General features: G+C 42.4%; 4 protein-coding genes across 8 annotated transcripts; 2 read left to right on the top strand and 2 right to left on the bottom strand.

The window, feature by feature from the left end:
- The first annotated feature begins 1018 nt into the window (after positions 1 to 1018).
- Positions 1019 to 181526, top strand: nrg2a (neuregulin 2a). 3 transcript variants are annotated; one of them, XM_031809392.1, is made up of 10 exons: positions 1019 to 2374; positions 79976 to 80138; positions 80742 to 80860; positions 110435 to 110555; positions 141133 to 141191; positions 174388 to 174490; positions 174594 to 174717; positions 175074 to 175201; positions 175333 to 175554; positions 177808 to 181526. In XM_031809392.1, exons 1-10 carry the CDS (start codon positions 1966 to 1968, stop codon positions 178472 to 178474), a joined length of 2115 nt encoding a protein of 704 aa, XP_031665252.1. In that variant the 5' UTR covers positions 1019 to 1965; the 3' UTR covers positions 178475 to 181526. The 3 variants fall into 3 exon arrangements, with proteins under 3 accessions (XP_031665252.1, XP_031665250.1, XP_031665253.1); XM_031809390.1 differs by lacking the exon at positions 141133 to 141191 and adding an exon at positions 140401 to 140477; XM_031809393.1 differs by lacking the exons at positions 1019 to 2374; positions 141133 to 141191 and adding exons at positions 38568 to 38826; positions 140401 to 140477.
- A 17378-nt stretch (positions 181527 to 198904) lies between these two features.
- epdl2 (ependymin-like 2) lies at positions 198905 to 200791 on the top strand. The gene is made up of 6 exons (XM_020466232.2): positions 198905 to 199078; positions 199295 to 199329; positions 199660 to 199794; positions 199903 to 200089; positions 200293 to 200377; positions 200563 to 200791. The coding sequence occupies exons 1-6, from the start codon at positions 199003 to 199005 to the stop codon at positions 200687 to 200689; spliced, it is 645 nt and encodes a 214-aa protein (XP_020321821.1). The 5' UTR covers positions 198905 to 199002; the 3' UTR covers positions 200690 to 200791.
- A 952-nt stretch (positions 200792 to 201743) lies between these two features.
- On the bottom strand, positions 201744 to 203315 carry LOC109873867 (cytochrome c oxidase subunit 8B, mitochondrial-like; the record flags this gene model as incomplete). The annotated part of the gene is made up of 2 exons (XM_031809069.1): positions 201744 to 202115; positions 203175 to 203315. Coding segments are annotated over 2 exons (237 nt in total), but the record flags the coding sequence as incomplete, so codon positions are not given.
- Positions 203316 to 206026: 2711 nt separating this feature from the next.
- Positions 206027 to 213257, bottom strand: slc22a6l (solute carrier family 22 member 6, like). Of its 3 annotated transcripts, none has more exons than XM_031809506.1 (11): positions 212657 to 213257; positions 211932 to 212534; positions 211489 to 211592; positions 211061 to 211215; positions 210773 to 210941; positions 210558 to 210681; positions 207763 to 207878; positions 207449 to 207663; positions 207230 to 207338; positions 206820 to 207023; positions 206027 to 206706 (listed from the first exon to the last, which is right to left on the bottom strand). In XM_031809506.1, exons 2-11 carry the CDS (start codon positions 212349 to 212351, stop codon positions 206613 to 206615), a joined length of 1710 nt encoding a protein of 569 aa, XP_031665366.1. In that variant the 5' UTR covers positions 212352 to 212534; positions 212657 to 213257; the 3' UTR covers positions 206027 to 206612. The 3 variants fall into 3 exon arrangements, with proteins under 3 accessions (XP_031665366.1, XP_031665367.1, XP_020321387.1); XM_031809507.1 differs by having other exon boundaries at positions 212699 to 213257; XM_020465798.2 differs by lacking the exons at positions 211932 to 212534; positions 212657 to 213257 and adding an exon at positions 211742 to 211866.
- Positions 213258 to 224027: the final 10770 nt, after the last annotated feature.

Below are 224027 nucleotides of genomic sequence, written 5' to 3'. Positions count from 1 at the left end.
GGGTTAGCACCATGGACAGCTCTCCGATCTCATGCGTTCCATGGGAAGATCATGGAGTGGGCGAGATAGCACTGCTGCGTCTCTTGGGCCATTTCACATACTCATCTAAGGTCTTTCGTTAGTAGGTAGGCCTATTTGTTGGAGAATCTCTTAGTATGACAAACTTTGTGCGTGCTGTTCATGAGCGTTTCTTAGTAAGTTTGGTGGAGAGGTGGGGGGATATTAATACATTAACTTCTATATTTAAATACGGTCTTCATATTTTGTTAATGGGCGGGTCAGCTTTCTTATGTTACCAAAGAGCCAATACACGCTATCTTATGTGATAAAGTGGGCCAAAATAGTAACAAGACTGGATAAGTTCTCCTTCTACGTTGTTAGTCAGCCTTCGTGTTTTAGGCTCAGTGTTGCCAATGTAATGTATTCCTGTCGGTCTGTCTGTCTTTGTCTGACCTTGCTATGTAGGCTTCCTTGGGGTTGAGTATGCTATGTTCCTAATCGTCATATTCGAGGCAAGCATTTCAGAATCTGACGTACGTTCCTCACCTGCTCTGGGAAGTGTTTGTTGGTCAGCAGATGTCGCCCTTCGTAAATGCTTTCAGCTTCACACCCAGTGACTCTCTCCGCATTCAAATTATAGCCTTATTTAGCTAATTCACTATACAAAAACAAGAAGGATGTGTGCTTCTGAATGTGTTGTATAGGCCTATATTAAATTTCAATTTGTATGTTCTCTCCATGCCATTCCGCATGTCTCATTGACAGCCCACACACATAAAACAATATGCACCAAGTGTCTGTCCATGCATTGTTATATTGTGAAATATAGGGTTTTCTCCTGTCTTTAAAAGCCCATTCGCAGCTGTTTTACTTGTATGGATTTGATGCAGCGCCTCAGCATCAGTGTTTTTTTCAGAGGCAGAGCAGCGAATGTGATCTGAATTCAGGGCATGACTTCATAATGGAATGAGACGCAAAACTCATTCAAAACAGTCTGATGAAGAATCCAAGGCTTTGAATTGCTTTCGCAGCGTCATCTCAGCTGAAACACCGTATATCTAGTGCACTGATTACGGCTGCTTTTTCAATCGATCTTTTACCTTTTTCCTTTGGAGGGATATGTCTACTCTAATAAGCTATTTTAAAAACGGACGGGTGATGCATTTCAGTATTTATTTCATTATTTCATTTTACCGTGAAACCATTTGGTGACGGGGAAGAGCATGAAGTGATTGTCATTTGTTGGCTTTTGGGGGGAGTGTGGTGACCGAAAGCGGTTGTATCGGCGTAGGCTATATCATAGTGCTCCAATCTTAAGTCTATTTCTTTGTGGTAGAGCCTTTGGCAATCAGCATATGTTCTCTCCGTCTCTGGTAAGTGGGGGAGGCGGAGAGAGACGGGCTGTGGGAGAAGGCGGTTTATTACCCGTGGAGCAAAACACAGTTTATTTAGAGGGATGAATCGTATGCATTTTTTGCAAGTGGACTACAAAACTAATTGTTGACTGCTGCATTTGGCGTATTTTCTCTGTGGCGAATTATACAGAAAACCATCACTGCTGAGCAAGGCGCCCACCAGACCACTGCAATTTCTGGGCAAAGATAGACTGGCGTCGTCTTGTGGATAGGCTTCTATGGCAGCATATGGCATCTTCTGAAGGGAAGAATCCACGAATCGTTTGCATTTTAGAATGTATTTTTAGCAGAATGCAGTGACGGGATTTTGAACCCAGCATCATTAGCCTACGCGGTTTCCGGTTCCTAGCTGGTGTTTCCCCATTGCAAAATTATCGGAAAAAGCAGCGGATCCCGATGGCATGGACACTTACGCAAGGTCTGCCGCGCTGCCGTGCTACTGGAGCCTATTTGCTGTCTCTCCCTTCAACCCAGCTCCACCGCCATCGCCCCGCAGCCCAGAGAGCCCTGCCGCAACGCGACCAGCGACCACCGAGCCAAAGCAGGCGGCATGAGGCTTGATTCAGTACATTTATCCATGCTGGTCATCGGGGTCTCTTTCGCCTGCTACTCCCCGAGTTTGAATTCTCTGCAGGACCAGGCTTACAATTCCGCCGTGGTGATCGAGGGCAAGGTGCAGTCCGCGCCTCTGAACGACTCAGTCGAGGCGTACAGTGTGAATGTCAAAGTGCTGGACTTGTGGCCGCGGAACAGCGGAGGTCTGGAACGGGAGCAGCTCGTCACCGTGGGGGAATTCGGATCGGAGGCTCTTTGCACCACAGTGATAAAGAATCACAAGTATATTTTTTTCATGGACCCAACTGATGAGCCTCTGGTTTTCAAGGCGTCGTATGCTCCCATAGACACTCGTGGGAATAATCTAAAAAAAGATGTTGGGAGGATCTTGTGTGAAAACTGCGGTAAGTTTATTCTTTAATATTGACAGTGAAGTCGATCCTGGCAAAGCACATCAAATGATTAGAACTGTAGGCTAATTCCTTCAGTTGCAAGTGGCCATACGTTCTCTCCTTGCCGACATAGCTATAGTCTACATGTGGAATAGTGATTTAAAGATGTTTGAGAGTTAGTAACAGATGGGAAGCCATGGGGCGTCTCTGCAGCAATATTCGACAGGCTAAACATTTAGGCGAGTGGTTTCCATAGGCTACATGATACCGTTGATATACACACACACACACACACACGCGCGCGCGCGCGCACACACAGGCACCTGACATGTCGTAAGATTCCAGAAATGCAAGGCGTGGATCATTTGGTTGATTAAAACGATACATTCATTACCCAAGGTGCAAAATAGTCGTGGCTTTGATTAAATATGAGGTTCGATGCAGTAGGCCTACACGCACATGCGTATAGTATATTTATTATCGTGGAAATCATTTATTTATTCAAAAATGATTAGAAACGTCACCGTGATACGTTTACAAAACAGTGGCCGTAGTAGATGTCAATACAAACAAATATGAATTCCTTAAATCCATGATAACGTAACCTGCATGTGATCTCTAAAATCCCAGGGAAAGTTGGTCTCTCTGCCGGTTGCTGCTTTGCGCTTGTTCAAATGAAAGCACTGGGCTTTCATAGCAACTGTGCCGGCTGTAGTTAGGCCGCTTTGAACCTGTACTTCCCCATCCCAATCAACGTCATATATGCGTATTTCTGCGTGAAAGGAAGAAAACTGCTGTGGTCAAGGGGTGAAATTGATGTGCGCACAAGCAGAGGCTGTCATGGTTATAATAGCTTTGATCCTGTAGGCTCTGGCCCTCACCCGTATCTGTTCAGATCCGGACAGTAAATAAGCGACAGGTCTACCGTAGGATACTATCCATTGAAAGAAATAGGTATAGTGGATGGTGTAGGACTTGAAAACGAGCAACCAGAATCAAACTAACACAACTAGGCTCTCATGACTTCCTTGACCTCGAGGAAATGAATATATTTCCCATAATTGCAGTTCTTTTATTTCTCTGTGTGAACAGTCTGTCCGGTCTCTGCTGAAAATATTATGGTCATGCTCATATATAATGTATCCGTTAAAACAAGAATAGTGACGCTGAAGGGCAAAATGGCAATTTGAACCACTGTCCATGGTGCTGATTCTTTCGCGCCACAGCTGACCAGTTGTCTAAGGCCGAAATGGGCTGGGCCTGACGACCTTTCACGAAATGATTCAAATCATGAAGGATCTCCATTTTCCCACCGGGAATGGAGCTACATCTGACAATTTTTTGGTCCATAGTTTTATACCGTAGTAGGCTTATAGCTCGTGGATATCAAACTGGAGAAAATTGTTTTCTGAGATTTCTGAATATAGAGTTTTATGTTTATTATGAAGTGCCACCATTACAACTAGTGGGGTGCTGGATGGGTGAGGGAAAATCACTTTTTAAATGGATTGTCTTGAGTAAACATTGTGACACTCCAGGTTCAGCATTTAGCAGCATCTCTCTGTTCAAGCTTTAAGGAGGCACAATTTGTTCCTCACTTGATTGGTGAGGGGCGGATTGTGCTACTAACAAGGACAGACTGCAGTTTCTACCAAAGGGAGTGAGTGTAGTTATTTATGAACATTGCTCACATTCATTTCCTCTTGAGTTAGCATTTTGATTTTAAATATTGGACAAGGAAGTTTATACAGTAAACTATAGTCAGTTATTATTCTGCCCATTTTGCTAATATCATTTGGTGTTATTTGTTTTAGAAGTGTGCTGAGATTTGAGAGGAGGTCCCAGTTGATGTAGCTGTGGTGACACCGGTTGACTTTGTTCCTCTCTTGATTGACAGAGTCAGAGAGACAGACAGCACCGACACACTAACTGAATGGGATTTCAAATACTGTCTGTTACTTCTGCCTTTTATCTCACATTTTGGGATAAAAATATCATTTTTTGGGGTCCCTTATGCCTGGGCCTAGATTGAAAGTCTCTTTGCAGGTAGTGTGGTGGGGGCCACTAGCTTTTTGTCTAGCCATACACCACATGGAGGAGACCTACATATTAGCACCTTCTAGCCCATGTATTTATATATGTGTGTGTGTGTGTGTGTGTGCGCGTCTGTGCATGTGCGTGTGTGCGTGTGTGCATGTGTGCGTGTGTGTGTGTTATTTGTGTATCTGCTCGGTTCTCATCCTTGGTTGTAACACTGTATGAATGTTTGTTGTCTTTTTTATAGCAAGCATTTCACTTCCAGATAAACATCACATAAATAAGTACCAGCACATATGATATGAAGAAGAATAGAACTGCACAATAATGTTCGCATGGCACTGGAGGCAAGCACCTACTCCCACTGCAGGTCACAGCTGAGGTGAGAGACATGGATTTGCCCATGGCTCTCTGTTTAACAGAGCGGCAGGTAGCCTAGCCGTTAAGAGCGTTGGGCCAGTAACCGAAAGGTCACTGCTTCGAATCCTCGAGCTGACTAGGTAAAACCTCTCTAGAGAGGCAGATTGATTGACTAGCAGTGGAATTCTCAGGAAGGGCTTGGTATTGATTCAGGTCACACATGATGATCAGTGTTTGTGTAGGTTGTTGTACATGTTCCCTGGGTGATGCATTTATTCACTGAGCCCCTCAGCATTTTCCCTCTAAACTCCAGGACTCTGTCAGCAGCCAGATGTACTACTGTTTCAGAACCAGCTATGGGAAAAGAGGACAGGGCCATTGAAAATGGTCTATGTCTCTTCTTCCTGGATCGCTCATGCAATTTTACACTCATTCATATTGACTCACAGATCTGCATTTCGCTGTTTCCAAAGACTTGGAGTTACATATTTGTTTGTTGTAATTTTAGCAGACACTCTTATCCAGACATGGTTCCCCCTTACAGGAGAAATTAGGGTTAAGTGCCTTGCTCAAGGGCACATGGACACGTTTTTCACCTAGTCGGCTCAGGGACTCCAACCAGCTATCTTTCAGTTACTGGCCCAACACTCTTAATTGCTAGGCTACCAGCCACCTACACGCTATTACAAGTAATGGAATGAGTCAAAAAGGAACCTCAGTCAGAGAGCCCCGACCATCAAAGGAGTGTTTTGACCTTTGATTAAAGGTCTATACTAATTAAAGGTTAAAAAGCACAGTAAGAGCCCAGACAAACAGGGTTCATATGAAATCATGGGGGTTATTTATGGTGAAGGACAGGAACATTAGCTACAGTATTTGTGTATTCTCAACCATCGGTGGGTGCTAAAGATGATCTCTGTAATGATCACTGGTTTCTGTTCAAATATACACAGATTTTCCCATCACCACAGTAGTCCTGCGCTGGTTATTGGGTTCTCCATGATAAGATTGAGTCAGTGTGTCCAGGCCCTGTGGGATCAAAGAGCTGCTGAGGGTTATGAGCCAACAGGACTGACACTAAGACAAGCCTCCATAATATATTGTAATTGACAGCCCAGAAAGGTAATATCTGATATGAGATATTTCCTTTAATCCACTATCAGAACTATACCATTTCTAACTTGTTGCTTTTACACTGTCAGGCTGCAACACGTTGTTGTTGTAATTCTGTAGCACTTTGAATGTATCGGGTTTATTCATGTCAGCTTCTTAGTTTATCACAGTTGGTATATTGAATGACATGGCCTCTAATTGATATTGACCTTTACTAATTCATCTAATCTTATGTTCTTGGCTGTTAAATACTTCTTCTTATCCATAGATCACAGTGTGTTTGCTTGGCTAGGTCATGTGAGCTCCCGAGTGGCGCAGTGGTCTAAGGCACTGCATCTCAGTTCAAGAGGCATCACTACAGTCCCTGGTTCGAATTCAGGCTGCATCACGTCCAGCTGGGATTGGGAGTCCCGTAGGGCAGCACACAATTGGACCGGGTTTGGCTGTCTTTGTAAATAAGAATTTGTTCTTAACTTACTTGCCTAGTTAAATAAATGTGATACGGTTGGTTGAGACTGGTCCAATGTCCAATGGTCACAGTCATTTGACAAAATGCTAATGTCAATTGAGAATAACAGGTCCATTTGAGACAATATTTAGTAGTTTATGTGCCATGTTTTACCTTTTTTGCGTCATGACTCAGTCGTTCTCAGTAGACAATGAAGAATGAATGCATTGCGTTCACCACATAGAGGCAGTATATGATCAAGATTCTGGGCTGCCAGGAAACAGACCAAAACGTTGTTTGAGTCCAGTTGGAATGTCAGTCCAGCTGTTTTCTTTCCCTCCCCACAGATTTGAATACCATCTTACACAAAACGCCAACAGCGCCGTAGAGCCAACCTGACGTTCACATGCAATCCAGCTGTGGCCATGTAATTAGATCTCTCACAATCACACATTTATTAAGTTTAGAAGCAAACTCTTCTATATCCTCTATCCTTGTGGAGACACTGTAACTGTTTCATGGGAAACAACCCAGAGAGATTACTTTGCTTTGGGTTACTTGTGTGTGTCTGAGAATGTGGGAATTGTTAGGCGTGTGTGTACATGTGTGTTTTTGGCTAAACCTTCAGTCATCCAACTCCAGCTGTGTGTTAGAATAGCTGTCAGTTATGTTGATCCCTCAACAGCCTTGAAGTTCTATTACAGGAGCCGTGTTTACCTGTTAGTTGCCCTGCAATTTGTGTCCCCCGCATCCAGCAGCCTTTAATGATTGGCCGATGTCCAGCAGTAGCTTGAGGCTCTTGGTCAGTGTCATGTGGTTGTGTGATGCTTATCTAATTCAATATTTAAATCAACCTATCTGAGCACAGCATGAAAGGTCTCAGAATATTTTCAGGGCTGACTCTGTATCTACTCTGATTGGATGTACAGCTACAGCACCGATTTAATAACAGTGGATGTAGTTACTTTTTGTGACAGCGAGTTAGTGTAGCCATTTCAGAATATTGATTCATTTATGTATAGTATGTTTAGGTTTGTGTTATTGATCGAAGTAAGTGGATGAGAGATAGAATGTTACTGTGTTTAATTGCCTGTGTTTGTGTTTGTGTGTGTGTGCGGGGGGTTTAATGAGGGTAGCTCTGATAATTGATTTACCCAAGCCAGCTGCTCATCAACTATTCATCAGTAACTCTGTGTGACCTACCGCCCGGCCGCCTGCCTTTCCCACTGCAGTATACCATCTCCACAAGCACATCATGCCTCTAAAGGACAGCACAGGAGGTGACCTTTCACAGCAGACTCACTCACTGTCTTCACCCCTCTGTCTCTCTCCCTGTCTCTCTCTCTCTTTCCCCTCACTCCTCTCTCTCCTCTCTCTCTCCCTTCTCTCCCCTCTCTCCTCTCTCCCTCTCTCTCCTCTCTCCCTCTCTCTCTCCTCACTCCTCTCTCTCTCCCTCTCTCTCCCTCTCTGTCCTCTCTCTCCCTCTCCGCTCTCCCTCCTCTCTTCTCTCTCTCATCTCTCTCCTCTCTTTACTCTCTCTCCTCTCTCTACTCTCTCTCTCCTCTCTCTCTCCTCTCTCTCCCCTCTCTCCCTCTTTGTCCTCTCTCTCCCCCTCTCCTCTCTCCCTCCTCTCTCTTCTCTCTCTCCCCCCTCTCCTCTCTCCCTCTCTCTCCCCTCTCTCCTCTCTCCCTCTCTCTCTCTCCCTCTCTCTCCTCTATCTCTCATCTCTCTCTCTCTCCTCTCTCCCCTCTCCTCTCTTTACTCTATCCCATCTCTCCTCTCTCCCCTCTATCTCCCCCCCTCTCCCCCTCTCTCCCTCTCTGTCCTCTCTCTCTCCCTTCTCTCCCTCTCTCTCCCCTCTCTCCTCTCTCCCTCTCTCTCCTCACTCCTCTCTCTCTCCCTCTCTCTCCCCCTCTGTCCTCTCTCTCCGCTCTCCCTCCTCTCTTCTCTCTCTCATCTCTCTCCTCTCTTTACTCTCTCTCCTCTCTCTACTCTCTCTCCTCTCTCTCTCCTCTCTCCCTCTCTGTCCTCTCTCTCTCCCTTCTCTCCCTCTCTCTCCCCTCTCTCCTCTCTCCCTCTCTCTCCTCTCTCCCTCTCTCTCCTCACTCCTCTCTCTCTCCCTCTCTCCCTCTCTGTCCTCTCTCTCCCCCTCTCCTCTCTCCCTCCTCTCTCTTCTCTCTCTCATCTCTCTCCTCTCTTTACTCTCTCCCTCTCTGTCCTCTCTCTCCGCTCTCCCTCCTCTCTTCTCTCTCTCATCTCTCTCCTCTCTTTACTCTCTCTCCTCTCTCTACTCTCTCTCCTCTCTCTCTCCTCTCTCCCTCTCTGTCCTCTCTCTCTCCCTTCTCTCCCTCTCTCTCCCCTCTCTCCTCTCTCCCTCTCTCTCCTCTCTCCCTCTCTCTCCTCACTCCTCTCTCTCTCCCTCTCTCCCTCTCTGTCCTCTCTCTCCCCCCACTCCTCTCTCTCCCCTCTCTCTCTCTCTCTCTCTCTCTCTCTCTCTCTCTCTCTCTCTCTCTCTCTCTCTCTCTCTTCTCTCTCCCCACACTCAATGATCTCTCTCTCTCTCTCTCCTCTCTCCTCTCGATCTCCCTCTCTCTTCTATATCCTCTCTCCCCCTCTCTCTCATCTCTCTCCTCTCTTTTTCTCTCTCCTATCCTGGCCTCTCTAACTTTCCCTCTCTCTCTTCCTGTCTCTCGTCTCTCTCATCTCTCTCATCTCCCTCCTAATCTATTCTCTCTCGCTCCTCTCTCTCCCACTCTATTCTCTCTCCTCTCTATCTCCCCTCTCTCCTTTCTCATCTCTCTCCACTCACTCCTCTCGCTCCCACTCTCTCTCCTCTCTCTCTCTCCTCTTTCCCCACCTCTCTCTCTCTTTCTGTCTCTTGTCTCTCTCATCTCTCTCCCACTCTATTCTCTCTCCTCTCTATCTCCCCTCTCTCCTTTCTCATCTCTCTCCACTCTCTCCTCTCTCTCTCCTCTTTCCCCACCTCTCTCTCTCTTTCTGTCTCTTGTCTCTCTCATCTCTCTACCACTCTATTCTCTCTCCCCTCTCAATCTCCCCTCTCTCCTGGCTATCTCCTCTACCCCCCCCCTCTCTCTCTCTCTCTCTCTCTCTCTCTCTCTCTCTCTCTCTCTCTCTCTCTCTTTCCTCTCTCTCTCTCTCCTCTCTCTCTCTCCCCTCTCTCTCTCTCTCTCTCTCTCTCCTCTCTCTCGTAACTTGGAGTCTGTTATGTTTTCCAGAAGTTATAATACAGTTATATCCTCTTTCCAATTCAGGAAGTACATTTAATTCAGGAGGCTGTAAACAGCCTGAATGTCTTGTCAGACATGCATAAAAAACAGACTGTGTAGACAGATATGGAATCAGCTGTTGCATTAATTGAAACCAGGTTATGAAATCTATGTCTCATTTCTATGTGGTAATCCTCTGCAAGTAGCACGGATCCCTTTTCAGGACATCCCCACTCAGTGTCAACATTGTGTAACCTTGTAATTCACCTAATAGGAAGGAAAACACCCAGGCTCATTCCTCCACAAGATGCGTGTGGATTCAGATAGGTGTGTTAATGTTCCCATTGTGCATGTAATTGTTCATGTAATTGTGCATGTCTGTGATCCTACTGATATGCTTGATTTTATGCTTCTGTGTTATTGCACTTACTTGAACTTGTTTGTTCACATTTGTTTGGTTATTTATGCATTAGTATAACATGCAGACATGGAAGGAAGTGTTTGTGTGTGTGTCTGTCTGAGTGGGTCCTCATGACTTGTACACTAGATACAGGAAGTTGACTCCAACAAAATGACCGGAACAAAGGACTATGGGAAAGGCAACTGTTTGTGTGCAGTGTGACGAAGTGTTGAAAAGAGGGTCTGCCGGCACTCCCGCTGGGCACCACCTGGTGGGCACCTCCTGGTGGGCACCTCCTGGTGGGCACCACCTGGTGGGCACCTCCTGGTGTAATAGAAGGGATTTGTCCGGCCATGTTCACCCCGCACATGTTACATATCCTAAGAGAGGGTTTGTTTCAAATCAAAATCAAATCAAATGTATTTGTCACATACACATGGTTAGCAGATGTTAATGCGAGTGTAGCGAAATACTTGTGCTTCTAGTTCCGACAATGCAGTAATAACCAACGAGTAATCTAACCTAACAATTCCAAAACTACTGCCTTATACACACAAGTGTAAAGGGATAAAGAATATGTACATAAAGATATATGAATGAGTGATGGTACAGAACGGCATAGGCAAGATGCAGTAGATGGTATCGAGTACAGTATATACAGTATATATTTCCTGTGACATCGGGTGGTGTAGGTGTCCTGGAGGGCAGGTAGTTTGCCCCCGGTGATGCGTTGTGCAGACCTCACTACCCTCTGTAGAGCCTTACGGTTGTGGGCGGAGCAGTTGCCGTACCAGGTGGTGATACAGCCCGACAGGATGCTCTCGATTGTGCATCTATAGAAGTTTGTGAGTGCTTTTGGTGACAACCCAAATTTCTTCAGCCTCCAGAGGTTGAAGAGGCGCTGCTGTGCCTTCTTCACTACGCTGTCTGTGTGGGTGGACCAATTCAGTTTGTCCGTGATGTGTACGCCGAGGAACTTAACTTACTACCCTCTCCACTACTGTCCCATCGATGTGGATAGGGGGGTGCTCCCTCTGCTGTTTCCTGAAGTCCACAATCATCTCCTTTGTTTTGTTGACGTTGAGTGTGAGGTTATTTTCCTGTCACCACACTCCGAGGGCCCTCACCTCCTCCCTGTAGGCCGTCTCGTCGTTGTTGGTAATCAAGCCTACCACTGTAGTGTCATCCGCAAACATGATGATTGAGTTGGAGGTGTGCATGGCCACGCAGTCATGGGTGAACAGGGAGTACAGGAGAGGGCTCAGAACGCACCCTTGCGGGGGCCCCAGTGTTGAGGATCAGCGGGGTGGAGATGTTGTCTGGGCCTGCAGCCTTGCGAGGGTTAACACGTTTAAATGTTTTCCTCACGTCGGCTGCAGTGAAGGAGAGTCCACAGGTTTTGGTTGCGGGCAGTGTCAGTGGCACTGTATTGTCCTCAAAGCAAGACATCCTGTTCCGTGACGGGGCTGGTTTTCTTTTTGTAATCCGTGATTGACTGTAGACCCTGCCACATACCTCTTGTGTCTGAGCCGTTGAATTGTGACTCGACTTTGTCTCTATACTGAGGCTTAGCTTGTTTGATTGCCTTGCGGAGGGAATAGCTACATTGTTTGTATTCGGTCATGTTTCCGGTCACCTTGCCCTGGTTAAAAGCAGTGGTTCGTGCTTTCAGTTTCACACGAATGCTGCCATAAATCCACGGTTTCTGGTTTGGGAATGTTTTAACCATTACTATGGGAACGACATCATCAATGCACTTTCTAATGAACTTGCTCACCGAATCAGCATATTCATCAATGTTGTTGTTGGAAGCAATGCGGAACATATCCCAGTCCACGTGATCGAAGCGGTCTTGAAGCGTGGAATCAGATTGGTCGGACCAGCGTTGAACAGACCTGAGGGCGGGAGCTTCTTGTTTTAGTTTCTGTCTGTAGGCAGGAAGCAACTAAATGGAGTCGTGGTCAGCTTTTCCGAAAGGAGGGCGGGGGAGGGCCTTATATGCGTCGCGGAAGTTAGAATAGCAATGTTCCAAGGTTTTACCAGCCCTGGTTGCGCAATCGATATGCTGATACAATTTAGGGAGTCTTGTTTTCAGATTAGCAGATTAGATTTGTTTCCTTAGGTATGTTGTAGGTGTGGACTGAAGTGTGTCTTAACATGAAACGCCTTTAAAAAAGAATGAATGACTGTTTAGTAGTGGTGGGTGGTGGACCAAGACGAAAGTCTCTCTGCATCAGTAATGTGGACACTTTGCTCTGATTCTTTATGGGAAGAAAAGGCAAACACTTGAAACGCATATTCTAAGCACAATGAAGGTATTGCTAACTTGGTCCTTTCCTAACTGCAATAAGTTATTGAATGTATGTAAACCTGTCATGACTCAAAGAGTAGGTGCTAATTACTCATATCTTTATTGGTAGTAGTTGTCAACATCAGGGATTTGTCAGCACTTAGCCCATTTTGCAGCATCATGTCTCTCACTAGATATCTGACAAAACAATGCCGTGCAGACAAAGACAGAGTTGAATGCGCATATCATCAGCTAGCCTTGAGTTTTCCTAATCAAGTTTCCAGATCAATTCTGAAGTTTCCAAAACATTCCTGAATGTTTATGTATTTTAGAAAGAGAGAGCGCTTTTCAACCATGGCATCACTGAAAATTCTCTCTCTCTCTCGTTCTTCTCCCGTTCTCTCGTTCTTCTCTATCGTTCTTCTCTCTCTCATTCTTTTCTATCTCTCGTTCTCTCTCTCTTTTTTTTCTCTCTCTCATTCTCTCTCTCATTCTTCTCTCTCTTTTTCTTCTCGCTCTCATTCTTCTCCCTTTCTCTCGTTCTTCTCTATCATTCTTCTCTCTCTCATTCTTTTCTCTCTCTCGCTCTCTTTCTCTCTCTCTTTCTTTTCTCTCTCTCGTTCTCTCTCTCATTCTTCTCTCTCCCTTTCTTCTCTCTCTCTTTCTTCTCTCTCTCTTTTTCTTCTCTCTCTTGTTCTTCTTTCTCCCTCTATTTTCTCTCTCTAGTTCTTCTCTCTCATTCTTCTCTCTCGTTCTTCTCTCGCTCTCTCGTACTTCTCTTTCTCCCATTTTTCTCTCTCTCTCGTTCTTCTCTCTCTCATTCTTCTGTCTCTACCATCTCAATGCTCACTATCTTTTTGCATCTCTTTCCACACCCATCGGGCCTCAACTTGTCTTTCCTCTTTCTCTTTGTCTCTATTCAGGCCCTTTCCCAGTATCCAGCTGACTGTTACATATGTGCTATTTGTCATAACTGTTGGAACATTTGATGGAGAATGCTGAAGAGTTTATTAACCTGCCTAGTTGTTCAAAACCTGCTTTGGTGAGACTAGTCCTGGGACTCAATCACTGTCTGTGTCAGAAACGTTTCTTTGAATTGAGTGGGAGATCCCGCCTTTCCAAACTGGTGTACATGCAATGATAGATATTAGTTGAAAATGTCAAATATAGTATTCTTTGTGAGTAAGAGGGAGGGTGTTTTTCAGCGAGCAGGCGGTTACTGTATCATTTCCCTCCACTGTGGCTTCTACTCATCATTTAGCTGGTGTAATCTGGACTGGCTACAGCAGCATGTTTATCTTCCTCCACAAACAGGCCCTCTTTCCGTCTGGTCCCTGCTCGGCTTGTTGTTGAAAGATAGAGAGCAGAATGTGTGTGTGTGTGTGTGTGTGTGTGTGTGTGTGTGTGTGAGAGAGAGAGAGAGATGCGCGGCTTTGTTCTAGCTGGCCCCCAGACCGACACACTGACCCCATCACCTACAGCATGAACTGGGAGAGCCCATAGAGCAATCACACCCCATTACTTCAGTGGCTCCTGCTGTGTGGATTTATTGATTTTAATGACAGAATGTGTTATCCCTTACAGAGATCTGTAATGACAGAATGATATCTCTTACAGAGATCTGTAATGACAGAATGATATCCCTTACAGAGATCTGTAATGACAGAATGATATCTCTTACAGAGATCTGTAATGACAGAATGATATCTCTTACAGAGATCTGTAATGACAGAATGATATCTCTTACAGATATCTGTAATGACAGAATGATATCTCTTACAGAGATCTGTAATGACAGAATGATATCTCTTACAGAGATCTGTAATGACAGAATGATATCTCTTCCAGAGGTCTGTAATGACAGAATGATATCTCTTACAGAGATATGTAATGACAGAATGATATCTCTTACAGAGATCTGTAATGACAGAATGATATATCTTCCAGAGGACTGTAATGACAGAATGATATCTCTTCCAGAGGTCTGTAATGACAGAATGATATCTCTTCCAGAGGTCTGTAATGACAGAATGATATCTCTTCCAGAGGTCTGTAATGACAGAATGATATCTCTTCCAGAGGTCTGTAATGACAGAATGATATCTCTTCCAGAGGTCTGTAATGACAGAATGATATCTCTTCCAGAGGTCTGTAATGACAGAATGATATCTCTTCCAGAGGTCTGTAATGACAGAATGATATCTCTTCCAGAGGTCTGTAATGACAGAATGATATCTCTTCCAGAGGTCTGTAATGACAGAATGATATCTCTTCCAGAGGTCTGTAATGACAGAATGATATCTCTTCCAGAGGTCTGTACAGTTAGTATAGGAGATTAACAGAGTGAGCCCTTTCTATTTCACTTTCCTTTTTATTGCGTCTGTATATTCCACACATGGGATGTTTTCTTTTGCTGCTCATTGTCAAGGCATGTTTCTCCTCACTGCCTCACTGACAGTAAACAAGCCTCATATCACGCATGTCTCCTCATAGTGGCTGTTGTTGCATTGAACACTTTTCCTGGTTATTTTCCTGCTGGTATAGTTTGAGAAAATTATACAACTTCTCCGGTATTACACTGAGCTAAAATAAAGCTTGCTAGGTGGTTATATGTTGTGTTAGACACAGTGGCAGTATGGCTCGAAGGCAACCCCATAACTACGTCCATGCTGACTCACTCTCTTGTGGGAAAGCCCAGAGCTTATGCCTGCATGGGCAACCCTGCTATGATAGTACCCAGCTAACACACAACGTTCTAACATACAGCTTGGTGAGAGCGTGGTTGTCCTGTGGTTATTTTGCGTACAACCTTTGCACAACTTTGTGGGAATGGTGCAGGATAGTCGCTTGGGGTTGGAACATTCTCAGCATATTTAAGGAACTTGACAAAAAAAAAATATATGGGTATTTCATTACTTAAAAATAATGTTTCCTAATTACAATTTTGGTAATGTTCTAGGAGCGTTCTCCAACTGGTTTGACATTGGGAATGTTCTCAAAATGTTCAGAGAACGTCAAGAAACAATGTTTCAATACTTCAGCATAACATTTTCTGGAGGTTTCCTCATGATACTATTTAGTCATGTTCTCAGAACATTAAGAAAACGTTCCATAAAAAAAAACAAGAAAACATTAGTAACGTTCAAAGAACGTTCTTAGAATGTTATTTAAAGACATACATTCCGTTCTCAGAGTCAACAAAACTCTCTCTATCCTCTATCTTGTGTGTTTAGGTGTGTTGGCCGCGCCCACTAATTGGGCACACCTGATCCAAATGAGTGCTTGTTTCCATTGGAATGGGTTCTGTTGGAAAATCTCTAAATCAACATGAGTAAAAGAACAATCATGGCATGCTTGCACCATCCTGGTGGCACAGTGGACTCATTCCACGGGTAGAGACCAGAACATCATAGGTTCAAATCTCGCTGATGCCGTGACACTATAAAAAATACTTGTGTTTGCTGGATTCATGAATTTCCACGTGTCCTATCTGTAACCTAAGCCAGCAGTGTAATTAAAAGTCTTGTTGTTTTAAGGAAGTTATTCAAAAACCTCCAAATAACCTTTACATTTCATTCAAAACATTCACAACGTTTAGAGAATGTTCTCAGAACGTTATTTAATTATCTTCAAATGACTTATCTTTTTATTCTCAGAACATTCATAACATCTCCCAGGAAAATTTTTAGGGAACCATAGTAAAATGTTCTCAGAACCTCCCTGCAACCTAAAAATGTATGTTCTCAGAACAGGCGACATGAACAGGCGACATTTTCACTTCCGCTCTTCACTTCCGACTGTTTTACCGGTCAGGAAACGTATGGTTTTGTTACCAGAACAACTTCCAAGGAACCAAATGTGCTAGCTAGGTAGTGTGCCATTTCTGCTCTGCTTTGCTCTGCTGGTTTGGATGGCGTGTTTTGTCCACTGTCCATGGCACTGTGTAACTGTCTCTCAGTGGAGCTAGTTGTGAGTCATACGCTCTCTTGGCATGGAGAATAGTGCTGTGCTGTTGTTGGAGAGCTGTGCGGGGTGAGTGTAGTGTGTCGGAGCTGTCTGCCTGTCGCTGTGAGATGGCCCAGCCGCAGCCCCTGCTTCCTTCCCCTGTCCGTCCATCAGAGTCCTGTCCGTCCATCAGAGCCCAGTCCTGACACACTCTTGCCCCCGGGCCTTTTATCACCTCCTGCTCTCTCTATCTGAGGCCCCCTCACTCTGAGCAAATGTCTCCAGACCATCCCAGGCCAAACGCACACTGAACCGTTTCCTAGGAAAGGAACGTGTAGTAGAGAGAGAGATGTCTTCACTGTGACATGTTTGTGCTGCTCTCAGAGCACATTCTGGAGATAAAGGAGGAGCCGCGAGACGCTGATAACAACTATAACTGTTCCCATGTTTCTATTATCAGTTCAAATACTGTACCTCCCAATTGTATAGCTTTAGATGTCAGAAGCTGTACTGCATTTCTGCTATTAACATGACTGATGCAACAGTCAACTCTCCAGCCAGGGAAACAGAACACACTCTGCGCTCCAGCTATAGTGGACATCAACTATTCCTATTTCAATGTGTGTCTGTATGTGCTGTGTAAGGGTATCCACATGGATGCACCTGCTATGCATCTGTGTTGATGTGGGTGTGTGTGGGTGTTAGTGTGTTTGTGGGTGAGTGAGTGTTAGTGTGTTTGCCTCTGGCTGTAAGAAGGTGTACACAGCCATGTCGGTCTGAGGGGGGGTCTGAGGGCTTGGATTTAGTAAGTGTTGCTCTCTGGTGAAAGCCCACATATGTGTTTGTGTGAAGGGCTGGGCCTATGCGGGCTTGTGTCTGTTCAGCTGTTAGAGTACTTGGGAGAGTGTTTGTCTGTTCATCTGAAATCTCTTCCTGGTTGTATCTGCTCCACACCCAAGTAGTGAGACCTCTGTCTCTCTTAGACCGGAGTGTGTCTGAGACTGTAGGGGAGAGAAAGAGGGCAGGCGAGAACATCAACTGTCAAACAGAGGATGGAAGTGACTCTTGCTGAGAGGGAGATCAGTCATTCTTATAATAGAGCATGTCCTTGATTAAGACTGATGCCATGGTGGCCGCGGGCTACTATTGTTCTGCTGTCAGTTGGGTTGGCGGGGCTGCTTGACAGTAGTGCAAAACAAATGTATGGTCATGATGACTTCAAGGACTTTGTCCCTCCTTGACACACAGTTTATAGAGTTCCACTGTTAACTAGTGGCTGTTGAACTCCCAGAGAGACACCCTAATCTGGTCAAGCAGAGAGAGACCCTAGTCTGGTAGAGCAGAGAGAGAACCTAATCTGGTAGAGCAGAGAGAGACCCTAGTCTGGTAGAGCAGACTAGTGTCTCTCTATGGGACCAGACTAGGGTCTCTCTATGGGACCAGACTAGAGTCTCTCTATGGGACCAGACTAGGGTATCTCTCTGCTCTACCAGACTAGGGTTTCTCTCTGCTCTACCAGGCTAGGGTCTCTCTCTGGGACCAGACTAGTGTCTCTCTATGGAACCAGACTAATGTCTCTCTGATCTACCATACTATGGTCTCTCTCAGGGACCAGACTAGGGTCTTTCTCTGCTTGACCCTAGTCTGGTCAAGCAGAGAGACCCTAGTCTGGTAGAGCAGAGAGAGACCCTAGGCTGGTAGAGCAGAGAGATAACCTAGTCTGTTCCCATAGAGAGACACTAGTCTGGTCCAAGAGAGATAACCTACTCTGGTCAAGCAGAGAGAGACACTAGTCTGGTCAAGCAGAGAGAGACACTAGTCTGGTCCCACAGAGAGACACTAGTCTTGTCCCACAGAGAGACACTAGTCTTGTCCCACAGAGAGACACTAGTCTTGTCCCACAGAGAGACACTAGTCTGGTCCCATAGAGAGATACTAGTCTGGTCCCAGAGAGAGACCCTAGTCTGGTCAAGCAGAGAGAGACCCTGGTCTGGTCCCATAGAGAGACACTAGTCTGGTAGAGCGAGAGAGACCCTAGTCTGATTCCAGAGAGAGACCCTAGTATGGTAGAGCGAGAGAGACCCTAGTCTGGTAGAGCAGAGAGAGACCCTAGTCTGGTAGAGCAGAGAGAGACCCTAGTCTGGTTCCAGAGAGAGACACTAGTCTGGTAGAGCGAGAGAGACCCTAGTCTGATTCCAGAGAGAGACCCTAGTCTGGTGAGCAGAGAGAGACCCTAGTCTGATCCCATAGAGAGACCCTAGTATGGTAGAGCAGAGAGAGACCCTAGTCTGGTAGAGCAGAGAGAGACCCTAGTCTGGTAGAGCAGAGAGAGACCCTAGTCTGGTTCCAGAGAGAGACTCTAGTCTGGTCCCAGAGAGAGACCCTAGTCTGGTCAAGCAGAGAGAGACCCTGGTCTGGTCCCATAGAGAGACACTAGTCTGGTAGAGCGAGAGAGACCCTAGTCTGATTCCAGAGAGAGACCCTAGTATGGTAGAGCGAGAGAGACCCTAGTCTGGTAGAGCAGAGAGAGACCCTAGTCTGGTAGAGCAGAGAGAGACCCTAGTCTGGTTCCAGAGAGAGACACTAGTCTGGTAGAGCGAGAGAGACCCTAGTCTGATTCCAGAGAGAGACCCTAGTCTGGTGAGCAGAGAGAGACCCTAGTCTGATCCCATAGAGAGACCCTAGTATGGTAGAGCAGAGAGAGACCCTCGTCTGGTAGAGCAGAGAGAGACACTAGTCTGGTAGAGCAGAGAGAGACCCTAGTCTGGTTCCAGAGAGAGACTCTAGTCTGGTCCCAGAGAGAGACCCTAGTCTGGTCAAGCAGAGAGAGACCCTGGTCTGGTCCCATAGAGAGACACTAGTCTGGTAGAGCGAGAGAGACCCTAGTCTGATTCCAGAGAGAGACCCTAGTATGGTAGAGCGAGAGAGACCCTAGTCTGGTAGAGCAGAGAGAGACCCTAGTCTGGTAGAGCAGAGAGAGACCCTAGTCTGGTTCCAGAGAGAGACACTAGTCTGGTAGAGCGAGAGAGACCCTAGTCTGATTCCAGAGAGAGACCCTAGTCTGGTGAGCAGAGAGAGACCCTAGTCTGATCCCATAGAGAGACCCTAGTATGGTAGAGCAGAGAGAGACCCTCGTCTGGTAGAGCAGAGAGAGACACTAGTCTGGTAGAGCAGAGAAAGACCCTAGTCTGGTCCCTGAGAGAGACCATAGTATGGTAGATCAGAGAGACATTAGTCTGGTTCCATAGAGAGACACTAGTCTGGTCCCAGAGAGAGACCCTAGCCTGGTAGAGCAGAGAGAAACCCTAGTCTGGTAGAGCAGAGAGATACCCTAGTCTGGTCCCATAGAGAGACTCTAGTCTGGTCCCATAGAGAGACCCTAGTCTGGTCCCATAGAGAGACACTAGTCTGGTCCCATAGAGACCCTAGTCTGGTCAAGCAGAGAGACCCTAGTCTGGTAGAGCAGAGAGAGACCCTAGGCTGGTAGAGCAGAGAGATAACCTAGTCTGTTCCCATAGAGAGACACTAGTCTGGTCCAAGAGAGATAACCTACTCTGGTCAAGCAGAGAGAGACACTAGTCTGGTCAAGCAGAGAGAGACACTAGTCTGGTCCCACAGAGAGACACTAGTCTTGTCCCATAGAGAGACACTAGTCTGGTCCCATAGAGACCCTAGTCTGGTCAAGCAGAGAGACCCTAGCCTGGTAGAGCAGAGAGAAACCCTAGTCTGGTAGAGCAGAGAGATACCCTAGTCTGGTCCCATAGAGAGACTCTAGTCTGGTCCCATAGAGAGACCCTAGTCTGGTCCCATAGAGAGACACTAGTCTGGTCCCATAGAGACCCTAGTCTGGTCAAGCAGAGAGACCCTAGTCTGGTAGAGCAGAGAGAGACCCTAGGCTGGTAGAGCAGAGAGATAACCTAGTCTGTTCCCATAGAGAGACACTAGTCTGGTCCAAGAGAGATAACCTACTCTGGTCAAGCAGAGAGAGACACTAGTCTGGTCAAGCAGAGAGAGACACTAGTCTGGTCCCACAGAGAGACACTAGTCTTGTCCCACAGAGAGACACTAGTCTTGTCCCACAGAGAGACACTAGTCTGGTCCCATAGAGAGATACTAGTCTGGTCCAATAGAGAGACTCTAGTCTGGTCTCATAGAGAGACACTAGTCTAATCCCATAGAGAGACACTAGTCTGGTCCCAGAGAGAGACACTAGTCTGGTCCCATAGAGAGACACTAGTCTGGTCCCCATAGAGAGACACTAGTCTGGTCCCCATAGAGATACCCTAGTCTGGCCCCATAGAGAGACACTAGTCTGGTCCCATAGAGAGACACTAGTCTGGTCCCATAGAGAGACACTAGTCTGGTCCCATAGAGAGACACTAGTCCTGTCCCATAGAGAGACATTAGTCTGGTCCCATAGAGAGACACTAGTCTGGTCCCCATAGAGAGACACTAGTCTGGTCCCATAGAGATACCCTAGTCTGGTCCCATAGAGGGACACTAGTCTGGTCCCATAGAGAGACACTAGTCTGGTCCCATAGAGAGACACTAGTCTGGTCCCAGAAAGAGACACTAGTCTGGTCCCAGAGAGAGACACTAGTCTGGTCCCATAGAGAGGACATCTGGATAACACTCAATCCTAGAGCACACACACACACACACACACACACACACACACACACACACACACACACACACACACACACACACACACACACACACACACACACACACACACACACACACACACACACACACACACACACGAACACACACACACACACACACTGTAGTTCTGGCAGAGCACTGATTTCAAGGGATCAGTGAAAGCTCAGTGATTTTTCAGAAAGAGGCGAGGGTGCAATTCTAACAGGGTGTGGTTCTGCAGACTATTAAACCCCAGAGTAGAGAGGCTGATGGTTAGGTGAGGGTGGGGAGTAAACCTGCTAGTTAGTGACATCAGTGACTTATTACTAGGCACTGCATCTCAGTGCTAAAGGCTTCACTACAGACCCTGGTTCGATTCCAGGCTGTATCACAACTGGCTGTGATTAGGTCCCATAGGGCGGCACACAATTGGCCCAGCATTGTCCGGGTTAGGGTTTGGCCAGGGTAAGTGTAAATAATAATGTAAATAAGAAATTGTTCTTAACTGACTTGCCTATTTAAATAAAGGTTTAAAAAAAACGATGAAATACTAATTACAGTAAGGTCAACCTGTGACAAAGAGGAGGTGATGTTAGATGGGAGATGGTGAGAGCTTTTCCTGTGACAGGGTTGTGTGTGTGTGAGGTTGCTCTGGTGGCACGCCCTATTGGCTGCTGTGTTGCTATGTCCATCTCTTCTCTTACAGGCCTCTCTGTCTCTCTGTCACTAGATGAGTCAGCCGCGGGGCCATAAGAAGGACACGTCTTCACCAATAAATCCACCATTAGATCAATCAATTATTAGATGAATCAGTCCATTTTCATTTAGTATAGAGCCATTTCCAGGAGAAGGAGAGTCCTGGTGGTATGATGTAGTTATAAAGACTGAACTGACAGATGGAAGATGGGATGGAGGCAGAGAGCTGACGGAACCGAGAGACTAAAGAGCTGAAATCTCATTTTCTCACTGGCCTTGAGAATGGAGCATGCCCAGTGCTGGTGTTTATCCACGCTCTCCTCTCTCCCATCAGAGATGGTGTTTATCCACGCTCTCCTCTCTCCCATCAGAGATGGTGTTTATCCACGCTCTCCTCTCTCCCATTCAGAGATGGTGTTTATCCACGTTCTCCTCTCTCCCATCAGAGATGGTGTTTATCCACGCTCTCCTCCCTCCCATTCAGAGATGGTGTTTATCCACGCTCTCCTCCCTCCCATTCAGAGATGGTGTTTATCCACGCTCTCCTCTCTCCCATCAGAGATGGTGTTTATCCACGCTCTCCTCTCTCCCATCAGAGATGGTGTTTATCCACGCTCTCCTCTCTCCCATTCAGAGATGGTGTTTATCCACGTTCTCCTCTCTCCCATCAGAGATGGTGTTTATCCACGCTCTCCTCTCTCCCATTCAGAGATGGTGTTTATCCACGTTCTCCTCCCTCCCATTCAGAGATGGTGTTTATCCACACTCTCCTCACCCCCACTCAGAGATGGTGCTGCTGCAGTTTCCCTTAGGCTCAAAACAGCACAGCCCAGCCCAGGCTCCTCTCCCTCATGGACATCTGTGTTATGTGGTGCAGCCGCCAGAATGCAACCGCCCTACGTCTCTCTCTCTCTATCTCCCCTCTCTCTCTCTCCTCTCTCTCCCACTTTATCTGCTCTCTCTATCTTTCTCTCTCTGTCTCTCTCTTCTCTCTCCATTCTGCCGGTTTCTCACACTGTCTCTCTCACTCTCATTCTCTCTAGCCTCTCTGAGTGTGGTTTCCATGGTGACAGCTGTGTGCTGCGGAAACGTCAAAGAGCTGAATCCACCCAGGAACGCTCCCGCATTAAACACTTAAATACTTCCTCTCTTTCCTAGCTCACTCTCTTTTTTCTCTCACTCTCCTCTTTCTCCCTCTTTTTTTCTCTCTCAATCTCTCGCTCATCTCTCTCTCTCTTTCCTTCTCCCTCTCTAGCTCTCTTTGTCCCCCCCCCCCTCTCTCTCTCTCTCTCTCTCTCTCTCTCTCTCTCTCTCTCTCTCTCTCTCTCTCTTTCCTTCTCCCTCTCCAGCTCTCTTTGTCTCCCTCTCTAGCTCTCTTTGTCTCCCTCTCTCTCTCTCTCCCTCTCTCTCTCTCTCTCTGTCTCTCTCTCTCTCTCTCTTTCCTTCTCCCTCTCCAGCTCTCTTTCTGTCTCCCTCTCTCTCCTCTTTCGCCCTCTTTTTCTCTCTCTCTGAATCTCTCGCTCATCTCTCTCTCTCTCTCTCTCTCTCTCTCTCTCTCCCTCTCTCTCTCTCTCTCTCTCTCTCTCTCTCTCTCTCTCTCTCTCTCTCTCTCTCTCTCTCTCTCTCTCTCTCTCTTTCTCTCTCTCTTTCCTTCTCCCTCTCCAGCTCTCTTTCTGTCTCCCTCTCTCTCCTCTTTCGCCCTCTTTTCCTCTCTCTCTCAATCTCTCGCTCATCTCTCTCTCGCTCTCTCTCTCTTTCCTTCTCCCTCTCTAGCTCTCTTTGTCTCCCTCTCTCTCTCTCTCTCTCTCTCTCTCTCTCTCTCTCTCTCTCTCTCTCTCTCTCTCTCTCTCTCTCTCTCTCTCTTTCCTTCGCCCTCTCCAGCTCTCTTTCTGTCTCCCTCTCTCTCCTCTTTCGCCCTCTTTTTCTCTCTCTCTGAATCTCTCGCTCATCTCCCTCTCTCTCTCTCTCTCTCTCTCTCTCTCTCTCTCTTTCCTTCTCCCTCTCCAGCTCTCTTTCTGTCTCCCTCTCTCTCCTCTTTCGCCCTCTTTTTCTCTCTCTCTCAATCTCTCGCTCATCTCTCTCTCTCTCTCTCTCTCTCTCTCTCTCTCTCTCTTTCCTTCTCCCTCTCCAGCTCTCTTTGTCTCCCTCTCTAGCTCTCTTTGTCTCCCTCTCTCTCTCTCTCCCTCTCTCTCTCTCTCTCTCTCTTTGTCTCTCTCTCTCTCTCTCTCTTTCCTTCTCCCTCTCCAGCTCTCTTTCTGTCTCCCTCTCTCTCCTCTTTCGCCCTCTTTTTCTCTCTCTCTGAATCTCTCGCTCATCTCTCTCTCTCTCTCTCTCTCTCTCTCTCTCTCTCTCTCTCTCCCTCTCTCTCTCTCTCTCCCTCTCTCTCTCTCTCTCTCTCTCTCTCTCTCTCTCTCTCTCTCTCTCTCTCTCTCTCGCTCTCTCGCTCTCTCTCTCTCTCTCTCTCTCTCTCTTTCCTTCTCGCTCTCTTTCTGTCTCCCTCTCTCTCCTCTTTCGCCCTCTTTTTCTCTCTCTCTCAATCTCTCGCTCATCTCTCTCTCGCTCTCTCTCTCTTTCCTTCTCCCTCTCTAGCTCTCTTTGTCTCCCTCTCTCTCTCTCTTTCATTCTCCCTCTCCAGCTCTCTTTCTGTCTCCCCCTCTCTCCTCTTTTGCCCTCTTTTTCTCTCTCTCTCAATCTCTCGCTCATCTCTCTCTTGCTCTCTCTCTCTCTCTTTCCTTCTCCCTCTCTAGCTCTCTTTCTGTCTCCCTCTCTCTCGCTCTCTCTCTCACTTTCTTTCCCTCTCTCTCTCCTAAAGTACACTTTTTACTTCCCTCACTAAATGGCTGTTCTATATTTGAATCCATTCACCAGTTTGCAATAGTAAATGTAGGAATAAACATTTGTCTGGGATCTCTTACCGTCAGTATCATTTCAGCTGTTGCTGAGCAGTCACTGATTTTTAATCCGAACTGACCTTGGTGAAACTGACCTTGAGCGAAACTGACCTTGAGCGAAATAGCCCTTTCCTTTCCCGAGGCCTCCAGATGTCAGTCACATTGATTGGTGTTGTGTGGGCGTCTCCACTGCAGGTGCCATCATTCTGACAGACAGGCAGTAGATCTCCTCTCCCCACCCGTTTAGTCTCTCTGTGTCATTCACAGCTACACAGACACAGGGACCGCATCCCCCAGACTTGGAGATACAGGGCCTTGCAAAAGTATTCAGACCCCTTGGATTTCTTCACATTTTATTGTGTTACAAAGTGGGATTCAAATGTATTTGATTGTATTTTTTTTGTCAACAATCTACTCGTTTTTCTTTTTTAAAGATGAATAAAAAGTAAATAACTAAAATATAGTCGTTGTGTACGTATTCAGCCACTTTGTTTAAGCAAGCCTCTAGCAATTAGTTCAGGAGTAAAACGAATCACAAATCACATAATAAGTTACATGGACAAATAATAAGGCTTGACATTATTTTCTTATGACTAACCCTTCCTCTGTCCACCATACATACAACATCTGTAATGTCAAGCACAGATTCAACTTTAAAGACCAGGGAGCTTTTCAAATGCCTCATAAATAAAGGCCGTGATTGGTCGATGGGTAACTATAACCAATCAGAAATGTAATATCTCTTGAAGCATGGAATGCCAAGAGTGTGCAAAGCTGTCATCAAGGCAAAGGGTGGCTACTTTGAAGAATATCAAATATAATATATTTAGATTTGTTTAACACTTTTTTGGTTACTACATGATTCCATATGTGTTATTTCATAGTTTTGATTTCTTCACTATTATTCTACAATGTAGAAAATAGTAAAAATAAAGGAAAACCCTTGAATGAGTAGCTGTGTCCAAACCTTTGACTGGTACTGTATACATTACGTAACTTAGAGATATATATCCCGTGTCATTCTCAGGACTGGGTTTACAGAGGAAACAAAGGCAGGCTGATCCTTGTTGTAGAATGGTAATTATAGGGTTACCTGCCTGTGTAGTCAGTTGGTTTAACAAGACTCTGCCTCAGTGTGTGTGTGGTTAGCTGAGCAAACAGATACATATCTTGTTCCAAGACAGCTAAGAAGCAGCTAGGACGGTTTTGTATTTTCTGATAAAGAGGACACACACTGTTTGCTGTATCTTACTCTGCTTTACTTGATCCTTTACATAATCCCTCTATATCTTGTATTTCCCTCTCTATCTTGTATTTCCCTCTATATCTTGTATTTCCCTCTCTTCCCTCTATATCTTGTATTTCCCTCTATATCTTGTATTTCCCTCTCTTCCCTCTCTATCTTGTATTTCCCTCTCTATCTTGTATTTCCCTCTATATCTTGTATTTCCCTCTCTTCCCTCTCTATCTTGTATTTCCCTCTCTATCTTGTATTTCCCTCTATATCTTGTATTTCCCTCTCTTCCCTCTCTATCTTGTATTTCCCTCTCTTCCCTCTCTATCTTGTATTTCCCTCTATATCTTGTATTTCCCTCTCTATCTTGTATTTCCCTCTCTTCCCTCTCTATCTTGAATTTCCCTCTCTATCTTGTATTTCCCTCTCTTCCCTCTCTATCTTGTATTTCCCTCTCTATCTTGTATTTCCCTCTCTATCTTGTATTTCCCTCTCTATCTTGTATTTCCCTCTCTTCCCTCTCTATCTTGTATTTCCCTCTCTATCTTGTATTTTCCTCTCTTCCCTCTCTATCTTGTATTTCCCTCTCTATCTTGTATTTCCCTCTCTTCTCTCTCTATCTTGTATTTTCCTCTCTTCCCTCTCTATCTTGTATTTCCCTATCTATCTTGTATTTCCCTATCTATCTTGTATTTCCCTCGCTTCCCTCTCTATCTTGTATTTCCCTCTCTTCCCTCTCTATCTTGTATAACCCTCTCTTCCCTCTCTATCTTGTATTTCCCTCACTTCCCTCTCTATCTTGTATTTTCTTCTCTATCGTGTATTTCCCTCTCTTTCCTCTCTATCTGGAATTTCCCTCTCTTCCCTCTCTATCTTGTATTTCCCTCTCTTCCCTCTCTATCTTGTATTTCCCTCGCTTCCCTCTCTATCTTGTATTTCCCTCTCTATCTTGTATTTTCCTCTCTTCCCTCTCTATATTGTATTTCCCTCTCTATCTTGTATTTCCCTCTCTATCTTGTATTTCCCTCTCTATCTTGTATTTCCCTCGCTTCCCTCTCTATCTTGTATTTCCCTCTCTATCTTGTATTTCCCTCTCTATCTTGTATTTCCCTCTCTATCTTGTATTTCCCTCTCTATCTTGTATTTCCCTCTCTATCTTGTATTTCCCTCTCTATCTTGTATTTCCCTCTCTATCTTGTATTTTCCTCTCTTCCCTCTCTATCTTGTATTTCCCTCTCTATCTTGTATTTCCCTCTCTATCTTGTATTTCCATCTCTTCCCTCTCTATCTTGTATTTTCCTCTCTTCCCTCTCTATATTGTATTTTCCTCTCTTCCCTCTCTATCTTGTATTTCCCTCTCTATCTTGTATTTTCCTCTTTCCTCTCTATCTTTATTTCCATCTCTTCCCTCTCTATCTTGTATTTTCCTCTCTTCCCTCTCTATCTTGTATTTTCCTCTCTTCCCTCTCTATCTTGTATTTTACTCTCTATCTTGTATTTCCCTCTCTATCTTGTATTTCCCTCTCTATCTTGTATTTTCCTCTCTATCTTGTATTTCCCTCTCTATCTTGTATTTCCCTCTCTATCTTGTATTTCCCTCTCTATCTTGTATTTCCCTCTCTATCTTGTATTTCCCTCTCTATCTTGTATTTTCCTCTCTTCCCTCTCTATCTTGTATTTCCCTCTCTATCTTGTATTTTCCTCTCTTCCCTCTCTATCTTGTATTTGACTCTCTATCTTGTATTTTCCTCTATTCCCTCTATCTTGTATTTTCCTCTCTTCCCTCTCTATCTTTTATTTGACTCTCTATCTTGTATTTTCCTCTATTCCCTCTATCTTGTATTTTCCTCTCTTCCCTCTATCTTGTATTTTCCTCTCTTCCCTCTATCTTGTATTTTCCTCTCTTCCCTCTATCTTGTATTTTCCTCTCTTCCCTCTATCTTGTATTTTCCTCTCTTCCCTCTATCTTGTATTTTCCTCTCTTCCCTCTCTCACCCCCCACCTCTCTTTGTGGTCTCCCTCTCTCCACTGCTTCCTTTGCTTCCTCTCTCAGAGTCAAGTCTCAGAGTCGGTCTCCCCCCCCTCCCCACACACACACCCACACACTCTGCTCACAGAAAAGCAGACCGATCTAAACAAGGTGATGGATGTTTAAAACCATTTCGTCTTAAAAGATAAACTAGTGTGCTTGTGAAGGGGTGCGCTATCTGATGATGTGCAGGTACAGGATAGAGGGGCTCTGAATGGAGGTGCAAGACAGCTATCCGGTCATATTTGAGACTAAGAGCAGAGAGGGCTGCAGGCTGCAGGAATGGATGTGGGTCTGGTAGGGGCTAGTTCTTGGCCCAGGAGGGAGGCAGAGATGGGGCCTGTGAAGGGTTTAAGAGCAGAACATCCAGGGAATCCAAGCCAGAAATTTGATAGGTTTATTTTTATTTACTCTAAATGTCAGGCTCCCCCCACAGCACTCCTCTCTCTCTTGGCCCATCCACCACAGCACCCCTCTTTCCCTCTCTCTCGGCCCCTCCACCACAGCACCCCTCTTTCCCTTTCTCTCGGCCCCTCCACCACAGCACCCCTCTTTCCCTCTCTCTCGGCCCCTCCACCACAGCACCCCTCTTTCCCTCTCTATCGGGCCCTCTACCACAGCACCCCTCTATCTCTCTCACTCGGCCCCTCCACCACAGAACCCCTCTTTCCCTCTCTCTCGGGCCCTCTACCACAGCACCCCTCTATCTCTCTCTCTCGGCCCCTCCACCACAGAACCCCTCTTTCCCTCTCTCTCGGCCCCCTCTACCACAGCACCCCTCTTTCCCTCTCTCTCGGCCCCTCCACCACAGAACCCCTCTTTCCCTCTCTCTCGGCCCCTCCACCACAGCACCCCTCTTTCCCTCTCTCTCGGCCCCTCCACCACAGCACCCCTCTTTCCCTCTCTCTCGGGCCCTCTACCACAGCACCCCTCTATCTCTCTCACTCGGCCCCTCCACCACAGAACCCCTCTTTCCCTCTCTCTCGGCCCCTCTACCACAGCACCCCTCTTTCCCTCTCTCTCGGCCCCTCCACCACAGAACCCCTCTTTCCCTCTCTCTCGGCCCCTCTACCACAGCACCCCTCTTTCCCTCTCTCTCGGCCCTCCACCACAGCACCCCTCTTTCCCTCTCTCTCGGCCCTCCACCATAGCCTGATGTCAGGATGGCCCCGGGACCAGACTGTTGAGAAACAGCAGATGCTTCGTAATGGAAGCATTTTTTAAAATTATAATTATTATTTAATAGATTTTATTATTGTTTTGTGATGCACTTTGAGATTATACAGAATAATGAAAAGCGCTTTATAACTGTAATAAATTATTATTATTCATGGATTAGAAAAAGGAGGGACAGAGTATTCGGCGTGTACTGTGGTTGTACTGTGGTTGTACTGTGTGACTGTGCTGTGGTTGTACTGTGTGACTGTGGTTGTACTATGTTTGAACTGTGGTTGTACAGTGTGTGTGCATGCGTGACTGCCCCTCCAGTGAGATATACCTGCTGGAGCGCGTGCAGCGGGTGGGTGCTGCTATGGTGACCAGTGAGATATACCTGCTGGAGCTCGTGCAGCGGGTGGGTGCTGCTATGGTGACCAGTGAGATATACCTGCTGGAGCGCGTGCAGCGGGTGGGTGCTGCTATGGTGACCAGTGAGATATACCTGCTGGAACGCGTGCAGCGGGTGGGTGCTGCTATGGTGACCAGTGAAATATACCTGCTGGAGCGCGTGCAGCGGGTGGGTGCTGCTATGGTGACCAGTGAAATATACCTGCTGGAGCGCGTGCAGCGGGTGGGTGCTGCTATGGTGACCAGTGAGATATACCTGCTGGAGCGCGTGCAGCGGGTGGGTGCTGCTATGGTGACCAGTGAGCTGAGATAAGGTGGGGCTTTACATAGATGACCTGGAGACAGTGGGTTTGGCGACGGATATGAAGCGAGGGCCAGCAAACAAGAGCATACAGGTCGCAGTGCTGGGTAGTATATGGGGCTTTGGTGACAAAACGGATGGCACTGTGATAGACTGCATCCAATTTGATGAGTAGAGTGTCGGACGCTATTTTGTAAATTACATCGCCAAAGTTAAGGATCGGTAGGAAGGTCAGTTTTACGAAGGTATGTTTGGCAGCATGAGTGAAGGAGACTTCGTTGCGAAACAGGAAGCCGATTCTAGATTTAATTTTGGATTGGAGATGCTTAATGTGAGTTTGGAAGGAGAGTTTACAGTCTAACCAGACACCTAGGTTTTTGTAGTTGTCCACATATTCTAAGTCAGAACCATCCAGAGTAGTGATGCTGAACGGGTGGGTAGGTGTGGGCAGTGATCGGTTGAAGAGCATGCATTTAGTTTTGCTTGCATTCAAGAGCAGTTGGAGGCCACAGAAGGAGAGTTGTATGGCATTGAAGCTCGTCTGGAGGTTTGTTAACACAGTGTCCAAAGAAGGGCCAGAAGTATACAGAATGGTGTCGTCTGCGTAGAGGTGGATCAGAGAATCACCAGCAGCAAGAGCGACATCATTGATGTATACAGAGGAAAGAGTCGGCCCGAGGATTGAACCTGTGGCACCCCCATAGAGACTGCCAGAGGCCCGGACAACAGGCCCTCCGATTTGACTAACTGACCTCAGTCAGAGAAGTAGTTGGTGAACCAGGCGAGGCAGTCATTTGAGAAACCAAGGCTGTTGAATCTGCTGATAAGAATGTGGTGATTGACAGTCGAAAGCCTTGGCCAGGTCGATGAATACAGCTGCACAGTATTGTCTCTTATCGATGGCGGTTATTATGTCATTTAGGACTTTGAGCATGAGGTGCACCCATGACCAGCTCTGAAACCAGATTGCATAGCAGAGAAGGTACGGTGGGATTCAAAATGGTCGGTGATCTGTTTGTTAACTTGGTTTTCGAAGACCTTAGAAAGGCAGGGTAGGATAGATATAGGTCTGTAGCAGTTTGGGTCTAGAGTGTCTCCCCTTTGAAGAGGGGGATGACCGCTGCAGCTTTCCAATCTTTGGGGATCTCAGACGATACGAAAGAGAGGTTGAACAAGCTAGTAATAGGAATTGCAACAATTTCAGCTGATAATTTTAGGAAGTGAGGGTCCAGATTGTCTAGCCCTGCTGATTTGTAGAGGTCCAGATTTTGCAGCTCTTTCAGAACATCAGCTATCTAGATATGGGTGAGGGAGAAATGGGGAGGCTTGGGCAAGTTGCAGTGAGGGGTGCAGGGCTGTTGACCAGGGTAGGGGTAGCCAGGTGGAAAGCATGGCCAGCCATAGAAAAATGCTTGTTGAAATTCTCAATTATCACGGATTTATCGGTGGTGACAGTGTTTCCTAGCCTCAGTGCAGCAGGCAGCTGTGAGGAGGTGCTCTTATTCTCCATGGACTTTACAGTGTCCCAGAATGTTTTGAAGTTAGTGCTATAGGATGCAAATTTCTGTTTGAAAAAGCTAGCCTTTCCTAACTGCCTGTGTATATTGGTTCCTAACTTCCCTAAAAAGTTGCATATCGCGGGGAATATTCAATGCTAATGCAGTACGCCACAGGATGTTTTTGTGCTGGTCAATGGCAGTTAGGTCTGGAGTGAACCAAGGGCTATATCTGTTCCTGGTTCTACATTTTTTTTAATGGGGCATGCTTATTTAAGATTGTGAGGAAAGCACTTTTACAGAATAACCAGGCATCCTCTACTGACGGAATGAGGTCAATAGCATTCCAGGATACCCGAGCAAGGTCGATTAGAAAGGCCTGATCGCTGAAGTGTTTTAGGGAGCGTTTGACAGTGATGAGGGTGGTTGCTTGACCGCAGACCCATTACGGACGCAGGCAATGAGGCATTGATCGCTGAGATCCTGGTTGAAGATAGCAGAGGTGTATTTGGAGGGCAGGTTGGTTAGGATGGTATCTATGAGGGTGCCCGTGTTTATGGATTTGGGGTTGTACCTGGTGGGTTCATTGATCATTTGTGTGAGATTGAGAGCATCGATCTTAGATTGTAGGAATGCTGGGGTCCCAGCTTAGGTCACCCAACAGCACGAGCTCTGAAGATAGACGGGTGCAAATAATTCACATATGGTGTCCAGGGCACAGCTGGGGGCAGAAGGTGGTCTATAGCAAGTGGCAATGGTAAGAGGCTTGTTTCTAGAGAGGTGGATTTTTAAAAGTAGAAGCTCAAATAGTTTGGGCACAGACCTGAATAATAAGACAGAACTCAGCTATCCCTGCAGTAGATTGCAACTATGCCCCCTTTGGCAGTTCTATCTTGTCGGAAAATGTTATACTTAGGGATGGAAATTGCTGAGTTTTTGGTGGTCTTCCTAAGCCAGGATTCAGACATGGCTAGGACATCCAGGTTGGCAGAGTGTGCTAGGGCAGTGAATAAAACAAACTTAGGGAGGAGGCTTCTAATGTTAACATGCATGAAACCAAGGCTTTTACGGTTACAGACGTCAACAAATGAGAGCGCCTGGGAATTGTGATTGGAGCTAGGCACTGCAGGGCCTGTATTAACCTCCACATCACCAGAGGAACAGAGGAGGAGTAGGATAAGGGTACGGCAAAAGGCTAAAAGAACTGTCTGTCTAGTACTTTCAGAACAGAGAGTAAAAGGAGCAGATTTCTGGGCACGGTAGAATATATTCAAGGCATAATGTACAGACAAAAGTATGGTAGGATGTGGATACAGTGGAGGTAAACCTGTGCATAGAGTGACAATGAAAGAGATAATGTCTCTAGAAATATCATTTAAACCAGGTGATGTCACCGCATGTGTGGGAGGTGGAACTAAAGGCGTATTGAGCAGGGCTAGAGGCTCTACAGTGAAATAAGCCAATAATTACTAACCAAAACAGCAATGGACAAGACATATTGACGTTAGGGAGAGGCATGTGTGGCCAAGTGATAATAGGAGTCCAGTGAGTGGCTTCAGGCAGCTAGTGGGCCCGGGCTAGCAAGCCAGCAGAAGGCCATAGAGGGACGTTGCGATGGAAGAAAGTCTGTTGTGGCCTCCTCATGCTGTGATGTCAGCAGACGGATCAGCAGGGCTCTGAATGGTAAACCAGGCATAATTGGCAAAATAGGTATAGTGGCCAAAGAATTTATCCGATGGGCCTCTTAAGCTAATAGTCCGATGTGTTCTAGACAGCTAGCGTGCCACGGAGAGCAGGCCTAGCAAGGCTAGCTCCAGGCTAATTGGTCCTTGTTTCGGGACAGAGACCTAAGTCAGGAGTGGCCACTTGGATAGCAGCTAGCTATCCAGGTGAGAAAAAAAGGTTCAGAACTTGCAGTAGGAATCCAGAGATATGGAGGAAAAAAGTGTGATTTGTTCTGGTTTGAGTCTGGCGAGACTGGCGAGAGTTGTCCGGGCTAAAAGTAGCTGATGACCACTAGCAGTGGCTAGCTGTCTACTAGCTAGTAGCTAGTTAGCTGGCTAGCTTCTGTTGGGGGGTTCCGGTTCAGAGGACGGATCAGCAGTGTTCTGTGTTGTATCGAATTGCAATATACAGTCATTAAAACTCATTTTTCAACCACTCCACAAATTTCTTGTTAACCAGCTATGGTTTTGGCAAGTCAGTTAGGACATCTACTGTGTGTATGACACTTTTCCAACAATTGATTACAGGCAGATTATTTAACTTATAATTCACTGTATCACAATTCTAGTGGGTCAGAAGTTTACATACACTAAGTTGACCCTGACTTTAAACAGCTTGGAAAATTGCAGAAAATTATGACATGGCTTTAGAAGCTTGTGATAGACTAATTGACATCATTTGAGTCAATTGGAGGTGTACCTGTGGATTTATTTCAAGGCCTACCTTCAAACTCAGTGCCTCTTTGCTTGACATCATGGGAAAATCAAAAGAAATCAGCCAAGACCTCAGAAAAAAATTGTAGACCTCCACAAGTCTGGTTCATCCTTGGGAGCAATTTCCAACGTTCATGTGCCACGTTCATATATTTAAACAATAGTATGCAAGTATAGACACCATGGGATCACGCAGCGTCATACCGCTCAGGAAGGAGACGCGTTCTGTCTCTTAGAGATTATTGTAGTTTGGTGCGAAAAGTGCAAATCAATCCCAGAACAGCAGCAAAGGACCCTGTGAAGATGCTGGAGGAAACAGGTACAAAAGTTACTATATCCACAGTAAAACAACAAGCCCTATATCGACATAACCTGAAAGGCTGCTCAGCAAGGAAGAAGACACTGCTCCAAAACCGCCATAAAAAAGCCAGACTGCAGTTTGCAACTGCACATGGGGACAAAAATTGCACTTTTTGGAGAAATGTCCTCTGATCTGATGAAACAAAAATAGAACTGTTTGGCCATAATGACCATCATTATGTTTGGAGGAAAAAGGGTCAGGCTTGCAAGCCGAAGATCACCATCCCAACCGTGAAGCACGGGGGTGTTAGCATCATGTTGTGGGGGTGCTTTGCTGCAGGAGGATCTGGTGCACTTCACAAAATAGATGGCATCATGAGGGCGGAAAATGATGTTGTAGAAAAGGCCCATGGAGTTGGTGGAATAATCCTTTAATTCATTGCCATTTACTCAGCTGGGCCAGGGGCGCTTTAATTAGGTCAGGTGGAAATGTCCGTCAGATCTCAACTCCATAAAAGGAGGAAATTGCCATCGCCTGATCTCGCTGCTTTCTCTTCCTTGACTCCATCTGATCCAGAAGTTCTGTGCGTCCATGAATCCACCTAAGTCCACCGACTCTGTTACCTTTCATGTTACCTTTCATCTGAACTATCTTTTGCGATCCGGAGATGGGCCACCAGTTATTGTTAATAGTTATTACCGCGGAGCGCGGCTTGGAGCACAGCTTGGAGCGCAGGTTCAAACATATTGTGTAATGTGAATTGTCAATGATCACGGCCCTACGGCTCCTCATAGGCCAATTATGCAATCGATATGGTTCATGTGTATTGAAATTAATTATATGTACACATGAAGACAATTGAAAGAGTGAAATGAGAAACGCCATTGTTTGCTAACTGATTGACTTTGATCATGGGGATTATAGATTGTATCACCATTCACTGTTTGTATTCTTTCATGATTTATGATAAATAGTTACGACCCTAAATGACTCACGGATGATTACTATTGACTTCTTAATGAACTGGACTGTTGAATTCCCTAAACTTATGTTAATAATGAATGATCTGATTTGATCTTTGATTATGAATTTGATTGGATACATGTTATTTGTTTCCTTTGTGATGCAGCACAGACTACTCAGTAAATATACCACTTTATGGTTAAAGGAATTCCTGCCTCAGTCTCATCCATTCCTCTGTCACCTGACACGTGACCACCTGTTTACCTTCACTGTCAGTCATCCTACCTGTCCAGATACCCACACAGATTCCACTAATCTTTCAATGTGGATATATCGAAGCAACATCTCAAGACATCAGTCAGGAAGCTAAAGCTTGGTCGCAAATGGGTCTTCCAAATGGACAATGACCCCAAGCATTCTTCCAAAGTTGTGGCAAAATGGCTTAAGGACAACAAAGTCAAGGTATTGGAGTGGCCATCACAAAGCCCTGACCTCAATCCCAAAGAACATTTGTGGGCAGGACTGAAAAATCGTGTGCGAGCAGGGAGGCCTACAAACCTGACCCAGTCACACCAGCTCTGTCAGGAGGAATGGGACCAAATTCACCCAACGTATTGTGGGAAGCTTGTGGAAGGCTACCTGAAACGTTTGACCCAAGTAAAACAATTTAAAGGCAATGCTACCAAATACTAATTGAGTGTATGTAAACTTTTGACCCACTGGGAATGTGATGAAAGAAATAAAAGCTGAAATAAGTAATTCTCTCTACTATTATTCTGACATTTCACATTCTTACAATAAAGTGGTGATCCTAACTGTCCTAAGACAGGGAATTTTTACTAGGATTAAATGTCATGAATTGTAAAAAAAAACAACTGAGTTTAAATGTATTTGGCTAAGGTGTATGTAAACTTACGACTTCAACTGTATGTATAGTGGCCAAAGAATATGTCCGATGGGCCTCTTAAGCTAACAGTCCGATGTGCTTTAGACAGCTAGCGGGCCGCGGCTAGCAGGCTAGCGGGTGGGCATACAGGGGACGTCAAGACGGAGGAGTCAGTTGAAAAAACCCCTCGGGCAGAATTACGTTGGTAGTCCAGTCGTGATGGGTCAGCGGGGGTCCAGGTTTTGTAGCCCAAGGAGTGGCTGATGGGCCTCTTCGGCTAGCCGGGAGATGGGCCTAGCAGATGGGCCTAGCAATGGCTTACTGATTACTAGCTAGTAGCCAGCTTTTGATGGGGGTTCCGGTTCTTAAGTATAAAAAATAGCAGATCCGTACCACATTGGGTGAGGCAGCTTGCTGGAGACTATTCATTCTGTAGATGGAAAGTGATATTAAAATATATCCGAAATATATACAGAAAAAAACAAGGAAAAATGTTATTTAAGACAAAACACAAAACTAAACTAAATAAAATAAAATAAAAAAGATTGAAAAAAATAGCATAATGATACTCTCTTGGTTTGTACACTATTAAAAGTCTTGTTGGAACACTCAGTGAACATTTTAAGTAAGTTATTCAAAAGCATCTACATAACTTATGTAGATTAGCATAAATAAAAACTCTATAGCAACATTTTCACTTCTGATCTCAGAAGGTTTAAAAAAAACTTACCGGTCAGGGAACGTATGGCTTCGTTCCCACAAACAATGTGAAACCCCCACAACTTCCAAGGAACCAAATGTGTTAGCTGGTTATACACTGACACACTGTGACAGACTCACGCGCACACACACATGCACACGCACACACACAGACACAGGTGCCAGAGAGGACAGCACAGCCAGAGGCATAGCAACGAGACCCATCTTGCTCAACAAAGGGGGGAGACAAGGGTTATGAAGGCGAGGATTGTTGAGGAGGTGGGAAAGAGGGGAACGGGGGTGAGGAGGGGGAGGGTGGTGCTTCCTGTCAAACTGGAGCCCCTTCAGTTCTACTCCGTCATCACCGCCGACAGATTAGATCACTATGCAGAATCTCTGAGAGAAGAGCGGAGAGGAGGAGAAGAAGGAGAGGTGAATAGAGGGAGTGTTGATAAAGGTGGGAGATATATACACAGAATGAGAGAGAGAGAGACTCAATGGGCACTTGGCCTCCATTTTTTATTTGAAGTTTCCTGAGACTGAGTGGGGGTTTGCAGTGAGCGGGCTGACCTGTTGGGACATGATGACCACCCCCCCCCACCCACACCAAACACATGCCCCTCCCAACAGTGATATGGGTTCCTGAGGGCTGAACCGAGAGAACACCGCTGGGAGGCCCCCGATACCAAACTAGCAGATGAGTCACACAGAGCATTGTTTTGGTCACAAGTTTCATTGGGTGTCCTAGTCTGTTGTTTTTCGACATGTTACTCTCCTAGCTGCTAGCACTATACTCTTAGGAAAAAAAGGTGCTATCTAGAACCTTCAAGGGTCCCCATAGGAGAACCCTTTGAAGAACCCTTTTGGGTTCCATGTCCACAGAGGGTTCAACAGCCGAATAACTTTTATGGAACCCTTTTTTCTAAGAGTGTACACTAGAGAGTGAAATTCAGTTTGAGTGATATATGACAGGCTTAGTGCGTACAGTAACAGCTTATAAAATAATCAGTGGTGCTTTAAGAGCCTACTGTACATTAGCGTGTTACTGACATTGGCATTGTGTAGTATTTAAGGTGCTTTTAAGTGTGTTAGGTTATCTATTAGTAATGTGTCGTTTCTGTGAGAGGATGTAGTGTCTGTGAGAGGATGTAGTTTCTGTGAGAGGATGTAGTTTCTGTGAATGTCTTTATTTCTCAGACTTAATTACATTTCTTCATCAGCAGTAATTTACACTGTGACTGCTGTGCAGTTTTTCAAAGTATAGTGGTGGGGGTCTGTAAGACTGTGTGTGTGTCAGAGGAGGCTGGTGGGAGGAGCTATAGGAGGACAGGTTCATTGTAATGGCTGGAATGGAACAAATGGAACAGTATCATACACATCATACATGGAAACCACATGTTTGACTCAGTTCCATTTACTCAATTCCAGCCATTATAATGAGCCCTTCCTCCTATAGCCTCTTCTGGTGTGTGTGTGTGACCGAGCTTGCTGCTCAGGTTGGTGATGACACGCCAGCAGAGAGAGACATCCACAGACATGCTGGGGCTCGCTAACACGTCAGGGTAGGAGGACACAGGGAGGAGAAAGAGAGAGAAGAGAGAGAGAGAGAGGTTTCTAGTTTTGATTGGTTTCAATGCATATCCTCCTGTGGTTTCAGTGTTTATAACCCAAATCAGAACCAGATGATGGGAGTTTGGGGATAATGATATTGTGTAGAGACCACCTCACCAACCTGTCCAGACCCAAAGGAAGCTGGGTGGGGTCAGCATGGGTCAGGGGTTAACTGGCCCCTCTCCTGGGGTGAATGGGTTAGTCATAAAGAGAAGATGCTCCGGGCTAGGGGGAGGCTGGGGCTGGGGGAGGCTATACGTGGCCTGCTATACTGGCCATCTCCTCCGCTCTGTGGGAGTTTCCTCTCTCTCTATACTGGCCATCTCTTCCACTCTGTAGGGGTTTCCTCTCTCTCTCTCTCTCTCTCTCTCTCTCTGGTCTCCACTCCAGCTTGAGGGCCTGGAAGAGGCTCTGCTTATCTGATAGTTCCAGGCAGGGAACAGTTAATTGCTTGACAGCAATGGGAAATACCTCTTTGCTCACTCCCTTTCTCTCTCTCTTACTACTACCCTCCCTCTTTCTTCCCCTCCCCATTCTCTCTCCTTAGCGCTGTCGCCCCTCCTCTTCGGTCCTCTCTCTTCCTCTCTCTCTTCCCTCTCTCTCTCTCTGCCTTGCTGTGAGTAGGTGTTTCCCTACTGTGGGTGATTGGTGTGCGTCTATATAGGATTGGAGACGCTCTGGGTCTAGTGCCCACTTGCCACGCGCACCCCACAGGACTACCTGGTTTTTTTCTGTTTGTTTTTTTTCCTTCGAGGATTTACACTTTCAACTGACAGCATGTCGGAGGGCAGGAAAAAGGAGAAGAAAGGGAGAACAAGTGGGGGGAAAAGAGCACGGAAAGAGGAGAGAGAGCGCAAAGAGAAAGAATTGAGCGATCCAACCACAGGTAAAAAAAGAATGGCTGGAGAGGACATTTGGAGAGGCGTGTGTGTGTGTGTGTGTGTGTGTGTGTGCACTTGATTGTGTGTAAGTATGTGCACACTTGGCACAGACCTCAATTCAACATCTATTCCACATTGGTTCGACGTATTTTGTTGAAATGACATGGAAACAGCGCTGATTCAACCAGTGTGTGCCCAGTGGGTGTGTGGATGTGATGCAGTAGTGGGATTGCAGGACCTGTGAAAGAATGCATGGCCTTCAAAGCTTACCGCCAGGTTGTCACATGGAAGGGATGTGGCAGCATGTACATGTAGGAGCACATCTGGCTTGAGCGGTGTAGCTACACTGATGTGTCATCTAATGTGCTTTTTGTGTGCGAGCCCAAATCAAAGCCCTCAATGAGCTGGGGACCTCACTGCGCACTGCACACACCACGGTAACTCCACGGCAACACACAGCTGTGTTGGGAACACTTTGACAGAGGCCACAGGGTGTAACTCCTGTTATTTTTCGGGTTTCATATTTCACTTTCGCTTACGTGTCTCATTATATAGCAGCCTGAAACTGTTGTTTGCTTCTCCCATGTTTTCCTAGTCCCTTATAGACAAGGCTTATGGAGCAATACAATTGACAGTATATGTTTGAAGTACTGTATCACACACTACACAGTAACTTTATTTCTGACAGTATACAGTTAACATGGACCAACAGAACACACCCGGGGCTGTTCACTGTCTCCTAGCTTGTGTCCTGTGTCCAGTGGCTCATTCATTTCTCACAGGAAACCCCTCTGCCATTGGAATTGCGCTGCAGCTGCATTCTCAAACGCACCATTTTGCGCTCTCACTGGCGGCTGCTGCAAGCTGCAGCATGTTACTGCAGTTTGACCCTGGGTCGCAGGGAAGACCTACCCCCATCTCAAAGCGGTACTCTCCTCTCTCTGTCCCATGCTAATAGAATTAACATTTTATTTAGGTACTATATGTTATTTCTTACTCTCTCCCCCACGCCGTCTCTTTCTCACTGTTTCACACACACACACACACACACACACACACACACACACACACACACACACACACACACACACACACACACACACACACACCACACACACACACACACACACACACACACACACACAAATTAGGGTTGGGAATTGCCAGGGACCTCAAAATAAATGATCACAACACAATATTTATTGCAATTCTCACGATGCTATCTACAGTTGAAGTCGGAAGTTTACATACACCTTAGCCAAGTACATTTAAACTCAGTTTTTCACAATTCCTGACATTTAATCCTAGTAAAAATTCCCTGTCTTATGTCAGTTAGGATCACCACTTTATTTTAAGAATGTGAAATGTCAGAATAATAGTAGAGAGAATGATTGATTTCAGCTTTTATTTCTTTCATCACATTCCCAGTGGGTCAGAAGTTTACATACACTCAATTAGTATTTGGTAGCATTGCATTTAAATTGTTTTACTTGGGTCAAACGTTTCAGGTAGCCTTCCACAAGCTTCCCACAATACGTTGGGTGAATTTGGTCCCATTCCCCGTGACAGAGCTGGTGTGACTGGGTCAGGTTTGTAGGCCTCTCTATGCTTTTTTCACAAACTTTCTATAGGATTGAGGTCAAGGCTTTGTGATGGCCACTCCAATACCGTGACTCCACATCATTTTCCTATTTTTGTTTCATCAGACCAGAGGACATTTCTCAAAAAAGTATGATCTTTGTCCCCATGTGCAGTTACAAACCGTAGTCTGGCTTTTTATGGCGGGTTTGGAGCAGTGGCTGAGCGGCCGTTCAGGTTATGTCGATATAGGACTCATTTTACTGTGGATATAGATACTTTTGTACCTGTTTCCTCCAGCATCTTCACAAGGTCCTCTGCTGTTGTTCTGGAATTAATTTGCACTTTTTGTGACGGCTGCGTTGTCCCATGGTGTTTTTACTTGCGTACTATTGTTTGAACAGATGAGCGTGGTATCTTCAGGCATTTGGAAATTGCTCCCAGGGTTGAACCAAACTTGTGGAGGTCTACAATTTTTTTTCTGAGATCTTGGCTGATTTGTTTTGGTTTTCCTATGATGTCAAGCAAAGCAGCACTGAGTTTGAAGGTAGGCCTTGAAATACATCCACAGGTACACCTCCAATTGCTTCTAAAACCATGACGTCATTTTCTTGAATTTTGCAAGCTGTTTAAAGGCACTGTCAACTTAATGTATGTAAACTTCCGACCCACTGGAATTGTGATTCAGTGAATTATAAGTGAAATCATCTGTCTGTAAACAGTTGTTGGAAAAGTTACTTGTGTCATGCACAAAGTAGATCTCCTAACCGACTTGCCAAAACTATAGTTTGTTAACAAGAAATTTCTGGAGTGGTTGAAAAATTAGTTTTAATGACTCCGACCAAAGTGTATGTAAACCTCTGACTGTATATTGCAATTCGATACCGCAATTTGACTATGATTCGATGTCCAAACATATTGCTCACCATTTTATGAGTAGAAGGCCATTAGAAAACGAGTTTTGATCACTCATGGAAACAAAAGTTCTGAAAAACATTTTGTCTCACCATTTAAAAAGAAGATGGAGAATGAACTAGAGAAATATAAATAGCTGGGTTTTGGCACATGTACAGCTGTCTCGTACTAGCTAGTGTTAACTACCATTTTTTTGAGAATCCATACTTGGAGTCATATAATCTATATCATTTCATAAAAAATTATATTGCGATACTGTACTGTATTGATTTTTTACCCTCCATCACTAACACACACACACACACACACACACACACACACACACACACACACACACACACACACACACACACACACACACACACACACACACACACACACACACACAGTATGTTGTGGTTTATCCATGAATTCAATACTAGACTGGGAGAAATGTATCCGTTGTCATAGTGGGGGTTTTGCAGCCAAAGCTAAGGCATCTGTGACTGTGTGAGTAGCCCAGCCTGTGAACCCTCTCCAGGGTTATAAAAGAGTGCCTGTGCACCTCAGTCTGCCCTCACTAGCCCCTCAGTCTGCCCTCACTAGCCCCTCAGTCTGCCCTCACAAGCCCCTCAGTCTGCCCTCACAAGCCCCTCAGTCTGCCCTCAGTAGCCCCTCAGTCTGCCCTCAGTAGCCCCTCAGTCTGCCCTCACTAGCGTGAGACCCATGTCTGAAATGCAAGGCTCCCAGAGAGAGAGGTCAATCATAGCCCTGGGAAGTCACACTAAGATCTTAGATACCGCAGCTACATTAGCACGTCCCACAGACCACAAGACCTGTATTGTATTGTCTTTCGCTCCCCACCGCCTACCAAGCCCATACTTAGGTTTCTCCCTAATTTAGAGTGAGATTTCCGCCGGCTGAGGGCTCACAGTCCTGTCCTCTGCCTCACTAGGCTCTGGAGACCTTCACTGTAATAGCTTCCATTCCTCTTCTCTTTTAATGTGCTGATTATTCCATAGTTTTGTCACCTGTTTGTCTCAGATCGACAATACCAAATTCGTCATGACATTAAATTTGCTTGAAAGCTCTTAACACCTTTAGGAGAGGGGTGAGAACGTACGAAATGTACATGTGTTTTAGTTAGTTAAGATGAGAGAGAGAGAGAGAGAGAGGCCACGACCAGAGTTTACTTGCAGGCAGCTTTCCTGTCATCCATCATCCTCTCTCAGTGTTAGGTGGACTCTATGACACTGTCTTCTTTTCAAGTGCAGTAGATGCCTGTTTGATCTCTTGTTCTGCTCATTCAAGCCCTTAGGTCAACAATTGTTCTGCCTAGTTCTGCATCCCTCCGCTCCACTGTTAAACAGGTGTTGTGTCGTTTGGTGGGTCAGTCACCCTGTTGTGTACTGCATAATTATTATAATAATTATTATAATATTGATAATAATTGCAGCCCATTTATCAGTGTGTGGTGTTCGTGTCTGTGTCTCTGATCCCCAGTCAGACAATGTGCCTATTTACACAGCTAGGAGCATTGTGTTATAGTATAGCTAACCTGATGGTAATTTGCAGTGTTTTGTCTAGTGGAAAAAAGGATAAAAGAGCACCTGAGAGACTCCATTTGCCCTCTCTTAAGGGAGGGAAAAGAACTATGTTAAGCTTCCAGGAAGCACACTTGTTCTTCAGTTTATCCCACCTCACTTTTCATTTCTGCTGTACTATACTGCTTGCGACTGCACATTTATTCTACACGCAGCTGTAATAGTTTATTGGAGTCTTAACACTATAGTTCCTGCTGTAGGGCTTTTTTATCTGCTTCATGTTGACATGCTAGAGAAGAGAATGGCATGTGCTGAATAGAACACAATACCAAACAGAACACTTCTAGTTGGATGACTTCCTTGATCAGGGACAGTGACGACCTCAAGATATTCATTTATTTTACTAGGCAAGTTAGTTAAGAACAAATTCTTAATTTCTTGGAACAGTGGGTTAACTGCCTGTTCAGGGGCAGAACGGCAGATCTTGTCAGCGCGGGGATTTGAACCTGCAACCTTTCGGTTACTAGTCCAACGCTCTAACCACTAGGCTACCCTGCCGCCCCACTGTGCCATTGGAACACAGGAGTGATGGTTGCTGACAATGGGCCTCTATGCCTATGTAGATATTCTGTTACAAATCAGCAAATGTTGCATATAAGCTACTGGTAATGTTACCAGGGCTACGTTCAGTTGCAAAACTTTCTCAAACGTTGCAGATAGAAATTCCATGAATAGATATGAAATGCAGTGGGGAAGGTGGGAGGGTTGAGCGGGACTACTAATTCCCATAGCCTAATTTTCTGTACTCAAGGGAGAGAAAAACATAGCTAGACTGTTGTTTTACTATTAAACTCAATGCTGCTATTGTTTTTAATTTCGTAAAGCAGTTTGTGTTTCATAATCAGGCAAAAGGTAACTTACTAGAAGGCTGGTGGTGACTGGTTAGCTACAGGGAAGCAATAGAGTTACCTGTGTGACATATATAATAGGAGGCAGACCCTGAGGGGAGCCTGTCTGCTCACACTCATCGCTTGTTCCCCTGCTTATGTAGGCTGTGTGTGCCGGGTGTGGCGCGTCCTTCCCTCGCTTCTAATATTTAAATGTCTCGTCAATTGCCACTGAAAAATAGGTGTTTGACAAATATTTTTGTCACTATTTTTGTTTACAAAATGAACACTGTGGTAGACACTAGTTTTTAACTTAATCATTCGGAAATGAATGTCTCCATTTGAAATGAAATGTCCAAACTTACTTTACCTTGTATTGTAGTTGGTTAATCTTGTTATCAGGAATCACAAGGACATGTGGAGCCTATAGCAGTGAGAGGCTGGTCTAGCTTTTTAGCCAAGGATTAGTCTGACAGAGGATGTCACCTACTTAACACTAACACTGTTGGCTGGAGATCACCATAACTTTGAGACCACTCTGTTGCCTTTGCAGCAAAAACACCTTGAGGTTAAACCTGAGGATGAGCTCCTATCTCCCCCTGCCTCATCTGGCTGGCTGTGATAGCTCACTCTGTGTGTGTGTGTGTTTACCCCCTGCACTGTGAATGATCATTACCCCACCCTTTTGAAACTAACAAAAAGTTGTTGACAGTTCTGAGGCTCTGTCTTCTCTATGCGCTTTCTAACTAAGGTTGTGAAAAGTATGTACAGCTGGGGTAGGACTAAAAATAACGTGTCCTATTGATCTATGATGCATGGTCTTTATTCTGATGAGACATTCCCTTGTGTTTGATTCTGGCAAGTGCAGAAGGCACAGACAGTCTTGAAATGGCCCAGATCATTTAGAGACAGAAATAATTTCTGTTTGATGTTATAAACCCTTAGCCACTCCCTGTAAAACTTGACATACACAGTTGCACAGTCAAATCAGCAATGGATTAGGAGCACTACAGAGAATGTGAGGGTAGACTGGTGCTCATGAAGTGGGTAAAATGGATACCACTTGTGGATAAAAATGTTATGTCTCTGCGTGCCATATGAAGGAAGTTTCGCTAAAGCTAGTTTAGCACTGGCTCGCAAAACGACCTCTAACATCCTTCATACGGCACTCAGACATACAAATGGTATCCACAAGTTCATCTGACTCTGCTTATGTAGAAAACGGCTTCATTTCCAGAATCTCACAGTATCCCTTTAAACATTGAAACCAAGTTATTTTACAATTAGAATTGCCAGAATCTGGCAGTAAACCACTCATTCCTTTAATTTACCGTGTTAAATAACACTAATATTATTGGCTTTATAATATGGTTGGTAGCAACATGGAAAATCGTTGTGGAAATCTGTTGCAGCTCAAGTCGACAACAAAATCCACAATGCAATTATTTATCTTTAGCTGGCTGGCTAGCAAACGTAGCTACACACAATAATGCCAAAAACAACATCAGCATGTAACATAGCTAGTTAGCTGTAAAATTGCCTAAACAATTTGCGCTATCAATTTAGGAGTCTACAATCTCACCATGTTCAACCTGCAGATCGATGTGCCTCACAGAGTGGAGTGTAACATTTGCATCGGCAGATATACTTTTGAGGAAATGGAAACGTGGCCCATGCTGTCACTCATGCTAAATTGAGTCAAACTTTTTTTTTTGAAAGCAACAAAGCATGAAAATACTTTGCATTTGTTTTGTGTGTTTGTCAATAAGGGTGTGCAGGGTGTATACATGGTCTGTCGTACGGTATTTTGGTAAGAAGCCAATTTGACATTTGCTCAGGACATTGTTTTCACTGAGGAAATGTTGGAGTCTGCTGTTGATGATACTGCAGAGGATTTTTCAGAGGTTTCTGCTGACGCGTATTCCTTAGTAATTATTGGGGTCAAATTTGTCTCACTTTTGTGGATTGAGGTAATCAGGCCTTGGTCCCAAATATTAGGCAAGATGCCAGAGCCGAGGATAATTTTGAAGAGCTTCAGAATAGCCCATTTGAATTTGTGGTCTGTATATTTTATTGTTTCGTTTAGTATACCATCAACACCACAAGTCTTTTTGGGTTGGAGGGGTTGTATTTTGTCCTGTATCTCATCCAATATAATTGGAGAATCCAGTGGGTTCTGGTAGTCTTTAATAGCTGATTATAAGTTTTGTAAATGATCATGTATACGTTTCTTTGTGTTATGGCTGAAAAGGTTGGAGAAGTGGTCTATCCATACATCTCCATTTTGGATAGATGGCTCTTTGTGTTGTTATTTGTTTAGTGGGTTCCAATTTTCCCAGAAGTGATTTGATTCTATGGATTCTTCAATGACAATGAGCTGTTTTCTGTCATGCTGTTAAATCTTTTTTCTTGGTATATTTCTGTATTATTTTAGTATTTGACCATTTTACCATGTTTTTTTTGGTTGGATAGGTTTCTCAATTTCTTTCTTAGGTTTTCATGTTCTTCATCAAACCATTTCTCATTGTTGTTATTTGTCTTAGGTTTTCTTGCTGGAATTTGAAATGTTAGCTGATAGGTCAAATATATTGTTCAGACTGCTAAGTTTACACCTTCACAATTGCAGGAAAACATTTTGTCCAGGAAGTTGCCTAGGAGGGATTGGATTAGTTGGTGGCCAATAGTTTTTTGGTAGGTTTCTAATCAAATCAAATCACATTTTATTGGTCACATACACATGGTTAGTAGATGGTATTGCGAGTGTAACGAAATGCTTGTGCTTCTAGTTCCGACAGTGCAGCAGTATCTAACATGTAATCTAACAATTCCATGACAATTCTACACTACCTTCCTTCGGTCTATAGCATTCCTTAAGAGTCTGCAGTTTGTTCGGCTTTGATGCCTCATGGTTGATTATTGCTCTGTTCAAGTAGATTGTGATTTTGCTGTGGTCTGATAGGGGTGTCAGTGGGCTGACTGTGAATACTCTGAGGGACTCTGGGTTGAGGTTGTTGATAAAGTAGTCTACAGTACAACTGACTAGAGATGAGCTATAGTTGTACCTACCATAGGAGTCCCCTCGAAGCCTTCCATTGACTATGTACATACCCAGCATGTGACGGAGCTGCAGGAGTTGTGACCTGTTTTGCTGGTTGTGTTGTTGTAGTTGTGTCTAGGGTGGCATATGGGGGAGGGAATCCTGTCACCTCCAGGTATGTGTTTGTCACACTGTGTGCTGAGGATGTCAGGTTCTTGTCCAGGTCTGGCATTTAGGTCACCACAGACTAGTACATGTCCCTGGGACTGGAAATGATTGATTTCTCCCTTCAGGATGGAGAAGCTGTCTTCATTAAAGTATGGGGATTCTAGTGGGGGATATAGGTAGCACACAGGAGAACATTTTTCTCTGAGATCATTTCCTTTTGAATTTCTAGCCAAATGTAAAGTTTTCCTGTTTCGATGAATTTAAAAGAGTGAGTTAGGTCTTCCCATTTACCAAATTAACATACCCCCTGAGTCCCTTCCCTGTTTCACACCTGGTAGTTTGGTGGATGGGACTACCAGCTCTCTGTCACCTCAAATCAAATCAAATTTTATTGGTCGCATACACATGGTTAGCAGATATTATTGCGAGTGTAGCGAAATGCTTGTGCTTCTAGTTCCGACAATACAGTAATATCTAACAAGTAATCTAACAAATTCACAACTACCTTATACACACAAATGTAAAGGGATGAATAAGAATATGTAATATAAATATAAGGATGAGCGATGGCCCTGCGGCATAGGCAAGATGCAGTAGATGGTATAGAATACACTATATACATATGAGATGAGCAATGTATGATATGTAAACATTATTAAAGTGGAATTATTTAAAGTGACTAGTGATACCTTTATTATGTCCATTTATTAAAGTGGCCAGAGATTTGAGTCTGTATGATGGCAGCAACCTCTCTATGTTAGTGATGGCTGTTTAACAGTCTAATGGCCTTGAGATAGAAGCTGTTTTTCAGTCTCTCGGTCCCAGCTTTGATACATCTGTACTGACCTCGCCTTCTGGATGATAGTTGGGTGAACAGGCAGTCGCTCTGGAGGTTGTTGTCCTTGATGATCTTGTTGGCCTTCCTGTGACATCAGGTGCTGTAGGTGTCCTGGAGGGTAGGTAGTTTGCCCCCGGCGATGCATTGTGCAGACCGCACTACCCTCTGGAGAGCCTTGCTTTGGGGGTGGTGCAGTTGCCGTACCAGGCTGTGATACAGCCTGACAGGAGGCTCTCGATTGTGTAACTGTAAACATTTGTGAGTGTTTTAGGTGTGTGGGGGGGGTATACACGGCTGTGACTTTAATCGAAGAGAATTCTCTTGGAAGTTAATGCTGTCGGCATTTGATTGTAAGGAATTCTAGGTCAGGTGAACAAAAGGACTTGAGTTCCTGTGTGTTGTTGTGTTTACACCATGAGTCGTTAATCATAAGGCATACACCCCCGCCCTTCTTCTTACCAGAGATATGTTTGTTGTTTGTTTCTGTCGGCGCGATGCATGAAGAAACCTAGAGGGTAACCAGTTGGTCTTATCTCCTCTATACCATGTTGTTGTAGGTTGACAATGTCTGTATTTCTAATATCTTTGGTGAAGTCCAGGTTCCTCCTCTTTAGGTCAAAGGCAGATGACGTCAGACCATGGATATTCCAAGATTAAATAGTGAAGACTTTGTGTTCCATAAAGTGTCCAATGTTGTTAGTCATGTGGTTTGGCCTCAGACCAGTAAATGTGAGCAGAGCCTGCTGAGCATCTGATACACACCATTAGCTTGGGCTAGTGTAAGAGTGGGGGTTAGGCCTGTTTGCCTGCTCACAACCTGGGCATATGTGTGACCAGCAGGATGAAAGTATTTTTGTCGTAGCAGGGTAGAGATTCTGTCACGATCGTCTAAGTTGGAAACAGTGGACCAACGTTCAGCGTTGTGAGCGTACATACTTCTTTATTATAAGATGTCGCCAACAAAACAACGTGAAGCCAACGCAGTGCATGGACAACTACCCACAAATACAGGTGGGAAAAAGGCTACCTAAGTATGGTTCTCAATCAGAGACAATGATAGATTGTGCGTTGAGCTTTTTCAATCACTCCTTTGAATGCTGTGGCCACCCTTTCCTGCTCTGCTCTCAGTTTGTTTGTGCTTATGTGTATATTATGTGGCTTGGTGACCCTAGTTGGTCCTCAAAGAGAAGGTCTAGGGTGCGCTGGTTGTTTGGACACCAGAGTTTAGACAATGTCTGTTTGGGAAAAAGTTGATTTTCTTGTATATATTTCCTGTTTTAGTCCATAAGGAGTACAATCCGTGGCCTGTGTGTGTCCTCAGTGGGTGTGGGGGGATTGTCAAGGGGTCTGACAGGGGGGGGTGCTAGGAGAGGGTGGGGTCCCCTGGGGTTGAGGTTCTTCATGCATCTGTCCTGCTGGGATGTCAAGATTTTTTTGAGGATCTGAGTTGGACTGTTCTGCTGGCTTCTCTAAGGGAGTGGCCAGCTCTCTCATGGGCTGTTCTCTATCTCACTTCATATTGCTCACCTTCTCCTCTAGCACTCTCACCTCCTCCTCTAGTGCTCTCATCTTATCCTGCCGCTGGGCCTCCTCTTTCCTCTCCTGCTCTTTCTCGTGTTGAAGTTGTCTCACCACACTCCAGAGTGCAGACATGTTTCTCTCCCCCTCTAGCTCTCTGGGTCTGGTTGAGGGAGTGTTGTTGTGCTGGACTGTTGTCTGGGTCTTTGCTGACTGGAGTGAAATTATCCTTCATTTCAGTGAGGGAGTAGTGCTCTGACCTGGGCAGTTGACTTTCCTCTTGGGGTTCCTCGTTTGTGGGGTTTTAACCGCTCTGGGATCGTTCGGGACGCTAGTGTCCCACCTCGCCAACAGCCAGTGAAATTGCAGGGCGCTAAATTTAAATCAACAGAAATCTCATAATTAAAATTCCTCAACCATACAAGTATTTTACACCATTGTAAAGATACATTTCTCGTTAATCCAACCACAGTGTCCGATTTCAAGCAGAACATATCATTATGTTAGGTCAGCAACTAGTCACAGAAAACATTCAGCCATTTTCCAACCAAAGAGAGGTGTCACAGAAAGCAGATATATAGATAAAATGAATCACTAACCTTTGACGATTTTCATCACATGACACTCCCAGGACTCAATGTTACACAATACATGTATGTTTTGTTCGATCAAGTTCATATTTATATCCAAAAACCTCAGTTTACATTGGCGCCATGTTCAGAAATGCTTCCAAAACATCTGGAGAAATTGCAGAGAGCTACATCAAATAACAGAAATACTCATCATAAACTTTGATGAAAGATACATGTTTTACATAGAATTAAAGATAAACTGGTTCTTAATGCAACCTCTGTGTCAGATTTGAAAAAGCTTTACGGCAAAAGCACAATATTCAATAATCTGAGAACAGGTTCAGCCACAAAAGCAAGCCATACAGTTACCCGCCAAATTGTGGAGTCAACAAAAGTCATAAATAGCCTTAGAAATCTTCACTTACCTTTGCTGACCTTTGTCAGAATGCACTCCCAGGACTCCCACTTCCACAAGAAATGTTAATTTTGTTTGATTACGTCCATATTTATGTCCAAATACCTCCATTTTGTTTGTGTGTTTTATTCACTATTCCAAAGGCACAATGCGCGAGCGCAAAGTCCAGACGAAGAGTCAAAAGAGTTCCATTACAGTTTGTAGAAACATGTCAAACAATGTTTACAATCAATCCTTAGGGTCTTTTTATAATGAATCTTCAATAATATTCAATTCATACAATTCATTACAGAGGAAAAAGAAGGAACGGCGGCCTGCATGACCGCAAACATCTGATTGGCCTCAGCCTAGTCCACTTGTTGAAACAGCTCTTATTCGACACCCTTCCACAATAGAAGCCTCTTTCTAAACACTGTTGACATCTGCTGAAAGCCTTGGGAAGTGCAATCTGGACCCATAGACACAGCATATTGGATAGGCAATCACTTAAATGAAACTACAAACCTCAGATTTCCCACTTCCGGGTTGGATTTGTCTCAGGTTTTCGCCTGCCATATGAGTTCTGTTATACTCACAGACATCATTCAAACAGTTTTAGAAACGTCAGAGTGTTTTCTATCCAATAATACTAATAGTATGCATATTTTAGCATCTGCGACAGAGTAGCAGGCAGTTTACTCTGGGCACCTTATTCATCCAAGCTACTCAATACTGCCCCTCTGTCACCAAGAAGTTAAAGGAAGAGGTCTGGTCTGTCTCGGTTGGGGTGAGGGAATCTTTATCAAAAGACTCCCTCAGCTACAAGCTTGGCACATGATGACGTCATCAACACATGCAGTACGAGACTAGAGACTGGGTTTATTTTGCTGTAACAACAAACTACCTAGTTAGCTAATAAAAGTTTACAATAGCTTTCCTATTCGTATCTGGATCCTGGGGGCGCAGTTAGTGTTAACGCTGGGACCGCTGATATATGTCCAGGGATCCTAGCTCAAACAAGGTGGCTATACATAGCCTAGCTGCTAGCTATCAAGTTAGGCAACCTGGGCTACTATTACCGGATACCAAGCACGCTAAGCGGTTAGCCCTTGTGGCTAGGGCTGCACTTCTATTTGTCTTGGTTTTAGGACCACCGATTTCCAGAGTTTTCTACTGCCGGCATCTCTCATTTCACGGAGTGAATAGAGGGCTCGTCCTACTATCATTACTATCATGCCTCCGAAAAAAGACGAAGATCACATCTCTGCTGGGCAGGTACGTGAACTATTAGAGAAACAGAAAGTTTTCTATAAGGAAATGATACTCCAGCAGGAAAATAACTGTAAAGGCTTCATACAAATGATCATGGAGTCTAACAACAAACGGCTGGACGACCTGCCTAAACATGTACAAGACATTTAAAACAAGCCTTCAGTTCACACAGAAGGATGTGGATGTACTGAAGACCACACAAGATACACTTCCCTGAAACTGTTGCTCTGCGGAATGAAATCACCACAGTCAGGGAGGCCTTCCAGAACATGTCTGGGAAGGCTGATTACCTGGATGGACAATCAAGGAGAAATAATCTTGTAATAGATGGTATCCAGGAGAGCCAAAGTGAGACATGGGCTGAATCAGACGACAAATTTCGAAAGCTGTTTTCTGAGGAGCTACAATTGGATCAACAGTTTGAGCTGGAAAGGGCTTTACCAGTCTGGGAAATCAGGGGGCACTGGTGGTGCCAATGGTGGTGCCAATGGTGGTGCCAATGGTGGTGCCAATGGAGCCAGACCCAGACCATTTGTTGTGAAATTCCTCAGCTTCAAGGATAAGCTTGCAGTCCTTGAAAAGCCAAACGCCTTAACGGGTCCTTCATCTTCATCAATGAGGGTTTCTCAGATGCAGTCTGTCAAAGAAGAAAGGAACTAATACCAGCCATGAAGGCTGCAAGAGAACGAGGTGACAGTATATCTGAGGTATGACAAACTGATTGTTCACCCTCCCTCCCATGGAGTTAGGGGGAGCGACAGACACAAGTAATTCCGGCCACACACAAACACACACACACACACACACACACACACACACACACACACACACACACACACACACACACACACACACACACACACACACACACACACACACACACACACACACACACACACACACACACACACACTGACTGAGTATCTCCCTCTCAGATTCCAACTGCTGATTCATGTTTGGACATATACATACTGTAAAGCTACCAAAATAAGGTCTGTTAATTGCTCATTTGAATATATGCAGTTTAAAGAACAAAATGCATGAAATATGCTGTCTAGGGCAGTCAAACAATATTCATGTATTGGCAATATCAGAGACTCACTTGAACTCTTCTTTTGACGATGCAGAGATCTCTATACATGGATATAATTTGTTCAGGAGGGACAGAAATAGATATAGGGGTGGAGCTGCAGTTTACATCCAGAATCATATTCCAGTAAAACAATGTAAGGACTTAATGTTGAATGGATTAGAGGCACTATGGGTACAGGTGCATTGACCACATGTGAAACCTATACGAGTTGGTTGCTGCTATAGGCCACCTAGTGCTAATTTGCTAAATGTTGGATAAGGTATCTGATGAAAATAGGGAAACATATTTTTGGGGAGATATGAATATAGATGGTTTTGAACACCAATGAGAAATACACTTATTTATTTCTGTTGCAAATGTATGTAACCTGACCCAAGTTATGACATTGCCAACCAGAACGTTCACTAATAGGTCCGGTATCACATCATCAACTTGTATCGATCACATTTTCACTAACATGGCTGAACATTGTTCTAAAGCTGTATCAGTGGCACTAGGTTGTAGTGATCATGACTTGGTTGCACTCACTAGGAAAACTAAAATACCAAAGGCTGGCCCGAAGGTAATCTACCGAAGGTCCTACAGAGGGTTCAATCAGGACTCACTCACTAGGAAAACTAAAATACCAAATCTGGCCCTATGGTAATCTACCGAAGGTCCTACAGAGGGTTCAATCAGGACTCACTCACTAGGAAAACTAAAATACCAAATCTGGCCCTATGGTAATCTACCGAAAGTCCTACAGAGGGTTCAATCAGGATTTATTTGTGGATGAGATTAAGAATGTGCAATGGTTAGAGGTGTGTAGTAAGGATGATCCTGAAATGTCATTAAGTTGGTTTATGAGATGATTTATGAGAATAGCTGATAAGCACACCCCTTTAAGAAATTGCACTGTGATGTCAATTGGTGCCCCATGGATTGATGATGAGCTGAGAAATTTATGATTCCACCGTTATGATGCCAAAAAAGTATCAGATAAATCTGGCACTCTGTTTGATAAGCAAAGTTATTGTAAAAGAAGAAATCGTGTGACCAAGCTAAATACAGGACAGAAGAAGGGATTCGATCAGCACAACATTGATGAAGTAAAGGGTGATGGGAAAAAGGTATGGAGAATGTTCAGCACTATTATGGGTGGGAATTCGTACATGTTTGCCTCTGTTGAATCAGAGGGTATATTTATTATGAAACCACATGACATCACAAACGACTTTAATTAATTTTTTTACAGGCAAAGTGAACAAGTTGAGGAATGCTATGAATCCAACTGATGGCTCCATGTCATATACCCTTATAGAAGATTGGATCATGAAGGAGAGGCAATGCATGTTCAAATTCCACCAAGTAGAAAGGATGCTGTTGTCTCTTTCTGATGACAAGTCGCATGGTACAGACAATCTTGACGCCAAATTGCTTAGAGTTACAACTAAGCAAATATCTACCACAATCTCTCATATTTGTTTTACAAGTGCTTGATGTATAGGGTGTGCCCAGAAGTCTGGAAAGAGTCAAAGGTTATTCCACTACCTAAGGATAAAAAAATCTGCATTCACTGGTTCTAATAGTCATCATATAAGCTTGCTGCATCTGTTAAGTAAATTATTGGAAAAAATTGTATCTGTACAAATCAAGGATTACTTCTCATGTAATGGTCTGATAATGAGTTTCATATTCTGATAGCATGAATATAAAGAAGGGCATTCTACGAGTGCGGCCTTAGCACAAATGACAGATGATTCGTTAAAGAGTATGGATGACAGGAAGTTAGTTGGTGCAGTGTTGCTAGATTTCAGTGCTGCTTTTGATGTAATTGATCATGAACTGTTACTAGGTCAACTCAAATGTTATGGTTTTAAGTCTGCAGCTCTATCCTGGATGGAAAGTTATCTAACCAGGAAAAGGCTAAAAGTGTTCTTTAATGGTAGCTTTACAAACAGTAAAGACATACACTGTAGTGTTCCTCAAGGAAGTTGCCTAGGCCCACTTCTCTACTGTATCTTTACTAATGATTTACCTTCAGTAATGAACAAAGCAAGAGTGGTCATGTATGCTGATGACTCTACAATGTATAGCGCAGCATCAGAATGTAATGAGCTTACAGATGTACTGAGCAGTGAACTAAGAATGGTATCTGAGTGGGTTGATATGAACAAATTGGGGTTGAACATTTCTAAAACTAAATGTATTGTATTTGGTTCAAGATATATGCTTGCTGATGATCCCCAATTGAATTGGTCAATGAATAGAATGCATGTAGAGCAAGTGAAAATGTTTTTACTACTAGGCGTCATGTTGGATGCAGCTTTATCATGATCAGAAAACATAGATATTATTGCTATTAAGATGGGTAAGGGAATTGCTGTTACAAGAAAATGTTCAGAGTATGTAACATCTAGCACACTGAATGAGGTGATTCAATCCCTGGTCCTATCACGTTTAGAGTACTGTCCGGTTATATGGTCAATCCCTGGTCCTATCACACTTAGAGTACTGTCCAGTTATATGGTCAATCCCTGGTCCTATCATGCTTAGAGTACTGTCCGGTTATATGGTCAATCCCTGGTCCTATCACCCTTAGAGTACTGTCCGGTTATATGGTCAATCCCTGGTCCTATCACGCTTACAGTACTGTCCGGTTATATGGTAAAGCCCTGGTCCTATCACCCTTAGAGTACTGTCCAGTTATATGGTCAATCCCTGGTCCTATCACGCTTAGAGTACTGTCCGGTTATATGGTCAATCCCTGGTCCTATCACGCTTAGAGTTCTGTCCAGTTATATGGTCAATCCCTGGTCCTATCACGCTTACAGTACTGTCCGGTTATATGGTAAAGCCCTGGTCCTATCACACTTAGAGTACTGTCCGGTTATATGGTCAATCCCTGGTCCTATCACGCTTAGAGTACTGTCCGGTTATATGGTCAATCCCTGGTCCTATCCCCCTTAGAGTACTGTCCGGTTATATGGTCAATCCCTGGTCCTATCACGCTTAGAGTACTGTCTGGTTATATGGTCAATCCCTGGTCCTATCACGCTTAGAGTACTGTCCGGTTATATGGTCAATCCCTGGTCCTATCACCCTTAGAGTACTGTCCGGTTATATGGTCAATCCCTGGTCCTATCACGCTTACAGTACTGTCCGGTTATATGGTAAAGCCCTGGTCCTATCACCCTTAGTGTACTGTCTGGTTATATGGTCAATCCCTGGTCCTATCACACTTAGAGTACTGTCTGGTTATATGGTCAATCCCTGGTCCTATCACACTTAGAGTACTGTCCGTTTATATGGTCAATCCCTGGTCCTATCACGCTTAGAGTACTGTCCAGTTATATGGTCAATCCCTGGTCCTATCACACTTAGAGTACTGTCCGGTTATATGGTCAATCCCTGGTCCTATCACGCTTAGAGTACTGTCCGGTTATATGGTCAATCCCTGGTCCTATCACGCTTAGAGTACTGTCCGGTTATATGGTCAATCCCTGGTCCTATCACGCTTAGAGTACTGTCCGTTTATATGGTCAATCCCTGGTCCTATCACGCTTAGAGTACTGTCCAGTTATATGGTCAATCCCTGGTCCTATCACGCTTAGAGTACTGTCCGTTTATATGGTCAATCCCTGGTCCTATCACGCTTAGAGTACTGTCCAGTTATATGGTCAATCCCTGGTCCTATCACACTTAGAGTACTGTCCGTTTATATGGTCAATCCCTGGTCCTATCACGCTTAGAGTACTGTCCAGTTATATGGTAAAGCCCTGGTCCTATCACCCTTAGTGTACTGTCTGGTTATATGGTCAATCCCTGGTCCTATCACACTTAGAGTACTGTCCAGTTATATGGTCGTCTGCAGCAAAGAAAGACAAAAAAGCTCCAAATGGCTCAAAACAGGGCTGCCAAATTAGCTCTTCATTGCTCTAACCATATGAATATTATCCAAATGCATCAGAATCTCTCATGGCCTCATGTTAAAAACAAATGCTTTAGGAATGTTATAATATTCAAAAAATCACAGTATTTTTCAGTCCAGTTAGTATATACTAGCAACACGCATAACCATCAAACCAGACAGGCAAATTCAGGGCAGCTAAGACAACCCAAGCCAATGACAAATCACCTTTAATCTACAGTTTTATATAGAGCCATAGCTGAATGGAACTTTACCAATCCATATTTATCAGGCAAAAAGTAAATCCACCTTCAAGAAAATAATAAAAGAACCTCTAATGCGATAGACCATATAACTGGACAGGAAATAGAAAGCATCAAATGTCAGGTATTTTATTTATTTGTATTGTCTACTTGTTGAATGTTTGTGAAGCCTTGATTGTGGTTGTTTGTAATGTCTTGTTAATTGGTTTTGGACCCCAGGAAGAGTAGCTAGTGTTATGGCGTTAACTAATGGGGATCCTAATAAAAATGACAAAAATGACAAAAAATAGAGCTTCTCCTGCTGCACTCCCTCTTTGATTCTGTGTAAGTCCAGCTGAAACTCTTTTGGGTTGCCCTGTTGACAGAGGGGTAGTGTGCTAATATAGCACTACTACATGCCACGGGATGGTCTGTGTGGAAGATTAAGTTGCGTACATTCCCATTTTTTGTAGCAAAAGTGTCTCTGGATTGTCCACGAGGAATTGTATTTTTCTACTCTTTCCTTGCCTTCAAATTTTTTTACATCCAAGGGGTACTGTATTGTGATAACCTCTGCATAGAGTGATGCCATGGAGCAGGGGTCCTCAAAGGCTTCGGCATTTGGATGGGGGAGGCTGTGAAACTCTCCTGCTATTGTTGGGCTCAAGGCTTTCACACCTCTCACTTTACACCTCAGTGCTAATTGAAGTTGGAGCCAGATTTGTTCTGTCCAAGCAAGCTTGGTAGCCTTAACGTAGCATTCAGTCCTCATAAAGTCAAATAGATTATTGTAATGTACTTTTCTTCTTGGCATTAAAACGAGCTTCAGATGAAACATTACTCACTCAGGTATTTTCAGGTTTCTGTTGTGCTTCTTTTGCTGGTCATTGGTTTGCCAGAGCATTTGCTGTATAGTCCTTCGGAATAAGAATCTTTGTTAGTAGGAATCCTTCCAGGTAATTTTGTCCAAAATCAGTTTGTAGGTTTGGAGTTTTCATTTGGAGTGAATCTTGTGTTGTGGAGGGTAGTATCCTGTGAAAAAAATCCAAGTTTATCCAACTCTAAATCTCTCTATCGTTTTTTATCCAATGAAAGGTGAAAGAGCTAGAGCAGTGTTTTAGAACACCTACTCATTCAAAGGTTTATCTTTATTTTTTACTATTTTCTACATTGTAGAATAATAGTGAAGACATCAAAACTATGAAATAACATATATGGGGCCTCCCGGGTGGCGCAGTGGCCTGGGTTCGCGCCCAGGCTCTGTCGTAACCGGCCGCGACCGGGAGGTCCGTGGGGCGATGCACAATTGGCCTAGCGTCGTCCAGGTTAGGGAGGGCTTGGCCGGTAGGGATGTCCTTGTCTCATCACGCACCAGCGACTCCTGTGGCGGGCCGGGCGCAGTGCGTGCTAACCAAGGTTGCCAGGTGCACAGTGTTTCCTCCGACACATTGGTGCGGCTGGCTTCCGGGTTGGATGTGCGCTGTGTTAAGAAGCAGGGCGGCTTGGTTGGGTTGTGTATTGGAGGACGCATGACTTTCAACCTTCGTCTCTCCCGAGCCCGTACGGGAGTTGTAGCGATGAGACAAGATAGTAGCTACTAAAACAATTGGATACCACGAAATTGGGGAGAAAAAGGGGTAAAAAAAATGAAATAACACATAATAATGTAGTAAGCAAAAAAGTGTTTTTTATATTTGAGATTCTTCACCCTTTGCCTTAATGACAGCTTTGCACACTCTTGGCATTCTCTCAAACAGCTTCACCTGTAATGCTTTTCCAACAGTCTTGAAGGAGTTCCCACATATGCTGAGCACTTGTTGGCTGCTTTTCCTTCACTCTGCGGTCTGACAAATTCCCAAACCATCTCAATTTGGTTGAGATCGGGTGATTGTGGAGGCCAGGTCATCTGATGCAGCACTCCATCACTCTCCTTCTCAGTAAAATAGTCCTTACACAGCCTGAAGGTGAGTTTGGTCATTATCCTGTGGAAAACAAATGATAGTCCCACTAAGAGCAAACCAGATGGGATGGGGTATCACTGCAGAATGCTGTGGTAGCCATGCTGGTTAAGTGTGCCTTGAATTCTAAAGAAATCACAGACAGTGTCACCAGCAAAGCACCCCCACACCATCACACCTCCTCATCAATGCTTCACGGTAGAAAATACACATGTGGAGATCATCCTTTCACCCACAAGTGTCTCACAAAGACACAGCAGTAGTAACCAAAAATCTCCCATTTGGACTCATCAGACCAAATGTCTAATGTCCATTGCTCGTGTTTCTTGGCACAAGCAAGTCTATTCTTATTATTGGTGTCCTTTAGTAATGGTTTCTTTACAGCAATTCAACCATGAATGCCTGGTTCACACAGTCTCCTCTGAACAGTTGATGTTGGATGTGTCTATTACTTGAACTCTGTGAAGCATTTATTTGGGCTGCAATTTCTGAGGCTGGTAACTCTAATGAACAGAGGTAACTTTGGGTCTTCCATTCCTGTGGCGGTCCTCATGATAGTCAGTTTCATCATAGCGCTTGATGGTTTATGCGACTGCACTTGAAGAAACTTTAAAAGTTCTTGACATTTTCCGGATTGATTGACCTTCATGTCTTAAAGTAATGATGGACTGGCGTTTCTCTTTGCTTATTTGAGCTGTTCTTGCCGTAATGTGGCCTTGGTCTTTTACCAAATAGGGTAAAACACTGGTTTCAACGTCAACAGTGAAGAGGCGACTATGGATGCTGGCCTTCTAGGCAGAGTTGCAAAGAAAAAGCCATATCTCAGACTGGTCAATAAAAAGAAAATATTAAGATGGGCAAAAGAACACAGACACTGGACAGAGGAACTCTCTTGAGGACTTTTGAGGCTTCTGTTTCTCAAACTAGACACTCTAATGTACTTGTCCTCTTGCTCAGTTGTGCACCGGGGCCTCCCACTCCTCTCAGTTTGCGAAGGGAGTAGTACACAGCGAAGGAAGGAAGTAGTACAAAGCGTTGTACGAGATCTTCAGTTTCTTGGCAATTTCTTGCATGGAATAGCCTTAATTTCTCAGAACCAGAATAGACTAACGAGTTTCAGAAGAAAGTTCTTTGTTTCTGGCCATTTGGGGTTCAATACAATCAAAAATACAACATAAATGATTATAAGGACTTCAATTAAAACTGGACATGTAGCTGCACCAAAATAATCACCAGTCATCCTAATCTTTTAGGGATTGTCCCACTTCCCCGACCTAGTAAAGAAGACAGGCTATCTGTCCTATAAACCTTTGTGGAATATTTCTTCAATATCCCTCTGTGGAAATCGCTAGGCATTATTGAGCTCTTCAGAATACAGAGAGGTTTGACGGAATATTTTGTAAAAAATAAAGAAAACCCTTGAATGAGTAGGTGTTCTGTATATATATACAGTACCAGTCAAATGTTTGGACACATCTACTCATTCATGGGTTTTCCTTTATTTTGTACTATTTTTCTATTTTCTACATAATTAACTATCCTGATGCCTAATCACCTTACTGCTGCCTGTATGTAGATATCTACTTCAAGTACCTGGTACCCCTGCACAGTGATATGGTGCTGGTACCGGAACTTCCTGTATATAGCTTTATTATTGTGTATTTTTAGTCCTCTTGTGTTCCATGTTTTATTTGTATTATAATTTTTTAACTCTGCATCATTGGGAAGGGGTCGTAACTAAGCATTTCACGGTAATGTCTACACCCGTTGTATTCGGTGAATGTGACATATAACATTTTATTTGATAAATATTCCGTCAAACCTCCCTGTATTCTGAAGAGCTCAATATTGCCTAGCGATTTCCACAGAGGGATATTGAAGAAATATTCCACAAAGGTTTATAGGACAGATAGCCTGTCTTCTTTACTAGGTCGGGGAAGTGGGACAATCCCTAAAAAATTAGGATGACTGGTGATTATTTTGGTGCAGCTACATGTCCAGTTTTAATTGAAGTCCTTATAATCATTTATGTTGTATTTTTGATTGTATTGAACCCCAAATGGCCGAATACCAGATAGGCTAAACATGTTTGACTACCATAAAATGATGTATGCTACTCTGCTGTGAGTGTGTAAACAGCATATTGACATAAGAGTCAGGGTTTGAGGCATGAGGGAATTATTTGAAAATTAATGATGACTTACTGTGATAACGTGACTGAAAAACTGACAGAGAAGAGAGAGCGAGAGAAAACTGAAACCTCTTCTTCAGAAGCCCCTCCCTTTCACCAGTGTTCACCCCTCCCCTCTGTACCCTGGGGGAATCCCAGTCCTCCACTAACATGTGTGCAGGTGTCAGCTGTGACAGCAAAGCAGGACAGGGACCATAGGGAGGGAGGAAACCACAAACTTTACAGCCCGTCCTCCCTCCCTCCCTCCACCCACCCATCCATCCTTCCAGAGCTGGGCTGGGCTCCCTGTTGTCTAGCTAGCTAACTAAGGCTCCAAGCGTCCATCCTGCTGCACTCTTCTAATCCTCGACTCTATAGTCTCTGGTCATTAGCTAACAGGCCATGACAGTGTATTCTATGGTCTAACCCTGGACATGTGTCCATTTGATGGATATGTGCATTTAGCAGCTAAATCAGATACATTACCCCCTAGCCTTGTAGCTCTATGGAAACCGGAGGTATTCCCAGTGATAGAAGGTAGCTAGTTTCAGTTTCAAGTTTTAAGTTGTAATGTAACATGCAGAAGTAGTGAAATGCCTTTCTTGTCAGCTCTAAACCCAACAATGCAGTAATCAGTATCAATGTAGTACTACAAATAACATAAGGTAGAACAAAAACACAAGATATAAAAATATGACATAAGAAGAACGGGAGAAGTAACTATATAATTGGCAGTGTCACGATCGTCTGAAGAAGTGGACCAAAGCGCAGCGTGGTGAGCGTACATTTCTGTATTTAAAATGTTGCCAACAAAAACAAGAAACAACAAAACCACCGTGAAGCTTATGAGGGCTACAGTGCCACTAACAAAGACAACTTCCCACAATAACAAAAGGGAAAAAGGCTGTCTAAGGATGATTCCCAATCAGAGACAACGATAGACAGTTGTCCCTGATTGAGAACCATACCCGGCCAAAACATAGAAACACAAAACATAGAAATCAGAACATAGAATGCACACCCAAATCACACCCTGACCAAACCAAATAGAGACATAAAAAGGCTCTCTAAGGTCAGGGCGTGACAGTAACCCCCCCCCCCCCCCAAAGGTGCGGACTCTGGCCGCAAAACCTGAACCTATAGGGAGGGTCCGGGTGGGCATCTATCCGCGGTGGCGGCTCTGGTGCGGGACGTAGACCCCGCTCCACCTCTGGCTCACCCCACTAAGGTGGTGCCTCTGGTGCGGGGACCCTCGTCGCTGACCCCGGACTTTCTCACCCATCTACACACAATACCCCATAATGGCAGTGACAACGTGTTTTTATTTTATTTATAAATATCGAATTTACATAAGTATTGACACCCCTGAGTCAATACATGTTAGAATCACCTTTGGCAGCGATTACAACTGTGAGTCTTTCTGGGTAAGTTTCTAAGGGCTTTGCACACCTTGATTGTACAATATTTGCACATTATTCAAGCTCTGTCAATTTGTTTGTTGATCATTGATATACATGGAAATTCAATGTCATTTGGTAAGCAACTTGCTGGACTTGCGTTTGAGGTTATGTCCTGCTGAAAGGTGAATTTGTCTCCCAGTGTCTGTTGGAAAGCAGACTGAACCAGGTTTTACTCTAGGATTCAGCATGTGCTTAGCTATATTCCCTTAATTTTTATCCTAAAAGAAACTCCTTAGTCCTTGCCTATGACAGGCATACCCATAACATGATGCAGCCACCACCATGCTTGAAAATATGGAGAGTGGTACTCAGTAATGTGTTGTATTGGATTGCCCCAAATATAATGCTTTGTATTCAGGACATAAAGTTAATTTCTTTGCCAATTTTTTGGCAGTTTTACTTTAGTGCCTTACTGTAAACAGGATGTATATTTTGGAATATTTGTATTCTGTACAGGCTTCCTTCTTTTCACTCTGTCAATGACGTTAGTATTGTGGAGTATCTACAATTTTGTTGATCCATCCTCAGTTTTCTCCTATCACAGCCATTAAACTCTGTAATTGTTTTAAAGTCACCACTGGCCACATGGGGAAGTCTCTGAGTGGTTTCCTTTCTCTCTGGCAACTGAGTTAGGAAGGAACACCTGTATCTTTGTAGTCCAAAGTGTAATAATAACTAAGTGTAATAACTTCACCATGCTCAAAGAGATATTCAATGTCTGCTTCTTTTATTTTTACCCATCTACCAATAGCTGCCCTTCTTTGCGAGTCGTTGGAATACCTCCCTTGTCTTTGTGGTTGAATCTGTGTTTGAAATTCACTCCTCGACTGATGGACCTTACAGATAATTGTACAGTATGTGTGGGGGACAGAGATGAGGTAGTCATTCAGAAATCAAGTTAAACACTATTGCACTTATTTTGTCTTGCCATGACAAAGTGGTTGAATACTTATTGAGTCAAGACATTTCAGCTTTTCATATTTGACACATTTATACAAATTTGGAAAAACATAATTCCACATGATTGGCTATTGTGTGACAAAAAAAATCTAAATTGTATCCATTTTAAATTCAGTCTGTAACACAACAAAATGTGGAGAAAGTCAAGGTGTGTGAATTCTTTATGAATGCACTATATATGCTAACAGAATGGCAGCTAACGATAAAACTTGTGTCTACGGTGAGATGGACATGAAATAAGTAGCTTCATACATGGTAATGAAAGGTAATGAACAGACATGTAAGTTATAAGCGTATGCTTCCTCTTCCTTTTGGAGTGCATTTAACAACTTGGTGTCATTTCCTTCTTGAATGCACATCTAGCAACATCCTTAACAATCATTTTCTGTCAATCTATGGCTTACAAAAATGGCACAATATAGACAAAATAAGTAGAGAGAAATAAATAGGTAGGGGTTTAAAATTTAGAGATCTGAGCAAAGATTAGTGGGTCTTGTATTTCTTTCTAAGACCATAACACATTCTGCAAGCAGTTCTTAGAGCATATTGCATTCTGAGAGCAGTTATTAGAGCATACTGCATTCTGAGAGCAGTTCTGAGGGCATATCACATTCTGAGATCAGATCTTAGAGCATATTGCATTCTGAGAGCAGTTCTTAGAGCATATCACATTCTGAGAGCAGATCTTAGAGCATATCGCATTCTGAGAGCAGTTCTTAGAGCATATCTCATTATGAGAGCAGTTATTAGAGCATATTGTATTATGAGAGCAGTTCTTAGAGCATATCTCATTCTGAGAGCAGATCTTAGAGCATACCACATTCTGAGATCAGTTCTTAGAGCATATCTCAATCTGAGAGGAATTCTTAGAGCATATTGCATTCTGAGAGCAGTTCTTAGAGCATATCTCAATCTGAGAGGAATTCTTAGAGCATACTGCATTCTGAGAGCAGTTCTGAGAGCATGTCATATTCTGAGAGCAGATCTTAGAGCATAATGCATTCTGAGAGCAGATCTTAGAGCATACCACATTCTGAGAGCAGTTCTTAGAGCATACCGCATTCTGAGAGCAGCTCTTAGACCCCATCTCAATCTGAGAGGAATTATTAGAGCATATTGCATTCTGAGAGCAGATCTTAGAGCATACCTCATTCTTAGAGCATATCTCATTATAAGAGCAATTCTTAGAGCATACTGCATTCTGAGAGCAGTTCTTAGATCATTTCTCATTCTGAGAGCATACCGCATTCTGAGAGCAGCTCTTAGACCCCATCTCAATCGGGGAGGAATTATTAGAGCATACTGCATTCTGAGAGCAGTTCTTAGAGCATATCTCAATCTGAGAGGAATTCTTAGAGCATATTGTATTCTGAGAGCAGTTCTTAGAGCATATCTCAATCTGAGAGGAATTCTTAGAGCATATTGCATTTTGAGAGCAGTTCTTAGAGCATATCTCAATCTGAGAGGAATTCTTAGAGCATACTGCATTCTGAGAGCAGTTCTTAGAGCATATCTCATTCTGAGAGCAGTTCTGAGAGCATACCACATTCTGAGAGCAGCTCTTAGACCCCATCTCAATCGGAGAGGAATTATTAGAGCATACTGCATTCTGAGAGCAGTTCTGAGAGCATACCGCATTCTGAGAGCAGTTCTGGGGGCATACTGCATTCTGAGAGCAGTTCTGAGAGCATACCGCATTCTGAGAGCAGTTCTGAGAGCATACCGCATTCTGAGAGCAGCTCTTAGACCCCATCTCAATCAGAGAGGAATTATTAGAGCATACTGCATTCTGAGAGCAGTTCTGAGAGCATACCGCATTCTGAGAGCAGTTCTTAGAGCATACCGCATTCTGAGAGCAGCTCTTAGACCCCATCTCAATCTGAGAGGAATTCTTAGAGCATACTGCATTCTGAGAGCAGTTCTTAGAGCATATCTCAATCTGAGAGGAATTCTTAGAGCATACTGCATTCTGAGAGCAGTACTTAGAGCATATCTCAATCTGAGAGGAATTCTTAGAGCATACTGCATTCTGAGAGCAGTTCTGAGAGCATGTCGTATTCTGAGAGCAGATCTTAGAGCATACCTCATTCTTAGAGCATATCTCATTCTGAGAGCAGTTCTTAGAGCATACCGCATTCTGAGAGCAGCTCTTAGACCCCATCTCAATCTGAGAGGAATTATTAGAGCATATTGCATTCTGAGAGCAGATCTTAGAGCATACCTCATTCTTAGAGCATATCTCATTCTGAGAGCAGTTCTGAGAGCATTTCTCATTCTGAGAGCAGTTCTGAGAGCATGCCGCATTCTGAGAGCAGCTCTTAGACCCCATCTCAATCGGAGAGGAATTATTAGAGCATACTGCATTCTGAGAGCAGTTCTTAGAGCATATCTCAATCTGAGAGTAATTCTTAGAGCATATTGCATTCTGAGAGCAGTTCTTAGAGCATATCTCAATCTGAGAGGAATTCTTAGAGCATACTGCATTCTGAGAGCAGTTCTTAGAGCATATCTCATTCTGAGAGCAGTTCTGAGAGCATACCGCATTCTGAGAGCAGCTCTTAGACCCCATCTCAATCGGAGAGGAATTATTAGAGCATACTGCATTCTGAGAGCAGTTCATAGAGCATATCTCAATCTGAGAGGAATTCTTAGAGCATATTGCATTCTGAGAGCAGTTCTTAGAGCATATCTCAATCTGAGAGCAGTTCTGAGAGCATACTGCATTCTGAGAGCAGTTCTGAGAGCATACCGCATTCTGAGAGCAGCTCTTAGAGCATACCACATTCTGAGAGCAGTTCTTAGAGCATACCGCATTCTGAGAGCAGTTCTTAGAGCATACCGCATTCTGAGAGCAGTTCTTAGAGCATACCACATTCTGAGAGCAGTTCTTAGAGCATACCGCATTCTGAGAGCAGCTCTTAGACCCCATCTCAATCGGAGAGGAATTATTAGAGCATACTGCATTCTGAGAGCAGTTCTGAGAGCATACCGCATTCTGAGAGCAGATCTTAGAGCATACCTCATTCTTAGAGCATATCTCATTCTGAGAGCAGTTCTGAGAGCATACTGCATTCTGAGAGCAGTTCTTAGAGCATTTCTCATTCTGAGAGCAGTTCTGAGAGCATACCGCATTCTGAGAGCAGCTCTTAGACCCCATCTCAATCGGAGAGGAATTATTAGAGCATACTGCATTCTGAGAGCAGTTCTGAGAGCATATCTCAATCTGAGAGGAATTCTTAGAGCATATTGCATTCTGAGAGCAGTTCTTAGAGCATATCTCAATCTGAGAGCAGTTCTTAGAGCATATCTCATTCTGAGAGCAGTTCTGAGAGCATACCACATTCTGAGAGCAGCTCTACGACCCCATCTCAATCGGAGAGGAATTATTAGAGCATACTGCATTCTGAGAGCAGTTCTGAGAGCATACCACATTCTGAGAGCAGTTCTGGGAGCATACTGCATTCTGAGAGCAGTTCTGAGAGCATACTGCATTCTGAGAGCAGTTCTGAGAGCATACCGCATTCTGAGAGCAGCTCTTAGACCCCATCTCAATCAGAGAGGAATTATTAGAGCATACTGCATTCTGAGAGCAGTTCTGAGAGCATATCGCATTCTGAGAGCAGTTCTTAGAGCATACCGCATTCTGAGAGCAGTTCTTAGAGCATACCGCATTCTGAGAGCAGTTCTTAGAGCATACCGCATTCTGAGAGCAGTTCTTAGAGCATACCGCATTCTGAGAGCAGTTCTGAGAGCATATCACATTCTGAGAGCAGTTCATCCCTTTTCTGGCATTAGGTTCAGTTATGTCTTGTGTTCTTTGAAGCATATCATCCCAAATAGCTTTTTTGTTCCATTCAGTTGTGAATGCTTGAAGCATATTGCTTCAAGCATTCATAAAAACTGAAACTAGCTACTCGATTGAAGACAATGTAAAATGTATCCGGTTTGACAGTGATTCTGACTTAGTCTAGAGATATGAGAGAGGCTGCAAGCAGTTCTTAGAGCATATCGCATTCTGAGAGCAGATCTTAGAGCATATTGCATTCTGAGAGCAGTTCTTAGAGCATATTGCATTCTGAGAGCAGTTCTTAGAGCATATCACATTCTGAGAACAGCTCTTAGAGCATATCACATTCTGAGATCAGATCTTAGAGCATATTGCATTCTGAGAGCAGTTCTTAGAGCATATCACATTCTGAGAGCAGATCTTAGAGCATATCGCATTCTGAGAGCAGTTCTTAGAGCATATCTCATTATGAGAGCAGTTCTTAGAGCATACCGCATTCTGAGAGCAGCTCTTAGACCCCATCTCAATCGGAGAGGAATTATTAGAGCATACTGCATTCTGAGAGCAGTTCATAGAGCATATCTCAATCTGAGAGGAATTCTTAGAGCATATTGCATTCTGAGAGCAGTTCTTAGAGCATATCTCAATCTGAGAGCAGTTCTGAGAGCATACTGCATTCTGAGAGCAGTTCTGAGAGCATACCGCATTCTGAGAGCAGCTCTTAGAGCATACCGCATTCTGAGAGCAGTTCTTAGAGCATACCGCATTCTGAGAGCAGTTCTTAGAGCATACCGCATTCTGAGAGCAGTTCTTAGAGCATACCACATTCTGAGAGCAGTTCTTAGAGTATACCGCATTCTGAGAGCAGCTCTTAGACCCCATCTCAATCGGAGAGGAATTATTAGAGCATACTGCATTCTGAGAGCAGTTCTGAGAGCATACCGCATTCTGAGAGCAGATCTTAGAGCATACCTCATTCTTAGAGCATATCTCATTCTGAGAGCAGTTCTGAGAGCATACTGCATTCTGAGAGCAGTTCTTAGAGCATTTCTCATTCTGAGAGCAGTTCTGAGAGCATACCGCATTCTGAGAGCAGTTCTGAGAGCATATCTCAATCGGAGAGGAATTATTAGAGCATACTGCATTCTGAGAGCAGTTCTGAGAGCATATCTCAATCTGAGAGGAATTCTTAGAGCATATTGCATTCTGAGAGCAGTTCTTAGAGCATATCTCAATCTGAGAGCAGTTCTTAGAGCATATCTCATTCTGAGAGCAGTTCTGAGAGCATACTGCATTCTGAGAGCAGCTCTACGACCCCATCTCAATCGGAGAGGAATTATTAGAGCATACTGCATTCTGAGAGCAGTTCTGAGAGCATACCACATTCTGAGAGCAGTTCTGGGAGCATACTGCATTCTGAGAGCAGTTCTGAGAGCATACTGCATTCTGAGAGCAGTTCTGAGAGCATACCGCATTCTGAGAGCAGCTCTTAGACCCCATCTCAATCAGAGAGGAATTATTAGAGCATACTGCATTCTGAGAGCAGTTCTGAGAGCATATCGCATTCTGAGAGCAGTTCTTAGAGCATACCGCATTCTGAGAGCAGTTCTTAGAGCATACCGCATTCTGAGAGCAGTTCTTAGAGCATACCGCATTCTGAGAGCAGTTCTTAGAGCATACCGCATTCTGAGAGCAGCTCTTAGACCCCATCTCAATCTGAGGGGAATTATTAGAGCATAATGCATTATGAGAGCAGTTCTGAGAGCATATCACATTCTGAGAGCAGTTCATCCCTTTTCTGGGATTAGGTTCAGTTATGTCTTGTGTTCTTTGAAGCATATCATCCCAAATAGCTTTTTTGTTCCAGTCAGTTGTGAATGCTTGAAGCATATTGCTTCAAGCATTCATAAAAACTGAAACTAGCTACTCGATTGAAGACAATGTAAAATGTATCCGGTTTGACAGTGATTCTGACTTAGTCTAGAGATATGAGAGAGGCTGCAAGCAGTTCTTAGAGCATATCGCATTCTGAGAGCAGATCTTAGCGCATATTGCATTCTGAGAGCAGTTCTTAGAGCATATTGCATTCTGAGAGCAGTTCTTAGAGCATATCACATTCTGAGAACAGCTCTTAGAGCATATCACATTCTGAGATCAGATCTTAGAGCATATTGCATTCTGAGAGCAGTTCTTAGAGCATATCACATTCTGAGATCAGTTCTGAGAGCATACCACATTCGGAGAGGAATTCTTAGAGCATACTGTATTCTGAGAGCAGTTCTTAGAGCATACTGTATTCTGAGAGCAGTTCTTAGAGCATACTGCATTCTGAGAGCAGTTCTTAGAGCATATCTCAATCTGAGAGGAATTCTTAGAGCATACTGCATTCTGAGAGCAGTTCTTAGAGCATATCTCAATCTGAGAGGAATTCTTAGAGCATACTGCATTCTGAGAGCAGTTCTTAGAGCATATCTCAATCTGAGAGGAATTCTTAGAGCATACTGCATTCTGAGAGCAGTTCTGGGAGCATACCGCATTCTGAGAGCAGTTCTGGGAGCATACTGCATTCTGATAGCAGTTCTGAGAGCATACTGCATTCTGAGAGCAGTTCTGAGAGCATACCGCATTCTGAGAGCAGCTCTTAGACCCCATCTCAATCAGAGAGGAATTATTAGAGCATACTGCATTCTGAGAGCAGTTCTGAGAGCATACCGCATTCTGAGAGCAGTTCTTAGAGCATACCGCATTCTGAGAGCAGTTTTTAGAGCATACCACATTCTGAGAGAAGTTCTTAGAGCATACCGCATTCTGAGAGCAGCTCTTAGACCCCATCTCAATCTGAGAGGAATTATTAGAGCATACTGCATTCTGAGAGCAGTTCTTAGAGCATACCACATTCTGAGAGCAGTTCTGGGAGCATACTGCATTCTGAGAGCAGTTCTGAGAGCATACTGCATTCTGAGAGCAGTTCTGAGAGCATACCGCATTCTGAGAGCAGTTCTTAGAGCATACCGCATTCTGAGAGCAGTTCTTAGAGCATACCGCATTCTGAGAGCAGTTCTTAGAGCAGACCGCATTCTGAGAGCAGTTTTTAGAGCATATCACATTCTGAGAACAGCTCTTAGAGCATATCACATTCTGAGATCAGATCTTAGAGCATATTGCATTCTGAGAGCAGTTCTTAGAGCATATCACATTCTGAGATCAGTTCTGAGAGCATACCACATTCGGAGAGGAATTCTTAGAGCATACTGTATTCTGAGAGCAGTTCTTAGAGCATACTGTATTCTGAGAGCAGTTCTTAGAGCATACTGTATTCTGAGAGCAGTTCTTAGAGCATACTGCATTCTGAGAGCAGTTCTTAGAGCATATCTCAATCTGAGAGGAATTCTTAGAGCATACTGCATTCTGAGAGCAGTTCTTAGAGCATATCTCAATCTGAGAGGAATTCTTAGAGCATACTGCATTCTGAGAGCAGTTCTTAGAGCATATCTCAATCTGAGAGGAATTCTTAGAGCATACTGCATTCTGAGAGCAGTTCTGGGAGCATACCGCATTCTGAGAGCAGTTCTGGGAGCATACTGCATTCTGAGAGCAGTTCTGAGAGCATACTGCATTCTGAGAGCAGTTCTGAGAGCATACCGCATTCTGAGAGCAGCTCTTAGACCCCATCTCAATCAGAGAGGAATTATTAGAGCATACTGCATTCTGAGAGCAGTTCTGAGAGCATACCGCATTCTGAGAGCAGTTCTTAGAGCATACCGCATTCTGAGAGCAGTTTTTAGAGCATACCACATTCTGAGAGAAGTTCTTAGAGCATACCGCATTCTGAGAGCAGTTCTTAGAGCATACCGCATTCTGAGAGCAGCTCTTAGACCCCATCTCAATCTGAGAGGAATTATTAGAGCATACTGCATTCTGAGAGCAGTTCTTAGAGCATATCTCAATCTGAGAGGAATTCTTGGAGCATACTGCATTCTGAGAGCAGTTCTGGGAGCATACCGCATTCTGAGAGCAGTTCTGGGAGCATACTGCAGTCTGAGAGCGGTTCTGAGAGCATACTGCATGCTGAGAGCAGTTCTGAGAGCATACCGCATTCTGAGAGCAGCTCTTAGACCCCATCTCAAACAGAGAGGAATTAATAGAGCATACTGCATTCTGAGAGCAGTTCTGAGAGCATACCGCATTCTGAGAGCAGTTCTTAGAGCATACCGCATTCTGAGAGCAGTTCTTAGAGCATACCGCATTCTGAGAGCAGTTCTTAGAGCATACCGCATTCTGAGAGCAGTTCTTAGAGCATACCGCATTCTGAGAGCAGCTCTTAGACCCCATCTCAATCTGAGGGGAATTATTAGAGCATAATGCATTATGAGAGCAGTTCTGAGAGCATATCACATTCTGAGAGCAGTTCATCCCTTTTCTGGGATTAGGTTCAGTTATGTCTTGTGTTCTTTGAAGCATATCATCCCAAATAGCTTTTTTGTTCCAGTCAGTTGTGAATGCTTGAAGCATATTGCTTCAAGCATTCATAAAAACTGAAACTAGCTACTCGATTGAAGACAATGTAAAATGTATCCGGTTTGACAGTGATTCTGACTTAGTCTAGAGATATGAGAGAGGCTGCAAGCAGTTCTTAGAGCATATCGCATTCTGAGAGCAGATCTTAGCGCATATTGCATTCTGAGAGCAGTTCTTAGAGCATATTGCATTCTGAGAGCAGTTCTTAGAGCATATCACATTCTGAGAACAGCTCTTAGAGCATATCACATTCTGAGATCAGATCTTAGAGCATATTGCATTCTGAGAGCAGTTCTTAGAGCATATCACATTCTGAGATCAGTTCTGAGAGCATACCACATTCGGAGAGGAATTCTTAGAGCATACTGTATTCTGAGAGCAGTTCTTAGAGCATACTGTATTCTGAGAGCAGTTCTTAGAGCATACTGCATTCTGAGAGCAGTTCTTAGAGCATATCTCAATCTGAGAGGAATTCTTAGAGCATACTGCATTCTGAGAGCAGTTCTTAGAGCATATCTCAATCTGAGAGGAATTCTTAGAGCATACTGCATTCTGAGAGCAGTTCTTAGAGCATATCTCAATCTGAGAGGAATTCTTAGAGCATACTGCATTCTGAGAGCAGTTCTGGGAGCATACCGCATTCTGAGAGCAGTTCTGGGAGCATACTGCATTCTGATAGCAGTTCTGAGAGCATACTGCATTCTGAGAGCAGTTCTGAGAGCATACCGCATTCTGAGAGCAGCTCTTAGACCCCATCTCAATCAGAGAGGAATTATTAGAGCATACTGCATTCTGAGAGCAGTTCTGAGAGCATACCGCATTCTGAGAGCAGTTCTTAGAGCATACCGCATTCTGAGAGCAGTTTTTAGAGCATACCACATTCTGAGAGAAGTTCTTAGAGCATACCGCATTCTGAGAGCAGCTCTTAGACCCCATCTCAATCTGAGAGGAATTATTAGAGCATACTGCATTCTGAGAGCAGTTCTTAGAGCATACCACATTCTGAGAGCAGTTCTGGGAGCATACTGCATTCTGAGAGCAGTTCTGAGAGCATACTGCATTCTGAGAGCAGTTCTGAGAGCATACCGCATTCTGAGAGCAGTTCTTAGAGCATACCGCATTCTGAGAGCAGTTCTTAGAGCATACCGCATTCTGAGAGCAGTTCTTAGAGCAGACCGCATTCTGAGAGCAGTTTTTAGAGCATATCACATTCTGAGAACAGCTCTTAGAGCATATCACATTCTGAGATCAGATCTTAGAGCATATTGCATTCTGAGAGCAGTTCTTAGAGCATATCACATTCTGAGATCAGTTCTGAGAGCATACCACATTCGGAGAGGAATTCTTAGAGCATACTGTATTCTGAGAGCAGTTCTTAGAGCATACTGTATTCTGAGAGCAGTTCTTAGAGCATACTGTATTCTGAGAGCAGTTCTTAGAGCATACTGCATTCTGAGAGCAGTTCTTAGAGCATATCTCAATCTGAGAGGAATTCTTAGAGCATACTGCATTCTGAGAGCAGTTCTTAGAGCATATCTCAATCTGAGAGGAATTCTTAGAGCATACTGCATTCTGAGAGCAGTTCTTAGAGCATATCTCAATCTGAGAGGAATTCTTAGAGCATACTGCATTCTGAGAGCAGTTCTGGGAGCATACCGCATTCTGAGAGCAGTTCTGGGAGCATACTGCATTCTGAGAGCAGTTCTGAGAGCATACTGCATTCTGAGAGCAGTTCTGAGAGCATACCGCATTCTGAGAGCAGCTCTTAGACCCCATCTCAATCAGAGAGGAATTATTAGAGCATACTGCATTCTGAGAGCAGTTCTGAGAGCATACCGCATTCTGAGAGCAGTTCTTAGAGCATACCGCATTCTGAGAGCAGTTTTTAGAGCATACCACATTCTGAGAGAAGTTCTTAGAGCATACCGCATTCTGAGAGCAGTTCTTAGAGCATACCGCATTCTGAGAGCAGCTCTTAGACCCCATCTCAATCTGAGAGGAATTATTAGAGCATACTGCATTCTGAGAGCAGTTCTTAGAGCATATCTCAATCTGAGAGGAATTCTTGGAGCATACTGCATTCTGAGAGCAGTTCTGGGAGCATACCGCATTCTGAGAGCAGTTCTGGGAGCATACTGCAGTCTGAGAGCGGTTCTGAGAGCATACTGCATGCTGAGAGCAGTTCTGAGAGCATACCGCATTCTGAGAGCAGCTCTTAGACCCCATCTCAAACAGAGAGGAATTAATAGAGCATACTGCATTCTGAGAGCAGTTCTGAGAGCATACCGCATTCTGAGAGCAGTTCTTAGAGCATACCGCATTCTGAGAGCAGTTTTTAGAGCATACCACATTCTGAGAGCAGTTCTTAGAGCATACCGCATTCTGAGAGCAGTTTTTAGAGCATACCGCATTCTGAGAGCAGTTCTGGGAGCATACTGCATTCTGAGAACAGTTCTGAGAGCATACTGCATTCTGAGAGCAGTTCTGAGATCATACCGCATTCTGAGAGCAGTTCTTAGAGCATACCGCATTCTGAGAGCAGTTCTTAGAGCATACCGCATTCTGAGAGCAGTTCTTAGAGCATACCGCATTCTGAGAGCAGATCTTAGAGCATATCGCATTCTGAGAGCAGTTCTTAGAGCATATCTCATTATGAGAGCAGTTCTTAGAGCATACCACATTCTGAGATCAGTTCTGAGAGCATACCACATTCGGAGAGGAATTCTTAGAACATACTGTATTCTGAGAGCAGTTCTTAGAGCATACTGTATTCTGAGAGCAGTTCTTAGAGCATACTGCATTCTGAGATCAGTTCTGAGAGCATACTGCATTCTGAGAGCAGTTCTGAGAGCATACCGCATTCTGAGAGCAGTTCTTAGAGCATACCGCATTCTGAGAGCAGTTCTTAGAGCATACCGCATTCTGAGAGCAGTTCTTAGAGCATACCGCATTCTGAGAGCAGTTTTTAGAGCATACCGCATTCTGAGAGCAGCTCTTAGACCCCATCTCAATCTGAGAGGAATTATTAGAGCATACTGCATTCTGAGGGCAGTTCTGAGAGCATACCGCATTCTGAGAGCAGTTCTGGGAGCATACTGCATTCTGAGAGCAGTTCTGAGAGCATACTGCATTCTGAGAGCAGTTCTGAGAGCATACCGCATTCTGAGAGCAGCTCTTAGACCCCATCTCAATCAGAGAGGAATTATTAGAGCATACTGCATTCTGAGAGCAGTTCTGAGAGCATACCGCATTCTAAGAGCAGTTCTTAGAGCATACCGCATTCTGAGAGAAGTTCTTAGAGCATACCGCATTCTGAGAGCAGTTCTTAGAGCATACCGCATTCTGAGAGCAGCTCTTAGACCCCATCTCAATCTGAGAGGAATTATTAGAGCATACTGCATTCTGAGAGCAGTTCTTAGAGCATACCGCATTCTGAGAGCAGTTCTGGGAGCATACTGCATTCTGAGAGCAGTTCTGAGAGCATACCGCATTCTGAGAGCAGTTCTGGGAGCATACTGCATTCTGAGAGCAGTTCTGAGAGCATACCGCATTCTGAGAGCAGCTCTTAGACCCCATCTCAATCAGAGAGGAATTATTAGAGCATACTGCATTCTGAGAGCAGTTCTGAGAGCATACCGCATTCTGAGAGCAGTTCTTAGAGCATACCGCATTCTGAGAGCAGTTCTGAGAGCATATCACATTCTGAGAGCAGTTCATCCCTTTTCTGGCATTAGGTTCAGTTATGCCTTGTGTTCTTTGAAGCATATCATCCCAAATAGCTTTTTTGTTCCATTCAGTTGTGAATGCTTGAAGCATATTGCTTCAAGCATTCATAAAAACTGAAACTAGCTACTCGATTGAAGACAATGTAAAATGTATCCGGTTTGACAGTGATTCTGACTTAGTCTAGAGATATGAGAGAGGCTGCAAGCAGTTCTTAGAGCATATCGCATTCTGAGAGCAGATCTTAGAGCATATTGCATTCTGAGAGCAGTTCTTAGAGCAATTTGCATTCTGAGAGCAGTTCTTAGAGCATATCACATTCTAAGAACAGCTCTTAGAGCATATCACATTCTGAGATCAGATCTTAGAGCATATTGCATTCTGAGAGCAGTTCTTAGAGCATATCACATTCTGAGAGCAGATCTTAGAGCATATCGCATTCTGAGAGCAGTTCTTAGAGCATATCTCATTATGAGAGCAGTTCTTAGAGCATACCACATTCTGAGATCAGTTCTGAGAGCATACCACATTCGGAGAGGAATTCTTAGAGCATACTGTATTCTGAGAGCAGTTCTTAGAGCATACTGTATTCTGAGAGCAGTTCTTAGAGCATACTGTATTCTGAGAGCAGTTCTTAGAGCATACTGCATTCTGAGATCAGTTCTGAGAGCATACTGCATTCTGAGAGCAGTTCTGAGAGCATACCGCATTCTGAGAGCAGCTCTTAGACCCCATCTCAATCAGAGAGGAATTATTAGAGCATACTGCATTCTGAGAGCAGTTCTGAGAGCATACCGCATTCTGAGAGCAGTTCTTAGAGCATACCGCATTCTGAGAGAAGTTCTTAGAGCATACCGCATTCTGAGAGCAGTTCTTAGAGCATACCGCATTCTGAGAGCAGCTCTTAGAGCATACCGCATTCTGAGAGCAGTTCTGAGAGCATATCACATTCTGAGAGCAGTTCATCGCTTTTCTGGCATTAGGTTCAGTTATGCCTTGTGTTCTTTGAAGCATATCATCCCAAATAGCTTTTTTGTTCCATTCAGTTGTGAATGCTTGAAGCATATTGCTTCAAGCATTCATAAAAACTGAAACTAGCTACTCGATTGAAGACAATGTAAAATGTATCCGGTTTGACAGTGATTCTGACTTAGTCTAGAGATATGAGAGAGGCTGCAAGCAGTTCTTAGAGCATATCGCATTCTGAGAGCAGATCTTAGAGCATATTGCATTCTGAGAGCAGTTCTTAGAGCATATTGCATTCTGAGAGCAGTTCTTAGAGCATATCACATTCTGAGAACAGCTCTTAGAGCATATCACATTCTGAGATCAGATCTTAGAGCATATTGCATTCTGAGAGCAGTTCTTAGAGCATATCACATTCTGAGAGCAGATCTTAGAGCATATCGCATTCTGAGAGCAGTTCTTAGAGCATATCTCATTATGAGAGCAGTTCTTGGAGCATACCACATTCTGAGATCAGTTCTGAGAGCATACCACATTCGGAGAGGAATTCTTAGAGCATACTGTATTCTGAGAGCAGTTCTTAGAGCATACTGTATTCTGAGAGCAGTTCTTAGAGCATACTGCATTCTGAGATCAGTTCTGAGAGCATACTGCATTCTGAGAGCAGTTCTGAGAGCATACCGCATTCTGAGAGCAGTTCTTAGAGCATACCGCATTCTGAGAGCAGTTCTTAGAGCATACCGCATTCTGAGAGCAGTTCTTAGAGCATACCGCATTCTGAGAGCAGTTTTTAGACCATACCGCATTCTGAGAGCAGCTCTTAGACCCCATCTCAATCTGAGAGGAATTATTAGAGCATACTGCATTCTGAGAGCAGTTCTGAGAGCATACCGCATTCTGAGAGCAGTTCTGGGAGCATACTGCATTCTGAGAGCAGTTCTGAGAGCATACTGCATTCTGAGAGCAGTTCTGAGAGCATACCGCATTCTGAGAGCAGCTCTTAGACCCCATCTCAATCAGAGAGGAATTATTAGAGCATACGGCATTCTGAGAGCAGTTCTGAGAGCATACCGCATTCTGAGAGCAGTTCTTAGAGCATACCGCATTCTGAGAGAAGTTCTTAGAGCATACCGCATTCTGAGAGCAGTTCTTAGAGCATACCGCATTCTGAGCGCAGCTCTTAGACCCCATCTCAATCTGAGAGGAATTATTAGAGCATACTGCATTCTGAGAGCAGTTATTAGAGCATACCGCATTCTGAGAGCAGTTCTGGGAGCATACTGCATTCTGAGAGCAGTTCTGAGAGCATACCGCATTCTGAGAGCAGTTCTGGGAGCATACTGCATTCTGAGAGCAGTTCTGAGAGCATACCGCATTCTGAGAGCAGCTCTTAGACCCCATGTCAATCAGAGAGGAATTATTAGAGCATACTGCATTCTGAGAGCAGTTCTGAGAGCATACCGAACTGAGAGCAGTTCTTAGAGCATACCGCATTCTGAGAGCAGTTCTGAGAGCATATCACATTCTGAGAGCAGTTCATCCCTTTTCTGGCATTAGGTTCAGTTATGCCTTGTGTTCTTTGAAGCATATCATCCCAAATAGCTTTTTTGTTCCATTCAGTTGTGAATGCTTGAAGCATATTGCTTCAAGCATTCATAAAAACTGAAACTAGCTACTCGATTGAAGACAATATAAAATGTATCCGGTTTGACAGTGATTCTGACTTAGTCTAGAGATATGAGAGAGGCTGCAAGCAGTTCTTAGAGCATATCGCATTCTGAGAGCAGATCTTAGAGCATATTGCATTCTGAGAGCAGTTCTTAGAGCATATTGCATTCTGAGAGCAGTTCTTAGAGCATATCACATTCTGAGAACAGCTCTTAGAGCATATCACATTCTGAGATCAGATCTTAGAGCATATTCATTCTGAGAGCAGTTCTTAGAGCATATCACATTCTGAGAGCAGATCTTAGAGCATATCGCATTCTGAGAGCAGTTCTTAGAGCATATCTCATTATGAGAGCAGTTCTTAGAGCATACCACATTCTGAGATCAGTTCTGAGAGCATACCACATTCGGAGAGGAATTCTTAGAGCATACTGTATTCTGAGAGCAGTTCTTAGAGCATACTGTATTCTGAGAGCAGTTCTTAGAGCATACTGTATTCTGAGAGCAGTTCTTAGAGCATACTGCATTCTGAGATCAGTTCTGAGAGCATACTGCATTCTGAGAGCAGTTCTGAGAGCATACCGCATTCTGAGAGCAGTTCTTAGAGCATACCGCATTCTGAGAGCAGTTCTTAGAGCATACCGCATTCTGAGAGCAGTTCTTAGAGCATACCGCATTCTGAGAGCAGTTTTTAGAGCATACCACATTCTGAGAGCAGCTCTTAGACCCCATCTCAATCTGAGAGGAATTATTAGAGCATACTGCATTCTGAGAGCAGTTCTGAGAGCATACCGCATTCTGAGAGCAGTTCTGGGAGCATACTGCATTCTGAGAGCAGTTCTGAGAGCATACTGCATTCTGAGAGCAGTTCTGAGAGCATACCGCATTCTGAGAGCAGCTCTTAGACCCCATCTCAATCAGAGAGGAATTATTAGAGCATACTGCATTCTGAGAGCAGTTCTGAGAGCATACCGCATTCTGAGAGCAGTTCTGAGAGCATACCGCATTCTGAGAGCAGTTCTTAGAGCATACCGCATTCTGAGAGAAGTTCTTAGAGCATACCGCATTCTGAGAGCAGTTCTTAGAGCATACCGCATTCTGAGAGCAGCTCTTAGACCCCATCTCAATCTGAGAGGAATTATTAGAGCATACTGCATTCTGAGAGCAGTTCTGAGAGCATATCACATTCTGAGAGCAGTTCATCCCTTTTTTGGTATTAGGTTCAGTTATGTCTTGTCTTTGAAGCATATCATCCCAAATAGCTTTTTTGTTCCATTCAGTTGTGAATGCTTGAAGCATATTGCTTCAAGCATTCATAAAAACTGAAACTAGCTACTCGATTGAAGACAATGTAAAATGAATCCTGTTTGACAGTGATTCTGACTTAGTCTAGAGATATGAGAGAGGCTGAGCTCTGGTGACCTCATCTGGCTATACGAGAGAGATGATGGCTGAGCTCTTGGTGACATGACATGTCTGTCTTTCTGTGTCTCTGGGAGAATCTCAGTTGCATACTACTCACATTCTCTCTCCTCGCCTCCTCAAAACCCATTGGAAGAGAAGGACAGAGGGGAGGGACCTCTGGCTTTCTCATCCAATGTCTTTGAGAAGGAGAGAGGACCCAAGCAGTATGCAATTGAGATTCTCCTTCTGTCTTTCTGGGTCTCTGTGTACCCCCCCCCCCCCACTCTCTCCACATCTCCCTCTCTATTCCCCAATCCCTCTCTCTCCCTCGCTCTCATTTAAATTCAAAGGGGCTTTATTGGCATGGCAAATGTGTTTACATTGCCAAAGCAAGTGAAATAAACAATAAACAAAACAACAATAAACAAAAACCAACAAAGAGACTTAAACAAAAGAAAGACGAAAACAATCAGACATTAACAGTAAACATGATACACAAAAAGTGTTCCTCTTTTTCTCTGTCTCTTTCTCTGTCTCTTGTCTTAAACCCATTTCAAGCGTGTCCCATTTAATTTAAAAATGTCTATCACCTCTGTTTCTCTCTCTGTGTTTAGCTAATGCCCCAAAGTTGAAGCGGTTGAGGAACCTGATGGTGGAAGAGGGGAGCAGGCTCACGGTCAAGTGTGAGGCTACAGGAAACCCCAGCCCTACCTACAAATGGTTCAAAGATGGCAGTGAGCTCAAGAAAAGCAGAGATGTCAAAATAAAGTCCAGCCAGTGAGTCCATCTACAATCCCTTGAAGCTCCTAATATATTTAGCATGTGGTAGTATTAGCAAAACAGACAAATGTCAAAAGTCACTGCGTGGCAGTAATTTCTCCTTCAGTAGTTTTCCCCTAATGCTTTTAGCAGCTGACCCAAAGGATGAAAAGCATTTTCGAAAGTGAAACATCAACACAGAGACACATTATTTATGAGAGTATGCCAGGGATTTATGAGCAAATTCCTTCATTAGTGAAATAACAGAAAGTATACTTTGCAGCGTAGAAGTGTTTAGCGACTAGGTGGCCTTATAAATGAAAGTTGGTTACTGGGTTGATTAAAAAGGACGGGCCCTAGATTCCTCAGTGTTCCATATTGCAAATCTGTACCTTCCTGTAAATTCTTACCTGCTGAAATTACAAACTTCATCAAAATCGACTATGACTAACTGGCTTCTATCCCGCTCTAATCTGGTTTGTATGGCGACTCCCCGTTTTTGTTGCAAGGCTACAGTAGGTTCTTCCATGCCTGTTGTGTTGTCGTCCTCTGTCCCCAGACATGTGTTGTGTTTCCATGTCATGTTGGTTCCCCTGAGTCAACTGTTTGTTTCTGCCACAGGAAGAACTCCAGGGTCCAGATCAGCAGAGCCAAGCTGGAGCATTCTGGGAATTACACGTGTGTGGCAGAGAACCTTCTGGGGAACTCCAACTCCACGAGCACTGTTCATGTCCAAAGCAGTGAGTACTGAGCCATGGCCTGTCTGTCAGAGAAGATGGAATACTGGCATGATGCAGAGTGTATGGCTGGAGCATGTATGAGCAAAGCGATACCGTGTTGGATATTTTCAAGATCATGGCCCGCCCGCCCATTAGGCAGGATTAGGTGGCCGCCAATTGCGACAGATTGACGAGGATGGCATTTTCTGTGCTAAACTGACCATGACGCACCTGCAACAACACATAAAACCTCACATAATTCTGCCCAAAAACAATGACAACTAGTGGCATATGTTTTTTTTAGGTGAGCTCTGTAACCTCTTGAATCTCTTCTCCTCATTCTTCCCAACAGCGGTGCAACTGTCTTCTTTGTCTTGTGGCAGAATGAGTGATTTGCTGCACAAAGGAAGTGTGTGTGTGTTTGTGTGTGTGTGTGTTTCGCTCTGGAGGGGAGGCAAGGCAGGCGGCGAGACAGGGTGTATCGGGGTGATATGTCCACAGGCTGGGGGAGGGGTTCACCCAGATGATATCAATAAAGAAATGGCGGAAAATGTGGCGAAGGGAGGTAAACTGACAGTATTTTGCTGTGTTTAGCCAACAGTTAGGTAGGAAGCTTTATATGAACAGAGTTGGCAAAGAAAACGTATATACCTGAATGAATGAATGATTGGATGAATGAATGGATAAATGAATGAATGAAGAATGCAGAATGCAGAATGCAGAATGCAGAATGCAGAATGAAGAATGCAGGAATGCAGAATGCAGGAATGAAGAATGAAGAATGCAGAATGAAGAATGACGAATGCAGAATGATGAATGACGAATTAAGAATTAAGAATGAAGAATGAAGAATGCAGAATGAAGAATGAAGAATGCAGAATGAAGAATGAAGAATGCAGAATGCAGAATGAAGAATGCAGAATGCAGAATGAAGAATGAAGAATGCAGAATGCAGAATGAAGAATGAAGAATGTAGAATGCAGAATGAAGAATGCAGAATGAAGAATGCAGAATGAAGAATGCAGAATGAAGAATGAAGAATGTAGAATGCAGAATGAAGAATGCAGAATGCAGAATGAAGAATGCAGAATGCAGAATGAAGAATGAAGAATGTAGAATGCAGAATGAAGAATGAAGAATGCAGAATGAAGAATGCAGAATGAAGAATGCAGAATGCAGAATGAAGAATGCAGAATGAAGAATGCAGAATGAAGAATGAAGAATACAGAATGCAGAATGAAGAATGCAGAATGAAGAATGCAGAATGAAGAATACAGAATGCAGAATGCAGAATGAAGAATGCAGAATGAAGAATGCAGAATGAAGAATGAAGAATACAGAATGCAGAATGAAGAATGCAGAATGAAGGATGCAGAATGAAGTATACAGAATGAAGAATGAAGAATGCAGAATGAAGAATGCAGAATGCAGAATGAAGAATGCAGAATGCAGAATGCAGAATGCAGAATGAAGAATGAAGAATACAGAATGCAGAATGAAGAATGCAGAATGCAGAATGAAGAATGAAGAATGTAGGATGCAGAATGAAGAATGCAGAATGAAGAATGCAGAATGAAGAATGCAGAATGAAGAATGCAGAATGCAGAATGAAGAATGAAGAATGAAGAATGTAGAATGCAGAATGAAGAATGAAGAATGCAGAATGAAGAATGAAGAATGAAGAATGCAGAATGAAGAATGAAGAATGCAGAATGAAGAATGCAGAATGAAGAATGCAGAATGAAGAATGAAGAATACAGAATGCAGAATGAAGAATGCAGAATGAAGAATGCAGAATGAAGAATACAGAATGCAGAATGAAGAATGAAGAATGCAGAATGAAGAATGCAGAATGAAGAATGAAGAATACAGAATGCAGAATGAAGAATGCAGAATGAAGAATACAGAATGCAGAATGAAGAATGCAGAATGAAGAATGCAGAATGCAGAATGCAGAATGAAGAATGAAGAATGAAGAATACAGAATGCAGAATGAAGAATGAAGAATGAAGAATGCAGAATGAAGAATGCAGAATGCAGAATGCAGAATGAAGAATGAAGAATGCAGAATGAAGAATGAAGAATGCAGAATGAAGAATGCAGAATGAAGAATGAAGAATGCAGAATGCAGAATGACTTGTATTGAATGTGTGTGATAAGATATAGCCCTTCTGTAGTGCTCTGTTTTCCTGGGTTGTCTTTTCCTGGGTCGTCTTTTCCTTTCATAATAGGATTTATTTATATATTTTTTGCAGGTACAATATGCGTTGTTGTTGATGTGAACAGAGGGAATATGATTGATTTGAGAAGCTGCCTGGGTTGCTAATCATCCTAAGGTCATGAGAGAAATGGGTACTCTGGTGAAAGGCTGCAGTGGTGTATGCCTGCCTGCTGCAGTGTGTTGCTATAGCAGTATGTAGCCGCAGTATTATCTGTGTATGTGTGCCTGCTAGAGAGAAAGAGAGAGAAAGAGTGAAGGAGGCAGCAAAAGCTAGAGAGTGAGAGAGTGACTGAGAGAAAGCAAGGTAGATGGAGGAAGGGAGTGAGTGAGGGAAAGGGGGAGTGAGAGAGAGCGAGTAAAGGGAGAGAGATAGAGAGCGAGTAAAGGGAGAGAGAGAGAGAGCGAGTGTAAAGGGAGAGAGAGAGAGAGCGAGTAAAGAGAGAGCGAGTGTAAAGGGAGAGAGAGAGAGAGAGCGAGTGTAAAGGGAGAGAGAGAGAGAGCGAGTAAAGGGAGAGAGAGAGAGAGCGAGTGTAAAGGGAGAGCGAGAGAGAGCGAGTGTAAAGGGAGAGCGAGAGAGAGCGAGTGTAAAGGGAGAGCGAGAGAGAGCGAGTAAAAAGAGAGCGAGTAAAGAGCGAGCGAGAGAGCGAGCGAGAGAGCGAGCGAGAGAGCGAGAGAGAGAGCGAGCGAGAGAGAGAGAGAGAGAGAGAGAGAGAGAGAGAGAGAGAGAGCGAGAGAGAGAGAGAGAGAGAGAGCGAGAGAGAGAGAGAGAGAGAGAGAGAGAGAGAGATGGGTCTCCTTATATATATATATATATATATATATATATATATATATATAAGGAGACCCAGCTGCTTTGCAGAGGAGACTGTTTCACACCCATTTTAGAACGCAGTCAGAGTTTGCAGGCTTTGTCCAGAGGCAGCCAGTAACACAGGGTTTCTCTCACCATTACCACTAGTATGTCACATCTCTTCCTGAACCTACACCCTCACCGTGTCACCTCACTCCAGACACACACACACACATTCATGCAAGCTTTTTCAGAAGCTTGCCTACAGTAATTGGGATTGTTAGTAATGTTGGCCGTCACTCCGGTTTTGCTCTCCCATAAAGGTTGAACAAGGGTGAACACAGAGAGGGAGGTGAAGTGTGAGTGTGAGAGTGTGTGACCATGAGCTCTAGGGCATATGGGTAATGAAGACAAACAGCTCCTATCCCCAGCACTATCATTTCTCTCCCCAGAGGGAACCAATAGTGGTGCCTCTGGATACTGATTGCTCTGTCGGAGGCAGGCCCTGAGAAACCAGCCCCAACACATGCTGTCCTCCCTCCCTCCCACCACCCAGCCCCAGACTGCTCCCCTGTGCAAGCCTATGGCTCCTATCCCTGTCTAGGGTCAGCCGCTGGGGAGGGCCTTGAGCATGGGGGTCTGTCTGTGTATGTGCATGTGGTCCGAGGCAGTAAGGTCACAGGTCAAAAAGAGGGAGAGGGCAGGCTGGACGTAGCCTGTGATCTGGTGGACGGGCCATTTCACAGTGAAGCAGACCCACTAAAAATATTTTCACTTTGGTGCTGTTTTACAGAGCATTGATCACTCTGTTACAGTGAATGAAAGGTTATAACCACAACCAGATGAATAATTAGCTGTGAGCTGTGCTGCTGGGAACTTATCTGATGCGGAGTATCACTCAGACTGTCTGAGCCTAACCAACTTGAACCACAGTCCTATGTTGATATCTGAGGTAACTGGAGCTCACTAAACACCACTATAAACTGGGTGGTTCAAGCCCTGACTGCTGATTGGCTGACCGCTAACCACTTGAGCAATCTGGAATCTGGATTCCTGATTTAACAAGACATGAGAGATGGGAAATGGAGTTAGTGAGATTTACAGATGAGCATTATTGTAAAACCCTGCAGTTATTGTGGGGCTACTCCATATTTCTTTACATAGGCCCTAGACCTAGACAATAAATGACCTGTATTCATACTAAATTAATAAATAAAAGGCCTTTTCATACAAAATTAATAAATCAATGGCCTGTATTCATACTAAATGAATTGATTAATTTCCTGTATTCATACTAAATGAATTGATTCATTTCCTGTATTCATACTAAATTAATAAATAAATGGCCTTTATTCATACTCATTTTTACCACCTATTTGATTTGACCAATGTAACCATGCAACACCAAACTAGTGCCATTCATCCGATAGGAAGAGCCGAGAGGTGCAGAACATGTTTCACAAATCTGGTGTTGGAAAAAACAACTGTTGTTTTCTGTAAAAACTGCACGGACAGTGAACTTGCTCTTCTCATGCATGTTTAAAATGAGGGGAAAGTGTGTTGTATGGTGGCACTGTGCCAACCGTGCAGTATGCCAATGATATCCAATTGCTGCTCTTCTGTGGAGACTTTTACCAACGTCACTGTTTTCACCAGGAAAAACAAACACACATTGTAAATGGACAAAGTGGCAATTATTGTTCTACTGCACACAGACGGCAGAGTGGGTGGCTGGGTTTATTGATTTACTTGGTCCATCACTATTTTGGTCTAGCGCAGTAGTGGTGAGTGGGTAAATTCACTGGGGAAACCGAGCCCAAAAACAAAAAAAGCCATATTACAACCTATGTGTTGTGATAATTGTGTTGTTTGCTCTATAACCTGTTAGTTCATATGCCTTGCGACCGTGATATATAGGCCTAAAACTGGAGAGCAACCTCTCTCTGGTGAAGTCCACAAAGCATATTGCGGGCTCCTCACTGGTGCAGCGGTCTAAGGCACTACATCTCATGGCTAGAAGTGTCACCACAGACACCCTGGTTCAAATCCAGGCTGTATCACAACCAGCCGTGATTGGGAGTCCCATAGGGCTGCGCACAATTGTCCCAGCGTCCTCCGGGTTTGGCCGGTGTAGGCCATCATTGCAAGTAAGAATTTGTTCTTAACTGACTTGGCTAGTTAAAAAAAGGTACAATTTAAATGTAACAAACAGTTACATAACCTACAGCACGGTCAAGCAAGTTCATGTTTCTGACATTTTCAGACCACTAAACAACTATTGATTTAGAACCACGGAGAGTTACCACAAGTCACAAAGAAAGCAGGAGCTGCCTCCACTGTTTCAACATTAACATTTCAACATTGTCAAAACACCTATGCTTATTCTAATACAGTGACAACTGAAAGATACCGAAAACAATTTAGTCCAATCAACGTAACCTAAATATGATGTGGCTGTCCATGGTTCAGGTGTGTGTGTGTGTGTGTGTGTGTGTGCGCGCGTGTGTGCAAGTAGAAAAGCATGTTGACTCACCCAGTAGCAACCTGTCATTTGGTTGCCTGTTTTGCACGTTATTTTGACATTAATACATGTCACATATCAGTTTGCAAACAATGTCAAAAGAAATTCACTCATGGGGACACTACGTCACCACAAAATCTACAGAGAGATGTAAAGTTCAAGCCCCTTTAGGTGCTGCCATATATTTACATTAGAAGTGCCCATCCTAGAAGGCTCAAGGTCAGTGGCCACAGATAAAATGATGTCAAATCACGTTATATCTACCGTAGCTTTGATTGGACGGATCATGTCAACATCATACTTTCAAAATCTTAGCTAGGAAGCTAGACAAGCAGTCATCATCATGAATCACATCCACAATCTACTGGCAAATCCTTTTCAGTCCTTCAATCCTATGAAGAGAAATTATAGATAAAACATATTGGTGCTCATTGGCCATTGGACATAAACATTACACAACAGGTTGGAAATCGCAAATTCAACAATGAGTGGTTTGGAAGGAATCATTGGCTAACTGCAAGCGTTGCAAAGCAATCACTATTTTGATTTCCCTGCTACTCGGTGGAGAGGGTGTGTGGGCCAAGACTGTGTTTAAGGCTCTCTTTTCCAAGCTTAAAAGGATAAATATTCACACGTAACACCATGGACCAGAAAAGGTTAAATACGTTGGTCATGTGGTCAATCCAGCATGACTTCTGCCGCATTCAAAACAACTGGAAACTCGGAACTGGGAAATCTCAGACTTCAGTGAGTTCAAGACAACTGTGAAGTCGGGAACTCGGGCCTCTTTCTAGAGGCCTAGTGACCTGAAGATCACCGATGTCATGATTGGACCTTGTTTTTTCAGAGTTCACATCTTGAAAGCACCATAAATCCAGAGAATGACAGACTTTTATGACAAAGTCTCATGACAAAATTTGCCCACAAGAAGGACCGCCGTACCACCTTCCTGTTCAAGTGAGCACAGCACAACGATGAGTTCAAAAATGTATTGTATGCTACTGCATAAATTATGTAATACAGAATGCCAGGGAGATATATATACTGTAGCTAAGAAAGTAATACTAAGTGTATGTTGTGTAGTAAGCTGTTAGTAGCCCATATGCCTCACCCTAATAATTTGGTCCCCTTATAACTTAGCCTATGGTTCTGACTTGGTGCACAGGGACAATACTGTAAGAACGGCCCATGTTCCGAATTCTGTAGCTGTACACTTCAAAAGTGCTGAACAAATTGTTATATTGACTACATTCGTCCTAGCTCGCTCATTAATGTCTTAATCGAAATTACGGATGGCCTCTTATCCGCTCATCGTTCCCTTATGCCATAGTTTCTACATCTCAATTGTCAATAGAAACCACATTTGTTTAAGCAAGTCAGCCATATCAGCTATCTTGTTTTTTTAAAGGCCTAAATGAGGCTGAATGAACTGTTTCACTTCCAGACAAAGCTCCGCTGACAGCCAGGTGTAGAAGTGGAAAGGAGACACTCCATGGTGCTGAAAAGAAAGATCTGCTGTTGGGACAGCTTTATGTAGGCCCTAACAGTTTGTGGGGGGCCGTTTGTCACTGTTATAGGGCAATTCATGTATTGTTTAAGTGTTGTGTTTTCTTATGTAGTGGCTTGCTGCCATCTATCTAAAAAACATTTTGAGAGTTTGCTCAAACCAAGATTGGACTCACTGGACATTCCTACCACCAATGCCATCGTCCTCGCTTTCATGTTGACAAAATGGTCTATGGCTCTGTCATACAGTTCACACTTTTTTTGTCCTAGGCTACCTGGCTAAAATGCTTGCTCGCTAGCCTAGCTTCCTTCATGGGCAACGTTAACTAGTTAACATTAGCCTTCTAAATCTAGCTACTTATTGAACTTCCAGCCCTTCAAGTCCACGGGCACAATGTATGAATCTATGGTTGGATCAGAATCGTCATGGGGCGGCAGGGTAGCCTAGTGGTTAGAGCGTTGGACTAGTAACCGGAAGGTTGCAAGTTCAAAGCCCTGAGCTGACAAGGTACAAATCTGTCGTTCTGCCCCTGAACAGGCAGTTAACCCACTGTTCCTAGGCCGTCATTGAAAATAAGAATTTGTTCTTAACTGACTTACCTAGTTAAATCAAGGTAAAATAACAATAAAATGTTTGACCAGTACGGAGAATTAAGTAAAACCACAAGCCCAAATATCCATCCATGGCTCATTTATGAAAGGGTTGATTTTAGCTAGAAGTCCACAGGAGGACAACAACACAACGAGATGCATGAATTCAAGTTGTTTCTGTCAATTACATATTTATCTTAATGTGATATGATAGGAGTGTAGCCAAACCCAAACTGGCTTCTCTTGATACTTTTTTTGGATGTGCCAGGACCAGTCACAGTTGAGCTGTCAGTTTAGCTCAATGCTGATTGGCTATTATTTTATCGTTTTTTTAATCAAGGGAGGCCAAATGCTCGCTGGCTTCCCTTGCCTTCTAAGCTACGGCTTACCTAGACCCCTAAAGTTTCTGTTTTACCTTGACCACTACATTACAAGTGTATGTGTTTTACCTGGAACCCACTAGGTTTATGTGTTTTACTTAGAACCCACTAGGTTTATGTGTTTTACTTAGAACCCACCAGGTTTACGTGTTTTACTTAGAACCCACTAGGTTTATGTGTTTTACTTAGAACCCACCATGTTTACGTGTTTTACTTAGAACCCACTAGGTTTATGTGTTTTACTTAGAACCCACCAGGTTTACATGTTTTACTTAGAACCCACTAGGTTTATGTGTTTTACTTAGAACCCACCAGGTTTACGTGTTTTACTTAGAACCCACTAGGTTTACATATTTTACTTAGAACCCACTAGGTTTATGTGTTTTACTTAGAACCCACCAGGTTTACGTGTTTTACTTAGAACCCACCAGGTTTACGTGTTTTACTTAGAACCCACTAGGTTTATGTGTTTTACTTAGAACCCACCAGGTTTACGTGTTTTACTTAGAACCCACTAGGTTTATGTGTTTTACTTAGAACCCACCAGGTTTACGTGTTTTACTTAGAACCCACTAGGTTTATGTGTTTTACTTAGAACCCACCAGGTTTACGTGTTTTACTTAGAACCCACCAGGTTTACATATTTTACTTAGAACCCACTAGGTTTATGTGTTTTACTTAGAACCCACTAGGTTTATATGTTTTACTTAGAACCCATTAGGTTTATGTGTTTTACTTAGAACCCACTAGGTTTATGTGTTTTACTTAGAACCCACCAGGTTTACGTGTTTTACTTAGAACCCACTAGGTTTATGTGTTTTACTTAGAACCCACCATGTTTACGTGTTTTACTTAGAACCCACTAGGTTTATGTGTTTTACTTAGAACCCACCAGGTTTACATGTTTTACTTAGAACCCACTAGGTTTATGTGTTTTACTTAGAACCCACCAGGTTTACGTGTTTTACTTAGAACCCACTAGGTTTACATATTTTACTTAGAACCCACTAGGTTTATGTGTTTTACTTAGAACCCACCAGGTTTACGTGTTTTACTTAGAACCCACCAGGTTTACGTGTTTTACTTAGAACCCACTAGGTTTATGTGTTTTACTTAGAACCCACCAGGTTTACGTGTTTTACTTAGAACCCACTAGGTTTATGTGTTTTACTTAGAACCCACCAGGTTTACGTGTTTTACTTAGAACCCACTAGGTTTATGTGTTTTACTTAGAACCCACCAGGTTTACGTGTTTTACTTAGAACCCACCAGGTTTACATATTTTACTTAGAACCCACTAGGTTTATGTGTTTTACTTAGAACCCACTAGGTTTATATGTTTTACTTAGAACCCATTAGGTTTATGTGTTTTACTTAGAACCCACTAGGTTTACATATTTTACTTAGAACCCACTAGCTTTGTGTTTTACTTAGAACCCACTAGGTTTATGTGTTTTACTTAGAACCCACTAGGTTTGTGTTTTACTTTGAACCCACTAGGTTTATGTGTTTTACTTAAAACCCACTAGGTTTATGTGTTTTACCTAGAAACCACCAGGTTTATGTGTTATACCTAGAACCCACCAGGTTTACGTGTTTTACTTAGAACCCACCAGGTTTATGTGTTTTACTTAGAACCCACCAGGTTTACGTGTTTTACTTAGAACCCACTAGGTTTACATATTTTACTTAGAACCCACTAGGTTTATGTGTTTTACTTAGAACCCACCAGGTTTACGTGTTTTACTTAGAACCCACCAGGTTTACGTGTTTTACTTAGAACCCACTAGGTTTATGTGTTTTACTTAGAACCCACCAGGTTTACGTGTTTTACTTAGAACCCACTAGGTTTATGTGTTTTACTTAGAACCCACCAGGTTTACGTGTTTTACTTAGAACCCACTAGGTTTATGTGTTTTACTTAGAACCCACCAGGTTTACGTGTTTTACTTAGAACCCACTAGGTTTACATATTTTACTTAGAACCCACTAGGTTTATGTGTTTTACTTAGAACCCACCAGGTTTACGTGTTTTACTTAGAACCCACTAGGTTTATGTGTTTTACTTAGAACCCACCAGGTTTATGTGTTTTACTTAGAACCCACTAGGTTTATGTGTTTTACTTAGAACCCACTAGGTTTATATGTTTTACTTAGAACCCATTAGGTTTATGTGTTTTACTTAGAACCCACTAGGTTTATGTGTTTTACTTAGAACCCACCAGGTTTATGTGTTTTACTTAGAACCCACTAGGTTTATGTGTTTTACTTAGAACCCACTAGGTTTACATATTTTACTTAGAACCCACTAGCTTTGTGTTTTACTTAGAACCCACTAGGTTTATGTGTTTTACTTAGAACCCACTAGGTTTGTGTTTTACTTTGAACCCACTAGGTTTATGTGTTTTACTTAAAACCCACTAGGTTTATGTGTTTTACCTAGAAACCACCAGGTTTATGTGTTATACCTAGAACCCACCAGGTTTACGTGTTTTACTTAGAACCCACCAGGTTTATGTGTTTTACTTAGAACCCACCAGGTTTACGTGTTTTACTTAGAACCCACTAGGTTTACATATTTTACTTAGAACCCACTAGGTTTACATATTTTACTTAGAACCCACTAGCTTTGTGTTTTACTTAGAACCCACCAGGTTTATGTGTTTTACTTAGAACCCACCAGGTTTACGTGTTTTACTTAGAACCCACTAGGTTTATGTGTTTTACTTAGAACCCACCAGGTTTACGTGTTTTACTTAGAACCCACTAGGTTTATGTGTTTTACTTAGAACCCACCAGGTTTACGTGTTTTACTTAGAACCCACTAGGTTTATGTGTTTTACTTAGAACCCACCAGGTTTACGTGTTTTACTTAGAACCCACTAGGTTTACATATTTTACTTAGAACCCACTAGGTTTATGTGTTTTACTTAGAACCCACCAGGTTTACGTGTTTTACTTAGAACCCACTAGGTTTATGTGTTTTACTTAGAACCCACCAGGTTTATGTGTTTTACTTAGAACCCACTAGGTTTATGTGTTTTACTTAGAACCCACTAGGTTTATATGTTTTACTTAGAACCCATTAGGTTTATGTGTTTTACTTAGAACCCACTAGGTTTACATATTTTACTTAGAACCCACTAGCTTTGTGTTTTACTTAGAACCCACTAGGTTTATGTGTTTTACTTAGAACCCACTAGGTTTGTGTTTTACTTTGAACCCACTAGGTTTATGTGTTTTACTTAAAACCCACTAGGTTTATGTGTTTTACCTAGAAACCACCAGGTTTATGTGTTATACCTAGAACCCACCAGGTTTACGTGTTTTACTTAGAACCCACCAGGTTTATGTGTTTTACTTAGAACCCACCAGGTTTACGTGTTTTACTTAGAACCCACTAGGTTTACATATTTTACTTAGAACCCACTAGGTTTATGTGTTTTACTTAGAACCCACTAGGTTTATGTGTTTTACTTAGAACCCACTAGGTTTGTGTTTTACTTTGAACCCACTAGGTTTATGTGTTTTACTTAGAACCCACTAGCTTTATGTGTTTTACCTAGAACCCACCAGGTTTACGTGTTTTACTTAGAGCCCACTAGGTTTACGTGTTTTACTTAGAACCCACTAGGTTTATGTGTTTTACTTAGAACCCACTAGGTTTACGTGTTTGACTTAGAACCCACTAGGTTTATGTGTTTTACTTTGAACCCACCAGGTTTATGTGTTTTACTTAGAACCCACCAGGTTTATGTGTTTTACCTAGAAACCACCAGGTTTATGTGTTTTACTTAGAACCCACAAGGTTTATGTTTTACATAGAACCCACTAGGTTTCTGTGTTTTACTTAGAACCCACTAGATTTATGTATTTTACCTAGAACCCACCAGGTTTATGTGTTTTACTTAGAACACACCAGGTTTATGTGTTTCACCTAGAAACCCACCAGGTTGATATGAGTACTGGTACAGTACTGTGGTGGTTGCTGCTAAGGTTGCAGTGATCCACATGGCAGGGGAAGGAGAGAGTCCCCCTGTGTGTCTCCTGCAGGCTGCTGTGTTGTGATAAGCGTTTTGCTAGGCACCCGTGCGTTCGCAGGCTAAGGGTCGCATCCCTAGGGGGCGCTCTTCATAGCCCCACAGAGAGAATGAGAGAGTGTGTGAGTTCCCAGGAATGTGTCGATGGAAAACACAGCTGGGCTGCTGATTGGTCCAACCTCATCAGTCATGCTGGGGCCCACCAGCAGCAGTTTGCACACACACACACTCTATGTAAATGTTGAAGCCAAACACACCTGTCCCTCTCATACAAAACTATATTTTTCTCCATGACTTCTCTATCAACATCTAGTGAGTAATATTCTTGCACGTCTACAGCTGTGCTCTTGCAAAAAAACAGGTTTCCTTATTAGCTTTTCCCTTTCACTCTGTCTCGCTGTTATATTTTATCACTCTCTTTCTCTTCCTGCAATAAAGGTCCTGACATCTCTTTGTAATATAAGGAAACATAGTTTGTTTAAACTATATAAAGTCCTGACATCTCTTTGTAATATAAGGAAACATAGTGTATTTAAAAACTCTTAATTATGGGTCTGCCCTTTCTTTTCAATTTTCGCCAATAATGACATACCCAAATCTAACTGCCTGTAGCTCAGGACCTGAAGCAAGGATATGCATATTCTTGGTACCATTTGTGTAATGGTTTTCCTCCTCTTCTTCTGAAGAGGAGAGGCGAGAAGGATCGGAGGACCAATGCGCAATGTGGTAAGTGTCCATGGTTGTTTATTAAACACATAAACTGAACACTCTATACAAAACAATAAACGTACCATGAATAACGAAAAACTAAAACAGTCCCGTGTGGTGTAAAACACAGACACGGAAACAGAAAAACAACCTAGACACACAAAACATAGAATGCCCACCCAACTCACGTCCTGACCAACTAAAACAAACAATTAACACAATAACTAGGGTCAGAACGTGACAATTTGAAAGGAAACAATTTGATGTTTGTGGAAATGTGAAAGGAATGTAGGAGAATATGACACAATAGATCTGGTAAAAGAAAATACAAATAAAAAAACAACTGTTCTTTTGTAAAAAAAATTGTACAATCTTTGAAATGCAAGAGAAAGGCCATAATGTATTACTCGAGCCCAGGTGCAATTTAGATTTTGGCCACTAGATGGCAGCTATGTATGTGCAAAGATTTACTGATCCAATGAACCATTGCATTTCTGTTCAAAATTTGGTATCAAGACTGCCCAAATGTTCCTCATTTGTTGATTAAAAACTATTCATGTTAAAAATTGTGCACTCTCCTTAAACCACATAAAGTCCTGACATCTATTTGTAATATAAGGAAACATCGTTTTTTTAATCTACATAAATCCCCCTTTCTTTGTCTTGGTTGTAAAAAAACAGACACCTCAGACAACGTGACAACATAAATACCAGATTAACTGAGCTCAAATGAAACTCAAAATCTTTCTGGGATGTTAGCTGCAGCCGTGAATGAATGTGAAGTACCTGTAAGTCAATCGATAGGCATTGATTGGTGTGGGCGAGCGGCAGTGGCCATGTCAGAGTAGAGCAGGCCCTCACTCAGGGAGATTCATGCCTAGCTCTCTGTATTTACAGTCCACTGGAGAACACCCTGACAGGGACCCTCAGTCACCACAAATAGACCCACTTCACTTCAACATAACCTAACAGAAAGACAAGCACCAGGCTGCTTTGTTGTTTTAGCCACTGGTTTGGTGGTTTTAGGGTGTGTGTGCATGTGTGCACTGACAACTGGCAGGTGTCTTCACTGACATTTTCAACATGTCCCTGATTGAGTCTGTAATACCAACATGTTTCAAGCAGACCTTCATAGTCCCTGTGCCCAAGAACAGTAAGGCAACCTCCCTAAATGACTACAGACCCGTAGCACTCACGTCTGTAGTCATGAAGTGTTTTGAAAGGTTGGTAATGGCTCACATCCACACCATTATCCCAGAAACCCTAGACCCACTCCAATTTGCGTACCGCCCAAAGAGATCCACAAATTATGCAATCTCTATTGCACTCCACACTGCCCTTTCCAACCTGGACAAAAGGAACACTTATGTGAGAATGCTATTCATTGACTACAGCTCAGCATTCAACACCATAGTACCCTCAAAGCTCATCACTAAGCTAAGGATCCTGGGACTAAACACCTCCCTCTGCAACTGGATCCTGGACTTCCTGACGGGCCGCCCCCAGTTGGTGAGGGTAGGTAACAACACATCTGCCACGCTGATCCGCAACACTGGAGCTCCACAGGGTGCATGCTCAGTCCCCTCCTGTACACCCTGTTCACCCACGACTGCATGGCCAGGCACGACTCCAACACCATCATTAAGTTTGCAGACGACACAACAGTGGTAGGCCAGATCACCGACAACGACAAGACAGCCTATAGGGAGGAGGTCAGAGACCTGGCCGGGTGGTACCAGAATAACAACCTATCCCTCAACGTAACCAAGACTAAGGAGATGATTGTGGACTACAGGAAAAGGAGGACTGAGCACGCCCCCATTCTCATCGACGGGGCTGTAGTGGAGCAGGTTGAGAGCTTCAAGTTCCTTGGTGTCCACATCAACAACAAACTAGAATGGTCCAAACACACCAAGACAGTCGTGAAGAGGGCACGACAAAGCCTATTCCCCCTCAGGAAACTAAAAAGATTTGGCATGGGTCCTGAAATCCTCAAAAGGTTCTACAACTGCAACATCGAGAGCATGGTTACATCACTGCCTGGTACAGCAGTTGCTCAGCCTCTGACCGCAAGACACTACAGAGGGTAGTGTGTACAGCCCAGTACATCACTGGGGCTAAGCTGCCTGTTATCCAGGACCTCTACACCAGGCGGTGTCAGAGGAAGGCCCTAAAAATTTTCAAAGACCCCAGCCACCTCAGTCATAGACGGTTCTCTCTACCGCATGGCAAGGGGTACCGGAGTGCCAAGTCTAGGACAAAAAGGTTTCTCAACAGTTTTTACCCCCAAGCTATAAGACTCCTGAATAGGTAATCAAGTGGCTACACGGACTACTGGCATTGTGTGCCCACCCCCAACCCCCCAACCCCTCTTTTATGCTACTGCTACTCTCTGTTCATCATGTATGCATAGTCACTTTAACCATATCTACATGTACATACTACCTCAATCAGCCTGACGAACCAGTGTCTGTATGTAGCCTCGCTACTTTTATAGTCTCGCTACTGTACATAGCCTGTCTTTTACTGTTGTTTTATTTCTTTACTTACCTATTGTTCACCTAACACCTTTTTTGTACTATTGGTTAGAGCCTGTAAGTAAGCATTTCACTGTAAGGTCTACCTACACCTGTTGTATTTGGCGCACGTGACAAATACATTTTGATTTGATTTGATTCCCACTGAGTTGGTCATTCAGAGGCCTGTGCACCCTCTGACCTCTTGCTGCTCTGTGATCAGGCCCAGTGTGTCTGAACAGATGTTTGCTGCGCTATGGCTCGTGAAGGTGTCTCTGGTCAGATGAGGAACACATATATTTACCATTCCACTGCTTAATGCACAGGAGTGTAGCCTTTTGTAGTTTGCCTGCCACAGCTGTTCTCCTACCCCCACCCCTGTTTCCCCATCCCTTTGCCTCTTGTTAATCGTGGTCTCGCCCCAGTCTGCTGGTGCGGGGTGGGGGATTTCTTCCTGGGTCCTGTTTTCTATATCAGCAGAGAGAGGGCAAGTCCTGAGGGGAGCTACTCTACGTTACGCTGTTGGTCAGTGGACGCACAGGGGGTTGAGCTGCTTAGGACTAGAGCTGAAGTTGGAACTAGAGCTGAAGTTAAGACAAGAGCTGAAGTTAGGACTAGAGCTGAAGTTAGGACATGAGCTGAAGTTAGGACTAGAGCTGAAGTTAGGACTAGAGCTGAAGTTAGGACTAGAGCTGAAGTTAGGACATGAGCTGAAGTTAGGACTAGAGCTGAAGTTAGGACATGAGCTGAAGTTAGGACTAGAGCTGAAGTTAGGACATGAGCTGAAGTTAAGACTAGAGTTGGGTCTGGCGCCCAGGTTAGGAGGACTGGTGCTGGGGCTGGAGCCCGGGTTAGGAGGACTGGTGCTGGGGCTAGAGCCCGGGTTAGGAGGACTGGTGCTGGGGCTAGAGCCCGGGTTAGGAGGACTGGAGCTGGGGCTGGAGCCCGGGTTAGGAGGACTGGTGCTGGAGCTTGGGTTAGGAGGACTGGTGCTGGAGCTTGGGTTAGGAGGGCTGGTGCTGGACCTTGAGTTAGGAGGACTAGTGCTGGTGCTGCTGGAGTTGGGGATCTGGTTGGGGCTGGAATTGGGACTGGGTTGGAGTAGGAGCTGGAGATATTGCGGTGCTCCTGGGCTGGGTCAAGTTACTTTGCCCTGTCTGTGCTTAGTGACCCCTCCACTGTTAGTTTGTCCTCTGGCAGTGGACTGAGCCACCACCATCTGCCACCCGCAGCAGTGCTCTGATGCCCAATTTCACAGCCGCCAGAGTGTGTGGGCGGTGCGCGTGCTTGGGAGGGAAGGGGGAGCTGAGGAATGGGCGAAGTGTGATCCAGAGCCGACACGCTTTCTTCCGCAGGACACACACACGGACATGCTGGGAGAAGGAGAGGCAAGCATTAAGGGGATACTTTCTCATGGGGGACTCTAAGGGGATCTAACATAGAGCTAGAGCTGCCGTAGAGACATTGTGAATCTGGTGCAAAGCCTACACCACCACTGTTACCAGCTGAGAGGGAAGGAAGAGTTCATTGGGCAGGCAGTGGATGGACCTGGATGGACCTGGATGTCTGTGTGCATCCATTCCCTGTGCTGAGGTCTGAGGAGGGGACCGAGGGCGGCACCAGACTGGGTTGCCCTCCCCGGCGTGGCTGCAGATGGGGCTTTGGGGCCGTGAGGGGCCTCCTCTTGCTCCTCCCCACACTCCTCTTGCTCATCCTGGGCCTGGGTACCTGTCTCCTGCTGCTGCGCTGGGCGCTAGCTCAGGGCTCCACATCCACACGCTCTAAGTCCCCCGGTCAGCTGGATCTGAGGGGGGGAGAGGAAGAGGAGAGTTATCCACTGACATACACTACAGCTACACCAAACAGAGCAGGAACCACCATCGGGGCCACCGGGGTCTTTGAAAGTAGGGCACTACAGAGAACAACCCTCTCTGCTGCAGGCTCTCTGCTCCAGCCAACACCTGGCCTGATTGTACCCACTCTGCTGCCCACTCAACCTGCACTGCTGCCGGCCAGCGCCAGCACACCACCCCTCCTCCTCCTTCTCCTCAGTAAGTGCGCTTTGCTTGTTTATATGAGCGGCAGTTGTGGAATCGCATGCTGTGGCGCTCATTGATTTCCCCCCCAATGCTGAGATGAATTTGGCAGGCAAGACTAAGCATATCATCGATGTGATTGATGAAGGTTAATATATAATTCAAGACATGATGAGGGGAAATTAGGATAAAGTTCAGAGCAAGCTCCATTTTGTACTTTTCACATGCTCTCTTTCTCTCTCTCCGGTTTGATGGTCCTTGACATATGGTCACTGTCCTCTTGAAACAGGCTTTCAGTGCATGATAATGATAATGATAATAGCGACATTTTGTTTATGTTTCTCAAATTCTTGGGAGAGATCATGTTCTGTTCTGGCCCTTGGCCTAAAGAGTGATTCCTGTTGGTGGTGAAGCTGCTGCAGTCTCATGCTCCTTTTGAACTCTTTGCAACTGTGAAATGTACTAAGACACACAGGATCGATACTGCTTCTGTGTGTGTGTGTGTGTGTGTGTGTGTGTGTGTGTGTGTGTGTGTGTGTGTGTGTGTGTGTGCGCGTGTGGAAGGTACTATGCTTGTTTGTATTCACAGTGTTTGTGTAAGGGATGTTAGATGTATCAGTTCTGCTGTTTTTTTGCAGAGCCTGGTCATTTTGAGCTTTGTAGATCATCATGTATTTCAACACTGTTATAACTGCTGCCTTGAGACAAAGAATTTATAGCTCATCTCCTGTCCCTCACCCTTCATACGCACACACACACACACACACACACACACACACACACACACACACACACACACACACACACACACACACACACACACACACACACACACACACACACACACACACACATCAAGCCTCTGACTTGAAGCACCCGACTGGCAGCCAGTCATATTATCATTGAAATGTGAACCTGGGTGCCCTGTGGCGTTAGAAAACTATTTCTACACAAATGATTTAGTGAACTACTATTGTTGTTGTCAGCAGCTATCATATGTTCCCATGCACAGTGAGGACGTATCTTCCTTTAATAAATGTACCTATGCACAGTGAGGACGTATCTTCCTTTAATAAATGTACCTATGCACAGTGAGGACGTATCTTCCTTTAATAAATGTACCCATGGACAGTGAGGATGTTAGTTTCAACTGTTCTGCCTGCGGCTATGGAACCCTGACCTGTTCACCGGACGTGCTACCTGTCCCAGACCTGCTGTTTTCAACTCTCTAGAGACAGCAGGAGCGGTAGAGATACTCTGAATGATCGTCTATGAAAAATTGACATTTACTCCTGAGGTGCTGGCTTGCTGCACCCTCGACAACTACTGTGATTATTATTATTTGACCATGCTGGTCATTTATGAACATTTGAACATCTTGGCCATGTTCTGTTATAATCTCCACCCGGCACAGCCAGAAGAGGACTGACCACCCCTCATAGCCTGGTTCCTCTCTAGGTTTCTTCCTAGGTTTTGGCTTTTCTAGGGAGTTTTTCCTAGCCACCGTGCTTCTACACCTGCATTGCTTGCTGTTTGGGGTTTTAGGCTGGGTTTCTGTACAGCACTTTGAGATATCAGCTGATGCAAGAAGGGCTATAAAAATCAATTTGATTTGATTTGAGGATGTATCTTCCTTTAATAAACGTACCCATGCACAATGAGGTCGTATCTTCCTTTAATAAACGTACCCATGCACAATGAGGTCGTATCTTCCTTTAATAAACGTACCCATGCACAATGAGGTCGTATCTTCCTTTAATAAACGTACCCATGCACAATGAGGTCGTATCTTCCTTTAATAAACGTACCCATGCACAATGAGGTCGTATCTTCCTTTAATAAACGTACCCATGCACAATGAGGTCGTATCTTCCTTTAATAAACGTACCCATGCACAATGAGGTCGTATCTTCCTTTATTAAATGTACCGTTGCACAGTGAGGACATATCTTCATTTATTAAATGTACCGTTGCACAGTGAGGTCTGAAATGGAGAGACTATTAGAATCCCTTTGAGGAAAAGAACAGGGATGTTACACATAATGGAAAACACACAGATGCAGCAAGAATGCATGCAGTATAAATTGACCCCTAGAAAAGCGATAAGATATCCCGGTCCCAGCTGTAACAAGAGACATCTCAGAAATTCCCAGCCAAGACTGAGGAGGGGGCTGGGGGGGAAGGGCTTTCTACTCCAATGCTGGTATAGAGAGTTTAGCATTGAACTAGGTCATTTTTTGGGGGGGAGATGCCACCTTCTTTGTCAGTTGATGCCTGGGGCTTGCACTTTTGGACCTTTTCTCTGCCCAAGCAGGTTCTTTCCCATGGTCTGGACTTGGTTTCTTCCAGTTAAGACATACAGGGCCATCAGAAAGTAATGACACCCTTTGACTTTTTCCAAATGTTGTTGTGTTACAGCCTGAATTTAAAATGGATGCAATTGAGATTATTTTGTCACTGGTCGACAAACAATACCTCATAATGTAAAAGTGGAATTATATATATTTTTTATGTATTTAACAAAATAATAAAAAATGTAAAGCTTGCATGTCTTCTAGTCAATAAGTATTCAACCCCATTGTAATGGCAAGCTTAAATAAGTTAAGGAGTAAAAATATGCTTAACAAGTCAAATAATAAGTTGCATGTACTCACTCTGTGTGCAATAATAGTGTTTGACATGATTTATTAATCACTACCGCCTATCTGTACCCCACACATACAGATTATTGTATGGTCCCTCAGTCGAGCAGTGAATTTCAAACACAGATTCAACCACAAAGACCAGGTAGGTTTTCCAAAGCCTCACATAGATGGGCACCTATTGGTAAATGGGTAAAATAAGGGAAGCAGACATTGAATATCCCGTTGAGCATGGTGAAGTTATTAATTAATTACACTTTTGATGTTGTATCAATACACCCAGTCACTACAAAGATACAGGTGTCCTTTCTAACTCAGTTGCCAGAGAGGAAGGAAACCACTCAGGGATTTCACCATGAGGCCAATGGTGACTTTAAAACAGTTACAGAGTAATGGCTGTGATAGGAGACAACTGAGGATGGATCAACAACATTGTAGTTACTCCAAAATACTAACCTAATTGACAGAGTGAAATGAAGGAAACCTGAACAGAATAAAGAATATTCCAAAACATGCATCCTGTTTGTAACAGGGCACTAAATTAATAGTGCAAAAAATGTGGCAAAGCAATTATTTTTGTCCTGAATACAAAATATTATGTTTGGTCCAATTCCAATGCAACACATTACTGAGTACCACTCTCCATATTTTCAAGCATAGGGGTGGCCGCCTCATGTTATGGGTATGCTTGTAATCGTTAAGGGCTAGGGAGTTTTTCAGGATAAAAAATAAACAGAATGTAGCTAAGCACAGGCAAAACCCTCGATAGTAGGATATGAATTCACCTTTCAGCAGGACATTAACCTAAAAGACATGGCCAATCTACACTGGAGTTGCGTACCAAGACGGCAGTGAATGTTCATGAGTAGCCTAATTATAGTTTTGCTTGAAATCTGCTTGAAAATATACGAAAAGACTTGAAAATGGTTGTCTAGCAATGATCAACAACCAATTTGACAGAGCTTGAAGAATTCTGAAAAGAATAATGGACAAATGTTGTACTCTCCAGGTGGGGAGAGCTCTTAGAAACGTACCCAGAAAGACTCACAGCTGTAATTGCTGCCAAGGGTGATTCTAACATGGATTTACTCAAGGGTGTGAATACTTACGTAATTGAGATATTTCAGTATTTCATTTACAATACATTTGCAAACATTTCTGAAAACATGTTTTCCCTTTGTCATTAGGTGGTATTGCATGTAGATGTGTGAGATGTTCTTTTCGTTTCCTCCGTTTTGACTTCAGGCTGTAACACAACAAAATGTGGAATAAGTCAAGGCTATGAATACTTTCTGAAGGCACTGTAGGCTATGATGACTAATGGTGACTTACTGTATATACTGTAATATGACCTGGGTCCCACCTAAACCAGACATCTCAAATCGTTCCTAGTTTGTAAGGTTTTTGGTTGCTGTGTTCACAGTTGAAAATGATATTTTTCCCTAGCTGCATATTCCATCTTTAATAGCTCTCTTTCCTGAAACATAACTGGATTACTTGGTGGTTTTCATGGACAAAGAGGAGTAATGAGCCTTATGGAATCTGCTGCTTAGAATATTTAATTACAGATATTGTCTGCATCTTAATAGAGACTGTTGTTTTCAGCAGTAGTTCCAGATGTGAAACATTTGTAATTTCTGGGTTGATACAATTCAACTTCCTCCACTGACTCTGTGTGGCCAGGGACAGACTACGTAATCATAAATGAACATCTGACCAGGGGGGGCAGGTTAACCGAGATTAGTGTGGCCCTAGTGATGAGGATGCTGTTGATGTACTGTATTATATACTGTAATCACTGCATTGTTGAGGGTTGTGACTGAGGTGCAGAACAGGGCTAGCCTCCAGAATACATACTGTCTGAGCATATGCACAGAAGAAGTGCCTCAAGAAGAAAGAAAACTGCACAACAGGGACCTCACTTTCATTTTTACGACTTTCTTATAACCCTTTAGAGAACGCCGAAAGACAGACATGTTTATGAAGGTTTCCAGATGGCCCCTCTTGCACCCCCAGTCATTCTCTTCAGTTCTCTGGTCATGAAGGAATACTCTAACTCAGTGGCGAGGCCTCTTGACCAAACCCCTGGGCTAGAGATAACACTGTGGAAATTCAGTCAGCCCTCGGACTAAAGGACAGCCCTCGGGCTAAAGGACCTAACCCTAAGGGAATGAGAGCAGGTAATCAAACCCAGTCTTAAAATCTCTGTGACAGGGGAAATGACCTACCCTTGGGGTTAAAGGATTGGTGAACCCGTCTCAGATATGGGCTTTTAATGTAAAGGGTCAGCCTGGTAGACCAAGATATTCCTCAGTCTCTGATGGTGAACTAACCTAGTCAGGAAGTTGACTTACTCAGCCTCATGGCTACCAAAGATAAGAATCCCGGTTCATGAGAATGGAGTTGCTCCCTGATTGGTAAACTGCCACTGGCTCTAAGGCCTGTGGTACCATACCGACCATGCTGGACAGGAGATACTGACCCAACGATATGGGCATGCTGTACGGAGAGGGAAAGCCACGGTTCTGTCGTTGGACAGGAGATACTGACCCAACGATATGGGCATGCTGTATGGAGAGGGAAAGCCATGGTTCTGTCATTGAACAGGAGATACTGACCCAACGATATGGGCATGCTGTACGGAGAGGGAAAGCCACGGTTCTGTCGTTGAACAGGAGATACTGACCCAACGATATGGACATGCTGTACGGAGAGGGAAAGCCACGGTTCTGTCGTTGAACAGGAGATACTGACCCAACGATATGGGCATGCTTTACGGGGAGTGAAGCTCCCTATTTCTATCTTCTAGACGCTATGATCAAGATGAAGCGTCTTATTTGTCACCCATTTTTGGCAGTCCCATTCCTTGCCTGCCTCTTGAGGATAAATGCAGATAAAGGCCCTGTCGGTGTCTTCTGCTGTAAAGAGAGAGAGGGTGAGAGACAGAGATCTTAAAATCAAAAGTTATTTAGTGTAATGAGACATGCATTATTTTCATTTCCTTTATTGTGTTTTGTAGGAAAATAGTGTGGTCCACTGTCTACCTGCCTTGATCATCAGTTGGTATTGAAGAGAATGCTACTTATTTAGATGCATGAGAAGCAGTTGGTTTTCTCTGTGCATTGAGCTGTCTGAGCTCAACATTCCCTCTCAATCGGCTGTGCATATAGTGTATATCGGAAATATTACCTGGATTAAACTGAAGCAATACTTTATTTCCATGCTATGCAAAAGGAGCACCCTGGCTTCACTGATTATCAAAGACACTTAAATCACCTATAATCCAATAACGCAACAACTAATACAAATCTAATTGGTAGTGATGGTAGTCTACAGAGGGGTTAGTAATGGAGAAGAAAGTGTTGGATAACAGGATGACATTAACAGTGTGGGAGTGTTACTCAACCATCTACAACATATTTGGTGTTTTACACTAATTCTACACTGTCTTTATGTATTCCACAAACACAGACTGGTGCCGAATGTACATACCGTCTGATTCACCACAGTCTCTTCTCTGAATGGCACAGCTTTTGTAACTTTAAAAAACGATTTGCTATATTATCCGGATAACAGTTCTCATATATCACAATTATGCATTTGGACATCTGGAATCCCCTCACGCAAGAGTTAAGTCAACAAGACAATAAGAGAGGATCATATACTTTGACATAACGGATGAGAGAGCATGTGGTAGCATGATTTACAACTAAGCTTTCTTTAAAAGACACAAGCGCTCCTGCTCCAAATAAGTTTCATGTGCAGTGGTTAACCCATGTCATTAGTTCTCCTCACAGATAAACAAGTAGTAGAGCCTGGGTACTATAAACTGTCTCCCTCCTGGCAAGGCCCAGAGCAGCTCCGCTCCTCTCAGAGACAGATAACACTACACACTACACAGCTGGACTTGGGCCAGTGTCCATCTATGTATTGTGCAAGCTGCAGAGAACACTATTATTAGTAAAGTGTGCTTTTGTTCGGGGATGTTTTATTTCCTTCTTCCAGTCCCCTGCCATGTAATGTAATGGACGGTGAGTGAGATAACTGTGGATTTGAGGGGCCAGGGGGATCTTCCGACAAGTACAATTAGTCCGTCACACAATATATTTTTTTGTCTGATTTGTTGCTATAGGTTTCTCTAACTGCAGTGATGTATCGTCAATTCTAGCTCAAGCTTTGTGCCCTTTCAGAGAAAAAGTATTCCTGTTGAGTTTGTGGATTTTTGCCCATTGATTGACAACGGTTTCTGCAATATATGTATTTTGCTTCAGAAGAGGTTCCATGCAGTGGCGCAGCGTAGTTTAGCAGAAAACGTTGCTGTTTTAGAGCTCAGGGATTCTTGAAAGACGGGGCAATCCACAAATATGTGTCTTCATATTAACACAATTTGAAATGTATATTTTGATAGACCGCGGTATCAGTTATCATTGCATGTAAAGGGTCAACCTGGATTTATGTCGACTCTGTCAGACACCATAAAAGGCAGTTCATTTGTACTGTTATTGTCCAACAAGTGTTTCATGGCCTTGATTGTTTAATTCAAACATTAAATTTTTCAAATATGTAACACAAATCTCCAAACTTTTTTCTGTTTTGTTTTATAGCTCTAACATGCTCCAGGACCAGTTTTTCTACATTTAGAACAGAAATCAATATTTATTATCCCTTAGGTCTAGCATAGAAAATACTTCAATAATCGTCAACTACGTCACTGATGGAGTTAATATTTTAGGGGCAAAATTTAGCAAATATTTTAAATCACAATAATTGTTTAATAATAATAACAATAATTTCAGGCATTGTAACGGCTGTCATGGGAAGAAGCAGAGGACCAAAGCACAGCGTTGTTAGTGTTCATCTTTTTAATAAGAACCTGAACACTTCAAAACTACAAAACAACAAAGTGCCAACCGAAACAGTTCTATCTGGTGGAGACACACAAAGACTGAACATAACCACCCACAAAACACACAGGAAAACAGGCTACCTAAATATGGTTCTATCTGGTGGAGACACACAAAGACTGAACATAACCACCCACAAAACACACAGGAAAACAGGCTACCTAAATATGGTTCTATCTGGTGCAGACACACAAAGACTGGAAATAACCACCCACAAAACACAAAGGAAAACAGGCTACCTAAATATGGTTCTCAATCAGGGACAACGATAGACAGCTGCCCCTGATTGAGAACCATATCAGGCCAAACACAGAAATAGAAAATATAGAAAAACTAACAAAGACTGCCCACCCCAACTCACTCCCTGACCATACTAAATAAAGACAAAACAAAGGAATAAAGGTCAGAACGTGAAAGGCATATATCATATATTTTCATTTTTCTTCTTCATTCAAGCTAATTTAGTTTTTCTCATTTGCTTTATGACTCTAAAACCTAATTAAATTTAACAAATGTAAAAAAGAATGTTTTATGCTATCAGGGAGATGGAGAAGACAGTTCATGGTTGTGACCATGGTGATTCCAATACTGTTTGTTTAAATCTATCAAAAGTAGAGAACCTTACAGACCATTAGTGGTTGTTGTTGCATTACATGTAATGAGGACATTAATAAGGAGTCCTGATGGTATAGCTGACCCTGCTCAGTCCTGATTCATTTAGGATTTTAGATAAATCTGACGCCGTTCACCAAATCTCCAGACACTTCTTTTAGGAATCGCAGTTTTGAAATAAATATTCTTTAAAGTCACAAAGGGCTAACGCATGAAACTACATCAGATACATTTTCAGTTAACATTCATTTTTGCCAGTTTTTCAAATTAGATTTTTTTTGGAGGGTTTGAAATTGGTGTCCTTTGTTCTGGGCAAGTGAATACTAGTGAAAGTGTTTAGAAAATTCCTTGGCCAGGTTGATGAAGGCGGCTGTGCAATACTGTCTTATGACGTGTTTATATGCTATCTGGGGGGCCGACCTCTGGAGGGCTACACCAGTGGTTCCATGTGATATCCAACATAACATGTAGACTGTATTGACGGCTTTGTTGAAATGCATGTTTACCACAGATGAGCAACATGACGTACTGTCCTTGTTTATCACGCTCTTCTGATACCGATTACAGGTCAGGTTAACAGCAAGGTATTTATCTCTGTCTCTGTCCCAATTACAGGTCAGGTTAGCATCAATGTCTCTGTCTCAATTACAGGTCAGGTTAGCATCAATGTCTCTGTCTCAATTACAGGTCAGGTTTGCAGCAATGTCTCTGTCTCAACTACAGGTCAGGTTAGCAGCAATGTCTCTGTCTCTGTCTCAATTACAGGTCAGGTTAGCAGCAATGTCTCTGTCTCTGTCTGAATTACAGGTCAGGTTAGCATCAATGTCTCTGTCCCAATTACAGGTCAGGTTAGCATCAATGTCTCTGTCTCTGTCCCAATTACAGGTCAGGTTAGCATCAATGTCTCTGTCTCTGTCCCAGTTGCAGGTCAGGTTAGCAGCAATGTCTCTGTCTCTGTCCCAGTTGCAGGTCAGGTTAGCATCAATGTCTCTGTCTCTGTCCCAATTACAGGTCAGGTTAGCATCAATGTCTCTGTCTCTGTCCCAATTACAGGTCAGGTTAGCATCAATGTCTCTGTCTCAATTACAGGTCAGGTTAGCAGCAAGGTATTATCTCTGTCTCTGTCCCAATTACAGGTCAGGTTAGCATCAATGTCTCTGTCCCAATTACAGGGTCAGGTTAGCAGCAATGTCTCTGTCTCAATTACAGGTCAGGTTAGCAGCAATGTCTCTGTCTCAATTACAGGTCAGGTTAGCAGCAATGTCTCTGTCTCAATTACAGGTCAGGTTAGCAGCAGTGTCTCTGTCTCTGTCTCAATTACAGGGTCAGGTTAGCAGCAATGTCTCTGTCCCAATTACAGGTCAGGTTAGCAGCAATGTCTCTGTCTCAATTACAGGTCAGGTTAGCAGCAATGTCTCTGTCTCAATTACAGGTCAGGTTAGCAGCAATGTCTCTGTCTCTGTCTCAATTACAGGGTCAGGTTAGCAGCAATGTCTCTGTCCCAATTACAGGTCAGGTTAGCAGCAATGTCTCTGTCTCAATTACAGGTCAGGTTAGCAGCAATGTCTCTGTCTCAATTACAGGTCAGGTTAGCAGCAATGTCTCTGTCTCAATTACAGGTCAGGTTAGCAGCAATGTCTCTGTCTCTGTCTCAATTACAGGGTCAGGTTAGCAGCAATGTCTCTGTCTCAATTACAGGTCAGGTTAGCAGCAATGTCTCTGTCTCAATTACAGGTCAGGTTAGCAGCAATGTCTCTGTCTCTGTCTCAATTACAGGGTCAGGTTAGCAGCAATGTCTCTGTCTCTGTCCCAATTACAGGTCAGGTTAGCATCAATGTCTCTGTCTCAATTACAGGTCAGGTTAGCATCAATGTCTCTGTCTCAATTACAGGTCAGGTTAGCATCAATGTCTCTGTCTCTGTCCCAATTACAGGTCAGGTTAGCATCAATGTCTCTGTCTCTGTCCCAATTACAGGTCAGGTTAGCATCAATGTCTCTGTCTCTGTCCCAATTACAGGTCAGGTTAGCATCAATGTCTCTGTCTCAATTTCAGGTCAGGTTAGCAGCAAGGTATTTATCTCTGTCTCTGTCCCAATTACAAGTCAGGTTAGCAGCAATGGCTTTCTCTTGGTCCCGGTCTTTCTTTCTTTCTCCCCCTTCCTCATTTTCTTCCTATAACGATATCCCTCTGTGTATGCCAATATTAATAATCTACATCAATAACTGGAATGAATGAGCTCAAAGTGTGGATAACACAGTGACAAAAGGTAATTGTACTGTGTGTACATTGTTCCGTGTCATGTGTGTGTGTGTGTCCAGTGTATGTATGTGTTATGACATCTTCACCATGGTAAACAGCCCACTGTGACTTATGACCATAGCTGAACTGAATTTATAATAAATCTTATAAGAAACCCGCTATGCCCTCAGACGAACCATCAAACAGGCAAAATGGCAATACAACACTAAGATTGAATCCTACTACACCGGTCGTTGCACGTGGCAAACTATTACGGCCTAGAAAGGGAAATCCAGCCGCGAGCTGCCCAGTGACACGAGCCTATCGGACGGGCTAAATGCCTTTTATGCTTGCATCAAGCAACACTGAAGCATGCATGAGAGCACCAACTGTTCCTGACGACTGTGTGATCACGTTCTCCTTAGCCGATGTGAGCAAGACCTTTAAACAGATCAACATTCACAAGGCCACAAGGCCAGACTGATTACCAGGACGTTCCCTATAGCATGCGCAGACCAACTGGCAAGTGTCTTCTCTGACATTTTCAACCTCTCCCTGTCAAAGTCTGTAATACCTTCATGTTTCAAGCAGACCACCATAGAAAGCGAAGGTAACCTGCATAAATGATTACCGCCCCGTAGCACTCACGTCGGTAGCCATGAAGTGCTTTGAAAGGCTGGTCATGGCTCACATCAACACCATCATCCCGGAAACCCTAGATCCACTCCAATTTGCATACCGCCCCAACAGATTCACAGATGACACAATCTCAATCGCACTCCACACTGCCCTTTCCTACTTGGACAAAAGGAACACCTATGTGAGAATGCTGTTAATTGACTACAGCTCAGTGTTCAACACCATAATGCCCTCAAAGCTCATCACTAAGCTAAGGACCACGGGACTAAACACCTCTCTCTGCAACTGAATCCTGGACTTCCTGATGGGCCGCCCCCAGGTAGTAAGGGTAGGCAAAACACATCTGCCATGCTGATCGTCAACACAGTGGCCCCTCAGGGGTGCGTGCTTAGTCCCCTCCTGTACTCTCTGTTTACCCACAACTGCGTGGCCAAGCATGACTCCAACACCAACAGTCAGCGTGACATTCAGTCATTCCATTCCAAAGATCTGAATCGGAGGTATAAACAAGGACTGTTACGCTCTGTAAGGGGAAATATTTATCTTTGCTCATTGAGCGTCTTGAGTCAGTGTCAACACTACTGAGAGAGACAATGCAATTCGTGGAAGGAAAGACCTGACCGTTTAAAGTGGAGGATGAGTGATCAAATGACTGTTTCTGTCTTGCATTGTATATAAAATCACTCACAAAACAACAAGTGATTGACCTGATAAGAAACTTAATCTGGAGTTGCAGCACCTGTATCTATGAGTTTGCCTACATGACATTGTAGAATATTTCACTATATTTTAAGACATATGACATCTCTTCTACATATTTCCCCGGTATAGAGCCCTCTTAGTTCCAAGTATTATTTGACAGAATGTACATTGTATCTCAACTCCAGTAACAAAAGCTCTAACTGTCTACAGTACTGTTATGGCTGTGTTATTTAAGCATTAAGGACCAAGGGGGTGTGGTATACAGTATGGACAATATACCACGGCAAAGGGCTGTTCTTAAGCATGACACAATGCTGAGTGCCTGGATGCAGCCCTTAGCCTTGGTATATTGGCCATGCACCACAAACCACAGAGGTGCCTTATTGCTATTATAAACTGGTTACCAATGTAATGTGAAGAGTCAAAAAATATGTTGTTTTGTCATACCCATGGTATACGGTCTGATATACCATGGCTTTCAGCCAATCAGCATTCAGTGCTGGAATCACGCAGTTTATAATAACATGTAACTCTGTCTTACTCTGCAGTAACTACCACACCGTCTCCAGGCTCGGGCCATGCCAGAAGATGCAATGACTCAGAGAAGGCCTACTGCGTGAACGGCGGCGACTGTTACTTCATACATGGTATCAATCAGTTCTCCTGCAAGTGAGTCCTCTCTGTTCTTTCGGGATTCTTCACAGTGCACCATTTGGTGGTATTGTTCTCTTTGTTTGGACTCTGCTTGGACTGTTTTATTTGTTGTCAGGCTACGTCTTCTTTAATTAGCGTCAATCAATTCAAATCAAAGTTTATTGGTTATGTACACAGTTCAGTAGATGTTGTCGTGAAATGTTACTAGTCAATAACAATTCAGTAAAATGTAAAACAAGTACACAAATAATAAAACCAATATATATATAGTGTAGTAAGAGATGATTTGTTAATAATTCTGTTTTTCTCTCCACTCCTGAATGTAATTCTTTACAGAAAGAGTAAAGTTGTATGATGCTTCATTTGTCCACTGTTGTTCAGTCGCTGTCAATCACATTCGTCCTTTCATTGCATTGATAGAATTAACATTCCAGTCAAGAGATTTCTAACCCTCTTCTCTCAAACGTGTCAGAGCCCTTTTCCCTATCCTCTTCTACTGATCCTCATCCCCTCTATCACCCTGTCTATCCCCTTCTACTGATCCTCATCCCCCTCTATCACCCTGTCTATCCCCTTCTACTGATCCTCATCCCCCTCTATCACCCTGTCTATCCCCTTCTACTGATCCTCATCCCTCTCTATCACCCTGTCTATCCCCTTCTACTGATCCTCATCCCCCTCTATCACCCTGTCTATCCCCTTCTACTGATCCTCATCCCCCTCTATCACCCTGTCTATCCTCTTCTACTGATCCTCATCCCCCTCTATCACCCTGTCTATCCCCTTCTACTGATCCTCACCCCCCTCTATCACCCTGTCTATCCCCTTCTACTGATCCTCATCCCCCTCTATCACCCTGTCTATCCCCTTCTACTGATCCTCATCCCCCTCTATCACCCTGTCTATCCACTTCTACTGATCCTCATCCCCCTTTATCACCCTGTCTATCCCCTTCTACTGATCCTCATCCCCCTCTATCACCCCATCACCCCCCCTCTATCACCCTGTCTATCCTCTTCTACTGATCCTCATCCCGCTCTATCACCCTGTCTATCCTCTTCTACTGATCCTCATCCCCCTCTATCACCCTGTCTATCCCCTTCTACTGATCCTCATCCCCCTCTATCACCCTGTCTATCCTCTTCTACTGATCCTCATCCCCCTCTATCACCCTGTCTATCCTCTTCTACTGATCCTCATCCCCCTCTATCACCCTGTCTATCCCCTTCTACTGATCCTCACCCCCCTCTATCACCCTGTCTATTCCCTTCTACTGATCCTCATCCCCCTCTATCACCCTGTCTATCCTCTTCTACTGATCCTCATCCCCCTCTATCACCCCATCACCCCCTCTATAACCCTGTCTATCCTCTTCTACTGATCCTCATCCCCCTCTATCACCCTGTCTATCCTCTTCTACTGATCCTCATCCCCCTCTATCACCCTGTCTATCCCCTTCTACTGATCCTCATCCCCCTCTATCACCCTGTCTATCCTCTTCTACTGATCCTCATCCCCCTCTATCACCCTGTCTATCCCCTTCTACTGATCCTCATCCCCCTCTATCACCCTGTCTATCCCCGTCTACTGATCCTCACCCCCCTCTATCACCCTGTCTATCCCCTTCTACTGATCCTCATCCCCCTCTATCACCCTGTCTATCCCCTTCTACTGATCCTCACCCCCCTCTATCACCCTGTCTATCCCCGTCTACTGATCCTCATCCCCCTCTATCACCCTGTCTATCCCCGTCTACTGATCCTCATCCCCCTCTATCACCCTGTCTATCCCCATCTACTGATCCTCACCCCCCTCTATCACCCTGTCTATCCCCTTCTACTGATCCTCATCCCCCTCTATCACCCTGTCTATCCCCATCTACTGATCCTCATCCCCCTCTATCACCCATCACCCCCTCTATCACCCTGTCTATCCCCTTCTACTGATCCTCATCCCCCTCTATCACCCTGTCTATCCCCTTCTACTGATCCTCATCCCCCTCTATCACCCTGTCTATCTCCTTCTACTGATCTTCACCCCCCTCTATCACCCTGTCTATCCCCGTCTACTGATCCTCATCCCCCTCTATCACCCTGTCTATCCCCTTCTACTGATCCTCACCCCTCTCTATCACCCTGTCTATCCACTTCTACTGATCCTCATCCCCCTCTATCACCCTGTCTATCCCCTTCTACTGATCCTCATCCCCCTCTATCACCCTGTCTATCCCCTTCTACTGATCCTCATCCCCCTCTATCACCCTGTCTATCCCCTTCTACTGATCCTCATCCCCCTCTATCACCCTGTCTATCCCATTCTACTGATCCTCATCCCCCTCTATCACCCTGTCTATCCCCTTCTACTGATCCTCATCAATGAGGTCGCTCTTGCTGCTGGTGAGTCCCTGATCCACCTCTACGCAGACGACACCATTCTGTATACTTCCGGCCCTTCTTTGGACACTGTGTTAACAACCCTCCAGGCAAGCTTCAATGCCATACAACTCTCCTTCCGTGGCCTCCAATTGCTCTTAAATACAAGTAAAACTAAATGCATGCTCTTCAACCGATCGCTACCTGCACCTACCCGCCTGGCCAACATCACTACTCTGGACGGCTCTGACTTAGAATACGTGGACAACTACAAATACTTAGGTGTCTGGTTAGACTGTAAACTCTCCTTCCAGACCCATATCAAACATCTCCAATCCAAAGTTAAATCTAGAATTGGCTTCCTATTTCGCAACAAAGCATCCTTCACTCATGCTGCCAAACATACCCTTGTAAAGCTGACCATCCTACCAATCCTCGACTTTGGCGTTGTCATTTACAAAATAGCCTCCAATACCCTACTCAACAAATTGGATGCAGTCTATCACAGTGCAATCCGTTTTATTACCAAAGCCCCATATACTACCCACCATTGTGACCTGTACGCTCTCGTTGGCTGGCCCTCGCTTCATACTCGTCGCCAAACCCACTGGCTCCATGTCATCTACAAGACCCTGCTAGGTAAAGTCCCCCCTTATCTCAGCTCGCTGGTCACCATAGCATCTCCCACCTGTAGCACACGCTCCAGCAGGTATATCTCTCTAGTCACCCCCAAAACCAATTCTTTCTTTGGCCGCCTCTCCTTCCAGTTCTCTGCTGCCAATGACTGGAACGAACTACAAAAATCTCTGAAACTGGAAACACTTATCTCCCTCACTAGCTTTAAGCACCAACTGTCAGAGCAGCTCACAGATTACTGCACCTGTACATAGCCCACCTATAATTTAGCCCAAACAACTACCTCTTTCCCAACTGTATTTAATTTAATTTAATTTATTTATTTTGCTCCTTTGCACCCCATTATTTTTATTTCTACTTTGCACATTCTTCCATTGCAAAACTACCATTCCAGTATTTTACTTGCTATATTGTATTTACTTTGCCATCATGGCCTTTTTTGCCTTTACCTCCCTTCTCACCTCATTTGCTCACATTGTATATAGACTTGTTTATACTGCATTATTGACTGTATGTTTGTTTTTACTCCATGTGTAACTCTGTGTCGTTTTATCTGTCGAACTGCTTTGCTTTATCTTGGCCAGGTCGCAATTGTAAATGAGAACTTGTTCTCAACTTGCCTACCTGGTTAAATAAAGGTAAAATAAATCAAATAAAAAAATCCCCCTCTATCACCCCTCTATCACCCCATCCATCTACCTCTATCACCCTGTCTATCCTTTTCTATCACCCCTCTATCACCCTGTCTATCCTTTTCTATCACCCCTCTATCACCCCATCCATCTACCTCTATCACCCTGTCTATCCTTTTCTATCACCCCTCTATCACCCTGTCTATCCTTTTCTATCACCCCTCTATCACCCCATCCATCTACCTCTATCACCCTGTCTATCCTTTTCTATCACCCCTCTATCACCCCATCCATCTACCTCTATCACCCTGTCTATCCTTTTCTATCACCCCTCTATCACCCTGTCTATCCTTTTCTATCACCCTCTATCACCCCATCCATCTACCTCTATCACCCCTCTATCACCCCATCCATCTACCTCTATCACCCCATCCATCTACCTCTATCACCCCTCTATCACCCCATCCATCTACCTCTATCACCCCTCTATCACCCCATCCATCTACCTCTATCACCCCTCTATCATCCCATCCATCTACCTCTATCACCCCTCTATCACCCCATCCATCTACCTCTATCACCCCATCCATCTACCTCTATCACCCCTCTATCACCCCATCCATCTACCTCTATCACCCCTCTATCACCCCATCCATCTACCTCTATCACCCCTCTATCACCCCTCTATCACCCCTCTATCACCCCTCTATCACCCCATCCATCTACCTCTATCACCCCTCTATCACCCCATCCATCTACCTCTATCACCCCTCTATCACCCCATCCATCTACCTCTATCACCCCTCTATCACCCCATCCATCTACCTCTATCACCCCTCTATCACCCCATCCATCTACCTCTATCACCCTCTATCACCCCATCCATCTACCTCTATCACCCCTCTATCATCCCATCCATCTACCTCTATCACCCCATCCATCTACCTCTATCACCCCTCTATCACCCCATCCATCTACCTCTATCACCCCTCTATCACCCCATCCATCTACCTATATAACCCCTCTATCACCCCATCCATCTACCTCTATCACCCCTCTATCACCCCATCCATCTACCTCTATCACCCCTCTATCACCCCATCCATCTACCTCTATCACCCCTCTATCACCCCATCCATCTACCTCTATCACCCCTCTATCACCCCATCCATCTACCTCTATCACCCCTCTATCACCCCATCCATCTACCTCTATCACCCCTCTATCACCCATCCATCTACCTCTATCACCCCTCTATCACCCCATCCATCTACCTCTATCACCCCTCTATCACCCCATCCATCTACCTCTATCACCCCTCTATCATCCCATCCATCTACCTCTATCACCCCTCTATCACCCCATCCATCTACCTCTATCACCCCTCTATCACCCCATCCATCTACCTCTATCACCCCTCTATCACCCCATCCATCTACCTCTATCACCCCTCTATCACCCCCATCCATCTACCTCTATCACCCCATCCATCTACCTCTATCACCCCTCTATCATCCCATCCATCTACCTCTATCACCCCTCTATCATCCCATCTATCACCCCTCCATCACCCCTCCATTACCCCTCTATCACCCCATCTATCATCCCTCTATCAACCCATCTATCCTCCCTCTATCACCCCTCTATCACCCCATCCATCTACCTCTATCATCCCCTCTATCACCCCATCCATCTACCTCTATCACCCCTCTATCACCCCATCCATCTACCTCTATCACCCCTCTATCACCCCATCCATCTACCTCTATCACCCCTCTATCACCCCATCCATCTACCTCTATCACCCCTCTATCACCCCATCCATCTACCTCTATCACCCCTCTATCACCCCATCCATCTACCTCTATCACCCCTCTATCACCCCATCCATCTACCTCTATCACCCCTCTATCACCCCATCCATCTACCTCTATCACCCCTCTATCATCCCATCCATCTACCTCTATCACCCCTCTATCACCCCATCCATCTACCTCTATCACCCCTCTATCACCCCATCCATCTACCTCTATCACCCCTCTATCACCCCATCCATCTACCTCTATCACCCCTCTATCACCCCATCCATCTACCTCTATCACCCCTCTATCACCCCATCCATCTACCTCTATCACCCCTCTATCACCCCATCCATCTACCTCTATCACCCCTCTATCACCCCATCCATCTACCTCTATCACCCCTCTATCTACCTCTATCACCGCTCTATCACCCCATCCATCTACCTCTATCACCGCTCTATCACCCCATCCATCTACCTATATAACCCCTCTATCACCCCATCCATCTACCTCTATCACCCCTCTATCATCCCATCCATCTACCTCTATCACCCCTCTATCATCCCATCTATCACCCCTCCATCACCCCTCCATTACCCCTCTATCACCCCATCTATCATCCCTCTATCAACCCATCTATCCTCCCTCTATCACCCCTCTATCACCCCATCCATCTACCTCTATCATCCCCTCTATCACCCCATCCATCTACCTCTATCACCCCTCTATCACCCCATCCATCTACCTCTATCATCCCATCTATCACCCCATCCATCTACCTCTATCACCCCTCTATCACCCCTCTATCACCCCTCTATCACCCTGTCTATCATCCCTCTATCACCCCATCTATCACCCCTCAATCACCCCATCTATCCTCCCTCTATCACCCCATCTATCATCCCTCTATCAGCCCATCTATCCTCCCTCTATCATCCCATCTATTACCCCTCTATCACCCCATCACCCCTCCATCACCCCTCTATCACCCCATCTATCATCCCTCTATCATCCCATCTATCCTCCCTCCATCACCCCATCTATCCTCCCTCTATCATCCCATCGATCCTCCCTCTATCACCCCCTCTATCACCCCTCTATCACCCCATATATCCTCCCTCTATCATCCCATTTATCCTCCCTCTATCATCCCACCTATCACCCCATCGACCCTCCCTCTATCATCCCATCTATCACCCCATCTATCCTCCCTCTATCATCCCACCTATCACCCCATCTATCCTCCCTCTATCACCCCTCTATCACCCCATCTATCCTCCCTCTATCATCCCATCTATCCTCCCTCTATCACCCCTCTATCACCCTGTCTATCCCCCTCTATCACCCCACCACCCCCTCTATCACCCTGTCTATCCCCCTCTATCACCCCATCTATTCTCCCTCTATCACCCCATCTATCACCCCTCAATCACCCCATCTATCCCCCACTATCACCCCAACTGTATCCCCTCTATCCCCCCTCTATCACCCCATACCCCTCTCTATCACCCAATCCATCTACCTCTATCCCCCCTCGATAACCACATCTATCCCCCTCTATCACCCTGTCTATCCCCCCTCTATCACCCTATCTATCATCCCTCTATCAGCCCATCTATCCTCCCTCTATCATCCCATCTATTACCCCTCTATCACCCCATCTATCACCCCTCCATCACCCCTCTATCACCCCATCTATCCTCCCTCTATCATCCCATCTATCCTCCCTCTATCACCCCCTCTATCACCCCTCTATCACCCCATATATCCTCCCTCTATCATCCCATTTATCCTCCCTCTATCATCCCACCTATCACCCCATCGACCCTCCCTCTATCATCCCACCTATCACTCCATCTATCCTCCCTCTATCACCCCTCTATCACCCCATCTATCCTCCCTCTATCATCCCATCTATCCTCCCTCTATCACCCCTCTATAACCCTGTCTATCCCCCTCTATCACCCCACCACCCCCTCTATCACCCTGTCTATCCCCCTCTATCACCCCATCTATTCTCCCTCTATCACCCCATATATCACCCCTCAATCACCCCATCTATCCCCCACTATCACCCCAACTGTATCCCCTCTATCCCCCCTCTATCACCCCATACCCCTCTCTATCACCCAATCCATCTACCTCTATCCCCCCTCGATAACCACATCTATCCCCCTCTATCACCCTGTCTATCCCCCCTCTATCACCCTGTCTATCCCCCCTCTATTACCCCATCCTTCCTCCCTCTTAGCAACCCCCCCCCCCCCCCCCTTCCCTGATCTCTCACAGAAGCACCAGTAGAGCAGAGCAGAGCAGTACAGGAAGGCACTGCCTGTATATACAGAAATATATTTCATGTATACCATTGCTGATGAGGAGGATGGATGGTCATGGTTCTCAGCCCACGTTTAGCGTGCAGGAGCCTCGCACATGATGTAATGTTTCACTGGTTTAGTAGGGAAACAAATATTTACGCCAGTCAGAGACCTCGAGCGAGGTAAATAGAATTATTGCTTACATCTCAAGACCTTTGAAAAGGGGGTCAGATTAATCAAGAGTGCTAAGGACATTTTGTTATTGGAAGATACATGTTTTTCTATTGATTGTGAATGTGGGAACGATGAGCTTTCCTGCTATCAGATTCTGAGTCATGTACTGAATGTTATGTATGCCAGGGTGAGCATGTTGAGGTGCATTTCCTTACTTCCATGTTGAAATGTGCCAATATAAGTTCATGTTTGGGTGTGCAGAAGCTGTACCATGACAACGTTATGAAGCTGTACCATAACAACATTATAAAGCTGTACTATAACAACATTATTTCAGCTGTACTATAACAACATTATGAAGCTGTACTATAACATCATTATAAAGCTGTACTAGAACATCATTATGAAGCTGTACTATAACAACATTATGAAGCTGTACTATAACAACATTATTAAGCTGTACTATAACATCATTATGAAGCTGTACCATAACCACATTATGAAGCTGTACTATAACATCATTATGAAGCTGTACTAGAACAACATTATTAAGCTGTACTATAACATCATTATGAAGCTGTACCATAACCACATTATTAAGCTGTACTATAACATTATGAAGCTGTACTATAACAACATTATTAAGCTGTACTATAACAACATTATTAAGCTGTACTATAACATCATTATGAAGCTGTACCATAACCACATTATGAAGCTGTACTATAACATCATTATGAAGCTGTACTAGAACAACATTATTAAGCTGTACTATAACATCATTATGAAGCTGTACCATAACCACATTATGAAGCTGTACTATAACATCATTATGAAGCTGTACCATAACCACATTATGAAGCTGTACTATAACATCATTATGAAGCTGTACCATAACAACATTATGAAGCTGTACTATAACAACATCATGAAGCTGTACCATAACAACATTATGAAGCTGTACAATAACAACATTATGAAGCTGTACTAGAACAATATCAAGAAGCTGTACCATAACAACATTATGAAGCTGTACTAGAACAATATCATGAAGCTGTACTAGAACAACAATATGAAGCTGTACCATAACAACATTATGAAGCTGTACTAGAACAACATCATGAAGCTGTACCATAACAACATTATGAAGCTGTACCATAACAACATTATGAAGCTGTACCATAACAACATTATGAAGCTGTAATACAAAATTAAGAGGCTGTACTATAACAACATTATGAAGCTGTACCATAACAACATTATGAAGCTGTACTATAACAACATTATGAAGCTGTACTATAACATTATGAAGCTGTACCAGAACAACATTATTAAGCTGTACTATAACATCATTATGAAGCTGTACCATAACCACATTATGAAGCTGTACTATAACATCATTATGAAGCTGTACCATAACAACATTATGAAGCTGTACCATAACAACATTATGAAGCTGTACCATAACAACATTATGAAGCTGTACTAGAACAACAATATGAAGCTGTACCATAACAACATTATGAAGCTGTACTAGAACAACATCATGAAGCTGTACCATAACAACATTATGAAGCTGTACCATAACAACATTATGAAGCTGTACCATAACAACATTATGAAGCTGTACTATAAAATTAAGAGGCTGTACTATAACAACATTATGAAGCTGTACCATAACAACATTATGAAGCTGTACTATAACAACATTATGAAGCTGTACTATAACATTATGAAGCTGTACCAGAACAACATTATGAAGCTGTACCATAACAACATTATGAAGCTGTACTATAACATTATGAAGCTGTACTAGAACATCATTATGAAGCTATACTATAACATGATGAAGCTGTACTAGAACAACATTATGAAGCTGTACTAGAACAACATTATGAAGCTGTACCATAACAACATTATGAAGCTGTACTAGAACATTATGGAGCTGTACTATAACAACATTATGAAGCTGTACTATAACATTATGAAGCTGTACCATAACAACATTATGAAGCTGTACCATAACAACATTATGAAGCTGTACTATAACATTATGAAGCTGTACTAGAACATCATTATGAAGCTGTACTATAACAACATTATGAAGCTGTAAAATAACAACATTATGAAGCTGTACCATAACAACATTATGAAGCTGTACAAGAACAACATTATGAAGCTGTACTATAACAACATTATGAAGCTGCACCATAACAACATCATGAAGCTGTACCATAACAACATTATGAAGCTGTACAATAACATTATGAAGCTGTACTATAACATCATGAAGGTGTACTATAACATTATGAAGCTGTACTAGAACAACATTATGAAGCTGTACTAGAACAACATTATGAAGCTGTACCATAACAACATTATGAAGCTGTACTAGAACATTATGAAGCTGTACTATAACATTATGAAGCTGTACCATAACAACATTATGAAGCTGTACTATAACATTATGAAGCTGTATTATAACATCATGAAGCTGTACTATAACATTATGAAGCTGTACTAGAACAACATTATGAAGCTGTACCTGAACAACATTATGAAGCTGTACCATAACAACATTATGAAGCTGTACTAGAACATTATGAAGCTGTACTATAACAACATTATGAAGCTGTACTATAACATTATGAAGCTGTACCATAACAACATTATGAAGCTGTACCATAACAACATTATGAAGCTGTAAAATAACAACATTATGAAGCTGTACCATAACAACATTATGAAGCTGTAAAATAACAACATTATGAAGCTGTACCATAACAACATTATGAAGCTGTACCATAACAACATTATGAAGCTGTACTAGAACAACATTATGAAGCTGTACTAGAACATCATTATGAAGCTGTACCATAACAACATAACAACATTATGAAGCTGTACTAGAACAACATTATGAAGCTGTACTATAACAACATTATGAAGCTGTACTATAACATTATGAAGCTGTACTATAACATATTTAAGCTGTACTATAACATCATTATGAACCTGTACTAGAACAACATTATGAAGCTGTACTATAACATCATTATGAAGCTGTACTATAACAACATTATGAAGCTGTATAATAACAACATTATGAAGCTGTACTATAACATTATGAAGCTGTACTATAACATCATTATGAAGCTGTACCATAACAACATTAAGAAGCTGTACTATAACAACATTATGAAGCTGTACTATAACAACATTATGAAGCTGTACTAGAACAACATTATGAAGCTGTACTATAACAACATTATGAAGCTGTACCATAACAACATTATGAAGCTGTACTATAACATCATTATGAAGCTGTACTATAACAACATTATGAAGCTGTACTATAACAACATCATGAAGCTGTACCATAACAACATTATGAAGCTCTACTATAACATTATGAAGCTGTACTAGAACATCATTATGAAGCTGTACCATAACAACATTATGAAGCTGTACTAGAACATCATTATGAAGCTGTACCATAACAACATTTTAAAGCTGTACTATAACAACATTATGAAGCTGTACTATAACATCATTATGAAGCTGTACCATAACAACATTATGAAGCTGTACTATAACATCATTATGAAGCTGTACTAGAACAACATTATGAAGCTGTACCATAACAACATTTTGAAGCTGTACTATAACATTATGAAGCTGTACTATAACATCATAATGAAGCTGTACTATAACATTATTAAGCTGTACTATAACATCATTATGAAGCTGTACCATAACAACATTATGAAGCTGTACTATAACATTATTAAGCTGTACTATAACATCATAATGAAGCTGTACTATAACATTATTAAGCTGTACTATAACATCATTATGAAGCTGTACCATAACAACATTATGAAGCTGTACCATAACAACATTATGAAGCTGTACCATAACAACATTATGAAGCTGTACTAGAACAACATTATGAAGCTGTACTATAACAACATTATGAAGCTATACTAGAACAACATTATGAAGCTGTACTATAACAACATTATGAAGCTGTACAAGAACAACATTATGAAGCTGTACTATAACAACATTATGAACCTGTACCATAACAACATCATGAAGCTGTACCATAACAACATTATGAAGCTGTACTATAACATCATTATGAAGCTGTACTATAACAACATTATGAAGCTGTACTATAACAACATTATGAAGCTGTACTATAACATAATGAAGCTGTACCATAACAACATTATGAAGCTGTACTAGAACAACATTATGAAGCTGTACCATAACAACATTATGAAGCTGTACCATAACAACATTATGAAGCTGTACTATAACATCATTATGAAGCTGTACTATAACAACATTATGAAGCTGTACTATAACAACATCATGAAGCTGTTCCATAACAACATTATGAAGCTGTACTATAACATTATGAAGCTGTACTAGAACATCATTATGAAGCTGTACCATAACAACATAACAACATTATGAAGCTGTACTAGAACAACATTATGAAGCTGTACTATAACAACATTATGAAGCTGTACTATAACATTATGAAGCTGTACTATAACATATTTAAGCTGTACTATAACATCATTATGAACCTGTACTAGAACAACATTATGAAGCTGTACTATAACAACATTATGAATCTGTACTATAACATTATGAAGCTGTACTATAACATCATGATGAAGCTGTACCATAACAACAGTATGAAGCTGTACTATAACAACATTATGAAGCTGTACTATAACAACATTATGAAGCTGTACTAGAACAACATTATGAAGCTGTACTATAACAACATTATGAAGCTGTACCATAACAACATTATGAAGCTGTACTATAACATCAATATGAAGCTGTACTATAACAACATTATGAAGCTGTACTATAACAACATCCTGAAGCTGTACCATAACAACATTATGAAGCTGTACTATAACATTATGAAGCTGTACTAGAACATCATTATGAAGCTGTACCATAACAACATTTTAAAGCTGTACTATAACAACATTATGAAGCTGTACTATAACATCATTATGAAGCTGTACCATAACAACATTATGAAGCTGTACTATAACATCATTATGAAGCTGTACTAGAACAACATTATGAAGCTGTACCATAACAACATTTTGAAGCTGTACTATAACATTATGAAGCTGTACTATAACATCATAATGAAGCTGTACTATAACATTATTAAGCTGTACTATAACATCATTATGAAGCTGTACCATAACAACATTATGAAGCTGTACTATAACATTATTAAGCTGTACTATAACATCATAATGAAGCTGTACTATAACATTATTAAGCTGTACTATAACATCATTATGAAGCTGTACCATAACAACATTATGAAGCTGTACCATAACAACATTATGAAGCTGTACCATAACAACATTATGAAGCTGTACTAGAACAACATTATGAAGCTGTACTATAACAACATTATGAAGCTATACTAGAACAACATTATGAAGCTGTACTATAACAACATTATGAAGCTGTACAAGAACAACATTATGAAGCTGTACTATAACAACATTATGAAGCTGTACCATAACAACATCATGAAGCTGTACCATAACAACATTATGAAGCTGTACTATAACATCATTATGAAGCTGTACTATAACAACATTATGAAGCTGTACTATAACAACATTATGAAGCTGTACTATAACATAATGAAGCTGTACCATAACAACATTATGAAGCTATACTAGAACAACATTATGAAGCTGTACCATAACAACATTATGAAGCTGTACCATAACAACATTATGAAGCTGTACTATAACAACATTATGAAGCTGTACTATAACAACAATATGAAGCTGTACCATAACAACATTATGAAGCTGTATTAGAACAACATTATGAAGCTGTACTAGAACAACATTATGAAGCTGTACTATAACAACATTATGAAGCTGTACTATAACATTATGAAGCTGTACCAGAACAACATTATGAAGCTGTACTATAACATTATGAAGCTGTACCATAACAACATTATGAAGCTGTACTATAACATTATGAAGCTGTACTAGAACAACATTATGAAGCTGTACTATAACAACATTATGAAGCTGTACTATAACATTATGAAGCTGTACTAGAACAACATTATGAATCTGTACTATAACATTATGAAGCTGTACTATAACATCATGATGAAGCTGTACCATAACAACAGTATGAAGCTGTACTATAACAACATTATGAAGCTGTACTATAACAACATTATGAAGCTGTACTAGAACAACATTATGAAGCTGTACTATAACAACATTATGAAGCTGTACCATAACAAAATTATGAAGCTGTACTATAACATCAATATGAAGCTGTACTATAACAACATCATGAAGCTGTACCATAACAACATTATGAAGCTGTACTATAACATTATGAAGCTGTACTAGAACATCATTATGAAGCTGTACCATAACAACATTTTAAAGCTGTACTATAACAACATAATGAAGCTGTACTATAACATTATTAAGCTGTACTATAACATCATTATGAAGCTGTACCATAACAACATTATGAAGCTGTACTATAACATTATTAAGCTGTACTATAACATCATAATGAAGCTGTACTATAACATTATTAAGCTGTACTATAACATCATTATGAAGCTGTACCATAACAACATTATGAAGCTGTACCATAACAACATTATGAAGCTGTACCATAACAACATTATGAAGCTGTACTAGAACAACATTATGAAGCTGTACTATAACAACATTATGAAGCTATACTAGAACAACATTATGAAGCTGTACTATAACAACATTATGAAGCTGTACAAGAACAACATTATGAAGCTGTACTATAACAACATTATGAAGCTGTACCATAACAACATCATGAAGCTGTACCATAACAACATTATGAAGCTGTACTATAACATCATTATGAAGCTGTACTATAACAACATTATGAAGCTGTACTATAACAACATTATGAAGCTGTACTATAACATAATGAAGCTGTACCATAACAACATTATGAAGCTATACTAGAACAACATTATGAAGCTGTACCATAACAACATTATGAAGCTGTACCATAACAACATTATGAAGCTGTACTATAACAACATTATGAAGCTGTACTATAACAACAATATGAAGCTGTACCATAACAACATTATGAAGCTGTATTAGAACAACATTATGAAGCTGTACTAGAACAACATTATGAAGCTGTACTATAACAACATTATGAAGCTGTACTATAACATTATGAAGCTGTACCATAACAACATTATGAAGCTGTACTATAACATTATGAAGCTGTACTAGAACAACATTATGAAGCTGTACTATAACAACATTATGAAGCTGTACTATAACATTATGAAGCTGTACTAGAACAACATTATGAATCTGTACTATAACATTATGAAGCTGTACTATAACATCATGATGAAGCTGTACCATAACAACAGTATGAAGCTGTACTATAACAACATTATGAAGCTGTACTATAACAACATTATGAAGCTGTACTAGAACAACATTATGAAGCTGTACTATAACAACATTATGAAGCTGTACCATAACAAAATTATGAAGCTGTACTATAACATCAATATGAAGCTGTACTATAACAACATTATGAAGCTGTACTATAACAACATCATGAAGCTGTACCATAACAACATTATGAAGCTGTACTATAACATTATGAAGCTGTACTAGAACATCATTATGAAGCTGTACCATAACAACATTTTAAAGCTGTACTATAACAACATTATGAAGCTGTACTATAACATCATTATGAAGCTGTACCATAACAACATTATGAAGCTGTACTATAACATCATTATGAAGCTGTACTAGAACAACATTATGAAGCTGTACCATAACAACATTTTGAAGCTGTACTATAACATTATGAAGCTGTACTATAACATCATAATGAAGCTGTACTATAACATTATTAAGCTGTACTATAACATCATTATGAAGCTGTACCATAACAACATTATGAAGCTGTACTATAACATTATTAAGCTGTACTATAACATCATAATGAAACTGTACTATAACATTATTAAGCTGTACTATAACATCATTATGAAGCTGTACCATAACAACATTATGAAGCTGTACCATAACAACATTATGAAGCTGTACCATAACAACATTATGAAGCTGTACTAGAACAACATTATGAAGCTGTCCTAGAACAACATTATGAAGCTGTACCATAACAACATTATGAAGCTGTACCATAACAACATTATGAAGCTGTACCATAACAACATTATGAAGCTGTACTAGAACAACATTATGAAGCTGTACTAGAACAACATTATGAAGCTGTACTATAACAACATTATGAAGCTGTACAAGAACAACATTATGAAGCTGTACTATAACAACATTATGAAGCTGTACCATAACAACATCATGAAGCTGTACCATAACAACATTATGAAGCTGTACTATAACATCATTATGAAGCTGTACTATAACAACATTATGAAGCTGTACTATAACAACATTATGAAGCTGTACTATAACATAATGAAGCTGTACCATAACAACATTATGAAGCTATACTAGAACAACATTATGAAGCTGTACCATAACAACATTATGAAGCTGTACCATAACAACATTATGAAGCTGTACCATAACAACATTATGAAGCTGTACTATAACAACATTATGAAGCTGTACTATAACAACAATATGAAGCTGTACCATAACAACATTATGAAGCTGTATTAGAACAACATTATGAAGCTGTACTAGAACAACATTATGAAGCTGTACTATAACAACATTATGAAGCTGTACTATAACATTATGAAGCTGTACCAGAACAACATTATGAAGCTGTACTATAACATTATGAAGCTGTACCATAACAACATTATGAAGCTGTACTATAACATTATGAAGCTGTACTAGAACATCATTATGAAGCTATACTATAACATGATGAAGCTGTACTAGAACAACATTATGAAGCTGTACTAGAACAACATTATGAAGCTGTACCATAACAACATTATGAAGCTGTACTAGAACATTATGAAGCTGTACTATAACAACATTATGAAGCTGTACTATAACATTATGAAGCTGTACTAGAACAACATTATGAAGCTGTACTAGAACAACATTATGAAGCTGTACCATAACAACATTATGAAGCTGTACTAGAACATTATGAAGCTGTACTATAACATTATGAAGCTGTACCATAACAACATTATGAAGCTGTACTATAACATTATGAAGCTGTACTATAACATTATGAAGCTGTACTAGAACAACATTATGAAGCTGTACCTGAACAACATTATGAAGCTGTACCATAACAACATTATGAAGCTGTACTAGAACATTACGAAGCTGTACTATAACAACATTATGAAGCTGTACTATAACATTATGAAGCTGTACCATAACAACATTATGAAGCTGTACCATAACAACATTATGAAGCTGTAAAATAACAACATTATGAAGCTGTACCATAACAACATTATGAAGCTGTAAAATAACAACATTATGAAGCTGTACCATAACAACATTATGAAGCTGTACCATAACAACATTATGAAGCTGTACTAGAACAACATTATGAAGCTGTACTAGAACATCATTATGAAGCTGTACCATAACAACATAACAACATTATGAAGCTGTACTAGAACAACATTATGAAGCTGTACTATAACAACATTATGAAGCTGTACTAGAACAACATTATGAAGCTGTACTATAACATTATGAAGCTGTACTATAACATATTTAAGCTGTACTATAACATCATTATGAACCTGTACTAGAACAACATTATGAAGCTGTACTATAACATCATTATGAAGCTGTACTATAACAACATTATGAAGCTGTATAATAACAACATTATGAAGCTGTACTATAACATTATGAAGCTGTACTATAACATCATTATGAAGCTGTACCATAACAACATTAAGAAGCTGTACTATAACAACATTATGAAGCTGTACTATAACAACATTATGAAGCTGTACTAGAACAACATTATGAAGCTGTACTATAACAACATTATGAAGCTGTACCATAACAACATTATGAAGCTGTACTATAACAACATTATGAAGCTGTACAAGAACAACATTATGAAGCTGTACTATAACAACATTATGAAGCTGTACCATAACAACATCATGAAGCTGTACCATAACAACATTATGAAGCTGTACTATAACATCATTATGAAGCTGTACTATAACAACATTATGAAGCTGTACTATAACAACATTATGAAGCTGTACTATAACATAATGAAGCTGTACCATAACAACATTATGAAGCTATACTAGAACAACATTATGAAGCTGTACCATAACAACATTATGAAGCTGTACCATAACAACATTATGAAGCTGTACCATAACAACATTATGAAGCTGTACTATAACAACATTATGAAGCTGTACTATAACAACAATATGAAGCTGTACCATAACAACATTATGAAGCTGTATTAGAACAACATTATGAAGCTGTACTAGAACAACATTATGAAGCTGTACTATAACAACATTATGAAGCTGTACTATAACATTATGAAGCTGTACCAGAACAACATTATGAAGCTGTACTATAACATTATGAAGCTGTACCATAACAACATTATGAAGCTGTACTATAACATTATGAAGCTGTACTAGAACATCATTATGAAGCTATACTATAACATGATGAAGCTGTACTAGAACAACATTATGAAGCTGTACTAGAACAACATTATGAAGCTGTACCATAACAACATTATGAAGCTGTACTAGAACATTATGAAGCTGTACTATAACAACATTATGAAGCTGTACTATAACATTATGAAGCTGTACTAGAACAACATTATGAAGCTGTACTAGAACAACATTATGAAGCTGTACCATAACAACATTATGAAGCTGTACTAGAACATTATGAAGCTGTACTATAACATTATGAAGCTGTACCATAACAACATTATGAAGCTGTACTATAACATTATGAAGCTGTACTATAACATTATGAAGCTGTACTAGAACAACATTATGAAGCTGTACCTGAACAACATTATGAAGCTGTACCATAACAACATTATGAAGCTGTACTAGAACATTACGAAGCTGTACTATAACAACATTATGAAGCTGTACTATAACATTATGAAGCTGTACCATAACAACATTATGAAGCTGTACCATAACAACATTATGAAGCTGTAAAATAACAACATTATGAAGCTGTACCATAACAACATTATGAAGCTGTAAAATAACAACATTATGAAGCTGTACCATAACAACATTATGAAGCTGTACCATAACAACATTATGAAGCTGTACTAGAACAACATTATGAAGCTGTACTAGAACATCATTATGAAGCTGTACCATAACAACATAACAACATTATGAAGCTGTACTAGAACAACATTATGAAGCTGTACTATAACAACATTATGAAGCTGTACTAGAACAACATTATGAAGCTGTACTATAACATTATGAAGCTGTACTATAACATATTTAAGCTGTACTATAACATCATTATGAACCTGTACTAGAACAACATTATGAAGCTGTACTATAACATCATTATGAAGCTGTACTATAACAACATTATGAAGCTGTATAATAACAACATTATGAAGCTGTACTATAACATTATGAAGCTGTACTATAACATCATTATGAAGCTGTACCATAACAACATTAAGAAGCTGTACTATAACAACATTATGAAGCTGTACTATAACAACATTATGAAGCTGTACTAGAACAACATTATGAAGCTGTACTATAACAACATTATGAAGCTGTACCATAACAACATTATGAAGCTGTACTATAACATCATTATGAAGCTGTACTATAACAACATTATGAAGCTGTACTATAACAACATCATGAAGCTGTACCATAACAACATTATGAAGCTGTACTATAACATTATGAAGCTGTACTAGAACATCATTATGAAGCTGTACCATAACAACATTATGAAGCTGTACTAGAACATCATTATGAAGCTGTACCATAACAACATTTTAAAGCTGTACTATAACAACATTATGAAGCTGTACTATAACATCATTATGAAGCTGTACCATAACAACATTATGAAGCTGTACTATAACATCATTATGAAGCTGTACTAGAACAACATTATGAAGCTGTACCATAACAACATTATGAAGCTGTACCATAACAACATTATGAAGCTGTACCATAACAACATTATGAGGCTGTACTAGAACAACATTATGAAGCTGTACTATAACAACATTATGAAGCTATACTAGAACAACATTATGAAGCTGTACTATAACAACATTATGAAGCTGTACAAGAACAATATTATGAAGCTGTACTATAACAACATTATGAAGCTGTACCATAACAACATCATGAAGCTGTACCATAACAACATTATGAAGCTGTACTATAACATCATTATGAAGCTGTACTATAACAACATTATGAAGCTGTACTATAACAACATTATGAAGCTGTACTATAACATAATGAAGCTGTACCATAACAACATTATGAAGCTGTACTAGAACAACATTATGAAGCTGTACCATAACAACATTATGAAGCTGTACCATAACAACATTATGAAGCTGTACTATAACATCATTATGAAGCTGTACTATAACAACATTATGAAGCTGTACTATAACAACATCATGAAGCTGTTCCATAACAACATTATGAAGCTGTACTATAACATTATGAAGCTGTACTAGAACATCATTATGAAGCTGTACCATAACAACATAACAACATTATGAAGCTGTACTAGAACAACATTATGAAGCTGTACTATAACAACATTATGAAGCTGTACTATAACATATTTAAGCTGTACTATAACATCATTATGAACCTGTACTAGAACAACATTATGAAGCTGTACTATAACATCATTATGAAGCTGTACTATAACAACATTATGAAGCTGTACTATAACAACATTATGAATCTGTACTATAACATTATGAAGCTGTACTATAACATCATTATGAAGCTGTACCATAACAACAGTATGAAGCTGTACTATAACAACATTATGAAGCTGTACTATAACAACATTATGAAGCTGTACTAGAACAACATTATGAAGCTGTACTATAACAACATTATGAAGCTGTACCATAACAACATTATGAAGCTGTACTATAACATCAATATGAAGCTGTACTATAACAACATTATGAAGCTGTACTATAACAACATCATGAAGCTGTACCATAACAACATTATGAAGCTGTACTATAACATTATGAAGCTGTACTAGAACATAATTATGAAGCTGTACCATAACAACATTTTAAAGCTGTACTATAACAACATTATGAAGCTGTACTATAACATCATTATGAAGCTTTACCATAACAACATTATGAAGCTGTACTATAACATCATTATGAAGCTGTACTAGAACAACATTATGAAGCTGTACCATAACAACATTTTGAAGCTGTACTATAACATTATGAAGCTGTACTATAACATCATAATGAAGCTGTACTATAACATTATTAAGCTGTACTATAACATCATTATGAAGCTGTACCATAACAACATTATGAAGCTGTACTATAACATTATTAAGCTGTACTATAACATCATAATGAAGCTGTACTATAACATTATTAAGCTGTACTATAACATCATTATGAAGCTGTACGATAACAACATTATGAAGCTGTACCATAACAACATTATGAAGCTGTACCATAACAACATTATGAAGCTGTACTAGAACAACATTATGAAGCTGTACTATAACAACATTATGAAGCTATACTAGAACAACATTATGAAGCTGTACTATAACAACATTATGAAGCTGTACAAGAACAACATTATGAAGCTGTACTATAACAACATTATGAAGCTGTACCATAACAACATTATGAAGCTGTAAAATAACAACATTATGAAGCTGTACCATAACAACATTATGAAGCTGTAAAATAACAACATTATGAAGCTGTACCATAACAACATTATGAAGCTGTACCATAACAACATTATGAAGCTGTACTAGAACAACATTATGAAGCTGTACTAGAACATCATTATGTAGCTGTACCATAACAACATAACAACATTATGAAGCTGTACTAGAACAACATTATGAAGCTGTACTATAACAACATTATGAAGCTGTACTAGAACAACATTATGAAGCTGTACTATAACATTATGAAGCTGTACTATAACATATTTAAGCTGTACTTTAACATCATTATGAACCTGTACTAGAACAACATTATGAAGCTGTACTATAACATCATTATGAAGCTGTACTATAACAACATTATGAAGCTGTATAATAACAACATTATGAAGCTGTACTATAACATTATGAAGCTGTACTATAACATCATTATGAAGCTGTACCATAACAACATTAAGAAGCTGTACTATAACAACATTATGAAGCTGTACTATAACAACATTATGAAGCTGTACTAGAACAACATTATGAAGCTGTACTATAACAACATTATGAAGCTGTACCATAACAACATTATGAAGCTGTACTATAACATCATTATGAAGCTGTACTATAACAACATTATGAAGCTGTACTATAACAACATCATGAAGCTGTACCATAACAACATTATGAAGCTGTACTATAACATTATGAAGCTGTACTAGAACATCATTATGAAGCTGTACCATAACAACATTATGAAGCTGTACTAGAACATCATTATGAAGCTGTACCATAACAACATTTTAAAGCTGTACTATAACAACATTATGAAGCTGTACTATAACATCATTATGAAGCTGTACCATAACAACATTATGAAGCTGTACTATAACATCATTATGAAGCTGTACTAGAACAACATTATGAAGCTGTACCATAACAACATTATGAAGCTGTACCATAACAACATTATGAAGCTGTACCATAACAACATTATGAGGCTGTACTAGAACAACATTATGAAGCTGTACTATAACAACATTATGAAGCTATACTAGAACAACATTATGAAGCTGTACTATAACAACATTATGAAGCTGTACAAGAACAATATTATGAAGCTGTACTATAACAACATTATGAAGCTGTACCATAACAACATCATGAAGCTGTACCATAACAACATTATGAAGCTGTACTATAACATCATTATGAAGCTGTACTATAACAACATTATGAAGCTGTACTATAACAACATTATGAAGCTGTACTATAACATAATGAAGCTGTACCATAACAACATTATGAAGCTGTACTAGAACAACATTATGAAGCTGTACCATAACAACATTATGAAGCTGTACCATAACAACATTATGAAGCTGTACTATAACATCATTATGAAGCTGTACTATAACAACATTATGAAGCTGTACTATAACAACATCATGAAGCTGTTCCATAACAACATTATGAAGCTGTACTATAACATTATGAAGCTGTACTAGAACATCATTATGAAGCTGTACCATAACAACATAACAACATTATGAAGCTGTACTAGAACAACATTATGAAGCTGTACTATAACAACATTATGAAGCTGTACTATAACATATTTAAGCTATACTATAACATCATTATGAACCTGTACTAGAACAACATTATGAAGCTGTACTATAACATCATTATGAAGCTGTACTATAACAACATTATGAAGCTGTACTATAACAACATTATGAATCTGTACTATAACATTATGAAGCTGTACTATAACATCATTATGAAGCTGTACCATAACAACAGTATGAAGCTGTACTATAACAACATTATGAAGCTGTACTATAACAACATTATGAAGCTGTACTAGAACAACATTATGAAGCTGTACTATAACAACATTATGAAGCTGTACCATAACAACATTATGAAGCTGTACTATAACATCAATATGAAGCTGTACTATAACAACATTATGAAGCTGTACTATAACAACATCATGAAGCTGTACCATAACAACATTATGAAGCTGTACTATAACATTATGAAGCTGTACTAGAACATCATTATGAAGCTGTACCATAACAACATTTTAAAGCTGTACTATAACAACATTATGAAGCTGTACTATAACATCATTATGAAGCTGTACCATAACAACATTATGAAGCTGTACTATAACATCATTATGAAGCTGTACTAGAACAACATTATGAAGCTGTACCATAACAACATTTTGAAGCTGTACTATAACATTATGAAGCTGTACTATAACATCATAATGAAGCTGTACTATAACATTATTAAGCTGTACTATAACATCATTATGAAGCTGTACCATAACAACATTATGAAGCTGTACTATAACATTATTAAGCTGTACTATAACATCATAATGAAGCTGTACTATAACATTATTAAGCTGTACTATAACATCATTATGAAGCTGTACCATAACAACATTATGAAGCTGTACCATAACAACATTATGAAGCTGTACCATAACAACATTATGAAGCTGTACTAGAACAACATTATGAAGCTGTACTATAACAACATTATGAAGCTATACTAGAACAACATTATGAAGCTGTACTATAACAACATTATGAAGCTGTACAAGAACAACATTATGAAGCTGTACTATAACAACATTATGAAGCTGTACCATAACAACATCATGAAGCTGTACCAGAACAACATTATGAAGCTGTACTATAACATCATTATGAAGCTGTACTATAACAACATTATGAAGCTGTACTATAACAACATTATGAAGCTGTACTATAACATAATGAAGCTGTACCATAACAACATTATGAAGCTATACTAGAACAACATTATGAAGCTGTACCATAACAACATTATGAAGCTGTACCATAACAACATTATGAAGCTGTACTATAACAACATTATGAAGCTGTACTATAACAACAATATGAAGCTGTACCATAACAACATTATGAAGCTGTATTAGAACAACATTATGAAGCTGTACTAGAACAACATTATGAATCTGTACTAGAACAACATTATGAAGCTGTACTAGAACAACATAATGAAGCTGTTCCATAACAACATTATGAAGCTGTATTAGAACAACATTATGAATCTGTACTAGAACAACATTATGAAGCTGTACTAGAACAACATAATGAAGCTGTACTATAACAACATATGTGCAAGAATGTGCATAAAGTATATGGGTTTGTATTCTGGGTTTTGTCATTTCAAAAAACATGTCCTTGCAGCAAGCTCAAAACATGTAAATGTTTATGATGCTATCCCGTATCATGACAGTTTGCATCAATATGACAGTCTGTGCTGGAGAACGAGTGTTGTGCTGTTGTGTTTGACATCTCAACAGTTTCAGTATCACATCCTATCATAGTGTGCTTTGGTCCATTATGTAAACATCATGTGCTTCCATGTTGGTCTACGATGAAGAATATTGTGTAGGTCCACTGGCCAGCCGTTGTGTGTGTTCTGCTGGCTCCAGCAACACTGCTCAGCAAGCAGTGAGGACATGGCTGCAACAGCCATTCAATAAGCTGTGTACAAATTGGAGGGAGCAATAACTCAATTGCTGCAGCTAATTCACTCACGGTCGAGGCACGGGTCCAGAAGAGTTGGATAATGCAGTGGAGGCCTGCGGGGAATTGTTGCCCCAAAGCCATCTCATTCAATATAGGCCAGGCTTCAGCCGGTATTACTCATCTGCTGAACAAGTCCGGCCGACAGCTGGCCCTATTTGAATGTCCGGCTCCTTCACTTTGAAATATATAGTTCTTTAGAGGGGAAGGAAAAGTTTAACGAATGAAGGTAATCTAGTGGCACTGTAGTTCATGCCATGTTACACAGTATCAGCCACATTAGCAAAGATTCCTGCAGGTCGGGGACAAGAAATCAGACAGGACCAGTGAATAATATGAGTCTGGATCAGGTACAGTCTGTACTGTAGGTCAGAGGTACATGTACGACTCATCAGGCCAATATTCTTCATGGAGGAAGAAGAAGAACACCCATCAGACATCCGACTGCTAATTGCCTTTGGGGTCATTACTGTGTCTTTAGTCTAATGGGGTTTGTTCTGCTGCAATGCTTGTGTGCTATGTGCTGTGTTCTTGGTTTATGTTGAAAGAAGATATTTAATCCTGTTTAAAAACCTCAAACCGATATAGATTTCTTTCAATGTGTGCTCAATTTGTTCACCGTTTCCTTAACGAGGACAGATTTCAACATTTGTAGATTTTACAGTGACAGTGCATTGGTCTTAGTCATTTCTCCAGCAGTCTTTCCCTATTATTGTGTGATCCTCCATTTAACATATCACTCAGTATGAGTCATTAGACATGATGGAATATCATAATATTTCTGGGAGACATTTTAGAAATGTCATAAATCACCAGGAATGACCTCTGGTGGATTAACGGTCCTGTTTGGTGGAGAGAGAGTGTGGAATGTTGGCACCCCTCAATGAACCACACATCCTGATTCGTTGAGAGAGAGGGAGAGGGGAGAAGGGGCTAAGGAGACTGTCTGGTGGTTGAGGATGAAGAGAAGCCCATATAGAGAGGTGTACCAAAATGACAGATGACCATGGCGGTATAGAGGACTAAGTTATGAGGCTACTCCTGAATTACTATTGGAGTTGTATGTGGTGTGCTTTCTGGCGCCTCGTGACGGCCGTAGCATCACCCGAGTGTGAGTTGAATTTTGATAGTAGTGAAGAGTAGCTAGCTAGCCTCTAGTCCAGTTGCTAGTACGGAACTCTCACTTCATCCGACTGAGTCCTACTACAAAGCCACAGATAGTGTGAATGGTCGAGACACCATGATGACAACGTGCTGCCTCCCGCCTCCCTGCTTCCGTCTCTTCTCTTTGAACACCTCCTCCCTGCGCTGACCTCAATCAAGCCATGAACATTCTCAACCTTTAGTCTCTTGACTGTCGATCTACTCATGATGAATAATGATGTTGTTTTTAAATTGCTTGTTTTTTGTTTTTGTTGCTTTACAGCACTTTGAAATGTTCTTTATGTACAGCACTATAAAAGTTGAATCAATGATAATTATTATTGTTATTATTATAAATATGGTTGTTGTGGTTCATGAGCAAACTCAACAGAACTTTGCCAACATGAATGAGGTGTGACAGTGTAACTCTGGACGTCAACTGTCTTCACCATATTCAATGCACTCCTCTCCACCAGACATGTAGAAAGGCCAGGGAACAAAGATGTGGGCACAGAGAGAGACATAAAAGTGCAATAAAATGCTCCCAGAACATCATGGCCAAAATTATATGTGGTTGCTATATGATGAAGTGCACAGGCAGGGGGCCTACTGCGTTTATTACCTGGATAATAAAGATTCAACATATGTAGAATGAGTTCTCTTCTATACAGGACTCAAGTCAAATGATGCAGGGCTATTTGCAGCCCCATGTGAAGAAGGAAGAGGCCAATAGGTTAGAAAGAGAGGGGGATGGTGTGATTGGAGGGGGGGTTGTTTCATCCCTGTGGGTTGGTTTCCCCATGCACCCCCCTACCTCCCTGGTGGGGCACTTGAGGACACATGTAGGCCCACCCCTCTGGCACTCTCAATCAGGGGAACATTAGTCCACGACCTCTGCCTTTCTCACTGGTGTACCTGTCAGTTATAACAGCACAGATGGGGAGGTGGGGACGGGCGGCCTAATATCTGCAAAATTGGGGATATTAGGAGAGAGGGAGAGGAAGAGACAGACTGGAGGAAAAGGGAATGTTTTTGTATTTTGAACAGTGTACCCTCCTACTAAGTCTGCCAGCCATGTCTACAGACAGTCACGGACAACAAAGGGAAAACTAGCCACGGACACTGACGTCTTGCTTCCGGACAAGCTAAACACCTTCACCGCCTGCTTTGAGGATTACACAGTGCCACCGATGCGGCCCGCTTCCAAGAACTGTGTGCTCTCCTTCTCCGTGGCCGAAGTGAGTAAGACATTTAAGCGTGTTAACCCTCACAAAATTGCCGGCCCAGACGGCATCCTTAGCCGTGACCTCAGACCGTGCGCAGACCAGCTGGCTAGAGTATTTACGGATATATTCAATCTCTCCCTATGTCTGTTGTCCCCGCATGCTTCAAGATGTCCACCGTTGTTCCTGCTCCATAGCACTCACTTCCGTCATCAAGTACTTTGAGAGACTAGTCAAGGATCATAACACCTCTATCTTACCTGATACTGTATAGTAGACCTGCAAACTGCCCTATCCCATCTGGACAAGAGGAATACCTATGTAAGAATGCTGTTCATTGACTATAGCTCAGCATTCAACACCATAGTACCCTCCAAGCTCATCGTTAAGCTCGAAGCCCTGGGTCTGAACCCTGCCCTGGACTTCCTGACGGGCCGCCCCCAGGTGGTGAAGATAGGAAACAACACCTCCACTTCGCTGATCCTCAACACTGGGGCCCCACGAGGATGGACTTCAGGAAACAGCAGAGGGAACACCCCCGTTCCTCGGAGTACACATCACTGACAAATTGAAATGGTCCACCCACACAACCTCAGGAGGCTGAAGATATTTGGCTTGGCACCTAAAACCCTCACAAACTTTTACAGACGCACAATTGAGAGCATCCTGTAGGGCTGTATCACTACCTGGTACGGCAAATGCACCGCCCACAACCGCAGGGCTCTCCAGAGGATGGTGCGGTCTGCAAAACACATCACCGGGGGCAAGCTACCTGCCCTCCAGGACACCTACAGCACTCGATGTCACAGGAAGGCCAAAAAGATAATCAAGATCACCACTGCCTGTTCACCCCGCTATCATTCAGAAGGCGAGGTCAGTACACGTGCATCAAAGCTGGGACTGAGAGATTGAACAACAGCTTCTATCTCAAGGCCATCAGACTGTTAAATAGCCATCACTAGTACATTAGAGGCGGCTGCTCTATATACATAGACTTGACATCACTGGCCACTTTAATAATGGAACACGAGTCACTTTAATAATGTTTACACATTTTGCTTTGCCCATCTCATATGTATATACTGTATTCTATCCTATTCTGCTGTAGCTTAATCAATGCTGTGCTGACATTACTCGTCCAAATATTTATATATTCTTAATTCCATTTCTTTACTTTAGATTGTGTGTATTGTTAGATATTACTTGTTAGATATTACTGCACTGTTGGAGCTAGAAACACTAGATTTTCACTTCACCCGCAATAACATCTGCTAAACACGTGTATGTGACAAATAACATTTGATATGATCTAGTTTGATTTTTACTCTGACTGTTTTATAGTGCCATCCAATGCAAAGTGCCTTCCAATGCAAAGGCAGAGTTTGTTTAAGTGATGGTTCACTCCAGAATCCAGATGTTTTGAGCCCTTCTAAAGTTGTCTAATGTTGCCATGAGCCCATATCCTATATTGTCTATTGTTTGATCCAGCTATATGCCTCAGTCCCAATGTTTCCATGTCTATGCTTCTATGTTACCTGATTCTCTACCAACAGGCGCTGTTGGATGCAGCTACAGTTTGTTTGCTAAGAACTGGTGGTGTGGAAATGTTGCCTTCATGAGCATACATGTTCCTACCAGTGTTAATGTGTTTGAACACATGACACTATTGATTGTTAGATGATACAGATAGACTAGGATGGTAGAGATCATTGAGTCCTCATGGACCTCATGGTCACCTGCCTTCTATTCAGCAAGAGACATTCACTCTTGTTGAGTGACACTCATTTCTAACCCAATTACTTGACTGAGTAAGCCAAAATCTAGTGATGCTTTTTAGTGTAATGTTTCTGGACCACCCTATTGCATATTGTAATGTAACATCTCTTTCAGGCCTTCACCAGTAACGTGTGTACAGACTTCACTACTGCGTTTTTCATATCATGTTGTCCCCCTCTCCTCCTCCCCAGATGTCCAGATGGATTCTTCGGCCAGCGGTGTTTGCAAACAGAGCCGCTGCGGTTGCGCATGCCCAATCCTTACAAAAGTATGTTCACATGACACCAACAGCTGAGAACAGAGTCACGTTGTCACTGGGCTTCCTTTATGGTCCTCTTCCTCCTCCTTCCTCTCAGGTCAACCAAAGCCATGGGTGGTGCGCGGCACAACAGTGTCACCGGTGGGATCGCTTTGCTTCTACTGTCTCTGGTGTTGCTGCGGTTCTAATTCAGTTTTCTTCTGCTTCTTTCTTTCTCTGCCTTTCTCCTTTAATTTCCTCATTTCTTCATATCCTCTCCTCTCGATACCCTCCATCTCTGCTCTCTCTCTCTCTCTCTCTCTCACTCCCTCCCTCCCTTTTCCCTTCCTCCTTCCTTCCTCTTCCCTTCCTCCTTCCTTCCTCTTCCCTTCTTCCTCCCTTCCTCCTCCCTTCCTCTTCCCTTCTTCCTCCCTTCCTCCTCCCTTCCTCTTCCCTTCTTCCTCCCTTCCTCTTCCCTTCCTCTTCCCTTCCTCTTCCCTTCCTCCTCCCTTCCTCCTCCCTTCCTCCTCCCTTCCTCTTCCCTTCCTCTTCCCTTCCTCCTCCCTTCCTCCTCCCTTCCTCTTCCCTTCCTCTTCCCTTCCTCTTCCCTTCCTCTTCCCTTCCTCCTCCCTTCCTCCTCCCTCCCTCCTCCCTCTCTGTTTGTGGTTTTGTTTCTTTCCATCAGGTGTCCGAATGACTTTACTGGTGATCGCTGTCAAAACTACGTCATGGCCAGTTTCTACCGTATGTCCATTTCCTCTTCTGTCTATCTATCTGCCTGTCTGCTTGTCTGTCTATCTGCCTGCCTGCCTGTCTGTCTATCTGCCTGCCTGCCTGCCTGCCTGCCTGTCTGTCTGTCTGTCTGTCTGTCTGTCTGTCTGTCTGTCTGTCTGTCTGTCCGCCTGTCCGTCTGTCCGTCTGTCTGTCTGTCTCTCCTGCATGTGGTACAGGATGTTGACATGTGGCAGGACTCTATGTTGTTTGGTCCTAATAGCTGTTCTCTGCCATCTGTGTGTGTTGACTCATCCCTGCGGCGATGCTCCATTCGGACCAACATCGTTCATTTGTTGATGTTCTAATTTTAAAACAAATGACCGCATTACAGACAATTAGCGTAGAGATGCATTCACTGGATCCCCTTCAACAAGTTCAGTCGGCATGTGACTTGGTACTGAATGTCCTTGACATTTATATGTACAGTAATTGCATGTGCTCTGCTAGAATGGAATACTTGGATTGCTGTGTGTGTCTCCAGTCAGGGAGAAAACCAAAGTCATTTGTGATAACATTAGTGCTGATCCATGGACAGAAATACCCTGATTATATTGCATTAGTTATCAAACAGGAATGTCAGGTGACATAACTGTTAGGAATAAGACAGATGACGCCTGATTCAGCTTAATGACATTGCCAGTTGTAATACAAATGACATTACAGTCCTAATTGACTGATTACATTAACTGGTCGTTATTCTAATTCCTCTGTATGTTTTGTCAATTTGTTATTGATAAGATAAACTACCCAGGGTACTTTTTGACTATCCATATTGCCCATGGATCATCACTAAATGCAATAGGCAAAATAAGCATGTAGGTATTGCATCACTTCATATGGAACATGCTTGTCTGAATGAAATGCATAGGCAGTATACAATGACAACACCTGCCTGGTCACATCATGGATCAGGACATGTATGGACAATGCCATTCTTAGTTGTATTCCCTGACCACACATACACACACACACACACACACACACACACACACACACACACACACACACACACACACACACACACAGAGCTTACCCTGCTATTCCCCTCACTGTTTCTGCGATAACAATTCCCAAGCTTTAACAGCAGAATACCATTCTCACAGTAAAACAACACACTCTGCCTGCTCTCACAGAGGTCCTCCTCAGCCCTGAGTTCCTGCCCTATAATTACATTACAGTGTAGTATTAAACAGCACTAGTGGCCTGGGGCGACTGATCTTAACCCAACAACAGCGCTCCACATTGGCAACCCCAGCAAGCATGTCCATCAACCTCACAATTACACCCAGATTAGAGACGCATGTGGAGAACTTGAGCTCGACAGCTCATCCCTCGAAGCTACTGGCTCTGATGTACAGTTAACTGCCCAAATAAAGGAAACACCAACATATAAAGTGTCTTAAAAGGGCGTTGGGCCACAACGAGCCAGAACAGCTTCAATGGACCTTGGCATAGACTCTACAAGTGTCTGAAACTTTATTGGAGGACTTTATTGGAGGAATGCAACGTAATTCTTACGCAAGAAATTCCATCATTTTGTTGATGGTGTTTTAAAATGCTGTCTCAGGCACCACTCCAGAATCTCACATAAGTGTTCAATTGGGTTGAGATCTGGTGACTGAGACAAAATCACCGATACAGTCATTTTTATACAGGACCTTAAGCATGATAAGATGATAATTGCTTAATATACTCAGGAACCACACATGTGTGGAAGCACCTGCTTTCAATATACTTTGTATCCCTCAAGCACCTGCTTTCAATATACTTTGTATCCCTCATTTACTCAAGAGTTTCCTTTATTTTGGCATTTAACTGTATGTCCACATACTGTGTGGGATCATGGTATTTGTGCCCCACTCAGGGTTGCTATGTTTCCCTGTGTTTACACATCAACATGACCCCTGGGTTAACTAGTATTTATCCATTACTTTTTTTTAAGGGCAGTTTAAATCTCCAAAGGGGATTGAATCCTCCTTAAAATTTCACAAAGGGTTAAAGTGGTTGTCTAATAGGGTTAAGGTAGGGTTATAGTGGTTATCTAGTAGGGTTAAGGTAGGGTTATAGTGGTTGTCTAGTAGGGTTAAGGTAGGGTTATAGTGGTTATCTAGTAGGGTTAATGTAGGGTTATCTAGGTTATCTAGTAGGGTTAAGGTAGGGTTATAGTGGTTATCTAGTAGGGTTAAGGTAGGGTTATAGTGGTTATCTAGTAGGGTTAATGTAGGGTTATCTAGGTTATCTAGTAGGGTTAAGGTAGGGTTATAGTGGTTATCTAGTAGGGTTAAGGTAGGGTTATAGTGGTTATCTAGTAGGGTTAAGGTTGGGTTATAGTGGTTATCTAGTAGGGTTAATGTAGGGTTATAGTGGTTGTCTAGTAGGGTTAAGGTTGGGTTATAGTGGTTATCTAGTAGGGTTAATGTAGGGTTATAGTGGTTGTCTAGTAGGGTTAAGGTAGGGTTATAGTGGTTATCTAGTAGGGTTAATGTAGGGTTATCTAGTAGGGTTAAGGTAGGGTTATAATGGTTGTCTAGTAGGGTTAAGGTAGGGTTATAATGGTTGTCTAGTAGGGTTAATGTAGGGTTATAGTGGTTGTCTAGTAGGGTTAAGGTAGGGTTATAATGGTTGTCTAGTAGGGTTAATGTAGAGTTATAGTGGTTGTCTAGTAGGGTTAAGGTAGGGTTATAATGGTTGTCTAGTAGGGTTAATGTAGGGTTATAGTGGTTGTCTAGTAGGGTTAAGGTAGGGTTATAATGGTTGTCTAGTAGGGTTAAGGTAGGGTTATAGTGGTTATCTAGTAGGGTTAATGTAGGGTTATCTAGGTAATCTAGTAGGGTTAAGGTAGGGTTATAGTGGTTGTCTAGTAGGGTTAAGGTAGGGTTATAGTGGTTATCTAGTAGGGTTAATGTAGGGTTATCTAGGTTATCTAGTAGGGTTAAGGTAGGGTTATAGTGGTTGTCTAGTAGGGTTAAGGTAGGGTTATAGTGGATGTCTAGTAGGGTTAAGGTAGGGTTATAGGGGTTATCTAGTAGGGATAAGGTAGGGTTATAATGGTTGTCTAGTAGGGTTATAGTGGATGTCTAGTAGGGTTAAGGTTGGGTTATAGTGGTTATCTAGTAGGGTTAAGGTAGGGTTATAGTGGTTATCTAGTAGGGTTAAGGTTGGGTTATAGTGGTTATCTAGTAGGGTTAATGTAGGGTTATAGTGGTTGTCTAGTAGGGTTAAGGTAGGGTTATAATGGTTATCTAGTAGGGTTAAGGTAGGGTTATAATGGTTGTCTAGTAGGGTTATAGTGGATGTCTAGTAGGGTTAAGGTTGGGTTATAGTGGTTATCTAGTAGGGTTAAGGTAGGGTTATAGTGGTTATCTAGTAGGGTTAAGGTTGGGTTATAGTGGTTATCTAGTAGGGTTAATGTAGGGTTATAGTGGTTGTCTAGTAGGGTTAAGGTTGGGTTATAGTGGTTATCTAGTAGGGTTAATGTAGGGTTATAGTGATTGTCTAGTAGGGTTAAGGTAGGGTTATAGTGGTTATCTAGTACGGTTAATGTAGGGTTATCTAGGTTATCTAGTAGGGTTAAGGTAGGGTTATAGTGGTTGTCTAGTAGGGTTAAGGTAGGGTTATAGTGGTTATCTAGTAGGGTTAATGTAGGGTTATCTAGTAGGGTTAAGGTAGGGTTATAATGGTTGTCTAGTAGGGTTAATGTAGGGTTATAGTGGTTGTCTAGTAGGGTTAAGGTAGGGTTATAATGGTTGTCTAGTAGGGTTAATGTAGGGTTATAGTGGTTGTCTAGTAGGGTTAAGGTAGGGTTATAATGGTTGTCTAGTAGGGTTAATGTAGGGTTATAGTGGTTGTCTAGTAGGGTTAAGGTAGGGTTATAATGGTTGTCTAGTAGGCTTAATGTAGGGTTATAGTGGTTGTCTAGTAGGGTTAAGGTAGGGTTATAATGGTTGTCTAGTAGGGTTAAGGTAGGGTTATAGTGGTTATCTAGTAGGGTTAAGGTAGGGTTATAGTGGATGTCTAGTAGGGTTAAGGTAGGGTTATAGTGGGTGTCTAGTAAGGTTAAGGTAGGGTTATAGTGGTTATCTAGTAGGGATAAGGTAGGGTTATAATGGTTGTCTAGTAGGGTTATAGTGGATGTCTAGTAGGGTTAAGGTTGGGTTATAGTGGTTATCTAGTAGGTTTAAGGTAGGGTTATAGTGGTTATCTAGTAGGATTAAGGTAGGGTTATAATGGTTATCTAGTAGGGTTAAGGTAGGGTTACAATGGTTGTCTAGTAGGGTTATAGTGGATGTCTAGTTGGGTTAAGGTTGGGTTATAGTGGTTATCTAGTAGGGTAAAGGTATGGTTATAGTGGTTATCTAGTAGGGTTAAGGTAGGGTTATAGTGGATGTCTAGTAGGGTTAAGGTAGGGTTATAGTGGTTGTCTAGTAGGGTTATAGTGGTTATCTAGTAGGGTTAAGGTAGGGTTATAATGGTTATCTAGGAGGGTTAAGGTAGGGTTATCTAGTAGGGTTATAATGGTTGTCTAGTAGGGTTAAGGTAGGGTTATAGTGGTTATCTAGTAGGGTTAAGGTAGGGTTATCTAGTAGGGTTATAATGGTTGTCTAGTAGGGTTAAGGTAGGGTTATAGTGGTTATCTAGTAGGGTTAAGGTAGGGTTATAGTGGTTATCTAGTAGGGTTAAGGTAGGGTTATAGTGGATGTCTAGTAGGGTTAAGGTAGAGTTATAGTGGTTATCTAGTAGCGTTAAGGTAGGGTTATAGTGGTTGTCTAGTAGGGTTAAGGTAGGGTTATAGTGGTTGTCTAGGAGGGTTATAGTGGTTATCTAGTAGGGTTAAGGTAGGGTTATAGTGGTTGTCTAGTAGGGTTAAGGTAGAGTTATAGTGGTTATCTAGTAGGGTTAAGGTAGGGTTATAGTGGTTATCTAGTAGTGTTAAGGTAGGGTTATAGTGGTTATCTAGTAGGGTTAATGTAGGGTTATCTAGGTTATCTAGTAGGGTTAAGGTAGGGTTATAGTGGTTGTCTAGTAGGGTTAAGGTAGGGTTAAAGTGGTTATCTAGTAGGGTTAAGGTAGGGTTATCTAGTAGGGTTATAATGGTTGTCTAGTAGGGTTAAGGTAGGGTTATCTAGTAGGGTTATAATGGTTGTCTAGTAGGGTTAAGGTAGGGTTATAGTGGTTATCTAGTAGGGTTAAGGTAGGGTTATCTAGTAGGGTTATAATGGTTGTCTAGTAGGGTTAAGGTAGGGTTATAGTGGTTATCTAGTAGGGTTAAGGTAGGGTTATAGTGGATGTCTAGTAGGGTTAAGGTAGGGTTATAGTGGTTGTCTAGTGGGGGTAAGGTAGGGTTATAGTGGATGTCTAGTAGGGTTAAGGTAGAGTTATAGTGGTTATCTAGTAGCGTTAAGGTAGGGTTATAGTGGTTGTCTAGTAGGGTTAAGGTAGGGTTATAGTGGTTGTCTAGGAGGGTTATAGTGGTTATCTAGTAGGGTTAAGGTAGGGTTATAGTGGTTGTCTAGTAGGGTTAAGGTAGAGTTATAGTGGTTATCTAGTAGGGTTAAGGTAGGGTTATAGTGGTTATCTAGTAGGGTTAATGTAGGGTTATAGTGGTTGTCTAGTAGGGTTAAGGTTGGGTTATAGTGGTTATCTAGTAGGGTTAATGTAGGGTTATAGTGGTTGTCTAGTAGGGTTAAGGTAGGGTTATAGTGGTTGTCTAGTAGGGTTAATGTAGGGTTATCTAGGTTATCTAGTAGGGTTAAGGTAGGGTTATAGTGGTTGTCTAGTAGGGTTAAGGTAGGGTTATAGTGGTTATCTAGTAGGGTTAATGTAGTGTTATCTAGTAGGGTTAAGGTAGGGTTATAATGGTTGTCTAGTAGGGTTAATGTAAGGTTATAGTGGTTGTCTAGTAGGGTTAAGGTAGGGTTATAATGGTTGTCTAGTAGGGTTAATGTAGGGTTATAGTGGTTGTCTAGTAGGGTTAAGGTAGGGTTATAATGGTTGTCTAGTAGGGTTAATGTAGGGTTATAGTGGTTGTCTAGTAGGGTTAAGGTAGGGTTATAATGGTTGTCTAGTAGGGTTAAGGTAGGGTTATAGTGGTTATCTAGTAGGGTTAATGTAGGGTTATCTAGGTTATCTAGTAGGGTTAAGGTAGGGTTATAGTGGTTGTCTAGTAGGGTTAAGGTAGGGTTATAGTGGTTATCTAGTAGGGTTAATGTAGGGTTATCTAGGTTATCTAGTAGGGTTAAGGTAGGGTTATAGTGGTTGTCTAGTAGGGTTAAGGTAGGGTTATAATGGTTGTCTAGTAGGGTTAAGGTAGGGTTATAGTGGTTATCTAGTAGGGTTAAGGTAGGGTTATAGTGGATGTCTAGTAGTGTTAAGGTAGGGTTATAGTGGATGTCTAGTAGGGTTAAGGTAGGGTTATAGTGGTTATCTAGTAGGGATAAGGTAGGGTTATAATGGTTGTCTAGTAGGGTTATAGTGGATGTCTAATAGGGTTAAGATTGGGTTATAGTGGTTATCTAGTAGGTTTAAGGTAGGGTTATAGTGGTTATCTAGTAGGGTTAAGGTAGGGTTATAATGGTTATCTAGTAGGGTTAAGGTAGGGTTATAATGGTTGTCTAGTAGGGTTATAGTGGATGTCTAGTAGGGTTAAGGTTGGGTTATAGTGGTTATCTAGTAGGGTTAAGGTATGGTTATAGTGGTTATCTAGTAGGGTTAAGGTAGGGTTATAGTGGATGTCTAGTAGGGTTAAGGTAGGGTTATAGTGGATGTCTAGTAGGGTTAAGGTAGGGTTATAGTCGTTATCTAGTAGGGTTAAGGTAGGGTTATAGTGGTTATCTAGTAGGGTTAAGGTAGGGTTATAGTGGTTGTCTAGTAGGGTTAAGGTAGGGTTATAGTGGTTGTCTAGTAGGGTTAAGGTAGGGTTATAATGGTTGTCTAGTAGGGTTATAGTGGTTGTCTAATAGGGTTAAGGTAGGGTTATAGTGGTTGTCTAGTAGGGTTAAGGTAGGGTTACAGTGGTTGTCTAGTAGGGTTAAGGTAGGGTTATAGTGGTTATCTAGTAGGGTTAAGGTATGGTTATAATGGTTGTCTAGTAGGGTTAATGTAGGGTTATAGTGGTTGTCTAGTAGGGTTAAGGTAGGGTTATAATGGTTGTCTAGTAGGGTTAATGTAGGGTTATAGTGGTTGTCTAGTAGGGTTAAGGTAGGGTTATAATGGTTGTCTAGTAGGGTTAAGGTAGGGTTATAGTGGTTATCTAGTAGGGTTAATGTAGGGTTATCTAGGTTATCTAGTAGGGTTAAGGTTGGGTTATAGTGGTTATCTAGTAGGGTTAATGTAGGGTTATAGTGGTTGTCTAGTAGGGTTAAGGTAGGGTTATAGTGGTTATCTAGTAGGGTTAATGTAGGGTTATCTAGGTTATCTAGTAGGGTTAAGGTAGGGTTATAGTGGTTGTCTAGTAGGGTTAAGGTAGGGTTATAGTGGTTATCTAGTAGGGTTAAGGTAGGGTTATAATGGTTGTCTAGTAGGGTTAAGGTAGGGTTATAATGGTTGTCTAGTAGGGTTAATGTAGGGTTATAGTGGTTGTCTAGTAGGGTTAAGGTAGGGTTATAGTGGTTGTCTAGTAGGGTTAATGTAGGGTTATAGTGGTTGTCTAGTAGGGTTAAGGTAGGGTTATAATGGTTGTCTAGTAGGGTTAATGTAGGGTTATAGTGGTTGTCTAGTAGGGTTAAGGTAGATTTATAGTGGTTGTCTAGTAGGGTTAATGTAGGGTTATAGTGGTTGTCTAGTAGGGTTAAGGTAGGGTTATAATGGTTGTCTAGTAGGGTTAAGGTAGGGTTATAGTGATTATCTAGTAGGGTTAATGTAGGGTTATCTAGGTTATCTAGTAGGGGTAAGGTAGGGTTATAGTGGTTGTCTAGTAGGGTTAAGGTAGGGTTATAGTGGTTATCTAGTAGGGTTAATGTAGGGTTATCTAGGTTATCTAGTAGGGTTAAGGTAGATTTATAGTGGTTGTCTAGTAGGGTTAAGGTAGGGTTATAATGGTTGTCTAGTAGGGTTAAGGTAGGGTTATAGTGGTTATCTAGTAGGGTTAAGGTAGGGTTATAGTGGATGTCTAGTAGTGTTAAGGTAGGGTTATAGTGGATGTCTAGTAGGGTTAAGGTAGGGTTATAGTGGTTATCTAGTAGGGATAAGGTAGGGTTATAATGGTTGTGTAGTAGGGTTATAGTGGATGTCTAGTAGGGTTAAGGTTGGGTTATAGTGGTTATCTAGTAGGTTTAAGGTAGGGTTATAGTGGTTATCTAGTAGGGTTAAGGTAGGGTTATAATGGTTATCTAGTAGGGTTAAGGTAGGGTTATAATGGTTGTCTAGTAGGGTTATAGTGGATGTCTAGTAGGGTTAAGGTTGGGTTAATAGTGGTTATCTAGTAGGGTTAAGGTATGGTTATAGTGGTTATCTAGTAGGGTTAAGGTAGGGTTATAGTGGATGTCTAGTAGGGTTAAGGTAGGGTTATAGTAGAATTCTAGTAGGGTTAAGGTAGGGTTATAGTGGTTGTCTAGTAGGGTTAAGGTAGGGTTATAATTTTTGTCTGGTAGGGTTATAGTGGATGTCTAGTAGGGTTAAGGTAGGGTTATAGTGGTTATCTAGTAGGGTTAAGGTAGGGTTATAGTGGTTATCTAGTAGGGTTAAGGTAGGGTTATAGTGGTTGTCTAGTAGGGTTAAGGTAGGGTTATAGTGGCTGTCTAGTAGGGTTAAGGTAGGGTTATAATGGTTGTCTAGTAGGGTTATAGTGGTTGTCTAGTAGGGTTAAGGTAGGGTTATAATGGTTGTCTAGTAGGGTTATAGTGGTTGTCTAATAGGGTTAAGGTAGGGTTATAGTGGTTGTCTAGTAGGGTTAAGGTAGGGTTACAGTGGTTGTCTAGTAGGGTTAAGGTAGGGTTATAGTGGTTATCTAGTAGGGTTAAGGTAGGGTTATAATGTTTGTCTAGTAGGGTTATAGTGGTTATCTAGTAGGGTTAAGGTAGGGTTATAATGGTTATCTAGTAGGGTTAAGGTAGGGTTATCTAGTAGGGTTATAATGGTTGTCTAGTAGGGTTAAGGTAGGGTTATAGTGGTTATCTAGTAGGGTTAATGTAGGGTTATCTAGGTTATCTAGTAGGGTTAAGGTAGGGTTATAGTGGTTGTCTAGTAGGGTTAAGGTAGGGTTATAGTGGTTATCTAGTAGGGTTAAGGTAGGGTTATAGTGGATGTCTAGTAGGGTTAAGGTAGGGTTATAGTGGTTGTCTAGTGGGGGTAAGGTAGGGTTATAGTGGTTGTCTAGTAGGGTTAAGGTATGGTGATAGTGGTTGTCTAGTAGGGTTAAGGTAGGGTTATAGTGGTTGTCTAGTAGGGTTAAGGTAGGGTTATAGTGGTTGTCTAGTAGGGTTAAGGTAGGGTTATAGTGGTTGTCTAGTAGGGTTAAGATAGGGTTATAGTGGTTGTCTAGTAGGGTTAAGGTAGGGTTATAGTGGATGTCTAGTAGGGTTAATTATAGTGGTTGTCTAGTAGGGTTAATTATAGTGGTTGTCTAGTAGGGTTAAGGTAGGGTTGTAATGGTTGTCTAGTAGGGTTATAGTGGTTGTCTAGTAGGGTTAAGGTAGGGTTATCTAGTAGGGTTATAGTGGTTATCTAGGTTATCTAGTAGGGTTAAGGTAGGGTTATAGTGGTTATCTAGTAGGGTTAAGGTAGGGTTATAGTGGTTGTCTAGTAGGGTTAAGGTAGGGTTATAGTGGTTGTCTAGTAGGGTTAAGGTAGGGTTATAGTGGTTGTCTAGTAGGGTTAAGGTAGGGTTATAGTTCTTGTCTAGTAGGGTTAAGGTAGGATTATAGTGGTTGTCTAGTAGGGTTAAGGTATGGTTATAGTGGTTGTCTAGTAGGGTTAAGGTATGGTTATAGTGGTTGTCTATTAGGGTTATAGTGGTTGTCTAGTAGGGTTAAGGTAGGGTTATAGTGGTTGTCTAGTAGGGTTAAGGTAGGGTTATAGTGGTTGTCTAGTAGGGTTAAGGTAGGGTTATAGTGGTTGTCTAGTAGGGTTAAGGTAGGGTTATAGTGGTTGTCTAGTAGGGTTAAGGTAGGGTTATAGTGGTTGTTTAGTAGGGTTAAGGTATGGTTATAGTGGTTGTCTAGTAGGGTTAAGGTAGGGTTATAGTGGTTGTCTAGTAGGGTTAAGGTAGGGTTATAGTGGTTGTCTAGTAGGGTTAAGGTAGGGTTATAGTGCTTATCTAGTAGGGTTAAGGTAGGTTTATAGTGGTTGTCTAGTAGGGTTAAGGTATGATTTTAGTGGTTGTCTAGTAGGGTTAAGGTAGGGTTATAGTGGATGTCTAGTAGGGTTAAGGTATGGTTATAGTGGTTGTCTAGTAGGGTTATAGTGGTTGTTTAGTAGGGTTAAGGTATGGTTATAGTGGTTGTCTAGTAGGGTTAAGGTATGGTTATAGTGGTTGTCTAGTAGGGTTAAGGTAGGGTTATAGTGGTTGTTTAGTAGGGTTAAGGTATGGTTATAGTGGTTGTCTAGTAGGGTTAAGGTATGGTTATAGTGGTTGTCTAGTAGGGTTAAGGTATGGTTATAGTGGTTGTCTAGTAGGGTTAAGGTAGTGTTATAGTGGTTGTCTAGTAGGGTTAAGGTAGGGTTATAGTGGTTGTCTAGTATGGTTAAGGTAGGGTTATAATGGTTGTCTAGTAGGGTTATAGTGGTTGTCTAGTATGGTTAAGGTATGGTTATAGTGGTTGTCTAGTAGGGTTAAGGTAGGGTTATAGTGGTTGTCTAGTAGGGTTAAGGTAGGGTTATAGTGGTTGTCTAGTAGGGTTAAGGTAGGGTTATAGTGGTTGTCTAGTAGGGTTAAGGTAGGGTTATAGTGGTTGTCTAGTAGGGTAAAGGTATGGTTATAGTGGTTGTCTAGTAGGGTTAAGGTAGGGTTATAGTGGTTGTCTAGTAGGGTTAAGGTAGGGTTATAGTGGTTGTCTAGTAGGGTTAAGGTATGGTTATAGTGGTTGTCTAGTAGGGTTAAGGTAGGGTTATAGTGGTTGTCTAGTAGGGTTAAGGTATGGTTATAGTGGTTGTCTAGTAGGGTTAAGGTATGGTTATAGTGGTTGTCTAGTAGGGTTAAGGTAGGGTTATAGTGGTTGTCTAGTAGGGTTAACGTATGGTTATAGTGGTTGTCTAGTAGGGTTAAGGTAGGGTTATAGTGGTTGTCTAGTAGGGTTAAGGTATGGTTATAGTGGTTGTCTAGTAGGGTTAAGGTATGGTTATAGTGGTTGTCTAGTAGGGTTAAGGTAGGGTTATAGTGGTTGTCTAGTAGGGTTAAGGTATGGTTATAGTGGTTGTCTAGTAGGGTTAAGGTAGGGTTATAGTGGTTGTCTAGTAGGGTTAAGGTAGGGTTATAGTGGTTGTCTAGTAGGGTTAAGGTATGGTTATAGTGGTTATCTAGTAGGGTTAAGGTAGGGTTATAGTGGTTGTCTAGTAGGGTTAAGGTAGGGTTATAGTGGTTGTCTAGTAGGGTTAAGGTAGGGTTATAGTGGTTGTCTAGTAGGGTTAAGGTAGTGTTATAGTGGTTGTCTAGTAGGGTTAAGGTATGGTTATAATGGTTGTCTAGTAGGGTTAAGGTAGGGTTATAGTGGTTGTCTATTAGGGTTAAGGTAGGGTTATAGTGGTTGTCTAGTAGGGTTAAGGTAGGGTTATAGTGGTTGTCTAGTAGGGTTAAGGTAGGGTTATAGTGGATGTCTAGTAGGGTTAAGGTAGGGTTATAGTGGTTGTCTAGTAGGGTTAAGGTATGGTTATAGTGGTTATCTAGTAGGGTTAAGGTGTGGTTATAGTGGTTGTCTAGTAGGGTTAAGGTAGGGTTATAGTGGTTGTCTAGTAGGGTTAAGGTAGGGTTATAGTGGTTGTCTAGTAGGGTTAAGGTATGGTTATAGTGGTTATCTAGTAGGGTTAAGGTAGGGTTATAGTGGTTGTCTAGTAGGGTTAAGGTAGGGTTATAGTGGTTGTCTAGTAGGGTTAAGGTAGGGTTATAGTGGTTGTCTAGTAGGGTTAAGGTAGGGTTATAGTTCTTGTCTAGTAGGGTTAAGGTAGGATTATAGTGGTTGTCTAGTAGGGTTAAGGTATGGTTATAGTGGTTGTCTAGTAGGGTTAAGGTATGGTTATAGTGGTTGTCTATTAGGGTTATAGTGGTTTTCTAGTAGAGTTAAGGTAGGGTTATAGTGGTTGTCTAGTAGGGTTAAGGTAGGGTTATAGTGGTTGTCTAGTAGGGTTAAGGTAGGGTTATAGTGGTTGTCTAGTAGGGTTAAGGTAGGGTTATAGTGGTTGTCTAGTAGGGTTAAGGTAGGGTTATAGTGGTTATCTAGTAGGGTTAAGGTAGGGTTATAGTGGTTGTCTAGTAGGGTTAAGGTATGGTTATAGTGGTTGTCTAGTAGGGTTAAGGTAGGTTTATAGTGGTTGTCTAGTAGGGTTAAGGTAGGGTTATAGTGGTTGTCTAGTAGGGTTAAGGTAGGGTGTCGTGGAAATTTCCTCTATTTACCAAATCATGGGAGCAAACCACACACACAAGTCAGAGTTAGTTATAAAAGTCCATCTTTAATTATATAAGCTCTATAGCATTTTGACTTTCAACAGTTCAGTATCTCTAATGAAAGTTTGAGAGTCCCCACACAATGGCAAAATGGGATCCTTAATAGCAAAGTTCACACATAGTCAGACAGCATAGACATAATTCATCGTTCAGCTTTGTCTCCTTTCCCAAACCCCAGAACCATAAACCAATCCTCCATTTCAACAGGCATATATCAAATTGTCATTTAGATACAACCCACTCTAAATACAAACTCCTGGACAAACTCACGGAGAGGAGAATGAGGCTATAGGTTAAGATAGAAACAACATTAGAGGGAGCATAGAATGATTCCAGACACTGCCACCCTCCTTTCCCCACTGGGAAAGGTAGGGAGTAAAAGATATGTTTACACATGATGACACTTTGACCTCTCCCCTCTCAGCGGCCCATGCAACTTAGTCTTGACATAGAACAGATAACTGCAACCTCGCCACAGTATTATGCAAAAATACCATTCTGATGAGAAGTAACTTACACACATTAGATAAATATAAAACATCTTACATATGTTACCAACAAATTCTGAATCTTCCCTAACAAGGGTTATAGTGGTTGTCTAGTAGGGTTAAGGTAGGGTTATAGTGGTTGTCTAGTAGGGTTAAGGTAGGGTTATAGTGGTTGTCTAGTAGGGTTAAGGTAGGGTTATAGTGGTTGTCTAGTAGGGTTAAGGTATGGTTATAGTGGTTGTCTAGTAGGGTTAAGGTAGGGTTATAGTGGTTGTCTAGTAGGGTTAAGGTAGGGTTATAGTGGTTGTCTAGTAGGGTTAAGGTAGGGTTAAAGTGGTTGTCTAGTAGGGTTAAGGTAGGGTTATAGTGGTTGTCTAGTAGGGTTAAGGTAGGGTTATAGTGGTTGTCTAGTAGGGTTAAGGTAGGGTTATAGTGGATGTCTAGTAGGGTTAATTATAGTGGTTGTCTAGTAGGGTTAATTATAGTGGTTGTCTAGTAGGGTTAAGGTAGGGTTATAGTGGTTGTCTAGTAGGGTTAAGGTAGGGTTATAGTGGTTGTCTAGTAGGGTTAAGATAGGGTTATAGTGGTTGTCTAGTAGGGTTAAGGTAGGGTTATAGTGGATGTCTAGTAGGGTTAATTATAGTGGTTGTCTAGTAGGGTTAATTATAGTGGTTGTCTAGTAGGGTTAAGGTAGGGTTATAATGGTTGTCTAGTAGGGTTATAGTGGTTGTCTAGTAGGGTTAAGGTAGGGTTATCTAGTAGGGTTATAGTGGTTATCTAGGTTATCTAGTAGGGTTAAGGTAGGGTTATAGTGGTTATCTAGTAGGGTTAAGGTAGGGTTATAGTGGTTGTCTAGTAGGGTTAAGGTAGGGTTATAGTGGTTGTCTAGTAGGGTTAAGGTAGGGTTATAGTGGTTGTCTAGTATGGTTAAGGTAGGGTTATAATGGTTGTCTAGTAGGGTTATAGTGGTTGTCTAGTATGGTTAAGGTATGGTTATAGTGGTTGTCTAGTAGGGTTAAGGTAGGGTTATAGTGGTTGTCTAGTAGGGTTAAGGTAGGGTTATAGTGGTTGTCTAGTAGGGTTAAGGTAGGGTTATAGTGGTTGTCTAGTAGGGTTAAGGTAGGGTTATAGTGGTTGTCTAGTAGGGTTAAGGTATGGTTATAGTGGTTGTCTAGTAGGGTTAAGGTAGGGTTATAGTGGTTGTCTAGTAGGGTTAAGGTAGGGTTATAGTGGTTGTCTAGTAGGGTTAAGGTATGGTTATAGTGGTTGTCTAGTAGGGTTAAGGTAGGGTTATAGTGGTTGTCTAGTAGGGTTAAGGTATGGTTATAGTGGTTGTCTAGTAGGGTTAAGGTATGGTTATAGTGGTTGTCTAGTAGGGTTAAGGTAGGGTTATAGTGGTTGTCTAGTAGGGTTAAGGTAGGGTTATAGTGGTTGTCTAGTAGGGTTAAGGTAGGGTTATAGTGGTTGTCTAGTAGGGTTAAGGTAGGGTTATAGTGGTTGTCTAGTAGGGTTAAGGTAGGGTTATAGTGGTTGTCTAGTATGGTTAAGGTAGGGTTATAATGGTTGTCTAGTAGGGTTAAGGTAGGGTTATAGTGGTTGTCTAGTAGGGTTAAGGTAGGGTTATAGTGGTTGTCTAGTAGGGTTAAGGTAGGGTTATAGTGGTTGTCTAGTAGGGTTAAGGTAGGGTTATAGTGGTTGTCTAGTAGGGTTAAGGTAGGGTTATAGTGGTTGTCTAGTAGGGTTAAGGTAGGGTTATAGTGGTTGTCTAGTAGGGTTAAGGTAGGGTTATAGTGGTTGTCTAGTAGGGTTAAGGTAGGGTTATAGTGGTTGTCTAGTAGGGTTAAGGTAGGGTTATAGTGGTTGTCTAGTAGGGTTAACGTATGGTTATAGTGGTTGTCTAGTAGGGTTAAGGTAGGGTTATAGTGGTTGTCAATTAGGGTTAAGATAGGGTTATAGTGGTTGTCTAGTAGGGTTAAGGTAGGGTTATAGTGGATGTCTAGTAGGGTTAATTATAGTGGTTGTCTAGTAGGGTTAATTATAGTGGTTGTCTAGTAGGGTTAAGGTAGAGTTATAATGGTTGTCTAGTAGGGTTATAGTGGTTGTCTAGTAGGGTTAAGGTAGGGTTATCTAGTAGGGTTATAGTGGTTATCTAGGTTATCTAGTAGGGTTAAGGTAGGGTTATAGTGGTTATCTAGTAGGGTTAAGGTAGGGTTATAGTGGTTGTCTAGTAGGGTTAAGGTAGGGTTATAGTGGTTCTCTAGTAGGGTTAAGGTAGGGTTATAGTGGTTATGTAGTAGGGTTAAGGTAGGGTTATAGTGGTTATCTAGTAGGGTTGAGGTAGGGTTATAGTGGTTATCTAGTAGGGTTAAGGTAGGGTTATAGTGGTTGTCTAGTAGGGTTAAGGTAGGGTTATAGTGGTTCTCTAGTAGGGTTAAGGTAGGGTTATAGTGCTTATCTAGTAGGGTTCAGGTAGGGTTATAGTGGTTGTCTAGTAGGGTTAAGGTAGGGTTATAGTGCTTATCTAGTAGGGTTCAGGTAGGGTTATAGTGGTTGTCTAGTAGAGTTATAATGTTTCTCTTGTAGAGTTATAATGGTTCACTAGTGGTTTATAATGGTTCACTAGTAGAGTTATAATGGTTCACTAGTGGTTTATAATGGTTCTCTATTAGTTAAAAAAAATGTATAGTAGGGTTATAATGGTTCACTAGTAGAGTTATACTGATTCTCTAGTGGTTTATAATGGTTCACTAGTAGAGTTATACTGATTCTCTAGTGGTTTATAATGGTTCACTAGTGGGTTATAATGGTTCACTAGTAGAGTTATAATGATTCTCTAGTGGTTTATAATGGTTCACTAGTGGGTTATAATGGTTCTCTAGTAGAGTTTTAGTGGTTCTCTTAGTAGGGTTATAATGGTTCTCTAGTAGGGTTATAATGATTTACTGGAAGGGTTATAGTATGGTTATAATTGTTCTCTAGTAGGGTTATAGTGGTTCTCTAGTAGGGTTTTAGTGGTTCTATAGTAGGGTTATAGTTGTTCTATAGTGGGGATTTAGTGGTTCTATAGTAGGTTTGTAATGATTTTCTTGTGGGGTTATAGTAGGGGTATAATGGTTCTCTTGTAGGGTTATTGTAGGTTTATAATGGTTCTGTTGGAGGGTCATAATGGTTCTCTATTAGGGTTACAGTGGTTCTCTAGTAGGGTTATAGTAGGGTTGTAGTGTTTCTCTAGTGGGTTATAATGGTTCTCTAGTAGGGTTAACATTGCGATTGTTTGAGGACGGCGCCACACATCAACATTTTTTTCAACTAGCACAGTCTTCATAAAATCACAAATAGCGATTAAATAATCACTTACCTTTTGAAAATCTTTCTCTGTTTGCAATCAAAATGGTCCCAGCTACAACATGCATAGTCGTTTTGTATCTCAAAAAGTCTGTTTAGTTGGCGCCATCAATTTCAGTAATTCACTCGTTCAACATGCAGACAAAATAATCCAAAAAGCTACCGCTAAACTTTGTTAAAACGAGTCAAACTATGTTTCTATTGAATCCTCAGGTACCCTAAAATGTAATTAAAATATAATATTTAATGCGGAAAGAAGTATGCTCAATAGAAAAAAATTTGCAAGTGTGCATCCTCTTCGTCGCCCGCACACACACTGATTTCCAACTTTGACTCCCGGTACCAAAACTCAAAATTCTTCCTCGTTTTGGAAGGAACAAGCCTGAAACCTTGAACAAAGACTGTTGACATCTAGTGGAAGCCATAGGAATTGCAATCTGGGAGCTGGAATTGCATAGGACCCATAGCTTTCCATTGAAAGAGCATGAATAAAGAATTACTTTTTGGGGGGGGGATTTTCGGCTACCATATCAATTGTGTTATAGTCTCAAACATTATGTTAACATTTCTACAAACTTCAAAGTGTTTTCTATCCAATGATACCACTTATATGCATATCCTGGCTTTTGGGCCTGAGTAACAGGCAAATCAAATAAAAATGTATTTGTCACATACACATGTTTAGGAGATGTTAATGCGAGTGTAGCAAAATGCTTGTGCTTCTAGTTCCGACAATGCAGTAATAACCAACGAGTAATCTAACCTAACAATTCCACAACAACTACCTTATACACACAAGTGTAAAGGGATGAAGAATAGGTACATACAAATATATGAATGAGTGATGGTACAGAACGGCATAGGCAAGATGCAGTAAATGGTATAGAGTACAGTATATACATCTGAGATTAGTAATGTAGGGTATGTAAACATTATATTAAGTGGCATTGTTTAAAGTGGCCAGTGATACATTTTTACATACATTTTTCCATTATGAAAGTGGCTGGAGTTGAGTCAGTATGTTGGCAGCAGCCACTCAATGTTAGTGGTGGCTGTTTAACAGTCTGATAGCCTTGAGATGGAAGCTGTCTTCCAGTCTCTCGGTCCCAGCTGTGATGCACCTGTACTGACCTCGCCTTCTGGATGATAGCGGCATGAACAGGCAGTGGCTCGGGTGGTAGTTGTACTTGATGATCTTTATGGCCTTCCTGTGACATCGGGTGGTGTAGGTGTCCTGGAGGGCAGGTAGTTTGCCCCCGGTGATGCGTTGTGCAGACCTCACTACCCTCTGGAGAGCCTTACGGTTGTGGGCGGAGCAGTTGCCGTACCAGGCGGTGATACAGCCCAACAGGATGCTCTCGATTGTGCATCTGTAAAAGTTTGTGAGTTTGTGGTGACAAGCCGAATTGCTGCACCTTCTTCACCACACTGTCTGTATGGGTGGACCAATTCAGTTTGTCAGTGAGGTGTGATGTGTACGCCGAGGAACTTACAACTTACTACCCTCTCCACTACTGTCCCGTCAATGTGGATAGGGGGGTGCTCCCTCTGCTGTTTCCTGAAGTCCACGATCATCTCCTTTGTTTTGTTGACGTTGAGTGTGAGGTTATTTTCCTGACATCCTCCCTGTAGGCCGTCTCATCATTGTTGGTAATATTCTGCAAACTTGATGATTGAGTTGGAGGCATGCATGGCCATGCAGTTGTGGGTGAACAGGGAGTAAAGGAGATGGCTCAGAATGCACCCTTGTGGGGCCCCAGTATTGAGGATCAGTGGGGTGGAGATGTTGTTACCTACCCTCACCACCTGGGGCGGCCTGTCAGGAAGTCCAGGACCCAGTCGCACAGGGCGGGTTCGAGACCCAGGGTCTCGAGCTTGTTGATGAGTTTGGAGGGTACTATAGTGTTAAATGCTGAGCTGTAGTCGATGAACAGCTTTCTCACATAGGTATTCCTCTTGTCCAGATGGGTTAGGGCAGTGTGCAGTGTGATTGTGATTGCGTGGTCTGTGGACCTATTGGGGAGGTAAGCAAATTGGAGTGGGTTGGAGTTTCTTTTTGTAATCCGTGATTGCCTGTAGACCCTGCCACATACCTCTTGTGTCTGAGCTGTTGAATTGCAACTCTACTTTGTCTCTATACTGAAGCTTAGCTTGTTTGATTGTCTTGCGGAGGGATTAGCTACACTGTTTGTATTCGGTCATGTTTCCGGTCACCTTGCCCTGGTTAAAAGCAGTGGTTCTCGCTTTCAGTTTCACGCGAATGCTGCCATCAATCCACGGTTTCTGGTTGGGGTAGGTTTTAATAGTTGCTGTGGGTACGACATCGCCGATGCACTTGCTAATGAACTCGCTCACCGAATCAGCGTATTCGTCAATGTTGTTGTTTGACGCAATGCGGAACGTATCCCAATCCACGTGATTGAAGCAATCTTGAAGCGTGGAATCAGATTGGTCGGACCAGAGTTGAACAGACCTGAGCGCGGGAGCTTCCTGTTTTAGTCTCTGTCTATACGCTGGGAGCAACAAAATGGAGTCGTGGTCAGCTTTTCCAAAAGGAGGGCGGGGGAGGGCCTTATGCGTCGCGGAAGTTGGAATAACAATAATCTTGGGTTTTACCAGCACTGGTAGCACAATCAATATGCTAATAGAATTTAGGGGGTCTTGTTTTCAGATTAGCCTTGTTAAAATCCCCAGCTACAATGAATGCAGCCTCAGGATATGTGGTTTCCAGTTTACATAGAGTCAAATAAAGTTTGTTCAGGGCCGTCGATGTGTCTGCTTGGGGGGGAATATATGCGGCTGTGATTATAATCGAAGAGAATTCTCTTGGTAGATAATGCGGTCAACATTTGATTGTGAGGAATTCTAAGTCAGGTGAACAGAAGGACTTGATTTCCTGTATGTTGTTATGATCACACCACGACTCGTTAATCGTCTTACCAGAAAGATGCTTGTTTCCGTCGGCGCGATGCGTGAAGAAACCAGCTGGCTGTACCGACTCCGATATCGTGTCTCGAGTGAGCCATGTTTCCGTGAAGCAAAGAAAAAAAGAGAAAGAACGTTACAGTCTCTGATGTCTCTCTGGAATGCTACCCTTGCTCGGATTTCATCAACCCTGTTGTCAAGAGACTGGTACTTGGCGAGTAGTATGCTCAGGAGCGGTGTGCTATGTGCCCGTCTACGGAGCCTGACCAGAAGACCACTTCGTCTGCCCCTTTTACGGCGACGTTGTTTTGGTTCGCCGGCTGGGATCCGATCCATTGTCCTGGGTGGTGGGAAAAACACAGGATCCGCTTCGGGAAAGTTGTATTCCTGGTCGTAATGATGGTGAGTTGACGTTGCTCTTATATCCAGTAGTTCCTCCTGACTGTATGTAATAAAACCTAAGATTACCTGAGGTACCAATGTAAAAAATAACACGTAAAAAAACAAAATACTAATAGTTCTCTAGTGGGGTTATAATGGTTCTGTAGTAGGGTTATAATGGTTCTCTGGTAGGGTTATAGTGGTTCTCTAGTAGGGTTATAATAGTTCTCTGGTAGGGTTATAGTGGTTCTCTGGTAGGGTTATAATAGTTCTCTGGTAGGGTTATAGTGGTTCTCTGGTAGGGTTATAATGGTTCTCTAGTGGGGTTATAATGGTTCTCTAGTAGGGTTATAATGGTTCTCTGGTAGGGTTATAATGGTTCTCTAGTAGGGTTATAGTGGTTCTCTGGTAGGGTTATAATGGTTCTCTGGTAGGGTTATAATGGTTCTCTAGTAGGGTTATAGTGGTTCTCTAGTGGTTTATAATGGTTCTCTGGTAGGGTTATAATGGTTCTCTAGTAGGGTTATAGTGGTTCTCTAGTGGTTTATAATGGTTCTCTAGTAGGGTTATAGTGGTTCTCTAGTAGGGTTATAGTGGTTCTCTAGTAGGGTTATAGTGGTTCTCTAGTGGTTTATAATGGTTCTGTAGTAGGGTTATAGTGGTTCTCTGGTAGGGTTATAATGGTTCTCTGGTAGGGTTATAATGGTTCTCTGGTAGGGTTATAATGGTTCTCTAGTAGGGTTATAGTGGTTCCCTAGTGGTTTATAATGGTTCTCTAGTAGGGTTATAGTGGTTCTCTGGTAGGGTTATAGTGGTTCTCTGGTGGGGTTATAATGGTTCTCTGGTAGGGTTATAATGGTTCTCTAGTAGGGTTATAGTGGTTCCCTAGTGGTTTATAATGGTTCTCTAGTAGGGTTATAGTGGTTCTCTGGTAGGGTTATAGTGGTTCTCTGGTGGGGTTATAATGGTTCTCTAGTATTGTTATAATGTTTTTTTTGTTTTGCATGAAAACAGGGAAATGTATGATATGCAAGTCCACACTCTACAGTATATGATCAAACATTGGGCCTTCTGTTTCCATGGCAAGTCATGGTATATGATTTATAGTATAGCAGTATTGTAGTTTTCTACAGTACATATCCATCAACATCATGCCTTTGTAAGTCAGCCTTGTGTGGATTTCAGGATGACAGCGCTCCTGTACACTATTGAGTCGCAAAATGTATTGCATATGTAATGTAAGCATCTTTCCCAGAGCCTATGCACACAGCCTGGTACTGTACTGAACCATACTGTATGTGCCAGCAGGTTATGGGAGCTCTCTCACTCTACATCGACATCTATCTTACTGTCACGTTATGTTTAACCTCCATGGAATTGCACAAATTCCTCTCTTTTCAAGAAGTGTATTCATTGTCAACTCTAGTCAACAGAGCCAAGCCTTTTTTCCTTAAATGACATGCTGAGACGACCTAGGCAGGGTGTGTGGTTGACATTTTTCAAACCTCCTCCGTTAGGGAAAAATACCCACAATTAAAATACTGTAAAAACATCAAAGCAGACCAAATATTTAATAAACATCGGGACCGACCAGGGATATAATTCATTAATTACATTAGACCATTTATCTAAATCTTTTCCTTTGAAATGATCTGAAAATTCCCAACTATGCGTGACCCCTTTGAGAGACGACCTTTGCGTGTACACACAAGAGTAGCATTGGAAACAAGCTTGAGGCTCCACTTATAATAACATGAATGACAAAAAAGGCAGACAGATGGGGTGAAGCTCCACCCTCTTTCCCCCCCTCCCAGTGCGAGATCTGACATGTGTAATTTAATTCAGAGAGCACACTGGAGAGGAGGCCATTTCTGAACACCAATTTCCTCTAAGCGTACACATGCCTGTCTGTCACAGTTTTAAGTGTGCACATCCACAATAGAGGTCAGGACCATTCGACTGACAGCCAATAGAGGTCAGGACCACTCGACTGACAGCACTGCAGCAAAACATATACTGTAGATCCAAACAGGACTTTAGAAATTGACTCACTTTACTAGTCAGTCAGAGAAGAAATGCACTTCAAGGATTAGCTTGTTGGCTACCATTTCTATTGACTGTTAATTCCCTTGTATTATTGCCCTACAGTGTAGATTGTGTACAGTAGAGACTGTTGAGCCTCTGTAATATACATCTACCCTCTCCAGCATCTCCAGCATATATGGGCTAGTATTGCAATCCTCATCATGCTGTGAAGTTAGCTTTTTGAGGCCAGAACAGAACTAGAATATATAGAAGCATACAGAATCCCCTCCAGCCCTACACTCTCTCTCCGAACCTCATCCATCCACTTATCCATCCTTCCCACTTCCCTCCTCCTATCAGGGCGTCTCCCCTACCCCAAATATCTCATTGATGGCTCTACAGAAAGCTGGACCCCCTGAGCCCCCCCAAGAGTGCGTTGTCATGACAACAGCTGGGATTTGCTGCAACCCGACTAGAGCAAGTGGGCTGTCAGAGATATGGGTTCAGCAGAATGGTGCAGCCCTTCTCCACTTCTTCCCATGCAATATAATTCCTCCTCTGAAGCTGATTGGATAACTTTGTTTTGCGGATGAGGTGAAACATTATCTTAGCTTAGTCAATAGTATCCAGGTGTTGCTGGTCCTTAGATGAGGTTGGTGAACAGATTGCTGAGATGGACTCTGTCTTCCCTAATACATGTATCCCTCAGTGAAGGCAATCACAGGCTTCACGTCTCATACTGTCACACAGGCCTTCCATCACATACAGAACATACACTTACTCTCCATCCCCTCCTTTCCCCATAACATGGTTATAATGTAATATTTTAGAGTGAATTGATCAGATGTTGTATTCCCATGGTATACAGGTAAGGTTTTTCTGTTAACATGTCATTGGACATGATACCATGGTCACATGTCATGTCCCATCAAATGTTTCCTGAATCTGAATGCAGTTGCCTGTGTTGAATGAAACATTAACATTGGACTGTGCTGCCGTGTAGTGAGTACCAGAAGAAGTAACATCTAACATCCCTTATGATCAGGAAGATAGATTTAATTAACTAATATATTCAAATCTATTAATTGGACGACTAATCTATACTTTCAAATGTTCTTGTGCTATATAATGTTCTTGTGCTATAGACCCATCTGTCATGGCAATATAATGTTTCATTAGCTAAGTAGTGCACTATGTCATAATCTGCCCTTAATGGATGGCCCAGAGATCCCATCTTGTCATTATGGCAGTGAGTTAAGTGGATATCTGGATTTGCATGCTCTAGTCTAGTCTAACTGCTTGCTGTTGTTTTGTCTGTCTGTGGTGCTTGTTTGGATGTCCTGATGGTCTTAGCTTGATGTTGTCCAGCTCCGTCCTGTTACTGTAACTGTTGCTCATGACTCACCATCCGTGTCTCAACTGTCCCGTCAGTCCTGTCGCTCAATGCCCATACTGTGTGTGTTTATCTGTTGTTTATCTATGTTGGAAGGTGTCTCTCCTAAACTGTTCTCCTCTTCTTTTTTGTTTGTTTTTCCAACTGTCAACTTTCTGCAATGGCAGAGCATCTTGGGATTGAATTTATGGGTATGGAACAATCGTTTGATTCCCAGCTTGAGTAGAGCTGTGTTCTATATCTCCTTCCGTTCCGTTTGACATGCTTCCATTCCCTCTGTGAGGTTGACTCTAAAGCAAACGGTCTGATTGATTAACCAATCAATCAGTCAATCAACCTTAACAGTATCTCAATGGGCTGAAAAATGCACTGGTCATGCCCTGTGGAGCTTATCCTCCCTCTAACATTACCCGATCTGAAGCTGGCCCTCCCTCTAACAATACCTGATCTACAGCTGGCCCTCCTTCTAACATTACCTGATCTACAGCTGGCCCACCCTTTAACATTACCTGATCTACAGCTGGCCCTCACTCTAACATTACCTGATCTACAGCTGACCCCCATCTAACATTACCTGATCTACAGCTGACCCCCATCTAACATTACCTGATCTATAGCTGGCCCTCCTTCTAACATTACCTGATCTACAGCTGATCTACATCTGATCTACAGCTGGCCCTCCTCTAACATTACCTGATCTACAGCTGGCCCTCCTTCTAACATTACCTGATCTACAGCTGATCTACATCTGATCTACAGCTGGCCCTCCCCCTAACATTACCCAATCTACAGCTGGCCCTCCCCCTAACATTACCTGATCTACAGCTGGCCCTCCCCCTAACATTACCTGATCTACAGCTGGCCCTCCCCCTAACATTACCTGATCTACAGCTGGCCCTCCTCTAACATTACCTGATCTACAGCTGGCCCTCCCTCTAACATTACCTGATCTACAGCTGGCCCTCCCTCTAACATTACCTGATCTACAGCTGGCCCTCCTCTAACATTACCTGATCTACAGCTGGCCCTCCCCCTAACATTACCTGATCTACAGCTGGCCCTCCTCTAACATTACCTGATCTACATCTGGCCCTCCCTCTAACATTACCTGATCTACAGCTGGCCCTCCCTCTAACATTACCTGATCTACAGCTGACCCCCATCTAACATTACCTGATCTACAGCTGACCCCCATCTAACATTACCTGATCTACAGCTGGCCCTCCTCTAACATTACCTGATCTACAGCTGGCCCTCCTCTAACATTACCTGATCTACAGCTGGCCCTCCTCTAACATTACCTGATCTACAGCTGGCCCTCCCTCTAACATTACCTGATCTACAGCTGGCCCTCCTCTAACATTACCTGATCTACAGCTGGCCCTCCTCTAACATTACCTGATCTACAGCTGGCCCTCACTCTAACATTACCTGATCTACAGCTGTCCCTCCCTCTAACATTACCTGATCTACAGCTGGCCCTCCTCTAACATTACCTGATCTACAGCTGGCCCTCCCTCTAACATTACCTGATCTACAGCTGGCCCTCCCCCTAACATTACCCAATCTACAGCTGGCCCTCCTCTAACATTACCTGATCTACAGCTGGCCCTCCTCTAACATTACCTGATCTACAGCTGGCCCTCCCCCTAACATTACCTGATCTACAGCTGGCCCTCCCTCTAACATTACCTGATCTACAGCCGGCCCTCCCTCTAACATTACTTGATCTACAGCTGGCCCTCCCTCTAACATTACCTGATCTACAGCTGGCCCTCCCTCTAACATTACTTGATCTACAGCTGGCCCTCCCTCTAACATTACCTGATCTACAGCTGGCCCTCCCTCTAACATTACCTGATCTACAGCTGACCTTCCCTATAATATTACCATATAACATTACCATGGGTGTCCCGATTTGCAGTCCTCATCACTACATGTACAGTATATTAGAACATCTGACAGGAGAGCAAGGTTTTAAGGGACTATACATTTGTAGAGCAGGTATAAACAAAATGAAAGCTTGAGTCATGGATTCCCCCTCCAGATTCCATCTCAATCTATCTTCTTAGAAGTAGTAGATAACCTGTCCATCTATCCTCTCTTCAGGGAGTAGATTCCCCTCTCTCTATCCACTCTTCAAGGAGTAGATTCCCCTCCATCTATCCTCTCTTCAGGGAGTAGATTCCCCTCCATCTATCCTCTCTTCAAGGAGTAGATTCCCCCTCCATCTATGCTCTCTTCAGGGAGTAGATTCCCCTCAATCTATCCTCTCTTCAAGGAGTAGATTCCCCCTCCATCTATGCTCTCTTCAGGGAGTAGATTCCCCTCAATCTACCCTCTCTTCAATGAGTAGATTCCCCCTCCATCTATCCGCTATTCAGGGAGTAGATTCCCCTCAATCTATCCTCTCTTCAGGGAGTAGATTCCCCCTCCATCTATCCGCTATTCAGGGAGTAGATTCCCCTCAATCTATCCTCTCTTCAGGGAGTAGATTCCCCCTCCATCTATCCTCTCTTCAGGGAGTAGATTCCCCCTCCATCTATCCTCTATTCAGGGAGTAGATTCCCCCTCCATCTATCCTCTATTCAGGGAGTAGATTCCCCTCAATCTATCCTCTCTTCAGGGAGTAGATTCCCCTTCCATCAGAACTCTCATCAGGTAATAGATTCACGCTCCATTTATCCTCTCTTCAGGGAGTAGATCCCCCCCCAATCTATCATTCCTTCAGGAATGTAGATTCCCCCTCCAGCTATACTTCTTAGAGAAGTAAATGTCACCTCCATCTATCCTCTCTTCAGTTAGTAGATTACCCATCCATCTATAATTTTTCAGGTAATAGATTTCCCCTATCTATCCTCTCTTCAGGTAGTTGATTTCCCCTCCATCTATCATCTCTTCAGAAAGTAGATTCCCACCTCCATCTCTCAACTCTTCAGCTTGAAGACTCCCCCTCCATATATCCTTTCATCAGGTGGTAGTTTACCCCACCATCTATCATCTCATCAGGGAATAGATTCCCCCTCCATCTATCCTCTATTCAGTTAGTAGATTACCCATCCATCTATTATTTTTCAGGGAGTAGATTCCCCTCCATCTGTCCACTCTTCAGTTAGTAGATTACCCATCCATCTATCCTCTCATCAGGGAATATATCTCCCTCCATCTATCCTCTCTTCAGGTAGTAGATCCCCCTCCATCTTTTCGCTCTTCACAGAGTCGATTCCCCTTCCATCTATCCTACTTCAGGTAATAGTATCGCCCCCATCCATCCTCTCTTCAGGTTGTAGATTCCCCCTCCATCTATCCATTCATCAGGGTGTAGATCCCCCTACATCTATCCTCTCTTCAGATAGTATATCCCCCCTCCACTATCCTCTCTTCAGATAGTAGATTCCCCCTCCACTATCCTCTCTTCAGATAGTAGATTCCCCCTCCACTATCCTCTCTTCAGATAGTATATTCCCCCTCCACTATCCTCTCTTCAGGTAGTAGATTCCCCCTCCATCTATCATCTCATCAGGTAGGAGATTCCCTCTCCATCTATCCTTCTTCGGGGAGTAGGTCCCCCCACAATCTATCCTCTCTTCAGATAGTAGATTCCACCTTCATCGATCCTATCTTCAGGAAGTAGATCCCACCTCCATCTGTCACTCTTCAGGTAGTAAACACCCCTTCCATATATCATTACATCAGGATCGTAGATTCCCCCTCCATCTATCCTCTCATGAGGGAGTAGATCCCCCCTCTATCTTTCCTCTCTTCAGGTAGTAGATTTCCCCTCCATCTATCCTCTCATGAGGGAGTAGATCCCCCTTCCATCTTTCCTCTCTTCTGATAGTAGATTCCCCCTCCATCTATCCTCTCATGACGGAGTAGATCCCCCCCTCCATCTTTCCTCTCTTCAGGTAGTAGATTTTCCCTCCATCTATCCTCTCATGAGGGAGTGGATCCCCCCTCAATCTTTCTTCTCTTCTGATAGTAGAATCCCCCTCCATCTTTTTGCTCTTCACAGAGTCGATTCCCCTTCCATCTATCCTACTTCCTTTAGTAGAATCCCCCTCCGTCTATCATCTCATCAGGAAGTAGATTCCCCTTCCATCTATCATCTATTTAGGTAGTAGATTTCTTCTCCTTCTATCCTCTCTTCACAGAGTAGTTTTCTTCTCCATCTATCCTCTTTTTAGGTAGTAGATTCACCCTCCATCTAACCTCTCTTCAGTTAGCAGATTACCTTTCCATTTATCCTCTATTCAGGGAGTAGATTCCCCCTCCATCTATCCTCTATTCAGGGAGTAGATTCCCCCTCCATCTATCCTATATTCAGAGAGTAGATTCCCCCTCCATCTATACTCTATTCAGGGAGTAGATTTCCCCTCCATCTAACCTCTCTTCAGTTAGCAGATTACCTTTCCATTTATCCTCTATTCAGGGAGTAGATTCCCCCTCCATCTATCCTCTATTCAGGGAGTAGATTCCCCCTCCATCTATCCTCTATTCAGGGAGTAGATTCAACCTCCATGTATCCTCTATTCAGGGAGTAGATTCCCCCTCCTTCTATCCTCTATTCAGGGAGTAGATTCCACCTCCATCTATCCTCTATTCAGGGAGTAGATTCCACCTCCATGTATCCTCTATTCAGGGAGTAGATTCCACCTCCATGTATCCTCTATTCAGGGAGTAGATTCCCCCTCCTTCTATCCTCTATTCAGGGAGTAGATTCCACCTCCATGTATCCTCTATTCAGGGAGTAGATTCCCCCTCCATCTATCCTCTATTCAGGGAGTAGATTCCACCTCCATCTATCCTCTATTCAGGGAGTAGATTCCCCCTCCTTCTATCCTCTATTCAGGGAGTAGATTCCACCTCCATCTATCCTCTATTCAGGGAGTAGATTCCACCTCCATGTATCCTCTATTCAGGGAGTAGATTCCACCTCCATGTATCCTCTATTCAGGGAGTAGATTCCACCTCCATCTATCCTCTATTCAGGGAGTAGATTCCACCTCCATGTATCCTCTATTCAGGGAGTAGATTCCCCCTCCATCTATCCTCTATTCAGGGAGTAGATTCCACCTCCATGTATCCTCTATTCAGGGAGTAGATTCCCCCTCCATCTATCCTCTATTCAGGGAGTAGATTCCACCTCCATGTATCCTCTATTCAGGGAGTAGATTCCACCTCCATGTATCCTCTATTCAGGGAGTAGATTCCACCTCCATGTATCCTCTATTCAGGGAGTAGATTCCCCCTCCGTCTATCCTCTCTTCAGGGAGTAGATTCCCCCTCCATCTATCCTCTATTCAGGGAGTAGATTCCCCCTCCATCTATCCTCTATTCAGGGAGTAGATTCCCCCTCCATCTATCCTCTATTCAAGGAGTAGATTCCCCCTCCATCTATCCTCTCTTCAGTTAGCAGATTACCTTTCCATCTATCCTCTATTCAGGGAGTAGATTCCCCCTCCATCTATCCTCTATTCAGGGAGTAGATTCCCCCTCCATCTATCCTCTATTCAGGGAGTAGATTCCCCCTCCGTCTATCCTCTATTCAGGGAGTAGATTCCCCCTCCATCTATCCTCTCTTCAGGGAGTAGATTCCCCCTCCATCTATCCTCTATTCAGGGAGTAGATTCCCCCTCCGTCTATCCTCTATTCAGGGAGTAGATTCCCCCTCCATCTATGCTCTCTTCAGAGAGTAGATTCACCCTCCATCTATCCGTCTTCAGGGAGTTGATTTCCCCTCCATCTATCTTCACATCAGTTAGTAGATTCGCCCTCCATCTATCTTCACATCAGGTAGTAGATTCACCCTCCATCTATCATCTATTTAGGTAGTATATTCCCCTTCCATCTATCCTCTCTTCAGGGAGTAGATTCCCCCTCCATCTATCCTCTATTCAGGGAGTAGATTCCCCCTCCATCTATACTCTATTCTGGGAGTAGATTTCCCCTCCATCTAACCTCTCTTCAGTTAGCAGATTACCTTTCCATTTATCCTCTATTCAGGGAGTAGATTCCCCCTCCATCTATCCTCTCTTCAGTTAGCAGATTACCTTTCCATCTATCCTCTATTCAGGGAGTAGATTCCCCCTCCATCTATCCTCTATTCAGGGAGTAGATTCCCCCTCCATCTATCCTCTATTCAGGGAGTAGATTCCCCCTCCATATATCCTCTATTCAGGGAGTAGATTCCCCCTCCGTCTATCCTCTCTTCAGGGAGTAGATTCCCCCTCCATCTATCCTCTCTTCAGGGAGTAGATTCCCCCTCCGTCTATCCTCTCTTCAGGGAGTAGATTCCCCCTCCATCTATCCTCTATTCAGGGAGTAGATTCCCCCTCCGTCTATCCTCTATTCAGGGAGTAGATTCCCCCTCCGTCTATCCTCTCTTCAGGGAGTAGATTCCCCCTCCATCTATCCTCTATTCAGGGAGTAGATTCCCCCTCCGTCTATCCTCTATTCAGGGAGTAGATTCCCCCTCCATCTATCCTCTATTCAGGGAGTAGATTCCCCCTCCATCTATCCTCTATTCAGGGAGTAGATTCCCCCTCCATATATCCTCTATTCAGGGAGTAGATTCCCCCTCCGTCTATCCTCTCTTCAGGGAGTAGATTCCCCCTCCATCTATCCTCTCTTCAGGGACTAGATTCCCCCTCCGTCTATCCTCTCTTCAGGGAGTAGATTCCCCCTCCATCTATCCTCTATTCAGGGAGTAGATTCCCCCTCCGTCTATCCTCTATTCAGGGAGTAGATTCCCCCTCCGTCTATCCTCTCTTCAGGGAGTAGATTCCCCCTCCATCTATCCTCTATTCAGGGAGTAGATTCCCCCTCCGTCTATCCTCTATTCAGGGAGTAGATTCCCCCTCCATCTATCCTCTATTCAGGGAGTAGATTCCCCCTCCATCTATCCTCTATTCAGGGAGTAGATTCCCCCTCCATCTATCCTCTATTCAGGGAGTAGATTCCCCCTCCATCTATCCTCTCTTCAGGGAGTAGATTTCCCCCTCTGTCTATCCTCTATTCAGGGAGTAGATTCCCCCTCCATCTATCCTCTATTCAGGGAGTAGATTCCCCCTCCATCTATCCTCTATTCAGGGAGTAGATTCCCCCTCCATCTATCCTCTATTCAGGGAGTAGATTCCCCCTCCATCTATCCTCTCTTCAGGGAGTAGATTCCCCCTCCATCTATCCTCTATTCAGGGAGTAGATTCCCCTCCGTCTATCCTCTATTCAGGGAGTAGATTCCCCCTCCATCTATCCTCTATTCAGGGAGTAGATTCGCCCTCTATTTATCCTCTCATCAGGGAGTATCTACCCTCTCATCTATCCTCTCATCTGTGATTCTTCAGGTAGTAGACTTCCCCTCCATCTGTCCTCTCATCACGGAGTAGATTCCCCCTCCGTCTATCCTCTATTCAGGGAGTAGATTCCCCCTCCATCTATCCTCTATTCATGGAGTAGATTCCCCCTCCATCTATCCTCTGACTCCCTCTGGAATCTTCTCTCTGGGGTTGATGACATCAGACTAATCTTTGTGAGCCTCCATGTCTCTACTGTTTACTTCAGAATAAACAGTGCTTAGTTTCATGTGATTCCTTTAGCACACACCGGGTTTGTGTTAACACTAGTGTGAATTTGATTACATTACTCAGTAAGAGTTGTATCACTTCTAATCCTTCCTTAGACACTGAAAAGACACACATACACACACAAATTCACCTCTCTCTCTCTCTCTCTTGCTCTCTCTCTCTCTCATTCTCTCTCTTTCTCTTGTATATATGCACACACACACACACACACACACACACACACACACACACACACACACACACACACACACACACACACACACACACACACACACACACACACACACACACACACACACACACACACACACACACACACACACACACACACACACACGGTTTAATGATACACCTATTAAAAAGCGGTGTGAGCTGTACCATGTTTCAACTTGTATTAGCCAATGTGAGAATCCATTGCCGCATCATTGAGACACAGACAGGACATCAGGATGAGTGCTGCAAATAGGACATCCCTGTTCCTCTCTATCAACCATAACCAGGCAGGATATTCCTCCAAGATTTGCTTTATGTTCTCCCCTCCTCTGCCTCCTGTTAGCATGCTATGCCAGGTTTACAGTTGACTATCCCCCCACCCCACCCCAACATCCATGCTGCTCATCTTAACTGTGTCATTCTTCTCATCCCCTCAACATTCCACCTCTTACCTGTAACCTCTAACGTCTAACCTCTAACCTATAACCTCTATCCACCTCTCATTTGAAACCTCACTGTAGATGTTTGTAAGTCAACCTGCTCTGTTCTACCTGTGTCCATCAATTACTTTACTTTGGTTTAAAACTGTCTGTAAAAGTAGAATGCATTGTGTGTCTAGACTCTTTTTCATTAAGTGACTGTGGTATGAACATGTCATACCTTATTTAGAGCGTAAAGAAATAGTCTGTTCTTTAAGGACCTCCTTTCCCAAGAAATGTCCTGTGATACCATAGTTTACTATTTCCTTATGAGACCTCACTGTACAAAATAGTCAAACTACATTCAGGTAAATTTGTGTGAGACTCAGAGAATTTCAATATTGCTGTTTCCTGTCACCGTGGAAAATTCTTCATCACTAGATATCAACCAATATGGCTGAAATATTGCTATTTATACTATCCATGGTGATTCATTTATAGTGTCAAAATAGCCCATGCTGTTGCAGCTGCTGGTGAATGGAGGAAGTGGGTGAGAGTGAGGCAACCTCATATGGGAGGAGCTGTAAAAATGCAATACATTTTTATTACGTTATTTATCACAGGCCCACTACCTATTCCCCCTGGTCTGCTCCCTCGTTCCCTCCACTCTCCCCTGGTTAAGCCACATCCTCCCCTCCTCACAGGAACATTTTTATGGGAAAGCAAAGAGGTTCAAAATCTGTTTTAGTTAATTTTTTTGTTGATCACAAAAACCAGAAGTAACAATGCATGTAATAACAAAAGTAAAAGAAAATTAAAAAATCTTAATTTATTTGTTTTATATTTGAAGGCATTGAATGCAGAGCATGTTTAAAGCCTGCAGAGACCCCTTACCTGTGGTTCTGCTTGTGTGAGTGCCTCTGTATAAAATGCTCTAGCAGAATAGACAGTGAGAGGATGAGCGGCCTCTGTGTAGATGAGTGTTGATCTGATGGACTTTCAGTCAGTAGAGACCTCTTGGATGAATGAGGCACTCCTACAATCAGAGTAGCAGATTTGGGACATCTTTTCTGTGCCAACCTGTTTTGGGCGGACCTCCATTTTAGATCGTTACAGTGATCCGTACCAGTGACATGTGTTACAGTAAACCAAGCCCAGCCATTCACAACGAGCAACACACAATGCTGCAGTAATTAAAACAAATGTAATCATCTACATCTCTAGTGAATACTGTACAAATTCCCAGTTAATGCCAGTCATCTAAATTTAGAAATGTCTAGCATATTTCTAGTGAATGCTTTTCCCCCAGGCATCTTTTTTGATTAAGGATGTTGAAACAATAATGATTCCAGTAATATTTATGAATATTTACTAGTGTCAACTGGCTTTTGTTCAACAGCCATTACAATGAAGGGTTGGAGTTTCACTGTAATCTAATTCATGTTCAGAGCCTTCAACACATCCATACAGTATGTCTACTTTGATACATGTAAAGAGAGTGAGCAACATCTGCTTAGTGTAGGAGTGTAAAAGCTGTGGGAGACAGGAGGGCATCAGAGACATGGTGTAAAGGATGTCCATGATGTCTAAACTTACTCCTTCAAGGGACTGATGTTGTAGTTTTATTTTCGTACCTGTCTCTCTCTCTCTGTGTGTGTGTGTGTTGTGTGTGTGTGTGTGTGTGTGTGTGTGTGTGTGTGTGTGTGTGTGTGTGTGTGTGTGTGTGTGTGTGTGTGTGTGTGTGTGTGTGTGTGTGTGTGTGTGTGTGTGTGTGTGTGTGTGTGTGTGTGTGTGCACAGAAGCTGAAGAGCTCTACCAGAAAAGAGTCCTGACAATCACGGGGATCTGCGTGGCTCTGCTGGTGGTGGGCATTGTGTGTGTGGTGGCCTACTGCAAAACCAAGTAAGTCAGCCCAGGACAGTATAGGTGTGTTAGATAGACCCTAGCATAGACTGTTGACTCAGCTCCAGTGCTATGAGAGTGACTGGGGTATTCTCCTCCACAGGAGACAGAGGAAGAAGATGCACAATCACCTGCAGCAGAACATGTGTGCAGATCACCCAAACCGGAACCTAGCGAACGGACCCAATCACCCAGGACCTGGCCCTGAGGAGATACCCATGGTAGATGTGAGTGGCACATATCCATCGATCCCCTTACTGACTTTTCTGTCATCAATTAGTGAATGAATGGAAGTGTGAATGGGTTGTTTTCGTATGAGTTTCATAGCATACATTATTTTACATTCCTTTAGTGGAGCATGAGTACTCTCTTGAAGGATAGCGAGGTCACAGGTTAACTTCCAACAGTAACTAAACCTCTCCTTTCAGAACACACACATGGTCAATCAGTGGCGTTTCAAATGTGTCACTGATTTAGCAACAGTCTTTGTGATGGTATTGTACGTAAAGTTCAACATGAAGATGGGCAGTTACACAATTCCCCTCCATACCATCTCTCCAACACTTTCCTCTGTGTGTTTTAGTACATCTCTAAGAATGTGCCTGCAACGGAGCGAGTCATAGGGCATGTACCAGAGGACTCGTTCCCAGGCAGCCATGCGTCCTCCAGATCTCACAACTCCTCTACCCATGCCCATTCATCCACTCACAGGTAACCCGTCAACATCCCCCTCACTACACACATCACAGGTACATTTTTTGACACACAGAAAAATACACACTGAACTACACACCGGACCATATCCTGGTTGAACACTATGTTTTGGTCCTCTCTTGTCTCAGACACGAGGAGCGGACATGGAGCCTGGAGCGGACTGACAGTGTCCTCTCAGACTCACCAGGCATGATGTCGTCCTCCGTGGGGACCAGTAGGTGCAACAGTCCTGCGTGCATGGAGGCCAGGGCCAGGCGTGCCGCACACTGTGGCTCTACTGTGCCCCACCGGCCGGGCCTGCAGTATGAAGACTCGTTCGATTCGCTGGGGGACTCTCCACACAGCGACAGGTGGGAAGGGAACAGGCCCTCTCTGTGGTTATGGCACTGGGGGATGTTCTAGTGCCCACCTTAGGAGGCCTCGTTTTACAGCTGGCTCTCTATCGGCCCCTGGAGGCCAGCGAGGGCACTTTGAAAGAGTCAATGGCAAATACTACTCTACCATAGCCAGACATGATGAGATAGGCCTACTGTAGGCAGTGGTGGAAAAATAACCCAACTGTCATACTTGAGTAAAAGTAAAAGATACAGTAATACAAAAGTACTCAAATAAAAGTGAAAGTCACCCAGTAAAATACTTGAGTAAAAGTCAAAAAGTATTTGGTTTTAAATATACTTAAGTATCCAAAGTAAATGCAATTTCTAAAATATACTTAAGTATTAAAAGTAAAAGTATAAATCATTTAAAAATCCTTACATTAAGCAAACCAGCCGGAACAATTTTCTTGTTTTTTAAATTTACGGATAGCCAGGGGCACACTCCAGCACTCAGACATAATTTACAATTGAAGCATTTGCGTTTAGTGAATCCACCAGATCAGAGGCAGTAGGGATGACCAGGGATTTTATTTTAAAGAGTGTGAATTGGACAATTTTCCTGTCCTGCTAAGCATTCAAATTGTAACTAGTACTTTTGGGTGTCAGGGAAAATGTATGGAGTAGAAAGTACATTATTATCTTTAGGGAACGTAGGGAAGGAAAAGTAAAAGTTGTCAAAAACAGTAAATAGTAAAGTAAAGTACAGATACCACAAAAAACTACTTAAGAAGTACTTTAAAGTATTTTTACTTGAGTGTTTTACACCACTAACTGTAGGACATCCAGGTCTTGAAATGTATACTGTTCTTGTGTCATGTTCTGATAAAAGAAGGATAAGGTAGGTATATACAAGTTAAGTTATACATCCAGATGCTGTACTAAAGTTAGGAGTCTTTTGAGGATAAAATCCGTCAGGAGGTGGCCACAGGCAGATGTATTTCTCAAGTGAAGAATCTGCTGGGTCAAGCTTACTGTACTGTACTGTACTATACTCTCCTAAATCTGTAAGGCAGCTAAACAGGAGGGTGGATACCGTAAGGACTTCATTAAGACAAGGAGAGTAGAACAACAGATCTGATCTCTGGGGTGGAGCTCTAGCTAGCAGATCTTTGGTGTGGCTGTGGTTGTCAACTCTTCTGTGATCTTCGCCCTGGGTTGCTGTATGCCTAAAGATTGAGCACAGATGTTATTGTAGGGACACATCTTCATCTTCACAGGAGGTTTAGAGAAGTGTACATAACTTTTATTTAGTCATTTTAGCTGGAAACCACAATCATTTCTCATTTCAAGATGCACCATGCTGAAATGGCCATTCCCTGGTATGCTAAAATTCTAATAGTTCACTTAATTTAAGTTTATGTGACATAACAATCAAGTATAGTGTAGAGAATCATTGTACCATCTAAACCACTGTGAAATATATTTTCCACCACCAAAAATATTGTATTTTCAGCTGTTTGAAGCTGGTGTACAAAAGCCGAAAGTTAAATATTCAAGAACGGGAAGCATAGAAATGACGTACATAGAACCGATTTACCGCCTCTTAGATTTGCTATAATTACATTTGTATGTGAATTTGGTCAGGTCGCCCAAAAAGGTACATATTGCAGATTTAAGATGTTTGTTTTAGAGTGTTTGAGTTAGTGAGAGTGAGCTCATCTATAAATGGCTACAGTAATCTATAATGAACATTTGACTGAACAGTAGTACCAGGCAGCATCGCAGTGCTAAACTTAACAGGATTACAGTGGAACAGTGATTCACTTTATTTTAGATTTGCCTTTGGATCTTTCAGATGCTTTTTCCTAAAGGGGGTACTATGTTTTTCCCTAGTGCCATAGAACATATGAAGGTAGAGGGACTGTACTGTAAACATAAAACAGCATCTCAAAACTCAGCACAACACACACACTTATGTTTTCCTTAGATATAGCCCTCTGTAAGGCTAAAGGTCACATTAACCATTAAACACATTCAATAACATAACAAAGATGTAGAAAACTGAGCAAGCAGGATTTCACAAACACCATCCACCCACAACTGACAAACCTGCACACTAACTCAATAATGTCTCTTACTGCTGTTTGTGGATGAGGGTCCCTGTCCCACATCATTCTGTTAGACATGACATCTAACTGGGCTGCTGCTGTTTGGCCTGGTCCTCTCTCTCCCTGTCCTTCTCCTCCCCGCTCCCCACTCCCCACCCTACCTTCCCCCTCACTACAGGTATGTGTCAGCCCTGACAACGCCGGCCCGCCTGTCTCCAGTGGACTTCTTTTACTCGCTGTCCCCGCAGGTGCCTTCCTTCCAGATCACCTCCCCCAACACCAGCCAGGCCATGTCCCTGCCACCCGCCGCCCACACCCCCTACCCCCCGGAGAATGACCAGCCTCTGCTGCGGCGCTACCAGGTGCCCCTGCATGACGTCCAGCGCCAAGAGCCCTACCGGCAGCAGCGCTGCACCTACCTGAACGACAGCACGGGCAGCCTGCCCTCTAGTCCCTACAGGCTGGCTGAGGAAGAAGACTACGAGACCACACAGGAGTACCTCTCCTCCCGTGAACAACCAAAGAAAAGTGGGACCGGCAGTGGTGGTGTTGGGGGTCGGCGCTTGCGGAGGTCCAGACAGAACGGCTACGTAGCGCCGAGAGGATACGAGGCGTCACAGGACTACGGCTCTCGCAGCTGCCTGATGGACAGCGAGTCGGAGGGGGAGGGTGAGAGCACGCCCTTCCTCAGTATGCAGAATATGAATGCGGAGCCCTCCACCATCTGCAGGCCGGCCAACAGTAGGACTTCTCAGTCACACTCTTCGGGGCGGCACGGTGCACGTGGGACTGTACAGACCAGAGAGACGCACTCACGGTCCAAACCGGACAATGTACCGCATTAAAGAAAGAAGATGAGCTACCAACGAAAATCAATATAGTATAAACCTGCACCTATACAAAATATTTTTATTTTATATAACTGACAGATATTCTAAACAAATGAAATATTTATTTTCATTTTTAGCAAAAGTTGTCTACTAGTTAACAGCAAAGACTTTTTTATAGGGAAAACTCTATTTATATGTACATTTTGATTTACAGTATAAAAAGACGTGCCAATTTTTTCACAACTTCAAACATTGAGTAATATTGTGGTGCCTTTTGATGTATTCCGATGGCAGAGGGCCAGTGGAAGTTTTTGTAGCCTTTCTTATATGGACATCATTTCTTATACATGTTTCCTCTGTTGTTTTCTTTTTTGGGCTTTGTTTTTTCTTCTTTTCAGGCTGCGTTCTTCTGGGAGTCGAGCCCCATTTGAACATTACCCCTCCCCTTCCACATCATGCAATATAAACCACTTAATCATAAGGTGTATGTTTACATGAATATAATTCACCTATAGGGTTTATCATTTTGGGACTCTCCAGTAGAAAATCTGATCAATGCAACGCAGGTCCTTGCTCTCTGAGTGGGGAGGAGTGTTTGTGTGTGCGTAAGTGCGTGTACTCACGTGTTTGTGTGCGTATGTGTGTGTGTGTGTCTGTGTGGGGGGGGGGGGGGGATTTTGTGTACAGCTATGCTTGTGCGTGTGTGAGTGTTACAAGTCCTAATGTGTTGTTGTACCAACCAACTGGTTGCTATCTTGGGCGCCAAAGCAATTGTATCAGTAGAGGAAAGCTGCAGGTGCACAGTGAAGATCAGCCTGGGTTCCAGGGTTGCGCAGGGTAGAGGGTAGAGAGTTATGTTGGGTAGAGAGTTATGTTGGGTAGAGAGTTATGTTGGGTACAGAGTTATGTTGGGTAGAGAGTTCTGCATGTCATTGCTTGATGTGTGTTTACATCTGCCCCACCTTTGTTTCCTGGCCCCCTCCTTGTACCAACAGGGTAAGGTTCGTTTCCTGGCCTCCTCCTTGTACCAACAGGGTAAGGTTAGTTTCCTGGCCTCCTCCTTGTACCAACAGGGTAAGGTTTGTTTCCTGCCCCCTCCTTGTACCAACAGGGTAAGGTTTGTCTCCTGGCCCCCTCCTTGTACCAACAGGGTAAGGTTTGTCTCCTGGCCCCCTCCTTGTACCAACAGGGTAAGGTTTGTCTCCTGGCCCCCTCCTTGTACCAACAGGGTAAGGTTTGCCTCCTGGCCCCCTCCTTGTACCAACAGGGTAAGGTTTGTCTCCAGGCCCCCTCCTTGTACCAACAGGGTAAGGTTTGTCTCCTGGCCCCCTCCTTGTACCAACAAGGTAAGGTTTGTCTCCTGGCCCCCTCCTTGTACCAACAGGGTAAGGTTTGTCTGCTGGCCCCCTCCTTGTACCAACAGGGTAAGGTTTGTCTCCTGGCCCCCTCCTTGTACCAACAGGGTAAGGTTTGTCTCCTGGCCCCCTCCTTGTACCAACAGGGTATGGTTTGTCTCCTGGCTCCTTACTGGTCCCACCAGGGTAAGGTTTGTCTCATGGTAGCCTCCTTGTCCTGGCTGATTCTGAAGAAGAAATGTCGTTGGCCAGTTTCTCAGTTGGTCTGGAGATATCCCTGCCATCAGTGATAGTGGCTCAATGCAAAGAGACAAAACTAAAAGCAAGAACATCCCATGAATGTATATCTTTCTCCCATCACCCATGCCTCCTCCTCATCCTCCTCACCTGTCCATTGTGTCCCTGTGGCCAAAGTAAAGGTTCGCACAGCATCTCAGGACTTCCACCCACCCCTCTGCCCCCTCTTCCCCTCTCTCTCTCCCCCTCTCCCTCCACCAAAATATTTCCCTAAGACTAAGCCCCCCCCCCCCCCCCAAGGACATAAAGAACACACCCAACATGCTCTGCCTCTGAGCACTCCCATCTAAAGAGAAAGAAATGAGAGTGGAATCTCAGTGGAGAACAGAACAGAATATAACAGAATAGAATAGAGTAGAGCAGAACATACTAAACCAATACAAGAGAAGTAGCTGTGAAACTTTGGAGGATCATAAAATGCCAAAATATGCAAACGTTCTATTTTGCTCTGTTTGATGACATCATTTTCTAAGAGGTGTGTTGTGTGAAACCTATGTAATGCCTATTGTGCAGGAGAAGTAACATGATATCAATACATATTTATATCCATTCTTATTTTCCATGCAGTTATGCAGCGCTTGCTCAAATTGTCAATTTTCCTCATTCACAGATTCATGTCCATTGACACTGAATTCTTATCGCACCAGACCAAGCAGACAACACGCAAGTCTACAGTAATGACTAATCACTTTAAAGGGTCTCATTCACTAATGTTGAGTGCTGCTCGGTCTTGTGGATAAGGATAATAATGTTGATTGTTATGAAGTATGTCACTAACAGGTTTGGAAGTTAATTTCATACCTGTCAAAAATGTTGGAGTAAATGGTTCTGACAATGCATTTGAAATGATTATTGGTAATCCTGCAAAACTGGTTATATACATTCTAAAATATAACCAAAAAAAGAAATCATCAGATGAGTCTAGGTCAAAAGTAAACTAATAAGTAGGATTTAAAACACAACGGCTGTAAGATGAAGGCACATTGACAAAGACACGTAGACACGTAGACATCTCACAAATGGATTTTCTCTCATTTCGGTTTCTCACACTCTGAGTGTAATTTTGTATGTTTGAAAAATGTAAAAGAAGACAGTAGTTCTAGTTTAAATGTGATATTTCCCCAACCTTGCCCCCCTCCTCACCCAATAGAAGTGCTGCCAGGTTTTTATTTTTATTCCCTTGCTTGACATGTTTCCACACCTCTCCTCTGCATGTACTTGTGGTCAAGGTATATGGGTGCATGGTGGTGAAAAGCAGCAGTCAGTTTATTTTCAGTCAGTGGAAGTGTGTTTCATTTAACATTCAGCAATAAATATATCCCCCCCCATCTCCATTCTAGGAATATGCTAGAAAAAAAGTACAAATGCGAGATTGTCATAGATTGTAAAATAAAATTTGAAAAATAATCCACAAAATAAATCTTGATTCATATTTTGATTCATTATTTTAACATAAAGTGGTCATCTCTGTGCAGGACTTTGGTGTGTGTTTTGAGATATCCTTAGCCATTGGGCTGAGGTACTGTATGGCTGGCTTTTATAACCTTTCTGCTTGTGACTTTTGTTTCCAGTATCTGAAGTGTGTGGTTCCTGTGAAACAATGCCTTCAGAAAGTATCCTTGTCTTATTACACATCTTGTTGTGTTACAGCCTGATTTTTTTTTTATCAGGTTTTTTTCAACAATAATAATCTCACCCATCTACAAAGTGAAAACCTGAATGTAGAAATGTTAGATCATTTATTTTAAATACATAAATCACCTTTGGCAGTGATTACAGCTGTGAGTCTTTCTGGGTAAGTCTCTAAGAGCTTTGCACACCTGGAGTATACAATATTTGCACATTATTCTTTATAAAATGCTTCAAACTCAAATTAGTTATTTAAATCAAAACTGTAACTAGGCCACTCAGGAACATTCAATGTCTTCTTGGTAAGAAACTCCAGGTTATATTTGGCCTTGTGTTTTAGCTTATTGTCCTGCTGAAAGGTGAATTTGTCTCCCAGTGTCTGTACGAAAGTAGACTGAAACAGCTTTTCCGATATGATTTTGTCTGTTTGATGTTTCTTTTTATCCCAAAAAACTCCATAAGGTTTGCCGATGACAAGCACACCCGTAACATGATGCAGCCACCACCATGCTTGAAAATATGACGCATGGTACTCAATGATGTGTTGTGTTGGATTTGGCCCAAACATAAAGCATTGTTTTCAGGGCATAAAGTCAATTTATTTTACTTTAATGCCTTATTGCAAACAGGATGCATGCTTGGAATATTTTTATTCTGTACAGGATTCCTTCTTTTCATTCTGTAATTTAGGTTAATATTGTTGAGTAACTACAATGTTGTTGATCCATCCTCAATTTTCTCCACAGACATTCAACTCTATAACTGTTTTAACGTCATCATTGGCTTCATAGTGAAATTCCTGAGCTACAAAGGAAGGATGCCTGTATCTTTGTGTATCTTTGTAGTGACTGGGTATATCGATAGTGTTTAAGGTTAAGTTTAAGCATTAACCCCACATTTTTAAGGTAAGGGTTAAGGTTTGGGATAGGCTTAAAACAAAAATCTTAAAAACAACTTTCTATCGCTGGATTTGAAGTTGCAACCCTTGGAATCAGAGGCAGATGCTTATGCCCGTCTGCCATCCCTGTCCACAATTCCCTAGCAAAACCGAAACCTACTTGAAGATAACATCGCTCACTGTTGCCCCTAGTGCCTGGTTTCCAAGTCATCTCCTGACATCCTCCCGACATGGATGGACGTCGAATTCTGACTTGTATCACAAGTCACAAGCTCATTTTTTCTCCTGAATTTATTTAGGCCTGTCATAACAAAGGGGTTGAATACTTATTGTCTCAATACATTTCAGCTTTACAAAAATGCATAAAAGCATAATACCACCTTGACATTATTTGGTATTTTGACACAAAATCTCTATTTAATCCATTTTAAATTCAGGCTGTAACACAACAAAATGTGGAAAAAGTCACATTTAAAATACTATGGTATACTATGGTATAAATACTTTAGTTTACACTGTATAATTGTTTAATACTGTATTTACTGTAGTATTTACAGTTAACTATAGTATAAATACTGTAGTAAAATAAAACTGGTATATACTACAGTAATTCATGTAGTGTTTTTGCGGATTGTAGTATAGTGCAGTATATACTGTACTGTTTTTTGGTTTTATTACCATTGACATAAAGTGGAGGCGTTCTCCTTGAGGAAACATACTGGAGAAATACTAAAATAGCAAATATTCCATAACCTGAAGGTCTGAACGGATAGTTCAGAGCTTCTCTTTTCACCAGCCAGTTTATTAGGTACACTCAAATAGTACTGGGTCGGAACCCCCTTTGCATGCTGGTCCATACTGACATGATGGCATCACCCAGTTGCTGCAGATTGGATGGCGGTACACCACCTCCACCAGCCTGTACTGTTGACAACAGGCAGGATGGGTCCGTGGACTCATGCTGTTTACACCAAATCCTGACTCGACCATCAGCATGACGCAACAGGACCACCTCAATTGTCCGGTGTTCGTGACAGCCTGCCCACTGGAGCCACTTCTTCTTGTTTTTAGCTGATCGGAGAGGAACCCGGTGTGGTGGTCTGTTGAAATAGCCCATCCGTGACAAGGGTCGACGAGTTGTGTGTTCTGAGATGTCATTCTGCACACCACTGTTGTACTGCACCGCTATTTGTCTGTTTGTGGCCCAAATGTTAGCTTGCATGATTCTTACCATTCTCCTTCGACCTCTCATCAACTAACTGTTTTTGCCTACAGGACTGTCACTGGCTGTTTGTTTTTTGTTTGTCTCACTAATCTGGATTAAACCATAGACACCGTCGTGGTGAAAAGCCCAGGAGGGTGGCCATTTCTGAGATACTAGATCGGGCATATAAGGCACCGACGATCACACTCGTTTTGCCCAATCTAACATTCAATCGAACAGTAACTGAATGACTCGATGCCTGTCTGTCTGCTTTATATAGTAAGCCACGTGACTGTTGGAGCGATGCATTTTTGTGAATGAGTGTAGTGTACCTAATAAAGTGATTGTATAACCTGTAGGGAACACAGTATATGGGCTATACTTGGTATGTAGGTTTCCCACTTATAGGTGGCACAAATTGGGATATGGGGGAGGGGAATGGGCAGGGAATGTGCAAATTGGGATATGGGGGAGGGGAATGGGCAGGGTATGTGCAAATTGGGATATGGGGGAGGGGAATGGGCAGGGTATGTGCAAATTGGGATATGGGGGAGGGGAATGGGCAGGGTATGTGCAAATTGGGATATGGGGGAGGGAATGGGCAGGGTATGTGCAAATTGGGATATGGGGGAGGGGAATGGGCAGGGTATGTGCAAATTGCATGCTGTAGTATTTACTATAGTTAAAAAAGTAGTGTTTTTGCAGACTGTAGTGTTTTTGCAGACTGTAGTGTTTTTGTGGACTGTAGTGTTTTTGTGAACCTTACTGTAGTATTTACTATAGTATTCTACAGTATACTACAACATTCTATAGTACAGTTGAAGTCGGAGGTTTGTATACACCTTAGCCAAATACATTTAAACAAAATTTTTCAGAATTCCTGACAATTCATCCTAGTAAAAATCCCTGTCTAGGTCAGTTAGGATCACCACTTTATTTTAAGAATGTGAAATGTAGAATAATAGTAGAGGGAATGATTTATTTCAGCTTTTATTTATTTCATCACATTCCCAGTGGATCAGAAGTTTACATACACTTGCCTTTAAATTGTTTAATTTGGGTGAAATGTTTCGGGAGCCTTCTACAAGCTTCCCACAATACGTTGGGTGAATTTTGGCACATTCCTCCTGACAGAGCTGGTGTAACAGAGTCAGGTTTGTAGGCCTCCTTGCTCGCACATGCTTTTTCTGCCCACAAATTTTCCAAATGATTGAGGTCAGGAGGAGTGATGGCCACTCCAATACCTTGACTTTGGAGTGTATGCTTGGGGCCATTGTCCATTTGGAAGACCCATTTGCGAGCAAGGTTTAACTGATGTCTTGAGATATTGCTTCAATATATCCACATAATTGTCCTCCTCGTGATGCCATCTATTTTGCAAAGTGCACCAGTCCCTCCTGCAGCAAAGCACCCCCATAACACTTTGCTGCCACCCCCGTGCTTCATAGTTGGAGATGGTGTACTTCGGCTTGCAAGCCTCCCCCTTTTTCCTCCAAACATATCGATGGACATTATGGCCAAACAGTTCTATTTTTGTTTCATCAGACCAGAGGACATTTCTCCAAAAAGTACAATCTTTGTCCCCATGTGCAGTTGCAAACCGTAGTCTGGCTTTTTTATAGCGGTTTTGGAGCAGTGACTTCTTCCTTGTTGAGCGGCCTTTCAGGTTATGTCGATATAGGACTCGTTTTACTGTGGATATAAATACTTTTGTACCTGTTTCCTCCAGCATTTTCACAAGGTCCTTTGCTGTTGTTCTGGGATTGATTTGCCCTTTTTGCACCAAAGTCTCTAGGAAATAGAACACGTCTCCTTCCTGAGTGGTGTGAAGGCTGCGTGGTCCCATGGTGTTTATACTTGTGTACTATTGTTTGTACAGATGAACGTGGTACCTTCAGTCGTATGGAAATTGCTCCCAAGGATGAACCAGACTTGTGGAGGTCTGAAATGTTTTTTCTGAGGTCTTGGCTGATTTCTTTTGTTTCCCCCATGATGTCAAGCAAAGAAGCACTGAGTTTGAAGGTAGGCCTTGAAATACATCCACATGTACAACTACAATTGACTCAATTAGTCTATCAGAAGCTTCTAAAGCCATGACGTAATTTTCTGGAATTTTCCAAGCAGTTTGTAAACTTGTTCGGCGGTCGACGTCACCGGCCTTCTAGCCATCACTGATCCATTTTTCATTTTCCATTGGTTTTATCTTGTCCTCCTTCACACCTGGTTACAATCCCATCAATTACCTGTTGTGTATTTAACCCTCTGTTTCCCCTCGTGTCCTTGTCGGAGATTGTTTGATTGTATGTGATGTGCATGTATTATGTTGGTGTGCGACGGGGTTTTGTACCCACTTTTGTTATTGTGTACATTTTGGTTTGTTCTCAAGTTCGTTCTCCTGTTCCTGACTTCTCTGCCACAACACGCACCCATCACACTTCTGACTTCAACTGTAAGTATGACACGTTAGAAGGATACTACTGTGTGTGGTATAGTATTCTACAGTACACTACACTTTATTATACAATCCTATAGTAAGTACTGTAGTATTCTATAGTAAAGGGTTGTATTTTTGTGTCTAGATTTCGCTGAAATCTTTAGATATGGAAATGTAGAAACCAGGGGAAAGGTTGTTCGTTCTATGCTACACACAGAGGTAAGAGTTAGGAAAAATGGTCCCTTGTTCATGCAAACTAGTCTATAAAACTATCTCTGTGCAAGGGACACTGCTTGTGTATAGGTTAGGCTGTTGTACTGTACATGAAACAGAGATACAAGTGTTTATGAGCGTGGTTCAGTGTCAAAACAACAATTGACTTATTTCGCAAGACATTCATCTGGCTTTCATCATCGCTCATACGTTTCTTTCCCTTATGACCCTTATCAACGATCAGTTTTTATGTGGAGTTAGTTCTCTCTGGTCAATCCTGACATGCTAAAACTTGAAACATGTGCTTCATACTATTCCACTTGTGTCAAACCAAGTTTAAAACAAGCCAGCGGTTCTGGAAGATATACTGTAGGAGGACTTCTTGGAATATACCACCATTGATATGATCCAATTTAAAATATTGCTTTTATTGGCGTCTACTCTTTCAACTCATTTAAAAATCTATGTTGCAACTTGTTCAACTCACTCACACACATCTTGCATTCAGGGCCCTTTGCAAAGCTTGTGAGTGAGTGTCCCATACTTCCAGCCTCTGCAGAGATGACCCATGTGTCTGTCATGTCACCATTATGTCACCATTATGACAGTGTTATAAAGGCTAATGAAGGGTTGAAGAAAAGTATAATCCAATTTTCACCATTTTTATTTTGCTTGAATTGTACTTGCTGACTTTTCACATCCTTGGCAACTCTAATCTGACTTGCGGCTAAGAGAGAGAGAGAGAGAAGTGGTTGCTTTCAAGGGAATATGGTGTGCGGTATTTCTCCCTGCTTCATTCAACTGTTCAGATCAATTTGGCATCTCTGTGCTTTCTGTTCCTGTACATCTGCTGTGCACGTCTTTGCAAGGTCAATAGCACTATTAAAACATGTATCTAGGCAGCATTACAGTCCATATGGAAAGCCAGAGCATCCGTTGTCAGGGACAACTCAACCTCAATCTTAAGATTATACAACTGAACGAACGTCTGTCTCCTCAGTCACTGAGAACATTGTCATGGTCTGGTATTTACAGTATGCGCTTTGCCTTTCAGACGTGATTCACTTGCGGGGAAAAGAGGCCCTGTTGGTGAGTGGTTGTCAGTCCATCGGCAGGTGGAGGGTGTAACTCTGGAAGAATAAATAGGGCTGTAGCATTACCTCATCATGTCACCATCAGCCTGAGGGTAAACTACAGAGCAAGATCAATGAGTTATCCAGCTAACTTTGTTAAACAACCAAATATAACTGTTTTTCTGGTTCACCTCTTAGCTAAACTTAGATGTGTTTTAGGTTGTTGAGACACTTAGACCATGCCCATTTCATTCTTATCTTCCTAAAAACTAAAACATTAATTTAGTATAGTTTGGGAATTTGGCTGGCTAAGTCATTGATCTGGCTTAGTAGTTTCCCCCTCGGGGTCAAGAAGCCTTGTTTATTAACTATTTGATAGAAGACATGATTATCCATGTGTTCTGCTTTGTAATCTGACAAATTTATCCAGACTGTGCATGCCCATTGACACACACGTTCTCTTATAAAAAACACACCGAGAAAGACAGGTGTGGCCATGGAACCTAACCCTCTGCTATTGGGCCTATCGTCACACTAGGCGAGACCCAAATGCAGACACAGGAAGCAGATGGTTGGAGTCCAAGATGTTTAATAAATCCAAAGGGGGTAGGCAAGAGAATGGTCGTGGACAGGCAAAAGGTCATAACCAGTTCAGAGTCCAGGAGGTACAGAGTGGCAGGCAGGCTCGAGGTCAGGGCAGGCAGAATGGTCAGGGAAGGCGGGTACAGAGTCCAGAACAGGCAAGGGTCAAAACTGGGAGGACTAGAAAAAGGAGAAAAGGCAAAGCAGTAAAAAAGGGGAAAAAAATAGAAAAAAAGCTGGTAGGCTTGGACATACAAGACAAACTGGCACAAAGAGACAGGAAACACAAGGATAAATACACTGGGGAAAACAAGCGACGCCTAGAGGGGGTGGAAACAATAATGAGGACAGGTGAACTTGGTTGACCGGGGTGTCAGCGGTGGAAGTCGGCGATGAGGGCTGGATCCAGGATGTCTCTAGCAGGAACCCAGTACCTCTCCCCCGGGCCATAACCCCCCCAGTCAACCACGTACTGGAAACCCCTGCCCCATGGTCGAACACCCAGCAGACGTCTCACCGTGTATGCCGGATGGCCATCAATGACACGGGGGGGGGGGGGGGGGCCTGGGGACAGAATGAACTGAGAGACATGGGTTTAATTCTAGACACATGGGACGTAGGGTGAATACGGAGTAACAAGAGGGGGACAGCAGTGGAACTCTGGAGATGGGAAAAGGACCAATAAAATGGAGGAACAGTTTGCGGGACTCTACCCAGAGGGGCAGGTCCCCTGTGGACAGCCATATACTCTGCCCGATGCGGTAGCGGGGAGCTGGGGTCCAGCGACAATAGCTGGAGTTGGTCTTGAGAATAGCCGCCCTGGCTCTTCTACAGGTACGTCGACAGCGGTGGACAAACATCTGGGCCGAGGGTACGCTGACTTCCTGCTCAGTGAAGAGTGGAGGCTGATATCCCATGGAGCACTCGAAAGGGGAGAATCCCGTGGCAAAACTTGGAAGAGTGTTCCGGGCATACTCCACCCAGACCAGTTGACGGCTCCAGGTAGTGGGGTTGGTTGAGACCAGGCAACTTAAGGTGGTCTCCAGGCCTTGGTTGTGGATGGTCTTGGTTGGGGATGGAATCCGGATGAAAGGCTGGCTGACAACCCAATAAGGGTGCAGAATGCCTTCCAGAACTGAAGGCATAAGCTGGGCCATCTCCTTGGCAGAAGGTAGTTTGGGGAGAGGGATGAAATGGGTGGCCTTGGAGAACCGGTCGACTATGGTCAGAATGACAGTGTTGCCATCAGACGGAGGGAGTCCAGTGACAAAGTCCAGATATATGAGACCAGGGACGATGAGGAACCGGTAGTGGCTGCAGGAGGTCAGAAGGAGCTTGCCGTGGAGTCTTGATTTGAGCAGACACAGTGCATGTAGTGACGAAGGCAGAGACGTCAGGGACCATTGTGGGCCCCCAGAAACGTTGTCGAAGGAAGATGGATTGGCCTCAACGGGACCCTGGATGACAGGTCAGCCTGGAGGAATGAGCCCATTCCAGGACCCGGGACCGGACTGGATTAGGGACAAACAGACGGTTAGCCCGGGCCCCCTTCAGGTCCAGGCTGGGAGCGTTTTGCCTTGTGGACCAGGTTCTCAATATCCCAATCCACACTGGCAGTAAGGCATGAGGTAGAGAGAATGGTTTCAGAGGTCGAGGGTGTGGCAGAGGAACTGTATAGGTGGGAGAGGGCATCAGGCTTCACATTCTTTGACCCTGGGCGGTAGGAGATGGTGAAGTTAAATCTGGCGAACAGGAGGGCCCACCGGGCCTGCCTGGAGTTGAGGCGCTTGGCTGTACATAGATATTCCAGGTTTTTATGGTCGGTCCAGACCAGGAATGGCTGTTCTGCTCCTTCCAGCCAGTGCCTCCCCTCTTCCAACACCATCTTCACTGCCAGGAGTTCTCGGTTGCCAACATCGTAGTTCCTTTCAGCAGGATTGAGACGATGGGACAGGAAGGCCTAGGGATGAAGCTTCTGGTCCTGGGCAGATCGCTGGGACAGGATGGCCCCCACTCCAACATCCAAAGCATCCACTTCCACTACAAATTGACGCAAGCGGTCCGGATGGATGAGGATGGATGCTGTTGTGAACTGATGCTTCCGGTCCACAAAGTCTTTGTCGACAGCTGGAAACCATTTGAATGGTACCTTGGGAGAGGTGAGTGCCGAGAGGGGGGCTGCCAGGGTGCTGTAGTCCCGAATGAAATGGCAGTAGAAGTTTGCAAAACCAAGAAACAGTTGCAACGGCAACCTGGACATTGGTTGAGGCCAATCCACCACTGCTTTCACCTTTCCAGGAACCATCTGAACATTGTCCTCAGCAAATATCCCAGAAAGGTGATGGTAGAACGCACACTTCTCAGCTTTCACGAGCAGTTGGTTCTCCAGGAGGCGCTGAAAGACCTGTCTGACATAAAGAACATGGTCTTGTGCAGATTGGGAAAAAAACAGGATGTTGTCAAGGTACACAAACACAAACCGGTTTAGCATGTCCCGAAGGACATCATTGACCAAAGCAATTCAAATAAATAATCATAAAAATTATGGATATTAAACATTTAAGTACATACAAGTGTCTTATATCGGTTAAAAGCTTAAATTCTTGTTAATCTAACTGCACTATCCGATTTACGGTAGGCGTTACAGCAAAAGCATGCCATGCGATTGTTTGAGGACGGCTCCCCACATCAAAATATTTTTCCACCGGCACAGGTTTCATAAATTCACAAATAGCAATTAAATATTCACTTACTTTTTGAAAATCTTCCTCTGATTTGTCATCCAAAGGGTCCCAGCTATAACATAAAATCCTTCTTTATATCCCAAAAAGTCAGTTTAGTTGGCACCATCGATTTGAGTAATCCACTTGTTCAACATGCCAAGATATGAATCCAAAAATGTACCCCTAAACTTTGTTACAACAAGTCAAAATACGTTTCTATTTAATCCGCAGATACCCTAAAATGTAATTAAACGATTCTCTCCTACCATATCTATTGTGTTATGGTCTCCTACATTATTTTAACATTTCTACAAACTTCAAAGTGTCTTCATTCCAATGGTACCAATTATAAGCATATCCTGGCTTCAGGGCCTGAGCAACAGGCAGTTTACTTTGGACACGTCAGTCAGGCGTAAATTGAGAAAAAATAACCATAGCCCTAACAAGATAACACTGTTCCTTGCATTGTCGACAACTAGATGACAATAGGTGTTGAAATATTGCAAAAAAAATGTGGGGTTACAGTTGATTTCAAGAGATCAGAAGTGTCCATAATGCCAGGCTCTGTAAATGACCTGGATTTTAACATTTATTTAAAGCCTTTTCATCAATTTATCACCTTTTATTTTTACGTCAGATGGTCCAGCACCATCCTCAGACAATGGCTTGAATTTTTTGGTCTAATTCCCATTTCGGGGAAAGCTTAAAATAGAGGACATGTGCCATGATTAACCAAAACACAGGGCCCTAGGTATGACATTCTGACCATTCCAAACATACCACACAGATACAAACACCTGGAAAGTGCCATGAATTCACAGTCACACACAAGAAAGTGAAAGGCACATCTAAAGGTTCAAAAGTTTGGACACACCTATTCATTCAAGGGATTTCCCTCATCTGTATTTTCTACATTGTAGAATAAAATTGAAGACATCAAAACTATGAAATAACACATATGGAATCATGTAGTAACCAAAAAAGTATTAAACAAATCAACATATTTTACATTTGAGATTCTTCAAAGTAGCCACCTTTTCCTTGATGACAGCTTTGCACACTCTTGGCATTCTCTCAAACAGCTTCATGAGGTAGTCACCTGGAATACATTTCAATTAACAGGTGTGCCTTGTTAAAAGTTAATTTGTCGACTTTCTTTCCTTTTAATGCGTTTGAGCCGATCAGTTGTGTTGTGACATGGTAGGGGTGGTATACAGAAGGTAGCCCTATTTGGTAAAATACCAAGTCCATATTAATGGCAAGAACAACTCAAAGAAGCAAAGATAAACGACAATCCATCATTACTTTAAGACATGAAGGTCAGTCAATTTGGAAAATTTCAAGAACTTTAAAGGTTTCTTTAAGTGCAGTCGCAAAAACCATCAAGCACTACACTGAAACTGGCTCTCATGAGGACCACAACAGGAAAGGAAGACCCAGAGTTACCTCTGCTGCAGAGGATAAGTTCATTAGAGTTACCAGCCTCAGAAAATGTAGGCCAAATAAATGCTTCACAGAGTTCTTGTATAAGATACATCTTAACATCAACTGTTCAGAGAAGACTACGTGAATCAGGCCTTCGTGGTCAGATTTCTGCAAAGAATCCACTACTAAAGGACACCAATAACAAGCAGAGACTTTCTTGGGCCAAGAAACATGAGCAAAGGAGATTAGACCGATGGAAAGGTTGGTTCCAACCTACGTGTCTTTGTGAGAAGCAGAGTAGGTGAACCTATGATCTCTGCATGTGTGGTTCCCACCCTAAAGCATGGAGGAGAAGGTGTGACGGTGAGGGGTGCTTTGCTGGTGACACTGTCAGTGATTTATTTAGAATTCAAGGCACACTTAACCAGCATGGCTACCACAGCATTCTGCAGTGATACGCCATCCCATCTGGTTTGCGCTTAGTGGGACTATCATTTGTTTTTCAACTGGACAATGACCCAACACACCTCCAGGCTGAGTAAGGGCTATTTGACCAAGAAGGAGAGTGATGGAGTGCTGCATCAGAAGACCTGGCCTCCACAATCACCCGAACTCAACCCATTTGAGATGGTTTGGGATGAGTTGGACTGCAGAGTGAAGGAAAAGCAGCCAACAAGTGCTCAGCATATGTGGGAACTCCTTCAAGACTGTTGAAAAAGCATTCCAGGTGAAGCTGGTTGAGAGAATGCCAAGAGTGTGCAAAGCTTCATCAAGGCAAAGGGTGGCTATTTTAAAGAATCTAAAATATATTTGTGTGTTCATTGAACTGTACACTGAGGTGACTTCAGAGATGTTCAGGTGGTCAATACTTCCCTCCAGTTAATGTGCCCAAAAATGGAGCAGATATCTTATACCAATCTCTCTTTACAGACATTTGTCCATAACAACCTTAGGCACACATCATGTCAAAAGTCTCTCCAAAATGTCACATTTTTAAACATCTTTATTTTCATGCATAGAGCTTATCAAATTCCATTTTTATGACCATATTCACATTATTTATTTAAGTTTTCATTGGTGTTTTCATTGGTGTTTGCCAGCAGCATACCACCCTGCATCCCACCACTGGCTTGCCTCTGAAGCTAAGGGTTGGTCCTGGTTGGTCCCTGGGTGGGAGACCAGATGATGCTGGAAGTGGTGTTGGAGTGCAAGTAAGAGGCACTCTATCCTCTGGTCTGAAAACATATACCCAGTGATTCTGGTCATTGCCCAGTGTAGGGTGCTGTCTTTTGGATGGGATGTTTTATTTTTATTTATTTAACCTTTATTTAACTAGGCAAGACAGTTAAGAACAAATTCTTATTTACAGTGATGGCCTACCAAAAGGCAAAAGGCCTGCTGCAGCGACGGAGGCCTGGGATAATTAAAAAATGTAAAGATATAGGACAAAACACACAACAAGAGAGAAGGCTAAGACAACAACATAGCAAGGCAGCAACACATGACAACACAGCATGGTAGCAACACAACATAACAACAACATGGTTGCAATACAACATGGTAGCAGCACAAAACATGGTACAAACATTATTGGGCACAGACAACAGCACAAAGGGCAAGAAGGTAGAGACAACAATACATCACACAAAGCAGCCACAACTGTCAGTAAGAGCGTCCATTATTGGGGTCTTTGAATGAAGAGATTGAGATAAAACTTCAAATTTGTTGCAGCTTGTTCCTGTCGCTAGCTGCAGCGAACTGAAAAGAGGAGTGACCCAGGGATGTGTGTGCATTGGGGACCTTTTAACAGAATGTGACTGGCAGAATGGGTGTTGTATGAGGGCTGCAGTAGATATCTCAGATAGAGGGGAGTGAGGCCTAAGAGGGTTTTATAAATAAGCATCGACCAGTGGGTCTTGCGACGGGTATACATAGATGACCAGCTTACAGAGGAGTATAGAGTACAAGCTGCTCATTAAAGTTTTTTGCAAGCATCTATAACAAATCAGGACAGGTTGTTTCACTGAGCCACCATTACGAGCACAGGCTGTAAAACAGTGATCACTAAGGTCATTACAGAAAACACCAGACTGATACCTATCAGGATTATTTGTGAGGATAACGAGGAGGAGCCTTTTCTGGGTGTTTGGAGTCATACCTTGTTAAATGTGTGTCCTGACTCTCTGTGATCACTAAAGATCCCATGGCACTTATCGTAAAAGTAGAGGTGTTAACCGTTAACCGTTGGGGTCCTGGCTAAATTCCCAACCTGGCCCTCATACCATCATGGCCACCTAATCATCCCCAGCTTCCAAGTGGCTCATTCATCCCCCCTCCTCTCCCCTACAGGGAGGAGGTCAGAGACCTGGCCGGGTGGTGCCAGAATAGCAAACTATCCCTCAACGTAACCAAGACTAAGGAGATGATTGTGGAGTACAGGAAAAGGAGGACCAAGCATGCCCCCATTCCCATCGACGGGACTGTAGTGGAGCAGGTTGAGGGCTTCAAGTTCCTTGGTGTCCACATCAACAACAAACTAGAATGGTCCAAACACACCAAGACAGTCGTGAAGAGTGCACGACAAAGCCTATTCCTGAACAGGTAATCAAATGGCTACCCGGACAATTTGCATTGTGTGCTTCCCCCCAGACCCCTCTTTTACGCTGCTGCTACTCTCTGTTTATCAAGTATGCTTGAATGAACAGCCATCAGCCCAGAAGCAGAGATAAGGATCTCACTTCACTGAATTGACCAATCAGCAGTGAGGAGGCTTGGCACTCTGTGATCTCTTGGACACTTCAACTTATATCACCAACAACAACTTCATCACTCCATCTAGTGGAGGGGTCAATGCACAGGTCAGGCAAATCCCTTCTCCAAAAACAAAAAACATCTATTTCCTAGTAGCAGTTCTGAACACAGGCCCACAACTCATTTGTTCCAGCTTTACTCAGACACACACTCAATAAATACAGAACAAAAGACAGACGAGGAATACAGATATCCCGTGTTCATGTCACAGTAACGCTTCGAACACACCAACAGCGTCATTCCACAAAATAGTATGCCGCATCATTTGGATATGTACAGTATGCATGAGAAGTTCACCTTCTGATACCATTTCTGTCAAGTCATCTACGCATACAGTTTGACGTATACGTTGGCTAAATACAACGTATGTACCACACAGAACGCACTGCAACTGCCTCTGCAACGTAATGCTGCAAGGCAAACGCAGTGTTTCATTGGAAGTGAATGTAACTGTGGTGTACCAAAATGCAATGACGCTGTCGGTGTGATGGAAGCGTAAAGAGGCTGCACAGATAGTCTGGGTTCATGTCACAGTAAAGGGGCTGCACAGATAGTCTGGGTTCATGTCACAGTAAAGGGGCTGCACAGATAGTCTGGGTTCATGTCACAGTAAAGGGGCTGTACAGATAGCCTGGGTTCATGTCACAGTAAAGGGGCTGCACAGATAGCCTGGGTTCATGTCACAGTAAATTATTGGTGGTTTATTGGAAAATGTATTGTTGTGATCAATCCAGATGTGCATGGGTTCCAATGGTTGACATGTGAGCAAGGAAAATATATCTGTATTGTTTTTAATCCACGTTTAAAGTTGGTAATTTTGTTTGTATTGGAACAGTAGTTCTCAGAGTTGAGGTTCTCAGTTTTTGTGCGCTTTTGACATTGACCTATGTGGTTAATGGCCTTGTGTTGGAGGGGAGAGAGGCTGATAAAGATCTTAACTTGGGATTTGGCTGGCTGAGTGCCTGTTTGACTGTTAAATAATGTTTATTATGAAATTATTTTAAATATTAATACAATTGCACCCAAGGGGCCACTAGAGGACGCTTCTGGTCATTCGACTGCAGGAGAAGGATTCATACAATATGTCATGATAAACTACTCAAACAACCCCTAGACAATATAAAGGTTGTTCAAAGGCATGGAGACATTCCTAACAACCTCCCTGCTCCATAACCTCCACTCAATTTCAGTTGAAAGAAAACCATCAGTACTGTGCAATGTACCTTCATCTCCTCCATTAATAAACCATAGTATCAGTACAAGCCATGAATCAGAGAATAACTCAAACCCTCTGGCTAGCATTTTTGGAGAATGGAGAAACATACACTAGGTATCAGGACTGTGGCCCATCTCCTGTACACATTAACACAAATAGACCCTAAGGGCAGCAATCAAGCATTTTCTGCAGTAATACTATGCAATAGTGCATGCCTTCCCACTTAAGTCTTTTTTCCCAGGAATGAGCATATTTTCATTAAGAGTAACCATAGAGCCCAAACTCCAATATACACTGAGTATACCAAATATTAGGAACACCTTCATAATATTGAGATGCCCTCAGAACAGCCTCAATTCTTCGGGGTATGGATTCTACAAGGTGTCGAAAGCATTGACCCATGTTGACTCCAATGCTTCCCACAGTTGTGTCAAGTTGGCTAGATGTCCTTTGGGTGGTGGACATTCTTGATACACACAGGAAAATATTGAGCGTTGCAGTTCTTGACACAAACCAGTGCGCCTAGCAACTACTACCATGCCCCATTCAAAGGTACTTAAATATGTTGTCTTGCCCTTTCACCCTCTGAATGGCACACATACACAATCCATGTCTCAATTGTCTCAAGGCGTAAAAATCCTAATTTTAAAACAAAACAAAAATATATATATATATTTTTTTATATATATTTTTTAATTTGACCCCTTTTTCTCCCCAATTTCGTGGTCTCCAATTGTTGTAGTAGCTACTATCTTGTCTCATCGCTACAACTCCCGTACGGGTTCGGGAGAGACGAAGGTTGAAAGTCATGCGTCCTCCGATACACAACCCAACCAGCCGCACTGCTTCTTAACACAGCGCGCATCCAACCCGGAAGCCAGCCACACCAATGTGTCGGAGGATACACCATGCACATGGCAACCTTGGTTAGCACGCACTGCGCCCGGCCCGCCACAGGAGTCGCTGGTGCGCGATGAGACAAGGACATCCCTACCGACCAAGCCCTCCCTAACCTGAATGACGCTAGGCCAATTGTGCGTCGCCCCACGGACCTCCCGGTCGCGGCCGGTTATGACAGAGCCTGGGCGCGAACCCAGGGACTCTGATGGCACAGGAGTTTTCTTTTTTTCTCCCAATTTCAATCTTGTCTCATCACTGCAACTCCCCAACGTGCTTGGGAGAGGCGAAGGTCGAGTCATGCATCCTCCGAAACATGAACCGCCAAGCCTCGCTCCTTAACACCCGCCCGCTTAACCCGGAAGCCAGCCGCACTAATGTGTTGGAGGAAACACCTTTCAACTGAAGACTGAAGTCAGCTTGCAGGTGCCTGGCCAGCCACAAGGATTCACTAGAGCTCAATGAACCAAGTTAAGCCCCCCCGACATCAATAGCGTTCACCTGGTCGGTCTATGTCATGGAAAGAGCAGGTGTTCTTAATGTTTTGTATACTCAGTGTACACATTCTACTAATCACATAAATGTATTGCCTAAAGGTAAACTTTTCAATAAAGAAGATAGATGAAAGGATCTGAAACGAGAGTAGCTTTGATGCATTGTCTAGATAAACATACTGTACAGAATAGTGTCTTATAGTGAAGCCATAATGACTTTATCAAGCCCACATGACGTTTTATACTCACATCTCTTTAAAAAAATAAATGGTATACGACTATGTATGACGTTATTCATGTATTGGTTTATCACAAGCAGCTATAATTGTAAAGTTCATTGCCCCTAGGATGACATGATATTGCACTTCCTGTGTTTGTGTGTATTGTATTGTGTTGTATTGTATTAGTTTCAATTCTCAAGAACACAATGGAAGACATTGGGGTGGCAGGGTACCCTAGTGGTTAGAGCATTGACCTAGTAACTGGAAGGTTGCAAGTTCAAACCCCCGACCTGACAAGGTACAAAGTCTGTCGTTCTACCCCTGAACAGGCAGTTAACCCACTGTTCCTAGGCTGTCATTAAAAATAAGAATTTGTTCTTAACTGCGTTTTTACTCTCAAACTGACTGTTTTTCTCCAACTCTGGGTTATTACATTGTGTTTGTGAGAATTGAAACCAATAAAAGAAAACTGATTGATAACATTCTACATTTGATTTGTACATGTACATTTTATTGTTTTGTATTATTTGGCAACATTAATACAATTGTATTTAACATACACACACTGAAGAAGGTTGTCACCGAATGTCTGTGTGTACTATTGCACAGTATTACTGCTAAAAATGCTTGTTTGCTGCTTTTAGGGTCTATTTGTGTTAATGTGTACATGAGATGGGCCACAGTCATGGTACCAAGGTTAGATAAGGTCATTCACTTTGTTCACCCATGGGACACCTGTATGTGTAAGTCCCAAATGGTTTTATGTTCTGTCAAACAAAACACACAAACACACACACACACACACACACACACACACACACACACACACACACACACACACACACACACACACAGTCTACTTATTTTATGGATGTTTCATGACTCGCACATGACCTTCTGCTTGGCCTTGTACCATTCTCTCAGTGAGAGAGAACATAGAGGTGGAGTTGGATTAAAAGAGGTGTGTATAAGAACCCCTTGACTACGAGGGTGAGTCAGAGAGGACAGCTGAAGGAGAGCAAGCTGCTGCCGTTACAACTGCACACGTTAGACCAACGTTAGAACCACACGATGCAAGCCTACCTTCTGTTTTCCATCAGCCTGTGTCTGGCTGTTGGGAGCTTGGCAGAACGACCTCATCCGTGCAGTAAGTGAGAAAAAATGTCATTCCTTATTGAGATACTTTTGGAATAACCAACTAAATGCACCGCCACGATGTTAATCAAATAACACTAAACATATTGTCTATAGCCTAGACATGCAAATAGCATGAAGAATGCCAGATTGCATCTCTATTTGGGAAGTCATTTTCTACCTGTTTGTATTACTATAATATGACAAATGTATGTCTTTCACATTAAAGAATCACCACCTTTGGTCGAGGGCAGTGTGGCACTGGTAAGTCTTTTAAAAAAAAATCAAGCTCACCAGAGAAATCTTTACACGTTGTCTTTTTTTACAAACCGCTACCTTTGATACCTGTGAAAGATTCTTCCTCATAGTTGTACAAGGTTTTTATGGCAACCAAAACCATTCTGTGATTTTATTTGGCTCTATAAAAAAGAGCTACTGTGTATATACTGCAATATGATTTAATTTAATTGAGATGAGCACTAAAAGATCCCCTGATATTGTAGCTTTCCTGTTCAAATGAAATATGCATGCTTTTCTTTAAAAATAAACTCTGAATGGTATCATGTGTGTATTTTCTATCACACATTCAAACAGACGATCCTCAAGGAGAAAACTTTTGGTGTTGAGAAATTCTCCTATGATGCTTTTGAAGAGAGGGTGCACATCCGACTTCTTCTGGACCAGGACAACCACACCACCTACAGAGACACCCTTCTTCTTTATAAAGAGGTTTGATCTTACAGACACATATTCTCTACATTATCATTGTTATTCAGGGGGTTGTACTGGATGATGATATAGTGTGAAGGCCATTTCCATCCAAAAATATCTTCTCAGGGTATAGCTTACCAAATCTTCCGCCATAATCAAACCTGTGAGAAGGTCCACTTCAAGGATCCCTGGAAGCCAATGGAGATCCCCAGGGATGCCAAGTTCCAATCACAGGTGATCATTGGGAGCCTTTCCGCTCCTGCAGAAGGGCTGCTGGTGAACAACTGGTCAGGAACAATGGCAGAGCCTCACGGTGAGTGAATGACGAATACTCTAGAAAACCTCTGACTAACTACCGACTATTATTTACATTCACTGCTAAATTCCCTTAGCATTGGTGACTTAAGAAATATAATCAAAACCTTGCCATAAATCCATCGGCGTGCTGTTCACATAGCTAGTGGTTTGTATCATCTCTGCACATTTTATTATAATGTCCATGCACACTCCTTACAGATGATTACCTCCTCACTTTCACTGAGTTTGGTTGCCTGCCCGTTCATGCCTGGTGGTACAACATTGAGGGTCAAACCCTTCTAAGGTAAGTGGTACACAATCCCAATTTTAGGCAGTTTTGTTATTGCAGTCGTAAATCATGAAACAGTCATATACAGTATCTGATGAAGGGACTATGGTCTTATTTGAGAAACACTGCTTTGAGAAAGAGCCCACGTCTGAATTTTAGCCTGACGGGGGCTTTTATGTTACTGTCTGTTCCATCTCCAGTCTGAGTTTCTTTGACATGGTGCTCGGAGTTGAGGACCCTGAAGTTTTCAACCCTCCTCCTTTCTGTGACAAAGCACAGCCGGGCAACGATGCAGCACTGATGAGTTTCTTTGATGCCCTAATTTGAGTTAATAGTAATGCATCAAAGCATTTTCCACTTCCTACTCCACTATGATCATTTAAAGTAATAACTTCATAAACTATATTAAACTATTGTTAAAACAATAAACATTGGACTCCTGTGTGTTTTAACCTGATGGCATTGGCGATTTAAAAAAATACAAGATGCACATATATTCTTTCGGGGTAACAGAAGAGCACAACCCTGTAGATACTCAAACTTTCAAATACAGATTCAAGATTTTTTTTAAGGTACATTAACAAATTAAATGGAGCCAAATTAAAACTCCATAAGGGACTTAGCACATAAGCACAATAATTGAGCAAAATATCAGAATTGCGCTACTTGTGTAGGCAGCCATAAAGGTGGGGGGAAAAATGCACTGTAGTGTCAGGTAGCCTAGTGGTTAGAGCATTGGACTAGTAACTGAAAGGTTGCCAGATCAAATCCCTGAGCTGACAAGGTAAACACCTGTTGTTCTACCCCAGAACAAGGCAGTTAACCCACTGTTTCTAGGCTGTCATTGAAAATAAGAATTTGTTCCTAATATACTTGCCTAGTTAAAGGTAAGTGTCAATTTCAATTGCAGCATGTTGCAATAGCTATTGGCCAACAGATGGTGCTATTGATCATTTTATAATGAAATCATAAGTTCATTACAGTTCCACTTTGGATGCAAGTGGCATCAATAAATTTGAAGCCTATAGAAAAAAGTGGAAACTAGAATGAAATGCACCCATTTGAAGATCAGTGCTAAAGTACATTCTTACTAGAATGGGTACCGCTCTCTTCAGCTAACATTCCACTAGGTAATTTGCAGGAGTAGCAAAGGGTGGAATGTTAGCTAAAAAGACCAGTACCCAGACTACTTTCTTACAACATAAGGTAACCCAAAAATAACATTCTTTACAGGAATGTGAAATGATTTATAGTAACTTCAACAGAACACTTAGTAAATCAAATAGACAGCTCTTATAGCTTATTTTTCTCCAGGCTATTTAGTGAGTGGTGTGGGCATCATTGAGAGGCACTTGACAAACAGGCACATTTGAGACTAGAATATTTCAAGTTGAATTATGTTTTATTATTGTAGCATACTCCTTGTTCAATTAAAATTCACAATTCTTGAGATGTTGTGCAGCCATTCTATTTGCAGACGGTTCTCCAAAGGGCTGAAGAGTAAACTAGGAGTGAGGAGAGTAAAGTGGAGATCGAGAGGTAGTTCATGGAGGTTGGGGATTTGTTCCACAGAGTTCTTGAAGTAATGATGATCCCAGCAGGGTCTTGAATAAGTAGAGAATGTATGGAACATCCATTAACATGAGTCCATGTTAAGTTAATCTTTCTTCTTGTAGTCCTCAATGTTGGTGAGAATCCAACCAGAAGGTCCCAGGATAGCCAGTGCGAACAGTCCCAGTCCGATGATGGTCTCCTATAGAAAGGATGGCAGAGTAAACAGGACTAGGTTATTCATGGCATGGTGCTATGGTGAGGGTGTTGTGTAATGTTACAGAATGAGAATGTTCAAAAGTGTAGAACAGATGATTACTTCTCAATGTCATGTGGTACAAGGAATCATGTCAGATGGAAAAGGCTATATGTACATTCCTGACCTGCAAAACGATATTTAAGTGCAGCTATTTAGCTACATTTCCATATCTGTTCTGAGAATTTCAGTTCACTGAATAGACCCAACACATGCATAACTACAATGCCCCGTCATGGATATTCTCCTGATAAATCAAAGGTTAGCCATGTTAGCTAGCTACATAGCTAACACGACCTTGCAGATTATCACACTAAAAGTTTGCAAATTATCATCATAAAAAGAAAGATGGTTTTACATTGATAGGAAAGTTGCTAAATTAGATGCATTTTTAAACGTAATAAACAAAACAGGAATAGGTCCGACATCCCGCGATCTGGGCCCCCGAGTGGCGCAGCTGTCTAAGGCACTGCATTTCTGTGCTAGATACGTCACTACAGACCCTGGTTCGATTCCATGCTGTATCACAACTGGCCGTGATTGGGAGTCCCATAGGGCGGCGCACAATTGGCCCAGTGTCCTCCGGGTTAGGCCGTCATTGTAAATAAGAATTTGTTATTAACTGACTTGCCTAGTTAAATAAAAAAAATCTGTCAGCTAGCTAACGTTAGTTTGCCATAGTAGCTATGCATCTCTAACCAGCCTGTCATGAACTGACCTACAGTTAGCTGACGTTAACTGTCTAATGTGACCTTCCAGTTCAACTCTGTTCAATTGATGTTTAGCTAAAATAAAACAAATCTATGCAACACTCGTGTCATCGCATTGTTACCCCACCACAGCTGAATTAGCTGGCTAGCTATGACACAAACTAAAGTCAAAGCTAAACATCTTCAGCTATCAGTTAGGTAGCGAACATTAACTAGCAGGCCCAACATGGCTTATGCCTCAACAGCTACGAGCTTCTTGTCGGTTTCACGACCACAGGTAAAGTTAACTACTTACGGAAGGGCCGAGAGGGTCTTTAGCCGGTCTGGTGAAGACACTGGCCCTCTGGGTGATCATGGGTCCCCGCAGTGCCAGAGCAGTGCGAGTTGAAATAGTTCTGAGGAGACCAGACACAACTGTGGAGTAGAGCAATGTTCTTTAATGGTCGGGAAGTGGGTTGCGGTGGTGATCGGTTGTTACTAGTTACCAAGCGGCAAAGTCTTGATTATGGCTAAACCCCACCTATTTCTACAATTTACCTTCTTAAAATCAGATTATAAACATAACCATATACCTAACCTTAAATTAAGACAAAAAGCAACGAAATACACTCATGAATTTTTACGATATAGCGAATTTGACATTTGTGGGTGTGGTAACTAGTGATAACAGAGTTGATAGGCCAAGGAGGTAATTCTGTGATTTCCCAAGGGCATTATGGTAGTTGTAGTTATCATACCAGACGACTACCGGTGTGCGAACGAATGTCTTTTCAGAAATTATGGAGGGGCAGTAGACATGGCGTCACTTGAGGTGGCAAGAAAGAGAGGAAGAGGGGTTGAAGAGAATGAGTGAGGCAGAGGTTGAATCTGAATCGGTTGAAGATGGTGGAAAAGAAGGAGGAGGTGTGTTTTCAGCTCCACCTGGTTAGCTATTTACAATAGTGAAGACATCAAAACTATGAAATAACACATATGGAATCATGTAGTAACCAAAAAAGTGTTAAACAAATTAACATAGATTTTAGATTTTAGATTCTTCAAAGTAACCAACCTTTGCCTTGATGACAACTTTGCACACTCTTGGCATTCTCTCAACCAGCTTCACCTGGAATGCTTTTTCAACAGTCTTGAATGAGTTCCCACTTATGCTGAGCACTTGTTGGCTGATTTTCCTTCACTTTGTGGTCCAACTCATCCCAAACCATCTCAATTGGGTCGAGGTCGGGTGATTGTGGAGGCAAGGTCATCTGATGCCTTACTCCATCACTCTCCTTCTTGGTCAAATAGCCCTTACACAGCCTGGAGGTGTGTTGGGTCATTGTCCTGTTGAAAAACAATTGATAGTCCCACTAAGCGCAAACCAGATGGGTTGGCGTATCGCTGCAGAATGCTGTGGTTGCCATGCTGGTCACCAGCAAAGTACCCCCACACCACCACACCTCCTCCATGCTTCACGGTGGGAACCACACATGCAGAGATCATCCGTTCACCTAATCACAAAGACACGGTGGTTGGAACCAAAAATCTCAAATTTGGACTCATCAGACCAAAGGACAGATTTCCACCAGTCTAATGTCCATGCAAATCTCTTCTTCTTATTGGTGTCCTTTACTCGTGGTTTCATTGTTCATTGCAATTCAACCATGAAGGCCTGATTCACGCAGTCTCCTCTGAACAGTTGATGTTGAGATGTGTCTGTTACTTGAACTCTGAAGCATTTATTTGGGCTGCAATTTCTGAGGCTGGTAACTCTAATGAATGTATCCTCTGCAGCAGAGGTAACTCTGGGTCTTTCTTTACAGTGGTGGTCTTCGTGAGAGCCAGTTTCATCATAGCGTTTGATGGTTTTTGCAACTGACTTGAAGAGACTTTCAAAGTTCTTGAAATTTTCTGAATTGACTGACCTTCATTTCTTAAAGTAATTATGCACTTATGCTTATTTGAGCTGTTCTTGCCATCATATGAACTTGGTCTTTTACCAAATAGGGCTATTTTCTGTATACCCCCTACCTTGTCACAACACAACTGATTGGCTCAAACGCATTAAGGAACGAAATTCCACAAATTAACTTTCAACAAGGCACACCTGTTAATTGAAATGCATTCCAGCTGCATGAAGCTGGTTGAGAGAATGCCAAGAGTGTGCATAGCTGTCATCAAGGCAAAGGGTGGTGTAACGTTCGTCTTTAAGGGTAGACCAAGGCGCAGCATGAATTGAGTTCATCATATTTTATTGAAATGTGAACCAGCAAAAAAAAGAAACAATACAACGAACGAACAGGTTCGTCGTGCAAAAATACATGCAACCAAACAAAGACAAGATCCCACAACTGAAGGTGGGAAAAAGGGCTGCCTAAGTATGATCCCCAATCAGAGACAACGATAGACAGCTGCCTCTGATTGGGAACCATACTAGGCCAACAAAGAAAAAGAAAACATAGATATACAAAAACTAGAGTACCCACCCTAGTCACACCCTGACCTAACCAAAATATAGAGAATAAACAAGGATCTCTAAGGTCAGGGCGTGACAGGTGGCTACTTTGAATAATCTCAAATATAAAATAAATGTAGATTTATTTAACACTTTTTTGGTTACTACATGATTCCATATGTGTTATTTCGTAGTTTTGATGTCTTCACTATTATTGTACAATGTAGGGAATTGTAAAAATAAAGAAAAACCCTTGAATGAGTAGGTGTGTCTAAACTGTTGACTGCTACTGTACATACTAGGATACTCCCCTTTTCATTGGCAGTGAGGACACTCTTTTGAGACCAACTTGTTTTTGCCAAATTTAAACGATTGCGTTCTCAACGTGATTCGATTCTATACCCTTTGCTTAAAGTCTGAACCATAGGGACATTTTTTAGGGAGTTTTTCTAATCTGTATTTTTTTATTGGACCAAAATAAGCCTACTCGAGTCCTGGACTTAAAAAGCATGTTCAATGTAGGTTAGGGGTGTTGTAGGCCCACATACGCAACTTTGCACTTTCTGGGCATCATGTCCTAAAAAAAAGTTATGTTATGTATCTATCTGATCTTCTTCTGATCTTTTAAACACTGACCATGTGTAGCATCTTTTATTTAGGTGATATGATTGCATTTTCCCCTCCCCGTTTTCTAGGAAAATACGGAGACAGGACAACATCTGACATTTTATTTTCTACCTGATATACTGTAGGCCTAAGCTACACAAACCGATTCCAGCTACAAATACCATGCCCAGTCAAGATGACCAGTTTCATGGACTGTAACGGAAATTGTGCCACAGTCACAAACAATATAGCCACATGGCTAAGACCATTCATACTGATCATACTGATAGAAGGTGAGGATAACTTGGTCATTATTTTAAGGAATGCATACTAGTAAAGTTCATAAAAATATAGGCCTGGCCCATAGAAAGATGCAAATAAAGTTGTAGTTAGAATACACAATATACTGTAGCATATATTTATTTACTCACAATCTAGCATTAATTCATGTTTTACTGTTGAAATATTAAATGTTAAACAGACCACAGTGTACCACAGCAGATCATTTCATTATTCTACGTAGCTCATAGTTCATCAGTCTTCCAAAACAAATCATGGTAATTTCCTCCTACACCAGTGGACCAGTTACAATATTGATTGCTACCTTACGGTCTTTGTGAAAAAACTGTAGAGCAAGCAACTGTAGTATCTATTTAGACTATACAGGCAAGGTCAGTAACATTTGATGAGTCTTCAGGCAGCTTCCTTGAACAGGGTATTATGGGTATCTACCATGTCCAGCTCCTCCTTCTTGGGCGAGGCATTGAGGATTGTTTTCTTGCAACTTCTGAAAGAAAGAAAATAAAGGAAGATAGTTTGCAGTTGGGAGTCGTTCTCACTTTACTACTCCTGGTACAGTGTTCAATATTCTACTGCTCTTGAGTCTGTGTCTCGACTTACCTCTCATCCACATCCTGGATAGTGTCGGGTAGTGGTGCACCAAGTGTTTCTGGCAGGTAGATGGCGACCACCCCACTTAAGATGGGGGCTACCCCATAGATGAAGCCAGGCAGCCACGGGACAGCCTCCCCAAGGAGCAGCACCATGGGGGCCACCATCGCTCCTACACGAGCCATCATGGACACCCAGCCCATGCCATTCTGCCTGGGGCACAGAAGAGAATCCCCAACTATCAAATGTGACATTTTTCCCCATTTGCATTAATCTTCATCACATATATTGCCTAATGCTAATGAACAGGTACAAATATTACATATAAAAACACATACGTTTTACAGTCAGTATTGGAATACTATAGTCAACTGAAACATCCTGTGCGTGATGGGTGTCATTGGTAGAGTTGGAATTACCGGATGATGGTGGGGTACAGCTCTCCAGAGTAGAGGTAGCAGCAGTTGAATGACGCGGCCAGGCACCCCTTACCCAGCACGGCTAGAGTGGTGCGCACTGTCTGTTTTTCTGAATGGAAGCGATAACAGCAACAGACAACAATGAAATCACACCAGTGCTGTTAGCCATGACATCCAAAAAGAGCACAATGACACCCGACACAGGCAAAACCACCTCACCGTATGGCACCAATATGTTGATCAAAATGGTGACTCCAGACAATATGAGTGCAGCGCACTGTGAGGGCCGTCTCCCAAATATACTCATGGACACTGTAACCACTACTTTGGCAGGGATGTCCACCGCTCCGAATATCACTTGAATCAAGTAGATGTCCACGCCAAACTTCTGCAGATCCATAGATAGACCATAGTAGGCGAAGCTCGTGGAGAACCTTAAAGAATGTCAAAGTGGGTGTCATGATCATTTCATTTAGAGGGCATTTTTGGGCAGCACTTTGTCATAGTGAAAGGCAGAAGTAGAGGAGACACACCAGACAGCACTGAGACAGATGGTGATGTTCCTCATGGTGGGCGTGCGGAGCAGGTCTACTACAGAGTAGGAGCCCTGTGAGCAGGACATCTCCTTCTTCATGGAATCCTGCAGCATCTGGACGCACAGAGACAGTACTGAGTACTTTCACATACAGTTGAAGTCGGAAATTTACATGCACCTTAGCCAAATAGATTTGAACTCAGTTTAACACAATTCCTGGCATTTAATCTGAGTAAACATTCCCTGTCAGTTAGGATCACCACTTTATTGAAATGGTGATGATTTATTTCAAATTTGATTTATTTCATCACATTCCCTGTGGGTCAGAAGTTTACATACACTCAATTCATATTCGGTAGCATTGCCTTTAAAACTTCTTGGCGCACCCATCCCTTAGCGGGATCATTTGCAGAGCGCTAAATTCAAATTAATTACTAAAAATATAAAATTTTCATGAAATCACAAGTACAATATAGCAAAACACAGCTTAGCTTGTTGTTAATCCACCTGGCATGTCAGATTTCAAAAAAGCTTTAAGCAAACCAAGCATTTATGTTAGGCCATCTCTCTCAGCAAACACACATTACAAACACCTAGCAGCATAGTAGTTAGGTCACGAACGTTAGAAATGCAATAAAATGAATCGCTTACCTTTGATGATCTTCGGATGTTTGCACTCACGAGACTCCCAGTTACACAATAAATGTTATTTTTGTTCGATAAAGATAATTTTTAGATCCAAAATACCTCTATTTGGTTGGCGAGTTTTGTTCAGAAATCCACAGGCTCGAGCGGTCACGGCGGGGCAGACGAAAATTCCAAATAGTATCCGTAAAGTTCGTAGAAACGTGTCAAACGTTTTTTATAATCAATCCTCAGTTTGTTTTTACAATAAATAATAGATAATATTTCAATCGGACCGTAGCTTTTTCAATAGGAGAGAGAGAGAAAATATCTGCTCCAAGCTGTTGCGCATGCAAAATTCTGCTGGCACCCAGCCATCCACTGACATGATGTGATCTTTCTCGCTCATTTTTCAGAATAAAAGCCTGAAACTATGTCTAAAGACTGTTCACACCATGTGAAAGCCATAGAGAAAGGAATCTGATTGAAATCCCTTTAAATGGAGGGAAGGCATGCAATGGAAAAGAGAGGTTTCAGGAAAAACAGCACATCCTGGTTGGATTTTCCTCAGGTTTCCGCCTGCAATATCATATACTCACAGACAATATTTTGACAGTTTTGGAAACTTCAGAGTGTTTTCTATCCTAATCTGACAATTATATGCATATTCTAGATTCTGGGCCTGAGAAATAGGCAGTTTCATTTGGGTACGTTTTTCATCTAAATATCAAAATACTGCCCCCTACACTCGAGGTTAAATTGTTTAACTTGGGTCAAACGTTTCAGGTAGCCTTCCACAAGCTTCCCACAATAAGTTGGGTGAATTTTGGGCCATTCCTCCTGACAGAGCTGGTGTAACTGGGTCAGGTTTGTAGGCCTCCTTGCTCGCACACTGTTTCAGTTCTGCCCACAAATTTTCTATAGGATTGAGGTCAGTGCTTTGTGATGGCCACTCCAATACCTTGACTTTGTTGACCTTAAGCCATTTTGCCACAACTTTGGAAGTATGCTTGGGGTCATTGTCCATTTGGAAGACCCATTTGCGACCAAGCTTTAACTGATGTCTTGAGATGTTGCTTCAATATATTCACAGAATTTTTCTTCTTCATGATGCCATCTATTTTGTGAAGTGCACCTGTCCCTCCTGCAGCAAAGCACCCCCACACCATGATGCTGCCACCCCCATGCTTCACTGTTGGGATGGTGTTCTTTGGCTTGCAAGCCTCCCCCTTTTTCCTCCAAACATAACGATGGTCATTATGACCAAACAGTTCTATTTTTGTTTCATCAGACCAGAGGACATTTCTCCAAAAAGTACAATCTTTGTCCCCATGTGCAGTTGCAAACCGTAGTCTGGCTTTTTTATGGCAGTTTTGGAGCAGTGGCTTCTTCCTTGCTGAGCGGCCTTTCAGGTTATGTCGATATATGACAAATTTTACTGTGGATATAGATACTTTTGTACCTGTTTCCTCCAGCATCTTCACATGGTCCTTTGCTGCTGTTCTGGGGTTGATTTGCACCTTTCGCACCAAAGTATGTTCATCTCTAGGAGACAGAAAGCGTCTCCTTCCTGAGCAGTATGTCTGCTGCTGGGTCCCATGGTGTTTATACTTGCGTATTATTGTTTGTACATATGAACGTGGTACCTTCAGGCATTTAGAAATGGCTCCCAAGGATGAACTAGACTTGTGGAGGTCAACAATTTTTTTCTGAGGTCTTGGCTGATTTCTTTTGATTTTCCCATGATGTCAAGGAAAGAGGCACTGAGTTTGAAGGTAGGTCTTGAAATACATCCACAGGTACACCTCTAAATTGACTCAAATTATGTCAATTAGCCTATCAGAAGCTTCTAAAGCCATAACATAATTTCCAAGCTGTTTCAAGGCACAGTCAACTTAGTGTATGTAAACTTCTTACCCACTGGAATTGTGATACAGTGAATTATAAGTGAAATAATCTGTCTGTAAACAATTGTTGGAAAAATTACTTGTGTCATGCACAAAGTAGATGTACGAACCGACTTTGCAAAACTATAGTTTGTTAATAAGAATTTTGTGGTATGGTTGAAAAACAAGTTTTAATGACTCCAACCTAAGTGTATTTAAACTTCCGACTTTAACTGTAAGTGCAGGTACACACACACACACACATTAACACACAGTTCCTTACTTCAAGATTGATTCTGTCACCCTCTTCACGGCGTCCATTGATTCGGGCCACTGTTTTGAGATTTTTGACCGCTTGCTCAGACTTTCTGTTCAGGACAAGCCATCTTGCAGACTCCAGGAACCACCTGCACAAGTCAGATGTGGTAAACAACATGTTACAATCAAATAGCCTTACTTGGTAAAGTGTCATGGCTGCTCCAATCCTTTGGGTCTCACCATGAGTAGAGGAAGGTGATGTAGAAAGGTACGGAGACAGCCAGCGTTAGCCAGCGCCAGTCCCGAATGAAGTAGGCCACTACTGCCAGGATCAGCTGACCCATTGTGTAACAGTAGCCTGTCCCTGTACCCACCACTGTCCTCACTCTTGTGGGAATCCACTCCACAACTAGAGGAGAGAGAAACAGAGAAAGAGTAATTACATGGTGGGTGGGCCTCTCTCTTCTTGAGCATTTCCCACCTTAGCCTGCAGTGCCCACTGCCTACCCAGCCCTTCCTGTAACGTACTGAGAGAGAAGGAGTTGAGCCCCAGGCCAGAAAGGGCCATGCCAGTGATGAAGCGGAAGAGGCAGAAGACGGAGAATGAGGTGGAGAAGGCAGCACATGTCCCTCCCACTGCCATCAACAGGTTGGAGATTAGCAGCAGGAAACGCCGTCCAAATCTGAGACAGAACGTAGAGAGAGAGAGTGGGTACAGAGGAGACCTCTGCCATTAATCCCTGAAGAGTACAATACCATGTGTAGTATCTGAATAACTGCTGCAGCTGCATACTTCCAGTATTTTCGAGACCTGTATTTGCAGAAGAGGCATTGTCTGAGATAAGCCAACAAAAATATCAAAGAGAGAAACCAGGCCTTAGTATTGAAACAGAAAACAGAAATTATCTGACATTCGAGATCTGAGGATCTATTTAATAAGAAAAGCAAAGTGGTACCTGTCCGACAGTCCCCCAAAGATTACAGCTCCCACAAGCACCCCTCCCATATAAATGGTTTGTCCCATCTGCTTCAACGAGCGAAGATCGCAGACCAAGTCCCACTGGCATGGGAAAAAGAGAAAATACATATAACTGACAGTTTGAAACATATCCTTAAACACATCCACAATTATTTTTGTCGTTGATCTCTTTCAAATGTTTGTTTGGACGCATGTAAAACTACTACGTAAACCGTATCCACGATTGTTACCTCAGAGATAATTGTGGAACTCATCTCTGTCATGCTGTACTCCCATCCATCTTTACATGTAAAACTACTACGTAAACCTTATCCATGATTGTTACCTCAGAGATAATTGTGGAACTCATCTCTGTCATGCTGTACTCCCATCCATCTTTACATGTAAAACTACTACGTAAACCTTATCCATGATTGTTACCTCAGAGATAATTGTGGAACTCATCTCTGTCATGCTGTACTCCCATCCATCTTTACAGCCCTGCAGCTCAGCATCTAGAAGGTCTTCAGTATCATTACTACTGTCTCGCTTCACCTTCAGACTGTAGGTCCCATTCTCTGACAGGAGCTGCCACTGGGGCGCAGCATAGCGCAGGCATCTCTCCGGCCTGCTGTTCTTAATGTCCTGGGGCACGGTGAGCAGCAGAACCTGCTCCGGGCTCAGACTAGACAGGGACAGGTTCCTGTGGACACTGCAGTGGTGGGGGGGTACTGAGGCCACAAAGTTCTGCAACAGATTATGACTGGCCATCATAAGGATGGGCATACAGAGCAAGGTGACATGCAGGACCTGAAAGCGGCCCGTGCTGCCCACCTGTTCTAGAAGGTCTCCAAAGGCCATGGCTGTGAGACACAACTAGAAGTGGGTTTGCTTGAGAAGAGAAGTTGCTGAAGCAAGGAATGTGATTCTCCACTTCAACGTCTTTTGTAACACGTCTAAAAAATGCCAGCGAGTAAAAACACTCAAGTTAAAAAAACACGTTTAAAAAATGTTGTTCTCCAGTTGATGAGACTTGTAGCCTACCTGTGAAAGAAGTACAGAAGCACATTAATGGGAAGAAGTATATCAATACTTGCAATCATTTTCATTGTGATGTGATGTTTACTCTTATTCTTTTATAATCAGATTATGTGCAAAAATAATACCTCAGAAAAGAATATCCAGTGGAAGCAGAGATGGTAACATACCTGTTCGTTCCCATTATAGAACATATGGACAAAGTACATCTAAAAGGTTTGACTTCAAAATAAATCAAATACTTCACTTGAGACACACAAGCTGTTACATAGATTCCGTTATGCACCAGCCTTGCCTTTGTTGAAGAAAAGTCCAGATTTTAGCAAGCATCCTACTGTGAACAAACACAGCCTTCACAGCAAGAGTTTTTTTTCAGAGAGAGACCAAGATTCCATGGAGTCCATTCAGACCATTCACTTCAATATGTTACATTATATTTAAAAAGTTCCCTTTAACAACAGCCAAAAAATCTAACCAGGAAAGAAACAGTGCTTTTGCTACGCATTGTTAGTTAATCTGCTCTGGAATTTCTATGGCTTTTCTGAGGAAATAGACTCTTTCTGGATTATAAACTGCTCAGTTAAACCGCTCGAGGTCTTAACTACTCTTTCCATGGACCGCTGAGGGAAAAGGAGAGTCCTTGCTGTGTGGCATTAATCCTTTGTCCACTGGAGAGTCAACACCATCATCATACACACAGGCACACACTTAGTGTTCTTTTGTATATACAGATGTCCCAACGTCTTGATTGGTTATATTTTAGTGTGAGTGAAGGGGTTAGTGTGTGTGTGTGTGTGTGTGTGTGTGTGTGTGTGTGTGTGTGTGTTTTGGGGGGGATTGTGGGAGGGGATTAAGATTGGCAAATAACTGACTTTTTGGAACAATTATTGCTGGTATGCTGCATGGTGACAGTCGGTCAAAGAGATCATATTTTGTAATAATTCTGAGACAAGAAAGATTAGATATTAGACAAGCGCAAAGACAAGGACAGTAACTGTTGCATAAAATAACTCCACAGTTTTAACAGCAGCAGAGTCCAACCATCCCCAGTCAGTAAAGGCAGTAGACAAATAACAAAGAGAGTTCCTCAAATCATTTTCCAAACGTTTTGTTCTGAACAGAAACACAATTTCTTTTGTTACGTTTTACTGTTCCTACCAGCAAAATAAAGTTCGGAACCATTTCGAACTACCAAAAAAGTACAGGTTTATATTGTTCCTTCCGGTTCCCTTTTCAACCTGTGAAATCAACAGTTTTTTCCATTTAGCTCATTAAATGACTTCACCAATCAGTGTGGATAGAGCAGCTTGCTATGGAACAGGCAAGCTGGGTGTTTGAGAGATGGACCATCAATATGGGCTGAAGTCACCCACAGCAGAACTCAATGGAAAAGGTGCATAAAGATGGAGGAATTAAGGTATTACTTTTTCATTTGAGCACAATCCACAGACTTTTTAAACTACGGCGCGCAACATGGTTCAATGTCCCTATAAATCAGCACAATCTAGTTTTTAGTTTTTTCAAACTGTCACTGTCTTAGAATTGGGATCATGTATACTGTGCTAATGCCATTACATAAAAAGAGTAACAGAGAGCATTGTATAATACGCCGACCTTTACAAAGGAGGCGTTTGTGGTAAGTACATGGGGGACGCCACATTTTTTCAAGACTATGTGGCCCTCTAGTAGTTATCATGAGAAGTGGAATCCTGCGATTTTAGCAGACTAGGGGCGATTTATCTATTTGACAATCATTCCTTACAACTGAAATAAAGTATTGCATAGTTTACCATGGAAACTCTAATATGGCAATAGCCTACCCTACACATTTTATGAATGGAAAAGCCAAGGTGTAGGATACATTTTTTGTTTCCGATTTATGTAATCCGTTCATGATTTTACTTGTCTTAATGAAATATCAGAATTTCATGCCCATTTAAATTTTTTTGCTAAATCGTAATTTATTTTTAATCAAATGATCTAAAAAATATATATATTTAAAGTTGCACAAATGATATTAGAATTGTTTTATTTAACCCTTTCAAAAACAAAACAACAGTCTGCAAACAGCATACAACTTGGCATGATTGTGCGTGATTGTCTATGCATGACGAGCTGTTCGTTGTTAGGCAAGTAGTGAAGAGTAACATTTACAATGTTGTGAGGATTGCGGAGATTATTTATTTATCTGTAGAACAACGTGATAACAATCAATAGAGAACCTTTATACTTACTTACAGGCTAAAGCAAGTAGACCAGTAGGCCTACAGTGGCATATTGTACTTTATTGAAGCAACTACAATGGGGAGAACAAGTATTTGATACACTGCCGATTTTGCAGGTTTTACAACTTACAAAGCATGTAGAGGTCTGTAATTTTTATTAGGTCTGTAATTCAACTGTGAGAGACGGAATCTAAAACAAAAATCCAGAAAATCACATTTTATGATTTTTAAGTAATTAATTAGCATTTTATTGCATGACATAAGTATTTGATACATCAGAAAAGCAGAAATTAATATTTGGTACAGAAACATTTGTTTGCAATTACAGAGATCATTCGTTCCCTGTAGTTCTTGACCAGGTTTGCACACACTGCAGCAGGGATTTTGGCCCACTCCTCCATACAGACCTTCTCCAGATCCTTCAAGTTTTTGTGACTCTACTTTGTCTCTATACTGACGCTTAGCTTGTTTGATTGCCTTGCACTGTTTGTATTCGGTCATGTTTCCGGTCACCTTGCCCTGGTTAAAAGCAGTGGTTCGTGCTTTCAGTTACACGCGAATGCTGCCATCAATCCACGGTTTCTGGTTTGGGAATGTTTTAATCGTTGCTATGGGAACGACATCGTCAATGCACTTTCTAATGAACTCGCTCACCGAATCAGCGTATTCGTCAATGTTGTTGTTGGAAGCAATGCGGAACATATCCCAGTCCATGTGATCGAAGCAGTCTTGAAACGTGGAATCAGATTGGTCGGATCGGCGTTGAACAGACCTGAGCGCGGGAGCTTCTTGTTTTAGTTTCTGTCTGTAGGCAGGGAGCAACAAAATTTAGTTGTGGTCAACTTTTCCGAAAGGAGGGCAGGGGAGTGCCTTATATGGAAGTTAGAATAGCAATGATCCAAGGTTTTACCAGCCCTGGTTGCGCAATCGATATGCTGATACAATTTAGGGAGTCTTGTTTTCAGATTAGCCTTGTTAAAATCTCCAGCTACAATGAATGTAGCCTCAGGATATGTGGTTTCCAGTTTGCAAAGAGTCAAATAAAGTTAGTTCAGGGCCATCAATGTGTCTGCTTGGGGGGGAATATATACGGCTGTGAATATAATCGAAGAGAATTCCCTTGGTAGATAATGTGGTCGACCTTTGTTTGTGAGGAATTCTAAGTCAGGTGAACAGAAGGACTTGAGTTCCCGTATGTTGTTGTGATCACACCACATCTCGTTAATCATAAGGCATACGCCCCCGCCCCTCTTCTCACCAGAAAGAGAATCTCTCGATTGAGCCATGTTTCCGTGAAGCAAAGAACGTTGCAGTCTCTGATGTCTCTCTGGAATGCTACCCTTGCTCGGTTTTCATGAACCTTGTTGTCAAGAGACTGGACATTGGCAAGTAGTATGCTAGGGAGTGGTGCGCGATATGGCTGTCTACGGAGCCTGACCAGAAGACAACTTTGTTTGCCTCTTTTACGACGTCGTTGTTTTGGGTCGCAGGCTGGGACCCATTCTGTTGTCCTGGGTGGAAGGCAGAACACAGGATCCACTTCGCGAAAGTCATATTCCTGGTTGTACTGATGGTTGACGTTGCTCTTATATTCAGTAGTTCTTCCCGACTGCATGTAATGAAACCTAAGATTACCTGAGGTACCAATGTAAGAAATAACACGTAAAAAAACTAAATACTGCATGGTTTCCTAGGAACGCGAAGCGAGGCGGCCATCTCTGTCGGCGCCGGAAACTGTTCCCCATCATTACACACACCTACTCCCCATTATTGCACACAACTGTTCCCCATCATTGCACACACCTGTTGCCCATCATTACACACACCTGCTCCCCATCATTACACACACCTGTTGCCCATCATTACACACACTTACTCCCCATTATTACACACTCCTGTTCCCCATCATTACACACACCTGCTCCCCATTATTACACACTCCTATTCCCCATCATTGCACACAACTGTTCCCCATCATTACACACACCTGCTCCCCATCATTACACACACCTGTTGCCCATCATTACACATACCTACTCCCCATTGTTACACACTCCTGTTTCCCATCATTACACACACCTGCTCCCCATCATTACACACATCATCACATTCATTACCTTCCTTTTATTTAGCCCTCAGTAGCCTCAGTCATCAGACAGTATGGGTTTGCTTTCATGTCCAGTATGCATCTCCTGTTTTGTTCATTTGCCTTTCATCATTGTTATTAAACTCTCCTTCTGCACATGCATCCTGACTCCCTGCGTATTCATGACGCTCACATAGCAATAGAAAAACTGCCAATGCACTAACACATTTTGAAATTACACCATAGTAAGTTGACACACCAACTAGGTGTTTTTTCTTTTTGGGGGGGGGGGGGGGGGTCTACAAAAGGGGCTGTCAATTGCACATTCATGATATAGAGTATGTGTAACGGCTGTTGGTTGAAGAAGGTGAGGACCAAGGTGCAACGTGGTACGTGTTCATCATTATTTAATAGAACAGAACACTGAATGACAAAACAACAAAGGGAACAACCAAAACAGTTCTGTCTGGTGCAGACACAAAAACAGAAAGCAACTACCCACAAAACCCATGTGGGAAAGAGCTACCTAAGTATGGTTCTCAATCAGAGACAACGACAGACAGCTGTCCCTGATTGAGAACCATACCCAGCCAAAAACAAAGAAATATAAAAACATAGAAAAAAGAACATAGAATGCCCACCCTAGTCACACCCTGGCCTAACCAAAATAGAGAATAAAAAGACTCTCTATGGCCAGGGCGTGACAGTATGTCTGGAAATATTCACCTATCACGGTTCAGGCTAAGACCCAGATACAGACACAAAAGGTGGATTGTACGAGTGTGAGAGTTTATTACTGTACAAGGGGCAGGCAAAAGGTAAGTCAAGGCAGGCAAAGAGTTGTAATCCGAATCAGAGTCAGACAGGTACAGGACGGGATCAAGGTCAGGACAGGCAGAAAGGTCAGAACTGAGAAGACAAAAAAAAAAAAAAAACTAGAGCACAGGGAACACACTGCCCCCCCTGATCGAATGTATTGAATGTATCCAGACATATGTTGAATGTATCCAGACATACTCTATATCATGGAGTTGCATGTATCCAGACATACTCTATATCGTGGAGTTGCATGTATCCAGACATACTCTATATCATGAAGTTGAATGTATCCAGACATACACAATATCGTGGAGTTGAAAGTATCCAGACATACTCTATATCATGGAGTTGAATGTATCCAGACATACTCTATATCATGGAGTTGAATGTATCCATACATACTCTATATCATGGAGTTGAAAGTATCCAGACATACTCTATATCATGGAGTTGAATGTATCCAGACATACTCTATATCATGGAGTTGAAAGTATCCAGACATACTCTATATCATGGAGTTGAATGTATCCAGACATACTCTATATCATGGAGTTGAATGTATCCAGACATACTCTATATCATGGAGTTGAAAGTATCCAGACATAGTATGAAAGGTGTTCTCTTGTGCTAATGTATTTACTTTTCTACTTCATGTCTCACATTGTGTTTCATAAGACAATCTGTGGCCAATAAGTGACCAGAACCCCACTCACAGGATTCCATCCAGTTATTCAACTCATTTGACATTTGGACTCAGAGTACCGTGAGTTAGCAATACTTTGGGACAGTTCTGACAAAGGAACAAAGTAATGATCAAATTATATTAACAGGAATTGGGAGAAACAGAGGGGGGTCGTCTAGACCTTTGAACTGAGAGAGTGAGCCAGATGACAGGGTGAAAGACGTACAGCTATACTGTAGATATTAAAGTATTATTAGTCCTTCTCTGGAAGTAGTATTTTCCTTCGCTATCCATGCATGTATACAGTATGTACTGTCTATAAGTAAGAAACATTGCTTGTCGAGTTACAGATATCTACCACAGTGGCATTTGGCTTTAAGGAATCTCCTCTGCTCCAATAAGAAACAGCATGAGTTGTCAGAATGAATGACTCTCCACTTGTAAGGTGCCACCAGACAATTCCAGACCAATTTAGCCTGGGTTATGCAGAGACACACTGAACAAGAGTTCCCAATGTATTGTTCTAGCCTTAGGTAATTATGGAGTAAGAGATAAAAGTTTTACTAAGCTAACATATGACATTGTATTAATATGGTCAATTAGCTGTGACCCCTTTAGGTATCAAAAAAATATAGCAAAACATTTTTTGAAAATTTGAATTTGGGTTTACTGCTATTAGCCCACAGAAACAAATTGAATAACAGATGAATTCATGGATGGAAAACAGGTAGTCCAAAACTTAATCAAAAGTTTGTTTTAATTGTGTCTGTCCTATATCTGAGAAATAAGATAGATCAGGATATTATTATTAATTTTTTATACCCCTATTTAACACTAAACTATACTTCCATTAATTTTAAACTAGTACCGAGCTACCTTCAGACTAGTTTTAGAGCGTCCTAGAGCAACGTGTTCATGAGAGTCTCACCATTCATTTTAAACTAGTACCGAGCTACCTTCAGACTAGTTTTAGAGCGTCCTAGAGCAACATGTACGTGTTCATGAGAGTCTCACCATTTGTTTTTCATATTAGTTTGTAGGCCAAACCATTTGGATGCTACAGATGTTTTCGTGAGAAGACCGATTTTCAGGATGTCTCATGGTCTGACAAACTTCACTGTAACTCCACAGATGCGGGAGGCCTCCATTGGTGGATGCAGTGGACTGGAACGCAGCCCATGCAAAAATAAAAAATGATATCTCTAGCTTAAACAGATGGATTTTGATTGGGATTCTTTTTATTGTGCTAATTACTTTTCCGCGGGAGGTGTGGACATCGACTCTAGTTGTTATGCTGTTAAAACAGCCTATAATTCAGTGAGGGACAGTTTGACCTTGTAGGTTTCAATGCACTATGTGTTTGTACAGGTGGTGCGAATAGTCGTCTGCACCTTAAGAAGGCTAAACTTTTCGCTAATTTCCTGGGAATGTCAACTGTTTATAAAGTAAACAACAACTTTTTAGTTGTACATTTGTTTTGTAATCAACTGTTGAAGCAAGGCATGTAGATGTGTAATGGAGAAGACTGTCTGGAGTAACTGGTGACTCATTTCGTCCCCATGTCGTTTAATGCTTTACAGATCTCTGGCAGAAATACTGGCAACAGCTTGGATCCTATAGTCAGAGAGACTGCAATGTGTGTCGGTGTTGAGTTGCCACACAGTGTGGGAACGTGAGGTAAGCCGGTGTATGTGTATCAAATCAAATGAAATGTTATTGGTCACATACACGTGTTTAGCAGATGTTATTGTGGGTGTAGCGAAATGCTTGTGTTTCTAGCTCCAACAGTGCAGTAACATCTAACAAGTAATATCTAACAATTTCACAACAATACACACAATACACACAAATCTAAGTAAAGGAATGGAATTATGAATATATAAATATTTGGACGAGCAATGTCAGCGCAGCTTAGACTAAGATGCAGTAGAATAGAATAGAATACAGTACGTATATCCATATGAGATGGGTAATGCAAAATATGTCAACATCATTAAAGTGACTAGTGTTCCATTATTAAAGTGGCCAGTGATTTCAAGTCTATGTATGTAGGGCAGCAGCCACTAACATGCTAGTGATTGTTATTTAACATAAAATGTGAAGACTGTTATTTTATCAAATCAATTCTCTATGTGTAATTATTATTATGTGATTAAATTAATCATGTAAACATTAATTAACTAGGAAGTCGGGGCACCACGGCAAAATGTTTATAGAGTCTCTATTTCCCGAATTGACTCTTCAGATATTTTCATACCTTATCAATTAGTCTTCTATTAATGTATAACTATTACCTCATCAGCCTCATTTCTGAATGTCGCAAACCCTTTGATATCTGTACGAACCATAGTCTCCATAATGACTCAATGATATACAAATTGGCTTAATTATTTTGTTTCTAACTAACTAACCAAATCACAGAAATACATAAACAAACAATATAGTCATTGGTTACTAACACAATGCATTGATAAGTCCCTAGTGGACTAAACCGGTTTGATGACTTGGTAGACAATAAAAAGGGGTGGGGACAGGAAAAGAGCGGGAAAGACCAAATGGATTCCCTACACACAGTTGATAATTATATTCATTGAAATGCAAATCCTTTGCACCTAAATGGCCGCTCATTCGAAAATAATTGCAATGTATATACGCCCGGTTGTCGTTGTTGTCTTCTCCAGTTGGAATCGCCGCTCCGTCTGCTGGAGTGTCAGTTCATCAGAGAGTCTCTGGTGAACTTCCTCAGAAGTCACAATGTCTTTCGTGGTTGTAGCTTTCTCAGCGGCTCTGTTGTAATGGATACGTCAGGCATACAGATGGTCATTGCACAGAATAGATGCTTCTGCGGTTCTCGTTATTCTCGTACTAGATTTACGTAATTTCCAGCTGCAGAATAGTAATTCTAGGTCTATGATTTGCTCTTATTCTGCAGTGATTGATAGTCCCTCTACTAGAGAGAGAAAACTGATCCTCCAGATCGTAACAGGAGAGTTATGACAACAGCTCCCAGCTTTGATGCACCTGTACTGACCTTGCCTTCTGGATGATAGCGGGATGAACAGGCAGTGGCTCAGGTGGTTGTTGTCCTTGATGATCCTTTTGACCTTCCTGTGACATTGGGTGCTTTAGGTGTCCTGGAAGGCAGGTAGTTTGCTCCTAGAGATGTGTTGGGTGGACCGCACCACCCTCTGGAGAGCCCTGCGGTTGCGGACGGTGCAGTTTCCGTACCAGGCGGTGATACAGGCCGTCAGGATGCTCTCAATTGTGCATCTGTAAATGTTTGTGAGGGTTTTAAGTGCCAATTCAAACAGCTTCTATTTCAACGCCCCTCAAAAAGACAACCAAAAGTTAGTTGAATTTCCAATGTTTTATCGCTATGCTTCTAAAATCAAATCAAATCAAATCAAAAATATATTTTGTTTATTTATTCAGATTGCAGTTGAGATTACATTAAAAATACATGGTGCAATTGATCAAAGCTGTTCAAGACTCTGAGCAGATTATTACAGCAATGTGAAGATCTTCACTGATCTGTGATGACCTATGCATGCTATCTTGAACATGCACACTTTATATGATTACAGAAGAAGAAATGTATAGTTACAGTAACCTCAAAATGTGGCCATGGATGTGTTACTCATTTTAAGGTTAAATGTTAGTTTGTAAGATTTGGTTGACAACGCAACCAAATTTCAACATTTAACGGAGATGTGTCTACTACTTGGATAATTAAATCTGAGCCACTGGCTTAATCTCATAATTTAACTTAGATTTTTGGTTGAGTTGGCAACGTGAATCAAACATACAGTATAATTTGTGATCTTGTCATAAGTTAAAAGGCAATGTATTGTATTTCAAAAGTGATATTTAATTGTGTCTCCATCTCAACCAAAAATCTAAGTTAAAGAATAGGACTACATCAACTGAGACTTTAAATTAACTTTAAATTAAGAAACATCTCCTTCAAATGTTTATGTTTGGTCGCGTTCACAACCAAACACAATTCAAAATCATCAGAGGGGAGGAGAGAGGCCCAATTCAGCAGAAAATCTGTCTCCTTCCAGCAGGTGGTGTTTTTTCCGTTGTCTCGCCCACCAAGCAAGGAGTGTTAATAAATATTATAAAAATAGTCTCTGCCTGTTGTATTGTCTATTTTTAGTTGAGTTCTGTGTTGAATTGAAACAATAGCTGTTGATGACTTTGCAAATGTTATATAGGCCTAAATGGCATCATTGAACATACAGGTACACTACCAGTCAAATGTTATAGAACATCTACTCATTGAAGGATTTCTCTTTATTGTTACTATTTTCTACAGTCTAGAAATAATAGTGATAATGATAAGAGTGTGCAAAGCTGTCATCAAGGCAAAGGGTGGCTACTTTGAAGAATCTCAAATGTAAAATATATTTTGATTTGTTTCACACTTTTTTGGTTACTACATTATTCCATATGTGTTATTTCATAGTTTGGATGTCTTCACTATTATTCTATTATGTAGAAAATACAAAAAATAAAGAAAAACCCTTGAATGAGTAGATGTTCTAAAACGTTTGACCGGTACTGTATATGAGTGATAAAGAAAGGTCACATTTAATTTGGTCTTTTAAACCTACCCTTTGGAATGACTTTGATAGCCACAGTGAATCTATTTTATTTTTATGTGGAGATCGCTCAACAATCATTCTCATAATAGCAAATTGGTAATAGTCAGTGACAAATATCATAGCTAAGCAGGGCTTGGTTAAAACCCTTGATGCAAGGGCCTCCTGACTGGCACAGGAGTCTAAGGCATCAGCTTGAGGCATCACTACAGACCCGGGTTCGATCCCAGGCTGTGTCACAGCTGGCCATGACCAGGAGTCCCATGAGGCAGCGCACAATTGGCCCAGTGTCATCTGGGTTCGGGGAGGATTTGGCCGGCCTAGATTTCCTTGTTGCAATTGCGCTCTAGCGACTCCTTGTGGCGGGCTGTGCACCTGCAAGCTGATATGGTTGCCAGCAGGATGGTGTTTCCTCTGACAGGGTTGGGCAATTCCAGTTCTCAAGGGCCTGATTGGTGTCACAGTTTTGCTCCAGCCCGAACTAACACACCTGACTCCAATAATCACCTATTCATGATCTTCAGTTTAGAATGCAATTTGATTAATCAGCTGTGTTTGCTAGGGATGGAGAAAAAGTGTGACCCCAATCAGGACCACGAGGACTGTAGTTGCCCACCCCCGTGAGTCTGACACATTGGTGCGAGTAGTGTGTCAAGTAGCAGTGCTGCTTGGCAGAGTCGTGTTTCGGAGGTCGCATGGCTCTCGACCTTCGCCTCTCCAGAGTCCGTAGGTGAGTTGCAGCGATGGGACAAAACTGTAACTACCAATTGGATATCACGTAAAAGCACAAAAAATACCTGGATGTGAGACCAGAGGGTAGCAATAAATAATAATTTTTTCCAGCAAGAGCTGCTGCACTTGGAATCGCCACTCCGTCTGCTGGAGTGTCAGTTCATCAGAGAGTCTCTGGTGAACTTCCTCAGAAGTCACAATGTCACAGCTTGAGGCATCACTACAGACCTGGGTTCGATCCCAGGCTGTGTCCACTGATAGTGGATGTAACGTTGAAGATCCAACGTTGTTTTAAAGGTACAAATTCAACATATTTGATTAAAGGTTAATCTATGTCAAAATTTGGTTACC

The sequence above is a fragment of the Oncorhynchus kisutch genome, linkage group LG29 (genome assembly GCF_002021735.2).
Source record: "Oncorhynchus kisutch isolate 150728-3 linkage group LG29, Okis_V2, whole genome shotgun sequence".
Classification (NCBI taxonomy): Eukaryota; Metazoa; Chordata; class Actinopteri; order Salmoniformes; family Salmonidae; genus Oncorhynchus; species Oncorhynchus kisutch.
This window is presented reverse-complemented; position numbering and strand designations above follow the sequence as displayed.

What these genes read in the sequence shown, in the direction of transcription:
- nrg2a (XM_031809390.1), top strand. Translation starts at nt 1,966, where the DNA reads ATGAGGCTTGATTCAGTACATTTATCCATGCTGGTCATCGGGGTCTCT. An exon ending in GTGGCCTACTGCAAAACCAA is followed by an intron (nt 174,491 to 174,593) that starts GTAAGTCAGCCC and finishes TCTCCTCCACAG; the next exon opens with GAGACAGAGGAAGAAGATGC. An exon ending in AGGAGATACCCATGGTAGAT is followed by an intron (nt 174,718 to 175,073) that starts GTGAGTGGCACA and finishes TGTGTGTTTTAG; the next exon opens with TACATCTCTAAGAATGTGCC.
- epdl2 (XM_020466232.2), top strand. Translation starts at nt 199,003, where the DNA reads ATGCAAGCCTACCTTCTGTTTTCCATCAGCCTGTGTCTGGCTGTTGGG. An exon ending in AACAATGGCAGAGCCTCACG is followed by an intron (nt 200,090 to 200,292) that starts GTGAGTGAATGA and finishes CACTCCTTACAG; the next exon opens with ATGATTACCTCCTCACTTTC. An exon ending in GAGGGTCAAACCCTTCTAAG is followed by an intron (nt 200,378 to 200,562) that starts GTAAGTGGTACA and finishes TTCCATCTCCAG; the next exon opens with TCTGAGTTTCTTTGACATGG.
- slc22a6l (XM_031809506.1), bottom strand. Translation starts at nt 212,351, where the DNA reads ATGGCCTTTGGAGACCTTCTAGAACAGGTGGGCAGCACGGGCCGCTTT. An exon ending in ATCTGTCTCAGTGCTGTCTG is followed by an intron (nt 207,664 to 207,762) that starts GTGTGTCTCCTC and finishes ACATTCTTTAAG; the next exon opens with GTTCTCCACGAGCTTCGCCT. An exon ending in CAACATATTGGTGCCATACG is followed by an intron (nt 207,339 to 207,448) that starts GTGAGGTGGTTT and finishes GCTTCCATTCAG; the next exon opens with AAAAACAGACAGTGCGCACC.